The 272,500-nt window shown below is 34.3% G+C and overlaps 2 long non-coding RNA genes and 1 pseudogene across 2 annotated transcripts; 1 reads left to right on the top strand and 2 right to left on the bottom strand.

Moving 5' to 3' along the window:
• Nucleotides 1-38,005: 38,005 nt before the first annotated feature.
• LOC145277915 (uncharacterized) lies at nt 38,006-142,015 on the top strand. The gene is made up of 2 exons (XR_013868245.1): nt 38,006-39,235; nt 140,348-142,015. It is a non-coding gene; the product is annotated as an uncharacterized LOC145277915 (long non-coding RNA).
• On the bottom strand, nt 47,690-47,806 carry LOC145278610 (5S ribosomal RNA; annotated as a pseudogene).
• On the bottom strand, nt 118,413-224,626 carry LOC145277916 (uncharacterized). Its single transcript, XR_013868246.1, has 3 exons — nt 224,499-224,626; nt 204,502-204,579; nt 118,413-118,837 (listed from the first exon to the last, which is right to left on the bottom strand). It is a non-coding gene; the product is annotated as an uncharacterized LOC145277916 (long non-coding RNA).
• Between the last annotated feature and the right edge of the window lie 47,874 nt (nt 224,627-272,500).

Raw genomic sequence — 272,500 nt, 5'->3', positions numbered from 1 at the left:
GATCCCGCATTTTGCTAAATCCTACCCTCTGATGAAAAAGAAAGTATTTCTTTGAAACTCCACAGATTAAGGACTATCCATTTATTTAGTGTTTCCTTTTTAACATTAAATGTTTTTAAGTCTTTTTCCAAGTGTTTTTTTTTAACATGTTTTATTAGCTACTTGTTCTTATATATATATAAAGAGAGAGATACTTGGTTTATCTGATTTTTTTTATATTTCATCTCAATATTGCGTCAAATTTTATCCAAACATTCCCTTCATCAACCACAATAACACATCTAACGATTGTGTGCGTATGCTACTAACATTTTATGAATTTTGGTTGTCCTCGAGCACACGGACGATGACATAAAGGAATTACATCACTAAAACAGAGATGAAAGACTTCAGGGGGATTCTTTTAGTAGATCAATATTGTAGTGAGCATGGTGTTGCGTTCCGTTCTGTTTATCAAAGTTCCGCTTAGCTCCAGGTGCACAGAGGAAGAAATGGAAAATTGTTTACTGTGGTTGTAGCTAGATGAGTTCTTGCTGTGAATGTTTTGCAGGAGAGGGGTGGGGGTGGGCAGAGATTCGACGTCAGTCAATCATCTACTATGAAATAGTAATAGCGCTGAGAAAGGTTAGCAACGTCTGCTTTGTGGGAAGAAAACATGGAATATTTGTTGAAATTCAAAACTGGCTTTCGAAACCTAATAGGTAACTCCCCTTTTTTCTTCCCGGCAACCTTTTTTCTCACAGAAGAGACTTTCTCTGCTCTATCGTTATTTTGATGGCAAGTCCTCGTCTGAGCTCCAATAATGCCCCCCCTACCAAACTTTGACAATAAAGTACTCGTCTAGCTACACAACCACTATCGACAATTTCCCCCACTTTCTATCTGTGCCTAAATCTAAATGTAACTTCCATGAACAAAACTTCTTTCCTAGAACTGCCCACCTTTGGACCTTTGGAACTTTGTTCCGTTTGCCTGCTTTCCAGCTGACTACAATATGGCCGTCTTCACGTCCAGTGTATACAAGTTTTTTTTGTTGAGCCCCCCCCCCTCTCACCACCTAAATAATCCATTTCTGTACCATTTCCACCACTAACTATTAATATGCCGTTATCCTGCTGATCATCGTGCACTCGTTAATTGGGTCTTGATAAGTGGTGACTAGTATGTAAAAAATATTTCATCAATTCGAAGAGTTATATGAAAAGGGAGAAAACGGATGCAGAATGGTTGACGCAAAACTTTCTGAATTTACATGGAAGTTAGAGGGTGGGAGAATGGGAGAAGAGGTAGGAAGTAAAAAATAGAGGAGTGGTAAATATTAGTTATGACGTCAATGCACTTATTATAAGCAAGTTATCAAGTTATAGAACAAAGATATATATATATATATATATATATATATATATATATATATATATATATATATATATATATATATATATAATGAGAATAATGGAAATAGTATTCCGACAAAATAGAGAAATATAAAAGAACAAATCGAATTATGTGTTCATCAATGTTTCGTCTTTATTTAATCCAGAAGAAATCTCGAAATAAAGACGAAACGTTGATGAATACATAATTCGGTTTGTTCCTCTCTCTCTCTCTCTCTCTCTCTCTCTCTCTCTCTCTCTCTATATATATATATATATATATATATATATATATATATATATATTACTGAAGATCAAAATAAAATCGGTATCGTCGGTTTCAAATCCTAGCAAAGTTAAAGTTGATCTATAATAGGCTTCTTTATCGGACTCTTTTCTCGGGAGACAGGCACAAACAGAAGCTGAAGAGAGTCTTATAAAAAGGCCTATTTTAGGCCAAAAAATGTAGACAACACTATGATTACTGTCGGATTCAAATCCTGATTTGAAACCGACAGTAATCGTAATGTTCTGGTCTTCTGTAATAATACATATAAAAATAAATATTACTTTCTTATTTTTGAATTTTCTTGATAATCGTCGAGGAGCACTCTACTAGGGTTCTTTCCAACTAACGTTATATATATATATATATATATATATATATATATATATATATGTGTGTGTGTGTGTGTGTGTGTGTGTGTGTGTGTGTGTGTGGCATCCGTCAGTCGAAACGACTATGGATCAGCGCCGTATTAAGATGTTGCCTGTTTGCATCCTTTTGTGTGACTGTAGAGACCAATTCTTGATTTGCATAGTCTGCCACAGCCTTGACATACGAAGGTTGTTATGCAATTTGCCGCTTCGTCCGGCTGTTCCGCCTGTACACTCGCTCTTCTCCTAGCTCTCTTTGCAGCATTTTCAACATGGAGGGTCCTCTCGCTGATGATAATCCCCTGGCGTATCATTTTCCTCCAGGCAGTTCTGTCAGCTGCAGAGGCTTCCCATGTATTCCTGTCCACCGAGAGAGCCTTCATGTCACGCTTGCAGACATCCCTGTAGCGAAGATGGGGTCGCCCCCTCTTTCTTGAGCCTGAGGCAAGCTCGCCATAGAGAAGGTCTTTAGGGATGCGCCCATCATCCATTCTGCGCACATGGCCCAGCCAGCGAAGATTAAATGTTTAAAACAAGGAATATAAGAAAATATTTTTTCTATATATGATTGATATGTCCTGCGAACTGGATATATTTGTTTGAAATAGTTGAGTGGTCTTAGCTACATTTCGAGTAATAATCTTAGTATGTTACCTTACGGAACGAATGTTCATGGTCGGAGCTGGTATTCCTTAACCTGTGGCTTAGGCATACCTTTCAACGTCTCTGCCAGGTGGTTTTTACTTGTTGGGATTTATGACTTAATCTGCCAATCATATTCTTGTAAGAAGGAACCAGGATGTAATCATATCAATTTTGCACTTTTTGAATGTTGTCTAGATTTCTACACCTTATCTAGGGCATTTTCGGACTGCTAAATCAAGAAAGACCATGCGTTTGTTTCCATCGGGTCAGGTTTTTGTGCTAATTTTATCTGAAAGAAGAAAAAAAGAAATCCGGTCATGTAATAAAAGTGGTTACATTTTAATGACATTAGCTGCTGATTTTTGTCATTCAAAATATGTTTTGAAGAGAAAAAATATTTTTCCAACAATTGATTACCCGAGAGAAACATCGATTACTTTAAACTGAATGGTGGCCATTGATGAGTTAAGTACATCTAAATTGCATGTTGTTTCACCATTGTTCAAACTTCAAGGCTTGCATTTCCATTTCTTCGAACTCCTGGAATGCTAAGCGGCAGAAAGGTCTTTGTTCTGAGTCCAATAGTAGTCAGCCATCATGACTGTATCCCAGCGACCCTAATACTTGATTTCCATCTCTTTCAAGTTCTGATAGAATTCCTCTCCCTGCTCGTCACTCATTTAACCCAGGTTTTCAAGAAACTGGTCCATATGTAAAAATGGGTAGTACGTCTTAACACTCGTGTTGCAGCCCAGGTTTTTGAAAGCAGTCAGTGCATTGTTGACAAGTTCTGCATAGTTTCTGGCTTTATTGTTTCCATTTACTTGCCTCCTCACGAGGGAAGAGTTAGACACAACATCGGTTTTTAATGTGGAGAAAATCCAGTTCTCACAAAATGGGCACTATGGATAGGAACAAAAATAAAAATTGCCTCAGTCATGAAGGACTTCTCCTCCACTGACCAAGGACAGAAAAGGTGAAGTGTAGCATGTTACGGGCTGGGTGAAGCTAAGTCGGGGTGATCACCCCTGGTTAGAATCTTTGACTCTAAAATGGCGCTTCACCCTACGTTTCTCATAATACAGAATAAAAATAAAAGAAAAAGATTTAAAGTGCATCAGGTGCAGATTTGCGCCCTGGAATGACACGTTGTCTAAGATTCATGAATGACTCATTTAACCTTGAACAACTCAGACACAACGCAAGAATGATACAACATGTGGATAAAATATCATGAGGACTTTATTAAACATATGATTGGAATTTAATGTAACACCTCAATGAGTCGGGGTGAGGTCGAACAAGCGAGAAAACAACCAATTACGAAAATTATGAAATAAAAAAAAAAATAAAAAGAAAAGAGTAAAGTAAAAAAAAAATGACATAAATGTCGTTCTGGTATAACAGTCCGGAGAAAAAATAAACATGGGTGGAGGCGGGGGTTGGGTTTATCAGAAATGGGGTGCTTAACTGCCGATAAACTATATCGCATGGCCAGCGTAGCTTCGTTCTTTCTTGCCTTTTTTAATGATTATTAATTTTAAATCTGTGAATGCAGATATATTGCCGCTGTAGGGTTTTTACAATTCGTCGATATTATCTCATCGACCCGAAACTTGTACTTGGCGTGCGTCAATTTACATCATTCCATGTGGGTATCATTTCGACGCCAATTTATTTTTTCTGACGGTTGAAGATGAAGTTTCTTTTCATGGGGGTTTGAGTTAGACAGCAAAAGAAAGTCCTTCATTTTATCCTCAGAACAGTACGGAGATGATTCGTCCATCATATCTGGTCACTGGTTTCTTCCATTGTTTTTTGGCATGGCGGCAAAAGACCGTTTTTTTTAATTTCTCCTACTTAGAGATTTTTACTCCTCTCCTTTCCTCTTTTTTTTTTTATCGCTGCTACTACTTCTTATCGCATCGGGTTTTACACAGTGAGAGAGTGAGAGAGAGAGAGAGAGAGAGAGAGAGAGAGAAAGAGAGAGGGGTGAACGAAGGGGAAGAAAAAGGCAGGGTGTTAAAGGTGGTGGTGGAGTTCTCGTTGCTAACGCTGTTGTGTGTGAGGGAGGGGAGGCTTGGTAGGACTTGTTGTTAGCAATGTCGTGTGTCAGGGAGGGGGTGCTTGGTAGGGGTTTACGTTTGATTTGGAGAAGTAGGAAGGGGGGTTCACAACTCGCTACTATTTATTCATTTATTTATTTATTTATTGATTATTTTTTCTTTTGTTTCTTTTCTCCTCTCTGCCTATATCATTACAAGCATCAGAACAGATACCACACCGTGGTCTTGCTTGAAGGCCAAGATAGTTGCCAAGAAAGTTCTTCACTACCAGAACAAATGCTTTCCACACTTCCAGTTCGACTTCGTTCATTGAGTTTTCGAACACTGGATCTCTGATGAGCTGCCGGACCTGAGGACAGTCAAAGATGCCAACTTTCAACTTCTCCATGGCAAATCCTGGAAGAGCCTGGCACATGTAAGTGAAGCAGTCACCGTCCTTGTCTATCCGTGAACTGCTTGATTAAGCTGAGCCTAATGTGCTGTAGTGGGAAGAGTGTTCTGTCTCTGTCTACCAGAAACTCTTGATGACATTCCTTTCTTTGCAAAGCATTAATTCCTCCTGCACAGGCCAGTCCTTCTTTCATATATGCTGAGCACCAATTTTTGGAAGATTTCGAGATTTTATGACTTCAAACTGATCTCTTTTCAACATAATCACCCAGAACTATCGTACCTGAATACTCCAATCAAAACAATTATTCAGCATGCCATTTTACGCCCACCAACTTCTTCTAAAATGCACCACACATGCATACATGTGAACAAAAATAGGAAAAAACGACATGTGGCCATAGCAAAACAAATGTGATGTTTGGATTCGGCGCATCAGATTCGTCTTAAATCAGCTGAAAAAATGCATTGACCATTGTATTCATTACTTCAATAGGAAGTAAGGTTTTCCAAGTACTCTAACTACTGCGCCATGGGTCCTTGTGTCTGCAAGGACGTGTGACACAGTTTTTAGAGTACTTGGAAAAATCAATTATAAAAAGTGATATTCTCCTGAAGGTTGAAGGTTCAATCCTCAGAGTGTGCGCCCGAAAAATACAATTGTGAATTAATTAGGACCTCTATCCAGTCATGGCTGACGGAACAAGAGCATGCTACCCCTGTGAAGTAAATAAAAGGTTCTGCTCAAGATTCCATCCAAATTGCCGAGTTCGACAGAAACATTCCTGAGTTTGGCAAGATACACCTGAAGAAGGTTGGAGGTTACATCGACCGAAACGTTGTGAAAATCACACTCAAGATGAGAACAGTAGTCTGATGAATCCAAATAATATGAATAACTAATCCTCATCCCCAAAATTCAGAAACGTTCCTGTTTCATTCCTGCAAGAAATCATCAGACTTATTTGATGACTGTTTTTTTTTTTTTTTTAACTATTGCCCACAGTTCTATTTACAAATATGTTCTAAGTCGTTTATAAATGCTTAGCATTTTATTTTCCATGGAAAGATCTTTCCGGTCCTTTCCGGTCTTTTCCGGTCTTTTCCGATCAATTTTATTTTGGGGACTGCAAATTTATGATTCCTCAATTTTCTTAGAAAATGCTGGAAAATGGAACCCACTAGTTAAGTATAAATTTTGGTGCTTGTGTAGATTGGTGGTCTTTTAAATCGACACATTTCAAATGAAAACATTATTACGTACTCACGTGTCACGTCAAAATTAGTATAAATTCCCAAAACTTATGAAAAATGATCCAATAAAAATATAATTATTAGTACAAGTAGAGTTTATAGAATTATGAAGTTTTATCATATGTTTCAATGTAGATGAGTTGTACTGCTAATTTAGTATGACAGACTGACTTATCTCCCTTTATTTAAATTGACTTAAATTAAGGGTTTGTAATTTTTAAACAGATCATAATTGTGGATGATTTTTTGTTAAAATTACATCAAGCACATCTACTGGATCATTTTTTTTTTTTTTTGTAACTTTTTGAATTTATATAAAGTTTGCCATGACACATAATTACGTAATAATGTTTTCATTTGAAATGCGTTTTTGAAGATCACTAATCTTTTTTTTTTTTTTACATTTTCCCCCCAAACAAGAGCACATTGCCATTTTGATGTAGGTGGCTACTATCAAGGACATAAGTTGCAGGGATACTATATAGGGAGTTGAGCAGCAAGATGTCTGTTCACATTATACTTAAACTTCTGCATGTCAGTACAGTTGGAGAAGCAGGAGTCTGGTAGGGAATTCCAAAGTCTAACAGTTCTGGGGAAGAAACTATTAGAGTAGAAGGCTTTCTTACATCTAGGGATTTCTACTGTGTAGGGGTGGGATTTTGCTGTTTGTTGAGTTTGTCGGGGATATTTACATTGACGGGGGTACAAGAGCATGTAGTTCGTCGGAGCATCCACCATTAAAATACTTGTAGATCAGCCAGATCTATGCAAACACTTAATTTTTTATGCATACGAACTTATGATGATATATATATATATATATATATATATATATATATATATATATATATATATATATATATAATTATTTACTATGATAATTATTAAATACCTACAGACACTAGTGTTTCATCCTTTCAGTAATCATCAGTGCAGGTTGTCACAATAAACACCGGTCGAGAGATTCGAACCCAGCAATGAAGCAATCTCTGACTCCATTAGCAAGGAGCAACTCCATTCGGCCACCGTTAACTGCGAGAAATACTGATGAAATTTAAACATTTATTTTTAAATGTTTTTATCGTCTGTCAGAGTAATCTAATCATTATATAATGAGGCCATTTGACGTCAGGAATCAGACAACGCCCCGCACAGGTGATTGGTTGCACTCTTGGCTGTTCTCCTTTGACCATTCAAGCATGCCCGATGGCTCCAGGCAACCATTACCAACTCTCACTACAGAGGTGGTGAAACCAAAAGGCGGCTGCCCTTAAGAGAGTCATATATATTAATAATAAAAATATATATATATATGAACATTTTTTGGAGGTTACAACATGTAATATAGACCAATTTTTTAATATATATATATATATATATATATATATATATATATATATATATATATATATATATATATAATGTACCAATTAACATGATGATTAAAAAAATAAAAAAATGAAACTAAAGGTTAGCTAACTGGGTTTCGTTCTCCACTCAACAGAGCTAAATCGAGGAAAATTACGACTAAAAAAATTTGTCATGGATATGGTTGGGGAGAGAAAAAAAAAATTACTATAAAAAAAAATGAATAAACGGGGAAACACCCCCCCCCACACACACATATGGATAACAATAAAGCTACATTCCAAATTCCAACGTTGTATTCATCTTATTTTTGTATTTCTTTCAACATGTCAAAAATTCCATATATGTTTTTACAGCAGCTGTTTTGTTACATAGAATCAGTTATAAGTATATCAATATTGAATATATTAATTGTAGACTCTTCAGAAAACATACACAAAAAACATATATATATATAGTCATCTACATGCAGTACTGTTTCACAGCTCATCAGTGCGGTTAGACAGGAAACTACCTCAAGCCAGGATTGAGGCCCGATCGCCTGTACAACAGTCAAGGCTCCTAACCATTACACTAATCAGCGGTTGCTGTACGAGTTGTGAATAAACAATGTTTTTGACATCGTCCGAAATACCTAAGCTCGATTTGTTTACACAATGAGCATCGCTTATATGCTAATGGTAATTCATGTAGCACTTCTCAATATGCTCAACTCAAGACGAGGAGCATTATAGTCATCCACATACAGTACTGTTTCGCTGTTTCAAAACTCATCTGTGCGGCTAGACAGGCAACTACCTCAAGCCATGATTGAAACCTGACCGCCTGTACGACAGTCAAGGCTCCTAACCATTATATATATATATATGTATGTATTACTAGCAGTTAAGCCTGGCTTTGCTTTGACCCTATGTATTTTTCATAACTTTATGTGCATATGTATATATATATTAAAAAGTTTGACTCATGTCCAGGTAACCACTTGCCAGCCTAATTATCGCCCCAAAACTGATTTAAAAGCTTGTTGCATGTCTGAATACCATTTATGGTAAATTTCAAATGTTTAGACCCAAAAGTGACTAAATAGTTTGCTAGAAACCACAAAAGTCAAATCTTTTGAACTTTGACCACTTGGCAGCCAAATTTCCGGCCAAAAACCGGTTAAAAAGCCTGCTCTATCTCTGAAAACACTTTATGTAAAATTTCAAATGTTTAGACCAAAAATTGGCTGAGAGGTCAAATTTTTTTAACTCTGATCCCAATTCTGACCCCTTAACATTTATTGTTATGAGGCTGAAATCAAATTATACAGTTTGATCCATGTCCAAATAACCTACATTTAAAAGTTCAAGTGTTTAGACTTTGACCCCTTGAAAGCTAAATTTATGGCTGAAAATCGATTCACAAGATCTTCCCAATTCTCAATATCCCTTATGTCAAATCTCAAGTCTTTAGACTCAAAATTGACAGAGTAATTTGGTAGGGAAATGTACACACACACACACACACACACACACACACACACACACACACACGCGCGCACACACACACACACACACACACACACACACACACACACACACACACACACACACACATAGAGACAGTTTCACTTTTATAGATAGATAGATAGATAGATAGATATAGATTAATTCATTATTCATCTCAAACCAAAAATTATTCGCTATTAATTTACTATTGTTCTCAACATGCTTATTTACTAATAATTACTATTAATCTCAAACCCAAAAATTATTTGCTATCAATTAACGATTACTCTCAACTCTAAACTTATTTACTCTTAATTCACTATTAATCTCAAACCCAAAATTATTTGCTATTAATTTACTATTACTCTCAACTCTAAACTTATTTATTCTTAATTCACTATTAATCTCAAACCCAAAATTATTTGCTATTAATTTACTATTACTCTCAACTCCAAACTTATTTATTCTTAATTCGCTATTAATCTCAAACCCAAAATTATTTGCTATTAATTTACTATTACTCTCAACACCAACCTTATTTACTACTTGTATTTCTGCCCGGCTTTGCTCAAACCCTTTGTATTGTTCATAACTTGCCCTATGTGTGAATACTCTTTTATGTAATATATATATATCTATATCTATAAAAGTGAAAACGTCTGTTGTGTGTGTGTGTGTGTGTGTGTGTGTGTGTGTGTGTGTGTGTGTGTGTGTGTGTGTGTACACTCCCTTAATAAATAACTCTGTCAATTTTTGGTCTAGAGACTTGAGATTTGACATAAGGAAGATTGAAATTTGGGAAAATCTTTTTAATCAGTTTTCGGACAGAAATTTTGTTGCCAAGGGATCAAAGTTCAACGATTTGACCTTTGAGAACTCTACCAAACTCCTCCGCCAATTTTGAGTCAAAACACTTAAAATTTTAAGTGTAGGTTACTTGGGCATGGATTAAACTTTTTAATTTGATTTGAGTCCCCAAAAATAAATGTTAAGGGGTCAAAATTGGGGTCAAAGTTAAAAAAAATTGACCTCTGCGGTTTCTATCAAATTACTCAGCCAATTTCTGATTTAAACATTTGAAATTTTACATAACGGGTATTCAGAGATAGGGCAAGCTTTTTAATCGGTTTGGGTCGAAAATTTGAGCTGTCAAGGGGTCAAAGTTCAAAAGAATTGACTTTTATGTTCTCTAGCAAACTATTCAGCCAATTTTGGGTCTAAACATTTGAAATTTATACATAACGAGTATTCAGACATGCAACAAGCATTTTAATCAGTTTTGGGGCGAAGATTTGGCTGCCGAAAGGTCAAAATTGAAAGAGTTGACCTTTGCAGATTCTACCAAATTTATCTGCCAATTTTGAGTCTAAAGACTTGAAATTTTAGATGGAGGTAACTTGAAGAGGCATCGGAAGAGGCTTGATGTTCCTTTATATATTGATTTGAGACTAAAATAATAAATGTTAATGAGTGAAAATTGGGGTCAAAGTTAAAAGAAAATTGACTTCTGCGGTCTCTACGGAATTACTCAGACAAAGTTTGGTCTAAACATTTGAAATCTTACATAAAGTGATTCACACGTAGGGCAAGTTATGAACAGTACAGAGAGCCCGAGCAAAGCCGGACTGAACTGCTAGTATATATATATGTGTGTGTGTGTGTGTGTGTGTGTGTGTGTGTGTGTGTGTGTGTGTGTGTGTGGTTCTTGGCTGCTGATCGCATTTGAATGTGACCGGCCTTTAAGATTTCGAATCTCAGTGTGAGTGCATTTGCTATGTCTATCAACATCGATGAGTCATACATAACAAAAACAGGTGTCCGCAAATGATTATATTGTGTAGATATACATATGTCCTCTATTCATATGTTAAGCTCTCTGGTAAATAAAATACCAGTTTCCACTTTGCGTAAAACAGTATTCTACTGTAAATAATAAATTTCTCTTGGTTCCTGGTAGTGTGGTAAAATATACATAAACAAAAAAAGGACATGTATAGCATTTTCATTTCTCCTACAAATGAAAGTGGGTTTGCTAGCGCAATGGATATGGTTATTTGCTGTTCAATTAGCTTGAAAAACTTATGTGATCTGACAGAGCTATTGCCATCAAAACAAAGCTTGGTGTGTACAAGTCTTGCCTCTTGTCTATTCTCCTGTATTCCTTGAGGATATCGACCACACACTGCCGACATATTAAGACTCTAGAGAGCTTCGACAATGTGTCTCAGGATGGTCCCCAGATATTAACTGACAATCTAAATCTTTAACTAAAAAAATCCCCTCTCTTGTTATCCAACGCAAACAAGCAACAAATTACTTTAATTTAATGTGACCTTGTAGAAAATTATCGTCAAATGGAATTTATAGACTGTGACAAATTTCAAATGTCTTTTGTTTAATGTTATTCAATTCATAATATTGTACACATTCCATTCAATCATTATTTCGTTCCGTTTTACTTACGTATATTTTATTTTTATATTTACTTTTTATTTATTAAAAAAAAAAAGAAGACTTTACTATCCAAGATGGCGGCCTCTCAATAAAATGTCTTTGTGTATAGAATCAAGAACGCCAATATTAAATGTTTGGAGTATAAATAATGTTATATTATAGTGAAAGAAGAAATTAAAAGTTATATATTGTGGATTAGTAAAATGTCAACATTTCACTAAATATAAGTCACAACAAAATGAAAATTATATCATCACATGACTCCTTTAAGTTTAGTTATTTCCAAAAATGTTATTCAAATTCATGCGATATTCACGAAGTTATGACATTTTATTCTTTATCGAAAAATTTCCACTGTCCATCACTTTATTGCAGGTCTATTAAAATGTTGTTTTAGGGCAACAATACAATGTCTTATCATGCGAACTTTACTTTGTATTATATTTTTCTGTCAAGGAATAATAAACAAAAACATATCCTAGGTTTGAGCCTCGTGTAAATTAATTATTTATCGATATATCCACCAGTTTTTAAAATAACGTAAAACAACCTTTTGTCCCCTGCAGAAGTCAATTCTTTTATCTTAAAAGGAGTTATGGCTCTAGCAAAATCAACTATGTTCCTCCACAAGGCATCCTTTGAAGTAAATTGCTCTCCTCCCTCATATAAACTCCTCTTTTTAATATTGACCAGAGATATTCAATGGGGTTACGGTCTGGAGAACACGGTGGTCAAGTCATGAGAGTGTTCCCAACGAATTCCATAGATTCAAGGAAGGATGCAGTCGCCCCAAGCAAAATGAGATGTATAAAAATCATCTGAAAGCGACGTGACAATGGTAGGTAATCTAGACATGTCGGCAAATGATTATCCAAAATGGTCATGTACGCATTGCTGGTAAGCTTTACACCCTCTGACCCTTGGAATGGCCCAACCAACTTATCCTTAATGATTCCCGGCAAAAACATGATGCCTCTGCCTCCTTGTTGGCGATGAACTCTGTAACGGGTCAGAGTTCCGTTCGGGTTTCAAACTTTGATCCATCTATCCGGATCATAAAGAGTAGCATGGGCTTCATCCCTAAATAGGACCTGTTGGAAATCCATTTTCGTGTAATTCTGTGTCCAAGCCATTCGTTTTTCCTTCTGTTGTTTGCTCAATGGAGGCATCGGAAGAGGCTTGATGTTCCTTGCAATCTCATTCAACACATTGTATCGGGCATGCCTGGATCTTGGAGCGATTCCAGCTTTTGCAAATACGAAAGCACCGGTGCTGTTTGTGTTTCGATTGACTTCCCTACGAATTTACGATCTAAAAGGTTTCTTCTGATGCCCTTATTTTTCTGGATTTGGTGTTTGGGTTGTTCAAGAATGCAGCCAAGATTTTTGGATCTCATTCCAACTCCGAGGCTAAATTTTTGATGGACAATCCTTCTACGAATCAAGCATTCGCCTGATTTTTTGGCATTGTAGGAGATCTGCAATAAAGCGATGGACAGTAAAATTTCTTTGCTAATAAATAAAATGCCATAACTTCGTGAATATCGCATGAAATTGAATATAATTTTGGAAAATAACTAAACTTAAAGCAACCCTTTGATGGTATAATTTTTCATTTTTTTGTGACGTATATTTAGGGAAATATTGATATCTTACTAATCTGCAATAAAGCGATTAACAGAGTTTATATATATATATATATATATATATATATATATATATATATATATATATATATATATATATATATTTCAATTTAAAAAAAGAAAAGCAAATAAATTGTTTGCACTTTAACGTGTTTTCTAAAACAATTTGTCTTTTTATTCAAAGTTTCACAACATGTCGCTTACAGACGTGATGTTGTTAGTCTTTTCTATAAATACTATTATCGCATCTGTTACTCTCCCATGCAGCATGTCTCTTACAGACGTGATGTTGTTGGTCTTTTCTATAAATACTAATATCGCATCTGTTACTCTCCCATGCAACATGTCTCTTACAGACATGATGTTGTTGGTCTTTTCTATAAATACTATTATCGCATCTGTTATTCTCCCATGCAATATGTCTCACAGACGTGATATTGTTAATCCTTTTTTTCAAATGCAATTATAGCATGTGTTCTTCAGAGTTGTCAGATCTATTTTTTGTTTTCTATTTCAACACAATCTGTAAACTGCATAATACCTTAATTTTGATTCGGATTCAACCAATCAGAAACAATCTCTTATGCAATCAGAAAACTAGTTCCCAAATGTTATTTAAGGGAGTGTATTGGCACTGTTCACTCTCTTTAGCCATGAGAAAGCACAACTGTGTAACCAAACCCCTTTCGCTCAGTTCAACCACCAAACTTCTCTCTTGACGTGCACACCAAGCCTGCCTTTAACCACGAGCTATCGGCATCAACAAGAATGCTTCAATAGCCATGATGGTGAAATTATCAGCACATGGACCTACTCTCAATACTATTTCACAACAGAGGCTAACTTCTAAATAATAACATGGTGCAACCAGATCAGGCTGTCTGAAGGTATCGGCTTTCTGACTTCATTTTTTATCATGCCCTGCCATAAGTTGGAGTACTATTGCCACATCTGGGAAGAAGCGACTTTCCCACTGTGTTAGGGTACAAAACCAGCTTCGAAATCTACTGAGTGAGGTCTTTTCTCCTCCCTACTTTCTCTTTCTCGTAGAAGAGACATGCAAGTCTATCTCTGCCCTATCGGTATTTTCATGTCAGGAGCACGAGTGATCTTCTATCTATGCCCCCCCCTCATGTAAAACATTCGCAACAAATACTCGTCTACATAAAAACCACTTCCTTTACTCTCTATCTGTGCCTAAAACTAAACTAAACTTCTATGAACAAAGTTTTTTTTTCACAGGACTACCTAACCGTTGAACACAATAATGCGGAGCTACTTCCCAACTGAATATAATATTGTAGTTTTCAAATCTGGTGTAAAAAAGGTTTTGTTGAGTTGTCATCTTAAATAATTAAACCCTACTCAAGTTCCATCATTACTGATCTTTACGGTGTTGTCTTACCGGCCGCCTGACACTCATTAACACTTATCCTTGAGTGGCCTTTGGGCCTTGTTAAGCGGTGCTCTTTCCCTAATAAAAGAATGTTATTAATTGTCTGATAAAGAAAGTATGTATCATTCCTAAGTATTTTTTGGACATTTAAAATATAGTCTTCATGAATAGCTCTTTAATTTTATAGTTAGATGGGGGAAAAACACACACACAAAAAAAAAAAAAAAAAAAAACTTTATTCATAAACATTAGATTAGGCTTAATTCTTTATCCAAAATATGATATTTAGCTGCTTTATAAAAAAAGAAGAAAAATTTTTTAACTTCATAAAAAGTCTAGCAACTCCAAAGAAGTCAAGAAAGAAGACAGCATGTGACTAACAACGATTCTGACCTACATATCAACCCCGGGAACGAGTAAGGCAAAGCGACGTATCTTAACGCTACTTGAATCTCTTTGTTAGTTTCATACATTGTTCCAAAAGAAGCGAGATATTCACTGGCCAAACCAAGAGGCCGGAAATTATCCAGAAACAATGGATTTGCTATTAAAACAAAGAGAGAGAGAGAGAGAGAGAGAGAGAGAGAGAGAGAGAGAGAGAGAGAGAGAGAGAGAGAGAGAGAAAAGGACATTAAAATGTTTACTCTGAAAAAAACTCCATCCTTGAAATTAGTTCCACTACTTATGTTTATTGCTGCATATAAGTTTTCATAAACTTAAAAACATAATAGCTTTTGATTTGATGAACAAAACAGACAATTGTTGAAATCTGAAACTTTTAAAACAATATTTGGATTTATGCGATGAGGAATTTCCTTTTTCACACACACGCGCGCGCACACACACACACACACACACACACACACACACACACACGCTTATTTATTTGTTTTACATAAGCCTTAATATGTCGCCACACATTTGTGCATGCTTCGGTCAGCCAGGTACAAGTAACTAAGGACCTCTTCGAGCGATATTGCTTATACAAAAGTTTAGTCCGCAGTCTGTAATCTTACAGACTAAACTTTTGCATAAGCAATATCGTCTGGAGAAGTCTCTAGTTACTTGTAACTGGCTGACCGAAACATACTCATGAATGTGTAGCGACATATTAAATCTTATGTAAAACAAATAAAAAGTATAACCTTGCCCTATTCAGGTATTGAGTACTCTTGCATTATCCTTGTTAAAACTTCATTTGTTATTTTACCTCTGGAATCATATATATATATATATATATATATATATATATATATATATATATATATATATATATATATATATATAAGTAGAAAAAGTCAAGATATTAAATGTACAATATTTTATTAAAAGCATGGAATCTATACTATTAATAAAATTGTAAATGTTTATTTATCTATTTATGTGTGTCTGTCTGTGTGTCTGTCTGTGTGTGTGTGTGTGTGTGTGTGTATACCTATAAAACTTTCGAACGGATGTATCGAATTGAAAAATTCTTTTTTTTTCCTGAAAGGTGTGAGTCCCTAGATCGTCCTTATCTGTATATGGTTCGTAACGGACAGCACTGAGTTGCAAAAAAAAAAAAAGCCCAAAATAAAGGGTTTTGGGTCGTTTCGTGCAATTGTCGAAAAAGTTACCTGCCCATGTAAATGGAATTTAACCCTGTCCGTATGCAGTCGCGGAAACATCTTTGGCATATGGACAGGACTTGTGGCGCAATGGATAATGCATCTGACTACGGATCAGAAGATTCCAGGTTCGAGTCTTGGAAAATTCGTAATATTTTTAGCCATCATTTTATCCAACATTTACTCATTATCCTTACCTTTAGTTAGAGTATTTTTGTTTTTTCAGTTTTGTGCATATGGGAATTTCCCATACTCCGAGTTCACAGGGTAAGCGTTGATGGTAAGATGATGTTGAGTGTACTTGATGTTGAGTGTACTCGATTTTGTGTTTGACTTGTTGTTATGTGTGCCGACGTGGCACAGCCGCTAGTATTCAAAAGTTTGCAATAGGTATGGCGATTAGTAAATCAAAGAAAAGTTCAGTAAGATATCCTTTGGAATATTTAAAAAAATATATCCAGGGTTAGAGAAGAGGTGAACAGCCCATGTGGACAAATCCTGTAGTGAAGTGTGGGAGCAAAAACCAATCTATGGAATTAAATATTCTTGTGTAGAGAGGCATATGATATCTTTTTTTTATTTTTAAATATAGAGTTCAAATGGAAAAGAGATAAAAAGTAAATGATTAAATATAGAGCGGGACAACATTATTTCCACAAAACCTCTGGCCGTGATGGAGGGGAGACTAAAACTTGCTGCTATGGTTTCAAATAATATGAAATAACAGTAAGGGAGACTTGATTCCAAATATTTCTCATATGTCATATCTACCTCTTTTGGAAATAGCGTACGATTATGAAGATCTCCAGTATCAAATAATCTTCATACACTGTGAAATTTACTTTATGTATGAAAACCAAAGAAGGTAGATATAATATATGAGAAATATTTGGAATCAAGTCTCCTTTTGCTATTATATCAAATTATTTGAAACTATAACACTGACAAAATTGACCAAATCCTGTCTGCTCATCCTTCGGCTAATATCCACATCTATGGTGACTTCAATGTTCACAATGTGGAATGGCTGAACCACTCGAACAAGACAGATGATGAGGGGAGGTTCTGTCATGATGATTTCGCCATTTCTATGACCTCACCCAGATTGTTCACGAACCCACCCGTGTGCCTGATACTTCCGGTCAGTACGCAAGTCTTCTAGACCTTTTTCTCACAACTTCCTCTGAGCTATGTTCATGTTCTGTCCTATCTCCTCTGGGATCTTCCGACCACTCGGTTGTATTAGTTAAGATAAAAATTAAATGTAATAAATCTTCAGACGTACCTCTCCACCATGCAGTATATCGATACTCTACAGCTGACTGGGATAGCTCCCGTACATTTATATCTGATCTACCTCTGCATTCCATGTTTAAAAAGGATGTGTCCTCTATAGTGTCAGACCTGATCGAATGGTTAATTGTACCTATTTACTATGCCTCCCCACGGGACAGAGTTAGACACCAGGGTCGTTTTTTAACATGGAGAAAAGGTACAAAAATAAAAATTGTCTCAGTCGTGAAGGATTTCTCCTCCACCGAAAGAGAACAAGAAATAGAAGTGCAGCATCTGAAGAACAGATACTACACTATGGTTAATTGTAGGCATAGACCCATTCATACCATCCAAAATATTCCAACAAAAACCTAACAGCCAGCCATGGTTCTCCCCAGAATGTGCTGCTGCCATCGCACAGAGAAATCACTTTTTCCATAGCTACCAACATGATAGATACTCTGAGACTAAAGCTGCTTTCAGGACTGCCAGCAACCCCTGTAAAAGAGTAATAAAAACTGCAAGGGAGCTATATGCTCAGTCCGTTAAAGCCAAAGTAACTGAGCAACGGTTTGGTTCCCACCAATTTTGGCAAATAGAAAACAGGATCCTGAACAGAAGCGTGCGTTCTATCCTAACCATCATAAATGGACCTGAGGTCATCTCGTTGGCATCAGACAAGGCCAAACTATTTGCCAAGAACTTTGCAGCTAATTCTACCCTATGCAATGAAGGCCATCGACTCCCCATATTTCCTCCTATAACAGACAACACGCTATGCAACATACAAATATTTGTGCGTGAGGTCGCCAAGCTAATCAAGTACCTTGATTCCAGTAAAGCAACTAACCCTGACGGCATTCCAGTTATAGTGCTGAAAAAGCTTCAACCAGAACTTGCCCACATACTTACAAAACTGTTTAAGTGTTGCCTTAAGGAGAAGTGTTTTCCAACACCCTGGGAAACTTCATCAGAATGCCCTGTATTTAAGAATTCAGGTGATAAGTCATCTCCCTCTCAGTACAGACCAATAAGTCTCCTTTATGTCATGAGCAAGTTGCTGGAATACATATTAAATAGAGTAGCTTCGATAAGGGCCTACTTCACAAGATTTCCAGTTATGGTATAATTGGAAATGTTTTCTCAATCATTAAATAATTTTTATCTGATAGGCTCATAAGAGTAGTGGTTGATGGGCAGAAATCAGGGGGCCTCAGTATTAATGCTGGAGTACCTTAGGGGTACATTCTGAGCCCAACTCTCTTCCTGATCTACATCAATGATCTTCAAAAACACATACTTAAATCATTTGTTGACATATATGCTGATGACAGGACCATCTATGGAAACATATCTAAGGCTGTTAATGACAAAATTCTCTCTGATTCTCTCTCCTCTGATCTTGAGCGCACAGTATAGTGGGAGAAGAGGTGGCTGGTTACTTTTAATGCATCTAAAACCAAGCTCCTATCTTTACATCATCAATTCTCTGATCCCTATCTGGAATCAATTGAAATGGATGGCTCTCGTCTAGGGGAGGCTCCATGTTTTGATAAGCTTCTGGGATTGACCTTTACTCCTGACCTGTAATGGAACACGTACATCGTCTGTTGCCAAGATTGCTGGAAAAATGGTCGGATCCTTCTACAGCTCCAGAAGATATCTCACTGCAGATGCAATTCTCTATCTATATAAAAGCCAAGTACATCCAAGGATGGAGTACTGCTGCCACATCTGGGCAGGAGCTGCTAAAAACAGCCTATCCTGCCTTAACAGAGTACAAAATAGATTTTGTGGCTTAGTGGGGGATGCCCTTTTCTCTTCCCTGCAACCTCTCTCCCACAGAAGAGACGTTGCAAGCCTGTCTTTGTTTTATCGTTATTTCCATGGCAAGTGCTCGTCTGAACTCCAATCTCTGCCCCCCTCGCCAATCTTTCACGATAAACACCCGTCTAGCTGAAACTAGTGTCCAAAATTTTCCCCACTCTTTAACTGTGCCAAAATCAAAACGTAGATTCCATGAACAAAGCTTCTTAGAACTGCACACTTTTAAATTTTGACCCCTATTATGACCTCTTAACATTTATTGTTTTGGGCTCAAATCAAGTTATTAAGTTAGATCCATGTCCAAGGAACCTATATCTAAGATTTCAAGTGCTTAGACCCAAAATTGTCGGAGGAGTTTGGTAGAGTTCTCAAAGGTCAAATCGCTTAACTTTGACCCTTAAACAGCCAAATTTTTTGGCTGAAACCCGATAACATCGATTTTCCCAAATCTCAGTTCCCTGTATATCAAATTTTGAGTCTGTAGACTCAATATTCACAGAATTATTGCGTACGGAAATATACACAGACAGACAGACAGACAGACACACACACACCCACACACACACACGTTCACTTTTATAGATATACTAGCATGGATGCCCGGCGTTGCCCGGGGATGTTGGAGGTGTATGCTGAGAAAGAAAAAACGGTCAATTTTTTTTTAACTTTAAACCCTATTATAACGCCTTAAAATTTATTGTTTTGGGCTCAAATTGAGTTATTAAGTTAGATCCATTTCCAAGGAACCTATGTCTAAAATTTCAAGTGTTTAGATCCAAAATTGTCGGAGGGGTTTGGTAGAGTTCTCAAAGGTCAAATCGCTTAACTTTGACCCCTTAACAGCCAAATTTCTGGCCGAAAACCAATCACAAAGATTTTCCCAAATCTCAGTACCCTGTGTATCAAATTTCGAGTCTGTAGACTGAATATTGACGGAGTTATTGCATAGGAAAATGTACACTGACACACAGACAGACAGACAGACAGACAGACAGACAGACACACAGACACGTTCCCTTTTATAGATATGCGTTGCCCGGGTATTTGGAGGTGTATGTTGAGCAAAAAGAAAAAAAGAAAAAAAAAGCGGTCAATTTTTTATTGTTTTGGGCTCAAATCAAGTTATTAAGTTAGATCCATGTCCAAGGAACCTATATCTAAAATTTCAAGTATGTAGACACAAAATTGTCGGTGGAGTCTGATAGAGTTCTCAAAGGTCAAATCGTTGAACTTTGACCCCTTAATCGCCAAATTTCTGAAGGTATTTTTATGTAATATGTTTAGATTTCTCAACTGATTATGCGCAGAAAGATTTTTTCTTGATATTTAGTTACACCCTCACCTTTATAAGAAGGCGTTTTCTGAGCCAGTCAGTCATGCTCAAGCTTTCTTTTTTTTTTTTTTTTTTTTTAATAAATTTTACTATTTGAAAGCTATGAAAAGTGGTTTGTCTTTTGTGAATGTCGGGCCGGACTGACATAAATTTTCAAGTTATTTCAAACATGTAATGTTTTGCTTAAATCTGAAGTATTACTTCCGCCACTGTATCATATTTAAGCTTGAAATATCACTTTTGTCTGTGTGCCAGGCTTTAGTTTGAAACAATATTTTCTTTGGTCGGCCATGATTAAATTTGAAATGGTTTGGTTGTTTTGTTTTACGGCATATCGACCCTTTTCTGGGTTATTTAAAGCTGAATCAAGTAATTTTGAAAAAACAGGCTTTTATGCTTCAAGTTCTTTATATATTCAAATATTTATTTATGGTGTTTGGTTTGTTTGTTTGGTTTGTTTTACGGCATATCGATCCTTTTTGTGTTATTTAATGCTGAACCCAGTAATTTTGGAAACAGGTTTTTATGCTTCAAGTTCTTTATATATTCAAATATTTATTCATGGTGTTTGGTTTGTTTGTTTGTTTTGTAGAGGAAAATTGTTGTTTTTTGGTTTTTGTTTTTGGCTTTGCAGAACATGATTGCGTTTTGCAAAGGGAAAGGTAAAAAAAAAAACCAATAACGTCAATGTTTGGTGCATTTTAGACAACCTAATCTGATAGGACCAAATAAGTTTCAAATAGAATCTTTGTTAATCTGTCAGGCTTCGGTTTGAAATAGCATTTTATTTGATCTGTCAAACTGAATGTTGGATTAATATTAAAATATGTTGTAAATATGTGCAAATATATAAGTAAACAAATAAGTAAATAAATAATATTGTCCTATATTAGAACCCTACGCCAGTAAGTAGAGATTAAGTTAACTAGTATGAAATTTGGCAAGGATCACATTAGTACATGTGAAGATAACCTAGCGATAAACAGAAATGTACTCATATGACGTGATTGAAATGGAGGTCAAAGCTCAATCCCCTAGATAAAACGTGCTAGAAACGATATTAGGAAATGACTTCATGTATTGAGAAAAAAGTTTCTAGGCAGTCTCTTGTTGGAAGTGTAGAGAACAAAACGTGAAAATAATGTAAATACGAATCTAAATGAATGTTGCCTCGAAACTCTGCCTGTGTGTCAGCTATTCTTAACACTAGGTTAAGAAAATTAATTAAGTAAATAATTGATTAGTTATGTGGTCTTTCCCTCAATGAGTAAACACTCGGTGAGTAGAACCTTTGAAAATTCAACAAATCTCTATTGTGTTTCAGGCACAAGTAGTTTTGTTTGTCTAGCTAAACAAACGAGACTGTCAAGAACTATGAAAGGATCACAACCCACACTATTTTGACTTTTAGTCGCATTCACTCAGGATGGGTTGAGTCGGATCCTCCCATAGAACACACAGCATCCCAAATAAATGCAAATCACATGCGATGGTCTGCAGTGACCAAAATAGTTATGGTCAGCCAATCCCGGAACTTGCAGCAAACACTGCTGACCTATGGATCGGAGGTAGGTTAGACGTCAGCTTTGATGGTGTGTAACCACGTCTTTAACTGGCCTCTTGGGTGTCATCAATCCTAGAATGGGGTTGGAGTGTTTGCTTCATGGATGGACTCTCCTGTATTACATTGCACAATGTAGCCAAACTAACAAAGTCTTCTTTTTAAAAATACTTGGTTAAGAGAGATACTCCTGCATCCCCATCACATAACGAAAAGAAGCAATAATGAGAAAGGGGACAAACGTGTGTAGACCCCTGCGCAACGTATGTATAAAAAGACTTATTTATTTGATTTGGATTCATGATCATTTATGAGCCAGAACCTACATGTGCAAAGTACACATTCACCAAAATGTTTTTCTGGTGTTCTTAGGTATTTGAAATTTGCGACAACTTTGAGTGCCATCATGTCAAGCTTGTTTGAAATGGGATTTTTGTCAATCTATCTCACTTAATATCGAAATAGCATTTTTATTTGTCAATAGCTCAGATTGTATGTTGTATTTCATGAGCATATCTTTGCTTGTTGTTTGGTGATCATGGTAACAATTTTGTAAATTTCCTTCTTCTTCTTTTTTTTACATTCTTTTTCTTTTCTCATTCTTCTTGTTGTTCTTCTTTTTTCTCATTTTCCTTTTTATTCTTCTTTTTATTCTCGTTATTCTTTATTTCATTCTTCTTCTTCTTCTTCTTCTTCTTCTTCTTCTTCTTCTTCTTCTTTCAACTTTTTCTTCTTTTCTCATTCTTTGGTTTCTTCCCATTCCTCTTCTCATTATGTTTCTTCTTCTTCTTTTTATTTTTCTTCTTTTTTTACGTCTTCCTTCTTATTCTTCGTTTTCATCTTCTGATTCATTTTCTTTTTCTTCTTGTTCTATGCTTGTTGTTTGGTGATCAAGATAACAATTTTGTAAGACTTCTTCTTCTTCTTCTTCTTCTTCTTCTTCATTATCACCGTTTAACATATCGATTTTGTACTTTCTCCATACAAGGAAGTGCGCTCCAAGTGGCATCTCTCCAGACACTAGAGCAGTACTTAAGACTTATCTGGCTTTTATTACAGGTAGAAGATTGCAAACTTTTTGGGACAGTAGAATGATCCAATCATTATTCTCACTGACCTTAGCAAGAGATTTGATGTAAGTTTTCTATATCGGGCCTGGAATAAAATTCAGCCCTAGGAGCTTATCAAGGAAGGTGGCTTCCTCAAGGAGAAAGAGAGATTTTAACTGGGGAGAAATGAGATCCAAACATTGGTGATGAAAGGAGAAAATCTGGGTTTTTAGTTGGTTGGTAAAATGTACAAACTGCCCCCCCCATTAAACCACCGTGAGGGGATGGTGGTATGAAGTGAATGTCTCCATGATAAGTCTTTTAACTCATTTCAGACATGTCAGGGATATGTCCTCGACATTCAGTCCAAAAGTTAGTTTATTGCTGTCGAGATGAGGTATGGTCCTGTTCAGTCTCAGCTACCAGGTTTTATTTTCTCTTTGAGAAGGGGTTAGTTTTCGTTAATTGCCTCGGGCACCACTGTGGAAATACTGATGGGGTTTCTCAGGCATTTTTAGGGCCATGGCGCACCAATCCTAATGCATTGGTTTTTCAACTTAACCCCTGACCTTGTTTCCAACCTCCTGGAGAGCTAAATGAAATAAGTCTTTATAACTGTCGATATTACAAAAATATAATTTTAGTCTTTTCTTTGATTAAATTAACATCCAAATTAATATTAAATCTGCCAACAAATGTGTGCACAGAAACGTACGCATGGCAAAATAATCTTCAGTTTTATTTTGAAATATTTTCTCAAAATATTCAAACTAAACGAGTGCGATCGCTACGGAATGTCAAAACAAAATCAACAATTTAAATGTGATTTCTGACTGGTGACATGGATGCATTTGGTTAGAGATTATTCCAATTATTTTTCTCTTTTTAACTGGAGGCGAAAAAAGGTTCCTTAATGACTGTCGACATGGACACACTTAGAATCATCGTCTCAGAAAAATATGGAATCTTACACAGTATCCCATGTGGCAGTTCAATCTGTAAGAAACATACACATCGTGGTTGTATGTACACAGAACTGATGATGATGAAGACGATGAGTTGTTGTTGTTGTTGATGATGATGATGATGATGATGATGTTGATGATGATGATGATGATGATGATGGTATTATTGATGTTGACGATGATGATATTGTTGACGATGATGATATTGTTGATGATGATGATGATGATGATGTTTATGTTTATATTGTTGATGTTGATAATGATGTTGATGATGATATTGTTGATGTCGATAATGATGTTGATGATGACATTGTTGATGATGATGATGTTGATATTGTTGATGTTGATGATGATGATGATAATGTTGATAATGATGATGATGATGATGATGATGATGATGATGATGATGATGATGATGATGACATCAGATATTGATGACGCTTATAGTATTGACGATGTGACGATGTTGATCCATATTTGGTACAATTAAACTTGACTTGTCCACTAAGATACAACTATTAATGATCAACAGTTAATATTTTATTGCCGGAAGAATCACAGCTGTAAACATACTATTATAGAGGCATCTCAGGCAATTGTTGATTAACCAATCCCCCAGGACTTGTGGAGGATGAAATGGTGTGCAGGTGACCAGGTTTCAAAATGTTAAAATTCAAGCTACAAAAGTTGCTTACAGATTTTATGACGTTGAAGGAAGTTAAATAATAAATAATTATCCATTCTTAGTATTATCATTATTAGTACCGTAGTAATAGTAATGTTACCGTTGTTATTGGGAAGTGGCGGTGATCAAGTGATTAACGACACGAACTGATGCTATTGTTGTTACAAATTTGAATTCAGTTCAATCCACAAAAAAATCACTTTCACTTAGAATGTTGGCAATGATCTCTCCTGATCCGATGTTTTTCTAGAAAGAATCCTGACTACAAATAAAAAAAAAACAAAACAAAAACGAAACAACAACAAAAAAAGGTGAAACCAACGCAAACAATAGAATCTTCGGATTCATACGATATAATGATGACCATTGTCACTATATGTACAGTTAGTAGTAGTATTAGTAGTTTGAAACCAAATTTGAGCTATATAGCTCAACATTATTCTAAGTACTTTAAGGATGGTGTTCAAATTGGTGCCCCTAATTATGTTGCATCATATAACAACATAGAGAAGAATCCGGTTATAGGCACTCCAAAAAACGGGCAGATAAGTGAGAATCCTTGAAAAATACAATGTGTGAAGGATTACATAACAGTTAAAGAAATATGCAGCATGGAAAAAAGATTATCAGAAAAATTAGAAAACGAAAAAGAAATCTAATTAAACGGAAGCTCTCTATTGTCTTTAACAATGTTTGCTTAAATGAAAGAATGCTGCTTAAATACACTATATATATATATATATATATATATATATATATATATATATATATATATATATATATATAATGAGTTGTGTGATAGCAACATCGGCTGCATGCACAACAAAACCAATGTGAGACGCTTATGAAAAAAAAAGAAAATATAGACTTTTGCTTATATTAAAAACAATTACTACTAATAATAAAAAAAATAAAAATCATGACTTTAGTTTGATTTTTTGATCATTGGAATGAAACTCAACAGTATATATATATATATGTGTGTGTGTGTGTGTGTGTTTGTGTGTGTGTGTGAGTGTGTGAGGATGTTGTAGTTTGCTTAGAGCATTATGCATAGTGTATAAGGAGTTGTGTTTGAAGACTATGTGAATGTAGCTTTGTAAAAAACACTGTTGGATACAAAACAGAATAGATAACAATATTGAAAGATTTCAATAATTATCGATTATTAATTGTGTCACGCCAGAATTGTATCGGTGGTGTTATATTCTTTGAACTTTCGAGGTAATACTTATCTTCAGCAAGAAGAAAAATGTATAACCACTCGATTGGAGTGTATTTTTGCAACAGCTTGTATTGTAGTGTTCTTTACACAACCTCTTTTGACGTTCCCTTGAAAAGATGTCCTACCTCCCTATCATAATCATAATCCCTATTATAATCATAACTGTTAATTTCTTTCTTTTTATTCAGAATTTTCTCCCTTAGATCGTTATATCCCCCCCACTCCCTAACAGAGAGTATTATCAATATAGAGACGAGAAGGGGAAAGGAGAGGAGAAAAGATATAAAATCTCAGAATTACCTCAGTTATCGTTATTTTCATGGCAGGTGCTTGTCTGAACTCCAATCTCTGGTCCCCCCTCGCCAATCACGAAAAACACCTGTCTAGCTGAATCCAATGTGAAAAATTTCCCCCACTTTATATCTGTGCCTAAATCAAAACGCGGATTCCATGAACAAAGCTTCTTTCTTAGAACTGCACGCCTGTGGAACTCTGTTCCGTCTGCCTGCTTCCATCCGGACTACAACTTGGATGTCTTCAAGTCCAATGTTACCAAATTCCTAATGAACCGCCCCCTTAATTAAACACTTCATCAAATCTCCACACTAACGTAATGTACTTGCAATAACCCTTACCCCTGAGTGGCTTCCGGGCCTTGATAAGTGGTGATCACTGTGTAAAAAAAAAAAAAAAAAAAAAGATAAGGTGAGGGAAACAAGTCATATTTTAAACTGCACAGATTTATCTCCTTCATATGATTTAAGCTATTTATTATTATTATTATTATTATTATTATTATTATGATTATTATTATTATTATTATTATTATTATTATTATTATTATTATTATTGTTGTTGTTTTTGTTGTTGTTGGTGGTGGTGTCATACCAATCTTCCAAACCGGAGTAATCTACTTTTCCAGCAGTATTCTAAAAAACATTGCTAGAAAAAAAAAATGGCGGGTTTGTATTACTATACACAGATTCAAAAAAGTTGTCAAAAAAACAAATATATAACAAATAAATGTTATCAAAGGCAAGATAAGTTACTTTTATACTGAACTGGAAAACATACAGTGTTTACTAATGTATTGGAAAATTAAAAATGGCGCCCAAATCTCTCTTTGACACGGTAAGTTTGGGAAAAGGAGTGATAAATAAAAAACTAGACAAAATACTGTTAGAAAGTTGCTCAATATATGTTACCGTAACATAGGCTGACACATATTCGGTGGGTTTCTAACAGTATTTTGTATATTGTTTTATTTTTAACTCCTTTCCCGAAACTTTACGTTGTCAAAGAAAGTCGGGCACCATTTTTAATTTTCCAATACGTCGGTAAAAACTGTATGTTTTTTCGAACTGAATGAACATGTTACACTAAATAAAAACACTAAAAACATATCCAGTTAGGTATAAAAGGAACTTATCTTGCCTTTGATGGCATTTATTTGTTATATATTTGTTTTTTTTGACAACTTTTTCGTAATCTATGTGTACAGTAACACCAAAAATGGCTTTAACCAAAAATGGGTTGTCAGAATCAAAATATATATGTATAAAATGCGATGGGCTTAGATCATAATTTTAATATACGACGCAATAACTTACATACATATAACAACGTATTGTGATTTTTTGTCAATTCAATAAACAAATATCTATCCAATATTTGTCTAAATATTTATATGAATGTGCATAAAAATCTTTATTTATTTATACTAAATATGTATTTGTTATATTTTCAGTTGTTTATGTATGTGTGTGTGTGTGTGTGTCTGTCTGTGTGTGTGTGTGTCTGTGTGTGTGTAATATAGGCGAGAGAATGTCAGCACTATTTCCTTCTGCATTCTTAGATAAGAAAAATCAAAATATAGACATTTTTTTAACTGAAAATTTAAAAAAGTAACAACGAAAATAGCAATGCATGGATGGCCTCCTCTCTCTCTCTCTCTCTCTCTCTCTCTCTCTCTCTATATATATATATATATTATATATATATATATATATATATATATAATATATGTTACATATTGCAGATACGTACCATAGTTCGTTACAGTGGCTCTGGCTTTTAAAAGATGGAGATGTTGCATATTTTTGACATAATCTTATTGGGTATGATCAGAAAGATTTGGACGATTTATATTTATAGTGATAAGAATGAACCAATCAGGTACCAGAATTGCTGTATAAAAATAAACTGAATTTCTTTTATATATATATATATATATATATATATATATATATATATATATATATATATATATATATATATATATGTGTTACATATATGCAGAGCCGTATTATAGTTTCATTACAGTGGCTTTGGCTTATAAAAGGATTTTAAAAATCTAAAATAATCATCGGCGACTCATGAAATAAAAAAAATCAATGTATGGCGTTCAAAACAAAATCAACTTTAAAAAAACCGGTGAAATACGTTTAGGTATTCCTTTTGAAGAAAGTACTTTTTCAGTGAAGGCAGACTGCATATCTATATGCATTTTTAATCATAGTTAATTGTTGAAATTGGATGTTTTTGGATTCCTGTTTTGAGGAATATTTAAATTTAGGGGTAGTGGTGCGTGGTGTAAGTGGGACAAATATTAAGTGGAAGACGGCCACTTTCCCATTGTTAATGCTCATTATCCACTCTGGAGTGCTCAGTATATATTATATATATATATGTGTGTGTGTGTGTGTGTATATATATATATATATATATATATATATATATATATATATATATATACTCCTACAATTTTTTTTGTGTGTTTTGATATTCGTATCAAAACCCTTTTTTCTATTTATTTAAAAAGAAAATACAACTTTGTTATATATGGGTCGTGGAATTGCATTCATCTGCAAAAGATCTAGCTAATTTGCATATTTTTGTAAGCCTTCACTTTAATTAATTCCCTATCAGTTTTTTTTTCGGTTTTCTTTATGGGATGACCATCTTTATTTAACTATTACGTCTAATTATATTCTACATGATTTATACGTGCGTAATATTTACGTAAAAAGGTTATAGTAAGCACAAACCTTTTTCTATATATGTCTATGTATTCGTATGTACGGTGTGACCACCCCCCCCCAAAAAAAAAACGGGCCCCAACTCTAATTAGGCCCCGTTTCTTAGTGTTTTGTTCGAATGTAATGAAACTTTGGTCATAACTAGTTTATTATATTCAAAACATCACATCAAAACACTAAAGTCTTTGGCCTTTTTTCTCCGTTCTACAGCATATGTTCTAGATGGCCTCCATTTAGCTTTTGTTTTTTTTGGGGGGGGGTCACTCTGTATATTTGTTTAAAAAGAATTTTCCTGGCTAAAAATATAATCGTCGAAATATTTCTGATCATAGCCAATAAGGTTATGCCAAAAGTATTGCAATAGACTATTTCAGTGTTCTCTTTTATAGTTAGTTTTATTACCTTTATAATGGACTATCTTTAGCGGAGAGCCATTTTTGTAATAGAAAAATGATACAAAAAAGGATGGTAAAAGAAATAACTATCATAGAGAAAAGAGAACTATCCAACTGCGAATATTAAATGTAGCTGATCCAATCAAAATTAATAGTATCGATCTAGTCAGATAAGCTTTACAGACGAAAAGTTATGACTGAAAAATTAAAAGAAATTCAGTTTATTTTTATACAGCAATTCTAGTACCTGATTGGTTCGTTCTTATCACACCTGGCTATAAATATAATCGTCCAAATCTTTCTGATCATACCCAATAAGATTATGTCAAAAGTAGGCAACATCTCCCATCTTTTGACTGGCGATCATTTCCGTTTTATCAACTTTTATCCTCGAGTGGCTCTTGGCCTTGTTAGACGGTGATTTACGGTTTACGTAATTGCAAGTTCACCGCATAAATGCACATCTCATTTGATACCTGAAAAGTATGCTCTTTAGTCGGTGCTTATCTGACTTATCTAAAACAAATGAAATATCGGAACACTTATAAGTGTGTTCATACGTTTATATGCTGATAAGAGTCTGACTGAAGACTTTGCGGAGTGACATTTGCTTATCGTTAAAATGTTTTCTTTTTATTTTTTAACAACATTTTAAAAAAGCAAATGTAGTTAATATTAAGTCGAGGGAATCGTTGTTTGGGAAGTGTGGTTCTCTGTACTGGGTATAAGCTATTATACAATCGTTGTTGTCGTCAGGAACCCAGGTTCTTGATCGTCTGTAGATACAATTACTCGGATGCCGATAGTAATTGTCTGTATTTTTGAGATGAGGTGAGTTCAATCCTGAACGAAGGCAGTGAAAAGTAACATTCAAAACAGAGAATCAGCAACTATGTCCCAAAGCCTAGCTGGAGTCCGAACACGGTACCCCCGTAATAATAATAAAGGGTTGGGTTCGAGACTCCTAACAAACGGTTCCCCAGTTCGATACAAAACACGTGATAAAGGCCGGAGGGCAAAACGGCTAAACGTTGTGACTATAACAACCAAGATGAGGAAGTCAGTCGGATGCCGATGTTTAATTTTATAAGAGGTTTATTATTACATGCAACTTAGAACATTAACACAAATAGGGTTAAAGATTTCTGGACTTCAATCGAATTTTTTCCACTATAGTATTCCATAGTATTCCTCATCCAATCAACAGATGTTCTGAAAAATACCTACGTGTTACACATTTGTAAAATTATACAGGGAAAGAAAAAAAGGCAGTCTTTTGCAGTATTCCAGCATTGCAATTATTATTATTCCATAGTAATCTCAACCTTTGGATGTTTTTAGTTGGATTTTTTTTTCTTGAACATCAGGTCAATTCCTTTGACTTTAATCACTCAAGCTGTATTAACACTACCGTCGTTCCTAACAGTATAATAGTATTCCAGCATTGCATCCCTAGTTAAGGGAAGAGAAATAGACAGTTGGTTAAACAAATAGATTACTTGTCTTGGTACCTTGAGTTACACTGAGTGTAACCACTTCTACTCTCAATGGGGATTTTTAGGACCGTGTTTCATGTACACCTGCTTAAGTTGTCAACTGAAAAAAGGAAGATCTCCCTTCTTCCGGAATTCAACAACTTCTGTTAACTAAAGGTTAATTTTTCACCTCCCATCCATCAATCAATCTCTCATTCAACTAACCACTCTCGTTATGTAACAGCTGTAATGAAGTAGATAATAATGTGGACTGACGATGTGGGTGTGTTAAGTTCAAATCCAGTTGCATCCAAAGAACCACTTCCACTTATGGATACCAGCAACCTTCAAGTAGTTCCTCCTATAAATACCTGAAAGAAGTAAGAAACCAATGCTAACAACGAAATCAAAAATGTTGTACAGATTTATTTCATTAATGTTATTTGCATATTTCGGACTATTGTCCTCATCTTGGTCGTTGTTATGTTCACAACATTCCGGTCATTGTACTTCCCTGTTTTCTTCAACTGTCTTTATTTTTTAATATAATTCTAGGAATTTCAAACTGGACACATTATTCAATTAACAGGGGTAGACAACTTGAATTCTGCATTTCATATTTTTGTTGTTGTTATTGTTATTAGTTATACTCACCAGGAGTTCTCACATAGGCTATCATCAGAGACTACTCACTGACAACAACCGATGGTGTTCCTTGAAGTCTGGGTGACAACAAGTCTCCCCAAATTTCTAGTACTCCCCAGCTCTTTTGATAACCTTTGCAAATGATACTGCGTTATTGAAACTGCTGCATGCCATTGACTTCTTGCTGGCAATGATCATTAGTTTTTGCTGGAATGTGCGTGACAATAAGCCTCCCCAAGGTCCCAGTACTCTTTGCACTCATCAAGCAGAGGTCTCATCAGTCCTTCCATCTTTCTTGACCCTTCATACCTATTTTATGTGGTATCAGTCGACGCTGATGTCTTTTTAGGGAGGGAGGTGACAGTTAATAAGATTTTTAGTAGTTTCAGTTTCCTCGGTTTCATGTGGTGTTCCTTCTATGTTTTTGTTTTACTTTGGTCGCAGTTTCCATTTAGCTAGTTAGTGTTTGTAGTTTATATGGGTTTCTGCATTCAAAGGTTTTTCTCAAGATTTCAGCTCTTTTCAGCATTACTGTTAGTCTTAGTCTTCTTGCTGATTTTTCTTTTCAAGTGTTTCGGGACTGTTCATAGTGCTCCTACAATTCTTCTTCTTCTTCTTCTTCTTCTTCTTCTTCTTCTTATTATTATTATTATTATTATTAGTAGTAGTAGTAGTAGTAGTAGTAGTAGTAGTAGTATTCACATTTTGTGTCTGGCTGTTGTTTTATACGATTTTATACTCATAGGCGGATCATAACAAATAAACATAGGCTATCAGCATCTTCTTTTCTCACTCTTCCAGCAATTTCCTCAAGATTCTGGCAATTCTGAACAAGGCAGTCTTTGTAAGTATTCCAGCATTGCCATTATTATTATTCCATAGTAGTCTCAACCTTTGGATGTTTGTAGTTAGATTTTTTTTTCTTGAACATCAGGTCAAATCCTTTGACTTTAGACAGTCAAGCTGTATTAACACTATCGCCGTTCCTAACAGGCAAGCCTTTTGCAAAATTTTAAAAGAAATTGTCTTGTCAATCTAATTAAGCCATTTATGGTGGCTTTTTGTTATGGTCCTAAACGTTTCAATTACAATGGGAATCACCTTGACTTTCTTACATTATTATTATTATTATTATTATTATTATTATTATTATTATTATTATTATTATTATTATTTCTTATTCTAAGTTATTAACAAATCGTTACCAATTGGTAACAACATGTGATGTTCCCTGGAATCTGAATGACAAGTCTCCCCAGATTTTCAATACTCTTCACTTCTTTTGGTCACTACCAAATCACTTTGCTTACTCACAACAGCCGTTTCTCATTGGTTTCTCACTCATAATGGCTGTTGGTTTTCTATGGAATTTGACTGATATTAAACCTCCTCAGAATTTCAGTACTCTGTGCCCTTCTAATGGAGGTCTGGATAGTCTTCTTCTTCCTAACTCTTTCAATCCTTTCAGATTCGTCATAATCATGTTTTGTGGCATCATGCTGCTGTAACAACATTACAGGGTTATATTTTTGTGAGTTGTTGTTATGGTTGATATTATTATTATTTTTATTATTTTTTTTTTTACTCACTAGTAGTTCTCACACAGTTCATCATTAGAGATCATTGACAACAACCGATGGTATTCCTTGGGATCTGGATGATAACTAATCTCCCAAGATTTCTAGTACTCTCTACCTCCTTTGATAACCTTTGCAAATAAATTTACATTATCGTAACAGCCGCTTGCCATTGACTTCTTACTGGAATTTTCATCGCTATAAGCCTCCTTAAGGTTCCAGTCCTCTCCACACTCATCCAGTGGAGGTTTGTTTAGTGCTTTGACTCCTTAGTCTTTCTATCCTCCTTAACTGTTCACGGCTATTTGGTGTGGCACCATTCGATGCCGACACTACCAGTAGAGTTAATTTACAATTTTGCGGTTTCAGTTTTCTTAGTTTCATGTGATGTTCCTCTATCTTTTTATTTTATTTTTGTTGTTGTTTCTATATGACTGGTTGACTTCTGTAGCTCATGTTGATTTGACTGCCAACTTGCCGGACCCATTGTCAGTTGTCAAATCACTTATATGCCATCAGCTGAAGGTTTTCCAGTCAGCTTAAGAATTGGTGTTACATTGGAATTTTACTGGAGTCTCCCTATCCAAGTATCAGAGTCTAGTATAGTCTATTATTTCATTCATAAGTGAGGGAGGAAGGATGAATGTGTAATTTTCCCAAGGTTTTCGCCATATCCAATCTTTCATTCTTAATTATTGCTGAAATACAAAACCTATTATTATTATTTTTTTTTTTTTTTGTACTCACTAGGAGTTTTTATACAGACCATCATCAAAGATTTCTCTCTGTCAACAACTTGTGATGTTCCCTGGAATCTAAATGACAACAAGTCTCCCCATATTTTCAGTACTCTTCACTTCTTTCGATGATCTTTGCAAATTAATTTACATTATTGCAACAGCTGTTTATCATTGATTTCTTGCTGGCAATGGCCATTGGCCTTCACTGGAATTTAGATGGCAATAAGCCTTCCCAAGGTCTTGGTCTTCTTTGCACTCATCCAGTAGCAGTCTTTTATTTTTTATTTATTTATTTATTTTATTTTATTTATTTATTTATTTTTTTTTTAACTGACTAGGAGTTTTTATGCAGACCATCATCAAAGATTTCTCTCTATCAACAACTTGTGGTGTTCCATGGAGTCTAAGTGACAACAAATCTCCTTAGATTTTCAGTACTCTTCACCTCTTTTGATAATCTTTACAAATTAATTTGCATTATTGCAACAGCTGTTTATCATTGATTTTTCGCTGGCAACACCTATTGACCTCCACTGGAATTTAGGTGGCAATAAGCCTTCCCAAGGTCTCCATCTTTTTTGCACTCATCCAGTAGAGGTCTGGTTAGTGTTTTCTCTCCTTGGTCTTTCCATCACCTTAGCCCTTCACGACTATTTATTGTTGTGCTAATTGATGCTGAAACTACAATTTTCTTTTTGATGCTTATTTGTTTATTAAAAAAAATTTTTTTCAAGGGGGTGATTAACTTACAATTATACAGTTTCAGTTTTCTTGATTCCATGTGGTGTTCCTCTATCTTTTTGTTTTACTTGTGTTGCAGTTTATATATGTTTGGTTAGTGTTTGTAACTTATGTGTGTTAGTCTCTGCATTCAAGGGTTTTTCTGAACATTTCAGCTGTTTTCAATATTATCGTTGTTTTCATCTTCCCCTTGATCCCGATTTCTTCTAGTCATTTGTCATCATGTTCTTTGGGACTGTTCCTAGTGCTCCTACAATTATTGGTATCATATTGATTTTCTCCGTGTTTCATATTTAGTTCAGTTCTCTTGCAAATTCCGCATATTTGTACCGTTTTATTTTTTTGTGTCTCTTTGATCTTCACCCTGTGATGTGCTAGGACGGAATAATGTACAATTTAGCAGTTTCTTTTCTTCTTGTTAATTATTATGACGTTCATTATTATTATTATTATTATTATTTTTTATTATTATTATTATTATTATTATTATTATTATTATTATTATTATTATTATTTATTTTTTTACTCACTTGGAGTTCTCACATGGATCATCATTATTAGTGATCACTCACTGGCAACAGTAGATTGTGATTCCTGAAAGACAACAAATCACCCCAAATTTACACCATTCTCCACTTCTTCCGATAATTGTTACGAATCATTTTATGTTCTCACAACAGCTGTGTACCATAGATTTTATACTGATAGCAGCGGTTGGCTTTCTCTAGAAGTTGAGTACAAAAAGCCTCTCCAGGATTCTTGTACTCTCTGTGCCTTCATGTGGAGGTCAGGATGATACTCCTCATCTCGCTATTTCCATCCTCCTTGAACTTTCATGACAATTTTGTGTACTGTTTCTGCTTGGTATCACCATTTCTTTTCTTTTTTTTTAGTAGGGGGGGTGAAGATCAGTCATGTGATTTTTCTTACATGTCTACCTTGGTAGTTTCAAATTCCATCACAGATGGGAAATTTTTGGAAAGAAACTCTATCCATGGAAATTCTATTTGATGTTATGGTAGAGCAATGACTTCTTGCTGTGGTGTTTTTACCAATATTGGACTCTGTTTCATATATTTTCTTCTGAAAAAGAGAAGATATTTTAAAAAATGTGGCTGAAGAGAATCCAATATTTCTCGACCATAAGCTAGTTTCCATATATTGGATTTGAAACTGTCGGTATCAATGTTTTTCTGAACTTCTGTAAAGTCTGTAATTAAGATTGCATGACTGATTTCTGTCTTTTTTAGGTGCACAGAGGAAGACAGAGAAGAGCTGTGACTTCTTGCTGCAGAGTTTTCACAAGGAGCATCCAGAAATTGGAGCTCAGTCGAGCACCTTTCATTGAAATAAATCAAATATGTTATACATCAGTCTAATTTTATTAATTTTACTGATGAAAATGTCAATATCTTCTGCTGTTATGCAAATAACGGCACAGCTGTGCTTTTTTTTCCAAACATATACATCTTAATTCTTTCTTAGATCAATACCTAAATCAATATTTATTATTGGATTAGCAAAAAAAAAAAAAAAAAAAATGAAATGGCGTGTACAGAAAGAGACTGCAGTGCATTGTGGTCCCATTTGTAAGAAAGGAATATGATGGCGTGCTTCTGAATTTTTGAGTTGAGGATTGATCATTGGTATTATTTGGACTATTTATCTCATCTTGAGTGTCATTTTTCACAACGTTTCGATCAATGTAATTTCCGACCTTCTTCAGGTGTATCTTGTCCGACTCAGGAATTTTTTGATCAAACTCAGGAATCTGCACAGGATTTTTAATGGAATGCTTTATTTAATCCATGGGGGCAAGTTGCTCTCATTCTGTCAGAGATGTAAAAGTAATTTGCAATTATTATTAACATCCACACTGAGGATTGAACTTTTAACCTCCAGAAGAGTTTGACTTAGAACTGACTTTTACCTAATACTGTACCGTTGTGCTACGGGTCCTTATGAACAAATCTAGTTTGAATTTTGAGAGCCTTAAACTTATTCTTGTTTTAACATGTTAAATATTACCACTTATTATATCAATTACTACTTATTACTAAATATTACAAAATATATCATGTGATCTAGTAAGAACCTGTGTGTCAATATCTGCAACAGAGAGATGAAACTTTCAGGTTTTAAATGCATGAATTTAGTCATCATAACAGTGCAATTTGCAATCCTTTCTGCTCCATTCGGAAGGAATAACAAAAAAAATAGGAGGCATTATTTTGGAAGGTCTCTCGTAATTTAGTATTATTTGAAAAATTACTTTACATGATTATAAGTTTTAACATGGAAGTAATAGATTATATGAAACTGCAATAGATTGTAGGTGTAGTAGCCTCATTTTATATATATATATATATATATATATATATATATATATATATATATATATATATATATATATATATACTGTTTTAACAAAAACCAAGTCTTCAAAGAATTGGTTGATAGCAACAAAAAGTGTATTTCATTGTTAGTTACAATTGTTTCAAGACCATTTCGGCCGAAATGGTCTTGAAACAAAATTTTCAAACGACATATTGTTTGAATGTGTCCAAATGGTCTTGAAACAATTGTAACTAACAATGAAATACACTTTTTGTTGCTATCAACCCAGTTAAAACAGTATATGAATGCTCAATTATGAAATATGATAATTTTGTAGCTTACTTTTTAAGTCATCTCTCCTTTTTGGCTTAAATTTATTGGTATATGAACAATTACTGAATTATATTAACCCAGTATAATTCAGAATACTACAGATTTGTTATATATATATATATATATATATATATATATATATATATATATATATATATATATATATATAGATAGATAGATAGATAGATAGATATTCATGTGTGTGTGTGTGTGTGTGTGTGTGTGTGTGTGTGTGTGTGTGTGTGTGTGTGTTACAAACTAAATCCCATGAAATGTCATCCCTTTTATTAGCAGTGCATTTTGTTGACAGATTTAAAGCCTTTTCTTTTAATCTCCTAAGAGAACAATTCAGTTTAACAAAAGGAGAACGTTTTAATGATCCCGCCTCTCTTTAGAAGATCAGGTGGATTAAGTTTATGTCTTTTGTCCTTTAATCTCATCAGAATAGATTTTATAAAAATGACTTTTGCAAATTGAATACAATGCGCAATTATTTCCCTGCTCGGAATGCCAACAGATTTTTATACACGCGTAAAACAGGATAATCTCGCATTTATTTTGACCCTTAATCTCCAGACTTATTTAGTCGAAATCACTTCCTGCTATCCGTTTTTAATAATATGCGGAAGTATTCAGATTTCTATTGTAAAAGGGATTTATATTTTTGCTTACAGATTGACCTGAATCCTCACACCCACCTCACACTGTTAAAGAAAGGTATTTCTGCAAACCCTATGACAAATTAGTATATGAATTAGCCTAAGAATATACATTTCCTATTTTGTACCAACTTTTAAAAAATTTATAAAACAACAACAAAAAAACATATACACACACACGCACAACAATTTAACCAATCAGATTGCAGGCATAACTAAACGAAAGTATTTTCTTGATTTTTTTGTTTAAGTATTAAAAAATATCTTATTGAAAGAGATTCCTTATTTTCAGTAAACTTGCCATTTAAAGCCAATCAGACAGCTATGTGAATCAACCAATCATATTTCAAGGATTCAATGGCATGGCTGAACAAAGATATCTTCTTGTTTCGCTATATTTTAAATATTCTTACTAAAAAGGTCTCCACATTTGCAATGACTTACCCAGTCAAGGCCATTTAAACAAGCCAGTTAGATAAATTATCACGAGAAAAATTTGAAAGAAAGGGGCGATGTTTTGACTATAATTTCCTTAGTTTCCGTTTGAGATGAACTTTAAATTAGTCTTACTTAAAAGATGGTAACTATTTGAGCCAAACGGGACAAGATCAAAGTGTAGTATCTGTTCTCCAGATGCTGCACTTCAATTTCTTGTTCTCTGTCAGTGAAGGAGAAATCCTTCACGACTGAGACAATTTTTATTTGTGTTCCTTTTCTCCACATTAAAAAACGACCCTGGTGTCTAACTCTGTCCTGTGGTGAGGCATTGTAAATAGGAACTATTTGAGCCAAACGATATTTGATCAACTTCTGAGTTGATCTGTTCATCTTGATCGCAGTAACTTTTAGCCAATCATATTGCAAGAGTTCAACAGCGAAAGCACATTCAGATTGTCTCTTTCATTTGTAGTTTTTGATTTATAAAAAACGCTGTATATTTATTAAACCAGTGATAAAAAAAAAACAAAAAAAACTTCAACATGGATATGATTGAAAGACAAGTGAAACATTTTGTGGCCAAGTTGATCAGGTAAGAATTATTTATCTTAAAAATTATTAATTCTAAAAATTATTTTAATATTCCTTACATTCAAAATGTAAAAATAAATAATGGGATTTTTAACATTTGTATTTTTTTACTTCAATTATTCAGTAGAAATATTTAAGAAAATCAGTATCATAATACAAAGTGTTTTCTTATAATGTTTCTCGTTATTTCTAGCTCATATACTTCTTTCACATTCAGCATAAATATTAATATTAAAATAAATTTATTGAATTAATCAATAGAACAATATATTTTTGATAATATTCATAGCTATACAGTTTTTTCTCTTGCAAAAAAGAAACATTCAAAATAACAAGTGATTTTTCTGTTAACATTTTTATTAATATTAACAATCTATACATTTGGGGCTTTTTTGTATTGATATTCATATTAAAAACCCTTTATTCTATTTATTGAAAAAGAAAATACAACTTTGCTATATATGGGTTGTGGAAATTTGAAGCTATCTCATTACAACCCTTCCTTTTCATAACCTATCATACTTTCATAAATCAGAGTCCATTTTCTGTAGGCTGTTTTTGAACCCAGTCAACGACGGGTACTTTTGCTAATATATATATATATATATATATATATATATATAAATCTTATTTGCATTTTTTTAGGTGAGTAGAAAGTGTACTTTAGGTTTATTTTTCACAACCTCGTAATTCTTGCTTCCCTTATTTTGTCCTTTAGTTCTCACATTCCATGAACAAAATTTTTGACAAAGGAGAAAAATTGCCATTTTTGAGGTTGGAATCTATCCATCGCACATTTACCACTGGCTGTTTTTTTTTTTTTTTTTTTTTTTTTTTACCTTGTAGCAGTATCTTTTAGCTCCTTGCATCAAATAGCTTCATGCCTTGTCTGGAGCAATTTCCTTAAAAAAAAAAGAAAATTATATTATTACTAACTTTCAATGCTTAATTCAGGGTAGGTGATGTAGCCTCTGTTTTGTTGTCATAAGATAATCTTTCCAGTCATTACCTCCCCTATTTGGGAGGAATCAGTGTACTATATGTTCGTTCGTTATGATACAATTCTCCTTGGTTTTACCTTCTCCTTTTTGTTGGAGGTGTAGAAGATAATCTAGTATCTGTTCGTTTGTCATGAGACCATCTTCCCAGACATTACCTACTTCCTTGTAGGGAAGCAGGGTAATATATGATTGTTCGCAATGATACCATCCTCCTAATCATAATCTCCTCCTTTGAGGGGGTGTAATCTACTATCTGTTCTGTAGCCATCCTCCCAGGCATTACTAAAGGTCGCGTATTTTTGCTAGTAATGATAATGTTATTTAACAACTACATGCCACTAATTCGTCCTCTCCTCATTTTCCTGCAAACGCTTATCACCCCCTACCCTGCCTCCTATTCAGGGAACACTCACGAAAGTTGAATTGCTGGGGCGAAATAGCGCGCTTTTCCACTTACTGGTTCTTATATCTTCAACTTTTCAGCCAAGAAATGGGAAAGGCAGTTTTGTGATAAGAAAATATAAACACCTGCTTAACCTTCTGTTTAGTTGATAAGAAAAAAAAAAAACGAAAATAGTTGTTAATGATTTCGGCAAACGGAATGTATGTATGTGTATCTTTGTGTTCGTATGTATGCATATGTGTGTATGTGTGTACTTTGGGCAAATGAAATGTGTGTGTGTGTGTGTGTGCGTGTGTGTGTGTGCGTGTGTGTGTGTGTGTGTGTGTGTGTGTGTGTGTGTGTGTGTGTGTGTGTGTGTGTGTGTGTGTGTGTCTGTTTTAGGCGAATGCAGTGTATATGCATGAGTGTGTCTTTTATGGATGTGAACCAACGGCCCTATGAATGAAGCAAGCAAAAGCATATTCAGGCAAGTTCAGCCTCTAACAACATCTCAGGAACAAACCAAACCGCAGCTGTAGACCAGTGGGATAGAGAATACGCCATCTTCCTACTGACATGTGACTGCTCTCTTCTGAAGCCTTCCTTTCTATCTCAGAAGCATCATGAGGGTCAGTGGAGTACACTCAGCTGCTTAGGAACTGAAATGGGTTGATCATAAGTTATTATGTCTAGATGAGACCACAAATGGAACTGCAAATGTAGAGAAGAGGACCATACGGTGAAGCACTGCCTTTATATAAAGGTATTTCAATTGTATTTCTCGCGATTAACGTTAGCTGTGCGGTTTGTTCCTTGTTAATGGAGTCAGAGATGGCTTCGTAGCCGGGTTTGAATCTCCTGACTGACTGTAATCGTAATTTCCTAATAATTCCCAAAAGGATGAAATACTAGTGTCTGTAGTGATTAAATAATTATAGCAATAATAATAGTAAATAATTATATAGTAAAATAATTATATATATATATATATATTTAATAATTATTTTAATTAATATTACAGTAAATAATTATGTCTTCCCCTTTAAGAAACTCGTTTCTTATCGTTGAGCACTTTCAGTTGCAATGAAGTTGGTCAATTTAGCTCATATGCGCAGATCATCATATAATGATTAGATCACTCTGACAGACGTTAAAAACATTTAAAAATAAATGTTTAAATTTCAACAGTATTTCTCGTGGTTAACGGTGGCCGAATGAATTAAGTCCTTACTAATGGAGTCAGAGATGGTTGCCGGGTTCGAATCTACCGACCGGTGTTAATCGTGACACCCTGCACTGGTGATTCCCAAAATGATGAAACACTAGTGTCTGTAGGTATTTAATAATTATTATAGTAAATAACTATATATATATATATATATATATATATATATATATAAACCACACAAAATGTAAGAGAACAAAATTCTCGTAAATTCTCCGAAAACAATCGTGTTTTTATTTCAGTGTAACCTTGTAAAAGGACTACAAAAAGAAGTGGGAAATTGTCATATAAGCACATCTTTTTTTGTATGGGAGTCACCACTTATCAAGGCCTGAAGGCCACTCGAGGATAAGGGTTGATGAATGTAAGGTGGTCAATGGGACAACATCTTAAGGATTGGTAGTAGTGGAAATTGGGCCGAATTTGCTTATTTAAGGGGATGGCTAAACAAGAACATTTTTATATTGGACTTGGAAACGACCACGTTGTAGTCAGCTGGGAAGCAGGCCCACGGTATACAGTTTCACAGACGGCAGTTTTAGAAAAGAGACTTTGTTTATGAAATTTACGTTTAGCTATAGACATAGATAGAGAGTAGGGGAAATTGTTGACAGTGGTTGTAGCTAGACGAGTGTTTGTTGTGAATGTTATGCAGGGGGATAAATTGAAGCACAATCCAGCACTTGCCATGAAAATAACGATAGAGTAGAGATATATTCGCAAAGTTTCTTCTGCGGGGGAAAAAGAAGTTGCAAGGAGAAGAAAAACACACCATCTACTAGGTTTTGAAGCCGCCCCCTTGAACCCTGCCAAGGCAGGAAAAAGTGGTCTGAACAACTCCTTCCCAGATGTGGCAGCAATACGCTATTTAAGGGCATATTTTTAGGGCATAAAGGATTGCTTCGGAAGTGAGGTACCTTCTGGAGCGATAGAATGAAGCGGGAAATGTACATATAAAACTCATAAAATGAAACCTTGACTCTGAGCATGGCTGAAAGTTTTAAAGCATTCACATATGAACTGATTATTAACCTAGACAGGATTGTCAGGCTGGAATAACTTTTGAATAAAATATCTATTATTGTGGCTAGGGATTTTTTATCCTGGACCCTCAAAATCAACACAGATTAGACCATTCCAGTAATGATCTGGTCTGTTGATTTTGCGGTGGGAGTTTAGTCCTGTGCCGTTCTAGGAGGTTCGGCCCACCCTCCCAGGTTTTGCTTTCTCTGTTTGAGAAGGGGTTAGTTCATTGCTAATCACCTGGGACACCCTCACTGGGGAATGCCGAGGGGGATTTCCTGGGATACATTTTTGCAGGTCAGAGTGCCCCCTCCTCTGGGGCGCTGACTTTTCAATCCCACTTTCCGACCCTGGTGTCTAAGTTCTTCCAGTGGAAGAGAACTAAACAATTATCTATTATTGTGGATTGAAAGGTTAGCATTGTGAGATGTGGTTTACATGCCTTGTTGACAAGCTTCATTTTGTTGATAGACATTGCAAAGATTTCATTAGATGATCTAGTGTTGTTATGAAATGCTTATTGATGGCGAAAATAAAATAAAAATTGGATCAAATAAGGTTACAAGAGTTAGGGTTAGGGGTAGGGCGGCATAAAAGCGTAAAACAAAAGACAAGATTCGATGAAATCAATTATATTGCCCTTTATTAATGAGTCAACGCTTATCTCAGCGGAAAGCCACTCGAGGATAAAGGTTAATTCCCCCCTCCCATGCCTCTGTTCAGCCTCGAAAGACAAGGATACCCCTGTAGGGGCAGCTGTGCATATAATTGTGAGGCAAGTGTTGCGCAATCTCCAACCACATCATCTCTCCTGAATCGGCACTGCTTGAGTCCAGTGGCAAGAAATCAAGGATGACAGGAAACAATGCAGAGATAAGCGGAGAGCACATACAGCACTTGGATGTCTCAAATAGTCACCCATCTAATACTGGCTAAGCTCATTGTTGCTTAACTTTGGTGATCTGACAGGAACCGGCGTGTCAAACGTGATTATGCCGTAAAGGTTAATAACATTGATAAACAGACACTTGAACGATGAATATTATGAGAGGATTGAAAATAACGGAATTAATAAGGTCTGATTACTTGTGAGGACGATTTATGACAAATATTTGTTAATATGGGATTTGAAGTTGACTGTATTCCGCAGGTAAGCAGTCTATGGTAATAGGGTAAAAGAAGCCCTTGGTAAAGAACTCTATTAATGCTAGGCACATCGAGGGGAAAAGACAACTTATGGAGAGATTTATAATAAGTATTTGTTGATATTAGATTTGAAGATGACTATGTTGTAGCCCACAGAGAAGCAGTCCCATGGTTAGGTGTTCTATACAAAAGAAGTGCCTTTAAATTTTTGTTAAAAATATAACAAAATTCAGCTCTATTTCTATGAACCACAACTTGCTTAACAGGAACAACACATATTCAATTTTATTTGCTGTGAAATTTAAGTTCACTTAAAAAAGAAATACATATTCCATATTATTTGCTGTGAAATTTAAGTTCACTTAAAAAAGAAACACATATTCCATATTATTTGCTGTGAAATTTAAGTTCACTTAAAAAAGAAATACATATTCCATATTATTTTCTGTGAAATGTAAGTTCACTTAAAAACGAAATACATATTCCATATTATTTGCTGTGAAATTTAAGTTCACTTAAAAAAGAAATACATATTCCATATTATTTGCTGTGAAATTTAAGTTCACTTAAAAAAGAAACGCATATTCGATGTTATTTGCTGTGAAATGTAAGTTAACTTAAAAAAAAAAAAGAAACACAAATTCTATGCTATGTAATTTTACTATACTATAAAAAAGAACACATATTCTATGTTATTTGGGATGTTCTGCGAATATACTGAAAAAGAAAACACAAGATAAATAAATAAAAAATATCAGTAAGAATCCATTTCCTATGTCTGTTTCTAGAAACCTTAGCTGATTCATCCAATTTCTTTTACTGCTGCCAGATCAGGCTATTTGAAGATACTGACTTCATTGTTTTTTTCCTTACTTTTGCAAAACGCGATCATGTTCTGAAAAGTCAAAAACAAAAATAATTTTCCCTTACAAAAAAAAAACAAAAAACAAACAAACCAAACACCATGAATAAATGTTGGAAGAAAAGAAAACTTGAAGCACAAAAACTCTTTACCGAAATGACTGGCTTCAGTATTAAATAACCCCAAAAAAGGCTTGATATGCCATAAGAACAAAAAACCAAAAAACATAGAAAACACAATGAAAAAATATTTCAAAATATTAACAACTTGAAACAAATATTTTGTTCCCAAATTACTATTTGGTATTAAATAACCCCCCCCACCCCAGGTTGATATGCAGTAAAACAAGACAACCAATCCAATTCGTTTTAGCTAAATCTGATTACAAAAATGTGGAACCTGTTTCCTGTTTCTCTGTCCTATTTGCATTAATTTCCATTTTACTATTTCTATTTAACTGTGGTTATGTTGCTATTTGCTCCTGCATCCTTGAACCAACAAACATCTGCAAACAATTAAAAAAAAAAAAAAAAAAAAAATTAAATTTAAGATCATATTTTAGTATCTGCTAATCTTCATCGCCATGAAACACAACGCCATGTTAATACGATCCGCACCAAAATATACACGCTTCCTTTAACTCGGACTAATTTGCAAATGGAGAGCGAGGAGGAGGGAGTGATGAAGAGGATGCTGGTGCGGACTGATGTTGTATCCAAGTTTTGCACCGATACATTTCATTAGGATGCTGACAACTGACACGTGATATCTCGCCCGTGAGTACATGATTTTGAAAAAAAGAAGCAAAAAAAAAAAAAAAATCAGTCATGCAAACTAGAATCAAAGATGTTAATAAGATACAACTTGCTGATTCAATCGAATTCGCTTTACGATATATATATATATATATATATATATATATATATATATATATATATATATATATATATATATATATATATATATATATGCATGCAAAAATGCATGCAAAAGGAAAAGAGAAAGATCAATTCTACAAAAGGAGACTTATCCGGATAATGCCAAGCTCAACAATAATTATTGGAGCTTATACAATAGGACAGCAAGAGCATGAAATGAAGACACAAAACTATATATTGGTAGATATAGAATCGATCATTTATTGAATAATGGAATACAGGCAAAATTTGGGGGATATAAGGGACTCTTTATGCCAGGGCATTTCGAAGCCTATTGCTTCTCATCAGAAGAGTAGAGAAGGTGCTAGGTAGCATAGGGGAGATGCGATGTCTAGCGTAAGGTTCATTAGGGATGAAAAAGATTAAGAGGAATTATAGAATGTTGGGGGAAGCTTTATTGAATTCTAAATAAATAATAAGAAGCTTATTATATATAGTATGATATATAAGAATATATATGGTCTTTAACATAGTATTGAGATTAAGGGGTATATGTATTATGGTTAAATAGAGGGTGTATTGTTGCTGTGTGGTAATTTATTTTAACGGTTTGTGGGCTGTCAATTTTCTATGGAGTGGGTAATTTTGATTAATTGGTGGGGGAGTTGTGTAAGGTTGTAAAACTGAAAGGTAATATGCGGCAATATATTTATAAGTTTCTACTGTTATGATATAGGGAGTATGATCATAAGGGCCGGTCGGAGATTATGGTGGCAATGACTATGAGTGCGTATAACTTGATGTAAAAGGTTAAGTATACATATTGGTGTTAAAGTGTATCGGAATCGGAAAAAAATTGGGAATTTAGCACAGAATCGGTACTTGTATCAGAATCGGAAAAATATTGGCATCGTCCTATCACATTATATATATATATATATATATATATATATATATATATATATATATATATATATATAATATTGTAATATTGGCATCGTCCTATCACATTATATATATATATATATATATATATATATAATGTGATAGGACGATGCCAATATTTTCCCGTCCTATCACATTATATATATATATATATATATATATATATATATATATATATATATATATATATATATATATATATATATATATAAAATGTGATAGGACGATGCCAATATGTTTCCGATTCCGATACAAGTACCGATTCCGTGCTAAATTCCCGATTCCGATACAGTTACCGATTCCGATTCCGATTCCGCTTCTTTATGATACTCTAAATATTTGACTATAAAACTGTTATTTTGTCTCGATTACCGTAAAAAAAAAACACTTCTTAAATGTTCCTATATTTTCTCAGACGTAGAAACACACTTGTAAGGGGGTAGTTTAGAGATTTTAGTTTTACTGGAAGTTTAAATCAATAAATATTTATTATTTTATCATTGCTATCAGCGGTAGAAGATGTTTCTTAAACCAAAATCAAATAAAAAAAGATAATTTAAGGAATCAGTTTTGGCATCGGAAAATAGGCTAAAATTTTTTGGATTTCGATACCGATTCTGATACCCCAAAAAGCTCCGATTTTTCCGATTCCCAATTCCGATTCCAATTAATCGTTCCAACACTAATATATATATATATATATATATATATATATATATATATATATATATATATATATATATATATATATATATATATATATATATATATAACACAGGCTCCTTCAGTCTTTGACAGACTATGGATACCCTGCACGCGAATTCTTGTGGCAGGAGGTTAACATATTTAACAGTATTTAACAATGTCGACTCAGGAAATGTGTGATTGCGCACCTCCAATCACACATTTCCTGAGTCGACATTGTTAAATACTAGTGGCAAGTGAAGTGTGTGTACAGGACGACTGGAAACAAATGCCGAGATAAGCGGAGAGCACATATAGCGCCTAGAATTCCCAAATGGTCACCCATCTGGTACAAACTAGGTTCAACGTTGCTTAACTTTGGTGATCTGACGAGAACTAGTGTGTCAACACGATTATGCCATATATATATATATATATATATATATATATATATATATATATATATATGCAGAATTCTTATTAATTATAAACAGAAATACCGCAAGTATTAAACGTAACGTGAAATTCATTTAAAAAATAATGAAGTAAAAAAAACAAAAACATTAGAAACTGAGAGTTGTGCATGCAGGTATTATGTTTTTTCTAAATAGTTCACTTCTTGTCAGTAAAAAAAAAGCTCAAGCTGAAATCGAAACCAAAGCCTAAAAATAGTGAGTCAATTATGATAAGCATTAGGCCAGCGTGACACGGTCTTTAACAAGTGTTTTCAAACCTACTTATTCTTAACATAAATAATCTGTCGTGTGAACGATTCACGCATGCAAATTCATGAAACAGTTGACAAACAGATAAAAATCTGACGATCGGGGGGATTGGGGGGACCGTATCCATGTTTGAATTTTGACCTTTTAGCAGCCTTTTTTCCGGATGAAAACAGATATAATTTTCCACATGTCTGAATAACCTTTATACCAAATTTCAAATTTATAGATAAAAATTCGTTGAGTTAAGAAGTGTCCCCACACACACATTCTCAATTTTATAGATATAGATGTGTGTGTATGCGTGTGTCGTAGTTTGTCAGCTAACCACTCCCATGTTTGTAATTTCGGCTGAAACCGACATTCCTCAAAACACGTCATGACCACGTGTTCTAAAAATAACAACGACCGTTTTCAAACAACAAAGAGAAAACATAAAAACTTCATCTTTTACAAACTAAACAAAAACAAAGGACTATTATTTCGAACTTAAGTTAAATTAAATACAGTTAATAAACACCGAAGACACTTTTAACTATAAATAATATGGTGTAAAATTATTTATAGTCACTTGCTGTTTAGCGATATCATCACTGGCCATGGAGCCTGTATCACAAACGACTCTCCATAAAGCTAGCTGCATTCACAGCAAATCTCCAGTTCAGTTCTTGTCAAGTTGGCGTTGCCGCCGTGCGGATAAGGGGGTGGCAAAATTCAATGCACACTCCACTCTTTACTGCTGCCTCCTCAATCTCTTCCAGCGACTCCAGTTTACTCCTGTAGCTTCCAATGACTTCAGCTTACTCCTACAGCGCCTCCAGCTCACTCCTGCAGCTCCAACACTTCCAGCCATCAACTCCAGTACCCACTGATGTCCAGCTGTCCGTTTCAGTGCACACTGCTGTCCAGCTACCTGTTCCAGTACCCATTGATGTCCAGCTACCCGTTTCAGTACACACTGGCGTCCAGCTACCTGTTCCAATACCCACTGATGTCAAGCTATCCATTCCAGTACCTGCCTCTTCCTGACGTCCGGCTACCTGCTCCAGTGCCCACTGATATTCAGCTACCCGTTCCAGTGCCCCTTGACTTTCAGCTACCTGCTCCAGTGCTCACTGACGTCCAACTACCTGTTCCAGTGCCCACTGATATTCAGCTACCCGTTCCAGTATCCACTGACATCTAGTTACCTGTACTAATGTCCACTGACACCCAGCTACCCGTACCAGTGCCCACTGATGTTCAGTTACCTGTTTAAGTGCTCACTTGCGTCCGGCTACCAGTTCCAGTACCCACTGATGTCTAGCTACCCGTTCCAGTATCCACTGACATCTAGTTACCTGTACTATGTCCACTGACACCCAGCTACCCGTACCAGTGCCCACTGAGGTTCAGTTACCCGTACCAGTGCCTACTGATGTCCAGCTACCTGTTTCAGTGCCCACTTGCGTCCGGCTACCAGTTCCTACCACAAGGACCCAAACATCTAAAGCCGTTCTCACTACAGCTGATCCTGAATCCATTGCTGCACATTTTACCCTTTTCTTGGTAAACATTAAAACACTATATCTGATCGTTTTAAACTGAATGTATATGTTTGTCACCCTTCTTTGCTATTGCTGGTACTTGTTTGTCTTGTGTCTACTTTATTAGTTGTATGGTTGATGATACCTCCACACGTCTCTCGCCCCCACCCTCTACAACATATGTGTATATGTATATGTAATCTAATAAGAATAAACTAGAAATTGACAGCACTCCCATGGCATTCGCACTGATTCTTAAATTCAGTGTGCTTCCTTTACTACCTAACCTTCGACCCCCCCTCTCCCCAATTCGTTCAATTTTGTTTATTCCCCATTCCATCGCCAATCACATGTAATTACTGTAAATATTTCAATAAAACTTTTTCAAATTTGGGTTTATCTTAAGTAGGACAGCCCTGGGGTGAATGTGGTATTGTGGTGACTGAGATATGTCTACTTAAGAGTAGCATAGACAATTTTAAGTATTTGAGACCAAGGATGACCAATGACAACCATTGTCCTCACATTTTTGTTTGAGTTTGTGCCCAATTTGTTCAATTCGTAATTTTTTATAACACAGCTAATTTATCCATATGAAAATGAATGCATTCATTTTTTAAACCACAATATCTAGACGAGAATCTACTTGCAATATAAGCGGCACTTTCTCTGTTTGTATCTCTGTCCGTATGTTAATTTTTTTAAGGGAGATAATTATCTAAAAATATCTGGCATCAAATGGTGCTAATGTTGTGAAGAACAGATACTACACTTTGAAATATTTATTTGAACAAAATATAAAAAATTACGAATTGAACAAATTGGGCACAAACTCAAACAAAAATGTGAGGACAATGGTTGTCATTGGTCATCCTTGGTCTCAAATACTTAAAATTGTCTATGCTACTCTTAAGTAGACATATCTCAGTCACCACAATACCACATTCACCCCAGGGCTGTCCTACTTAAGATAAACCCAAATTTGAAAAAGTTTTATTGAAATATTTACAGTAATTACATGTGATTGGCGATGGAATGGGGAATAAACAAAATAGTAAGCCCCCCCCCCCAAAAAAAAAAACATTTCTAAATAATAAAATGCCCACTGTTTTTCAGTTTGCCGAACACAAGAAGGTAAATCTCTAAGTGGGAGTGGCATCTAAGTGTTGGAGAAAAGAGAAAAACAGGTGGGGGTCAGTTGGAGAGTGGATTGAGTCCTTTCAAGATGAGAGTACACAAAGGCCAGGAACGAAAAGAAATGAAAATGGGGAGTAGGAATTTTGGAGGCTTCCTATTACTAGGGGGGGGGGTCATTCACTCTACTAGTTAAGAGTCTAGAAACTTGAAAAAATACTTACGCAAAGGGCTGGGATTTGGGAAAATCTTTGTAATCAGTTTTCGGCCAGAAATTGGGCTGTTAAGAGGTCAAAGTTTAACGATTTAACCTTTGAGAACTCTACCAAAATCCTCTACCAATTTTGAGTCTAAACACTTGAAATTTTAGATATAGGTTACTTGGACATGGATCTAACTTTAAAATTTGATTTGAGCTCAAAACAATAAATGTTAAGGGGTCATAATTGGGGTCAAAGTTAAAAAAAAGACCTCTGCGGTCTATATGAAATTACTCAGCCAATTTTTGATCTAAACATTTGAAAGTTTACATAAAGTGTATTCAGACATAGGGCAAGATTTTTAATCGGTTTTAGCCAAAAAGTTTGGTCAAAGTTCAAAAGATTTTACCTTTGCGATTTCTATTAAGCCAATTTTGGGTCTAAACATTTGAAAATTTACATGAAGGGTATTCAGATATGCAGTAAGCTATTTAATGAATTTGGGGGCCGAAATTTTCACTGCCAAGAGGTTAGAAGTGAAAGAGTTGACCTTTGCAGGCTCTTACAAATTCCTCTGCAAATTTTGGATCTAAACACTTGAAATTTTAAATGTAGGCTATTTGGACATGAGTCAAACATTTTAATTTGATTTGAGCCTCAAACAATAAATGTTAAGGGGTCAAAATTGGGGTTAAAGTTAAAAAAAAATTGACCTCTGCTGTCTCTACAAACTTTTGTCTATTGTTGTTTAGGAAGCCTATTATATAGAAAGACATTGCCGTACATATGCACACTTTTTAATATACACATATGCACATAAAGTTATGAACATTACATAGGGCCCAAGCGAAGTCGGGCTGAACTACTGGTATATATATAAATGACAAAAATGTCTATATTCCAAATTTCAAGATGTTGTTCATCTTACCTTAGCATTCAAAAAGATGGCGTAACTAAAAGAAAACACAATTGCAACTTCTCTTCCGATTTTCGGGTTTTGTAATCATATTCATGTTCCTTTATCCTTTTTTAAAATTGATCAGTTCCTATTCTTCTGATGAGTAAGGGCGGAATAAATTCAAGAATTGACATAATAATTACATGAATGATTCTGTGCTACGAAACAGGTGCTGTAAAGAATTGAACATTTAACATGCTGAAAGAAATAAACGGTAAGATGGACAGCATTTTGAAATTTGGAATATAGACTTTTGGTCATTTATTTATATATGCCTCTAAATAAAAGGATTGGTATAAATAAAAGGTGAAATATAATTGTATAAGTATATTTTTCCCATGTATATATATGATAAAGTTTTTAAATAAATAATTACCAATAATATTTTAGAGTCTGTGTCTGCGCTTACCGTTTATAAAAAGGAAATACATTTTACTTTAATTTATTCACATCAATATTTTAATTTATGTTAATGTATAGGATTATAAATAAATAATTTTGCTTTTAATTTATTCATGCCGATAATATTGTGGGGTCTTCATTCGTGTTTTAAATTTGTTTTACTTTTAATGTATTCATATCAATAATATCAATGTGAGGTCTGCCTAGGTCTGGAGAGTCTACTCCACTTATATTATAAGCAGCACTTTCTCTGTTTCCATGTCTGGTGTATTCAAGTTTTGCATGGATTTATTTCATTAGGGATGCTGACAACCTACATTTGATCTCGTCTGTGAGTACCTGATTTTGGAAAAAGAAGCAGGAAAAAAATCAATGCTGGTAAAAAATAGAATCAAGCACGTCAATAAACCACTACTTGCTGATTCAGTCGGGCTCGTGTATATATTTATATGAGAATCTATACTGACGAGTATTTGTGTGTCTGTCAGTCTATTTGTTTATATGTCTGTCAACACATCATTCAATAAGTCCCGAGTCAACTGTAATGTAGTGGGGTTGTATATGTTTATGAGTATATATTATTATCTAGTGTATATATATTTACCTGTCGATATATTTGATTGTCTAGTGAGAGAGTATGAACAGGATTTATAATATAACAAAAAAAGAGAGGGGGGGCGGATAAGAATTCTCTTGGAGAATATTAACAGCGGCCAATAGGAAAACATACTTGGTCCATCAATGAATCAACAAATCTCGAATCGTATTTTCAGCAACTTTATTCCGGATGATCCTTCATTGGGAAGCTTCAGTGCTGGTCCTACGTTCCTTACATTTGATAGACATTGGACCCCACGTTCCTCCGGGTACTTTAAGCCATTACGACGAATCGGCTCGACTCTCGGTCTGTCTCCTTCAAGGTCTAAACATTGAATGACTAACTAATTACATGTATTACCCAGCTATCTCGTTACGTCATTAACTCGACGTGACCAAAGACACACATCGGATGATCTACCTTTGCCACATATTTTGTTTACGTTAGTTAGCATTCTTGTTGTGTTAGTTATGAAAACTAATATTTGTTTCTGTTAAAACAAATATTTTAACCCTAAAAAAATACCTTTCATCTTGATACATTCTTTCTAACATTCTATTTTACAACATCAATAATGATCACAATAATAATCGTTCAGCTCGGACCAACTATATAACAAAACTAATAACACAATAACATCAATGTTCAAATCCCTACTTGGCCCCAATAGAAATAAACGATTTTCGTCTCGAAGAAGCATCTTGCTTTGATAAATTTCTGGAATTGACCTTCACGCCTGATCAAAATTGGAAGTCCTAAATCAGATTTGTTGCTAGAATCATTGGAAAAATGGTAGGATCATTCTTTGGTTCCAGAAAGTATCTCATTCCCAACACTATCCTATACTTGTACAAGAGTCAAATAGGATCCAAGATTGAATACCACTGCCACGTCTGGGGAGAAGCTCCTAAGAGTACTCCCTCTTGCCTTGACAAGGTCCAAAACTGTCTTCGGAATTTAGTGGTTGAGGACCTTTTGGCCTCTCTACTGCCTCATTTTCACAGAAGAGACATTGTGAGTTTATTTCTGCTCTATCGTTACTTCCATAGCAGATGCTCGACTGAGCTCCAATCCATGGTTCCCTCTTGTAGAACGTTTGTTACGAATACTCATTTAGCTACAGCAACCATCAACAATTTCCCTTACTCTCTATCTGTGCTTAAAACTAGACATAAATTCCATGAGCAGAGTTTCTTTCCTAGAACTGTCCATCTGTGGAACAGGATATCATGGAACTGCTTCCTGGCTGGCTATAACTTTGTCCTTTTCAAGTCCTATTTAAATAAGTATTTGTTGGTCTATCCTCTTAAATAACTAGGTCCTACCCAATATTCCACCATCACAGAGTTGTCTGATCAACTACCTAATACTTATTAACCCTTATCCTTGAGTGGCTTTCCGACCTTGGTAAGTGATGAATGCTTCCTTAACAATTCAATACCTTTTTTGTAGAACGATTTGTCTCTGCCTTTAAATCACGCCCAAGTTTCTCGTATTTTTTATTGATTGGAGCCAAATCCTTTCCTCTAAAGAATTCTTTTATAGTCTTCAAGCAGCCAATAGTCGTTGGGGGCCAGATCTGGAGAATAGGGTGTATTCAAATGAATTAAAAATAAGATTGAACAAGTGAAGCATGCATGGTCCCCCGTGAGTGCACAGTGAATGAGGCATAAAAAAATGACTAAGTTCCCCGCCACATTTAGCCCCAAAAGTCTCCTGGGGACATCAAATCCTGGTGAAAAATGAACAAACGATGCAGTTTTAGGCCTTAACATATGTAAATTTGAGTTCTGCACCATGCAAAAAAAGAAATGACTAAGTCCATCATTTCCTCCTCCCACCCCGTTTAGCCCCAAAAGTCCCCAAGGCCTTAACATATTTAAATTTGAGTTCAGCACCATGCAAAACAGCTAAATAGATACACACAGAAAATCCAAGGACAAATATGGTAAAATAGTCCCCAAAAATGGAGTGTTTTTATTAGCCGTAAAAGAGCCCCTGGGGCACACCCAAGAATTACCATGAAGTATAGACAAACAAAATTATATAGAAATCAGTCAGTTACAACTTTTCAAAAAGTTTTATAAAAATCCAAGGACAAATATGGTAAAATAGTCCCAAAAATGGAGTGTTTTTATTAGCCGTAAAAGAGCCCATGGGGCACACCCAAGAGTTACCGTGAAGTATAGACAAACAAAATTATATAGAAATCAGTTAGTTACAACTTTTCAAAAAGTTTTATAAAAATCCAAGGCATCAATTTTTTTTAATAAGCACAAAAGCATCAATTTTAGCCATTTTAACCCAAAAGGCACCCCTAGGGGGGCGACCAGAGTTTTCCCGGAAAATCCATTCTGTTACTTTTTTTACTCATATCATGTTTAATGTTTGTGCAAAATTTCCAAAAATTCTAAGGCGTAGTTATTGAGAAAAGTGCGGACAGACAAACGGACGAACGGACTTACAGACAAGGGTGAATTTACACGTCCACCCTCCTTTTATCGGGGGGGGGGGATAAAACAAGACAAAACTATAACAATTTAATATAACAATTTAATTGCTATAATTTTGTCTTGTTTTATTTTTAAAATAAATAAATAAATACATAAAATATAAAACTGGTAAAGAGTACAAAATGCACGAAGCAAACACATACAATTTTAATTTTATGCCTATAGTCAAATTAGCTTTAATAGACTCCTTAAATTGTTTTTTTTTTTTGTCATGATGCTTGGTGCCATGTACTTTTCTACATTTATACTTTGAAATGACTCTCTACCAACTTCTCTCTCAAATTTAACTCTAAATTCCATATCTTATTGGAGGGGCGTTCCAAAAAGTAATGCCTCCTATTTTTATATTCCTCCCGAATGGATCAGAGCGTATTGCAAATTGCATTCTTATGATAGAAGCTTATGCATTCATGGCCTGAAAGTTCCATCTCTTTGTTGCAGATATTGACAGTGTGGGACTATAAGAAAGCAACCCTTGTCATGGACGTGCGTCAGAAGCAGAAATGCGTCATTGAATTTCTGGCAAAAAGGCACTGAGAATGGCGGTGACTATTTTAGAAAAATAAATTCTGAAGCACAAAGGGTGGCTCGTTCTAATGGTACCACTCCCGTCTGCGTAGCTTTTCAACTTTTTGAGTTAAAAACATAAGAAGATTTACTTTTGGAACGACCCTAGTCTGTCTATCTATCTATCTATCTATCTATCTATTATATAAAAAAAATGTGTGTGTGTGTGTGTGTGTGTGTGTGTGTGTGTGTGTGTTCATTCCCTATGGAATTTTGAAGCGATCCTCATGTAATGAATAAATTTTTATGGATTGATTAAGGTATCAAAAAGTCGTAAGAACTATTAACAACAAACAATCAGCTATTTCTTTCCATTATTAAAAAAATAAATAATTAACTATTGCCGCCAGTTGTTTGTCTTTTTTTTTTGTTTTTTTTTTCTTTCTTTTGACCATAGGGTTATTATCATAGCAGCTACAGACACCAAATCTATATTACAATAAGATTTATATCAAATGCATCCTACGCACTTTAACAAAATTAATAACTAATAATTGCCAAGTGAATGAGGTTAAATTGTTGGGCTATATTTTAGCCAATCATTTCAGCTTTGATGGCTGGTTTGAGGAAGAGTTTTTGACGAACGCTGCAAATTAAAACTTGCTAAACCTGTCCTGAAATTGCCAGCAATCTTTCTCGTAAAATGGTGGACATGCCCAATTGATTTCTTTCAACTGTGACTCACTGTCAAAGCATAATGCAAGTCATGTACTTGACTCTTCAGAAAAATTAATTTTTTTTTCTAGTAAGCCGAGTTATTGTCTACTAGCAGGACCTGTGCCATGATTTTGCCCAGGAAAATTTTTAAAGTTATTATCATATCGTATTCTATTGTTGGCATTGGTTTTTCCGATATTTTTCTCGTCATAATTCCTTCTAGAAAGACATCAAATACTTATAGGAGGGACCACATGCCAACATCCCAAGTGAAAGTGATCTTTGGTAAACAAACTGGATTTAAACTTGGAACAGCCAGGTCGTCAGTCGGTGTCATTAACTACTTGACCCCCCCCCCCAAAAAAAAAAAACAATAATTGGAACCTGCAGAAGTAAATTAATCGAAAAGGATATAGAAGACTCTTTTCACCAGAAATACTAAGGCTTTATCAACGATATAAAAATTATTTGTAAAAAGTTATTGGAGATGGGGGAGGTTATACACTGACTTATTTACTTGGTCGTGTGTGTGTGTGTGTGTGTGTGTGTGTGTGTGTGTGTGTGTGTGTGTATGTGTGTTTCTTTTGAAGGGAGTGCTTTGCATTTAATTTAGAATTTAACAAAAGAATATAGCAAACTTATGTAGGAATGAACTAAATTCATTATGACGAGATTTAACTTTGCAATGAATCCTCTTTTCTCACAGAAGAGATGTTACAAGTCTATCTCTACTCTATCGTTACTTTTATTATAGGTGCTCGACTGAGCTTCAATCTATGGTCTCCCCCTTGTAAAACATTAGCAACAAATACTCGTCTAACTACAACAACTATCAACAATTTCCATCACCCTTTAGCTATACCTAAGACTAAACGAAAATTTCATGAGCATAATTTCTTTCCTAGAGTTGTCTGTGGAACACAATACCATGGGGCTGCTTCCCAGCTGACTATAACATGGCCGTTTTCAAATCTAATGTAAATAAGTTCTTGTTGAGCAGTTCTCTTATATAATTAAACCTACTCAAGTTCCACCATCACTGATCATCTTGGCGTTGTCTCACTATCTACCTAACACTCATTAACAGTTATCCTGAAGTGGTCTCTAGGTTTGATAAGCGGTGAGCCCAAATAAAGCAAAAAAAAAATAAAAAAATAAATAAATAATAATTCAATGTAGGATGGGGAAGTGGAGAAGGCAGGGATACTTACCAAGGTTTGCCTGGCTGCAGTGTGTACATGTTTGTGAAGGGGTGACCATTTATAATGCAGAACTGTATTCCGACCACGAGAAATAGATTGGTCTGAAAAGAGTGGAAAGACTGTGTCTTGTTTACCCAAAATGCTAATTTTCTATCCACAATATAGAAGTAATGAAAGAAAAAAATCATTGAATTAGAAAACAATAAGAAACAAATAGTGAATTAATGAGATGTCATTTTGCAAAGCAATATGAAAATTAGTTACGTTGATTGCATAGACATGCTTAGCATATTAGAGAGCTTCTTTTTTTTTTGATTTTATGTATGACGTTTTACTATTGGTACGATAAAAAACTCAACTTTATAAATGGCGATAATCTAAAAAATTGGTTGCTTAAACAGTTTTACTAAGCAGCTTTTATTATTAATTTGCGAAAAGTGCTGCCTTTTAATCTCGCTCCAGAAGAAAGTTGTTGAACCATCTATAATACAAATCTCACCTGTCTGTTTATATTTATGTATGTATGTATGTATGTATGTATGTATGTATGTATGTCTTGCAAAAAGTTTCGACAGAGGCGACGGATCCTGACAAGAGCGGTATCATCTTCAAGCTCGACAACGAATATTGAAAAATTGGCCCCAAATATTAATTCCTTCGACCTAAACTCGGCCTTTTGTACAAGGAGGAGTCGATTTTTTTTGCCGACATTTTAGCAAGTCATTGTCATCGTTAGATTGACTTTGGTTAATTTCAACGCTTTTGAGATCCGGTCATGTCATGGGGACATCGGCTAAGACGTCAGATTTTCTTTCGCTTTCTTTTCCACCTTTGCGTCACGTCACGGGTTCGAGCCTGCCTTCCTGCCTACTATCACATTTTTTTTTTTAACACCTCTCTCCACATTCACGGGTTCGAGCCTGCCTTCCTGCCTACTATCACATTTTTTTTTTTAACACCTCTCTCCACATTCACGGGTTCGAGCCTGCTTGCCTACTACCACTTTTTTTTTTTTTTGCTCAACACACACCTCCAAACACCCGGCCAATGCTGGGCACCCAGGCTAGTCTATAATATAAAGAGCAGTTGCTGTTTTTTTTCTGTTTAATTTACTTCAGATAGTTTTACAGATCAAAAGGCTTCCTCATTAAGTTAATCGTATTCAGTTCTTTCCCATTGCAAGAACTTAGACACTAGGGTCGTAAATGGGGTTGGAAAAGTCAGCGCCCCAGAGAAAAGGGGCGCTCTAACCTGCAAAAAGTGCCTAGCCAGCCCCGTCAGATTTCTGCAGTGAGGGTGCATCAGGCAATTAGCAATAAACTAACCCCTTCTCAAAGAGAAAAGGCAAAGCCTGGAAGAGTGGACCTCCTAGAACTGCACAGAACTTGAACCTCAAAATCAACAGGGACCGGATCATTACAAGAAGGATCTAATCTTTGTTGATTTCGGGAGCCAAAGCAAACATAAAGATTTGAATTTATAGCCGAGGGCTCTTTTAAGAATAGACATTGTTCCCTTTATGGCTGCTATCTGTATTTCTTTACAGCTTGGTCTTTCAGGAATTGTTTCCAAGTATTTAAGATTTTTTTTGTTCATTAGGCCAGTTGCTCATATCACAGCCGCTATAACGTATATTTCTTTCAGAGACCATGTCGTTTTCAAATAATTCTGTTAGGTCTTGATATTTTGTTATCTTTTCCTGTTCAGCTCTATTAAGGTCATAGTAATTTGAAACAGTAACATCAATAATGAGCTTGCTTTCGGACTTGCTCCATATTACAATGTCTGGCTTGATGGTCTTGTCTTTTATGTATCTGCCCGCCTGTATGTCTTTATCATAGAACACTGCCATCTTAGTTGATTTTTTTTTAAAAAACTTTCTTATCATTTTATTTAAGCTGAGGATGAGGCATCCTACCAAATTCAAAACATTCACCCGCTATTTCATATATCTTTTTAAGATTTTAACAAATAAAGTACAATTATTTGAATCTTGCTTGCACTTGATTCATCAGGTATATCTTAAAATTCTTTTTCATAAGTCCAGTTGTTCCGATAATTACTGGAATGATAGAGATCTTCCTAAGATTCCAGTTTCTTTTCACACCGTACATAAGACCGTAGTATTTTGTTATCTTCTCCATCTCACCTCTGTTTAGCCTCATATCATGGAGGACACTGACTTCTACTAAGGTTGCTTCTTTCTCTTTCTTGTCCCACATCACTATGTCAGGTTTAATAGCTCCGCTTTTCAAGATACATAGCTGTAGGGATTGCATAATCAAAGTGGATCGTGTATGATTGATTTCCGACTGTTCTTTTTGGTATACTAGCGGGGGTACCCGGCGTTGCCCCGGTTTGGTGAGAGGTGTGTGTGTGTGTGTGTGTGTGTGTGTGTGTGTGTGTGAGGAGGGGGGGGGGTAAATCAAAACAAAATGGAAAATAAAGAATAAGCTAACGTAATAACCCTGTTTAAATATTATAACTTTGTTTTAAAATCGGGAGTAAAAAAAACAAAAAACAAAAAAAAAAACAGAGGACGTGATGCCAAATAAAGAAGAAAAACAAAGAAAAAAAAAGAAATTGTAATGAATTTCTTAGTTTGATCTACATAATAATTAGTCGCGTGCAAGTGACTCTATAAGTCACCCCGTCGGTCGGTCAGTCGGTCGGTCGGTCGGTCAGTCGGTCGGTCGGTCGGTCAGTCTGTCAGTCTGTCGGTCTGTCCGTAACACTTTTGTGCTTGGCCTTTTTGGTTAAGATCAAAGGTCTGTTGTTAATAGATGCTGTTCTTAGCCTTTTAAGCTTTTCTTGGCCTTTTGGCCAAGATCAAGGTGTAGTGTCTGTTCCGGCAGATGCGGCAAGCAAAGACCATATGTGGGGGCAACCCCACATATAAAACCTTGGTCAATGTAGGGGTAACCCTTCATACCAATTGTCACTATCCAGCTCCCCTACTCCTTGGGGAGTTGGTCCCCATTTCCCCTTCACTCCTCACATTAAAAATCGGCCTTGTGTCTAATTTTCTCGTTGGGGGAGCAAATAAATACCCTTTTCTTGGCCTTTTGGCCAAGATCAAAGTGTAGTATCTATCTTACTACATGCTGTACTTATGTTTGTAACTTTGTGATATAAAGTGGGGGATCACTTTTCTCTATTAATTTAATGTAAAATGATCACCCACTTTACAACAAGTCAGTCTCAAAGCCATTCAAGTCATTCTCCAGATCATTCAAGTTGTTTTTGAAGGATTCCAGTTATTTTTTAAGCATTCAAGTCATTCTTAAGGTCATTTAATTCATCCTTAAGTTGATTAAAGTCATTCTAAGTCATTTACTTTTTATTTATTTAAGTCATTTCAGCCCATTTTTCGGTCATTTTAGTTTATCTTTAAAATTTCATGTCAATCCTACATTCACGCATTCATTCATTACACAAGAGCACGTGACTAATGGCTATCGGCCTTGTTTTTGTTAAGATTTGCAGAAATATTTTTTTTACAAATGAAAACGTCTAACAGTAAACAATAATTTGTTGTGTAAAATCTTTTTTCTATTTTTACCATAAAGAATAAAAAATACTTCCGCATTAAAAACGGATTTCAGGAAGAGAATTCGATTAAATTCTTTTAAATCCGCAGATTAAGAATCAAAAGAAATGTGAGATTATCCGATTTTTTTTATGCATGTATAAAAATCTGTTGACATTCCTAAATAATTAGGAGAAATTATTATGATTTTTATTCAGTTTAAAAAAAATGATTTTCATAAATTTCTATTCTGATGAGATTAAAAGGCAAGTGACACAAAATTAATCCACCTGATCTTCTAAGGGAGGGAGGGAGTCATTAAAACGTCCTTCTTTTGTTGGACTAGATTATCCGCTGAGGTGATTTAGATGAAAAGAAAAAAGCTTTAAATCTGTCAACAAAATGATAGAAAAGATTAATTACACAGTTTGTAATATTTTGTTCCTCTCGTTCATCCCAAACAAGGCATATTGTCACTTGGAACATAAGGGGCTATTATTTAGGATCGTGTGTAACAGAGGACTGAGGGGAGTTGAGCAGCAAGTCTCTTCACATTAAACTTCTGCAAGTTAGTACCGTCACAGAAGTAGGAAACAGGGAGGGAATTCCAAAATATAGCAGACTGAAGAAAGAAACTATTGCAGTACAAGACTTTCCGGTGAAGGGGTGGGATTTTGCTGTTTGTCAAGTTAACTGGGAGTATACATGTCGAGGATAGCACAAATGCTATGCGTTCATCAGAGCACATTTCATTAAAGTACTTGTAATACAGGCACAGGAATACAATATTGCAGTGATGGGACAGAGGTTGGGGATTAGCCGATAGTGCGGGATATATTAGATTTGAGACTCTTTTTTGAACTCTAAGAGAGCCTAGTGGTTGGTGCACCAGCCCAGATGTGGCAACAATACTCCATGCATGGGCGAATGGTGGCTTTGAGAAGATATAAGATACTTTTTTGTGCGAGTAATTTTATATCACAATAGAGGTAGCCCACCTTCTTTGCAGTGGCTTTGGTAATGTCCTTAATGCTTAATAAGTCTCTTTTGGATATTACAGCTTCCCATTAGATGAATACATTGACACAGCATTGCTTTCTTGCAAATTACAACCGAGACATATTCAAATCTAATGCTTACAAATACTTGTTATAAACCATCCTATAAAGTCATAAAACTTTGTTCATTCCATTAATCAGTTTTAGTACTTACAGAGTATCCTATTGTTTTTTTATTATTGTTATTTCATCATAAACAAAGCATAGTGCCACTTGGGATGTAAGGACTACTGTTTGGGACCATATCTATAGGGACACACTGCAGAGGATTGAACAGCAAGATGTCTGTTCACATAACACTTGAACTTCTGCATGTCAGTACAGTGAGGGAAGCATGAACCTGTAAGGAAATTCCAAAGTATCACACTTTGAGGGAAGAAGCTATTAGATTAGAACGCTTTCTAGCATCTAGGGTTCTCAACAGTGAAAGGGTGGGATTTTGCTGCTTGCTTACCAGGTTAGCTTGGAATCTATATATTGAGGAGGTACAAGTGCATTGAGTTTGTTGGAGCACATTCAATTAAAATACTTGTAAAGCAGGCGCAGAAATTCCACATTTTTGGCGATGGGACAAAGATTGAAGTCTGGTTGTAGACTCTTTTTTAAACCATGTCTAAGAGCAAGAGACTAGTGGCAGATGCACCAACCCAAATGTGGCAACAATACTCCATGCATGGGCGAATGGTGGGTTTGTAGATATCGGATACTCTTATGTGTGAGTAATTTTCTAGCACAGTATACTCCCTTCTTTGCAGCAACCTTGGCAATGTCCTCAATGTATCTGTTCCGATTCATGCTCCCTGTGAATGTTAAGCTGAGAAGTTTGAATGAAGAGCTTTTAGATAGTGTAATATTAGTCACGACAACCAGTGCCTGAGAAGATTTCTTGTAATTATTAAAGGAAAGAAGCTTAGTCTTAGTAGCATTGAATGTTACCATCCATTTACGTCCTTATTTCACTACAACTTGGCGATCTTCCTCTAAGGTTTCAGCCATTGCCTTAGATATGTGTTCATTTGTTTTCTTCTCATGTTTGTTATAGAGCATGATGTCATCAGAGATAATTTATTAGGGAGAGCATTTATTAATATCAGGAATAATAACGGTCCAAGGATCGACCCCTGTGGCATACTTGCATTTATACCATGTTCTTTTAATGTACGACCATGGAATACAACCGAGATTTTTCTTTTGTATTTTCCTTATATTAACTATTCTCCCAGTAATACCATATGATTTAATTTTCATGAGAAGACCTTCATGCTAGACCCTGTTAAAGGCCTTATTTATATCTAAGGCTACTGTACTAGCTTCCCTTGTCTTATCTAATGCATAGTATAAACGTTCGGAGTTTGCAGTTAGGATATCTGCAGCAGAATAAGCTTGCCTAAAATCATGCTGTCAGTCAGAAAAATTTTTTAGTATTATCCTATTTAAACTCGTCCTTGAGTGACTCTTGGCTTGCTAAGTGATCACCTAATAGAAAAAAAAAAAAAAAAAAATTGAAATGAATTTCTTAGTTTAATCTACATAATAATTTTTGTTAAGATTTGCAGAAATATTTTTTTTTTTTTACAAATGAAAACGTCAAACAGTAAACAATAATTTGTTGTGTAAAACCTTTTTTTTTCTTTTTTACGATAAAGAATAAAAAATACTTCCGCATTAAAAACGGATTTCAGGAAGAGAATTCGATTAAATTCTTTTAAATCCGCAGATTAAGAATCAAAAGAAATGTGAGATTATCCGTTTTTTTTTTTTTTCATGCATGTATAAAAATCTGTTGACATTCCTAAATAATTAGGAGAAATTATTATGATTTTTATTCAATTTAAAAAAAGATCATTTTCATAAATTTCTATTCTGATGAGATTAAAAGACAAGTGACACAAAATTAATCCACCTGATTTTCTAAGGGAGGGAGGGAGGGAGTCATTAAAACGTTCTTCTTTTGTTGGACTGGATTATCCATCAAGGTGATTAACAATATCGAGAAAAATGCTTTAATCTTGTCAATAAAAAAATGACAAAAAATAGAAAATGCACTGACATTTTATCAAATGTATCAGCTTTTCATAAATATATAATCGAATACGTTAATTAGATACATAAATGGTGGCTCTGTCCAAGGGGCTGTAAAGCTGATGGTATGTTCCCTAATAAAAGTGATGAATAATTCATTAATATGAAATATTCATGTGCTCCTATTTACATGCCTCTCCACGAGGGCAGAGTTAGACACAAGGTCGGTTTTTAATGTGGGGAAAATCCAGTTCCCCGAAAAGGGGCACCCTGGATTGGAACAAAAATCAAAAATTGCCGCAGCTTAGAAGGATAAAACAAAGTGAAATAGTAGATTTCTAGGTTATTTCGTAGCACGTACACGCATGTACAGGTAACTGTATATTCAGCAGAGTAAGATAACACCTGAAAGAAGAAAGTGTAGTATCTGCATACTACACTTTCTTCCTTCAAGTGTTATCGCCAATAAAACTAATTTTTACATATTAATAAATCGATCCATATTTTACTGTTGCTGTTCAGGAATAAAGGATTTATACCATTCCCAATAGATTTGGGTTGTTTGTCAGGGAACAGTGAGAGTGTTACTCATGGTAGATTGCTTTTCCCCTGATTACAACATGGTCGTCTTCAAAACCAATGTCAACAAATTCTTGACAAAAAACGCTCCATAAGTAAAGATAAGTTCAAACCATTGATTATTATTATTATTATTATTATTATTATTATTATTATTATTACACTCATAGTGTTCCTCATCTTTCTGCTGACAACCATTTCCATTTCATTAATCCTTATCCTCGAGTGGCTCTTGGACTTGATAAATGGTGATATAAACATGCACTGCACTGGCCATGGTAGTTTCACTCATTGTGCTGGTTGCTCGATCTAGTCAGCGCTGCTACAAAGAATTCTCGTTGCAAGCAAAACTACAAGTACAGTTTATAAAGAAACTAGCAGGGCTACCTGGCATTGTTCAGAGCAAAAATGTAACATATTTCTCTCAAACCTTATATCTGTTTACCTCTCTCTCTATCTCTCTCACTTTCCCTCCCCCATGTTTCATCCATCCCTCTCCTAATCCTCTCTTTTTCCTTAGCCCAGCCTATTCCTCTCTCTGGAGTACCCCCCCCCCCTACACAGACAACTCCTTTTTATAGATTCCTTAAGGGATGAGCCGTCATAAGGGAATGAACTCCTTGATTAAAAACATCAGTTATTTTCCTTTAGTTAGTACATAATCTGCTTGCGTACTCCTTATTAGATATGTGCCAGTTCAGGGTCAAATAATGAATTAATTTATTTGTAAATTTTAGAAATTATTCTTCTAGAACAATGCCGATCCCCAAAATACCAACTATGTGACTGTTTTGTTTTTTTTTGTTTTTTTGTTTTTTTTCTTCAGTTTTAATGAAATATACAAAAATACACACGTATATCCAGATAATTGGCGTTTATATTATAAATAACATATGTTTTTTTTTTTTTTTTTTAAGATTACTAGTGCTAATCATTTTCCTAAGATAAACAGGAGACTTGCAAAGTAAAAGTTTCGTCTATCCTAATTGAAACACATAATTCCTATTAACACAGACCTGCAGCCAAGAGTCCAAAGGGCTCGCTCCCATCTGGAGAAACACACTGATACAACTTCCCAGCAGTCCTCAGACTGACCACCTTTTCAATCTTTTGAAATCTTTTCACATGCGACAGATTCTGGCCTTTGTTAGTGGTCACCATTCGATCACCCAGAAATTGAGATATCCACTAAAGATAACAATCAAACCGTCTCCATTCAAAAGGTCTTATCTTCAGATAATCTTAGACATAACTTCTATTATATAAAGGGCAAATATATGTTAGTGTGTGTGTTTGTGTAACGGGAACGATGTCCCGGGCATGCGTCGTCTAGTGGTGGACCCCTCCAGCGTGACCAGACTCGCACTGGTCCCTGGAAAACATACCTCCGCTGCTCAAGGCACGTTAAACGTGCATGACCCCAAGTCCGTGTGGCAACATTGTCCTCTTCGGCCGTCACTCTGGTTTTATGTCTGTGTCTTCGTCGTCTGGCGTCAGGGCATACCTAAAATAAACTGCATCTTCACTTATGCCGGCAATCGAAAAACAAAGAAAAAACTCTGAGGTCATTTTCGTTTAAACCAAATAAAATAATTATTTGCAATCATTCTACATTTGTTTAAAGTCATGTTTTCGTTATCCGCGCTTCGTGATGATATCAGGTTAATTCTCTAGCTAAGAACAAGTTCTTTTCAAGTTAGTCCTTATTGAGATTTCTGCTCCTGCCTCTCACCCCAGGCGGGGCGAGAGCCGATGTGTACGCTTCGCTCGCTGACGAAAGACTGCCAAAACCCTTCTATATCTTTTTCGAGTAGGCGATCGTTGTTTATATCAAAAGCATCTTCCTTCCTTTTCTCCATTATCTTCTATTCCCCCTCTTTCTTCTCTTGTGAATTTCTTTTTCTATCCCTCTATTTTCTTATTCTTTTCCCTTTCTCTATTGTTTTGTGAACATATCTGTCAAACTAGCTTGGTGGTCTCTGAGTTAAAACACCGCGGGTCCCCGACTCCGAGCAGACATTTTGGAACCCAATTCTCGAGACTGTCCGAATCAATTACGTTAGTTAAAACTCATTCTCACCAGATCCAACTAGAAAAATAATCTCCTTTTTTCCGCCATTAAAACAGATATCATGTCTCCCGAACATCTCATAAACGCCTGTCTTAATCTTTGACACAGTATCAGCACGCCCCCCCCCCCCGGCCATAAGCATTCTTATCTTCACCTAGCTGAACGGGACACCCGGCATCGTCCGGTGTCCCGTCACATTTGTATGTCCAGCTAAAATAAAAAAAAATACAGAACAGACTAACATGAATATGGTATTGTTGGAATCATCGATTCTTCAGATGTGTAATATCGAGAATTCAGAAAAAAAAAATTAATTTTTTTCTATGTTAACAAACTGTATAATATGATTTGGAGGTCACATAAAATTGTCTCTTTCTAAACGATTTTAACATCTGCGAGTCGTAATAATACGGAAAAGGAATTGTAATATTGCAGAAAATAAATAGTAAAAATACAGGAGATTAATTGCATAAAACAGGAAGTGAATGATAATAATACAGGAAATAAATGGCAATAATACAGGAAATAAATGGTAATAATACATGAACTGAATGTTAAGAAAACAGGAAATAAATGGTAATAATACATGAACTGAATGCTAAGAAAACAGGAAATAAATGGTAATAATACATGAACTGAATGTTAAGAAAACAGGAAATAAATGGTAATAATACAGGAAATAAATGGTAATAATACAGGAAATAAATGGCAATAATACATGAACTGAATGGCAATAATACAGGATGTGAATGGTAATAATACAGGAAGTGAATTGTAATGATACAGGTGTAGCAGAGACGAGATCTCCCTGCGAGATCGAGCGGGAATTAAGCTAAAATTTACACATAAATCGACTCACACAAAGAGCAAAGAGCATAAAACCGGTTGACATGTAAAAGGCAAACAACACATGTTATCTGAGTATCCACCGCGACGAACGGACCTCACTAAAATGGTGACCCCCCTTCTTCAACGAACAAATTATCCGTGTAAAAAAAAAAAACAAAAACAAAAAAAAAAAACACACACACAATTCGACCTAACATCGGTTTAAACATCTTACTGGAATTATAAAAGAGCAACTGGCTAAAAAAAAAAAAAACCAAAAAAACTATTTTGCTTCGGACGAACAGCTTATTTGTTGTTGTAAGTCTTAATTTAAAATACATTGAATATTTTGCTTTAGTTTTGATAACATTTTTTTTTTTTACTTCAATTAAAAAATTACTATAAAGTAGTATTACAGACGAACAAAGAATTTTTTTCCTCTTCGGCTAGGCTGTTGAAACTTTATTACTTTATTCAAAGAAAGTTTTGAAGAACGTCTGAAAATTTTATTTTTATACACTCACACACACACTAAAAAAGACGATTTTTCCTTTTAGCATTATTTATTAATTGTGACATTTTATATTTTGAAACAAACAAAAAAACAAACGTTTTTTATGTGCAAATTTTTATTGGACAACTAGTCCATAAAATTTTCTTTTGTTCATTTAGCCCATTCGTTATTTTTTTCGTTTTTTTTTTATTGCAAAAAACAAAAAAAAAATGAGTTTTATATCTCTACCGCCATTTGCAGAAGATGCGAAATTATGGTTTGCTCAAGTGGATGCCTTTTTTTGAAATTCACGATGCCCCTGCACATAATCAACTATGCATTTTGTATTGTGGCATGCCGGCACCATTAGCTAAAACAGTTTGGGATATAATAACTAACCCACCTTAAGGAAAAACTCAACGACTGGACGTTATGGAAGAAGTCACCAGTTTAAAACAAGTTAGCTGCGACACGCACATTGAAAAACTCGACGACTGGACGTTTGTCGATTCAATCAATACATAAGGAACCCAATCAATATGAACGATGCACACCAAAACTCGCCTGTACTTGGCACTGCAGACTCGCTTGCAAGCCTTCGTGTAATTGACTTCAACCTTATCACTTAGTCTCTGCAGACGCATTTGCAGACTAAGAAGGTGCAGATCCACATACACTCACTCATCGCTTTCCACCTACCAATAAACAATTGTGCAAAACTGCTGTATGGCACTAACCTGGCTTTACGTGGTACAATGTTCACAGGCGAAAATTCATCCAACACAGATATCTCGTCGTACGTCTCACAGCTTCGGACATATTTTTCGAGACTACCTCCTCTGTGTCCTCGTCCACAAATAATTTCAACACGTCCCGAGAGATATGGATAAATGGACTCATGTATTCATTCGAAATGATGCGGCCTGTGGATCTATCTGAGGGAGCTATCTGGGGCCATTCAACGTTTTGGCAAGAAAAAAAAAAATATTTCAAGCTGAATATAAATGGTCGCACTGAGACGGTGTCTGTGGACAGATTAAAGAAAACTCATATTGAGTGCGAAACCACCATGTTGGATGCCCCTGACAGACATTTTCAACCCTTTATAGTCACCAATAAAAACAACCACACAAAACGAGAGCAGGGAAGACAGTTCACTGGCCCAAGAAACATGCAAGAGATTACTGTACCTAAATTCTACGATCACTTTCTGCTACGGACGCATCAGTGTCGAACGGTGGTGATATTCCCACAACCGTTCTTGGTAGTGAGCCCTGTAGCAGAGAAGATATCTCCCTGCGAGATTGAGTGAGAGGTAAGCTAAAATTTACACATAAATTGACTCGCACAAAGAGCAAAGAGCATAAAACCGATTAATGTCAAAAGGCAAACAACATATGCTACCTGAGTATCCACCGCGACGAACGGACCTCACTAAACAGGAAATGAATGGTAATTACACAAGAAATGAATGGTAATTACACAAGAAATGAATGGTAATAATACAAGAAATGAATGGCAATAATACAGGAAGTGAATGGTAATACGGTAGAAATGAATATCAGTAATGCAGGAAGTAAATATTAATACAGGAAATGAAAGAAAACATCTTGACAAGTCAACTACTAATCTTTCCATTTTTGATTCCGCTCAAGGATTATTATATTTTGATAATCTCATAATTCGCTTTTTGTAATCTACTTGTATAAATTTCATATAACAAAACGTAAAATTGTCTTTCGTTATTTAAAGCCAGGTGGATTAGTCTATGGATTAGTATTAGTTCCTTTTCACTATTATTTTAATCAGATGATAATCCCTCAAAAATCCCTTTGTGTTTTTAAATCATGACCTTAAAATTCCAGTAGCTTTTTACAGGGTTAATACTTGCCTTTATTATCACTATATTCCTGAACTTTTCTTGTTTTGATTATCAATTTTTATTTTAATTATTTATTATTTTTTTTGTATTATAAAATATGCATTTAGACTTTAATGAAAACATTTTGCTCAACAGAACCAATAATAAAACATGCATTATTTTCATAAAATACACATTATTTTCATAAAATACACATTATTTTCATAAAATACACATTATTTTCATAAAATACACATTATTTTCATAAAATACACACTACTCATTGAACTAATAATACAATATGCATTGAGGTTTTAATGAAAACATTTTGCTCAATAGAAATAATGGTATGTGTGCATATTACGAACAGGATTTCTGTAAATGTCCGTTCGGGCTTGATCAGCACCTGACGTGAACCGCTGCAGTTTGCCGAGCACTGATCAAATCTTAAAAATACTAGGAAACCCGATCAAATTACAAAGCGCTACAAAACAGTAACATTTATCGGGCACCAATTACAATAAAAAACAAAATTAAAAAAACAAAACAAAAAAAAACGACAACTGGGAAACCAATAAATTGGATATAACAACAACCTACTGTAATCTTCATGAATAAATATTGTTTTATTTTTTGAGTAAATAAGAAGAAACGTTTTTGTGTGTGCGTGTGTGTGATTGAAAACTAATACAATATGTAGTGATGGGACGATTCCAATATTTTTCTCCGATTCCGATACAATTACAGATTCCGATTATTTATAGATCTCTGAATACTTGACTATAAAAGTGTTATTTTGTCCCGATTGCTGTAAAAACACATCTAAAATGTGCATATATTTTCTCAAACGTAAAAACACACTTGCGAAGGGATGATTTATAAATTTTAGTCCTACTGGAAGTTTAAATCAGTAAATATTTATTATTTTATTATTACTACAAGCACTGGAAGATGTTTCTTAAACCAAAATCAAATAAAAAAAAAAAAGATAATTAAAGGAATCGGTTTTGGCATCGAAAAAGAGATGTAAATTTTTCCGATACCGATTCCAATACCCCCAAAAGCTCCGATTTTTCTGATTCCTGATTCTGATTCTGATTAATCGTCCCAACACTAACAATATGGAAAGATAGGAATATATCACTCAAATCAAAGATAAGACTCAGGTGCCCATTAATAACATCAATATTCCTCTATGCTTGTGAATTGTGGACCCTAACAGCAGATACTAAAAAGTGGATACAAGCAGTTGAGATGAGGTGCTACCGCAAAATACTCCTACAAAGATCACATTACAAATGAAGAAGTAACCAACCACATAAAGCAAGCATTGGTATGGTCATGTAATGTGATCAACTGGACTTGCTAAACCAATAATGAGGAGGAAGAAGGGGTGGAGGGCAGAAGAAGAGATGAAAGGATAACATCAGGGAATGGACGGACCTGAAGTTCAGCATCATCATCACAATAGCACAGGACAGACGGAAGTGGAGAAAGCTGGTGAAAGTTTCTGTAGAGGCGGCCCCTATGGTCAACCAGACTACAAGGATAGATAGATAGATAGACCTCACTTCCTGTTGATATGCTAACATATCCACTACGAATTTAAATCACCAAAATAAGTACTAGAAAATATACTCTTAATATTTTGCATCATCACAATAGCACAGGACAGATGGGAGTGGGGAGAGCTGGTGAGAGTTTCTGCAGAGGCGCCCCCTATGGTCGAGCATACTATGGGGATTGATAGATATAGAGACTATTAAAATGAAAACTTGAAAGCTGAGTAATTCTGCAAAAAAGATGTTTTATTAAAATGAAAAATGAAAATCATTTTTTTTTCTCTGAGACTTTCAGTGGAATCCACCCTAATCATAGAAGACTTTATAACTGATGTTTTGTTTATTTGCCTTTTTTTTTCTCATTTTGATAGTGATTCAAATCTAGTTGATGTGGTTCACGCTAACCACGTGACGCACTTCAACCAGATTTGACTTTGGTACAACCGTCAACAAGATCAAGGGTTCGATTTTCTCTTTTTTTATTTTATTTTACTTCAGTCGAAATTCTCAGAAATCAAGGGTACCGCAACATGGGGCTAACACTTGAACTCTATATGAGATACACAGATAATCAAATGTTCCATTAAAGTTCTTTATCGCTCAAACACTGAGTTAATAAAGAAATTGAGAACATAATTTTCCTCTCTCCAATTAACCATTTTCATTTTGGTCTTTTGGTTTTACTGGATTCCAGGACGAAAATTTATCTAGTCTGGTGAAGTATCCAGCTTCGTGCTGTTACTTGAGGTAACATCACTTGGAGAAGGTGCACCATTCCTCGTAAAAGCTAATGTAAGTAAGCCGTAGTCAGGAGATCTTATTTGGGCAGCGAATACTATGTGATGTTGAATACTTGGTCAGGGTTTACTTCTAGAGAAAAGTATCCTTATTCCAGGTTCTTCTGACAAAGTTCTGTACAGAGAAACTTTAGACACTCGAGGATAACGTCTAGTAGGCATTCAAGTTTTCTCCTTTCTCTTTTCTAGAACAATCACCTGTGTGTTTAACATCACTAACAAGATTATTATTATTATTATTATTATTATTATTATTATTAATAAAAAAATTAAAAAATATTTTACTCGTTTTCAAAAGTTGGTTATAATAGCGAAATTCAAAAATCAAAATATTGAATTTCAATAAAAACCAATGGTATCGACTTCATTCTCATGTTGCAGTAATATCCATGCCCAAAATATTACGAAAACCAACAAGGTAGAAAATCAGTTATTAATGAAAACAGTTTTTGGAGACAATTTGCAAAAACCGGAGAGTTCTAATCGTAACAGGGGAGGTAAATATTTTCTGAAAACTTCAAAAATCTTGAGCCAATTTAGTAAAACTCAATTTTCATTAGTGGTCTTCAAAAACTGTTTCCATTAATAATTAATTTTCTACCTTATCGATTTTCGTACGTTTTGGAGATGCCCATTACTGCGACATGACAATTAAGTAAGATACTATGGGTTTTACTTGAAATTCAAGTTTTCGAATTTCGCTATAATAAACGAAGAAGTGCCCCAAAATTTTCATTTTAACCTGACGAAATAATGCTTTTAAAGGACATGGAAGTCCTGGGAACATCAACCTGAAAGAACAGTTGGAAATGACTTATATACCATATATTACGACCATGTAATCCCTACAGCCACCTACCTTGAAAATGCTGCTGTGAAACCTGACATAGTTATATGGAATAAGTCAGAGAGAGTTGCAACCTTGATTGAAGTGAGTGTTCCTAATGATGGCGGTTTGAACAGAGCTGAAAGAGAGAAACAGACCAAATACCAAGGTCTCATGTATGATATGAAAAGAAACTGGAATCTTAAGGGGATATCAATCATACCAGTTATCATAGGTGCCACAGGACTTATGAAGAAGAATCTGAAGTCCTACCTAACTAATATACCTGGAGAACCAAGTGCAAAAGAGATTCAGACAATTGCACTTAAGGGAACAGCGAGGATACTAAAAAGAGCTCTCGGTTGGTTTCAATAAAAAAGCAGGGCAATGTTGGCAGCTGGTTTGGCTGCCCCATACCCAACATTACAATCTTCAAAGGAAGAAAAAAAAAAAAAAATCATTATGATATATTCCTGCGCCTTTCTCTTTCTCTCTCCCTCTCACCTCTCCCCTTCTCTCTTTGTTAACACATGGGTCTTTTAAATGTGTCTCCCCTGTGTTTGCCTTTTTATTAGTGGTACTTTTTCTGAATAGGGAGACAGATAGTGGTGAGGGAAATAATGTTTTCTGCTTTCTTTAACTTTGTATTGACAGCTTAGCCACCAACAGCGGATTGTTGGGGATGAAATGGGAAGGATCATGGTGACAAAAAGGTTGACAGCATGACACGACTTGGTAAACCCGCAGTTTAGTGACCTGAACATACTGCGATGAAAAATTGTTTTTGTTAAATCCTAGTACACGAGGAACCATTTTGAGTTAAAATCTATTTAGTTTTACACGTGTAATCTTAAAAGGAACATGCTCTAAATATGTACATATGTTGAAAAAAAAAATTGTTTACTTCCCACAAGGGCAGAGTAAAACACAAAGTCGGTTTTTAATGTGGGAGGGAACCAGCTCCCCAAAAGAGGGCACTCTGGTTTGTAACAAAAAATAAAAAATATCAATCATGAGGGATTTCTCCGTAATTAATTGAGACCAAAAAAAGTGTTCTGCAGCATCAGAACAGATACTGCACTTTGATCTTGGCCCGAAGGAAATAATCACTAGAAGCAAACAAAACAGAAATTGAAGAAGTAATGGCGATTGTTTCAGCATGTGTACACATTTCAAGCATGTTCTTAGGATTACAAGGGTAACCTGTATCTCCATCTCTACTGTTATAAAAGGAACTTTGTGTGTGTCTCTGTGTATGTGAGTTCGTTCCCTATGGACTCGAAAACGGCTAGGCCAATTTTTCTGATATTCCAGAATGTTTTGGTCAAAATCGAACTGTTTTTTCTTTAATGGATTTTTTTCAATTCTTAGCAGAGGTATTCCGATACAAAACGTATCCAGGGACACTCCCAGACACATAAAGTACATTTGTGTAAAATTTCATAAAAATCGGCCCAGCCGTTTTGGACTCCATAGGGAACAAACTCTCTCTCTCTCTCTCTCTCTCACACACACACACACACAAAATGCCTTATATATATATATATATATATATATATATATATATATATATATATATATATATATATGTAGATATTGTGTTCATTGATAATGCTTTCTTCTTTCGTTCAGCATCCGCATTTATATCCATTTTCAACTTGTATATCATAAGCAGAGCTACTTTAGGTGTATCAGAAGTTTTGTAGGAATTTTTGACACCCCTAACACGAAACTGCGAATAAAATATAAAAAAACTGATAATTTCTCTTTTAAAAGTGGGTGGTTTATTTTCTTTATGGATTATACTTCCAAAATAAACTATTAAAATTGTATAAAAACTAATAGAAATATTATTTTTTTATTTAAAAAAAAAACAAAAACTAATGAAATTAATTGAATTTTACGAGCTCAGTATTTTTCAATTTTTAAACTTTAAAAATCTATCAAAATTTTTCTATTTCTTCCATTTTTACGATATTTTCAGGGTCAATGTGAAATTTTATGCTCTTTCCAATAAACCGAATATAATATTTTAGACAAAGGTTTATTTTAACCCCCCCTTTTGAAATGTCTATTAAAAAGTAAATAATTAATTTACTCACCAAAGTGTTATATATCACAAATTGAAGATAAAAGATCAATAAATAATATATTCAAATTTAAAACAACAAAACAAGAAGTGTTTTTTAGAAATTTACCTGTAAATCCGAAGTTTAAAACCTTTTTTTTTTTTTTGCTTTTTTTAATGAAACCTTGGTCCTTGCTCCTTTAATTGAAAAAAAAAATTAGGGTTTGAATTGCATTTTTCGAGTAGTTATAAGCTTGAAATGACAGGGAGTGGAATTATTCAATATTTTTCACGAAGTTTCTGACACACCCTTGACATTTCCCTAGACAAAAGTGTAACATAGCTTATCTCTCTCACCGTGTTTCCTTCTTTCTCTCCTCACTCTGTCTTTCTTCTCTACCCAACGCATTCCTCTCTCTGAAACAAACACACATACAAATACACATACAAATACACATACAAATACACACACAAACACACATACAAACGCACATACAAACGCACATACAAATACACATACTTTATGGATTACTCAAGAAATAAGTCAGCATAAGAGAAATAACTTCTTGAAAAATATCAGAGTTACTTCTCTTTAGTTAATTCATTAAATGTGATGACCCTGATGTCAGTTTGGGGTAAAAAAAATAAATGAATATTTTTTTTCTAAATTTTAGATATTATTCATTCTGGAGCAATGCCGATGAAGAAAATATCAACTATATCAACGTGTTTGTTTTAGAGTTTTAGCTGGACATACATACACGCAGCTGCCTTTTATATAATAGATTTCAATTGCCAGCATTGATCTTGGTGCATTTTAAAGGCGTGCCCATCGTCTGTACTCTATCCAAGCCAGGATCTAGGTTATATACTACCCATATTTGATCATTGAGCACCGGAAGGTCTGGGAACAGTCCTACTGTGTGGTTAAAAGCTCCGGACATCTGTCTGAGTGCTAAAAATAAATTTGTTTACATATGGTTGGCTAGCATTAAGCTTTGACAATCCTAAGTGGATATTTTCTAAGCAACCGGAAGTGGCTATGTGAGATCCAGTTATGATAATGGAAGCTTATTATTGAGAGGGGAGGGGTCAGTATATATATATATATATTTTTTTAAATATTTTTTTTTAGATCGTAATGTTTATTATTATTATTTTATGTTTTAACGCAAATGAAACTTAACTGCCTGAGATTTGATGCTCATTTTTATTTATTTAAGGCGCTACTTTGATAGGAACTAGATTTATAGAAGGGCATTCTGGACGGGGTGTTGAGTAGCAAGATATTTATTCATATTACATCTAAAACCCAGCATGCTGGCTCGGTCGGAGAAATAGGGAGCAGGCATGGAATTCCATAGAAGTTATCAGAGTAGAAAACTTTCTGGCAGTTCGGAATTTCTACAGTGAAAGGGTAGGATTTTACTGTTAAGTGGGTGGGTCAGAGGTATTTTCGTTGAAGGGTGGGTACAAGTGAAGTAAATTCATTGGAGCACATACTGTGGTAGTACCTGTTAAACAAGCACAGGAACAGTGTGGGTCATAAGAGATTAGAAATTCTTTTTTTTTTTCTTACAGCCTGTCCGAGATGGAGAGATTAATGGTTGGTGCACCAAACAAGATGTCTCAGCAACACTCTATGTGCAGGCAAATAATGGCTTTTATACAAAAACAACTTGTTTGCTTGGTCTTTAAACATCTTGAAATAATTTTGAAATATGTGCACGATAAAAATAAATAAATAATAAACGAGAAAATTCATTATCTATATATCAATTACCTGAAAGTACTTCTTTTAAACTCCTCGGTCTAACGTTCACAGGAAACATAAGTTGGAACAACTACATTGAGAGCATTGCTTAATCTGCTGCAAAGAAGGTACGCTCTCTCTATCGTGCTAGTAAACTACTAACGCCTGAAAGTATCTTGTACCCCTATAAGGCCACCATTCGCCCATGTATGGAGTATTGTTGTCACATTTGGGCTGGTGCATCTGCTACTAATCTCTCGCTCCTAGACAAGGTTCAAAAGAGAGTAGCTTACCTGATAGGTCCTGAACTATCATCTAAGCTTCAGCCTCTGTCCCATCAACGAAATGTTGCATCCCTTTGCCTGTTCTACAAGTATTTTAATGGTGAATGCTATGACGAACTGCAAGCACTTGTACCCCCTCGACGTAAACACCCCCGACAAGCAACTAAATCCCACCCGTATACAGTAGAGATCCCTAGATGTAAGAGAGCTTTCTACTCCAATAGTTTCTTCCCCAGAACTGCTAGACTTTGGAACACTCTTCCGGGTCCCTGCTTCCCCAACTGTACTGACATGCAGATGTTTAATGTGAACAGACATCTTGCTGCCCAACTCCCTACATAATACCCCTGTAGCTTATGCCCTTGATAGTAGCCCCCTACTTCAAAGTGGCAATGTGCCGTGTGTGTGTGTGTGTGTGTGTGTGTGTGTGTGTGTGTGTGTGTGTGTATGTGTGTGGACACTTCTCAACCTATATACTCAACGAATGTTTGATCTACAGACATGAAATTTGGTATATAGAGTATTCAGACTTGTAGAAAAATTTCTAATCAGTTTTCATCCGGAATAAAGAGTTACTAAATGGTAAAAATTGAAAAATTGGTACTTGGGGGGAATCATCAGATTTTTATCTGTTTGTTAACTGTTTTGTGAACGTTCACATGACACATTCCCTATATTAAAAATAAGTAGGTTTGAAAACACTTTGTAAAGATTGTATCGAGCTGGCCCAATGGTTATCGTACTTGACTCACTGTTTTTAGGCTTTCGTTTCGATGTGAGCTCAACTATTTCTTTTTTTTTTTTTCTTACAAGAAGTGAATTGTTTAGAAAAAAAACATAATACTCGCATGCACATGTCTCAGTTTCTTCCGGTTTTTTTACTTCATTCGTTTTTTCTTTTTCTTTGGAAAGAATTTAACATTACGTTTAATACCTACGGTGTTTCTGTTTAAAATAATATGAAATCTGCATTAATTAAAATATAATATGTGTATTTTACGACCGGGCAACGCCGGACAGCCTGTTAGTTTATTATATTTTTATGTTTGTTTTCGCTGTAATTATTTGATAACAAAACTATAAAAAACGAGTATTATATATTTAAGACTACTCTTCTCATCTTGAGTTTTACGAACACAATGCTTCGGCCGATGTAACCTCCGACCTTCTCCAAGTACAGTATAACTCCTATAATTTGAACATCCGCTTTGTTCAAATTAGAGGATGCTGTTCAAGTTTCGTGATAAAAAAATGATGCTGCAGTTAACTTTAATTTTCTAAGAATTAAGAAATAGTAAATGAAATTCATTGCTATATGATACTTCAAGTATATATTAAGTTGAGTTTACGATATATTGCAAGTAAGAATTGTTAAATATTATTACCAGGAACAAAAACATTGAAAATAAATTAAATCTACTCTTACTTGTTAGGTATTTATTACCTAAGTTATCATCTACAGAAATCATACATTTATGTAAAATACAGTTTTTTTTTTATCCATTGAATAAGTCTCATTGCAGTTTCTATTTTCATCAATTGAGCTCTCTGGCGCTGCCATTGTATTCCGTAAGCGATCACGAAAATCTACAATTTCTTGGTTTTGTAGCTTCTTTATGATTATATCTCTTCGGAGTGACATTGCTTGCAAAACATAGTTGTCACTAAAGTAAGGATTTTTTTCTAGAAATTCTATAACCATCTCCCTAGAATTTTCTGCATCGTCCCATAATATTGCTTCATCAGAGTGTTCTTGGTTATTTACATTTGGGTCAAGAGAATGGGAGCTGTAGCTTTTTTCATCACCATTACTGCCTTCAGGATATTGATCAGTAGTTTCCTCATCTTCTTGCACCCACATTTCAAAATCATTTGCATTAAGTGATTTAAGAACAGCGTGGTTGGTCGGTAACCGTTTAGTTTCAAGAATTTTTTCTAGACCAAATGTATTCTCTGATTTTTTCAGTTCAGAAGTCTTTGGCGCTGGGCATAATTTACCCCATGCTTTTGTTAATGTGCTTGCTTTAAATATAGCAATATGAAAAAAAAAATTTACAGTTAGTGTAAATTAATTATCAATAGCTAATCTACATTAATTACATAATACCAATATTAACATTTCTGACTAAACCATGTAAACAGTTTTACTGCAACTCCGCATCAAATATGCTAATATAATTTCAATGACGAGACAGTTCAAGTTTAGAGAAAGTCCAGGGTTAGAAGAAGTCCAAATGAGAGAAAGTCCAACTTTAGAGGAAGTTCAAATTAAAGGAGTTTTACTGTATATATTGTTGAATCTTTCTGCTGAATTTTGGAATCTGCATATAATTTTGAACGGAAGCTTTTATTTAATCCACGACTGGGTGGAAGTCCTAAGTAATTTGCAATAGTATTTTTTGAGTATCACCTGAACTGTGAATATAACTTAAAGCAGAACGAGAGCATGTTACCCCCCGTGGATTAAATAAAAAGTTCCATGTGCAAAATTGCATGCAGATTCCCGAATTCAACAGAAAGATTCTCGAATTGAACGAGATACACCTTAAGAAGGTCGAAGGTTCATCAGTTCAAATGTTGTGAAAAGAACACTCAAGATGAGAATAATAGTCTGGATAAGCCAAATAATACAAAGTGAAATAAGTTAATTCACTTTTGATTTTTTTATTAAATTTCATAGACGTGAAATTACGAAACACCCATGGTGTCCAGAGGTGTAGTGATGCCACGAGGATGCTCAACATCAACTCCTTGATTGGATGCCTCATTGATTCAAGTATAAGTCTTAGTACTGAGAAACATTATGAGAAACAGATAACTGCTCATCTGTGGAACACAGTACAGCAGCGCTGCTTCCGGGTTGATTATAACATTGCCGCTTTCAAGCCTAATGTAAACAAATTCTTTTTAGGCCATCCTCTTTAATCGTTAATTTCTGACCAGTTACAGCCACCGTTTGAAGTTCTGAAGTTTTATAGAAACTTTAGGTTTCACAAAAAGATTCCCGAGTTTTACAAGATACACCTGAAGAAGGCCGGAGGTTACATCAGCCGAAACGTTGTGAAAATAACACTCAAGATGAGAACAGTGGTCTTAATAATCTAAATAATACACATTTATCAATCCTTATCTAAAAAGAATATCAGAAACATAAGAAAAAATAATATTTTTAATTATTTGTGGTTTCTCATTCAGTATAATGGTAGGCTAAGGTAATTTTATGTTCGTACGTACGTTATCACCTGTCACATTTTTTTTTTAAGACGGGGTTTCTTGATTGCCGAAGATTTATTTATTTGAAGGATATTTAGTTGACAATTATTTTTACGATAAGAAAGAAGAGATTATTTATTTTGAAATGATTTAAATTTAAATTTAAGCTACTTTCTTAGAACTGCACGCCTGTGGAACTCCCTTCCATTTGCCTGCTTTCCACCTGACTACAGTTTGATTGTCTTCAAGTCCAACATAAATAAGTTCTTGATGAACCGTCCTCCTAAGTAATCCAATTTACAAAAATTTCCCTACTTACGATTATTACACTATAATCCCATTAAATACTGTGCACTCATTAACCCTTATCCTCAAGGTATGAAGCCACTTAATGTAAGGTGCTAAAAATACCACTTCAAGTTAAAAACAACAGCAGAAAAATACTAGTCAACGATAAGTGTTAGATGGATAGATGCCAACTCAGAAGATAGCAGTTTTCCCCCTTTGTCAGAAATATTGCTCATGGAATGTGATGATTAAAGAACGAAATAAGGGGAGCAAGAGTTACAAAGCTACTGAAAGTAAACCCAATGCCCACTTTCTTCTCTCCACCAGATATATATATATATATATATATATATACTCAGAGATAGAAGTGGTAAAAAACAGGATAAAAAGTGCTCAATACGTTAGTAGAGCTGAATATGTTATTTTTTTTATTTACACTCTCAAATATTAACTCAATTATTACAATTGTTTCCGTGGGCAGAAGATTCACTGTCTGCTTTGTTAGATGGCAAGAGTCAAAATGAGAAGGGAGGAAGATATGATTTTGGGGGGTCACGTGTGGATATTAAGAAAACAAGAGCGAGAGAGAGAGAGACAGACAGACAGACAGAGAAATAATCTATATAAATAAAAGCAAAAATGTGTGTGTGTGTGTGTGTGTGTGTGTGTGTGCATTTTTGTGTACATCCGCTAAAGGCCTTTTTCGGTGGGCTTCTCGGTCGGCTCACTCCTTCTTTAAACTTTTTATATGCTGTCTAAATCATAATATCTACAACTTAAGAACAGGGGTCACAGCTATCTTTAATTTGGCCGACTTTTACATGCTATTTTTGAGATATTTTCAATCGCAGCGTCTTCGTTACACTTTTCAGCATAAAAAAAGCGAATGATGGGGCAGGGGGGGGGAAACAGAAACTGGCTTGAAACGTGTAGTAGTATCTGTTCTTCAGATGCTGCACTTCAATTTCTTGTTCTATGTCAGTGGAGGAGAAGTCCTTCACAACTGAGACAATTTTTTATTTTTGTTCCTTTTCTCCATGTTAAAAAAACGACCCTGGTGTCTAACTCTGTCCTGTGGGGAGGCATTGTAAATAGGAACAGAAACTGGCTTGTAGCGCAAAACTAGGTCAAACATCAAGCTACTTAACTTTCTCACACCTATCAATTTCACTTTATAAATGTTAACTTAAGACACTTATCACTTCCTCTCCCCTCGTGGCCAAGATGGTTAGGTCTCAGGGTTTTTTCCATTTCATTTCCACCTTCACGTCAAGGCTTTGGGGGTTCAAGCCTACCTTCATACTAAAACTTTTCTGTTTCTTTTACACCTCCAAACACCCGACCAACGTATTTTTTTTAAACAGGGTTGTTTTGATCTACCCCCCCCCCCCCCAACATACACACCTCCAAACACCCGGGCAACGCCGGGTGCCCCCCCCCCCACTAGTATATATATGAAATCGCTTTCTTTTTGGATAACCTCACAGACTGAACTTCTTCATCTGCGCCTATTCACTAAGATATTTATTCTTTGGACCATTTATAATCTCCAACAACACTATAACATGCTATAAACATGGATATTTCATGTCTACCATTTTATCGGGTTCACATGATTTTGGACTCAACAGCCATGGGAACACACTCTCACATGAAACCATTTTTTTCTTTTTTACTCCATCTCTTTCATTATTCTATCTTCTACTTTCACGCTAGTATGATCGTTTTCGTATTTAGTTTCTTTAAATACTTTACAGGTAAACTTTTTTTTATACATTTTGCTAACTCCTCCTCTCTGACGAGAAGGAAACTATTTCTTCACAACTCCGTGGATTAAGGACTTTCACCTTTATTTGTGTTTTCTTTCTGAAAAATAAATTTTATCATTATTACCAGCAATGGAAGATTTTGGTTTAAACAAAATCAAATAAAAAAAGACAATTAAAAGAATCGTTTTGGCATCGGAAAATATGCATCAATTTTTCCGATTCCAATACCCCAAATCTTCCGATTCCCGATTCCAATTAATCGTCCCAACACTAATATATATATATATATATATATATATATATATATATATATATATATATTATTATTATTATTTACAGTAAATTATACATTATTATTATTATTATTATTTACAGTAAATTATACATTATTATTATTATTATTATTTACAGTAAATTATACATTATTATTATTATTATTATTATTATTATTTACAGTAAATTATACATTATTATTATTATTATTTACAGTAAATTATACATTATTATTATTATTATTATTATTATTATTATTATTATTTACAGTAAATTATACATTATTATTATTATTATGATTATTTACAGTAAATTATACATTATTATTATTATTATTATTATTATTATTATTATTATTATTATCTACAGTATATCATACATTATTATTATTATTATTATTATTATTATTATTATTATTATTATCTACAGTAAATTATATATATGTAAAAAGCATCGTGGAATTTCTATGGAATGTTAGAACTAAAGGACAAAATAAGAGAAGAGAGAATTCCAAGACACCGAAAGTAAATGATATTCTTTAATCTTCCCATTTCATGGCAGGTGACTGTGGATAAACGTATAACGATTCAGACTGATCATTTGGGTGTTCTAAGTTCTGGTCCAGTTGATTCCATAGCAGTACTTTCACTTATGGGTGTTGGCAACCTTCACGTTGTCCTCCCTGTGAGTACTTAGAAAGAATCTGGGAAACAAATGCTAACAACACAGAATCAAGCCTATCAAAAACAATTATACCATGCTGATTCATACATATTTACTTAATTTTACATTCCAACAATGATGTGTCTGACAAAGGGAGAAGAATTGCTGTTTTCTGGGTCGGCTGTTGTTCTGAGTGGGTAATATGACGACATTTTCAATCCTCTCATCGTATTCATTATCACTCAACTAAAAATAGGAGAAGAAGGCAGAAGTTACACAGTTGGCAAAAATAAACCCAAGGCCCATTTTCTACTCTCATTATTATATCTACTAGTAAATGAATACGTCACCTGGATGCAATAATCTGTTTTAATAAAACAAATATAAGATTGCCTGCTCTTTTTAATTTCCGGTTTTTGCTTCACAGATAGGACAACAAGCAAGATATGATCCAATCCTGATTAATTAATATTATCCTCTCAGGTAGCGTAAAAGCCGACCCCGCATTTTCACCATTTCAAAATGGCTTTTTTTTTCTATGTGTAATAATGAAATGTTAAAAAAAGAATCGAGATTTCACGAGAATTGATAGTGTCAGTGTAAACCAGAACTGTAAACTCAGTTATAGCAAAAATTGTCTGCTTTTTTAGACTTCCAGTTTCTGCTGTCCATTTGGTTGGGTAATTAGATATGGTCAAGCGGACAAGAAAGCCATTCCTAACATGGCGAAAAAGAAGTGGGGCTTTCACGTTATCTGAGAGGAAGATAATCATTAATCAGAAGAGAACGTATCTTTCTGGGCATCGTCGTTCCATCTGCAGAGCAGAAACCGGAAGTAAAAAAGAGCAGACAATCTTAACTATAACTAAAGAGTTATTAAATAAACTGAACAAACATATACTAATTATGTTCATTAATTTAATTACATTATTTTTTTTATTCAAGTCGGGGGAAGTGGGAGAATTATTACAAAAGCTTTCTTTAATCTGAATCTAAAGTTCATGTTCTTTTTTTTTTGTTTGTTTGTTTTTAATCCTTTGTGCGAAAATGTCAGATCTGAATCTTAAACTTTCATCCCATATAAATAAACGTATATTCCATACATTGTTTGGTATCTGTTACATATATCAAACATTTATGTCTACAGTTTTGTTTACTAAAGAAAGGAGCAAGGGTTATTAAGTGTAAATAAATATGAAGACTTGGAAGGAATGCACTGAGTTCTTTACTGTTTTCGTTAAACGAATTATAAACAGCGATCAAATGTTTCTTTGTAGATCAAATAAAGTACTTTAGTTACCTCTAACGCGGGACACAGTTTTACCCCCCCCACACACACATACATTATATGTAACACGATGTAACTGTAATTTAATTTAATATTATCATCCTAAATTTTTTACCATTTAAAAGAAGCTTCAAATAAACTGCTAATATTACAAAAAAAAAAAAATTTACAGCATACAAAAATAATGAAAATGCGAGACAAAAATCGTGTTTACATTATCGACGTCCCTATGTAGTGACATTTTTGAAGCCGTAAACATTACCCGTGTTTTAAAAATCTAGCAAAAATCAAATAATAGTCATATCCTCCTGAAATTTTCGACATTTATTCATTGTTAAATAAACTTACATAATAAAGTAGGTTTTGTTAAATATATTAGAGGAAATATTTTTTAGAGGTGTTCTACCCCCCCCCATATTTCACGTTACAAAAACTAAACAAAATAAATGTAGATCGATAAAAATTTCAGCATTTTTTCAAGCTGAAAGATCAAATAATTAAAAAATAGTTATATATATATATATATATATATATATATATATATATATATATATATATATAATCCCGTTATTTATTTCACTTACCTTAAAGTTGCAAATAAAATTGGACATGAAATCAATATAATTATGTTAAAAAACGCTTTTTCTTGATAATTTTTTTTCTCGGTAATATAATTATTTGAATTACAACAACAACAACAACAACAACAAAATTCTAAAAAATAATTATTTCTAAAAAGCTTTAATTTATATTAAATTCAAATGTTACGCGATATGAAGTTTAAACAAAGGTTTTTTTTTTTAAAACAGGTTTCCAATAATTAAAAAAAAATATATATTCATATAATAGAATATATAAATCTTGAGATAATGAAAATTGCAAATCCAAAATCGGCCCCCAAAAATTCATTTTGATTTTATTATTTAAATTGATTGAGGGTGATCTTTATTTTCTTGCTCTTTTTTTCAAAAAAGTTCGGAGGCCTATAAGCAACATTATCTTAAGATACAAAAGTGTCAGCAGAAAACGTTAAAATTAATTTTATTTTATTATCTCACGTCTGTGTAGTTCATTAATAAAAATTTATTTGTTTTAAAAAAGGTAAGTCTTATTGTTTTTTTTTATCCATAGCAAAGAAAAACGTTTACTTCCATTAACCATTAATAACGCCAGTGCCTATCCATAGAAATTGAGACAAACACATGAAATGATGACGTTGCTGTTAATGTGTACAATGCTGACGCTTTATACAATGCTGTGGAGATACCTAAAGTACTTTCTTCTTGAACTTTTTTTCTTCAGCAATCTTATTCTTTCAACTGATTATTTGATTAAATTATTGAATGAATAGCGATCAGGATCAAACTTTTTTATTTTAATTTTATTTTTTATTTTTAATTTTAATTTTATTTTGCTTATATGAAGTGATAAAACTAATCTTCTAGAACAAATATATATATAAAAAAAAGGAATTAGTAAGAGTTTGATTTGTCAAAACAGATGCAGAAGCATCTAATGTTCTGTTGCCGGATTACAAGCAGGAGTTTGATCATTTTCTTCGTTTGCTCAACAGTTTACATCTCACTATCTTTAGTTACAGCACATTAAACGACGCTTCTACACTGTTAGGACGAAATTTTGTAATCGATAAATAGTTTTCAGATAAAAAACAATGGTTTCTATTGTTGTTTTTTTTTTGTCAATTCTAATACATTACAATAGTAGCTTCCAAATTATGCAATCGAAATTACCTGAATATTACTGAATTATTTAAAAAAAAAACAAAAACACAACAACTTTAATCGTGCTATGCTAGCAGGTGAAAAATTGCGGCCATCTTGTTTAAATCAAAACGGAAAATTACCTCCCTTTTGAACTCTCCTGTGTCTTTACGATCGTTTTCATCAAATTCTCTTTTTTATTTTCTGTAATAAATAATTTTCTGCCTCATCGATTTTCGTAATTTTTAGATATAATCTTCTTAAAAATACGAGGAATATGTAGATATACCATTGTTTTCATGTGAAATGTAGTATTACGAATTTCGTCTTAATAGTATAGAAGCGCCCATTAAACTCTTTAATTTTCTAACTCTTTAATCAGACATTCACCCGTTATTTCATATATTCCAACCGAGAGATCTTTTTAAGATTCTAGCCACCTTTTAAGACTTTGGTATTTCGTTATCTTTTTCCCCTCAACTCTGTTTGACCCAGCATTTGTGCACTGACACGAAAAAGTACTTTCCATTGATTCCGTATTTTTTTTTCTTCTTTACATAATTAAGTTGATCTAATCTTAGCCGTGATCACTGGTTGACGTTGTCATGCCAACTTTTGTACGACATTCCTCGCTTCCCTTTCCTTACGTCATCACTTTTAGGCACATTTTAGCTAAATCCACTCTCAGTCCTTTTGATATGACCAAAGGGTTTTAGTATGTTATTCTTAATTACTGGAATGACTGGTGTTAGAGTTGTGATCTGATGAAGTTCTTTAATTGGGATGTGATCTGTAAATCTGCTGACAATCCTGAATCTCGTTATATGATTCTATAATGTTTCTTTTGAACTGAACAGAAATTCAACGTAAAGATTCCTAAGTTCGACAAAACACACATAAAGAAGGCCGGAGGTTACATCAGTCAAAACATTGTGAGAATAACATCCAAATAGTACAAATTGTCAATTTTTATGCGAAAAATTCTGAAACATAAATCTGAAAAAGTTGAATATGTTTTTTCTATACTTTCTTGAATGGCTCTTATATTCACAATCAACATGATCGCAATGAATTTCACTTGTAATATATTTTAATTAACTCATACTAATGGAGATCAATTTCCTTAACCATGAGTTTTTTTTTTTAAACTACCTTCAGAGTCTAAGCATCTTTATCTCCTCAAATCTTAAATGATGATCTATTATTTAATCACTATCTTTGGTTGCAATCGCATGCTGACATTAGAAAATACTTTCACTTTTTTTTTTTTTTTTTACATAAGTTGATTTAAACTTAGTTGTGACCACATATAGACGTTGTCACATCAGTATTTGCATGGCCTTCCTCGCTTTCTTTTTCCTTCCATCATCCCTTCTTGACATATTTTAGATAATCCACTTTCAGTCCTTTTGATATGACCAAAGGGTTTCAGTATGTTATTCTTAATTACTGGAGTGACTGGTGTTAGAGTTGTGATCTGATGAGGTTCTTTAATTGGGATGTGATCTGCTGTCAATCCTGAATCTCATTATATGATTCTCAAATGCTTCTTTTTTTTAGAAGAAATGAATCCGTCCAATTTACGCACGCCAGTTCATAGATTACAACTGGGAGTATGTAAATGTTATAAATTCTAGCTTTAATGTTCATTTATTTATTTTTTTTTAAGGCAGTCCATCCCAAATTTATTCGGTCATAAGAGTTGCTAAACCATGTCAACTGGCCACCTCGTTCATGCGATTTAAGCACATTATATTATTTTCATTGTATTGTTGTAAAGTCCTGTGGCTACGCTGATAAACCAGACACAATAGACCACTTAAAAGGCAACATTCGACTTTTTATTGTCAAAATAAATCTTATTTAATGTGTAGAGTTGTGAAAATTGGACCTGTAGATTATGCTACATACGTGGGAACTGCGGGAGACATATGCCAAAAGTTGTATTTAAATTATAAATGCCAAAAATATTCTTTGGAATAAACTACATATGTGTATAATAAGAATAATTTTCTGTGATTTATTTCAATTTAAAGTTCGAAGCTTCTGAAAATAAAGACCATTTATGTCTTTGGTTAAAGTATTCAATAATCTTATGTTTCTGAATTTTTCAGATGAGATTTGATTATTCGTATTATTTGGAATTATCGGACTACTGTTCTCATCTTGAATGTCATTTTCACAACGTTTCGATTGATGTAACCTCCGACCCCCTTCAGGTGTATCTTGTTGAAATAAGGAATATTTCAGTCAAACTCGGGAATTTGGATTGCGGCCAAAAAATACAATTGCGAATTTCTTAGGGCCTCTATCCAGTTATGGCTGACGGAACGAGAGCATGCTACCTCCGTGAAGTAAATAAAAGATTCTGTTCGAAATTTCATCCAAATTCCCGAGTTCATCAAGATACACCTGAAGAAGGTCGAAGGTTACAGCAACTGAAACGTTGTGAAAATGGCACTCAAGATGAGAATAGTAGTCCGATGAATCCAACCAACACGAGTATTCAATAATATATTAATGAAAAGCTGATGAAATTTTCTATTGTTTGTCACCTTTTTTTATTGACAAGATTAAAGCATTTTTCTTTATATCAATTTTTAATCATCTCAGTGGATAATCGAGTCCAACAAAAGAAGAACGTTTTAATGACGCCCCCCCCTTTCCTTAGAAGATCAGGTGGATTAATTTTGTGTCACTTGTCTTTTAATCTCATCAGAATAGAAATTTATGAAAATTATTTTTTTTTTAATTGAATAAAAATCATAATAATTTCTCCTAATTATTTAGGAATGTCAACAGATTTTTATACATGCATAAAAAAAATCGGATAATCTCACATTTCTTTTGATTCTTAATCTGCGGATTTAAAAGAATTTAATTCACTTCCTGAAATCCGTTTTTAATGCGGAAGTATTTTTTATTCTTTATGGTAAAAATAGAAAAAAAGGTTTTACACAACACATAATATTTTCGTTTGTAAAAAAAAACAAAACATTTCTGCAAATCTTGACAACAACAAAAAAAAATAATGCAAATCAAATTAAAAAATTCGTTTAAATTTCTTTTAGCGTATAAACTGGCCACGTATAAAGGCAAAGAGTCACTCAAGGACGAGGTTAAATATGATGTAATAATTAAACACAATAAATATAATCTTATTTATCATGTGATATATTCATTTATCAAAAGAGAGATTTCTGCAAATCTTATCAAAAATTCATACATAACTCAGATTAAGAAATACATTTCACATCTTTTTTTTTCTATTAAGTGATCGCTTATCAAGGTCAAGAGTCACTTGAGGATGAGAGTTAATAAGATGGGACAATTGTCGGCCGAAAGATGAAGAACACTTTGAGAGTACTAAAATTGATGAATAGAATGAATTAAATTGGAATACTTTTAATTTTTAACTAGCCTGGGTGTCCGGCGTTGCCTGGGTGTTTGATGGTGTGTGTTGAGCAAAAGAAAAAAACAAAAAAAGTGGTAGGAGACAGGCAGGCTCGATCGAACCCATACCACGAAGGAGGAAAAGAATGTGACAAAAAAAAAAAAAAATGACGTTTTTGCCGTTGCGTCTATTGCCACACCAGAAGTGGTGAAGGTTTAAGTTAAGGCTAATCAATCGAAAAGAGGGGATGACTTTCGAAAATATCGGCGAAAAAAAGGCGACTCCTCCTTGTAGAAAAGTGCTCAGTTGAGGGTGAAGGAATTAATGTTTTTAGCCAATTTTTTAATATTTGTCGTCCAAAGGGTCGAACATCAAAATGATACCAATCTCGTGAAAATCCGTCGCGTCTGTCAAAAGTTTTAGGCATACATACATACATACATACATGCATTTAAACAGACAGGTAAGATTTATATAATAGATTTTCTTATCATTTTTCCCAGCTGAGGATGGCGCACCTTTAGTGAGTCCAACCTAGAGGTCTTTAAAAGATTCTAATCGTGCCTTAAAGCACATTTGTTTGTATCTCTCTTGTACTTGGCTCACTGGGTATATTCACCAAGTAGTTTTTGAAATTCATTTTTCATAAGTCCGGTTGCTTCTACAATTACTGGAATGATGGAGATCTGCCCAAGATTTTATTTCATGTTATAACTTAAATATCAGTGAAGGGACGATTCCAACATTTTTTTTTTCGATTCCGATACAATTACTTATTCCCATTTCGATTCTTTATAAATCTCTAAATATTTAACTATAGAGTTATTATTTTTTCCTGATTACCTAAAAAAAACACAGGTTACATGTGCAGATATTTTCTCCAACATGGAAAATACACTTGTGGGGGAATGATCTATAAATTTTTGTTTTAGTTGTAGTTTAAAATCAATAAATATTCCTTATTTTATCATTACTATTTTTTTTTGTTTTAATTTTCTTATCACTTTGTTTTTCCTGGGGATGAGGCATTTCACCGGATGCCAAACATTCTCCCATTAGTTTAGTTACTGCAACCGAGAGATCTTTAAAAGATTCTAAGCGTCCCTTTAAATGCTATTGTTTGTATTTCTTTTGCACTTGGTTCACTGGGTATATTCGCCAGATAGATTTTGAAATTCTTTTTCATTAGCCCGGTTGCTCCTATAATGACTTGTATGATTGATACCTTCTTAAGATTCCAGTTTCTTTTCATGTCGTACATAAGTCCTTGGTATTTTGTTATTTTCTCCTTCTCTGCTCTGTTAATGCCAGCATCATTAGGGACGCTTACTTTAACTAGGGTTGCCACTTTCTTCTTCTTGTCCCATATCACTGTCAGGATTAATAGCCCCATTTTCTAGGTATGTAGCTGTAGGAAACCAAAACCAAATAAAAAAAGACAATTAAAAGAATCGTTTTTGGTATCAGAAAATAGGCATATTTTTTTTTATTATGATACTGATTCCGATACCCTGAAAAGTTCTGATTTTTCCAATTCTCAATTCCAATTCCGATTAATAGTATCAACACTATTAAATATAATTCCAAATATCTCCCTTTATTATAATGTTTTATAGTATTTTAGGCCTTGTATTCGAGTCTTAATGATGAAAATTTGTTCTGTGCATCACCAGCTTACTCTGCATATAAACCGAGTTCTTTATCTAAGTTTCTTTATAAAGATAAAGACTGTTTCCCAACAGTCTTTATCTAAGATATTAACTTGGTGCAAAAATAATGTCGTTTTTTGACATTCAAATTCAAAAGATCATAACTCCTTTCATAATAAACTTTATTAATCAAAATAAGAAACGATTAGAATCGACACATTTTTGCCAACGAGAAACAAGTTTATTCATCCACATTAGCATAAAAATCCGGAGTTTTGGAAGCAATGAAGTCATTGAAGGCCGATTCAGCATCATCTCGGCTTTTGATGCCTTTTTTGCGCAGGAAATTGTCGAGATGTTTGAAAAAATGATAATCGATGGGCGAGAAGTCTGGTGAATATGGCGGATGAGGCAGAGTCTTGTAGCCCAATTCGTTCAGCTTCTGCAGGGTCAGTTAAGCAACATGCAGGCGAGCGTTGTTATGGAATAGAATTTTGTGAGCCATCTTCTGCAAGTTCTTTCATTCACACATTCCTTCCATAAACTGAGTGAATATTTCTAGCCGGTTTGGCTGCTGAGTTTCCTTTCTTGAACTCAAAACATTATATGCCTCAAATGATTCTTAGGCACTTCCATATTAGCAGGGTTGTGATCAAGCAAATTTAAATTTTAGCGTTCTGTAAAAATATGTAATCAGTTAAAATGCATCCAAACATAAAAATGTAAAAAATTACACAATATGAATAATATTTTTTAAAAGTTTCGTTCAATTCAAAAATAATGGCAAAAATTCGGACAGAACTTATGGGATGACCTGATACATATTATCAAAAATTATACGACTGGAGAAAAAAAGGAGTTATCAAAAAATATATATATTTTTTTTAAACTAGATACTCCATTTTAAATGCTTGAAAAACAAACAAAAATTAACCTGAAAATGACAAAATAGATTCCAAAATTATTCCAAAGTAGAATTCTTCCTGCGAAAAATGGATCTCAGGATTTGAAAACGCAATAGATTTCAAAATGAACATAGAAAGGTTGGAAATTAATTGCTTACTCAATATTTTCGAAGTTTTGAGATTAGGTCTCAAAAGACAATGGGTATTCATTGTAAGGTTAGCTGCACGTATAATTGTGAGGCAAAGGTTGCGCAATCTCCAACCATACCTCTCCTGAATCTGCACTGCTTGAGTTCAGTGGCAAGGAGAAGTGCTAGATAACTAGAAACAATGTTGAGATAAGCGGAGAGCACATACAGCACCTAGAATTTCCAAATGGTCCCCCATTTTAGTACTGACCAGATTCAGCATTGCTTAACTTCAGTGATCTTACATAAACTGCTGTGTCAACGTGGTTATGCCGTTATGCCATATATTAGGATTGATAGTTTGTATTTTTGGATTATTCAGACTTTATCTGTTGTGCCATATGGATCCACAAGGACCCGTGGTATAACGGATAAAATATTAAGTAAAATTCAGTTCTAAATGACACTCTTCTGGAAGTTGAAGGTTTAAACCTCAGAGCAAGTGAGACTAAGGATAAAATTGCGAATTAATTAAGGCTTTGACCTGGTCATGGTCAACGGAATGAGAGCATGTTGCCTTCATGGATTAAATAAAAGGTTCCTTGTATTATTCGGATTCTTTGGACTACTATTCTTATCTATGGTGTCATTTTCATAACGTTTCAGTCAATGTAACCTCTGATCTTTTTCAGGTGTGTCTGGTCGAACTCAGGAATCTGCACAGAATTTCGAACGGAACCCATTATTTAATTCACAGGGGTAACATGTCCTCGTTCTATCAGCCATGACTAGATAAAGGTCCTAAATAATTTGCAGTTTTATTTTCCAGTCACCCAGACTGAGGATTGAACTTTTAACTTACAGGAGAATATCACTTTACAACTGATTTTTTCCAAATACTCTAACCACTGGCCATGGGTCTTTTCAAAGAATCCAAATAATATGAATATCCAATCCTCTCCTCAAAAATTAAGAAACATTAAAATTTGAAATTCTGTACAAAATCTTGAGTTCGGCATAAAGATTGCTTAGTTCGACACGATACACCTAAATAAGGTCACAGATTCCATCAGCCAAAACATTGTGAGATTAACACTCAAGATGAAAACAGTAGTCCACATAAGCCAAATAGTACAAATGTCAATCCAATGTTTTTTTTATATTATTTTTTTTTTCACTGGGCAACGCCGGTACACCGGTCCTGCTAGTACGTCATATTTTTATTTTTATTTTTTTATTTATTTTTTTACTTATTACTGTGACAACAGCATATTCTTTTCATTTTTTTGACTCCCAAGTATATATTTGACACAGTAAGACAGTCAATCAACCGAGAACCACATCAGTCTATATAAAAACATACGATATTAACAGATATATACTCAAGAGTCAAAACAATAAAAAGAATATGCTGTTGTCACACCCCTACGTATTAATTCCCCAAGATTGTCTCTAATGGTAAATATTGATAGCTTGGTTTTAAAACTCAGCAAAATTTGAGACACTCTGGTTTAACTACTTATGTATGACAAATTAAGACAGGAAAAATGCATGACAGGGCGTGACATATGGCTCCTGCTGATTGTCTATTCGTGTGAGATTTAGGCACGTCACTCGAATAACATGGGAGTCTTATGTAAAATAATAATTTAAAAAAACAAACAAACAGAAAAACAAGAAGTAATCGGTTTTAATTTACACGGACTGCTATGCTACTTTTGTTTTCGCTAAATATCTTTGTAAAAAATAAACAATATTTTTGCGGACTAGTCAAATGTAAAAAAATAAAAGCTCCTTTAAGTTAAAAAAAGAAAAGTATTTGTTTACATTTTAAAATCGGAAATCTTACTATAAGTAAGTGTTTTTTTTTTTTACATAGTACATGTTTTTTTTACATAGTACATGTTTTTTTACATAGTACATGTTTTTTTACATAGTGCATGTTTTTTTTACATAGTACATTAATTTTTTTACATAGTACATGTTTTTTTACATAGTACATGTTTTTTTTACATAGTACATGTTTTTACATAGTACATGTTTTTACATAGTACATGTTTTTTTTTACATAGTACATGTAATTTTTTACATAGTACAATATATATATATATATATATATATTGTACTATGTAAATTTTTTACATAGTACAATATATATATATATATATATATATATGTATATATATATATATGTATATATATATATTGTACTATGTAAAAAATTACATATATATATATATTTTAATTGGAGGCAACTTTTTTTTCTTTTTATGTAGTACTCGTATGTTTTAAAAAATATTCCCCCAGAAGTCTGAAAAATAAATGAATAAAACAGAAAACACAAAAAGTTGTTTATTTTTTTACAAAGCTTTATTTAGCAAAAACAAAGCCAGCATGGCAGTCCGTGTAAATTAAAATCGATTGCTTCTTGTTTTTTTTTTTTTAACATAAGAATCCCAGGTTATTCGAGTGACGTGCCTAAATCTCACACGAATAGAGAATCAGTAAGAGCTATTTGTCGTGCCGGTGTCGTGCATTAATTTGTCGTACATAAATAATAAAACCCGAGATACCAAATGTTTTTTTCTACTTGAGAGTCACTAGTTACCAAGGCCTGAAGGCCACTCGAGGATAAGGGTTAATGAATGTAAGGTGGCAGTTTAGTAATCGTTAATGGCGTAGATTGAATAGACTTGGATTATATATGGGGACGACTCAACAAGAACTTGCTTACACTGGATTTAAAAACTACCATGTTGTATTCAACCGGGAAGCAGACCAGCAGAACAGTGTTCCACATGTGGGCTGTTCTAGAAAATAGGTTTTGTCCATGGAATCTGCGTTTAGATTTAGGTACAGTTAGAGAGTGGGGAAATCGTTGTTTGTTCCTAGCCGAGTGTTTTTTGTGAAACTTTGGCAAGAGGGAACAATAAATTGGAGTTCAGTCGAGCATCTGACATGAAAATAACAAGAGACGTTATTTTCATGGCAGTTGACGGATACATCAGCTAGTTACATCTAATCTCGATTCAGGTCTAAACTTGTTGGTTCTCTCGTTATATTCATCCACTCTGCACTGCTGTCACCACATTCATCATTCTAGGGATTTTGCTTCTTTTTTTCTTTTTTCTTTTTTAATACTCTCTCTCCATTTTCCCAATCGGAGGCAGGTCGGCCCAGTTATGTTTTCTGTTCATTTTCTGACATTCAATGCAACCGTAAATGGATCTATTTCCGCCACTTTTGAAAGTTAAAACAAAATAAAACAAAACAAAACAAAAACAAATATTTTCTTTTTCTAATGTGGATGTCACTAGCTCACTAACGTTTCACAAAACACTTCCACACGTACACAAACACGCGCACGAGACGAGCGCGTTCACACACACACACACACACACACACACACACACACACACACACACACACACACACACACACGCACACACACACACATATCAATTTCACAAAACAACGCAGACTGACATATGCAGAAGAATTACATCATATTTCTTGCTTGATTTATTGCTCTAACGTTCGTTGGGTTGGATCTTGCAATGACTACAAATATATATATTGCTGTATAAAAATAAACTAAATTTCTTTATTTATATATATTAAATGAATAGAGCCAATGACTACAAAGTTTCTGTGGATCTCAAGACATCTCTACAATTTCCAGTCCACATAATCCAAACAGAAAAGCAGCCAGACATTGTAGCATGGCTCAATTCAAAGAAATGTGTCCTCCTCAGAGAATTGAGGACAATCCTCTGGAAGGAAAACCAGGAAGAGGCACATGAACAGAAAGAAATACCGATATAAGACACTGCGCCTCAACTGCGTGGAAAAGAGTTGGGATGTCATGTGATTGCTATTGAGGTTGGTTGTCGTGGATTTCTAGGACACTCAGTCATTTCGTTTCTTACTAAAATAGGAATCACGGGCCACAGTTTGAAAATTGCCTTTGATCGTCTTAAGAACACACCTCATTATGCATCAAACTGGATTTGGTCGGGAGCGAAAAGACTTCAGTATGAATAAACGTTATAAGTTCTCCTTGTTGATCTATTTTTGTCGTTATTTTTTTCAATACCCTGCCCGATGGCAAAAGTTGCTTGGTAGCATCAGGAATGGCAGTACCGCCTGTAGCTACAGAAACTATGTTATCACCTTGGTTAGCAGAGTATCGCACATGCTTTCACATGATATATGCTGTGCGGGCAGTGAATTAACGATATTTTGACATCATCCAAAATACATAAGCTCGATTTGTTTACACAAAGAGCATCGCTTAATTATATGCTAATTGCAGTTTGTATATCACTTTCCAATATGCTCAACCCAATATAGGGAGCATTATAATCATCCACATACAGTACTGTTTCGCTGTATTACAGCTCATCCGTGCGGCTAGACAAGCAACTACCTATATATATATATATATATATATATATATATATATATATATATATATATATATATATATATATATATATAAATTAAAGATATGAGGAATAAAAATTGCATATAACTTTATTATATTATCAGATCAATCTTGATGAAAGTTAAATTTTCTAAAAGAAAATAGAAAAGACTCTCTTTAGTACATGGCATTTCGAAGCTAAATACTTCTCATCAGAAGAAGAAAATATCCGGCATTATAAAAAAAAAAAATGGGTATACAAATAAAACCGAGTTAAGAACAAAAAAAGTTAAGAATAAAAAAAAAGTAGGAGATGAAATAATAGGGACAAATGAAAAATATGTAAAGAAATATCAAAATGTAGTGGTAGAGGGAGGAGTATGAGAAGAGACGGGGGGGAAACATAAAAAGGAATAAAATAGAATATATATAAGAAAAACAATTAAGACACAAAAAAAAAAAAAAGAAGAAAATTTAAGAAAAGGAAAAAAGGAAAAAAGTATAAAATTTTATAGGTAGTCCAACTTAAGTATTTGTAATGGTAATCCGGTAAGATGAGTGTAGTCCAATATAAAACACCTCGAAATTGAGCTCCAACGCAAGATTCCCGGGAAAAATAATCTTAAAGGGAATTTCATGTGTTGGAAATCGATCTGAATAACTTATATGCGCAGGAATATCCAAAACAGCTTTTAAAAGTGCAGTATGTTTTCAAGAAAAGTGCACAATACAGAAGTTGGGAATATATATTTAGCAGAAAGAGGATTTTTAAACTCCAAAAGGCCAGGTTAAAATCCGAAGTGAGTGAATGGCTTTGATAGCAGTTTTATAAAAAGATATATATATATATATATATATATATATATATATATATATATAGATCTTTAGAGTGAATGGCTTTGATAGCAGTTTTATAAAAAGATATATATATATATATATATATATATATATATATATATATAGATCTTTTTATAAAACTGCTATCAAAGCCATTCACTAAAAAGATATATATATATATATATATATATATATATATATATATATATATATATATATATATATATATAGATCTTTTTATAAAACTGCTATCAAAGCCATTCACTCACTTCGGATTTTAACCTGGCCTTTTGGATGTGAATTTTTATATCCTTTTCATTAACTTCCCTTACTCTATGACATTTAAATTCTTAAACAACTTTTAATTGTGATTTTCCATGTCTCACTGACTTTAGCAAATAAGGTGTAAACTATTACAACTATTTGCTAATATAGGATAAGGAGATATAATATTTCAAATGTATTCTTTGTCTTACATAGAATAATAAAAATCTTTTGATTTGAAATTCAAACATTTCACGTCACAAATTTTTAAATTCATTGAATGACTAAAAATTTGATATATATATATATATATATATATATATATATATATATATATATATATATATATATATATATATATATATTCGTTGTCCTTTCCTTTCACTTTTTATCCCTTTCTGTACTTTCCATTTATCCTGTTACGTCTTGACATTCTCTTTCCCCTTACCGACTTCTATTTTTAGTCGAAAATGTCACCTAATGTCAACCCTCCCACTTAAATTTTAGTGTTTTAAGATTTTATTTTTATAAATAATATATATATATATATATATATATATATATATATATATATATATATATATATATATATATATATATCACTTCTTCGATTTTTGAACCAAATGCCTTCGGTGACAAATCAACGTAATGGCTTCCAATGCAGCAGTCCTGAATAAAACAAAGATTTGTTTTCTATCACAAATCAAGGTCGATGCTAAGTGATTTGGCCACACACTGAACAATCAACTTGCAGAACGCATTGATTCCATCAGTCCCCTACTCTTTAACCCTTTTGGTAATCACGGTCGGTCAACTTTAACTGGAAGACTTTTCTTTTACTGACTACCAGCTAGCCAGTGTTGGAATATATATATATATATATATAGAGAGAGAGAGGGGGGGGCTAAGCAAAGCTAATGCAAAGCTAGTATTGCTAGTTTGAATATCTTCAAACTTAACGATGTAAAAATATGTAAATATATTTTCGTATTCAAACTAGCAATACTAGCTTTGCGTTAACTTTACTTAGCACTCTCTCACTCTCTAATATATATATATATATATATATATATATATATATATATATATATATATATATTAGAGAGAGAGAGAGAGAGAGAGAGAATGAGAGAGAGCGCTAAGTAAAGCTAATGCAAAGCTAGTTTGAATACGAAAATATCTTTACGTATTTTTACATCGTTAAAATATGTACCATATTTGGACTTTTGTGGCTGTTACAATCTCTCTCTCTCTCTCTCTCTCTCTCTCTCTCTCTCTCTCTCTGAACGCTCCAGCATTGACGATCTTCGCCTAAAGATAACTGCTGACCGACCTGTGACAGCTCCAAGGACTTTTTACTCTTCACTTCATTCACTTAGACATGGTCCAACTTTCTACCACTGGAATAAACTTTTTTGCTGTTTTGCTTCTTTTTTTTTTTTTTTGCTTTGAAAGAGGTTTTGTTTTACCTTTCGTGTTACGTTTTCGTTTACTATGAATATACAGAGGTGCATCTCGCGTCTCTAAACATATACAATATTGATTATCAAGCGCTAATTCACCAGGGAACAATTAATACTAATTATGCAATTTCATAAATTGGTATTACGTGTGTATATATGGGTATGCATGTTTAACAACCACAATAATAAAAAAAAAGGAAATAATAAAAATGGAGTAGTCCATATAGGGAATATCACCACAAGCAGTAATATTATTGAACCTGTACTTGTAGAGAATAACGGAGAAATAGAGAGGGAGGAGGCATATAGCGAGAAGAAAGAAACTAATTTTTGATTTTGTCCTTTTATTTATTTATTTTTTTTATTTTTTTTAAATATTTAACTATTTTTGCAAGCATTTTTTTTGTCTAATTCAAACAATTTAAACCGATCACAATGAGTGACCCGTTGGGTCACTCTTTTTTCTATTAAAGCTATAAAAATCCTAATTTTCTCCCGAAAACGTTCGTAGAGAAATCGTGAGAAACAGACAGACGAGAACACACCCATACGCATAATGAGACAAAAGTAATTTGAATTTTCTAATTAATTCATGCCAATATATATATATATATATAATATATATATATATATATATATATATATATATATATATATATATATATATATATATATATATATATATATATATATAATGGTCGTATATAAAGATGACATTATGGGGACATTGAAACCAAATCCATTCGTTTGTGGCCCAATTCAAAGTTTATACATGTCAGTCGTTTACAAAATGGCGATGGGGGGGGATTTAAAATGAAAAAAAAAATGATTTTATCTCAGTTGGTCTGCAAATAAAAAGTAATTTTATGCTTTGACATTTGTGGTAAGCATAATTACAGTGGCTAGGAACTATACTTGCTACTAATGGTACTATCTTCTGAATACATAAGATATATATAAATATAAATGGAACTTTGTTTGTGTGTGTGTGTGACAGTTCGTTCCCTATAGACCTCGCAATCGCTGGGTCGATTTTCATGAGATTTCACACAAATGAACTTTATGTATATGGCAGTGTTCTTAGATAGGTTTTGTATCGGAATATCTTTGATAAGTATTAATAATCGATAATCGGAAACATCCGGAGGAGGAGGAAGGCCAGTGAGAGAAGGATACACTCCTTCTGAAGCCAAGCCTGGGTCTTTTTGGATTTGTGGGCTGGCATCGAATCTTACTGCCACACTCAGGGTCTGCCAGCGGCCACCTGATTGCACCAGGGGATCACCACACTCTTCAGCACATCCAGGTACACTTTGGTGTTTACTTTCAAGCCGACTTTGAAAATGTGAGGTGACATGATGTGGCCCTCAGTTGAAACCACACCAAACACCATAACCGTGGCCGGAAACTTTGTTTTCATCACCCTGGGCATGTCTCTGTTATTCATGGTAATCCAGCAATGCATTTTAAGGGTGTTGGCAATGGTACTTTTGTCATAACCTGGATCGGTAGAGAGCATGAGTTCCACAGTGGTGCATCTCCGATCTCGCTTGTTGAACATTGTGTCACTTTCAGACATGATAGAAGTCTCCTTTCACTCTTGACATTTGTATACAATTGGCCAACTAGTAGATGGTCTACAACAAAAAGGAAAACCGGTTTTCATAAAATGGAAATGGAATGACGTTGTCTTTTCTAGGGCAACAATTTTATCGTTCACTATATATATATATATATATATATATATATATATATATATATTCCATAATAAAACAAACCTGCAGGGAATCTTTGTTGTTGCTGATATTTACTCGTATTGTCTTCAGATAAATCATCATTTATATTTCTGCCACAATGCTTCACAAGTTTTGAGAATTATTGCAAAAAAGATTCTTAGAGAAACAGTGAAATCTCAGCCAAGTTCTGTCCCACTGATTGTGATTTTCTACCCGATTTAAGGTCAAACAGGTTTTCTTGTAATTGTCAATAGTTTGTCCATCAATAGTTCTTAGAAAAGAAATTGAAGTGGGTTCTTTTATTTCATGACGAAGGAGTTTCAAAAAGAAACATTCGCGGTGACTTAGATGCACAGAGTAAACTCTTCCAATTGTAGTGTCAAATTTTACACCTGAATGACCCTCACCATTAGCTCCTCGTTTTCTTCTGTGTCATGTGCTGTTAACCCATGTGTAATAAAATGGAACCTGATTATGAATGAGAGTTTTGGAAAAATTATCTCGTTCACACAATTTAAAAGTGCAGTAGGAGTTGGGTCTTTTGGATTATTTTCATCCCTGTTCAAACCGAAATATACTTATCAAATTATTCTTATGTACATCTATAGCAAAAACCTTGTAAAAGATTTTAGTTTTTTTATTTTCATACTTTGGGGACCGGGTGCATATGTAGACCCTTCAATTTGAATAAACCACCCCTGTTAAAAATGTAACATACCCATTTTTGTTCCCTGATACGATTCTATCATTGTATCTGGGCAGTTTAGTATAATAGTAATCCATATAGAAGCCTAATCGTGTACAGACAGACACACAAACATTATATATATATATATATATATATATATATATATATATTGTTTTTAAAATATAATTATCCAATGATACATGTTTCATCGTCTATGACTTATCAGAGTGGCTGAATCTAGCGAGATGCTGATTTGTATTCATCCACATACAGTACTGTTTCGTTGTATCACAACTCATCAGTGCGGCTAGACTAGCACCTCTCCCGAGCCTAGAATTGAACATAGAACCATTGCATTGACAGTTGGCAGTTCTACCCATCGACTGGCACCCATAAATGATCTCAACAAATGTCCATTTTAAACAAACATTCGTCCACCACTTTTAGGATTTAACGAAGAAATATATAATTCTGTGTTGATTGTTATTGAAGACCATGTGATCGCTATGGAAGGGGAGGAACTCTACAAATCTGGTTAACATGAAACTCATCGAAATGAAGTAAATAACTTACAGATATTTTGCAAGAACTTCATGTGATATTGATTCGCTGACCAGATTCATTGATGACGTGCTGAAACTTTGCCAACCCAATAATATGCACATTGAATAATCATTGAGCAAGTGACCGATATGAAAGGAGGATTACATTTTTTAGATGCACTAAGAGGAACTAGAAAACTTTTGTCACCAATTTATTGCTGGCCAAACTCAACCGGAGAAAGCTGTAGTAAATTCTTGAATTGCTGCAACTTTACTCTCTGGAGATCGAACATCTCACACACCATTCAAGCTTCCTTTAGATCTGAGTGCAACTGATAAACCTGTTTGCAATACAAGTAAAAATTCTAGTATTGCTGAAGTTCTCATAAGATGATATTTGATTGTGTGGGACGAAGTTACAATATCTCATAAAAAAAACTCTAGAAACTATTAATAGAACACCACAGGATTTGCATAATTCCAACTGTTTGATGGGAAGTGTGGCTGTAGTGCTTTCGGGTGATTTTAGGTAAACTTCGACAGTTATTCCCAGGGGGAACTAAGGCAGATGATTTGGAAACATGTTTGAAATCCTCTGTACTTTGGAAACATGCCAAACGTTTAAAAAATTCTACAAATATGATGGCAGATTTACATAGAGGTTTTCTGTCTGGACAATTTGGTGATTCCTTTTTTTTAAACTTTGAGAAGGAAGACTGAATATGAATTGGAAAGGTGAAATAAATTTATCAGAAATATCCACCTTGATTAACTCAGTTGAAGAACTAATTGAAAAAAAATTTTCCATCATTAATTTCAAATTTTACAAATCATGATTGGCTGTATGAAAGGGCAATTATGGCACCAAAAACATTGCAGTGAATAGTTTGAATGATAGACTTGTGAAAATGTTGCCAGGAACTGAGCATAATCATAATTTCATAGACTCTATCGTAGAAGATTGTGTAATAGTCAATTATCCAGTTGAATTTTTGAATTTCCTCATGCCAAAAGGTCCTTCTTCTTATTGTCTTTGATTGAAACTAGGTGCTCCGGCCATGTTTCTGCAAAATCTCTCACCACCAAAGTTATGCAATGGCATAAGACTCATTATCAAGAAATTTATGAGAAATGTTTTAGAGGCCACAATAATTTCTGGTTGTAGAAAAGGCGAAGATGTTTGTATCCCTCAAATTCCATTAATACCTTCTAACATTCCTTTTGTGTTCAAACACGTTCAGTTTCCCATACGTTTGTCTTTTGCAATGTCTATCAATAAGTCACAAGGTCAGACACTAAAAGTTGCTGGTTTACATTTAGAAGAGAATTGTTTTTCACACGGACAGTTACATATATCGGTGCTTCTAGGGTAGGGAGTAAGAACAATCTTTTCATATTCACTCATAATGGTAAAACTAGAAATATTATCCATAAGGAAGTTTTTTTCTGAGAAATTAACAAACTAATAAATGAACATTTTTCGCAAGTCGTTTATGGCCCAGCCCTTGAATCAAGGGAAAACGATGTTAGAAATGGGATTCTCAAAAGTGTAACAAAATTTCGAGATTATCTTCTGTATCTTTGTAGAAAACTTCTCAAATTGATTTAATGTGTGGAGATAAATGCGTGTTTTTTTTTCTTTTTTCTACATTTTTTGAACAAAAAAATAAGGGATCTGATGTATATTTTTTCTCGACGTAACTAACTAACTATATATATTAGTCCTTGCGCGAAAGCGCAGAACACAAAATGTTTTAAATAATAATAATAATAGAATAACAATAACAAAGTCTTTCGCTAGCGAGGACTACTATTGAGCATAACCAGTTATACAGTCCTTTTGAAATTTTCATCTCTATTTTTTTTCGTTATCTACTGAATATTTTTGATGAAACCTATATGAAATATGTTCCTTATTAAATTGTAAAGATTTTCTATTCTGAAAGAAGTTTTTAAAAAATTAATCTAAAAAAAGTTATTTTAAAGTTTTTTGTTAAAAAAATTCAGATTTTCTTATTATTCAGACATGTATGACAAAGAGAGAGTTGCAAAAAAGAGTTGTGGTGTAAGGAGAATTACAAACTGAAACAGAGAGAATATTCAGACCTGTAATAATACAAAGAGGGGGTTGCAAAAATGAGTTGTGGTGTGAGGAGAAATACAATCTGAAATAGAGAGTAGAAGAGTTTTTATAAATACATACAAAATCACATTCATCTTTTTTTAAAATCCAAATTAATAAATTAAATAAAATATAATCTTAAAAAGATAGGATACAAGTTAGAAAAGCGTTTCATCCAAGGCATGAAAATTGTTAAACAAAATATTTTTACTATAGGCTTTAAAAATAAAGGTACAAGATTCAATTTGAAATTTATTTATCTTCAAAGTGCACTTTTATACATTTTACAAAGTAAGGTATTAAATTTGCATACCTTACTTTGTAAAATTTATAAAAGTACACTTTGAAGATAAATAAATTTCAAATTGAATCTTGTACCTTTATTTTTAAAGCCTACAGTAAAAACATTTTGTTTAACAATTTTCATGCCTTGGATGAAATGCTTTTCTAACTTGTGTATATATATATATATATATATATATATATATATATATATATATATATATATATATATATGAGTCACTGTTTATATTTGTGGTGTATCTTATATATTCTTTTTGTTTTGGTGACTGCATGACAATCTTCTATGCAATTCTGCAGTTCTATATTTTACAGCTTGATAAGTTTTAAACTCTATGGCACCAGTTATGTGTTTTGACTTAATGTGTTGCATCATTTTTCGTTCCAAAATGGTCAATAAGTGCAAGAAAGAAAAATGTGTAGTTTTTTTTTTGTTTGTTTTTTAACTAAACCGGTTATCCAAAGAAAAATATTACTTGCATTATGAAGAAAATATTTTACAACCTTATTTAGTTAGTTAATAAATAAAATTGTAAGCTATATTTTGTGTAAGGGTTCCTCGAAACATCATTATTATTGGATGGGTTCCTCAAAGTTAAAAAGGTTATGAAACATTGGTAATTTTGAAAAAGAATTAACAATGGTAATTAAAAAATATTGGAGTGGAGCACTGGTAATAAAAAAAAAAATAATACTGGTAATTCAAAAATGTAGTAATTAAAAAATTAACACGATTAATTAAAAAGGGTTGTGAAACACTGGTAATTAAAAAAATAACATTGGTAATTAAAAAAATAACACTGGTAATAAAAAATAACACTGATAATGAAAAAACGGTTGTGAACAACAATAATTAAAAAAAACACTGGTGATAAAAATAAAGGTTGTGAAACAAGTAATTAAAAATAACATTGGTAATTTTAAAATAGGTGGTGAAATATTGGTAATTCTAAAAAAATATCACTGGTAATTTTAAAAAGGTTGTGAAACATTGGTAATTTAAAAAAATAACACTGGTATTTAAAAAAAGGTCGTGAAACATTGGTAATTAAAAAAATAACACTGGTAATTTTAAAATAGGTGGTGAAATATTGGTAATTCTAAAAAAATATCACTGTTAATTTAAAAAGGTCGCGAAACATTGGTAATTAAAAAAAATAACACTGGTAATTTAAAAAAGGTTGTGAAACATTGGTAATTTAAAAAAATAACATTGGTAATTTAAAAAAGGTTGTGAAACATTGGTAATTAAAAAAAATAACATTGGTAATTTAAAAAAGGTCGTGAAATATTGATAATTAAAAAAATAACATTGGTAATTTAAAAAAGGTCGTGAAACATTGGTAATTAAAAAAAAATAACATTGGTAATTTAAAAAAGGTCGTGAAATATTGGTAATTAAAAAAATAACACTGATAATGAAAAAACGGTTGCGAACAACAGTAATTAAAAAAAAACACTGGTGATAAAAATAAAGGTTGTGAAACAAGTAATTAAAAATAACATTGGTAATTTTAAAATAGGTGGTGAAATATTGGTAATTCTAAAAAAATATCACTGGTAATTTAAAAAGGTCGCGAAACATTGGTAATTAAAAAAAATAACACTGGTAATTTAAAAAAGGTCGTGAAACATTGGTAATTAAAAAAATAACACTGGTAATTTTAAAATAGGTGGTGAAATATTGGTAATTCTAAAAAAATATCACTGGTAATTTAAAAAGGTCGCGAAACATTGGTAATTTAAAAAAATAACATTGGTAATTTAAAAAAGGTTGTGAAACATTGGTAATTAAAAAAAAATAACATTGGTAATTTAAAAAAGGTCGTGAAATATTGGTAATTAAAAAAATAACACTGATAATGAAAAAACGGTTGTGAACAACAGTAATTAAAAAAACCACTGGTGATAAAAATAAAGGTTGTGAAACAAGTAATTAAAAATAACACTGGTAATTTTAAAATAGGTGGTGAAACATTGGTAATTCTAAAAAAATAACACTGGTAATTTAAAAAAGGTCGTGAAACATTGGTAATTTAAAAAATAACATTGGTAATTTAAAAAATAACACTGGTAATTTAAAAAAAGGTCGTGAAACATTGGTAATTAAAAAAAATAACATTGGTCATTTAAAAAAGGTCGTGAAACATTGGTAATTTAAAAAATAACACTGGTAATTTAAAAAAGGTTGTGAAACATTGGTAATTAAAAAAATAACATTGGTAATTTAAAAAAGGTCGTGAAACATTGGTAATTAAAAAAATAACATTGGTAATTTAAAAAGGTCGCGAAACATTGGTAATTTAAAAAATAACACTGGTAATTTAAAAAAGGTTGTGAAACATTGGTAATTAAAAAAATAACATTGGTAATTTAAAAAAGGTCGTGAAACATTGGTAATTAAAAAAATAACACTGGTAATTTAAAAAAGGTCGTGAAACATTGGTAATTAAAAAAATAACATTGGTAATTTAAAAAAGGTTGTGAAACATTGGTAATTAAAAAAAATAACATTGGTAATTTAAAAAAGGGTCGCGAAACATTGGTAATTAAAAAAATAACACTGGTAATTTAAAAAAGGTCGTGAAACATTGGTAATTAAAAAAAATAACATTGGTAATTTAAAAAAGGTCGTGAAACATTGGTAATTTAAAAAAATAACATTGGTAATTTAAAAAAAGTCATGAAACATTGGTAATTAAAAAAATAACATTGGTAATTTAAAAAGGTCGCGAAACATTGGTAATTTAAAAAATAACACTGGTAATTTAAAAAAGGTCGTGAAACATTGGTAATTAAAAAAATAACATTGGTAATTTAAAAAAGGTTGTGAAACATTGGTAATTAAAAAAAAAATAACATTGGTAATTTAAAAAAGGTCGTGAAATATTGGTAATTAAAAAAATAACACTGATAATGAAAAAACGGTTGTGAACAACAGTAATTAAAAAAACCACTGGTGATAAAAATAAAGGTTGTGAAACAAGTAATTAAAAATAACACTGGTAATTTTAAAATAGGTGGTGAAACATTGGTAATTCTAAAAAAATAACACTGGTAATTTAAAAAAGGTCGTGAAACATTGGTAATTTAAAAAATAACATTGGTAATTTAAAAAATAACACTGGTAATTTAAAAAAAGGTCGTGAAACATTGGTAATTAAAAAAAATAACATTGGTCATTTAAAAAAAGGTCGTGAAACATTGGTAATTTAAAAAATAACACTGGTAATTTAAAAAAGGTTGTGAAACATTGGTAATTAAAAAAATAACATTGGTAATTTAAAAAAGGTCGTGAAACATTGGTAATTAAAAAAATAACATTGGTAATTTAAAAAGGTCGCGAAACATTGGTAATTTAAAAAATAACACTGGTAATTTAAAAAAGGTTGTGAAACATTGGTAATTAAAAAAATAACATTGGTAATTTAAAAAAGGTCGTGAAACATTGGTAATTAAAAAAATAACACTGGTAATTTAAAAAAGGTCGTGAAACATTGGTAATTTAAAAAATAACATTGGTAATTTAAAAAAGGTTGTGAAACATTGGTAATTAAAAAAAATAACATTGGTAATTTAAAAAAGGGTCGTGAAACATTGGTAATTAAAAAAATAACACTGGTAATTTAAAAAAGGTCGTGAAACATTGGTAATTAAAAAAAATAACATTGGTAATTTAAAAAAGGTCGTGAAACATTGGTAATTTAAAAAAATAACATTGGTAATTTAAAAAAAGTCATGAAACATTGGTAATTAAAAAAATAACATTGGTAATTTAAAAAGGTCGCGAAACATTGGTAATTTAAAAAATAACACTGGTAATTTAAAAAAGGTCGTGAAACATTGGTAATTAAAAAAATAACATTGGTAATTTAAAAAAGGTTGTGAAACATTGGTAATTAAAAAAAATAACATTGGTAATTTAAAAAAGGTCGTGAAACATTGGTAATTAAAAAAAAACTAACACTTGTAATTAAAATAAAGGTTGTGAAACATTGGTTGGTATAAAAAAATAACACCAGTAATCAAAAAAAAAAAAAAAAAAAAAAAGAAATGCTACGAAACACTAGTATAGACAATTTATTGGTTTTAAATAGTTTTGCTTTTTAAGTAACAATTGACATTTGAACAATGTCGGCCATATTTATGCAATGGAAGAAATCTGTTTGTTTTATTGTTTGAATGTTTGTAAAAAGTGTCACCTTTTAGATTCAATGGTTAAAAAAAAAAAAAAAAAAAAAATTAAATAGCAGACGTGTTTTGCATCGTGAGAATTTACAGATGTCAATCATGACTGGCCAAAAAGTTGATTGTTTTAATTTTAAATTTGGAAATTTCGCATTTAAAAATTCGGAATTCATTTGTTTTAGTTCATTGTTTTTGTTCGTTTTTTTTCTTCTTTTTTAGAATTATTATCCATATTCTTTTGTTTGTAACACAAAAACTGGCGTAAAAACATATAACGCAGGTAGGTGATGGTGGCTAAATGTTTAGCCACACCTACTGACAACTTGGTTGTGCTAAGTTCGAATCCAGTTCGTCCCACAGAAATATTTTCACTTAAAGATGTTGGCAAAGATGTCTTTCTAGAAATAATTCTAACTAGAAAGATATCGGAGAAATGAATGTCAACAATAATCATCTGAATCAATCATAATGAATGAATGATGATTAGTAACAACAGAGTATTGGCTCAGTTGCTAACGACGCAGGCTGACAATTTGGTTATGCCCAGTTTAAAACCAGTTCATTTCACTTAGGGATGTTGGCAACCTTCATGCGATCCCTCCCATAAGTACCCGATATTCTTCTACAAGATGGAACGATGAAATTGTCACCCTTGAAAAGACGACATGATTCCATTTCCATTTGATAAAAACCGGTTTTCTTTTTTTGTTGCAGATTATCTACTAGTTGGCCAGTTGTGTACAAATCCCAAAAGCGATAGGAGCCTTTCTATCACGTCTGAAAGTGACACAATGTTCAACAAGCGAAATCGGAGATGCACCACTGTGGAACTCATGCTCTCTACCAATCCAAGTTATGACAAAAGGACCATTGCCAGCAACCTCAAAATGCATCGCTTGATTGCTACGAATAACAGGGACATACCCAGGGTGGTGAAAACAAAGTTTCTGACCACTGTTATGGTCTTTAGTGTGGTTTCAAGTGAGGGCCGCATCGTACCACCTCACAAAGTGTACCTGGATGTGCTGAAAAGTGTGGTGATCCCCTAGTGCAATCAGGTAGCCGCTGGCAGACCCTGGATGTGGCAGCAGGACTCAACACCAACCCACAAGTCCAAAGAGACCCAGGCTTGGCTTCAGAAGGAGTGCAATGACTTTGTACTCTTCTCTCACTGCCCCCTTCCTCTTCCGACCTGAATCCATTGAATCCTACTTCGTTTGATCATATGTTGAGAACATCACCAACATGACCTCCCACAACATCAAAGCCAGCCTGATCGTCACTATCCGCCGAATATTAACTGAGCTCTCGCTGGAGCTTGTAGAAAAGGCATGCTCTCAGTTTCGGACCCGTATCGAGGTGGTGATTGAGGCTGAAGGCAGCTACATTGAATAAATATCAACTCTACTACATAATCAACTTACCTGAATTGATTTTTTCAATAAAAGTTTTAAAATAAAGCTGTAATGTTGTTTTATTTACGGCGACAAATTTATCGTTCCACCCAGTAGAAAGAATTCTTAATAGAAAGATATCAAGGGAAACGAATGCCAACAAAATCATCACAACGACAGCAACAAAAAACAAAACAGCATAATAATAATAATCTCAAAATTAAAATATATATATATATATATATAAAAGTGACCTTGTCTGTCCGTCTGCCTGTCTCTACCAAAATGCTCTGTCGATTTTTAATACACAGACTTGAAACTTGATATATAGGGCATTTGGACCTGTAACGCATTTTCGATTTTGTCTTTAGTCTGTAAAAATTGCAGCTAAGGAGTCGAAATTTAAAAAAAATTTAAACTTGATAGGCGTGTCGATTTAAAGTATTCCTGCATGCATGCACAAATATACATTTATATGTTAAAGTCTGTTAAATTTTAACGTTTTCTTATCCATCTAACTACAACTCAAATGATAACAACTAAGGCTTGAGCGCTAAAGGTTTTGGTTTCGATTCTAGCTGATGGCACCGAAGTCATTTTTATTTTTAACCTTTTAAAATTACTACTATAAATTAGGTACAATATAATAATAAATAGAGTATTGACTCTATAATAATAAATACAAAATCTGCATAAATTAAAATATCATATTTAAGTGTGTTTTACTTTTGTTAGTTTGAAGAGATCAAGGGGCTCCTTCCTGGCGCTAACACTTGATTCTATTACAGTTTAAATTTATATCCGAGGGCTCTTTTAAGAATAGACACTGTTCCCTTTATGGCTGCTATCTGTATTTCCTTACAGCTTGGTTTTCCAGGAATTGCTTCTGAGTATTTTTGAAGGTTCTTTTTTTTATTAGGCCAGTTGCTCCTGTCTAATCTTTATTCTCTCTTTTTTTTTTTTCATTTTTCTTAAACTTTTTCTTCTAGGGGATGGGACATCCAACCAGATGTCTGACATTTACCCCTATTTTAGTGAGTCCAACCAAGAGATCTTTTCAGGATTCTAGCCGTCCCTTTCAGTGCAATCGTTTGTATTTCACTTGCACTTGGTTCACCGGGTATGCTTGCTATGTACTTTTTAAAGTTCTTTTTCATAAGCCCAGTTGCTCCTATGATGACTGGTATAATATATAATATAATCCAGTGTATAATATATATATAATCCAGTGTATGTTTGCTTGTGTGATTTTACATGATTTTGATATGCAAATGCTTTACCACACACTTCACAAGAAAAAGGTTTCTCTCTTTTTTTTGTTTTATTTTACTTCAGTTGAAGTTCTCAAAAATCAAGGGGCACCCCACCTGGGGCTAACACTTGAAGTCTATATGAGATACATAGATATTCGAATGTTCCAAACACTGAGTTAGTAAAGAAATTGAGAACATAATTTTCCTCTCCCCAATTAACCATTTTCATACGTTGTAATATATATTTAATTTTGGTCTCTTGGTCTTACTGGATTCCAGGACAAGAATATATCTAGTCTGGTGGAGTATCCAGCTTCGTGCTATTACTTGAGGCAGTATCACTTGGAGAAGGTGCACCATTCCTCGGAAAAGCTGTGGGGTAGCCGTAGTGAGGAGATCTTATTTGGGCTGCGAGTACTATGTGATTTTGAATATTTGGTCAGGGTTTACTTCTATGGAAAAAGTATCCTCATGCCAGATTGTTCTGACAAACCCCTGTACAGAGAGACCTTAGACACTCGAGGATAGTGTCTAGTAACCATTCAAGTTCTCCCCAGTAGGCATTCAAGTTCTCCCCAGTAGGCATTCAAGTTCTCCCCAGTAGGCATTCAATAGTATGTGTTCGCATGTGTACCAGTATGTTATATTTACGTGCGAATGCTTTACCACACACTTCACAAGAAAAAGGTTTCTCTCTAGTGTGTTTGCATGTGTCTCGTATATTATTTTGATGTGCAAATCCTTTACCACACACTTCACAAGAAGTTTTCTCTCCAGTGTGTTCGCACGTGTGATGGTACATCACGATTGTTTGCAAATGCTTTGCCACACTTCACAAAAATCTTTCTCTTTTGTCGGAGTTTGTAGGTGCTCCTTAGTTTCCGAATAATTTTAAGATGCCATACCGCACACTTCACATGTGTTATGTGTCAACGTATTAGTCTTTAAATTTGAACACGTTGAACATGCCCTCCCAAACACTTCATAAAAAATAAATGATAATTGAGGTTTTTATACGTATAAGCATAATTTAACCTGAGAATTGGTTTAAAATGCTTTAATCCACACTTCACACGTTTTCTCTAGTGTGTGATGGTTTAGAATTGCTTGAAGATGCTCCTCCAATATTATATTTTTATAGCAAAAAAGTCATTTGCCAATATTTTCAAAAGATAAGCTTTCTCAGATTGTTTATTTCTTTAAACTTCTTACTGAAAATCTTAAGCTAAGATTTTTTCAAGAATAACATTTGCCTTCAACGTCTCCAAACGTATTTTTAAATTAAATTTACCACTGTGCAATGCTGGGCGTCCTGCTAAGTTTGAAATATAAGACGACTTCTACATAGATTAGTATCTAATATTATGTTTCGATATTAATATAAAGTTATGCATATTGATATCTTTATACGTATCTATGTAAAAAATTCACTTTGAAACTAATTAATACATCATTTTTTGGGGTCCCCCGATAAAAGGATAACTACGCTTGGTAATGTTTTGAAATTTTGCCCAAACATTAAACATGATATGAGTAAAAACGTAACAGAGCAGATTTTCCGGGAAAACTCTGGTTACCTACCGAGGGGTGCCTTTCAAGTTAAAATGGCTAAAATTAACACTTTTGTGTTTATTAAAAAAATTGATACCTAGCATTTTTATAAAACTTTCTGAGAAGTTGTAACTAACTGATTTCTATATAATTTTGTTTGCTTATATTTTGCGATAACTCTTTTAGGGCTAATAAAAACACTCCATTTTTGGGACTATTTTACCATAGTTGTCCAAAATTTTCTGTGCATGTCTATTTAGCAGTTTTGCATGGTGCTGAACTCAAATTTTTTTGTTTTTACATAGGCATCACCACTTATCAAGGCCAAGAGGCCACTCAAGGATAAGGGTTAAAGAGTGTACAGTAGACATTGGACAATATAGTAATCATTAGTAATGAAAATTTGGTAAATTTGATAACATATAGAACGGCTCATCAAGAACTTATTTACGTTAGACTTGAAGACAACCATATTGTAGTCAGCCGGAAAGCAGGAAAACGGAAGACAATTCCACAGGCATGCAGTTCTAAGAAAGAAGCTTTGTTCATGGAATCTACGTTTAGGTTTAAATACGTTAAATACGTTAAAGCCTTAGGGACTTTTGGGGCTAAATGGCGGGGGGGGCAAATGATGGATTAGTCATTTCTTTTTTTGCATGGTGCAGAACTCAAATTTACATTTAAGGCCTGAAACTGCACCGTTTGTTCATTTTCATTAGGATTTGACGTTCTCTGGGGACATTTGGGGCTAAATGGGGGCGGGGACAAATGCTGAACTTAGTCATTTTTTTTTTATGCCTCGTTCACTATGCACTCACAGGGAACTATGCATGCTTCTCTTGTTTTAACTCTTTTTTTTTTTTATCTCAAACAAGGCACATTGCCATTTGAACATAAGAGACTACTATTTTGGACCATGCATACAGGAACTGATTATATTAAATCTTGGCAAAATCATCCCACGAAGCAGCAACTTTATGGCAATCTACCTGCCATATCTAATACCATCAGAGAAAGACGCCTACGATTTGCCGGTCATTGTCTGAGGAGCAAGCATGAATTGGTGAATGATGTATTGCTATGGACTCCACGACACGGACGCGCAAACAGAGGATGACCTAGATCCACGTACATCCAACAAATAGCACACGACACCAACTGTGAACCTGAGGCAACTGATGGAAAACAGGAAACTCTGGACAGGAAGAGTCAGATTGGTCCGGGCAAGGAGCCCGTCATGATGATGATGATACAGGGACACTATGAAAGGAGCTAAACAGTGAGATGTTAAATTTAAATTTCTGCATGTTAGCACATTAAGTGAAACAGGAGACAGGGACGGAATTCCAAAGTCTAGCAGTTCAAAGCATCTAGGGACTTACACAATGTAAGGGTGGGATTTTGCTGCCTGTCTACTACTTAGCTGAGGGTATTCACGTCGAGGGATCACAAGCGCTATGAGTTCATTAGGTTGGACGCTCTTTTTTTGAATTCTCTCTAAGTAGGAGAGACTAGTGGCAGATACACCAGACCAGATGTGGCAACAATACTCCATGTACGAACAAATGGTGGCTTTATAGAGATACAAGAGATTGGCAGGTGTGAGTAGTTTTCTAGTGTGGTAGAGGGAACTTACATTATTTGCAGCAGTCTTGGCAATGTCTTCAATGTATTTCTTTCAATTCATATTGCCTTTGCAGCAGTCTTGGCAATGTCTTCAATATATTTCTTTAAATTCATATAGCCTTTGAATGTTTGGAACACAGGTGTTATGTGTATGGTGGTCCAAATGTAGGCTATATTTAGTTTAATTCAGTTTAATGCAAAGGAGGTAAAATAAAAGTGGAAGCTCTTCTTGAAAATTCAGATGTCTTCCATTTTTTTGTGATAATTTAACAATAGGTATTAGACATTAATTAATAACTTTTACTCAAATTCTAGTTTATTTGGGGCATTTTAAAGAGATTTCATGGCGGCATAAATTTTCATTTTGATATATCAGATTTGCATCAAATTTGATCGGTAGTCATCAGACATGACTTAAGCAAGATTCCTTGAATTTCATGTCTTCTTAAGCTTAAGCATTAAATTTTAGACGTTTTCTAGAAACAAAATCATGAAAATTGGAATAAGAATTCTAATCATAAGGTTTAGTTGCATTCAATCTTGATTTTAATCTTTGTAAGGGGGCATAAAAGTGATGCAAAACTGTTATGGGTATTCTTCCCGTGTATATATATATATATATAGTAAGTTATAAAATATATATGACGATTTATAACTTACTAACTAGCTCTACCTATGTATTGAGCACTGTTGAAGTAAATACTTAAAGACTTTCGTATATTAATTTATGTGAGTAAATGAAGTAGTTATACAAAAACGGGCCCCAACTCTAATTAGGCCCCGTTTCTTAGTGTTTTGTCTGGATGAAATGAAACTTTGGTCATAACTAGTTTATTATATTCAAAACATCACATCAAAACGCTAGGGTCTTTGGCCTTTTTTTCTCCGTTCTACAGCATATGTTCTAGATAGCCTCCATTTAGCTCCATGCATTTCTTAAGGCGCAGCACAAAGTTGTCCATGACGTTCTTACAGACCGAATTGGTAATGGCTCTCATCTCCTCCCTGGTGGCTTCCTTGAGTTCCGTGATGGTTCTGGGTTTCCCTGCATAGACTTTCGCCTTAAGATAGCTCCAAAGAAAAAAATCTGGGGGGCTTAGGTCCGGGCTATGGGGTGGCCACTCAAAATCAGTCTTGAGACTGATCAGTCAGCCTCTGAAGTTCTCTTTTAGCCAATCTCGGGACAGGTTTGAGAACTTGCTCCGTCCTGCTGGAACCAAAACTTGCTCATGAGCGACAGGTAGATGGTCTGGAGCTCACTCTTGAAGGTTTTGAGGACCTCCACATACCGCTCCTTGGTGACTGTCACTGCTGCGCCAGATTCTTCGATGAAGATTAGTCCGATCATGCCTCTGGCCGAGATTGCAGCCCACACCGTGCACTTAGGAGAGTGCATGGGCTTGGTGTCTACTTCATTGGGTCTGGAGGACCCCCAGAAGACATTTGTCTTGGAGTTCGTCTTTCCATCAAGATGGAAGTGGGCTTCATCTGAGGTCCAAAGGAGGTTAAGGAAACTTGGTGTCTCCTCGATCTTCTCGAACATCTTGACTGCCATAGCCCTCCTCTGCTTCTTGTCTGAGTCTGTAAGGGTCTGCAGCGTCTGTATTCTGTATGAGTAAGCCCTGATATCGTTCACCAGCACTCTCCTGCAAGTCTCACGGGATATACCGAGGGACATATCGAGAGCGTTTCGGACTCTGCTAGAGAGACTCTCTCACTCTTTTGACCAACTCGGCTGTTTGCTTCTTGGGACGTCCCGAGTGGCTTGGACGGTTCTTTCTGGCAGCATTGAGGTTCTCCACAGTACCATACTTCTCGAAGTGGTCCACCCAGTTCTGAATTCTGCTTTTGAATGCAGCCTTTTCACATTCGAACTGACATATGAAACTGTCCTGGGTTTTCTTAAACGAGCCTGTCTTGTAGTAAAATTTAACACAGTGTATTCTTTGTCCCAGCTCCCACTGGGGTCTTGGTGTACTCACGGTCGTTGATTCTGCCATGTCCTGTAAAATAAGGGCAATCGGTGAATAAATAATGGAGATATCACATAAAGTGTACACGGGGCCCGTTTTTTTGGGCGGGGGGGGGTTCACCCTGTATATATATATATATATATATATATATATATATATATATATATATTTTTTTTTTTGTATACCAGACACACACACAGCCGTTCAGCTTTATGCATATATATATATATATATATATATATATATATATATATATATATATATATATATATATATACATATATATATATATATATATATATATACATATATTGCGGGGTACAAAGCACAAATACGATTATGAGCACCATATAAATAATCGTATTTGTGCTTCAAATTTTAGTGCCAACTTTTTTTCCATCCTTAGCAAGTCGCCCTCTCTCTACGATCTCAAAATTCTGGAAACTATATATATTAAGACTCTGAGACCTTCTCTTTGCAAACAAAAAGAGAATCTCTTAGGGCTTAATCCAGTTTCTATTTAATAATTAGTTTCCCCTTCTTCCCCAACTCCTGCTTTTTTATCTCCATTTCATTGTTACCCCCCTTTTTTTCCTTTTTAAAATGTAATTATTAATCTTGATTTTAGCTCTGTTGAGCGAGCTTCGAAACCGGTCAGCTGACGTATTCATTTTTTATTTTTTGATTTCACTATCTAAAATGAAGTATGTTTTCGAACAGGTGTAAAATTAGTCTTTACATAGCCATAATATATATATATATATATAGTCTTTGAAGTTTTTAACATTTGAAACTATACAAAAAATTACTTTTTATTATTCGTTAAAAAACCCCATCTAGTCAGTAAGTCATTTAATCACCTGCAATCACTGCATCAACTCTCTCGAATTTACTATAATACAAATTTTTTTTTTTTTTTTTTTCAAGGGATCATCAGTTGTTTACCATGAAACACTGTTTCGGGGATTTATATTTATATATATAATATACCGCTGAACGTCTGTGTGTGTGTGTGTGTGTGTGTGTGTGTGTGTGTGTGTGTGTGTGTGTGTGTGTGTGTGTGTGTGGTCACTAATAGGCCCCTATATGTATGACTATTTTAAAAAACTGATTACATATAACGACGGGTACTTTTGCTAGTATATATATATATATATATATATATATATATATATATATATATATATATATATATGTATATATTGAAGTAAGAATAACTTTTCATCCTTAAAGATGATGTTAATGAGCGTGCCATTTTTAATACGGTTTAACAAGAGTCGACTTCTGGCGAGTCTCATTGAAATTGTAGGTGTAGAGAAGAACTGTCTCTTTTGGAGTTTATAGGATGACATCCGTAGGTCACTTCGATGTATTCTTCACATAGTCCTTGGTGCCGTTTGTGCTTCTTTTGTCATTTGTTTCGTGGATCTTGAATTTCACCTGATTTTTTCCTTAACATTTTTGATGAGTTTAGGTGTTCTTGAGATGCAGGGACGGCCTGATCGTTGTCTATCTTTGATCTTCTCATGATGCTCTATAATGAATCTTCTCTTCAATTCAACGGACCTTGTTAAAAATTATTATCTTTTGTTTCTGAAAAAAAAAAAAAAAAGACATTATCATATAATGGCAATAAAAAAAGAGTAAATTTATCTTAATATTGTCATAAAAATAATCCGAAATTTCGTAACAGGGCTTCTGCAACACCTTATATATATATATATATATATATATATATATATATATATATATATATATATATATATAGATATATAGATATATATATATATGTGTGTGTGAGCAAACAGTTAATAAAATATGTTAAAAAACACTTTGAAATGAGTTAAAAAAATATTTAATCTGAAAAGGAAACACTAGATAAATGGATAGTCCTTAATCCGCAGAGTTTCGAAGAAATACTCTCCTTCTCATCAGAGGGTAAGAATTAGCAAAATGCGGGATCGGATTTTGCATGCAAAAGTATTTGATGAAACAACAAGTAAGTCAAAGATCTTACTTGAAAACAAAATAAGTTAAGCAGATGAAATATGGTAAAGAAAAAGGTGATTACACATGAATGGATAGTCTGGTGGAAGATAAAAAATCCACAGACGATAAAATCCAAATGTAAAACTTCAAAAAAGTTAAAAGAATTTCCATTTGTACAAGTAAAATCCAAGGAAATCCCGTACTTGGAAGAAGATGGTCCATAATAATCCAAAGGCAGAAATCCATGGAATAATTCACAAAAATATGTACAAGGAAAAAAATAATATTAATAAAAAATAATATTAATGAAAGAAAAATAAGATATATATTTATATATATATATATATATATATATATATATAAATATATTTTATATATATATATATATATATATATATATATATTCCCCTTGTTCAATGACATGTACATAATGCACGCTCTGGTGTGATATTCCATATCATCTTTTCTGTGCAAAATTGTAAAAGGAGAAAATCATTCAGAGAGAAGCGGTTATTAAAGATTTTCTTAGTAATTGTCTGTATTTTTTGAGATGAGGTGTTTTCATTGATTGAGATTGTCGGACTGACTTCCTCATCTTGGTTTTTATCGTCACAACGTTTCGGCCGTTTTGCCCTCCGGCCTTCATCTGGTGTTTTGTATCAAACTGGGGAACTCGAACCCAACCCTTTATTATTATTACGGAGGTACCGTGTTCGGACTCCAGCTAGGCTCTGGGACATAGTTGCTGATTCTCTGTTTTGAATGTTACTTTTTTACTGCCTTCATTCAGGATTGAACTCAGCACCTTTGGGTAACTGTAAACTTTGATACAATGGCCATATGTCACTAGGACAATTCTTAGTTGGTTTTTTGTTAATGATAAACCTATGTTGTTATTCAAGGTTTTCTCTCTCTATCAGAGGTGTCCAAATTGCATTCAGCTCTATGCTTGGTTTGCTCAGTAGGTTGTTATGTCCGAGCATGTGAGCTGTTTCTTTAAGTTTTCTCACTTTCCAGTGGGTCTCTCTGTTTATTATGTCCCAGAGCCTAGCTGGAGTCCGAACACGGTACCCCCGTAATAATAATAAAGGGTTGGGTTCGAGACTCCTAACAAACGGTTCCCCAGTTCGATACAAAACACCTGATGAAGGCCGGAGGGCAAAACGGCCGAAACGTTGTGACGATAACAACCAAGATGAGGAAGTCAGTCCGACAATCTCAATTAATGAAAGATTTTCTTTTTTGTTTGTTTAACCTGTTCAAAATCTTTCAAAAGAACTACCTGTTTCATGGCAAATGAGATTCAATCGTGTCGAGTAGATTTGCAGCGTGGAAGCAACAGACAGACAAACATGTTTGATTATTATATCGATTTATGTAAAAAGTAAAAACTGGTGACTCTTGAAATTTTCGTAATTTTGGCATAGATCTAAATTGTTTGGTTTTGGATTCCAATTCGTTGGTTTAAACTGAAACATGTTTAGACAAGACTGAATCTGCCTTTTGCTGATAAGCCATGATATATATATATATATATATATATATATATATATATATATATATATATATATATATATATATATATATTTGTATGTATATATATATTTGTATGTATATATATATATGTCTCTGTGTGTGTGTGTGTGTGTGTGTGTATAATTGTATTTTCTTTTTATATTTATAATTATTTTTATTTGTTAACACCAATATTCACCAATAAAAAGAAGGAAAAAGGGGTCCATGAAAAAAAAAAAAAAAAGGTTGAGAACCACTGGATTAAATAATAAAACACTTCAGTTATTCCATGAAGAAATTTTTTTTTTTTACATAGTCATCACCACTTATCAAGGCCCAGAGGCCACGAGGATAAGGGTTATTGAGTGTAACAGTAGTAAAATTAGACAATATAGTAATTATTAGTAATGGAAATTCAGTAAATTTGTTAATTTCAGTGGAACGACTCATCAAGAACTTGTTTACGTTAGACTTGAAGACAACCATATTGTAGTTAGCTGGAAAGCAGGAAAATAAAAGACAGTTCCACAGGCGTGCAATTTTAAGAAAGAAGCTTTGTTCATGGAATCTACGTTTAGGTTTAGGCACAGATAAAGAGTGGGGGGAATTATTGATAGTGGTTTTCAGCTAGACGAGAGGGGACCATAGATTGGAGCTCAGTCGAGCACTTGCCATGAAAATAACGATAAAGCAGAGACAAACTTGCAACATCTCTTCTGTGAGAAATAGGTTGCAGAGAAGAGAAAAGGACATCCCCTACTAGGTTACAAAGTCTATTTTGAACTGCTGTATCTTTTATGTGGACCGCAAAGTAAACTCACAAAGGGCCACATGCTGCCCGCGGGATGCATGTTTGACATGCATGCTTTAAGGCATACATATTTTCCTCTACTTCTAGTCATGATGGGAGGGAGGGGGGGGCTGCAAAAAATAGTTCTCACAAGCTGAATTGTCAAGAGAGGTGATTCTTAACCTCTCTCTGCACACAAGTGTCTCCTCCCCCTGCACACACCATGTTTCATTCTAACCAAAAACGTGATGAATAAATACACTCATACCGAAAATTTATCCGCGTGATTTAAACATAACAGACAGATCAGATAACAGGCGTAGTATGTGCTAGCTGGATCTGTGTCTCGACGTTGACCGGGAAAAAATTGAGGAAACTGATAATGGTAAACCCCGGAAGTATACTGGCCGGAAATGACAGGAATAACTCTTTTGCTCCCAAATGCTAAACATTTATCTACGATACAAAAATATTGTCCACGATATAAAAAAAAAATGCATTCTTTTTTGTCTACTAATCTGGAAAACAAGGATCAATGGGTAATCGGTATATACCTGAGTTAAGTAAAGGCACCTCTATCATTTCTCCCCCCCCTCTCTCTCTACCCCCTCTCTCTCTCTCTCTCTTTATATATATATATATTTATTTATATATTAACATATTAAACAAAGGACTGTTTGCCATTTTAGTCCAACATACACTGCATTATATTTCCTCACTTAAACAATAAAATCTCTGTCAACCTTTCAAATATGGCGTCACATTTTAGAACAAGTAATAAGAAAGCGACCCCATCCTTAATATATCTTATATATCCATTTATTTTTTATACAACAATCTGCCATACACTGCGATTATTGGATTATAGATTATTTATTCGTTAAGTAACTATACATAAAAAATTCCAAAGCTGCTACAAAAATTAATTGCAAATCCATTCAAAATTATTTGAACACAAAAATTTCCATCGTTATGTAAAGTATGAACTGACCTTCATGAGACCGCTAGTACTGCAGTTTTTTTTTTTTTTTAGCTAGCAATTTTATTCTGGGCTCCGTTGTCAATATAACACACCTTAAGTCGTCTTCTACATTTAATTGATTTCGGTACTTGCTTTTAAAGATGAGAAGTTGGAAGAATGCTGCTTCATATAAGTAAGATGGAAACAGCAATAATTTTTTATTGCAATTTACTAGGAATTTAAATGAACATTTTGTCCCAAATTCTTGTAGTTACTTTTTATCAATATGTTTTTCATCGTTTTATATAATAATCACATTCGGCTTAAAATCAGTCGACGACCTACAGGTTGGGAACCACTGGTCTATCTCATATTCACCTCTTAGACGGCTGGTTTCTGAAATAATACACACTTTGGCTTTAATAATCTTTGTGGTTCCTTCATTATTAAATCTCTGAAATAGTTTGGCTTCCCCAGTTTAAAAAAAAGATAAGAAATTAAAAAAAAAAATGTAAAGCATGTCTACGAATGTTTCTGTTATAAGATATTATCAAAAGAAATAAATAATGGAAACAAATAGATTACAGACCACTGTCACTCATTATTACAGTTTAATTTTTGGGCTATTTTTTGGAAGTGTGGGTTAGTATATTGTTAAAGATATAGGTTTTCTGTTTTTTGTTTTTTTCATTTCCGTTTTAGATTTGGGAATTTTTGGTGATTCGTATTGTCTTTGTCAACCAAATACGTAATGACGAAAAGCAGGTGGCGATATGACCGTTATTTAGAAATGCGTGCAAGAATTACGTTGTTTTCGTTTAAAGATTGGCTTCAACTGTTTTTTTTTTTTCGTTCTTTCTTTTTGTGTGGAATTCTTTCGTCCATGTAAAGTTGAAAATACATTTTATCATATGTATTGTTTTTTATTTATTTATTTTTTTTTTGCAGACTGTTATCCTCATCTTCATAGTTATTGTTTCATCACGTTTCGGCCAACTATTCCTCTGGCCTTCTTTAGGTGGTTAACTACAATGGCATAGGAATGCTGAGTCTTGTAACTGTATCCTCAGTAAGTACTGCCTTCCATAGTTGTTGTTGTCTCACCACGTTTTGGAAGAAGGCCAGAGGATTAGTCGGCCAAAATGTGGTGAAACAACAACATCTATGAGGATGAGGATAACAGTCCGCAAAAAAACAAAAAACAAAAAAAAAAACGAAAACAAAATCAATTCAAAAAAAAAAAAATAATAATATATAATTTTATGGTATATATTTTCGATTTTACACGGACACATGAAATCCACGTTAAATTTTAAAAAAGATTTGTACTTTTCTTCATACAGAAAGTACCGTGGAAAGAAATAGGCAATATCAGAAACTTTTAAATTTCGATGTCGAAAAAGGTCACATAGCATATCATTTGTAAACAATGCTTTCGTTTCTAAGAATAACTCAGATAATGTAAGGAGGGGTAACTCATATTTTAAATTAAAGAATATAATGCGAGTTGTCTACTTTAAAAGTAAAATTTTATTTTATTTTCTGCATAAGTTCAAAGCAATGTGCAAGCAAATAAAAATTAAATAAAAACAAAACAAATTAAAATAACTTTACTCTATTCCGGGTAACGCCGGGTGGGTGTGGCTAGTTTTATAAATAGCAGCATCTCTACCAAATTAGCTATAAACAAGGACATAATTCAGAAGTAACCATTGCAAGATTTAAAAATAAAATACATATCTACGAAAGCAATATTAGTACTTTAGTTATTTAATCATGGTTAAAATTGAACCAATCGGATGTGAAAAGCTTGTGGCAAATTTGACCGCTTCCGTGACCTTTCTGGAAACATAAGAACACTGTAGAAATGAAAGAGAGAAAAAAATCGCAGAATGTTGGAAACACACACACACACACACACACACACACACACACACACACACACACACACACACACAGTTTTACGAAGGGGTGAATTGTTATTTCAGCTTATAGGTCTAAAGCACCGGAGACGATCATCTCAAGTGATGGCAACAGATAAAAGTCAAAACATTTAAACCAATTTATACTTTATAGACCTGTTAGTTAATACAAGTCAAACACCCGCCCTTTTTTTTTTTATATAACCAAGACCTCAAGCAAAAATAAAACACAGTAAAAATATAAAAACCGACTCAAACATTATTTGAACATTTCTATTTATATAAAAGTAGGTATGTGTATATGTTTATACGTGTGTATATGTAGGTTCACTCAAATCAGCAAATCGATCATGATGGATTTGAGTATACAATTTGCTAGACACAAGAAGTCGTAATGTGGGCTATATTCAGTTTAATTTAATTTTATGCAAAGACAGTGGAAAAGGGAGGAAGTTCTTTTTGTGAAAATTTAACAATATGTATTCAGCATCAATCAATATAATATTCTAACTGCTCCCTACTTACTTAGCTCGTACATTATGCTTTGAAAAATACCAAATACAAATTTCAAAGGTCAAACTGCTTCAAAAAAGGCCAAATTTGCGAAATTTAGCCTTTAAAAAAGGCCAACCTGGCAACCCTGGACAGAATATGAGAGTAACCTCTCCTTGGCGTAACCTTGTTTTCAAATATTATTTTAATGATATATGATCATTGTTGTAACCATGTGAAAAAGGAATTCATAATTACGACGTGCAGTGGTTTTGCATGGATGAAAGAAGTCAACAAAACATGACTTAAAAAAGGGAACATTCAACAGAAACAGGACAAAAAAGTATATTGTCTACTAAGAGGTGCTCAACTGAAGGAATAAATGAAAAAGATTGTTTCTTACAATGTTATTTTATTATTTGTATTGAACTATGTAGCACAATATTACTTTCTGAGTATTTATTCGTACTTATTAATTTATCTCATTTGGGTCAGTTCTATATTTAAAATACAATGGACACTATTTTCATAGAAATGTTAACAAACTCATATTTTCTGCGTGTTATTGTTTTTCGTGCTATACAGAAAAATATCAGCTTCATCGAAACATATTTGTCAATTAAATATATTTTTCATTTTATGGGATTTCCATGGGTTCTGCTGGTTAATGGATACTCCCTAAATTTCAATTTCTTTGAATTATTTTATAAGGTTTATAGGATGGATAATATAAGCGCAACATCAAATAATTAAGATTTTCATTGAATCTGATCCATTGTTATAGGAATTTTGTGTTGGTGATGGGAAAGAGTCTTTGTTTTTCCTAGTATTAAGAAAGAAATGTTTAAAGTTTTAAGGTGCAATTCTTTAGTGTTGTATTTTCTTTGTTTGTTTTTTTAATTTTTTTTTTAATTTTTTTTTTTTATTTTAATTTTTTTTATTTTTTTTTTTTATTTTATTTTTTTTATTTATTTTTTTTTTTTTATTTTTATTTTTTTAATTTTCTTATCATTTTGTTCTGATTGGGAGTGGGGCATCCTACCAGACACTAGACATTCACCCGGTATCTCAGACATTCCAATCAAGGGATCTTTTTAAGATTCTAACTGTCCCTTTAACAACAATTGTTTGTATCTCTCTTGCACTTGGTTCACCGTGTATATTTTTCAGGTAGTTTTTGAAATTCATTTTCATGAGTCCGGTTGCTCCTATAATTACTGGAATGATGGAGATCTTCCCTAAGATTCCAGTTTCTTTTCATGTCATACATAAGACTTTGGTATTTGGTTATCTTTTCCCTCTCAGCCCTATTTAACCCATCATCATTGGAAATACTAACTTCTACTAAGGTTGCTTCTTCCTCCTTCTTGTTCCATATTACTATGCCAGATTTAATAACTCTGTTTTCTAGGTACATAACTGTAGAAATCACATAATCATATTGGATGGTGTATGACTTATTTCCAACTGTTCTTTCTGGTAAACATGTTCCCTCCATTGTGTTGCATTGTATAGTCGACGTTCTCTAGCAGTGTCAGACTTTCTACTCCTGTGTGACAGAACATGCACTTGCTGTCGTTGCTGAGATCACTCATATTTTTAAAAACATTAGTCATCAAGGCTTGATCTTGGGCAGCCATTATAATGCCTGCCAAAGATCAAGACTTAAAGACGACCATAGTTATAGTCGGTTGGGAAGCAGCATTGTGATATTTTGTTTCACAGATAGGGTGTCCTATGAAATAAGTTATGTTTATGGGAATTCTGTTTTGTTTTGTTTTTTGTTTTTTTTTTTCTTTTTGGGTAAAGAGAGAATACAAGGGAAAGCTTTTTTCTGGGGTTGTAGCTAGACGAGTTCTTACTGTGAATGTTTTATAAGGGAGTGGGCAAGGGATTGGAGCTCAGTCGATTACCTACCATGGACATAACGATACAGTAGAGAGCAGCTAACAGCATTTCTTCTGTGTGAAACAGGCTGTATGTACAACACTCTACTAGATTGTGAAGGAGATTTTGTGCTCTCTCAAGGCAAGAAGGAATGCTTCAAACAGCACCTCTGCAGCATCATAACAGTAGTACTCCAACTTAGGATGTACCTGCCACAAGAAGAGGCTTGCGTCCAGAATGGAGTACTTTCTAGAGCAGTACAATTATCTAATCATTTCAACCTTAGCAACAATTGTAGGTTTCCCTATCATTGCAGTTAGTGAAATAAAATTATCTCCCCTTTTCTTCAAAACAATTATCACTACTGATGCAATTCTCTATCTATATAAAAGCCAAGTACGTCCAAGGATGGAATACTGTTGCCATATCTGGGCAGGAGCTGCTAAAAACAGCCTATCCTGCCTTGACAGAGTACAAAATAAACTTCGTGGCTTAGTGGAGGATGCCCTTTTCTCTACCCTGCAACCTCTCTCCCACAGAAGAGACGTTGCGAACCTATCCTTGTTTTATCATTATTTCCATGGCAGGTGCTCGTCTGAACTCCAATTTCTGGTACCCCCCTCGCCAATCTTCCACGAAAAACACCCGTCTAGCTGAATCCACTGTGAAAATTTCCCCCACTCTATATCTGTGCCTAAATCAAAACGCGGATTTCATGAACAAAGCTTCTTTCTTAGAACTGCACGCCTGTGGAACTCTGTTCCGTCTGCCTGCTTCCCACCGGACTACAACTTGGATGTCTTCAAGTCCAACGTTAACAAATTCCTAATGAACCGCCCCCTTAATTAAACACTTCATCAAATCTCCACACTAACGTAATGTACTTGCAATAACCCTTATCCCTGAGTGGCTTCCGGGCCTTGATAAGTGGTGACTACCTTGTAAAAAAAAAAAAAAAAAAAAATTATCCTCTTATGTTCACCATCGCGATCAATTAGCTGCTTGATTTCTCAAATATCCCAATTTGATTAGATAAGGCAATTCTCCTTGACCAATCAAAAGACATCTCATTTTGGTGGGCTGGATACAAAAATCCCATGGTCATCCTCTTCTGAATGCAATTGCGGTCTAAATTAATACGTAAGGAATTTTCTTCTTAATTTAAATACAACTTACATTAATCTAAACAATTTCGGGAGCCATCTTTTTTTTTTTTTTTGACATAAAAAAAAATCTTTTATTTCATGAACTTTTCAAGTCGCACCATGCTATTACCTTGGCAAGGCATTTCCTGTATTTGTTTAATACAGCATTATCCTTATATCGCAGTCTTGTGAATGCAGAAGCATTCTATGTTTCAGCATCTTACAAACTTGTGACAATTTAACCGATCTCTTGCTAGAATGACTCTAGAACTAGTACATGCATTTTTTTTTTTACTTTTTTTTTTTAGAAAGGTCAACCAAATGCGAACCTTGTTTGCATCTGTAATTCAAGAATAGATACTTGTGTGTTTGTTGAATTATAATTTCTTCCTTGTTCTTTAGTTGTTCAACTTTTCCATAATTGTTTCCTGTGCTGTGAAGGAAAAGCTTTGTGATAACAATCCGTTGTTTTTCTCAATTTTATCATCAACACAACCTCATTCTCACAACAAATTCGAAGCTAGTAAGAATAGACGACTCTTCAAAATATTGTTCTACTTGTTTTGCAGTATTTTTTTTTCTTTACTGGAAATCGCTCCAGACAAGATATGAAGCCACTTGATGTAAGGAACTAAAAATAAATAATATAATATTACTTTAAGTTAAAAAAAAAAAAATCAACAATGAGTGTTAGAGGAATGGATTCCGACCCAGAAAACAGCAATTTTTCCCCTTTTGTTGTTACATAATTGTGTAATGTTGTGACCATTTGGGCTGTGATCATAGCATAGTATCTGTGTTAACTGTGGAAAGCAGGGCCAAGGGTCAAAACATTATTATTATTATTAATTGATTCAAGCGAGGGCGGGTCGCTGGATCAATTATTATGATTAGAAAAATAAACAATTAAATTGGGAAAAAATGATTGACATATAATATCGCAAAAGGAATGTGAAAATAGAAAATAGATGTAAACATGATTTTTGTTTGCATAAACAAGTAACTAGATTGAGGTTACATCAGTTGTTGGTCTGAGACACGTAATGATGTGATTAGATGTAGATTTGGAGAGATTCTAGGCAGTCGTTAGCTGGACATCAGAGGGAATGGACAACTCAAGAGTTGGTCTCCATGACGCAGGGAGCGGCATTATTTCAGGCAGCCAAGATGTAAAAACGTGTAATCTCTGAAAATGCCGGCCGGATCATGAAAATAAATGTTCGTAAATAATTCAGGTATGTGTTGTGTTATTTTCATCTGTTAAAAAGAACTGTTTGTCTACAACTGTTTCGATACGTCCACGTCAATCGTTTTCTGGTAGAACTGCTGCATGAATGTTAAAATATACACGCTAGACGATCAACTAAATGATACGACGTATATTATATACGCATGAATATACGGGAAAAGATAAACCCAACTATTCAACATGTACGTTATACATACATTACACAACAGGACACTTTTTTTTAGAGTCCCATAATGTAACAATTGCTCCGAGCTGAACAATTATTATTATGATCGTTATTGATATTTGTAAAAATGGAAAAAGAAAGATTGTTATCAGGATGAAAAGGTATTTTTAGGATAAAATTATTTATGTTAAAATAGTTCCCCAAAATGTTAACTTGGTGAAAAGAATGTTAACTAACATAAACGAAAATGCGTGAAAGATGAATCATCAGATTTGTGTCTTGGTTATGTGGAGTTGATAATGTAACAAGATAGTTTGAGAAACACGCTGAAATTAGTCAAGAGTTGGTCGTCAGAGAGGAAAGTTGACAGTCGTTAGTTAGAGGGAGAGAGACGGTCCATTGACCGTAATGGCTCCGAGTAGGGGAGACTGTTGGAAAATGTCAATAGTAAATAATCTAGGACCCCTAGCGAGTGCAACCTTGGTGTGATTAGAGGGCTTGCGTGTTTCTTGGATCGGGATAGCTATGCTGGCGGGAGATTTGTCTCCTGGTAGGGTCACCCAAGCCAGACAGGTTGAAGGGTAGAGATCAGACTAAGAGCACTCACTGGTCCTCCAGGTTGGGGGTTAGAATAGGGCCAACAACCCAATTCTATAAAAGAAAGTTACAGAAACCTCAGCAACATCATTTGTGGACTTCTTAGTCTGGGAAGGGTCCTCTCTAGTAGAGTTCATGACATGAGCAGGTGAAGCCTTTGGGAAGCCAGTGCGCCAAAAAGAAGCATTGAGGCTGAGATCAAGGCTGCCCGGAATGACATGGGTTGAACTGAAGAGGATCAGCCACAACCAGGTCCATGAAAGGAGCGTTGTTGCGACCCTATGTTCCCTAAGGAATCAAGAGGCCTAAACAAACAAAACAAAAATCTAGGACCAGCGGTTGCAGCTTTCCAATGGGGAAACATCGATAATAAAGTTGCTGAAAAGACAACCTGAGATTTGTTGATTCATTGGGATGAATCTTCTTTTTGCCGTTTCCCATCAAGCAACACCAAAGATGAACCAGGTATGTTTTCCTCATTGGCCAATGTTAACTCCCCCCAAAGAAAACTGTTATTCGTTCCTGTTTTGTTATGTTCTATGTCCAGTTCATACTCTCATCACTAGATGATCAAATATATCAACACGTAAATATATGTACACTAGACGATGATGTATACTTGTGAATATATACAAGCCCACTGTATTACATTGTCAGAAACATCGCTCATGGAATGTGAGGACAAAAGGATAAAATAATGGAGCAAAAGTTAGGAGACTGCCAGAAGTAAACCGATAGCCCACTTTCTATTCTACTTTTTAGGAAAGAAAGCTTTTGTCTTTTATCTGTTTATCCGAAGGCCTAGGCAACAGAATAAAAGTATTAATAAGTTTGTCCAACAAACTTTCTTCCAAACATTCTCTATCTCACCTCTCACTCTCGATCCCTCCTCTTTTTCTCCTTCCCTCTCACCCTCTCTCTCATTTCATCTCTACCTCTTCTATCTATCACACTTTTGATCTCCCGTCTTTACCCCTCTTTCTACACCGCTCTCTCCCCCTTCCCCCCTCCTTTTCTCTCTCCCTTGCTCTTTATCACCCTCTCTCTATTATACAAGGTTCATTTCAAAAGCTAGGCCTTCTATTTTTTTTATTAAAAAAAAACTAAAACGTTGAAGAACTATGAAGACTGGAGTATTATCATTAAAACGAGCAACTTTTTGGGTTCCAGAATTTATTTTTCTACATAGTCACCACCATTCTCAATGCACTTTTGCCCTCCTTTTGATGCCTCAGTTGTAAAAGTTTGAAGTAGACTTTGTCACTCACATCTCTGTTGCCACTCTGAAATCGATAAACCCATCTCCTAACTGTGCTGACATCAACTGCATCAGCTTCGTAAACATTTAACAGGTGCCGATGAATGTTAATCAGTTCAATTTTCTTCTGCATGGAAGAATTCAATGACGCATCTCTGCTTCTGACGCATGTCTATGATGGGGGTTGCTTTCAAAGTTTCACACCATCAATATCTGCAACAGAGAGATGACACTTTCAGTCATCATAAAAATACAATTTGCAATCTACCTCTGATCCATTTGGGCGGAATAAAAAATAGGAGACATTACTTTTAAAACGTCCCTCATATCATTTCACACCAAAAGTCAATGGAAAAATCGTTTTAAATGTCGATCCCCCTCCTTCTGATTATTTTTGTTCTTGTTGGCTTAAAAACGGAATGAATATTAGAAAACAAATGCATCTATATTCTGCCCGCTGGAAAAAAAATATATCAGTTTAGTAAGTATACCTTGCGAAGTTTCTGATTTTTAGTGGGCTGTACACACATACAAACAGACAATTGCCTTTTATATAAGAGGCTAAAAGAATACTCTTACAAAGACAGGTAAAAATAATTTCTCAAACAGAATAACTTGGCACCGCTTTTATGATTTCATACAAAGATTAAAATCAAGATATAATAATACTAAACCTTATGACTAGAATCCTTGTTCTAATTTTGATAAAAATCCATTACGCGATTTTGATTCTAAAAAATGTCTAAAATTTAAGGGGTCTTAAGAAAATGGGATTCAGAAAATCTGGATTCATTGGTTGATCTACCTTATTTGAAGGTCCTGTGTATCTGTAGTTGATTAACTCCACTCTTTCTTCTTCTCTGCAACCTCTCTCTCACAGATGTGATGTTGCTAATCTCAGTCTTTTCTATAAATACTATGATGACATATGCTTAAGAACTGTCTAATCTCTTCCCTGCTTCCTGTGTTCCAGCTCATTAGACTTATTGGTCTAGTTGTCTCCACTGTTTTGATACTTCATTGTAACACAACTTCCTATTCCAGTAACTTTTTTTTCTGCAGCTTGTTGGGACGCCTTTTCTGCTCACTATTTCCTTCCAACTATACCTTTGATCTTTTCAAGACTTAGGCCAATAGGCATCTCCTGTCTTATCATTTTGTTAGCTCCTTAGATCAAGTGGCTTCACAACTTGTCTGGAGCAGTTTTCATTAAAAAATTGGTCTTTAATGACTATGAATCAAATTTAATGCAAATTTAAAATATTTTAATTTTCAAATTGAACTGTGTTCCCATATTGTATCTCCTATAATTCCTTTAAAATACTTCTTATCTCCTATAATTCCTTTAAAATACTTCTTATCTTCTATAATTCCTTTAAAATACTTCTTATCTCCTATAATTCCTTTAAAATACTTCTTATCTCCTATAATTCCTTTAAAATACTTCTTATCTTCTATAATTCCTTTAAAATACTTCTTATCTCCTATAATTCCTTTAAAATACTTCTTATCTTCTATAATTCCTTTAAAATACTTCTTATCTCCTATAATTCCTTTAAAATACTTCTTATCTCCTATAATTCCTTTAAAATACTTCTTATCTTCTATAATTCCTTTAAAATACTTCTTATCTCCTATAATTCCTTTAAAATACTTCTTATCTCCTATAATTCCTTTAAAATACTTCTTATCTCCTATAATTCCTTTAAAATACTTCTTATCTTCTATAATTCCTTTAAAATACTTCTTATCTTCTATAATTCCTTTAAAATACTTCTTATCTTCTATAATTCCTTTAAAATACTTCTTATCTTCTATAATTCCTTTAAAATACTTCTTATCTCCTATAATGCCTTTAAAATACTTCTTATCTTCTATAATTCCTTTAAAATACTTCTTATCTCCTATAATTCCTTTAAAATACTTCTTATCTTCTATAATTCCTTTAAAATACTTCTTATCTCCTATAATAACTTTAAAATACTTCTTATCTTCTATAATTCCTTTAAAATACTTCTTATCTTCTATAATTCCTTTAAAATACTTCTTATCTTCTATAATCCCTTTAAAATACTTCTTATCTTCTATAATTCCTTTAAAATACTTCTTATCTCCTATAATTCCTTTAAAATACTTCTTATCTCCTATAATTCCTTTAAAATACTTCTTATCTTCTATAATTCCTTTAAAATACTTCTTATCTTCTATAATTCCTTTAAAATACTTCTTATCTTCTATAATTCCTTTAAAATACTTCTTATCTTCTATAATTCCTTTAAAATACTTCTTATCTTCTATAATTCCTTTAAAATACTTCTTATCTCCTATAATTCCTTTAAAATACTTCTTATCTTCTATAATTCCTTTAAAATACTTCTTATCTCCTATAATTCCTTTAAAATACTTCTTATCTCCTATAATTCCTTTAAAATACTTCTTATCTCCTATAATTCCTTTAAAATACTTCTTATCTTCTATAATTCCTTTAAAATACTTCTTATCTTCTATAATTCCTTTAAAATACTTCTTATCTTCTATAATTCCTTTAAAATACTTCTTATCTTCTATAATTCCTTTAAAATACTTCTTATCTTCTATAATTCCTTTAAAATACTTCTTATCTCCTATAATTCCTTTAAAATACTTCTTATCTTCTATAATTCCTTTAAAATACTTCTTATCTCCTATAATTCCTTTAAAATACTTCTTATCTCCTATAATTCCTTTAAAATACTTCTTATCTTCTATAATTCCTTTAAAATACTTCTTATCTTCTATAATTCCTTTAAAATACTTCTTATCTCCTATAATTCCTTTAAAATACTTCTTATCTCCTATAATTCCTTTAAAATACTTCTTATCTTCTATAATTCCTTTAAAATACTTCTTATCTCCTATAATTCCTTTAAAATACTTCTTATCTCCTATAATTCCTTTAAAATACTTCTTATCTCCTATAATTCCTTTAAAATACTTCTTATCTTCTATAATTCCTTTAAAATACTTCTTATCTCCTATAATTCCTTTAAAATACTTCTTATCTTCTATAATTCCTTTAAAATACTTCTTATCTTCTATAATTCCTTTAAAATACTTCTTATCTTCTATAATTCCTTTAAAATACTTCTTATCTTCTATAATTCCTTTAAAATACTTCTTATCTTCTATAATTCCTTTAAAATACTTCTTATCTTCTATAATTCCTTTAAAATACTTCTTATCTTCTATAATTCCTTTAAAATACTTCTTATCTTCTATAATTCCTTTAAAATACTTTTTATCTTCTATAATTCCTTTAAAATACTTCTTATCTCCTATAATTCCTTTAAAATACTTCTTATCTCCTATAATTCCTTTAAAATACTTCTTATCTCCTATAATTCCTTTAAAATACTTCTTATCTCCTATAATTCCTTTAAAATACTTCTTATCTCCTATAATTCCTTTAAAATACTTCTTATCTTCTATAATTCCTTTAAAATACTTCTTATCTTCTATAATTCCTTTAAAATACTTCTTATCTCCTATAATTCCTTTAAAATACTTCTTATCTTCTATAATTCCTTTAAAATACTTCTTATCTTCTATAATTCCTTTAAAATACTTATCTTCTATAATTCCTTTAAAATACTTCTTATCTTCTATAATTCCTTTAAAATACTTCTTATCTTCTATAATTCCTTTAAAATACTTCTTATCTTCTATAATTCCTTTAAAATACTTCTTATCTCCTATAATTCCTTTAAAATACTGCTTATCTTCTATAATTCCTTTAAAATACTTCTTATCTTCTATAATTCCTTTAAAATACTTATCTTCTATAATTCCTTTAAAATACTTCTTATCTTCTATAATTCCTTTAAAATACTTATCTTCTATAATTCCTTTAAAATACTTCTTATCTCCTATAATTCCTTTAAAATACTTCTTATCTTCTATAATTCCTTTAAAATACTTCTTATCTTCTATAATTCCTTTAAAATACTTCTTATCTTCTATAATTCCTTTAAAATACTTCTTATCTTCTATAATTCCTTTAAAATACTTCTTATCTCCTATAATTCCTTTAAAATACTTCTTATAATTCCTTTAAAATACTTCTTATCTTCTATAATCCCTTTAAAATACTTCTTATCTTCTATAATCCCTTTAAAATACTTCTTATCTCCTATAATTCCTTTAAAATACTTCTTATCTTCTATAATTCCTTTAAAATACTTCTTATCTCCTATAATTCCTTTAAAGTACTTCTTATCTTCTATAATTCCTTTAAAATACTTCTTATCTCCTATAATTCCTTTAAAATACTTCTTATCTTCTATAATTCCTTTAAAATACTTCTTATCTCCTATAATTCCTTTAAAATACTTCTTATCTCCTATAATTCCTTTAAAATACTTCTTATCTTCTATAATTCCTTTAAAATACTTCTTATCTTCTATAATTCCTTTAAAATACTTCTTATCTCCTATAATTCCTTTAAAATACTTCTTATCTTCTATAATTCCTTTAAAATACTTCTTATCTTCTATAATTCCTTTAAAATACTTCTTATCTTCTATAATTCCTTTAAAATACTTCTTATCTCCTATAATTCCTTTAAAATACTTCTTATAATTCCTTTAAAATACTTCTTATCTTCTATAATCCCTTTAAAATACTTCTTATCTTCTATAATCCCTTTAAAATACTTCTTATCTCCTATAATTCCTTTAAAATACTTCTTATCTTCTATAATTCCTTTAAAATACTTCTTATCTTCTATAATTCCTTTAAAATACTTCTTATCTTCTATAATTCCTTTAAAATACTTCTTATCTCCTATAATTCCTTTAAAATACTTCTTATAATTCCTTTAAAATACTTCTTATCTTCTATAATCCCTTTAAAATACTTCTTATCTTCTATAATCCCTTTAAAATACTTCTTATCTCCTATAATTCCTTTAAAATACTTCTTATCTTCTATAATTCCTTTAAAATACTTCTTATCTCCTATAATTCCTTTAAAATACTTCTTATCTTCTATAATTCCTTTAAAATACTTCTTATCTCCTATAATTCCTTTAAAATACTTCTTATCTTCTATAATTCCTTTAAAATACTTCTTATCTCCTATAATTCCTTTAAAATACTTCTTATCTCCTATAATTCCTTTAAAATACTTCTTATCTTCTATAATTCCTTTAAAATACTTCTTATCTTCTATAATTCCTTTAAAATACTTCTTATCTCCTATAATTCCTTTAAAATACTTCTTATCTTCTATAATTCCTTTAAAATACTTCTTATCTTCTATAATTCCTTTAAAATACTTCTTATCTCCTATAATTCCTTTAAAATACTTCTTATCTTCTATAATTCCTTTAAAATACTTCTTATCTCCTATAATTCCTTTAAAATACTTCTTATCTCCTATAATTCCTTTAAAATACTTCTTATCTCCTATAATTCCTTTAAAATACTTCTTATCTCCTATAATTCCTTTAAAATACTTCTTATCTCCTATAATTCCTTTAAAATACTTCTTATCTCCTATAATTCCTTTAAAATACTTCTTATCTTCTATAATTCCTTTAAAATACTTCTTATCTCCTATAATTCATTTAAAATACTTCTTATCTCCTATAATTCCTTTAAAATACTTCTTATCTCCTATAATTCCTTTAAAATACTTCTTATCTTCTATAATTCCTTTAAAATACTTCTTATCTTCTATAATTCCTTTAAAATACTTCCAAGAAACTGATATGTAATTGATGTCTAATGCTTATCGTTAACATTTCACAAAAATTAAGGGTATCCGAATTTCCTTGAAGAGCTCAACCCCTCTTTATCTCTTTTGCATAAAACTAAATTAGAATAGTATAGCTCACAATATCACCCAACAGATGTGTTCCAGATTTCAGAATGATTAGCTTAGGAACGAACCCCATACATAGAAATATATAAACTAACTTTATGCAAATAGATATAAACTGTTGAACATCCATGGCTGAAACTTGTTGGACAAATCAGGCATGTGCATTCCAGTTTATTAGCACAAAATATGGTTGAAATAAGGACTGTGGATTTTATTAGCAATTTTATGGGTAGCATTTTTTGGGGGTGGGGATGTAATCATGTATTTGAATTTAGAACCTGCGTTTGCACAAAATGAGACTTTTTTGCTAAAAAATCCGATGGTTTATTCATTAATGACGCCATGATTCACAAAAGTTGTTTTTTTTTTACTTTATTATGCATTCACAGTAGATAAGAATATTGGAATTGTAAATTTATTCATATTATTGTAAAAATGGAAAATTTATTCATATTATTGTAAAAATGATAAATTTATTCATATTATTGTAAAAAAGGGCAATACAGCACATTTGTTTTGTTAGTACATATGTGTGGTGGACGTTCAATTGTGGGATGCTTGACCAGAAGAAGAGGGGGGTGCAGGGGACTGAAAATATTTCTGACCAGCAAGACTACCCCCAAAAATATTCTCTTTGTTCGGAAAATCAGTGCATGGAAAAAGTCCCTTTGAAATCGCCTTTGTGAGACAAACAATACCCAAGATTATTTGTGAGACAAACAATATCCAAGATTATTTGTGAGACGAACAATATCCAAGATTATTTGTGAGACAAACAATATCCAAGATTATTTGTGAGACAAACAATATCCAAGATTATTTGTGAGACAAACAATATCCAAGATTATTTGTGAGACGAACAATATCCAAGATTATTTGTGAGACAAACAATACCCAAGATTATTTGTGAGACAAACAATATCCAAGATTATTTGCAGGTAAGCCCCCAGAATAAAGGCAGTCTTAGATGTTATCTTCAATAGATGTCTGGACCAGACAAGCCAAGCATGGAGAGATCCCAAGAGAATAGAAAAGAAAGGTGGTTATAGTCAGCTGAAAGAGAAGGAAAAAGGGGAGGGGGAGTTGATTTTCCAGAGAGCAGCCAGACAGTTGATTTTTTGGGAGCTCTAGGTTGGGTTCCCTTGAGACACTCAGCAGCCCCAAAATTTTATTGATGGGACTTGTATTTTGATCAAGCAAAGATTCAGTGCTGCAAGTCTGTCATTAGTAGACAAATACCATTTGTAAACTTTAAAAAAAAATTAAATTAAACATCTATTATTTTTTTTATAAACTGGTTTTGCTTAGTATGAGGGCTCTTTCATTGTAGCTGGAGTGACAAGCAACTATAGTCCAGGACATGTGGGAGATGATCACGGCCAGTGAATGAACATAGTGCAGTAAGTTAACATGTGCAGTTTCACACTATAACCTCTGGAAAAGTTATAGACCTCTACGATTACCAATTCCAAACTAAATTCCTGATTCCGATACAATTACCAATTTCAATTCCGATTCTTCAGAAATCTCTGAATGTTTTATTATAGTTGTAATTTTTTTCCCGATTACCGTGTAAAAACACTTGTTAAATGTGCAAGACGTAAAAATATACTTGTGGGAGATGACCTATCGATTTTAGCTTTACTGGTTGCTTAAAATCAATAAATATTTACTATTTTATCATTATTACCAGCAATGGAAGATTTTGCTTTAAACAAAATCAAATTAAAAAAAAAAGACAATTAAAAGAACCATTTTGGCATCAGAAAATAGGCCCAAATTTTTCCAATTCCAATACCCCCAAATTTTCCGATTTTTTCAATTCTTGATTTCAATTCCAATTAATCGTCTCAACACTAATAAGAATGGTGGTTATTCAATGATACGTGAGCAATAGACCAATACCAGACCATAATAGCAACGAATAAGAAAACATTCAGATTTTATTTTTCAACTCTGAAGTTAGTTTATATCCGTCTTCCGGGGCAAGTGCACATCTATTGGGCATCAATTTAGCTATTGAAATTTGGCAAAATGGATGCATTTGTTAAATTTTTATATCTCTTTAATTCTCATGAATCAATGATTAAAGCACCACAAGGAGACAACATTTTCATTTTAAATAAGTTTTATTTTTAATTCATCGACAAAATGTATGCATCGTTTATGGAAACGAAAAGATAGATAGATAGATAGATAGATAGATAGATAGATAGATAGATAAAGAGAGTATCGTCCCAACCAACCCCATTTGTGAGGACAGACAAAAAGCGTCACCTAAGTGTCAACTAATTGTTCCCAGACTCCTGTCAGCTGACCAACAAACCGTTTAACTGTTTCATTTCTATCACGACTCTCATTATGATCTAACGACCCACACATTCTTTTCGACTAACGTGCTCAGAATTTGATCCAAAGAATCCAGTTCTTTATCGGTGTTTATTTCCGCCCCCCCCCCACTCCCCCACGATCATGAGGAAAGTTTTAGATGAGCAGACGGGTAAAATCTACTAAAATCGAATTTCATTAAAAGAAGAAGGAACAATGATGCAGGTTCTTGATGGGTTCATCTCTTTCCCACGATGAAGATGTGACACAAGGGTGAGGAAAGTGGGACTGAAAAATCAGCGCCCTAAATGAGAAGCACTCTGGCCTGAAAAAAATGCTTGGGCAGCCGTGTCAGCATTCATCGGTGGGGACGCCTCAGGCGATTAGCAATAAACCAACACCCTTCTTAAAGAATGAAGGCAAAGCCTGGGAAGATAGACGTCCTGAAACTGCACAGAACCAGGAACATATCGCCATCAACAAGGAAAAGAGCCATTTTAGAAATGACATAGACACTGTTGATTTTGATGTCGAGCGAACAAGCAGGAGTATCAGTATTTAGTTGCCTTTCAAAATTGAAATATGAAAATCACATCACGATCAGGTCGATGTGAAGTTGAAAACTGGAAGAAAGGATTCTATCAATCGTGATTCATCAGAAACTTGATATTGTTGGGATTACAGCTCTCTTATATGTTTATGTGTTGAGACAGCCCAAAAAAGATGTCGATACTTCCTCTCCTGCTCTTGTACATTCTGCTATGTACAAGAGCAGGAGAGGAACTATTTACTTTGCAAAAAAAGGGCCCATTGATTTTGAGAACACAAAACAAAAGAGTGGAGGGATCATTTTATTTTATGACGTTTGTGTATAGAAAATGTTGAAAACAAAATTCATATTAAAGATAAATAATCGTGTTTATTTCTTTGCTCTATTTTCAGATATTTGCTTGTCAGCAGTAAAATATTTCGAGTTTGAATAAAGTCGTTTTCATTGGATTTCGTTTTGGAGACTACCATCCAACCATTCAAAAAAAGGAGATGAAGCAGTTGGTGAATATTAGCAGTGGTCTATGGATACTCATGTAGAGACTGTTGTCCTTGGAGAAGATGATGGTAATCTAAGGTTGAAAGAATTCATGATGCAACAAAAACAACCCAGCCGGGCATTTAGCTTTGTGTAAATAAAATCAGATTATAAATATTCATACCTAGTTCATACAGCTAATTTTATATACCAGAGAAGATGTTGCTAATTTCTTGATGGACACATTTTGAAATATCAATTCAAAGGTAATTTGGTAAGGTTCATAAGGTAAAAGGCACTCCGCATAAGCGCTGTAAGGATCAGCCGAGGTGACAGTTGCACACAGTTGACATCTCAGAGAAAGACTGGGAAGGCAGGGCTAAAGAAGAAACAGCTTTGCACACAGTTGACATCTCAGAGAAAGACTGGGAAGGCAGGGCTAAAGAAGAAACAGCTTTGAACAGAAGAAAGGCTGCAGAGGATAAGCGTAGAAGGAGGAAAGCGTCATCTGCTCAGGGCCCCCTTCCAAGGGATTCCCATGCATTGGCTGTCGCAGTGTGTGCACATTGAAGATCGGTCTGTGCAGTCACCAGAGGATATGCTGCCAAAGACAAATTTCTCATTGAGCAGCTAAAAAGAAGAAGATGGCTACAATGATCAGGTGAGGGGACAGCTGCGCGCAGTTGACATTCCAGAGAAAGACTGCGAAGGCAGAGCCAAAAACAGGGACAGCTGGAAGGCTTTGTCAAAGCGAGGCACTGAAGCTTTCGAAATCAACAGAAGAAAGTTTGCATAGACAAACATAGAAGAAGAAAAGCGTTATTTTCCCAGGACTCCTCTTCCCAGGGATCCCCATGCCTTGGGTGTCACAGGGTGTGCATATCAAGGATTGGTCTGCACTGTCACCAGATGGCATGCTGCCAAGGACAACCTTCTCATTGATTCTCGGATCTGAAAAACTAACCAAGAATAAGGTAAAAGAATAAATGTTGCTATTGGTGAAAATAATTGGATAAAATCAGATTATAAATGTTCATATCTACTCCATCCCTTCGTCCAATAGGATACAGTCCAACCAATACAAAGAAGCTCTGGTCGTTACGTGCAGCATTTATGTGAAAAAAAAATATAGCAAACATCAAGATGATTTCTGTTCATCTATTTGTAAGCTTTAACATAATTTTATGAATACAATTTACAAAAACAAACATACATGAATAAAGAAACATTCACCATTAAAAAGAAAATGTTTGCTGCTTTGATTTCTTATTTCAAAGACAATTATCACTCAAATAAATATAATTTTGCAATATTTCGTCTTTTATTATTAAAAGTATAACACTCTCCAATGCATTGCTCTTCACAGTTTTTTTTTTTTTACGGAATTCATGACCACAAAAGACTTTCTTACATGTGGAGACATCACACAGAAGGTATTGGAATACATATTAAAATAAGACTGTTTATATTTTTTTAAAAACAACAATTTCGGACTCAGATAAACATTTGAACTGAACCAACATGCTCATTTCAATGCTGAAACTTTTTATCGTCATAGATACAATAAAGAAAACTTTAATCAAATATCAGCTGTTTATTGGTTTTATTTGGATTTTGCATCGTTTGTCAAGTCACACAGAAAATAACGCAGCACTCAATAATAGAAAAATATTACTATACAGAATGCAACTGCTGCCCCAATACGATTGGATTTATCTCCCTTAGTGACCTTATTGTTAGGATTTGCATGGTAAATGATGCATACATTTACACACACACACACACACACACACACACACACACACACACACACACACACACACACACACACTCACATACACACACACACACACACACATATATATATATAATACTGATTAGTTATTGGTCAACCAATCATAGGTAGAAGTTATTTAAGATATAAATAATAGTTTGTGTATTCATTGCTTTTGCAGACTGTTATCCTCATCTTCATAGTTGTTTTTTCACCAGGTTTCGGTCAACTCATCCTCTGGCCTTCTTTAAGTGATTAGTTACGCCGGGATAGGACTGCCGAGTCTTTTAACTGTATCCCCAGTAATTATTGCCTTTTATAGTTACTGTATCACTCTGTTTTGGCCAACTAATCCCTTGGCCTGCTTGGGTAGGATGAAAATTGTTATCTTCAGACAATGCTCACCTGGAATCATAGAAACTAAAAACCTCTATCATCTGTGCAACGGGCCCCAAAGGGTGATCAAGGTTGGATTTTATGGTCTTATAAATCCAAGTTTGTGTTCTCATCTGGTTTTCCCTTGTCGGGTCCATACCGAATGGTATTATATTCATTTTTATTTCATTTTTGCTTCATATCAAAAGATTCCAAACGTATAAAAAAGTAAAATAAAATAATAATTTTTTATCGATAGCATTTAAGATGACAAATCGATATTTGATTCTGACTAACCAATTTTTATTTTACATTGTTGCAATATAAAAAGTGTACTTCACTTCAGTTTTGTTTCAAACACTGATCTCTATCGCTTTATGGTTTTAGCCCTTCAAGTGCTAAAATGCAATTGACAACTTCTTTTAGGCCTGTCTTTTATAGATGGCAAAGCACATCAGTAAATATTTATAAATATTCTTATTGTGGCATGTATATGAGAAAGATGTATTCTTCTCATATGCACTAAGCCTGTACTAAGAATTAAGCATGTCGTTAACACTTACATCCATTGCAATGAATGTGTACTATGAGAATTTGATGACAGGCTTAGTTCTCATGATCTTAGAGGAAGATTAAATCTGCACAGTATAGGTGGATATGTGCAGAAGAGTAGACTTCGATTGTATGGCCACATTGATAGAACAGATGAGATTCTTGGGTTAGAAAACGTAAAACAGTTGTAGTAGCAAGGTCGGTTCGCAGGGAAAGTCCAAAGACTGCATAAGGGGAAGTAATAACAATGATCTGAGGAAGGAATGGTACATAAAAAACTGGCCGAAGGTAGGTTACTTTGGAAATCAATTTCTTAAAGTTGTCCAACACATGCCAGCATGTAAAATGAATGTTAAGCTGATGATCATAATTATCACGATTATTACGATTATTATTATTATTATTATCGCTCCTAGCACTACTCACATGTGACCTGCCATATGTATTCACAAAGGGAACATACTGCTACTATTATTGTTATCACTGGGTCAATGTTGGTGTTGTGGACAGGAACAGAGCTGCAGTTATTGGTAAGTTGTCTTGGATGGCTGTTGGATGACTATTGCTGCCGCTCACCATAATCGTCATGGACAGCCATCAGATTGCTTGTCCTGTTGCTTCTTTTTGTAGTTGTTGCAGGTCACTATGTCACCAAACAGTGAATAAAAAGGCTAAGTTAGCAAGAGCATTGTCAAACATACTTTTCGTTTATACGGGTGATACAGCTCCTGCTGATAGTTATGCCTTGATTTTTTTTTTAAATAAAAAAGAAAGATGCACAAAGAGAGACAAGATTTATGTCTAATTCTGTCATATGCACTAACGCTGTTGAACAGTTAACTTCTGTTATTATTTCCAAGAAACAAGATACAACACGTCTTTATTTTATTGGGTTTTTGAATTGAAAGTCATGTTTAATTTCAGAAGAGTTTTCGATGGGTAGCTGATCTGTACAAGTCCTGGAGATAAAAAAGAGTTTTCAAAGAGTAGCTGATCTGTATAAGCCTTGGACTTTAAAATTTTGCAGGCAAAGAGCAAAGATCTTTCTTGTGTGCAGGAATTCTAAAAGATCCAATATTTTTATAGAGCAATTCCAGTTTCTAATTGGTTGCTAGCAGAACATGGCTCCATTTGATTGGTCAGTTCCTATCATCAGTGTCTATAAGTAGAACCTTCCAATTTTTTATAATCATACCCTCAGATTATATCGATGAGGAGGGGTCTTCTTGTTGCTTCAGTTGCTTGGAGACTTGGGTAGAAAGTACCAGTAAAGAATCTGTTCTTGACAATAAACCCGACAGGTGATGGGCCGCTTGGGTACTACCTAGGAGGTTCACCTTCATAGGCCTTGCCACCCGTCTTTCGGGTTAGACAATTTTATTGCTTGCTACCTGAGGCACCCCTACCAGGAAATGCAGATGGGGGTACGCAGGCAATTTTTTCTGGGCCAAAGTGCCCCTCCTTTAGGGGCACTGACTGGATGTACTCACTTTCTGACCTTGTGTCACATCATGCGAATATCTACCCTCAATGTCATCTTTCCAACATACCAAAGGTTGTTTTATATTCACATTCTTCAACTCCTTCATTTGGCATAGCGTGTATGTCTAGTCAGTATGTAATAAGCAAAGGACTTCTTACATTTTTACATGTATTTGAGACTTTTTTCAAGCAGAGCACTACCGACATCTGGTGTTTTTTTTTTATTAGAGAAAAAGAAAAAGTAAGGCTACAGAAACCTGCATAAAGACATAGCATGTGCGTGGGAAGAGTACCAGAAATGGTTTGCTTGATTCTGAAAAGGACATTTTTCAGTGAGAGGCTAGAATTGAACCCAAAACATACAACTCTCCAGTCTCATTCCTTAACTTCTGAGCCACGCCCGTACGCATGTAAGTAGTTAAGAAATAACATAGCTTAACCTATGAATTTATGCATGCAAACAGGTTTAGTCGATTACTCCTGCCAAGATCAACTGTTTTGTTTTCAATTTGTACCTCTTACAACAATTTTTGATGGCTAGAAACTAAATCGATAGTGTGCTACAGGTCCAAATATGCTATATATCAAATTTCAACTATGCAGACCAAATATTCAGAGAGGAGTTTGGTAGAGACTTTTTGCGCACACACTGATAAGGTCACTTTTTTATATGCATATATAAATATTTCTGTGTGCTAGAACATTTTCATCTTAAATTCTACACAATTATGCAGAATGTAGACACTATGCATAAATAATAATTTTTGAATAGAAAACGAAAGCTTTTAGTATCAATGTTAAAGTGAGAAAAAATTCAGCTTTATAGTTATATATACATCTAGTTTATAAAACTCACTATGTCTGTCTGTCTGTCTCCATATTTTCAAACTCTATCTCTTTCGAAATTAAAAGTCACAGAGCAGCGCTAGGGGCCTCAAATGATTGAATTTTTTATGGACCATTCTTTCATGCATCTTTAGTCGGTTAAAATAGATTTTAAGGGGTCAAAATTGAAAAAATCGTTAGATATTTTGTACATTCATCTTAGTTCATTTTTAACCAGTTCACTTTGGTACAGTGGTAACGTCACCAGCTTTGAATGCTACAGTTTTGCTTTCGGTTTCGATTCTAGCTGATGGCACCCAAATACTTTTTTTTTTACTTTTGAAATCACGACTCTATAATAATATATACAAAACATGGACAAATAATAATATCATATTTAAGCGTATTTTACGACTGGGAAAGCCCCCCCCCACTAGTCTAATATATAAAAGGTTATATGTCTGTCTGTCTATCTGTCTCCATGTTTTCAAACTCTATCTCTTTCGAAACTAAAAGTCACAGAGCGGCGCTAGGATCTCAAATGATTAAAGTTTTTATGAACCATTCTTTTATGGGTCTTTAGCCGGTTAAAATAGTTTTTAATGGGTCAAAAATGAGTCAAAATTGAAAACAATCGTTGCACATTTTGTAAATTCATCTTATTTAATTTTATTTTAAATTTTTTATTTTTAATCAGTTCATATGCATGTCACATTGTTACAGTGGTAACGTCACCAGCTTTGAATGCTACAGTTTTGCTTTTGGTTTTGATTCTAGCTGATGGCACCCAAATATTCTTTTTTTACTTTTGAAATCACGACTCTATAATAATATATACGAAATCTGGACAAATTGAAATAGCATATTTAAGCATATTTTACGACCAGGCAAAGCTGAGCGCCCCACCCACGCTAATATAATATATATATATATTCCTACATAATGAAGTCTATGAAATATTTTAAGTAATCATTGAAGTCACATGACTTGAATGATTGCTAAAAAATATTATGAAAAATGTAATAAGAGTTTTACAATACTTCAGATTACAAATTTCAGTAAAACATTTTCACTTCCTGTTTGAAATATCATCACGTAACCTATTGGATACCGGGCAGCAATCTATTTCGAATGACATTGGTAGAGTTCACTTGGGTTAACATTAGATTCAAATCAAATCAGGTGACATTCTTTCATTTTAAAGTCCCCACAAAAAAAAAAAAAAGAAAAAAAAAGAAAGGCAGACGACTCTTATTCAATTATCATTTAGTGTTAGCTTCGATTAAATACAACATAATCATGTTGAAGCACTGATTCCCGTTAGATTACCGGAGCGGGAAGTGGTGGTGGTCAAATGGACTGACGACCTGGATGTTCCAAGTTCGGATCCAGTTCGTTCCACAAAAACCATTTTCACTTAGGATGTTGGCAAGCTTCACATGGTCCCTCCCATAAGTAGTCAATGTCTTTTTAGAAATAATTCTGACTAGAAAAATATCAAGGAAACCAATGCCAACAGTAGAATCATCGGATTCATGCAATATGATGATGATGACCAAAGTTAAGTAATATGGATCCTGGACAGTACCAAATGGGTGACCATTTAGGAATGTATTTTTTTTTTACAAAGGCATCACCAGTTATCAAGGCCCAGAGGCCACTCGAAGATAAGGGTTAAATTTCATCTTCCCATGACTGATATATACAAGCAGCTGGGGATTGCTTGTGAATTTAATATTCCCTGTAAACTTCATCCTTAAGTGGAAGCCGGCACTTTATCAAACCTGAGGTTATTCTCTATTTCTACAATTCTATTATCAGACCATATATAGAGTATTGTTGTCATATTTGAACTGGTGAATCTCTTTTCCAAACACGAAGGGCTCACACTGTAATAGGCATCACCAGTTCACTTTTTTTTAATTATTTAACCTAGTACTTAATTATTTAACTTAGTACTGATTAAAATGTTTGCTAATGAGCCAGAAGACTGGGGTTCAATCCTAGATCGTGTCATACCACAGAATCAAAAAAGGATACTTGATGCCTTATTGCGTAATAAGATGGAAATCAAAACTAAGTGGAGCAATCCAGAGAAAAAAGTGTTTCACTTTCCTACATTTTGGTATAGTAACCAATGAAAAGAGTCGCTGTTGAACGATTTATGGATATTTGTATTATTTGTTTTTATTGGACTATCGCTCTCATCTTGAGTGTTATTTGTGCAACGTTTTAGCCGGATTGACCTTTAACCATCCTCAGCCATGTTGGTTGTTATTTGGTTGGAGGACTGATTGCAAAGCCAAACTGACCGAAACACCGCACAAATAACACTGAAGATGAGAACAATAGTTTGATCAATACAAGTAATATAAACAATTAACCCTCATCTCAGAAATTCAGAACTTTTATATATATATATATATATATATATATATATATACATATATATATATATATATATATATATATATATATATATATATATATATATGTGTGTGTGTGTATATGTGTATGTATATATATGTACGTATATGTATATATATATGTATGTATATATATATGTATATATATATATATGTATATATGTGTATGTATATATATGTACGTATATGTATATATATATGTATATATATATATATGTATATATGTGTATGTATATATATGTACGTATATGTATATATATATGTATATATATATATGTATATATGTATATGTTTATATATATGTATATATATGTATATATATATATGTATATATATATATATATATATATATATATATATATATATATATATATATATATATAAAGTGAGATAAAACACAGATTAAAATCCGATGAAAAATCCTGATAAATATTACTAGAGGTGATACTTTCAGGGTGATCCTAGCCTAAAAGGAAAAGCTCAATATTTAAGAATAGAGCAATATATAAGTTTAGTGGTTAAACTTAAATTCTGAAAATCAAAATATAGACGCATATATTTTCGAGTTAAGAATTTGTTGTTTGACAAAAGGAATATATAGAAGGGGTTATATTAATTTCCTTAATCCATGGATTTTCAATAATGGCTCATATCATCAGAGGAAATGAAATGCTGTTAGCAAAATGCTCAGCTGTGAAAAGGCACATATTATGCTTATCAGCACAAACATTGAAAATAGTATTTTGGGTGGTGAATGATAGTTATATGAAAATAATTATTGGAAAAGGGAATTTCATACAACCCGGGCAGTCCATTAGCGGAAGGAGTATAATGTCCTCTGTATATATATATATTATTTTATAACTGCAGCCTGTGTCTTCTATGTCATCTTGCATAGCAGTAAGACATGAGTCTCAAAAGTTTCTGATATGCAACAGCTTTTACATAATGACTGTGCCATGATCATGACCAGCAAACTGGATCAAAGACTCGATTTAGGGTTAAGGTTGGAGTTAGGAAAGTATCCCTTCAACGGTATGCTTCATCAGAAACATGATATTCATGCAATTTTGGCTGCCTTATGTGCTCGGCATTTCAGGTGGTTTGGACATTTACAGCATGCACCTCTTGTATCAATTCTATAATGACTGCGTACTGCGTAAGCTCTAGGGATTATGGAAGATCTGGCTTAATTGCATAAGAAGTAATTTGACTATATACAGCATGATGAATATCAACCCTTTGAATTGAACAACATGGAGAACAGGCATAAAATATTGGCTGGTGTTTTTTTAATTTATTTTTTTTTTTACTCACTTTCACCCCAAACAAGGCACATTGCTACTTGGACATAGGGTCTACTAATTGGGACCATGTCTATAAAAGATTAAGATATTGGTTCATGTTGCATTTGAACTTCTGCATATCAGTACAGTTTGATAAAGAGGTAGCAGGAAGAGAATTCCAAAGTTTAACCGTTCTAGGGAAGAAGCTATTAGAGTAGAATATTTTCTGACACTTAGGGACCTAAACAGTGAAGGGGTGTGATTTTGTTGCTAAGTGGGTTTGTCGGTTGCATTTTTAAAAAATTTTTAAATATTTTTTCACCCCAAACAACTCACAGTGCTGCTTGAATGCAGGAAGCTACCATTTGCAACAAACTTTGCAGGGATGCTATATAGGGAATTGAGCAATGAAATGTCTGTTTACATTAAGCCTAAACTTCTGCATGTAAGTACAGTCAGGGAAGCAAGGACCCGGGAAGGAATTCCAAAGTCTAGCAGTTCGACGTTAGAAACTATTTAAATAAAAATCTAGGGATCTCAACAGTGTAGGGTGGAATTTTGCTGCTTGTTGGGTTAGTCGTGGGTATCTACGTTGAGTGGTGTATGTGCTTGGAGTTTGTCAGAGCACATTCCATTAAAATATTTGTAAAACAGGCACAGCGATGCAACATTTCGGCTATGGGACAGAGGTTGGAGCTTGGTTAGGGCCTATTAGGTTGTCAAGTCTTTTTTGAACCCTGTCTAAAAGCAAGAGACTATTAGTATATCCAAGGCCGCTGGAAAAATGGTGGGATCCTTCTATCGATCCAGTAGATATCTCACTGCTGATGCAATTCTCTATCTATATAAGAGCCAGGTACGTCCAAGGATGGAGTACTGTTGCCACATTTGGGCAGGAGCTGCTAGAAAGGACTTATCCTGCCTTGATAGAGTTCAAAATAAACTTTGTAGCCTCTTAGGGGATGTCCTTTTCTCTTCCCTGCAACCTCTTTCTCACAGAAGAGATTTTGGAAGTTTGTCTATACTTTATCGTTATTTTCATGGCAAGTGCTAGGCTGAGCGATTGGACCCCCCCCCCCCGCCAAACTTTCACAAGAAACACCTGTCTAGTAGAAAACACAATCACTAATTTCCCCCACTCTTTATCTGTGCCTAAACCTAAACGTAGATTCCATGAGCAAAGCTTCTTTCTTAGAACTGCATACCTATGGAATTGTCTTCCGTCTTCCTGCTTTCCAGCTGACTACAATATGGTTGTCTTCAAGTCTAACGTAAACAAGTTTTTGATCAGCCGTTCCATATAAGTTAACAAATTTACCGAATTTCCATTACTAAGGATTACTATATTGTCCAATTTCTACTGTACACTCTTTAACCCTTATACTCGAGTGGCCTCTTTACCTTGATAAGTGGTGATGCCTATGTAAAAAAAAAAAAGAAGTACCCGTCCAGATGTGGCAATAATACTTCATGCATGGGCGAATGGTGGCCTTGTAGAGGTACAGAATTCTCTCAGGTGTGAGTAATTTTCTAGCATGATAGAGAGAGCCCACCTTAAAGGAAAGAAGCTAAATCTTGGCAACATTGAATGCTACCATCCATTTTTGACCCATTCGACTATAGACTGGAGATTTTCCTCTAAGGTTTCAGCCGTTTCTTTAGATGTGTGTTCATTAGTTTTCCCCTCATGTCAGTTATAGCGCATGGCATCATCAACAAATATACCCATTTCGGAGACAATTTTATCAGAGAGGTCATTTATGAATGTGATGAATAATAAAGATCCAAGGATCAACCCTTGTGCCACACCTGCATATTATCATGTTGTTTTGATATACGCCAATCGAGGCCAACCTGGACTTTTCTCTTTTGATTATGTTAAATATTCATCCATTAATAATTAAATTATTATTATTTTTAATTTTCATGAGAAGACCTTCGTGCCATAACCTGTCCAAGGTCTTGCATATATCTAAAACTATTGTGCTAGCTTTCCTTGCCTTATTCAGTGTATGGTATATACGTTCAGAGATTACAGTTAGGATATCTTCAGTAGAACGAACTTGCCTAAATTCATACTATCGATCAGACAGAAGTTTAGTATCTTTGAGGTGGTGGACTTGTGCTTGATTGATTAAGGACTGAAAGATTTTATCAGGGAGATCATTTATTAATATCAGAAATAACAAATGTTCAAGATGGCACATCCACCTTTATATTGTGTTGTTTTGAGGTATGACCATCAAGGACAACCTGGATTTTTCTCTTGTATTTTCCTTGTATTAAGTATTCGTCCAGTAATACCATATGATTTAATTTTCATGAGAAGACCCTCATGCCATACTCTGTCAAAGGCCTTAGATATATCTAGGACTACTGTCCTAAACTCCCCTGCCTTATCCAGTGTATGGTATTTACTTTCAGAGATTACAGTTAGGATATCTGCAGTAGAACAGGCAGCCTTTATATTGAAGTTACCTTTTACTGCTTGGGTGACATCTTGAATGCTGGTGGTGATCGTGTTGCTTTGGAGAGATTCAATAAGTTACTGTTAATCCTTAAATCTAGGGATAATTATTTCAAGATTATGGGTAAACACATTTTAGTCTGTATTCACAGTGCCATTTTGCAGGAGAGTAAAACATGGATCCCCCCCAAACGTTTCTGAATGGCAATGTCTTTGGTGTAATGACTCTTCCATGGCCAGGTGGATATGCAACTGCAAACTCAAGAAAAGGATCCCCTCAATTGTGCTTGACCAAAAGCTTGTTATTTTGTGGGATTATGAGCTCAGCACCTCAGCTAGTTTGACCATGTACACCATGTATCAATTCCATAACACGCCTGTATGCCTCAGACTTCAAGAGGGAATGGTAAACTAAAAAAGACCTGGCTTGAGTTCGTAAGAAGTAATTTGACTGCATGTAGCATGACTGATATCAAGTAGGTTTGTCTCTTTTTTTCCCCGAGATTCTCATGGATGGCTCTGCTCGTAAGAAGATTTGTAATAAGCTAATAACCCCTTCTAAAAGAGAAGTAAACCCTAGAATAGTTAACCTTCTGTGACTGAACAGAGCTATACTTCGAGCCGAAGGAGAAATCGACTGTTGTTTCTATTTCTCATCAAATCTTTCTTGGAATTCATTTATTAGATCTATTGTTCTTTCAGCTTCTGGGTTCTCTCTATCTCTGTCTTACACCTGAGTCTATCCTCTATCTCTACAAATCTACCATCAGACCATGCATGGAGTACTGTTGTCCTCTCTGTTCCAGACACGGCACCAAGTTGTATGGTAGACCAAGGAAAATCTGGCTTGAGTGCATAAGAAGGAATTTCACCATATGCAACGTGACTGAGATGAACCTTTTGGATTTAACCGCAGATGACGGGGATGCAGACATGCGACATTGTCAATGTGTTGTCTACCCCAGAGTCTAGGATATTTGCAGCACCTTAAATACAAAAACCTGATGATGATGATGATGATGGAGGTTATTATTCGAGAAAATTTCATGCCACTGTAAAAAGTTTGTTACAGAAAAGACACAAAGATGACAAAGAACTCAGGGGAAAAATAAAAATTATTTTTAAAACATAAATTTATCTAATAAATATACAATTCCACATTTGACAAAATATGATTTATATGATACTAGCGGGGGGTGCCCGGCATTGCCCGGGTGTTTGTCGGTGTAAAAGAAAAATAAAAAAAAGTTTTAGTGGGGAGGTAGGCTCAAACCCGAAGCTTTGAGGCAAATAGACTGATAACTTACCACGACGCTACGAGGACAGAGAAGTGATAACCGTTGAAATTAAACATTTAAAAAAGCAGGTGGTTAAACAAATGTGGTTTTCTAGGTCAAACATCATGCCATAGAGAAATCACAGCGCGAATTTTGTAACATAAAAGTCACTCAAATAAAAGATATAGACAACCTCGTTTCGTAAATCGGAGATATTACAATCTAGAAAGCATATAAAAAGTTGTAAGAATTAGTGACCCGCAGAGCGTCCCCCCTTCCAAAAGCCTTTGGCGGACATACAAAACAAATGCACACACACAAACACACACACATTTTCGCTTTCATATTATAGATTTAATTGTTTATGAAAATCGTTTCCAATCACCAAATTTTAAAAAGACGATATTCAAAATATCAGGAAGTTTCTTTGGCTGACATGTTGGCTTGGCAGGCTGAGAACAGGCTGATTCCAATGCTCTCGACTTCTGGTTTCGCGATGGACGCATCAGCTAAAACGTTAGGTTCTTTTCACCTTTTTTCCTCCTTCATGTTACAGGTTCGAGCCTGCCTGCCTACTATTATTTTTTTGTAAACACCGTTCTCCACCCGGTCTGCCTACTGTTGTTTTGATCTTACCCCCTGCTACTACCACTTTTTTTTAACACCTCTTCCTCCCTGGGGTACCTTACAACACCACCTTTGACACCAGGGCAACGCTGGATACCCCCACTGTGTGTGTGTACATATATATATATATATCGCATTGATAGCTGACAGTTCTACTGCATCGACATATATATATATATATATATATATATATATATATATATATATATATATATATATAATATATATCATGGGTCGATGGGGTAGAACTGCCGACTATCAATGTGATGGTTCTAGGTTCCGCCGTTGGTTATGGAAAGGTGCTAGTCTAGCCACACTGATGAGTTGAGATACAACAAAACAATGCTGCATGTGGATGACTATATATATATATATATATATATATATATATATATATATATATATATATCAGTATTGGGACGATTAATCGGAATCAGAGATCGGAAAAATCAGAACTCTTTTGGAGTATTGGAATCGATATCGGAATTGGAAAAATTTGTGTTATTTTTCCAATCGATTCATTTACTTATATTTTTTTTATTTGATTTTGTTTAAAACAAAACCTTCCACTGCTGATAGTAATAATAAACTGATAAATATTTATTGGTTTTAAACTATCAGTAAAGCTAAAATCGATAGATCACCTCCCCTCACACAAGTGTATTTTTACAATTGAAAAAATACGTACACAGTTAACACGTGTTTTTATGGTAATCAGGAAAAGAATTGGAATCTGTAATTATATCAGAATCAGGAATTTAGTATGGAATCTGTAAATTGTATTGGAATCAAGAAAAACATTGGAATCGTCCCATCACTAGTATATATATATATATATATATATATATATATATATATATATATATATATATATTAGTGTTGGGGATATTAATCAGAATCAGGAATCGGAAAAATCGGAACTTTTAGGGGTATTGGAATCGGTATAGGAATCGGAAAAATTAATACCTACTTTCAGATACCAATAAACGATTCTTTTAATTTAAAAAAAAATTATTTCTGTTAAAAGCAAAATCTGCCACTTGTGATAATAATGATAAAATAATAAATATTTATTGATTTTTTAACTAATAGTAAAACTAAAATCGATAGATCATCGCATACAAGTGTATTTTTTACGCCTGAGAAAATATTTGCATATGTAACATGTGTTTTTACTTTTTAATTATGGAAAAATAACATAGTTAAATATTTAGAGTTTATAAAGAATTGGAATCAGAATCGGTAATTGTATCAGAATCTGGAATTTAGTAAGGAATTGGTAATTGTATCGGAATCAAAGTAAATATTGGAATCGTCCCATCACTAATATATATATATATATATATACTATCAAGGATTGTATAAATCGACTGATTTAAAGAAATAAATTATAAGATGGTCAACATCATGAATTTTGGAATAAAATTTTTTTTCATTTATTCTATATATTGCTCTGTAATCACATTGAGCTTTTTATTGATTGATATATAATAAGAAAATATATTTCTACAGAAATATATATGTATAAATATAAATATATATATAATATATATATATATATATATATATATATATATATATATATATATATATTAGTTCTTAAGGCAATATGTTTTCTGACGCTTTAATAAACCCTAATAACTCTCCAAATGAGCTAACCTAATTTTGTTATTGAATTTAGATTTTATTTTTTTTTTTTACTGCGTAATTGTTTCCCATAAAATAACTGCATCGAAAAGGTGACCATGTTCAAAATATTAAAAAAATATCTATTCTTCAAAATAACTGCTTCTTTCATAATTAGAATGCATACACATCGCTGCTGCACCTATGTGTGTACATATGCTGTCTCATATGGAATTGTGTATCTTTGGCAATTTGGAAGTGGTTAAAAAAAACAGAATCTTTTATTGCCTTTTTGTGTTGCAAGTGTTGAAACATGCGTGACTTGATGGATAAGAGGGTTTGCGGCTCTGGGAAAAGTTGGAAGTTTGCCTTCTGCGTTGTTGGTAAACAAAACTGTTGTTAAGAAGGCGGGGTGGCAGAGTGACACACTTCGTAACAGCACACATTGACTTTGGGCTTGGGTTTTGGTATTGGCCGCTTTACGGCATATCAATCCGTTTGAAACATTTAATGCAGAATACACTTTGGTAAACGATTTTATGTTCCAAGTTCTTAATATATATGTTCTTAATATATATATTGAGAGCATTGCCAAGGCCGATGCAAAGAAGGTGGACTCTCTCTACCATGCTAGAAATACTTATGCCTGACAGTTCGACGTAAATACCTCTGACAAACTTGACAAGCAGCAAAATCCCACCCTTACACAATAGAGATCCCTAGATATAAGAAGGTCTTCTACTCCAATAGTTTCTTCCCCAGAACTATTAGACTTTAGAACTCCTTTCCGGGATCCTGCTTTCCCAACTCTACTGACATGCACAAGTTCAAGTGTAATGTGAACAGACGTCTTGCTGCTCATCTCCCTTCATAATATATCTGCAACTTATGTTTCTGATAGTTGGCCCCTACTTCAAGATGGCACTGTACCTTGTTTGGGGTGAAAAAAAAAAAATATATATATTCAATATGAAAAATAAATAATGCTTCTATTTTTCTGTTGAAAAATATAATATAATACTAGTGGGACCTGTGAAAATTCCACAGCAGCATCTTTCATATGTAATTTATTGGTGATGAGCATTTTGTGGACGTTCAGTGTGAATGGAAACCCCGCGATATTATTGTAGCCCTTTTGTAAAAATTGTAAAAGTATTCATTTAAGTAATCTGGTTAATGTAGTGTCAGACTACATCTGGTTATTACGGTTTATCTCCAATATCCTTATACGAGTCTGTGACATATTTAAATTGTATGGACATATTTACATTGTATATCGTCTTTAGACAGAAAACAGATACTACCCTTGGATCCCAGCCAGAAGACAAAGAAAGTATATTTTAGTTTCATATACGGCCCAAAAGCGATAACATTTTTTTTATTAAATTTTTTTTTTTACATAGCATCTTTGGTGATCGGGAGATCCTATTTATTAAAAAGGAGGGTAGAAGGTGATAACATATTATGAACATTAAGTTATCGTATCTATATAATAATTTAATGTTCGAAGTCTGTTATCACCTTCTATTCGCCTTTTTAATAAAAATAAATAGGATCTCCTGATCGAATAATTTAATATCTGGAAACTGTCACACACATGTATGGATGTATGTATGTATGTTAAAGGTTCTACAGTATTAATGTATAGATAATATATATATATATATATATATATATATATATATATATATATATATATATATATATAGCCTGATGAATCCTCACAAGGATGAAATTTGAAAAATTCTGTGTAGCTTAATTGCCATATATATATATATATATATATATATATATATATATATATATATAAAGATTTAAAAATATATATGGCAATTAAGCTACACAGAATTTTTCAAATTTCATCCTTGTGAGGATTCATCAGGCTATATATATATTCATTCATTTTGCGATTTTTTCCAAGGAACTCTGCCTTTTGGATCATTTTGGACCATTTGGAATTTACCCATTGGATTGGAAATTTTAAATTCGACCGTTTTGGATTTTACCATTCTTGGATTTTTTACCCTTCACCGGACTATCCATTCATGTGAAATCTTTTTATCATTTTTCTTTTACCTCCTATTCCCCTTACCTCACCCTTTTTTTTTTAACCAAGTAAGATCTGTGACTTATTTGTAGTTTCATTAAATACTTTTATATGCAAAATCCGATCCTGCATTTTGCTAATTCCTGCCCTCTGATGAGAAGGAGAGTATTTCTTTGAAACTCCGCGGATTAAGGACTATCCACTTATCTTGTGCTTCCTTTTTTAAAATTAAATATTTTTTTAACTCTTTTTCAAGATGTCTTTTAACATGTTTTATTAATCATTTGTTCATATTATAAGCTCTATTTCCTTTTCGGCTTTATTGAGCTTTTACATCTGGTTGAGATTACTTTACTTGTAAATATTAACTCTAATATTTATAATATATCTTAAGTTTACCATTTTGATTACCTTGGTAAACTTATTGTAATTTTTATTTTATATATATATATAAAATGATATCATCTCCTCCCACCTAACTATCACACCTTAACGAAACCAAAGAGGCCATTCCGATGCAAATTATTTGCACTCACCATTCAAAGTTAATATTGCAGTATCTTCTCTACCTAAAATATAAACATTTCATCTTCATTCTAAAAATATATATATATATATTTTGCCCTCCTTTCCTCACTCTCTCAGCTATGTAATCCCACTTAGGTAGTAGCAAATATTTTTTCCACTTTACTTTTATTCTTCCTGCAACCCTCGAAATTACCAGTTCTTTTACTCATAGTTATACTTATCTTCAAGAAACCGACTAATTATTCCAATAACTAAATTCTTTAATTCCATACAAATTATGTTCATCTAAAATTACAAAGTAACAATTGGTACCGTTTACTCCATAGTTTACCAGAATGATGAAATGGGCGGCAACCAGCAATTGGTCTAACACTTCAATGTTACAGCTAGTCATTCTTCGATTAACAGATTGCTATTTCTGAACATTGACAAAACGATTCGCAAAATCACAAAATATTGTTTGCAAAAGCTATAGCTTATTTCTTCGGAGAAATCTTACATTAAATTCCCATGTATTATGTTTATTAGTGATGGGACGATTTCATTCCAATATTTGTTCCCAATTCCAATACAATTACCAATTCTGTACTAAATTCCCGATTCCGATACAATTACAGATTCCAATCCTGATTATAAATCTCTAAATATTTAGCTACATGGTTTGTTACTTTCCTCTGATTACCATAAAAACACATGCCAAATGTGCAGATATTTTCCTAAACGTGGTTTCCTTGTGGTTTTACTAGTAGTTTAAATTCAATAAATATTTATTATTTTATCAGTTTTACCAACAATGGAAGATTTTACTTTAAATAAAATCAAATAAAAAAAGAATTTTTTTCGATTCCAATACCAATTCCGATACCGATTTCGATACCCCCCAAATATTTCAATTTTTTAGATTTCAGTTCTGTTTCTGATTAATTGTTCCAACACTAATATATATATATATATATATATATATATATATATATATATATATACAGGGTGTCCACAAAGTCTGGCTACATTATGTAACCAGACTTTGTCGAAGCATCCTGTAGATTATGTAGCCAGATTTGTGGGCACCCTGTATATATATATGCACACACACACACACACACACACACACACACACACACACACCTGTGTGTGTGTGTGTGTGTGTGTGTGTGTGTGTGCGTGTGTGTGTGTGTGTGTGTATATATCTAGGGATTGGTAATGTGTCAGGGCATGTCCACATGTCGGTGGGCCGTAGCACAGTCCCTCTGGGATTCCCTACTGTTCCGAGATCCTCTACTGATTCAGCCTGGAGTCGCATGACAACCAGTTACCGTGTGTGACCACGAGGAGGCACAGCAGAGGTCTTGATGATGGAGAGGCTGTGTACTGACAGGAGAAGACTTACGCACTCAGCTTCTCGTTTCGCGCAAGCCTAGCCAGTGGTGGTTGCTGAGATCGAGATGGTGCGTAAGCCAAGACGCTACCTTATAGCTAACACACTTGCGCACACATCACCCTGTGTGCATAGCACACACACACACATACCATTACCAATCCCTATCCCAGCCATGGGTCAAATGGCCTCACTGCCTTGTGAGAGCCATGGAAATGGATAAGGCTAGGGGAGCAACCCCGACAGAAACAACGGAGTGGAGCCCCTTAGGCGGTCGGATGACATACTTGCCTCCCTCCGGCAGCTCCTGCACCCTTGTTCGTCCCCAGCCATCTCGACTATGTCTTGCCGTTGGAATTGGGTGGGCCAGGACGAGAGAGTGAGGCCAATGCAGCGCAAGTCCCCCTCACTATAATCCAAGTCCAGCGCAAGTCAGGGTGTCAAACATTGCGTCAACACCACGCCCTGTGGTGATGGGCGAGCGGCAAAGCAGCAGGTGTGGAAATCACTGGGAGCTGTATCTGCAAACCTGCACACAGGCGGCCCAGAAACTGGTCGTACTCCATTCGACCGAAGCAGCGAGGGGATGCAGGCAACTGGCTGGCCGACCGAACAGTCCTTTTCAGGATCACTCTGCTCGACTCCATGGCATGAGGACGGGGCGATAAAAGGAGCCCTAAACATAGCTGCTTCACCATCACCCCTGGCCAGCATACTACGGCTGGCGGGGTTTCCCTCACAGCAGTCGAGACATGAGAAAGAAAGGGTTGGTGCTTACCTTAGCATCATGGAATGTTCGTACTTTGCTCAACAACACCAGAGCTGACCGACCCGAGAGAAGAACTGCTCTCATAGCAAGGGAGCTTGCCCGTTATAAGACAGACATCACAGCCCTCAGTGAGACTCGCCTCTCAGGCAAGGGTCAACTGACAGAGTCAGGTGGCGGCTACACCTTTTTCTGGAGTGGACGCAGCAGTGAGGAGCGCAGAGAGGCTGGCGTGGGCTTCGCCATCAAGACTGAGCACGTGAGGAAGCTGGTCAGCATCTCGGATGGCATCAATGACCGGCTGATGAAGATGCAACTCCCGCTCAGCAAGGCAAGAACCGCCACACTGATCAGTGCCTACGCACCAACCATGACTAACCCCAAATATACCAAGGACCAGTTCTGAAGATCTGGAAAGCCTCATCTCCGCTGCTCCGCAGAGAGAGAAGCTCATCGTCCTCGGCAAATTCAATGCCCGCATTGGCACGGACCATTCCACTTGGGACCGGGTCCTTGGCCACCATGGAGTGGGCAAGTGCAATAGCAACGGCCTACGGCTGCTCAGTCTTTGCGCTGCACACGACCTTTCCATCACCAACACCATGTTCCGCCTACTCACCCGTAGCAAGACGTCGTGGATGCACCCACGCTCCCACCACTGGCATCTGATTGACTACGTCATCATCAGGACAAGGGACAGGAGAGACGTAAGATTGACCAAAGCTGCATGTGGTGCCGACTGTTGGACAGACCACTGCCTGATCATATCCAAAATGTGCCTCTACATCCAACCCAAGAGGCGGCCTCAGGGCCAGAAAGTCACAAAGCGCCTTGACGTGGAAAAACTTAAAAGTCCAGATGTCATCCATGAGCTACAGGAAGCAATCAACGACAAGCTATCTGTCCCCCTCACCATCTCGGACACTATTGAAGATCAGTGGGCACACCTCAGAGACTCCACCTACTCCATCGCTCTCGAAATCATTGGACTCAAGCAAAAGAAGCACCAGGACTGGTTTTATGAAAATGACTCTGAGATTCAACCCCTCCTGGAGGAGAAACGCCAACTTCTCCGTGCACATCAGAGTGACCCCAAGTGCTTCGCAAAGAAAGCTGCCTTCATCAACATCCACAGCAAGGTGCAGGCCAGACTCCACTTCATGCAGGATGCCTGGCTCAGTGCCAAAGCAGATGAGATCCAGGAGCATGCCGATAGCCATGATATGAGGAAGTTTTACGATGCGCTGAGGGCTGTCTACGGTCCCCAGTCCTCTAGCTCCTCCCCCCTGCTTAGCTCCGATGGAACAACTGTCTTGAATGACAAAAAGCAGATTCTTTACCATCTTCCATCAACGATGAAGCCATCGACCGACTACGCCAGGAGCCTATCAACGAGGAGCTCGACATCCCAGCCTTGTCAGAGGAAGTAAGCAAAGCCATCAAGCAACTTTCCTCTGGGAAGGCCCCCGGCCCCGACTCAATTCCAGCAGAAGTATACAAAGCTGGTGGACCTACACTGCTTTTAAGACTGACAGAACTCTTCCAATCCATGTGGGAGAGTGAAGAATTACCCCAAGATTTTCGTGATGCTACTATCGTTCACATTTACAAACGCAAGGGAAATCGTCAGTCATGTGACAACCACCGCGGGATATCCCTTCTTTCCATCGCCGGGAAAATCCTGGCCCGCATCCTTCTCAACCGCCTGCTGGTGCACCTTGAAGATGGTTGTCTTCCCGAGAGCCAGTGTGGCTTTCAAGCGGGCCGCGGGACGACTGATATGATCTTTGCTGCACGCCAACTGCAGGAGAAGTGTGTTGAGCAGCACCGGGGCCTCTACACCACGTTCGTCGACCTGACCAAGGCCTTCGACACTGTTTGCCGAAATGGCCTCTGGCGGATCATGGAAAAATTTGGTTGTCCAGACAGGTTCATCACCATTGTCAGGCAGTTCCATGAGGGCATGACTGCTCGTGTCCTGGATGACGGCGACCCCTCAGAGCCCTTCCCTGTGACCAACGGGGTCAAGCAGGGCTGTGTCTTAGCCCCGACGCTCTTCAGCATGGTTTCTCTGCCATGCTCCAGGACGCTTTCAAAGACAGTCACTCTGGCATTGACATCAAGTACAGATGTGACGGGAAATTGTTTAACATCAGGCGAATGCAGGCAGTCACGAGAGTGAGGGAAACCATCATCAGAGACCTTCTCTTTGCCGATGACTGTGCCCTTAATGCCCCAAATGTGATAGAGATGCAACGTCAAATGGACAGATTCTCCACCAGTTGTGACAACTTTGGTCTCACCATCAGTACAAAGAAGACAGAAGTTATGTACCAACCCACCCCAGGAGATGCATACCATGAACCCGGCATCACTGTCAAAGGGCAGAAGATCCATGCTGTGGAGCAATTCACCTACCTTGGCAGCACCCTCTCCCGCACCGCCAACATTGACATTGAGGTTAACCATAGGATCTCCACAGCAAGCAGTGCATTTGGAAGACTTAGAGACAATGTGTGGAAGAGGAGAAGCATTACACTCGCAACCAAACTGAAAGTATACCGAGCGGTCGTCCTGACAACCCTACTCTACGCCTGCGAAACTTGGACGCCATATAAAAGACATGAAAAACAGTTGAATGGCTTCCACCTCAGATGCCTCCGTAATCTTCTCAACATCCGCTAGCAAGACAGAATTCCTGACACAGAAGTCTTGAAGTGCGCGGAGCTCCATACCATCACCACCATAATCCGCAAAACCCAGCTCCGGTGGGCAGGCCATGTCTATCGCATGCACGACAGCCGAATCCCCAAACAACTTTTCTATGGGGAACTCAGCCAGGGAAAGCGGAATGCAGGGGGCCAAAAGAAACGATATAAAGACTGCCTGAGAACGTCCCTAAAAGACTTTGACATCAGCCCCCAGTCTTGGGAGAGTCGCGCTGCTGAATGTTCGGCCTGGCGTTGCATCATCAGCCTAGGAGCCGACAGGGCAGAGAATCAACGCATGACACATGACCAGCAGAAGCGCAAGAGGAGGAAGGAGAGAGCTGCCGGTTCACAGCCTGTCGATACCGCCTTCACGTGTCCAGAGTGTGGAAGAGTCTGCCGAGCACGGATTGGCCTCATCAGCCATCTCAGGACCCACAAACCCCTGACACCGAACTGATTGATACCTTGGTCATCGTCGACTTCGACGGACGAGCAAGAAGAATATATATATATCTATGGAAGTCTGGCTACATAATGTTGCCAGACTTTGTGGGTGGACACCCAATATATATATATATATATATATATATATATATATATATATATATAGTCATCCACATACAGTACTGTTTCGCTGTTTCATAGCTCATCAGTGCGGCTAGACAGGCAACTACCTCAAGCCAGGATTGAAACCCGACCGTCTGTACGACATTCAAGGCTCCTAACCACTACGCTATGTGCAGCTGCTGCGTGAGTCATGAGTTTAACAATGTTTTGACATTGTCCGAACTATCCACTTTTTAGCATCTAAATTGTAAAATATCCACTTTTCAGCATCTCTAAGTGTAATTATTGTTGTTCCTTGGTTATACAATGTCCATATACTTCGAGTCTCATAAATCAATTGTCAGAAGCTCATTAATCTCCATCTTTCTGGTTTATCCAATCAAGAAATCGGCAGCAGATTTAAATGAGGTGAGAAAACAGTACGAACGACTGTGCAAAAGCACCAAAACATCGGCAGTGTTCGTGATTCCCCTAAATCTGATCATCCTAGAGTTACTTCTTACAGGAAAGACAATGCTATCAAGATCTGCAACATCAGAAACTAATTTGAAACGGCTCCCCAAATCACACAACAGTGTAATCTTGTTAAAAAGTGCTCTCTTTCTATAGTTAAGAAAAAATTGAAGGAATTTAATTTGCAAGGCTGTGTTGCAAGACGCAAGCCAATAATTTTTGTAAAGAATAGAAAGTGTCATCTGGACTTGTCAAATGAAATGGAGATCATTACTCTTTATATTGATCGAAAGTGATTTTTAGCGACAAAAGCAAGTTCAATAGGCTAAGGAGTGATGGTAGACAGTATATCTGTTGACGGAAAGATGAAGAATTTAATCTTTGTTCCACAACGCTGCAAGGCGGTGGAGGTTCAGTTTTCGTGTGAGGTATTATTAGTGCCAATGGTCCAGGGTCTGTAGGTTGCTTGCAAGATTGAATTAATTCGACCAAATACATTAATATGTTAACAGAGCAATTTTTACTCTACTTTGGTTGGGATTTGGATGATAATCCCATCTTCATGCAGGATAATGCCCCAATTCCCACAGCTGGCAATGTCAGGAGGTTCATTGAAGAGTATGATATTCTGTGTTTGGATTGGCCTGCACAATCTCCAGACCTCAATCCTATCGAAAATGTATAACATTACATCAAGCAACAGCTACGTAATGATAAAATTTAAATCTGCAAGAACTTTGGACAAAAATTAAAGAGAAGTGGGATACCCTTTCACCGGAGTATTGCCACAGATTAATACAAGAGAATGTTTCAAAATTTGCAGACTGTCAAATTGCAGAAGGACTATGCTATATTAACTAGTTCATTGTGTTCCTATTATATTTGTGTTGCATTAATGTTCGAAAGTTACATTTAAATAACAATTTTCCATTGTGCAGAGTTTCTTTTTGCCTTCTCGATTTGAAGTTAATTTTTTAAATTGCTGTAAACACTAGGATAATTCAATTAAAACTCAAATATAAACAGGTAAAATTATAGAGAAATAAAAGGTGAATCAAATGAGGTATAGGTTGTTTAAACGGTTACAATCAATTTAGCTTAAATTTGCGATTTTTGAAAAAGTGACAAGTGCGGACTTTCTTTTTGGTGGCACTGTATATACCACCATTTTGGCAATTTTATGAGTTCCAAATCTCAGCGACTATTGATCAGAATTTAACAAGTAAAGGCTTGTTGGAAAGGTTATGACCTGAATTGTGTAGTGGGCTATGTGAAATCTGCCCTTAAGGTCGCACATTAAGGGGATCATCCATCATCCAGAGTCTATTTTTTGGCACTTTTTACAGCCATAAAAGGTTTCAGTCATAGTCATTTGTTTCCCTAGTTTTGCATATGAATTACAAAATATCTGATATTTCCCCCAAACTTCTGGCCTTGATGGAGGAGGAATTAAAACTTGCTGCTATGGTTTCAAATGATCTGAAATAACAGCAAGGGGAGACTTGATTCCAAATATTTCTCATTTTTATATCTCCCCTCTTTGGTTTTCATACATAAAGTAAATTTCACAGTATATAAGGATTATTTGATGCTGGAGATATTCATAATCATAGCCTATTTTCAAAAGAGGGGAGATATAACATATGAGAAATATTTGGAATCAAGTCTCCTCTTGCTGTTATTTCAGATTATTTTAAACCATAGTAGCAAGTTTTAGTCTCTCCTCTATCAAGGCTAGATGTTTTGGGAAAATATATCTATCTATCTATTATATATATAAAAGTCAATGTGTGTGTGTGTGTACATTTTCCTATGCAATAACTCTGTCAATTTTAAGTCTACAGACTCGAAATTTGATATACAGGGTACTGAGATTTGGGAAAATTTTTGCAATCCATTTTCGACCAGAAATTTGGCTGTTAATGGGGTCAAAGTGCAACGATTTGACCTTTGAGAACTCTACCAAACTCTTCCGACAATTTTGGGTCAACAGACTTGAAATTTTAGATATAGGTTCTTTGGACATGGATCTAACCTAATAACTTGATTTGAGCCCAAAATAATAAATGTTAAGGAGTCATAATAGGGGTCGAAGTTTAAAAAAATTGACCGCTTTTTTATGCTCAACACACACATACAAACACCCGGAAAACGCCGGGCTGAAATGCTAGTATATATATATATATATATATATATATATATATATATATATATATGACAAAAAGTCTATATTCCAACTCCCAAGATGTTGTTCATCTTACCGTTTATTTCTTTTAGCATGTTGAAATGTTAAATTCTTGACAACACCTGTTTCATAGTGCTAAAACAACTGTATAATTATTATAAACATTTTAAAATGCTGAAAAAAGTAAATGGAAAGATGAACAGCATCTTAGAATTTTTGTCGTTTTTTTTTTGTATATGCTCTGTAGTTATAATTAACATACACTGAGCTTCATGAATAAAAGGATTGGTATGAATAAAGGGTGAAATACAATTATATAAGCATATTTTTCCATAAACACACACACACACACACACACACACACACACACACACACATATATATATATATATTTAAAGTGATGATTGTGTAGTTACAACGAGAAAAAAAAAATATATTTAAAAGAGTGTTTTTCAGCCTTTTATCATATTTTTATTTTAAAATATTTTTATAACACGTTTCAAGCTTTGTTTTGCTATCTTCAGATATTTTCGTAAAAAGTTTTTTTAAAAATGAGAGTTTGAAATGTTATTTTTACATCTGCTGATACTAAATGTGTTTTTCAGAGTGATGAGGCCTCAGACATTCTGTCTCCAACAGTAAGGTTGGTAGTGTCCAGTCAACGTTGAGTTCAAATAGGGGTTTTTGGTTCAATTGGTGAAGGTTTTTATGTCTTTTTTTTTATATATATATATACATAGTAATTTATAAAATATATATGGTGATTAAGCTACACTGAATATTCCGCGTTTCATCCACTCTAGGATTCTTCAGGCTTAGTGTAGCTTAATTGCCATATATATTTTATAAATTACTAACTAGCTCTACCTACATATTGAGCACTTTTGAAGTAAATACTTAAAATTCACGCATAAATTTATACTTTCGTATATCAATTTTATGTGAGTAAATGAAGTAGTTATATATACATATATATACATACATACATATATATATATATATATATATATATATATATATATATATATATATATATATATTAGGGATGGGACGATTCCAAGATTTTGTCCGCTTCCAATACAATTACTGAACCTGTATTAAATTCACGATTCCGGTTCTTTATAAATATCTAAATATTTAACTGTAAATCATGCTCTGCTGCAGTATTTGACAGTACATGTTGGAGTTCATGTTTCACTCAATGAAATGTAACTCGCCAATACCTGCAGCACTCATGCAGCCCCAGACCATGACATCCTCACCACCATGATTGACTGTAGGCATGACACTCTTATCTTTGTACTCCTCACCTGATCGCTGCCACACATGCTGAAGGCCATCAGAACCAAACAAATTAAATTTCGTCTCATCAGACCATAGGACATGGTTCCAGTAATCTATGGGTTTTGTTGACATGTCTTCAGCAAACTGTTTGCAAGCTTTCTTGTGTATTGCCTTCAGAAGAGGCTTCCTCCTGGGGTGACAGCCATACACACCAATTTGATGTAGTGCGGCTTATGGTCTGAACACTAACAGGCTGAGCCCCAACCTCTTTAATCTCTGCAGCAATGCTAACAGCACTCCTACGTCGATCTTTCAAAGAAAGCATTTGGATGTGACGTCCAGCACGTGCGCTCAGTTTTTTTTGGACGACCTACCCGAGGCCTGTTCTGAGTAAACCTTGCTCTCTTTTAAAATGCTGGATGATCTTAGCCACTGTGTTGCAGCCCAGTTTTAAGGTGTTAGCAATCTTCTTGTAGCCTTGGCCATCTTTATGTAGCGCAGCAATACGTTTTTTAAGATCCTCAGAGAGTTCTTTGCCATGTGGTACCATGTTGGAACTTACAGTGTCTGGTAAGAAAGAGAGTGTGAAAGCTGCACTACAAATTTGAATACTTGTTGCTCCCTATGAACACATGGCATAGTTACACTAATGAGTCACATGAAGGGGAAAGCAGTACTCAATTTAGACATTTAGGGGTATAGTTTTTTAGGATTGTACTTACTTTTTAGGGGTGTTGTTTCTGGGGGGGGTGTATTCACTTTTGTTGCCAGGGATTTAGCTTTTAATGGCTATATTTTTAGTTAATTTGAGGGGGAAATAAATCAACTCTGTCTTATATGCTGCAGACAGACTACTTTTCATTGTGTCAAAAAATCATTTTTTCGGTGGTGTCCTATGAAGAGATATACTTAAATATTTGAAGAAATGTGAGGGGTGTACTAACTTTTGTGATAGACTGTGTGTGTGTGTATATATATATATATATATATATATATATATATATATATATATAGTGATATATATGTAGTGATATATATATATATATTGATATATATATATATTGATATATATATATATATATATATATATATTGATATATACACAGAGAGAGAGAGAGAGAGAGAGAGAGAGAGAGAGAGAGAGAGAGAGAGAGAGAGAGAGATAGTCACATCTATCTATCTATCTATTAATATATCTATCTATATATATATTTTGTATATATTATATATATATTATATATATATAAAAATATATTGTATATATCAATATATATATATATATATATATATATATATAGTGATATATATATATTGATATATATATATATATATATATATTGATATATGCAGAGAGAGAGAGAGAGAGAGAGAGAGAAAGAGAAAGAGAGAGATAGTCACAGCTATCTATCTATCTATCTATATATATATATATATATTGTATATATTATATATATATATTATATATATAAAAAATATATTGTATATATCAATATATATATATATATAGTGATATATATATATATTGATATATATATATATATTGATATATACAGAGAGAGAGAGAGAGAGAGAGAGAGAGAGAGAGAGAGAGAGAGAGCGAGAGAGAGATAGTCACATCTATCTATCTATCTATCTATTAATATATCTATCTATATATATATTTTGTATATATTATATATATATTATATATATATAAAAATATATTGTATATATCAATATATATATATATATATATATAGTGATATATATATATTGATATATATATATATATATATTGATATATGCAGAGAGAGAGAGAGAGAGAGAGAAAGAGAAAGAGAGAGATAGTCACAGCTATCTATCTATCTATCTCTCTATATATATATTTTGTATATATTATATATATATATTATATATATAAAAATATATTGTATATATCAATATATATATATATATAGTGATATATATATATATTGATATATATATATATATATTGATATATACAGAGAGAGAGAGAGTGAGAGAGAGAGAGAGAGAGAGAGAGATAGATAGTCACATCTATCTGTCTATCTATCAAGTGGTACCCATTGATACATACTCTACTACTTTGTCCCTACCCTAGCTTCAACACTGGGTCTAGAAAGAAACTAATTAGGATGACACTTTAGAAGAACCAAGGTAAATCTCGATGCAAAAATAAAAATGGCAAAGATAACAACGTTTTTGTTTTGACAGCTCAAGAAAAAGTGGTTCTTTTATTTTTAGTTCTTAAACAACAACAACAATAAAAAGGAAAAGAAAGGAGAGTCCAATGTAATCGAGAGCAAAACAGAACGGTGCGTCTTGCTAAGTGGTTTAAAAATAACATCTCTCTTCATTCAGTTCTATTTATATGTAATTATTGAGAAAATAGTGGTTGTTGAGCTGCGGTTCGAGGCTGAACGCTGCCAGATGAAAAGTGAGCCAACATCCATGCACGAGAAGAGTTTTTTTGTTTTTTTGTTTTTGTTTTTATAAATCAACCTTGCATAAGTTCACATAAGTTCGCATAAGTTCATAGTTGAGCCAAAAAGATAAAAATCTAAAAAATAAATAATAATAAATCTAATATATAAACGGCTACATGGCTGTCTGTCTGCCTCCATATTTTCAAACTCTGTCTCCTCTGCAACTTAAAGTTGCAGAGCAGCGCTAGGAGCCTCAACTGATTGGATTTTTTTATAGACCGTTCTTTTATGGGTCTTTAGGCTAAAGACTCTTTAGCCAGTTAAAATAATTTTTAAAGGGTCAAAAATGGGTCAAAAGCGAAAAATATAGTTATGCATTTTGTATATTCATCTTCTTTTATTTTTAATTTTTAATCAGTTCATATGTGTGTCACGTTGGTACAGTGGTAACGTCATCAGCTTTGAATGCTACAGTTTTGCTTTCAGTTTCGATTCTAGCTAATGTCACCCAAATACTTATTTTTTGAAAATCACAACTATAATAATATAGACGAAATCTGGACAAATCAAAATATCATATTTAAGCGTATTTTATGCCCAGGCAAAGCCGGGCGCCCCATCCCCGCTAGTAATATATAAAAGGCTAAATGTTTGTCTGTCTGTCTGTCTGTCTGTCTCCATATTTTCAAACTCTATCTCCTCTGAAGCTAAAAGTCGCAGAGCGGCACTAGAATGATTGGAATTTATACAACAGTTCTTTTATGGGTCTTTAGCCAGTATACTGCACAATCACGTTGACACACCGGTTCTCACCAGATCACCGAAGTTAAGCAACGTTGAGCCTGGCTAGTACCAGATGGGAGATCATTTAGGAAGGCGAGGTGCTGTATGTACTGCAAGGTAAAATACCAGGTTGAGAAGCTGGCGTGATCTATCCCTCTCTTGAGGGTAGACGGAACTCTCTTAAGCCGTGGTAGGCACCCCATCTAGTGATGGCGTCAGATGACGAAATAAGAGAAACAGGAGTTACAAAGTTGTTACGGATAATGTAAAATCATCAGGGAAATGAACCACATGTTATGAGTCATGACTAGGGCTGTGAGAAGAGAATATTCTTTTCATTGTTTTAATTCTCAAGTGTATAAACGACACAGTTAATCAATCGAGAACCACATCATTCTATCTAAAAACATAAGACATTAACTGATATATACTCGAGAGTCAAAATAATGAAAAGAATAATCTCTTGTCATAGCTCTAGTCATGACACACACACTGTATGCATAGGTGACAGTTGGTGAAATTTCGGGAAGCGTGAACGATTTAAAGAATGCAATGTCTCAGCAGCGAACAATTGATGCAACCAGTCTGTTTCAGGCTTCAGCAATTCTGAGCGTAAAAAAAAAAAAAATGTCTCTGAAAGTAATTTTTTTTTTTTTTCATTTTCTTTCTTTGAAGATTGTAAAGCCAAACCAGCTGCCAACATTGCCGTGCTTTTTATTGAAACCAACCGAGAGCTCTTTTTAGTATCCTCACTGTTCTCTTAAGCACAATTGTCTGGATCGCTTTGGACTAGATTTACCAGGAATCATAGTTAGGTAGAACTTCAGGTTCTTCTTCATAAGCCCTGTGGCATCTATAATAACTGGTATGATTGATCTCTCCCTAAGATTCCAGTTTCTTTTCATATCATACATGAGACCTTGATATTTGGTCTGTTTCTCTCTTTCGGCTCTGTTCAGACCTCCATCATTAGGAACACTCACTTCAACCAAGGTTGCCACCCTCTCTGTTTTATTCCATATAACTATGTTAGGTTTCACAGCAGCATTTTCAAGGTAGGTGGCTGTAGGGATTGCATGGTCGTAATGTATGGTATATAAGTCATTTCCAACTGTTCTTTCAGGTTGATGTTTCCAGGACTTACTGGCATACTGGATGAGCTGTGCTCTTTTCTGACTTTGTAAGCATGTGTTAACGTGTGAAAAACGAAGACATCAAAGCAAAGCAACCGATCGTTTGTTGTTATTCTTTTCTTATGTTATAAATCTGATTAAAAACTAACAAACAAACAAACAAACAAAATGGATTCATGAGTTCATAAGACAATAAATAATCAAAAGAAAAGTTAATCTCTTTGTAGTTTCTGCTCGTGTCATGTTCTAATCCTGTAAGTGAAGCCCAATACGAAAACTGAAAAGACATATTACTTAAATTGGACCAAGGACAACTATGCAGACGACACAACCATATGCCGCACCTCACATACTAATATGCATCATTTTCCCTTCCTCACCGTGGTAGGAAGAAAAACAGGGTTTGTTTTACAATCCGCAGAGATTCGAAAAAGTGATAAAAAAACTAATATTTAACAAATAAAGGTACTTTACTCCAATCTATGGTCCGTGTCCCCCCAGGTCAAACTTTCACGAAAAACACTTGTCTAGCTGAAACTACTGTCAATAATTTTCCCCTAAACGTAGATTCCACGAACAAACCTTCTTTCTTAGAACTGCACGCCTGTGAAACTCTCTTCATTTAGCTGTTTTCATTCTGACTACAATTTGGTTGTCTTCAAGTCCAACATAAACAAATTCTTGATGAACCGTCCCCTTAAGTAATCCAATTTACCAAATTTCCACTACTAACGATTACTATATTATCCCACTGACTACTGTACACTCAGTAACCCTTATCCTCGAGTGGCCTTCAGGCCTTGATAAGTGGTGACCCCTATGTAAAGAAACCCCCCCCCCCCAAAACATGTATTTTTTGTACCATGCTAAAATAATATTATTATTTCGAAAGCCATTCTTAACATGGAGGGCGGGTGTTTTGTAAGTATTGTGTGCTTCCACCTAACAATTTAATAAATAAAAGATATTGTGAAACTTAAATTTAACCTGAAAAAACTATTTAAAAATAGCGCGGTACCAAAAATATAGAAGCACCCAAATAAATGTTACCAAAGGCAAGATAAGCTACTCTTCTATCTAGTTGGATAAGTTTTTGGTGTTTTTATTTAATGTAAGATGTTTATTCGGTTCGAAAAACAAGTAATATCGAGCATTACATGAGCACAAGAAAAATATGTCCGCATGGTATTTCTTATATCTTTGAAATCTCGACAATGAGTTAAAAATTAAAAATTCTGCAAAATACTGTTAGAAACCGAACCAATTAATGTCATAGGAACATTTATTGGTTGTATTTTGTATAATTTATAACTCATTGTCGAATCAAAGATATGAGATACCACGCGAACATTTTCGCTGTGCTCGTGTACCATTCAACACTACTTGTTTCTCAAACTTAATAAGCATTTCACATCAAAAAAAAAAACCCTAAAAACTTACCCAGCTAGGTAGAAGAGTAACTTATCTTGCCTTTGGTAACATTTATTTGTTATATATTTTTAACCACTTTTTCTAATCTGTGTGGATTGTAACACAAACCCGAAAAGTAACATGGTGGTGTCAGAGTGGAGAACTCTGTTGAAAATTCTAGAGGAGTTGGTATCAGGATCCGTTGTTCTCTGGTCGTGTCAGAGTGGCTGACAGGGCTCTGGTGAAAATTCATGAGGAGTCAGCACTAAGGTCCGTCATTCTCTGATCGTCTAGGCCTCTGCAAGTATGTGTCAAGTGTATCAGTGTAGAGAGAGTGACAGCATTGCATCTGTACCATTCCTTCATGTGTTCTGGGCGAAACCTTCCCCGACTTTGCGTGCAACCGCTGAGCCTTCCTATTCTCGTGTCAGGGGGTGAAAATCTGTGACTTGTAGGCTAACAAATAACTGCGACAATTCAAGAAGGACCAAACAATCCTGTGGTACCATCTTCGTTAACTCTATGCAGAAATCCGACTCACTTACTGAGTCTCGACCACTACCACCACCGCCACCACCACCACCACAACAACAACAACAACAACAAAATTTATGGTGGCATTTCAAAGAGCATCGACGATCAAGATTTTTCTCTTTCTCTCTCTTTTGACCCAAGGCACGTAGTGCAATGGAGAGAGAAATGGCTTGTTACTTTCAACACCTCTAAAATCAAACTTCTTTCACGACCAATGCCCCAACCCTCATTTTTCCCCAATCAAAATTAAATGGCTCCATCCATGAGAAAGACCCTCCTTGTTTTTTTTTTTTTTCATAAGTTCCTAGGACTGATCTTCACCCCAGACCTGAAATTGAAGACCTATCAAATCCATTGTTAAGGTCATTGGAAAAATGATTGGATCATTCTAACGTTCCAGAAATGACCTCACTCCTGATGCAATCCTCTATTCAAGGTTTCCCAATGGGGTCTTTACCGCCCACCAGAGTTGCATTATGAGACTTCAGTGGCCAAATTTATCATATAAGGGGTTCCTGAGATCCTTAGGGGGGAAGGCGGTGAAAGACAGAGCTTCTAGTATCATTACTAGGTGTTTCTCAACTTACTGCTGATCATCAACAACAATCTGCACATTGATGATTCCTGTGATTATTTTTTTAATTTTTTTTTTTATATTATTGATTATTGATTATTAATTATTGTATTAGCAATGTTATTAATTGACCCACTTGATTTATGGTTCTTACTGTTCCCATTCGATCGAGAATGTAGAATTTTATGAATGTTAATTTATTTTCACTTTAATCATGTACTACGACTACTACTTACATTCTTATGTAAGGATGCATGGAGGGAGGGGGCGGTAGTAGGTGTCTGAGTGTTCTTGAGGGACGTTTGCCGAAAAAGGTTGGGAAACCCTGCTCTACTTGTATAAGAGTCAGATACATCCTAAAATGTAGTAGTATTGCCAGACTAAACATTGTTTAACTTCTGGAACCGATGTGCCAATAGCTGTATATATCCAGGAATGTCACAGGAACAGCTAAGGTTCCACACACACACACACACACACACACACACACACACACACACACACACACACCGGTTCTCCTCAGATCGCCAAAGTTAAGCAATGTTGAGCCTGGCTAGTACCAGATGGCTGACCATTTGGGAATTCTAAGCGCTGTATGTGCTTTCTGCTTATCTCGGCATTGTTTCCAGTCATCTTGAACCTCCATTTGCCACTGGTATTTAACAATGCTGACTCAAGAGAGGTGTTGTTGGAGATTGCGCAACTCTTTCCACAAAAATTCCATGCGCAGGCACCCTTACAGTGGGTATCCATAGTCTGTCAAGACTGAAGGAACCTATCATATCCAGGAATATGACTTCAAGTTAGTAAATTGAGAAATAATTATCCATACACAATTATTCAGTGGAGCTAGATGTGATGAGTGTTTTACTTTCAAAATTCAAAACCCAATCGCTTGGACAACACACAGCGATTATCAGGCGGCCGTTTTACCCATACGTTCTTTATTTACCAGCTTTCGCCTACAGCGTAGTTAGACTTAAAGTCAGTGTAATATGGAGTGTTAATCCAGCTATACATGTACAAATCTGTTAGCTTCCCCCCTCCCTTGAAAGAGGAGGTAATGCCTGGGAGTATAGTTTTCTAGAACGGAACCATACCTCATATTGACAAATAGCCAGAATATAACATCCCACATCTGGGCTAGGTATAAATGAAATTGGGCGAGTGAGCCGCCAAACTCCGTACGCTTTCCAGAAAAGTAAGGGAAATTATGATTGTTAATATTAGTGTTAGGACGATTGACCAAAATTGGAATCAGGAATCAGAAAAATTGGAACGTTTTGAGGTATCAGAATCAGTATTGAAACTGGAAAATTTGATGCCGATTTTCTGATGCCAAAAACGATTCTTTTTGTTGGTTCTTATGATAAAACTAGCCTAGGTGCCCAATGTTGCCCGGGTGTTTGGAGGTGTGTGTTTGAGCAAAAGAAAAAAAGTTGTAGTAGGCAGGCTAAAACCCATGACGCGAAGGCGGAAAAGAAAGTGGAGATATGTGTAAGAGCGTTGGTTGAGAAAAAAAAAAAGGAAAATTGCACGTGCAAAAAATTTTTTACAAAATAGGAATAGTAAGCAGAGGTGAAAACAAAAACAAACTATCTTACCGATATGCCTACCATAGTTGCGATGTCACGGCGGTCGAAATAACGCCTTTTATGCGACGTCGTGGGCATGAAAATTGAATGATTTGCAAAAAATGTCAGCGACAAACTGACTCTCCCTGTAGAAAACTGCCCAGTTGACGGTGAAGGAATTAATGATTTGGCTAATTTTTTTATATGCGTCATCCGAAAGGTTGAGCTTCAAAATGATACCAATCTCGTGAAAATCTGTCGCCTCTGTCGAAAGTTTTTGCGAGACATACAAACATACATCCATCCATCAATCCATACATACATTTAAACAGACATGAGATTTATATTATAGATGATAAATATTTTTTTTTTATTTTAAACGATCAATAAATCTAAAATCCGCGCAAGTATATATTTATGTTTGCAAAAAATATAGACACATATTATATAGGTTTTTACTGTAATCCAAAAATTGAAAAATAATAAAAAAGACAAAAAACAACTGCAGAGCTTAATATTTAAAAATTTTAAAGAATTGAAATTGGAATAAGTAACTGCATAAGAATTGGGATTTAGAACGGAATCAGTAATTGTATTGGAATTGGGGAAAATATTGGAATCGTCTCTTAGTTCATAGTACTAGTTGATATATATTTATGTGTATGTGCATTGACGTGTGTGTGTGTGTGTGTGTGTGTGTGTGTGTGTATAAGCCGTTGTTTACTACTAGAAAGAATCAACAGCAGCGTGTTGTTGTTGTTGTTGTTGTTGTTGTTGTTGTTGTTGTTGTTGTTATCGCGTTTAAGTGGGAATGTTTTTTGTTTGTTCCAAAAATAAATCTGAAAACTTCACACGTGTTTTAGGGTTTTCCTTTACTTGATTTAAAGCTAGTATTATATTTCCTTCCACATCATTCTACAATGAATGGATCAGCAGGTTATTCACAGCAATCCTAGAAAGTCGAAAACTCATTGACCTGACAACTTATTGGAATTCACTACAGGTTATGGGCCCAGTATTTTAACGCTAATATTTATATATTTTTTGTAATCGCATTATCTCTAGTGAAGACGTGAATATTTCTTCTTTCTAAAAGCCAGTTATTCTTTCCCATGTTATGACCGAGACACAGAGAGACATAGTCGTATTTACACACACACACACACACACACACACACACACACACACACACACACACACACACACACACACACACATGCACACACACACACACACACACACACACACACACACACACACACACACACACACACAAGAACTTGAATGCCTACTGGAGAGAACTTGAATGCCTACTAGACACTATCCTCGAGTGTCTAAGGTCTCTCTCTACAGGGGTTTGTCAGAACAACCTGGCATAAGGATACTTTTTCCATAGAAGTAAACCCTGACCAAATATTCAAACATTAAACATACTATATACAATATACTCACGTTGATACACCGGTTCTTGTTAGATATCCCGAAGTTAAGCAACGTTGAATCTGGCCAGTATCAAATTGATGCCTATTTGGAACTATTAAACATTATATGTATTCAGGTAAGCGGTAATCTGGTATGTATAATACCTCAGGAAGGTAAACACCGCTGCCTTGCATAGTTCCAGGTCACCCTTGGGCAAGGTGAAGCACCTGTTAGTTCCCTTTGGAACGTTACCATACAGGGGTGTAGATGGAGTCTCTTAGTCATGATGAAGGGGGGAGGGTTCTGTTGAAAAAAACAAACTGGACAGGGAGAGCTCGTTAATCCTGTCTAATTTTCTAGCTATAATGTCATAAATAAAACATCCACTGCCAATTTGTTATGAGCCAGCATAGAAGTAGTAAGGTTCAGAAAACTGTCACGAGAAGAACTTTAATGCCAACTATCCTCGAGTGTCTAAGGTCTCTCTGTACAGGGGTTTGTCAGAACACCCTGGCATGAGGATACTTTTCTCTAGAAGTAAACCCTGACCAAATATTCAAAATCACATTGTATTCGCTGCCCAAATAAGATCTCCTTTTTATGGCTAAATGGTGCACCTTCTCCAAGTGATGTTACCTCAAGTAATAGCACGAAGCTGAACACTCCACCAGACTAGATGAATTCTTGTCCTAGGATCAATTAAGACCAAGAGACCAAAACGAAAGATATACTACAACGTATGAAAATGGTTGGGGAGAGGAAATTTATGTTCTAAATTTCTTTACTAACTCTTTCATTTCTTTACTGTTTGAAAGATAAAGTAATTTAATGGAACATTCGAAATAGAGACACACATTCACACACACGCGCTTACAGATACACGCACACACATTTAAACACTCTTAAAAATCGCACTCACACACGCATACATACACACATGTGCATACACGCTTACACATACATGCGCTCACACTTAAACGCACTTCAACATGCACACACACACACGCACACACACGCATACATACACACATTTGCACACACGCTTACACATGCACACACACCTAAACACACGTAAACACACACACACACACACACACACACACACATATTTCCCATTCATAATCGGACTGGTTATTATAGAATGAAATACAATATATTTGTTTAACCTTTAAAATTAACCACAAAATAACTAAAAACCCAAGTTAAAATGGAAGAAAAGAAAAAAGAAATTAAAGCAGGATGCACACTCATTCACGTGCCTAGTTTTTTTTTGTTTTGTTTTGTTTTTTGGAGAGGGGTATTTTATAACATTTATATACTTTTTCTGACACAAACAAAAAACAAAACAAAGCAAAAAAAAAAAAAAAAGGAAAAAAAAACAAAACACCGCTTAACTTGTCTGCAGTCTAAAACGATGAACAGATAGACAAAAAAAAAAAAAAACATAGAAAAGAAAAGAAAACCCAAAAGATGCAACGTTATTTTGACGGTCTGACCTTGTGAAGGTGGATGGGTGGGCGTTAGGGGGTTAGGGGGCGCAACATCTTGCCGTGTCATTCAACAGGTTTTTACTGCTTAAAAGAAAACAATACGCGCGCGCACAACACACACACACACACACACACACACACACACACACACACACACACACACACAAACACACACACACACACACACACACACACACACACACACACACACACACACACACACACACACACACACACACACACACACACACACACACACACACACACACACACACACACACACAAGAAAAAACAAAACTTAATAATAACATGATTAGAAAATTACACTGACTTCCAAGATATTAAAAAAGATAATGAACGCGTAAAATCTGGAAGCAATAAAAACAAAATTAAAAATACAACAAATTGTAATTTGCGCCCCTCTCTTTTTCTATCCATATCCGCCATTTGTTTATAGGTTTTCTCTCTTTTTGTCAATCTGTCTGCGTCTCTTTTCGTCTAGCTGTGCAGTGCACTCCCTCCCCCTTCTCTCTCTGTCTCTTTTTTATTCGTACCATATTTTATCTATCTTTTTATCTGTCTATCAGTAGAACTGGACCCCCCCCCTATCTCTGTATTCTCCACTCTGTCTGTTTATATTATCGCTCCCTTCTTTGTCTGTTTTCCTACATACCTCTCCCCCTTTCTCTGCCGTTCTCCCTCCTCCTCTCTGTTTCTCTTTCACACACTCTCCACCTCTTTCTTCCGTTTCTTTGTATTCTCTTCATCCCTCTTTTCTCTCTCTCTCACACACACACACACACACACACACACACACTCTCTCTCTCTCTCTCTCCCACACTATCTCTCTCTTGTCTAACTGTTTACCCTCTCCTTTTGCATTCTCATTCTCTCTTTTATCCATATATATTTATCCCTCTCTCTGTATGTTTATATATTTGCTCCTCTCTTTGTCTATCTACCTCCGTACTTCTTCCCCACCTCTCGCTGTCGTTCGTCCTCACACTCCCCACCTCTCTCTACCACTCTCAACTTTTCTCTTCGTTTTCTGTATCCTCCCTTTTTCTCTCTCTCTATATCCTTCTCTCTCTCTCTCTCTCACACACACACACACACACACACACACACACACACACACACACACACACACACACACACACACACACAATCCTCTTGATGTGTCTGTTTATAAACATGTCTTTCAAGTTATACAAACAGACAAGATTGCAGGCCTATAATTTTTTTAAAGTACCAACCAACTAATAAGTTACCCCTATCCTCGGGGAAGGGGATCCAATGTAACGGAAGGTGTGTGTGTGAGTGCTTGACCACCCCTCCCTACACACGCCCCCCCTCCACACACCACGACTTTCAAATTTAGTGCAGGTGTTCCCACTGTTTGAAAATTATCTCGTGGTGGTAGTCAGTAATTCTAATGCAAGTCCAAATTGTTGTGTACGCTTGAACAAAGAAAAGTTTTAGTTTTTAGGTTGTTCTCTCGGCACAGGTCATTTTTGGTGTGCAGTATACAAGAACAAGAAAAGATAGACCCCCCCCCCCAAAAAAAAATGCTAAGAAAACAAATTAACAACAAATAACTGCTACCAAACGCAAAAAAAAACCCCCAAAAATACAAATAAAATAAATAAATAAAATAATAAAAAAAATACAATACGTCTCTGTGGAAACACACACGTGAAATATGGCAGTTATAAATAAAATAAGGAGAAAACTTCAGGAATTACTTAGGCACAAGTGCACTTTAGCCTGCCGAAATTATTTTTCGATTTTCATTTTCGGAAGTGTTATATCAGCAGAAATGGAAGACAATCCAAAATTAATGCTTGTTTTCTAACCAAACTTTTCTCGTAATTTAAAACAAGTTTAATAAAGTAACGGAATATCACAAAAAGAATCATTAAACGACGAAACATTAATTGAATTTAATTAAAATTGTTAAAAATTTAGCAACAATATTTCAAAATTAAAACATATTTAAAATTTACAAATAAAACGTAACATTCTATATTTCAAAATGATTATTTTCCAAATAATCTTTTTTATAATGCACAAATAAAATGTAACATTCTATATTTCAAAATAATTATTTTCAAAAAAAAAAAAATTATTTTATAATGCACAAATAAAACGTAACATTATATATTTGAAAATAATTATTTTCAAAAGATTTTTATAATGCGCAAATAAAACGTAACATTCTACGAAAGCAAAATGTGACACAAGGTCACTTTTAATGTGAGAGACTGGCAATAGGCCCCAAAAATGCCTTAGGGTTCCTCTCCATTGACTAAGGACAAATTAACTGAAGTGTAGCAATCATCAGAACAGATACTATACTTTGATCTTATCCTGAAAGCAAAAAAATTGTATTTTGACACAACGTCGACATCAGATGAAATTTTAAAAATTTATTTGTTGTTTTTTTTGCCTTGTATCGTCTGCGATTTGGCGATCCTAATGAAAAACGAAACAAATGTGAAAGGTACAAATAAACAGGAATTTACCTTTGCATATTATTATAATTCACCTAATTGTGATGATTAAGAACAATCAACACATGTTCTGAAAAAGTAGTATATATGTACTTCGCGTTGGCACCCCTTTCCACTGTTGTGAGTGGTGGTGGGTGGGGGGGGGGAGGTATACGAGATGTTTTCAATAAGTTTCCAAACTTTTTTATACAGGCATTTAAAATTGTCGTAGACTCTTGAAAACTCAGTATGTCATTGCTATATACATCTTATGAAATGACGGACCAATTTTTATGATTTTAAGTTCAAATGAACAGCTACAGCAGGAACTGGATTACGCCCTACTAAAGCCTAATTGTCACAGCTGGTGAATTTCAAAAGTGCAATCTGGACATGAGGATACTTTAGAAGAATGATATGCAATAAAATTCTGTTTTAAAATTGCAAAAAAAGAAACAATACGCATAACGTATGGACCACCTTGCATGAATAGAGCATCAGTTTTTGAGTGGCATAAGAAATTCAAGGAAGGCAGGGAGTCTGTGAGGGATGATGAGAGGTGTAGGAGGAATAAGGAAGAGGAAATCAAAACAGTGTTGATTGGCCAAATAGAGAATTTCATGGATAAGAACCGTCGTGTGTCTATGGAGACAATAAGTGCACAGTTTGATGTCAGTGTGGGAACTGTACACACAATTATTCATGCTTCCGCTGGGAAGATGTGGAAGATTTGCACAAAGTTTGTCCCAAGGATGCTCAGAGAAGATCAGAAAGAAAGACAGAAGGGAGATAGTTGACCTGATCAATTGAGATCCTTCACTTCTTGATGCTCTAGTGACCTGTGATGAAAGCTGGATCTTCTGCTATGACCTAGAGACTAAGAGAGAGTTCCCGGTGGAAGCATGCCGGCTCTCCAGATCCAAGAAGGCCAGACAAAGCAAATCCACCTAGAAACTTATGATGATCATTTTTTTTTTGACAGCATAGGTATGATCTACATGCCCTGGTTTTCCATTGGATAGACAGTCAACAATATTAAGGTTTGTCGGAATTTTATTTTTCATCGATATCGCCATCAGCAATGCAAAGGGAAGTGCGGGAGGGTGTCAGCCGTTTTGGTTAGTCTGTAGCATTTATGTTACCCTCTCCCATTCGCATCTTGGCCCCATTGTCTAGCAGTCGTTTGAACCTGAAAGGTCTTTTCAGCTGGCGAATGTGTGTGCGTGCATATGTGCGTCACGCTCTCTCTCTCTCTCTCTCTCTCTCTCTCTCTCTCTCTCTCTCTCTCTCTCTCTCTCTCTCTCTTTCTCTCTCTCTCTCTCTCTCTCTTTCTCTCCCCCTCTTTTGTCATATAAGTCCTCATGGACATTTCTTTATCTCTTTCTCTCTCTCTCTCTCTCTCTCTCTCTCTCTCTCTCTCTCTCTCTCTATCTATCTATCTATCTATCTATATATCTCTCTCTCTTTGTTTAGTGTCTTTCCTTTTTTTTTCTTGGTAGCCACCATTATTGCTTGATTGGCTGCTGTGAAAACAATCCCAGAATTTCCTTTTTCTTGCGCCTTTTTCAAATTAGTTCCGAATAAGACTTCATGAGAGCAAGTCTCTTTTCTGGGATTCTGTCGAGTGGAGACTGACATAAAAACATTCAACCACTTCACTAAGGGTAGAGAGCCTTTATTGAGTGGTTAAAATTGATGTTCTAAAATACACCATTTATTGAAAAGATAAAGTGTGGCAGAGACTGTGACCATTTTATTTATTCTTTTCCAAAGTGTCGAACGAAAGTCTGGGCAACATTGATTCATTTTCTTTGTCCCCTTTCGAAGGAATAATGAAATAGCCAGACAAACTTTTTCAGAGAAGAGGAATATCGTTGAAGAAGAAGAAGAAGAAGAAGAAGAAGAAGAAGAAGACACCTCTTTTCAGAGAAAAGGATTTCCATTCGAACACTCTATACTACAAAGAGAGAGAGAGAGAGAGAGAGAGAGAGAGAGAGAGAGAGAGAGAGAGAGAGAGAGAGAGAGAGAGAGAGAGAGAGAGAGAGAGAGCCAAACTTAAAAAAATACTTTTGAAGGTTTTGTTTGTTTGAAAAAAAAAAAAAAAAAAAAAAGGACAGGGGAGACGAAAGAAAAAAAAACTTAGAAAGAACCTTGCAACTCAGCCTTGCATGTTTTCTTTTTTGAAAAAACAAACAAACAAAAAACAAAACCTTTTTGTTGAAAGACTGAATTTAAAGACTTAAAAACTGTTTTCTGTATGTTCTTTTCCTTTCAGCCTTTCTTTCAAGTAAGAATTGTTTTCTTATATTTGTTTTTATTTCAACCTACCTTAGTTAAAAACTTTAGCTTTGGAAAATAAAAGCAATCATAACATTTTATTTTCTTTTAAATAAATTCGGATCATTTTAATCTCATTTCGGATCTGTATTTCATTTGCTCATTTCTTTAGTTTCCCATTCCTGGAAAATTTGTTTTAGTTGTTTATTTTTTATTTTTATTTTTTTCTCTTACAATTGTTACCCTAAAAAACATATTTTGGTGACGACCCCAAAATTCTGTCAGGTTTTAAGAGTGTTCAGGAAGAGATTCCGTTTGAAGAGGCCAGTACTCTTCAAATCAGGTCAGTGGCATTTCCACCAGAACAATGTAGCAGTGCACAACTCCATCCTTGTCACAGACTATTTGACCAAGATGGGAATCAATACAGTTCCTCACTCAGCCTATAGTCTAGACTTTGTTCTCTGTGATTTTTGGTTATTACCTAAGCTCCAGGAAAACCAAGGAGGCTGTCATTACGAGACAACTGAGGAGATTAAAGGATTAAAGAGGCTGTGACAATGTTACGTTGTTGCTCTATAATAAAGGGTTGTGTGTTTGATGTGTCATCTCTAATAATGGATTAGAAGAGATGACGTGTTATATTATATATTTATGTTGTATCATAAAGGGAATCGTGTGTGAGTGACATGTATTTTTAGAACCTACCTCTGCTTCTTCGATGTTGGACCATCTGGAAATTTCTCGTCCTGGAGGGAGACTTGATACCTGTTTTTGGATGAAGATTCAATCACTCCAAGACAAGGAATTAGTTCTATAGTTTATTTCACTTTTCCCAGATGTCCTGCAGAAGGTGGAAAGTGAAATCGGCCTGTGTGAGTTCTTCTTCTACACACGTCAGCGTTCGTCCCCCCCCCCATGAAGAGGAGGAGACAACGGGAAACCGTCCGTTGTCTTCTGAGTCCAACTCAAATCTCAACGATTCAGCTAACCTGATCACATGACTCACACGCAATCAAATCAGCTGATCTTTTACTTCCGACCAACATGTCTACACTATAACTCTCCTCTTCCCCTCTCTCTCTTGCTCTCTCTCTCTCTTTCTCTCTCCCTCTCTTTATTCCTTAACAACAAGCGACATTGACACACTCACACAAGATGACTTTATGGTGCCTTCCAGAAGTTGTTGGAATGGTACAACAAATGCCTTGCAGCTGGAGGAGATTACTTTGAATGCGACTAGAGTTTAATGTATGTACCATAAATAAAAGTGCTCATACAAAAAAGTATGGAAACTTATTGAAGGCACCTTCTATGTAAGTCTGAGGAGAAACTGTGATGAGGATCATTGACATGCTCACACAAAAAGGACTTCCAAGAGGCCTTCCAGAAGTTGTTTGAATGGTACAAGTGTTGGAGGAGATACCTTCGAAGGTGACTAGAGGTTCATGCGTGTACTATCAATTAAAGTGCCTATGCAAAAAGATATTGTGTATACAAGAAGTGCAGTGGAATTACTTGTAGGTTTGTTACGTTATGCTAACACGAAACATATACACCCATGTAAACGAGTGTATACGTTTCGTGTTTGTTTGTGACGTGTCCTAAATGTGTTACTAAATGTCTATTAGTGGTTCTCCACTTTCTGAGCCCATTTTATGTTTCATTTTTTTTTTTTTTTTTTTACACAGTGATCACCATTTATCAAGGCCCGGAAGCCACTCAGGGATAAGGGTTATTGCAAGTACATTACGTTAGTGTGGAGATTTGATGAAGTGTTTACTTAAGGGGGCGGTTCATTAGGAATTTGTTAACATTGGACTTGAAGACATCCAAGTTGTAGTCCGGTGGGAAGCAGGCAGACGGAACAGAGTTCCACAGGCGTGCAGTTCTAAGAAAGAAGCTTTGTTCATGGAATCCGCGTTTTGATTTAGGCACAGATATAGAGTGGGGGAAATTTTTCACAGTGGATTCAGCTAGACGGGTGTTTTTCGTGGAAGATTGGCGAGAGGGGACCAGAGATTGGAGTTCAGAGGAGCACCTGCCATGGAAATAATGATTAAACAAGGATAGGCTCGCAACGTCTCTTCTGTGGGAGGGAGGTTGCAGGGTAGAGAAAAGGGCGTCCCCCACTAAGCCACGAAGTCTATTTTGTACTCTGTCAAGGCAGGATAGGCTGTTTTTAGCAGCTCCTGCCCAGATATGGCAACAGTATTCCATCCTTGGACGTACTTGGCTTTGGCATGATCGTCTTATGTTCATATGCATGCGTGTGTGGGTCATATGTGTATCTTCAACAAACCTTTATCTTCTCTGCTCACTGAACCTGGTTCATCCTGACTTCATTTTGTTCTTGGAGGGAGATGGAACCATTTGGATGAAACACATTGACTCCAAGACGATGGTTGTTTTTTTATATTAGTTTTTATTTCACTTTCCAAGATGTCGCGCGGATGAAAATGGAAAGTGAATTTCTTTGCTTGTGGTCTTTAACAGTCTACATTGAGAGACACGTCACTCCCTCCCAAGAGGGGAGGAGAGACAATCCTAAAGCCCAACCGCTCTGCTTCAATCCCAAGTTCCAACTCCTCTGATCTCCAGCTAACCTGATCACCTTACTCACACGTAGATCCGATCAGTTCACCAGACCTTCCGGTAAACTTGTCTATGATCTAGCCTTGTAATATTTTGACAGGTTTTTATAAATATTCATCATATCCGTCTCTTGTCTACCTCTCCTATTAAATAGATAGATTGATAGGTAGAGATGGACAGATAGCTAGATCGATAGATAGATAATTTATTCTGTTCTACCTATTTCATAACAGGTTGAGAGAGGATAACCAGTTTGCCTGCAAGCAGTGTGAGACAATGGAGATGGATAAGAACTCAGATGTGAAGAAAGTGTTACCTCTAGTAATTGTGTCGATTACTTGCACCACCTTTTATGTACCATGTTTAATATTGTTACGATTTTAGATCTTATGTTGTTGGTAATGCCCGACATGTCCTTCTCTGTTGTTATGATGTCTAAGTGTGTCTTATTTATGTGGTTTCAAATGGCTTAAAAGTGGAGCTGGATACACTGGAATTTCTTCTCTAATGACCATGATCGCATCTACTCATATGCATTACCACAAAATTGTCTGCTGAATGCTTGTGTACCGTGCTCACTGTGTCAAAAATAGAAATTAAAAGAAACAATGTTATTTTCATGGCAAGTGCTTGTCCGAGCTTCAATCTATGGTTTGCCTCTGCGAAACTTTCACGAAAACAACTGCTATCAAAAATTTTCCACTATATATCTGTGCCTAAATCTAAATGCAAATTCCATGAACAAAGCTTCTTTCCTAGAACTGCCCTCATGTGGAAGTCTGTTCCACTGGCCTGCTTTCTAGTTGACTACAATATGGTCGTCTTTAAATTCAATGTAACAAGTTCTTGTTGAGCTCCCCCCCTCCCAAAATAATTCATTTTTACCCTATTTCCAATACTAACTATTACATTGTCTCAGTGACTACTGTATACTCATTAACCCTTATCCACGAGTGGCTTTCGAGCCTTGATAAGTAGTTACTCTCATGTAAAAATAAAAAAGTCTTTTTGTCCTTATCTTTCTGAAACCAGATGTCTACAACTCCGTCTGCATGCTGCTTTTAAGTAGCTGGGCCCAGCAGCACAACAGTCGCACTGGGGACTCCATAACTTGAGACAGTCATGCTCAGTATGGCCCACCATTAGTCAGTCAGTGGGAGGTTATCTTATGTCAGCTAAACCCCATTGCATTAAGACAACTTATTCTTGCTACTCTGAAAACTGTTCTTTTAAACAACAAACTGGCTTTTTTAAGGGCAACGTATCAACTACTATTTCATCATTGTCTTTTTATTCCTTTATATTCTGACCTCATTTAGTTCGGTTTAGTTGTTTTATTCTACAGTATATTAACCCTTTTTTTGGGGGGGGTTATCTAATGCTGAATCCAGTAATTTTGAAAAAAAAAAGTTTTTATTCTTCAAGTTCAATATTTTCAAATATTTCTCATATTTGTGGTGTTTGGTTTGTTTTGTAGAAGAAAATTATTGCTTTTGTTTTTGAGTTTGATGAACATGATTGAGTTTTGCAAAGGGAAAGGAAAAAAAACAATCGCATCAATGTTTGATGCGTTTTTAGTCAGGAAGCCAGTATCTTCAGAAAGCCTGATCTAGTAGCACCGGATGCTCTAACAGGTATTACCACTTCAGGCTAAAGTGTATCTGGGAGCAATTATATGTAAGAAGCAATTCCATATTCCCCACAGAACCCCAAATGGGGCTTTACCAGTGGATGTCTTCTAAGGTCATATCAAGAATTTCTGACCTTGTGGTATTCACAATAATACAACATATCCAATATGGTCGACATGTCTTGGAGAATTGGCAATAGAAAACATTTAAGATGGAACATCAAATATTCAAATTTTACTAGCAGAACCTGTGAAAATTCCACAGCAGCATCTTTTATATGTAATATATTGCTGCTGGCATTCTGTGGACGTTCAGCATGAATGGAGACCCTGCGATATTATTATAGCCCTTTTGTTAAAACTGTAAAAGTATTTAAGTAATCTGGTTAATGTAGTGTCAGAATATATTTGGTTATTACGGTTTGCAATAGAACCCCGAAGAACGGCATTAAAAATTAGTAACAAAATACAGCACAGTATATATAATACATATGTATATTATATGGAAAAATGCGCGCATGAAAAGTAATATTCTTAAGATTTTATTAAACCTGGAAAAGTAAAGGACAAGAAATTCAACCTGGAAAAGTAAAGAACAAGATATTCTAGTAAAGTAAAAAATAAGAATTTTTTAGACTTAAGATATTACAGCTAAAAATAAAATTTGAATATTGATAAATATTTTATTTATTATTTGCATATGTTGTTGTTTATTGTTGAGTTAGAAAGGGTGTCAGTCGCTGGATTGAACTTATTTCTCCCCTATTATTTGCATATATTTATGTAGTGAAAATTGTTTGAATAAAATTAATTCATTAGTTAGTTAGTTAGTAGATGGAATTAATAATTTTATAATTTACATAAAAATGAATTAAATGATCCTAATTATGATATAATAAAATTATTAATTTTTTATGTAAATTATAAAATTATTAATGGTTGAATGATAATCAAATAACGTCATAAATAATACTGTAAGGTGGGGCAAATACCATAACCAGGGCCCGGAAAAACATTGTATTCCATATCGTAACCTGAAAAAACCCGTATCCTGGGGTTATACTGTATCTCCAATATCCTTATAGGAGTATGTGACATATTTCATTGTATTAACACCTGGCACAAACAGAAACCCTATGATATCATTATACCATCTTTAGACAGCACAGATACTACCCTTGGGTTCTAGCCAGAAGGTCCAGAAGGTATATTTTAGTTTTATGTACGACCCAAAAGCGATATCATTTTTATTTATTTATTCTTTTTACATTGCGTCTTCAGTGATCGGGAGATCTTATTCATTAAAAAGGAGGACAGAAGTGATACCATACTACAAATACTAAATTAGCGTATTTATATACTAATTTAATGTTTGTCGTATGTTATCACTAGGGCTATGAACACACCATATTCTTTTCATTGTTTTGACTCTCGAGTATATATCCGACACAGTTAGACACAGTTAATCAACCGAGAACCACATCACTGTATATATAAAAATATATACGATATCAACGGATACACACTCGAGAGTCAAAACAATGAAAAGAATATGCTGTTGTCCTAGCCCTTTTAATAAATAGGATCTCCCGATTGAAACCATGACACACATACGCATGTTAAAGGTATTAATATATAGATACTGCAAATGTCTTTTATTATTGTTATTTAATGGAGATTACAAGACTAAAGATATAATAATTTGTCCAAACCAACGAACTACGGACTTGATATGTGCAATTTCTGCTGTATGATCTAGTTAGTGTGTGACATCTCCTGTTTACATCACGTCAACAAACAACATTTATATATTATTTAATTGGAATTCATTACTGAGATGAGTATTATTTATTAATTTATTTATTGCGGACTATTATTCTCATCTTTATTAGTTGTTGTTTCACGATGTTTTTGGCCAACTATTCTTCTGGCCTTCGTCAGGTGGTAACTGTGACAGGGATAGGAACTCCGAATCTCCAAACTGCATTCTCAGCAATTACTGCCATCCATAATTGTTGTCGTCTCACCACGTTTTTGCCCAAGTAAGCCTCTGGCCGACTTTGGGTAGCATTGAAAACACTATCTTCAGACAATTCTCACCGGGAACCATAGAGATTCAACATCTCTATCCACTGCGCCACGGGCCCTGAAGGGCGAGCAAGGTTGAATATTTTGGTCTTATAAACTCATGTTTATTTATTATCTGATATATATGAAGAAAACAACATTTAAGATCGATTTTAAACCATAGGATTAAAAAAAAAAATTGAGTATAACTTTTATAAAACTTTAAACCCTATTTCACACTTGGCCTTTTGGCTGGGATCAAGATGTAGTATCTGTTTTGGTACTCCATTTTGCTTTTTGTTTTTCGTTCTTGATGTTGATGCAATTTATATTTTTGTCCCAATCTAAAGTGCCCCTGTTTAGGGAGCCGGATTTTACACACATTCAAAACCTCATAATATGATTTTGTCAAAGATATTTTGAAAAAAAAAAAAAATTACAACTTTTCTTTAATACTTCCCTACCACCCACATTTTATCATTATATTTCTGAATCCCTCCCCTGAGCCAGGGAGGACGTGGGGGAAGCGATATGGGTCACATTGGAAAATCCCTGCTCTCAACGTTTTTCACAACATCTGGTCAACAGACGTGAACATTTATTAGGAGAAATAATCCATGTCTCTGTTGCGCATATTCTCATTGGATTTTATGGTCCAGATGTTTGACATTTTTTCCTATAAACCAGAATTAAAATTTCCACCATAAAGTTCCAATGAAATTTTCATGTAAAAATTGATGGAACCATTTGAGAAAAATGTTTTCAAGCAAAATTTTTTCATCCAAGTTGTGTATTCAATGGTAATTACCGCTCTAGGAGTTCATAATCTCTTTTTTTTTTTTTTATTATAAACTAGCAGGGCTACCCGGCATAGCTCGGAGCCATAAAAGAAACAAAATAGAAAAGGTTGAAAGGTGTGTGTGACATCTTTATATTAAAACTTTGGTGGTTTTTCATCGTTGGGTATATATATGAAATATTTCCGCCATTAATTTAAAAGAGTGGTATGAAAAAGGGGAGATAATTCAAAAGTTTTGGAGGAGGCAGGGGATGATGAAAAGGAGAGATAAATTCGTAATCAAATAAAACTTGTTAAATTTGATTTTTCCAAATATGGACTCAAACGATCTGAGAGAAAAAATAATCCATTCCACTCCACCTAATTATGTTGTGCATTGGAAACAGCAACATGCACATGTCTTTCATATTTGAAGTCTCGCCATCCAAGAGAGAGAAAATCTCCATTAAGAAGTCATATGGTTCGATGACTTCTGTCTGCAGTTACCTCTAACTCTTAGGTGTCACCCAAACTTTTCCATAAAAAAAAACATATCCCTTGTCATTTAACATCTGACTAACCAAGAGGTTATAATAATGAAAAATATTTATTAATATCTATGTATTAGACAGCAATGAATATTTTACATTATTTGGGGGTATTTTAAAGGTTTTGTCAGGGGGCATAATATGCTCACTTTCTTCCGTTTGAAAGTTCAAATACTCATATTTCAGATTTGCATAGGTATAACAGAATGCAGATATGTGTATGCAAATGCATGTGAAGTGCAAAATGACGTCACTGTAAGGAAAAAGACTATAAAAAGGAAAGAGAGCACATTAGAGAAGACGATTATGTTAGAGACATGAGTGACATGACAGCCGTAACGAGAAGTAACGCATGGCAGGAAAATGAGGAAATAAATGTTGTTGTTACAAAAAAAAAGTAGTCGAGTTATTACTTGTCCTATGTTCCTTGCGACGTACTCTGTTACAACATGTGTAAACGTGTGTAACGCTATACGGGGAGTCCATAGGGCAGCAAAAATTGCACAATCCCAAACTAATATTTTTGCAGTCCTGAGAAGTTGAGGACAAATGGAAACAATGCTGGAGTAAGCAAAGAAAACTGGTGTTGATTCAGAGTTTTATTTTTCCTAGGTTAGTTGCACAACCAAGGCTTGAGAGTCGAGTCTATCCAACTATTTTATCCATGGTGGCTAGAAGGCGGATATAAGGATTCATATTTTTCCTAAGGGTATTAGTAAAGGGCATTTTTTACAACAGACAACAAACCGAAAAGTAGTCCAAAATTCAAATATACAACAAACAAATGTTACCAAAGGCAAGATAACTTACTCTTCTACTTACCTGGATAAGTTTACCTGTGTTTTAACTTATTTTAAAGCGTTTATTAAGTTTTAAATGCAAGTAGTGTCGAGTGCTTAAGTTAAAATGACAAAAAGATGGTCAACATGAGGCTGTCATCTGTAGAGTCCCGATAGTCTCCTAAAATTCGAAAATAAAACAAAATGCTGATAGAAATACAGCCAATAAATTTCATGGTGATAAGTTAATGCATAAAAAATTAAATAGGTAGAAGAATAATTTATCTTGCTTTTGGTAACATTTATTTGTTATATATTTTTTTGTCGACCACTTTTTTTTGTTGGTTGTCTGTAGTAAAAACTGCCCTCAGTAAAAGTGATGCACTAGAACTAACAGAACAATACTTCAACTGCAGGTTATCAAACTGAAATACGAAAACTATTTGTAGCAAACATGATTGCAAGGAACATTAGTAAGAGCAAATTGTCACAGCTCAAGATTTTGAATATACTTTCTATCTGGCTTGTCCAATCAGAAGCCAGCTCTTAGTCATGTGACCGAGTTTATAAAAAGTTAAACACGCGGTAATTCTCTTCCTTTTTTCCCCCCGGACCTAGGACTGAAAACATTTCCACGTGGCATGAAACTGTCCCCAACTTCTCTCTTGGGATGCAACACAACCCACCCCGGCCTTCAGGCCTGGGGTTTGACTAAGTTGGAATACAAATAATTCAGTCTAGCAACTGAACTTCAATATAGAAAGAACTTCTCTTTCAACAGGCCTTTCTAATTTTTAATCTATGTCTCCACGCAGGAACACTTTACACAACTAACCCTTTCTCTATAAAAGTCATACTAACGAAGATAATCCAATAAAGCATGTTCTTAAAGGATAGAGAGAGATTCCTTGTTTTCATTTCTACAACTTCCCACCCACCCCCCCCCAAAAAAAGAAAAAAATTAATGATGAAAATGAATGATTTTCATAAATATGTTACAGAACTTTTGAGATAAGGATAAATAATCTAAATATTAATTTACTTGTCCATATGTCTAGTATCACAAAAAGCCATCATCATCACAAACATTAATTAGAAACGAATTACCTCCCTTTATGGTCGCTCTTTATTAGTTAAAAACCATTTCCTCTCCAAAAATTAAAAGAAAACATAACAGTCTGTTTACAATTTCAAATTGGCTATTTTATTTTATAATTAAAAAAAGTCATGTTAAGAGAAGACTAAGTTTTTTTTATCATTATTTATTAGAGTTTCTTTTTAAAATTAAAAAAAAATATGTGCAAGTGAATTGATATCTGTTCCTTTATAATTTATATAAAAAATATTTAGAAAAAAAACAAAACAAAACAATGTGTTGCGTGTTGAATTTTCATTGAAAGAAATCTAATTTTTTAAATCAATTCTTTTTAGCTTTAAAAAGTTAAAAAAAATAAGAATGTTCTAAAAAATGGTTTTAAATTCGTCGTTTTTTGATTTATTTTATTTTTTTATTCATTTCATTTATGATGCGTTTGACAAATGTTCAACGTGGAGTTTCCATGAGTTCTGTTAGCTTATATTATTCAGATAAAGAAACCTATAAATTAAATTAATTTTTGAAAACATTGTTTCACAAGTTTAATTTGAATACTTAGAAAATTGAATAATCTTATATGATTTTTATAAAATGATTAAAATCACTTATTATTATTTTTTTTCTGAAACTTTCATTTTTAAAACAACTTATCAATAGTTTTAAAAAAATTTTTTTTTAACCCGAGGAGTCGGCCTCTCATGGAAAGAGAAAGGTACATATCCGATCTTGTTGACAGTTTCTATGGATTATTCGGACTACTCATCTTGGATATTATTCTCATGTTTTGGCCAATATAACCACAAAGATGCTTCAAACACGTCTTGTTAAATTCGGGAATTTTTATGTCAAAATCTGGAATCTGTACAGAATTCCAAACAGAACATTTTATCTAATCCATGGAGGTAGCCTGCTCTCGTTCTGTCAGCCATTACCAGTACAAATCTTAAGTAATTTATAATTGTATTCTTAGTATCGCTTGTACTGAGGATTAGAACCTTCTGGCTAGAAGTACCCATGACACAATGAATAAAAGTGCTAAGCGATAATCAGTTCTAAGTGAGAGTATTTTCGAATTTGGGCGATTAATCCTCAGTATGTGCCATATTAAGTCTGCACTTACGAATTATGTGAGACTATTTAATCGATGGTGGCTGACGGAGTGAGAGCAAACAAAGATTCTGCTTGAAATTCCGTAGAGATTCTCAAGTTTGATATGTTTCGCGAATTTGCTAAAATGCACATGAAGAAGATTTGAGCTTACATTGGCTGAAACGTTGGGAAAATAACATCCAATACAAGAATAGACGTTCGAATAATTCAAATAACAACTATTTTCATAAGTTTATCATCAATTAATAATTCTTTCTATCAAAAAAAAAAAAGAAAAAATGTCGAGTCCAAGCCAATCAAATGTTGCTATTTTAACTGGTTTTATTAATGACAAAAAAGGTGTCATTTCTATCAATTAAATTTTCACTTATTAAAAAACATCAATATTACCACATATTTCCTTTTGAAACATTATACTTATTTTACTTTTTCTCTTAGCAAACATATTAATATATTATTATTATTATTATTATTATTATTATTATTATTATAATAATAATAATAATAATAATAATAATAATGATGATGATGATGATGATGATGATGATGATGGTGGTGGTGGTGGCGGCGGCGGCGGCGGCGGCGGCGGCGGCGCGACGACGACGACGACGACGACGACGACGATGATGATGATGATGATGATAAAAATACATTCTATAATTTTTAATTGAATGTTAAGATTGCATATTTTTAACCAATAATAATAATAATAATAATAATAATAATAATAATAATAATACATTCAATAATTTTTAATTAAATGTTAAGATTGCATCTTTTTTTTTTAACCAAATATGGTTACATTCAATGCTGTAAAGACTAAACTTGTTTCCTTCAATAATTACAAGAAACTTTCTCAACCACCAATAGCTATGGATAAAGATAAATTACCTGAAAGTGCTTCTTTCAAACCCTTCGGCTTAATATTTACGGGGAACATGAGTTGAAACAGATACATTGCCAGGGCCGCTGCAAGGAAGGTGGGCTCTCTCTTCCATGCTTGAAAGTTACGCCTGAAAGTATACTGTACCTCTACAAGGCCACCATTCTCCCATGTACACAGTTGTGTTGTCACATTGGGCTGCCTGTTCTACAAGTATTTTAATGGTGAATGCTCTGACGAACTGCAAGCACTTGTACCCCCTCGACATAAATAACCCTGACAAACCCGACAAGCAGCTAAATCGCACCCCTACACAGTAGAGATCCTTAGATGTAAGATAATAGTTTTTTTTCCCCCAGAACCGCTAGATTTTTGAACGCCCATCCGGGTTCCTGCTTTCCCAACTGTAGTGACATGCAAAAGTTCAAGTGTAATGTGAACAGACATTTTGCTGCTCAACTCCTTACATAGCATCCCTGCAAGCAGCCTCGTACATCAAAGTAGGACTGTGCCTTGTTTGGAATGAAAATGGAATTAAAAACAAACAAACAAACAAACAAACAAACAAAAAAAAAAAAAGAAAAAAGCGAGACATATTTAGTCACCCTTGCAATCTTCGTAATTGGTTCAAGGGAGATAACTATTTTACTAATAATTAAATTTTTTGTATAAGAATTTGGGACACTACTAATAAAAACATTAATAAACAAAAAGGAAAAAGTGACGCTAATTACAGAAAAATTGTGATTTTTTTTTCGACTACTTTTTTTTTATTAAGAAAACGCAACTGCAAAGTATTGCAAGAAAAAAATGATGCGATTATGCAAAAAATGCGATTTTATAATTGCAGATTTTCCAGAGAATATTGATTTGCATTAGGGAGCAATGTTGTTTTCTTCAATAAAAATAAACTTAAATTGCTACATTATAAAAAAAGTCATCACAGACTTTTCTTTTTCAAAATTACAATTTTTCTGAAATTATCGTCGCATTTTTTTCCCCATTTTTAATATTAAAATTTATTTTTTTGTATTAAAACCTTTGTTACATTAAATGAAGTACTTGAAAATAAAATCCAATTTTTTCTTACAATTACTCGAATATTTTGTTGAATAAAAAATTACAATATCATCGAATTTCATTTTTTTTTTTTGCTAGTAATGTTATAAAATTTTATTACATTAAATAAAGTAGTTGAATGTTGTACTCAAATCTTTAATACCTCTGCAATTAGTGTTCAAAATTCTCGTCTGAAAAATTGAATAAAATAGAGTTATCTCCCGTCTGTCTTATGACGACGATTGCAAAGCGCTCATATTTGGTTATTAAAATAAATAAATAGTTAAATAAAAAGGGAAATAACTCTTATAAACTTGTTACTTAAACATCAATTACTTCCCTTTAATTATTTACTTTTTGCGAACGTAATAATTAATTACGAACGTGGATTGAGTGGGATGGCATCAAATAAGACGATCTAATTATTATTATTATTTCTCTTATATGATTTAACGTTTGCAAAATAAAGCGAAGTATTATTGTCATTTAATGCTCCATAATTTGAAATCAATGCATATATTTTTTTTACAAAACTGTTTTAAGCGTAATTAATTTACAATTAAAAGATTTGGGCCATTTTTACAATTTTACATAGGCATCGCTAAAAATGGCCGAAAAATCAAGTTGTTGTTGCTTTTTAAAACGAAATTACATTTATTAAAATCCATTATTTCTGAGTAACTTTTTTTTCCAGAAAGATAAAACCCTGAATTTTATCATATAGAAAGCAGAATAATGTAAAACTTTTTCTACTATTTTAAATTAAATTTGAAATGTTAAATTTTTCCCAAAAGTTAACAATTGGCGCTTTTGTTTTGCACAAAAAACGTATTAAATAGTTAAAAAAAAAAAGAAGGTTTTTGAAAGAATTAATTTGTTTGTTTCTTGTCTAACTAAGATTTAGGGTGATTTTCTATGAGAATATGTAAAAATATTATAATATAAGTACCTGGATTTCAAATAATTCCACTTATTCATATAGGCAACCAATTACTTCGAGTCGATTTGATTACTCTGTTTACATTTGTTCTTGATAAAAAGCAAACTACGGAAGACCAAAAAGCCTACCCCCCCAAAAAAAACTTATTTTTCAGTGACGAAAATTTCAATGTATTATTAATGCTGAAGCTGGCCAGTACCAGATGGGTGACCATTTGTATGAGTTTAGTTTTTAATGTGTATATGTGTGGGTGCCAGGCTCTCCAAAATGGGGAGGGGGGCAATTTAAAGCAGAATAAAAAAAATATTTCAGCGCGTTTGGTTCACCGTAGTCGAAAAGCGGCAAACATTTTCAAACTGGATCGAAAAATGATGATATTTTTAACACAAAGGGCACAATATTTATCGAATTTTTTTATATCGATTCTTCAAAGCATGCCCTGTTTAATAATGGTCATGCATTATTCGGCTCGCGAAAAAGAAATTGTTTATTTATTTATCAAAGATTTTAAAATGGCTTTTTTCGTATAAATATTAAAAAAATTTTTTTTTGTTTTGCTTAACTTAAATTAATTATTTTACTTAACATATTCACCGAATTTCACACTTCAAAACTCAAAAGCGGGATAATTAAACACAATCGAAGTTCTGATATTCAGACATCAAAATAAGGTATGCAAATAGTTTTTTTTTTTTGAATCTATAATCCCGTCCCTTACAACAACACAATATGTTTTGTTCAGTTTCAGATGATTATTTTAAGCATATTTGGAACCCCCTCAAAAGGGGGGTTTTGTAAGCAAAAAAAAATATATATATAAAAAAATATTGTTTATGAAAAATAAGTACACTGTTATAAAGTTCATTCTTCTCTTAATAATCGCTGAACATTTTGTATTGATTGGATAATTACCTGATTTTTAGTAAATTTTTAAAAAGACGGTCCGTCAAAAAGTACTTACCTGACCCCAGTTTAGCGGTGCCTAATTTTACAATAGCAAAAAAAAAAAAAAAAAAAAAAAAGCGAAAAAAAAAAAGCGAAAACACCCCCCTAAATATATAGCAAGAAATATAAAAGAAAGAATAGTTACTCTTCTACCCGCCTGCATGAGTTTTTTTTTGTGTTTTAACTTAATTCAAAACGTTTATTTATTTCGAAATAAAAGTTAATATCAAGTTAGCTGAGTTAGAACGAAAATAAAAGGCGGTTTGCTTAAAACTCCCAATAATCTACCAAAAATCGAAAATTAAACAAAATACTGTTATAAGATGACATTTTCGCACGATCGGTGACATTTATCGGGTGGATCGTTACCAATATTTTACTTAATTTTCGATTTTTGGAGCGATTATCATTTTTTCGTTCTACTCAACAGCTCTCACACTACTTTTGTTTCGAAGTAAATAAACGCTTTTAAAAATTTAACATACATACATCTTATGCAGATAGGTAAAAGAGTAACTTGTCTGGCCTTTGGTAACATTTATTTATTGCATATTTATTTTTTTACACGTTCTTTGTATTGTTAGCTATTGTAAAAGATGTCGAAAATTGCTAATTAATTAGGATTTTGTTGTCATCATTATTTTTTGCGAAATCGAATATTTGTTATTCTTTTAGCAGAAGGATATATTTGGAGTTTTATCGACTAAGCATCCAATGTTCAGATCATAAAAAAAAAAAATGAAAAGAATACTTGTTCAATTATTAGCAGTGGATACAGTTTTCGGTAATATTTTAATGATAGGTCGAAAATTGTTTATAATAAAATTGATTTCGTTTTTCCCCCTCTCAAACAACTTATTTTTACTCAAAGAAAAACCAAAATCCACAAAATAAGATTCAAAACAGTAAATTATAGAAAGTTTAACTTTAGACATGCACAGAAAACAAGTCAATTCGAAGAAACATGGCATATATATATATATATATATATATTATTTAAATATTAATTATTAATTAATGATTACTACGTGCATAAAGGTAAGTCATCTATATACATGCATGTTTCAGAGTTTATATATATATATATATATATATATATATAATAAATTCCACAGCCAAACAACGCCGCAGCTCACAAGAGCCATGACAGTCAACGAACCGGAAGTCCAAGACTCGAGTTTCGCCCTCATTTGGGCTCATCAGTTAGACACATCCGAACTCAGGATTCGAAACCCGAGCCTCTTGCATGCGAGGCAAGCACTCTACCAACTGAGCAAACGCCCCGCACACAAGAATTTCTATTAACACACACAGATCAAGTAAACCGCGTCGAAATCCGACTGTGAAATGAACCCACTTCGTCTCGACAAGGGACGCGGTCGTCCAACCAGTCAATAACCCTATATTTATATGTGTGTGTGTGTGTGTGTGTGTGTGTGTGTGTGTGTGTAATTTTTTTTAATATTTAAATTTAATTCAGAAAAATATAATTTTCAAAATAAAAATTTATTATTTGAACAAAGAATACAATTCAGAGTACTTTCCTTAATCCATGGATTTTTGATGTAGGCTGATCTCCTCAGAGGAAAAGTTATTAGGAAAATATTAAATCTGATTTGAAATAATTTTGCTATTCAGCACATATATAGAAATATATTAAAGATTAAATCTTTTTAAGGGACATAGATAAAGAAAACAAAGGTTGAAACAATAAAAGTATATGAAATTTTGGCATCCGTGTATAGTGGTGATCCTTGAATAGAGTGGGATGGATTTTGTTAGAATCCAAGTTAGTTGAAGAAATCCACATTGAAGGTGAATTCCAATTTTTTTATGATAAAGGATTTTTGGTTCTTAGTAATGATCCTTGTGAATGGATGGTTCAAGATTCATTCCGCCTCATTTTTTAGGTGGTGTAATCCGTGTCTGAGGTAACCAGTGAAAGATGTTCTCTATTAAGAGATTAAAGATCACCGTGATTTTTTTTTTTTTATAAAAGACGAGATAGTTGAAAATTTTGAAATCAAATATTTTAAGGGTGGATATGAAATAAAAGTAATAAAAGATACTAAGATAAAAATATAAAATATATAATAAACGGCAAGTTTTTTTAAGCATTTTTCCTATATATATTTATATAAATAATAATTTTTTTTTTGAAAAATTATATTTTTCTGAATTAAATTAAAATATTAAAAAAAAAAAAAAAAAAAGCATAAATTTCGTTTGCTCTGTCAAGTATATTGAGCTAATCCCTTTTTGGTTTGGATTATCTTAGATAAAAATATTATCCCCTAAAAATATTTTAAGATTTGGTACCACAGGATTCAATAATTTGTGTTGCTATTTGGCTCAGAATGCTGATATAAATATATTTTTATACAAACTTTGTCGGCACCCTGCACACACACACACACACACACACACACACACACACACACACACACACACACACACACACACACACACACACACACACACACACACACACACACACACACACACACACACACACACACACACACACATTCAGCTTTATATTATATATATATATATATATATATATATATAATATTTCTTTGAGTTGTCATATTTCTTTGAGGTGACTTGTTTTCTGTAACGTTCATGATTTCCGCTCGTTTGAACACTCTAAACTGTCTACTGCAGAAGTGCACATACTTTTTTAGCGTGAGAGCTACTTATGACATGACCAAGTCTGAATGATCTATCACCTACTAAAAATGCAAAACACATTATTTATAAATATATTGTAAATTATTATTATGTATATATACAGTATATGTAGGTGTACATTGCATTATTGCATCAACCCATATTGCACAGTACAGCTCTGTACATTTTTTGTCATTACTTTACTCTGACGACTTGCATTAGATGGAATCAGCAAGCGATGCATAGTCCAGACAGTAGCTGCTAATAGCCAACCTGAAGCAGACTTATAGATGCTGATCAATCATGGTGGAGTGGTATTTGGACTTAATGATCTTCATGTGGGAAAAGGCTGACTAATATAAATAAGTACACTCAAATAATGCAGTCAATAAGGTAGCGCATTTCCTGATGTTGGGGTCCTTTGTGAGTAACTTCCATAATTGTCAATGAGCTCTGCATAAGTTGAATGTCGGCTTATAGTGTCAGAATCTCATTCCTCACTCCAGAATAGTTCAGGTTGCGATTTTCGATGCGAGTGAAACAACCTTAGCATCTTTTTTTAGAAAGGGCAGCACATGAATGTCATGATTAGCTCGAGTAAAGTAAAGTCTTTAAAGCGTTTGTCGGACTATGATTGCCAATTGCCAATATGTTTTATCTTGCGTGCACTCTCAAGCTGCGCACATGACTCATCTTGTGTCTCCAGCTCAGCCGTCAGGTTTTGAAAGTTTGCTTATGTTTTGTTTTTTTTGTTCAATACCATGCGATCTACCCACAAAGTCTCTACGGTCGACCAGTCGATCGTGATCAACGTAATGGACATCCCCGCTTTACAGTCTATGCCGAAATGTAGAGTTTATAAGTTGTTGATTCTCTTCATTCTCGTGGTAATTGTTTAGTGGCCTGGAGGTAAAGGTTTAGCAAATGGAGGTAAAGGTGGCTTTGTGGCTTGGTTCGAATCTCCTGACCAGTAGAAATTATCAGCTCCTACATTGATGATTGTAAAAAAACACTAGTGTCTGTAGGCATAAATATTAATTATCATTCATAATTATAATTATCAGGCCTCTTTAAGAATATTTTAGGATCGGCACTGTTTAGGAAATAAAAATTAAAGACACTCAACTAACGTTTATGCAACGTTCATAACTTCTGCTTGTTTGAACACTCTAGTGTGTACGCCCGAATTTGGCAATTATAAGTTGTTAATTCCTTTCATTTCCATCCCAAATTTTAGTGGCCCGGACGTAAAAGTTTAGAAAATGGAATCAAAGGTGGCTTCGTGGCTGGGTTCGAATCTCCCGACCAGTAAGAATTGTCACCTCCTACACTGATGATAGTCAAAACATAAAACACTTGTATCTATAGGTATAAAAGAATGACCATAACTTATAATTATAAAAGAAACTTTTTATCATTTATATTTGTTAAAAAAAAGGAAAAGAAAGTTAAATGGTGCTTTCTATTGCTTTTACTATGTAACTTGCTATCCCCTGTCCTTTACTAAAATGTTAAACTTAAAAAAAGGTCGGATTTGTAGTTATCTTCTTTTTGTATTCATTTATATACGTAGGAGATTAATGTCTTTCTTCCTCATTGGACTCTTGAAATATGTACTTTTTGTCTAGCCGGTTTGAAATTCGGCACTTTTTCCTAATTTGTCATTAATCTCAGGGGGATAACTCTGTTTTACTAAGAAATTCGTTCAAAGAGGAATTAATGTGAAGGGGGAGAACTCTGTTTAACTAAAAAATTTGTTCAGGAATCAATATGAAGAGGGATAACTGTGTTTTACGAAGAAATGCGAAATACGAGGGGGATAACTGTTTTACTCAGACTGCGTTCAAGGAATTAATGTGAAGGGGGATAACTCTGTTTTACTAAGAAATGGTTTAAGGAATTAATATGAAGGGGGATAACTCTGTTTTATTTAGAAACTCGTTCAAGGGATTGAACGCTTGGCACGAACTCCTCATTAATCTGAGGAGATAACTCTGTATTACTTAGAGATTTCGTTCATTAAAAAAATGTTCATACAAGTATTTTAACTTTGGAGAATTATATATATATAATATCCAACCAAACTATAAAAAACTGCGGAAATATGTATATATTGGATTGTTACTAGCTTCCTTGGATTTATTACAATACGCGTTTAACCTGCCGAATACCAAGAGCTTCCATTACAGGATTTAGCATACACTTTCGCTTTGAAGTTCAATATCCTTTTTTTTTTTTTTTTTTTTTTGATGCATCAATATCCAATTTCCCTTATTCTATGTAGATAAATTAATTTAAAAACTTTAAAAACATTTAATTTAATTTTCTATGTTTATTACCTTTAGCAAATCAGGTGCAAACCTTTTATAATATTTGCTAATATTTTCCCCCAATGAGACGTATAAACATCGAAAACTCATGGGTTAAGGAAATATATTTTACTATACTGTATTCTTTGTCTTGTATGCAATAAAATTTCTATATTTGAAATTTAACTTTTTCAAAGCACAAATTTTAAATTGCTAAATTATGCTTTATTTCCTCTATCTGGGATATTGAGCAATTTTATTTTGCTGGGATAGTCTTATATAAAATATTATATCCAATAATATTTTGTAAGACCGATAATCACTGGTTTTGCACACCGGTATATATATATATATATATATATATATATATATATATATATATATATATATATATATATATATATATATATATATATATATATATATATATAAAGATGCGATTACTCTTATTTCTAAAATAAATGTTAACCTTAAAAAACAACGAAAGGAAAATGCAATTGCACTCCTTTTTCTTTCGACATTTTATTTACATTTTATTAAAAAAATAAACTACCCCCTCATCTTTTTTAATAAAAAAGTTTTATTTAATTTTTATTAAATTGTATTATTACGATCCTTTTTGCAACCATTGTCGCATTTCCCTTCCATTGGTGATGGGGTTCTTTCAGGCTTTATAAATAAAAAAAATTAATAAATAAAAAATAAATAAAATAAATAAATAAATAAAAATAAATAAATCATTACATCACACCATTTCTATGAGCAGTAAATATAATTATTTATATTAGGTGCCCCCGTTATTATTATTATTGTGGCCCCGTTGTATGATTGTTTTTAATTTGTTGTTATTGCTGTTGTGTCTTGCATTTTTATTTTTATTATTTTATTTTAATTTTTTACAATAGCCAGCGAAAAAAAAAAACAAAACAAAACAAAAAAAACAAAACACGCACACACACACAAAAACAACAACAACTACAACAACAACAAAAAAGGGTGAAAAATACACAACAAATACATATTAACAACATGAACACATATCTAAAGAAATGGCAGAAACACTAGAGGACGACCTCCAATCCGTAGTGGAATGGGGGACAAAAATGGATGGTCACATTCAATGCTGCCAAGACTAAACTTGTTTCCTTCAATAACTATAAGAAACCTTCTCTGCCACCAATAGCAATGGCCAAAGACTCTTTATCTGAAAGTACACCCTTTAAACACCTCGGCTTAACGTTCACAGGAAACATGAGTTGGAACAATTACATTGTCAGGACCGCTGCGAAAAAGGTAGGTTCTCTCTACTGTGCTAGAAAGCTACTAACGCCCGAAAGTATCCTGTACCTCTATAAAGCCACCATTCGCCCATGTATGGAGTATTGTTGTTATATTTGGGCTGGTACATCTGCTACTAGTCTCTCACTCCTAGACAAGGTTCAAAAGAATGTCGCCAACCTAATAGGTCCTGAACTGTCATCTAAGCTTCAGCCTTTGTTCCATCGATGAAATGTAGCATCCCTCTGCCTATTTTGCAAGTATTTTAATGGTGAATGCTCTGACGAACTGCAAGCACTTGTACCCCCTCGATGTAAATACCCCCGACAAACCCGACAAGCAACTAAGTCCCACCCCTACACAGTTGAGATCCCTAGATGCAAGAGAGCCTTCTACTCCAGTAGTTTCTTCCCTAGAACCGCTAGACTTTGGAATTCCCTTCCGGATCCCTACTTCCCTAACTGTACTGACATGCAGAAGTTCAAGTGCAACGTGAACCGACATCTTGCTGCCCAACTTCCCACATAGTACCCCTGTAGCTTATGTCCCCTACATCAAAGTAGCAACGTGCCTTGTTTGGGGTGAAAATGTAGAAAAAAATTACAAAAGACATGATAAGTTATTCTTCTACCTGTTCAAGTCTGTTGAAATCGGAAAAAAAGCAAAAAGGTTCGGTTTCGTCCAGCCATTTAGACCCTCGATAATTCCCCTAAAATCGAAAATTAAACAAAATATTGATAGAACATTACATTTTCGTACAATTGGTGACATTTATTGGATGGGGTTCAACCATTATTTTTAATCCCCCCCCAAAATAAATAATAAATAAATAAATAAATAACTAAATAAAAATAAAATAAAGATAAAAATAGATAAATAAATAAAAAAATAAGTGTATCTTATATTCATTCTTATGTTGACAGCAAACGGTGACATTTTTACTGATTGATTTAAAAAAAGAAAAGAAAAGAAACTATTATAAACTATTTACTCCGAGAGTGTATAAACCATAGAGCAATATTTAAAACAAATGCTAAAAATTACACGGTAGATTGTCAGTTAAATATTTCTAAAAAGAAATAAATTGATCTTTTTAACGCTTTAATTAATTTATTGTTTCAATTTAATTCTTAGCATAAAAATAATTTGCTAATTAAATATTCTTTAAATAAATATAACGATTTTTTAAAATTATATTTTACAGTGACGATGAAATTTGATATTGGAACAATTCATTTTGAAATAGAAAAATCTAAATTTTTGGCATAGCGACACCGGATTATTTCATCTTTGGTGTCGTGTTTAGTGAATGAGATAATCGATATGTACTAAATATCGATTATTATCGTGATAGGACAGCCGGATGGGTTTTGATTAAAAAGAGATAGAAAAACGAACATTCGTTTCGTTTAAGTAAAATTTGATGCCCATGGGCCATAACTCCTCATAACACCCAAGGTTATCTCCCTTTGAATATTTCAGAACATTGTATTTGTTGGTTATCAAATTTAGGTGGTCATAGCTAGGTGTATCAGAATTTTTGTAGGAATTTTTGACACCCCTAACACGAAACTGCGAATAAAATATAAAAAACTCATAATTTCTCTTTTAAAAGTGGGTTGTTTATTTTCTTTATGGATTATACTTTCAAAATAAACTATTAAAGTTATATAAAAAGTAATAGAAATATTATTTTTTATTAAAAAAACAAAACAGTAATGAAATTAATTGAATTTTACGAGTTCAGTATTTTGCAATTTTTAAACTTTAAAAATCTATCAAAATTTTTCTATTGATTCAATTTTTACGATATTTTCAGAGTCAATGTGAAATTTTATGATCTTTCCAATAAACCGAATATAATATTTTAGACAAACGTTTTTTTTTATAAATTCACCCCCCCCCCATTTTGAAATGTCTATTAAAAAGTAAATAGTTAATTTATGTACCAAAGTTTTATATATCACAAATTGAAGATAAAAGATCAATAGATAATATATTCTAATTTAAAACAACAAAAAAAGAATAGTTTTTTGGAAATTTACCCATAAAATTTTTTTGGAAATTTACCTATAAAGTTTAAAACCTTTTTTTTTTTTTTAAACATGTTGTTTGTATTTTTTTTTTAATGAAACTTTGGTCCTTTTAATTGAAAAAAAAAATAGGGTTTGAATTACATTTTTCGAATATTTATATGCTTGGAAAGAGAGGGGGTGGAATTATTCCATATTTTTAACGAAGTTTCTGACACACCTAGGTCATAGCTAACTGCCTCTCCCAGCTATCATTTCTTTCTCTCTGCTAACAGTATAACACGAAGCCAAGAGAAACACGTAGCGTCGAAACATGTTTTTGCAGAATGGGGCATTGCATAATAAATTGACAGCGCCATTCGCTAAATATTATTTTGTTAAACTCATCCAATTTATTTATCAATTAAAAAACAAATTCTTATATAATGATTTCTTTTCTGATAATTAATTTACATAATGCAATTTTAATACAATTTAAGTGGAGGTTAGAAATAAAAATTGTCTCGTTTTTATTTCACATATGTATTGGAAGTTATATCGATGCATTATTTTTAAAGAAAAAAAAGAGTGCCAAAAAAACAAAACAAAAAACAAACAAACGAACAACAACAACAAAATAATACAAACAAAACAACAAAAAATAACGAAAGCTAATAAATTTTAGCGCTAGTCCATGAATCCCTCCACTAATTGAAAAAAAAAAATAAATAAAAAATAATAATAATAATAATAATAATAATAATAATAATAATAATAATAATAATAATAACGAGGAAGCTTCACCTGTACGAAAAAAAAAAAATATCGTATTCTCAAAATCAGGCAAATTGATCAAGTAGTCATATTTCTAATAAAGAAAACCATTTTAAAACAATTATGTAAAATCGTACATCCTCTACTAAGAATGGCTTTCTAATCTCGCAAAAGTATGAATTATTTGGAATTATCTCTCTTGTCTTGTAAAATGGCGTCGAGAGATTGTCGGTCGTCGTTTAGCCATCAATTTTCTTTTTTAAAAATAAAACTACTTGACTAATTTACGTGATTTTAGGTGCACGATATTTTCTGCACTTCACGAGTAAATATACGTATACCATAAACATTTTCTTTTATTTTTGTTATTTTTTTTTTTATAAAGCGGGGGGGGGGCATACGTTTTTTATATAGTTATTAAAGTTAAAATAATGTTGTTGTATCCCCCGCCACGCATAATCTGATTAGTATTTTTTTACTAGAATGCCGAATAAAGATAAATAAATAAAGAAAGAATATGATAAAATGAAAACAAATTGATAACGATCGTCAAACAAATGAAGACTTAGTCTTTTTAAAACTTTTAAAATCAAATTAGATTATTTTAAAATCAAATTAGATTATTTTAAAATCAAATTAGATTATTTTAAAATCAAATTAGATTAGTTTAAAATCAACAAAAAGGCGAGCTGCCAAGAGTTACTTCCCTTTAACTGTCAATCTCAAATTTAATTTGTTGTAATTATAATTTATTAATTTATTCCTTCACGGAAATCAGTGTCTACCAAGAGTGTATTTGCTCAGGGGAGAAGGAGGGCTGGGGCTCTGAGAGATCAACCACCAACATAGGGCAACAATAGTGAGCACAGGTCAGTATCTGAGAAGCTCCCAGAACCACACCCTCTCAATAGTATATGAACATCAAGAGACAAGAGCCAGCAGAACAACATCAGTCATCCAAACATTTTGGTCAGGGCTGTCTCACAGATGAGGCTGAAACACTAAACAAGCCTGCCACAGAAATGTTTTGATCCTTGGCTCTGCCTGCCACAGTTACACAGATACTACACTATGATCACAGCCAAAGTGTAATGTTGTGACCCTTTGGCTGTGATCATAGCGTAGTATCTGCGTTATCTGTGGCAAGGGTCAAAACATTATTATTACTATTATTATTATTATTATTATTATTAATTGATTCGAGCGATGGCAGGTCGCTGGATCGATTATTATGATAATAATAATGTTTTGACCCTTGTCCCTGCCTACCACAGTTAACACAGATACTACGCTATGATCACAGCCAAAGGGTCACAACATTACAGAAATAGCAAGAAAGAGCCAACAGAAATATACCGAGACCTTCCAAAAAAGGAACCTTGAAGAGTGGGACCAACATCAGCGTACAAAGTATTTTCTGGGGGAATTCTCCCAGGAATACATAAACAAAGAAGGTTCCTTGGACTGGCTCAAGAGGAGTGCCCTCCACCACGATCAGAAAAGGGTTATAATGGCTGCTCAAAACCAAGTATTGATGACCAATGAATTCAAGAAGATGGCAGGGATCAGTAATGACAACAAATGCAGGTTCTGCCACACGGAATTGGAAAGTGTGAGTTATCTGGTATCAAGTTGCAAGGTTCTATTAGGGGACGGTTACTACACAGCGAGACATGATGGAGTATGTAAGTACCTCCACAGGGCCATCTGTAAAAAATTAAACATCCAGTGTAGCAGCAAGTCCTGGGAACATCAACCTGAAAGAACAGTTGAAAATGACTTATCTACCATACATTACGACCATGTAATCGCTACAGCCACCTACCTTGAAAATGCTGCTGTCAAACCTGACAAAGTTATATGGAATAAGTCAGAAAGAGTGACAACCTTGGTTGAAGTGAGTGTCCCTAATGATGATGGTCTAAACAGAGCTGAAAGGGAGAAACAGACCAAATATCAAGGTCTCGTGTTTGATATGAAAAGAAACTGGAATCTTAGAGAGATATCAATCATACCAGTTATCATACCAGGGCTTATGAAGAAGAACCTGAAGTCCCACCAAACTAATATTCCTGGTGAACCAAGTGTAAAAGAGACCCAGACAATTGCACTTAAGGGAACAACAAGGATACTAAAAAGAGCTCTCGGCTGGTTTCAATAAAAAGCAGGGCAATGTTGGTAGCTGGTTTGGCTGTCCCATACCTAATGTTACAATCTTCAAAGTAGGAAAAAAAAAAATTGAAAATGATGGCGAAAACATTTATGCTTCATCTGTGTTTTCACTAATATTTATATAAAATCATATAATAACAACAGTAATTTAATTTTTCATGTATAAATTATTATCATTTTATGATCAGATAAAAAATACTTAGCATTGACTTTCTGGTGCTTCTTCGGTATTAGACTGAAAATCGAATATCAAAATATTGATTTTCAGTTTAAACCAATGATTTCTACTTAACTGTCATGTCGAAATTAGTAAAATATCCCCAAATTATGAAAAACGATGTAGTAGAAAATTAATTAATAAGGAAAATAGATTTCCAAACGATGAGTTACTTAAAGTTTACCAGATTGGCCGTTATGAAGCCAAATTTCGTAAAGTTGGCCTTTTTTTGAAGCAGTTTGGCCTTCAAAAATTGTATTTGACCCTTTTTTTTATTTAATTTGGCTTTACATTTAAATTTATATACAAAACTAATCCCTCATTCTAAATTTTGAATTAATTGTCTTTTTCCAATATATAATCGTCTTAAAAAAAGAAGAATATTATTTTTGGGGAAGTGGGATTTAGCTGAAGATACTCAGCCACAAAATTATGAACAACTATTTAAATATAACATTTTCGAATATTATAAAATAAATACGTATTAGATACGTTTGAAGTCAAAACAACGCATGATTACAAAATAAACAGATATTTATTTTGTTTGAAATTTATATTGAAATTTATATTGAAATTTATATTGAAATTTAGAAATATATTTCGAAGATACACTTCATCATCAGTATGTTTTCTTTTTCTTTTTGCCATGTTGTTGTTGGAGCATAGAATCAGTAGAAGTCCGTTTGTTGTTTTTACGGTAATCTTTTCAAATGTCGAAATGGTCCGTTGGTCACATGGAATTCACATTGGAGTTTGTGTTCTAGCGCCTCTATCAAGAAACACAAACCCTAATGTGAATTCCACAATTTACAATTTGCTGATTTCTTTCTGTCCTCTGATGAGAAGAATAACAAGAATAGCATTCTTTGAAACTCCGCAGAATAAGGACTTTGTAAATTGTTTTTTAAGGTATTTGTTTTTGGGGTATTTGTTTTTTAAGGTATTTGAAATTTACAATTAAATTTATTGTTCGACTTATCAAACAATAAATTTGATTGTAAATTTCAACTCACGGTTTTAATTTCTTTTCTCTTATAACAAGCTCTACTCTGTATTGTGTGTGTATTGAGCTTTTTTATTTGATTGGGATTAAAATATCTATATATAAATACTTGTTATTTATATTAGATCGAAGTTTACCATTGCTTATATCAAATAAACACCGCATCTCCTTTGATTCCATTATATACTAGTAGTTCAGCCCGGCTTTGCTCGGGCCCAATGTACTGTTCATAACTTGCCCTACGTGTGAATACAATTCATGTAAGATTTCAAATGTTTAGACCAAAATTTGTCTAAGTAATTTCGTAGAGACAACAGAGGTCAATTTTTTTAACTTTGAACCCAATTTTGACCCCTTAACATTTATTATTTTGTCTCAAATCAAAATACAAAGTTTTACCCATGTCCAAGTTACCTACATCTAAAATTTCAAGTCTTTACACCCAAAATTGGTGGAGGAATTTGGTAGAATCTGCAAAGATCAACTCTTTCAACTTTCACCATTTGGTAGTCAAATTTTCGCCCCCAAACTGATTTAAATGCTTGCTGCATGTCTGAATACCCGTTATGTATAAATTTCAAATGTTTAGACCCAAAATTGGCTGAGTAGTTTGCTAGACACCGCAAAGGTCAAATCTTTTGAACTTTGACCCTCTGGCAGCTCAAATTTTCCACCCAAACCGATTAAAAAGCTTGCTCTATCTTTGAATACATTTTATGTAAAATTTCAAATGTTTAGACCAGAAATTAGCTGAGTAATTATTCAGAGATAGGGCAAGCTTTTTAATTGGTTTGGGTCGAAAATTTGAGCTACAAATATATAAATCTATGTATGTATGTTTGCATGTCTGCCTAAAACTTTTGACAGAGGCGACGGATTTTCACAAGATCAGTATCATTTTGAAGTTCGACCCTTCAGACAAAAAATACTGAAAAATTGGCTAAAAACATTAATTTCTTTACTCTCAACTGGGCACTTTTCTACAGGGAGCGGTTGCTTTTTTCGCCGATATTTTCGAAAGTCATCCCCTCTTTTCGATTGTCTAGCCTTAATTTAAACCTACCTCACTTCCGGTTTGGCGATGGTCGTAACAGCAAAGACGTCACGTTTTTTTCATGTTCTTTTCCTCCTTCGTGGTACGGGTTCGAACCTGCCTTCCTACTACCACTTTTTTTTTTTTTTTTTTTTTTTTGCTCAATACACACCTCCAAACACCCGGGCAACGCCGAGCTGAAATTCTAGTACTATATATATATATATATATATATATATATATATATATATATATATATATATATATATATGTGTGTGTGTGTGTGTGTGTGTGTGTGTGTGTGTGTACGATGGGCGCTTCAAAAGTAATGCTGCCTATTATTTTTATTCTGCTCGAGAGGATTGCAAATTGTTTTGTTATGCATTCATTCATCATCTGAAAGTTTCATCTCTCGGTTGCAGATATGGACAGCATAAGACTCCAGGAAAGCAAGCCTGTTATGCACGTGCATCAGAAGCTTCATTGCATAATTGAATTCCTGACAAAAGTGCATTGAGAATGATGTTGACTAAGTAGAAAAATTAATATGTAGAGTGATGGTGTTTCTGAAGAGAGGAGAAAGTTTCTATGGAATATTAAATCCACAAGCAGTCCCAAGTGACATGTATATCCTGTCCAAAGCACATGACGTCATTAGGTTTTGCAGTTCTTGCAGAGAGGTGTCAACATTCTTCCACATTCAGTGCCTGGTACTCCTAAATGATCACCAAACTTGTTCTCTTACATGGAACAACAACAAAAAAAAAAAACAAAAAAGAAAAAACACAAAAAAAAATACACACACACAAAAAAAAAGAAAACAAGAACTATTTGATTCTTCAACTTCAGCTAACATGATCACGTGAAGAAAAGAGAAAAAAAAACGACCGACATGTCTGTGCTGACATCAACCATAACAGATACCACATAAAATGGTCGTAAGCAGTCAAAAAGGATGGAAAGACTAAGGAAAAAATACCAACCAGACATCCACTGGATGAGTGTGAGAGTTATGGAATCCATGGGAGACTTATTGTCACTCAAATGGTCGTTTTTTAATGTTGTATTATTATCATAAAAGAGGGCCGTTGTGTGATCGTCTAATGTTCTGTCTATTTGTGATATATTCATATCTAATTGTTCATATGCAGCTGTGTGTGTGTGTGTGTGTGTGTGTGTGTGTGTGTGTGTGTGTGTGTGTGTGTGTGTGTGTGTGGTACATGTATTTTGGACATACTTAACTTCATGCGTCGTTGATTGTGTCCATCTGGAATTCATTTCGTTCTTGGAGGGGAGACCGGAAACGTGTTTTGGACGAATATCCATTCACTCCAAGACGATGAATTGGTTTTATATAGTTTTTATTCACCTTCCAGATGTCGATTGCAGAAGAATGGAAAGTAAATGTCTTTGCTTACATGGTTCTTCCAAAGTCTTATTTTCACACACATCACCGCCCCCTCCCCTTCACTGGGGTAGGGGACGACCTGTTAATCCGTCTGTTCTTCTCTACGTCCAAACCCACTGACTCCAGCTAACATGATCACGTGATTCACACACAGACCCGATCAGCTGACCCTCACTTCCGGTAAAACGTGTCTACAATATGATTTAACATATTTCTTTCTTATTTTCGATCTATTTCCTAACATTGAGTCCAATGTAAACAAATTCTTTTTTAGCCGTTCTCTTAAAATAATTAATTTCTACACAATTTCAACCATCAGAAATCATCATGGTGTTGTCTCACCTGACATCCATTAACCCTTGAATGGTCATTGGGCCTTGATAAACAGTGACTATAGTAAAAAAAATCTAGAGAAGACCAATGGTCGTTGCTAGTGAAAATTCAACTCTTGCGATAACATAGAACGATTTGCGCTGATTATCAAAAGAGGTGGAAAAATGGCTAGAAATTTGAGGAGATTTATTGTCACTCAGACTCCAGGAGAATACCACTAGTTATTGACACTAAGCAAGCACTGATAACGACTTGTATGAAAACTCCTAGTGAGTAAATAATAACAATCTCTACTATTATATAAAACAAACGTTGTCTGCGTGTGTGTGAGTTTATTTCCTATGGTTGATAACGCCCGGTCGCCTTTTATGAAATTTCACATGAAGATACTTTATATGCCTGGCAGTGTTTTTAGATAGGTTTTATGTCGGAATGTCTTTGATAAGTATCGGAAATCAAAATCTCTTGGCCTTGATAATGTGGTGATGCCTATGTAAAAAAAAAAAAAAAAAAAAGGACTTCAGGTTCTTCTTCATAAGTTTTGTGGCATCTATAATAACCAGTATGATTGATATCTCCCTAAGATTCCAGTTTCTTTTCATATCATACATGAGACCTTGCTGTGATTAAACAGGCCTGTTGAAAGAGAAAAATGTTCATGTGTTGAAGTTATGATTCATAGCTATGATGGATTATTTGTTGCCTAAAAGTTATTAGTAGAAGCGTGCGTTACGAATTAGATTAGACACAGTTCTGCAAGATGAGAAGGAGAGTTCATGTGTGTACCGCATACGGAGATAGACATGTTGGCTTGTTTGTATTTTTTTTTTTTTTTTTTACATAGGCATCACCACATTATCAAGGCCAAGAGGCCACTCAAGGATAAGGGTTAAAGAGTGTACAGTAGAAATTGGACAATATAGTAATCATTAGTAATGAAAATTTGGTAAATTTGATAACTTATATGGAACGGCTCATCAAGAACTTATTTATGTTAGACTTGAAGACAACCATATTGTAGTCAGCCGGAAAGCAGGAAGACAATTCCACAGGCGTGCAGTTCTAAGAAAGAAGCTTTGTTCATGGAATCTACGTTTAGGTTTAGGCACAGATAAAGAGTGGGGGGAATTATTGATAGTGTTTACAGCTAGACGAGTGTTTCTTGTGAAAGTTTGGTGAGGGGGGACTATAGACTGAAGCTCAGTCGAACACTTTCCATGAAAATAACGATAAAGCAGAGACAAACTCACAACATCTCTTCTGTGAGATAGAGGCTGCAGGGAAGAGAAAAGGACATCTCCTACGAGGCTACGAAGTCTATTTTGAACTCTATCAAGGCAGGGCAAGTCCTTTCTAGCAACTCCTGCCCAGATGTGGCAACAGTAATCCATCCTTGGACGTACCTGGCTCTTATATAGATAGAGAATTGCATCAGCAGTGAGATATCTACCGGATCGATAGAAAGATCCCACCATTTTTCCAGCGGCCTTGGCAACAGATTTGATGTTCGTGTTCCATTTAAGATCAGGAGTAATGGTCAAGCCCAGAAGTTTGTCAAAACTTGAGGCCTCTTAAAGACGAGAGCCATTCATTTCAATTGATGCCAGATGTGGATCAGAATGTTGATGATGTAAAGAGAGAAGCTTGGTTTTAGATGCATTAAAAGTAACCAGCCACTCCTTTCCCCATTGTACTACGTGCTCAAGATCAGAGGAGAGAGAATTGGAGAGAACTTGGTCGTTTACTGTCTTAGATGTGCTACCATAAATGGTAGTGTTGTCAGCATAAATGTCTACAAATGATGTAAGGATGTGATTTGGAAGATCATTAATGTAGATCAGGAAAAGAGTTGGGCCCAGGATGGACCCCTGAGGGACACCGGCATTAATACTGTGAGCTTCTGATTTTTGCCCATCACCTACTACTCTTATGAACCTATCAGAAAGAAATGATTTAATAATTGAGAAGACATTTCCAGCTATACCATAGCTACAGATCTTATGAAGTAAACCTTTATGCCATACCCTATCAAAGGCCTTAGATATCTCAAGAGCAATTGCTCTAGAAAGGTTTCCTCCGTCGAGAGATTTGCTAATCCTATGAGATATAGCTGTAAGCACATCTGCTGTAGATCTAGTAGAACGGAAACCATATTGAGTGTCACTAAGAAGGTTATTTTTGCTGAGATGGTTGATTACTTCTCTATTTAACACAGATTCCAGCAACTTACTCATGACGCACACAAGACTTATTGGCCTGTACTGAGAGGGGGATGAGCGATCACCTGAATTCTTAAATACAGGGCATACTGATGAAATTTTCCAAGGAGATGGGAAACTATTCTCCTTAAGACAACGTTTAAACAGTTTTGTAAGTATGGGCGCTAGTTCAGGTTGAAGTTTTTTGAGTACTATAATTGGAATACCGTCAGGGCCGGTTGCTTTACTGGAATCAAGGTTTTGATTAGCTTGGCAACATCACGTACAGATATACGTATATCACATAGCGTGTTTTCTGATACAGGAGGAAATATTGGGGGTTGGCGGCCTTGGTCGCAAAGGGTAGAATTAGTTGCAAAGTTCTTGACAAAAAGTTTGGCTTTGTCTGATGCTGACGAGATTACCTCAGGTCCATTGACAATAGTTGGGATGGAGCACACGCTTCTGTTCAGGATTCTGTTTGCTATTTGCCAAAACTGGTGGGAACCAAGCCGCTGCTCAGCTACTTTGGACTTAACGGATTGAGCATACAACTCTCTTGCGTTCTTTATTACTTTCTTACAATGGTTGCTGGCAGTCCTGAAAGCGGCTTTAGTTTCCAGACATCTATTACGTTGAAAGCAGTGGAAAAAGTGATTTCTGTGCGCAATGGCAGCAGCACATTCTGGAGAGAACCATGGCTGGCTGTTAGGTTTTTGCTGAAACTTTTTCGAGGGTATGAAACGGCCTATACCTACAATTAACCATTCCGTCAGGTCTGATACTATAGAGGACACATCCTTTTTAAACATGGAATGCAGAGGTAGATCAGATATAAATGTACGGAAGCTATCCCAGTCAGCCTTAGTGTATTGATATACTGTATGATGGAGAGGTACGTCTGGGGACTTATTACATTTCATTTTTATCTTAATTGATACAACAGAGTGGTCGGAAGATCCAAGAGGCGACAGAACAGAAACTGAACATAGTTCAGGGCAAGTTTTGAGAAAAAGGTCTAGTAGGCTCGCATACTGGCCGTCATTGTTGGGCACACGGGTGGGTTCCTGAACAGTCTGAGTGAGGTCATAGGCAATGGAGAAATCATGACAGAACCTCCCCTCATCATCGATCTTGTTTGAGTGGGTCAACCATTCGACGTTGTGAACATTGAAGTCTCCACATACGTGAATGTTAGCTGAAGGATAAGCAGATAGGACTTGGTCAATTTTCTCAGATATGCTTTTAAAGATAGTTGTGGGGGCGATAGAGAGTAAATATAAATGCAGTAGTGTGAGCTAAAACAACCCAGAAGCACATATAGGGTAAGTTAGGATCTTCCCTGGAGATGTCCCTACCACATGGAAAGCTATCTTTAATATAGGCACATATTCCATGCCCATGGCGATCTTGGGGGTCAGATTTAGAAGTTAAGTTAGAGTATCCTTTAATTGCGAACTCTTCTAGGGAAATAGTCTGTCCAATGCCAGTTTCACTTAAAAATAAAAGGTCTGGTTTAGTCTCCTGTAATTGGGTTTCAACCTCTGGATGGTTAGAACGTAGACCCCTGATGTTGGAGAAGGAGACATGGTAGTAGAGGTCTACGTTGGAAGTTGGAGAACCAGGTTTAATCGTGTATTTTTTCTTGAAACTTGTCATGATGAAATTTTGGAATTTGTGGACTAGATCGTCAGATTTACTTGGAGCAGGACAAAGAGGGGAAACTAAGAGAGAAAAAGAAATGAAGAATTTTTTTTTTATTTGTAGCTAATGATAAGGTAAAGCCGTAACAATTACCCACTAGTATGGCATCGAGAGGCCCCACCAGAAGCTACTGCATGGTCCAGAATCCGTTCACCAAATGGCAATACAGCAGCCCCAGTACTTTGCACCTGCTAATAGGACAGCCTCCTTAGTGGTTAATCCAAGGTTCGGGTCCTTGACTATCAGGCGGATAACGTCAGCCCAGACAAAACGTTTACCTCCAGCACCCTTACTAGTGACATGGCTACAAGGATAGACATAGAACAGAAAATTTCCGCCATCTCTGCCAACTGTTCGCGCAAAATACTGCCAACCTAGAAAACAGCTTTTTCTTCTCCCTTTGTCAGAAAAATCATTCATTAAAAAATGAGGACTGAGGGACAAATAAGAAGAAGCGAGAGTAACAGGAGCTGCTGATAACGCATCCACAATGCGTTTTCTACTCTCCATTAAAAAAAAAAAAATATTATTAAGTATTCTACTTAATAAAAGTCCAACAGACGTGTTTAAGGGAAAGTATGGTGATAGATTCCCCTCTCACGAACTAAAAATGAGTACAATTTCGTAATCTATTTTTGCAATCAACTCGGTAGATAAATAAACATTTATGGACGAGAAAAAAAGCTAGCATTTAATAAAACAGAAATACATAAATTAAATACTGAAATAAAATGTAGTTATTAATATTTGAATCTAAAAATAAAAAGTACGATTAATATTGAAATCACTTATCTCAACAAAAACACTTCCGTCTCCAAAATGCAAACTGTAGTGAAGAATTTAAGTTTTAACAGCGTTCAAAAGATTTTTTTTTAAATTAACCGTTAAAAGAAAAGCGTGATTTTATTCTGAACTTTAGCTAGTCACGTTTTAAGAAACTTACGATATAAAAGAAAAGCAGAAGGGGTGGGGACTGAAAAGGATAATATAATGGATTGAGTCTATACAATATTTAAGATCAACTCTGTAGATAAATAAACATTTATGGACGAGAAAAAAGCTAGCATTTAATAAAACAGAAATACATAAATTAAATACTGAAATAAAATGTAGTTATTAATATTTGAATCTAAAAATAAAAAGTACGATTAATATTGAAATCACTTATCTCAACAAAAACACTTCCGTCTCTAAAATGCAACCTGTAGTGAAGAATTTAAGTTTTAATAGTTTGTATGCCATCATAGTCGAACCCCGAGCCTATAAGATGAGTGTTGCCTTGTTGAGTCCTAAGAGAGAAGTTAGGGGTGGGGCGATAGATCCATTCCATGTGGAGTTGTTGTCAGTCTAAGATCTAGGAAGAAAGAGAGAGAGAGAGAGAGAAAGAGAGAGAGAGAGAGAGAGAGAGAGAGAGAGAGAGAGTGTTGCACATTTAATCTTTTATAAACTCGGTCACATGACCGAGAGCTGGTTTCTGATTGGACAAGCTAGGAAGGAAGTGTATTTCTAAATCTCCAGCCTCGAGAATTCGCTCCTGCTTGTGTTTGATATAATTTTCATCTGCTACAATCTCCTGTGGTGTACGGCTGTTCAAATACAACACCTGAATCACTGCAAGACACTCAAAAGCCCCAATTTCACTCTTGACTCAATTCTAACACTTATAAATCAGAAATCACTTTAAGCTAAGAGATGTAATTTACCACATAACCTACAGAGATATAAATCATTGCGCATACAAAATTTCAGGTAAATCAGACAACTGGAATGGATCGTAAAATACGCTTAAGTATAATATTTTAATTTATGCAGATTTTGTATTTATTATTATAGAGCCAATTCTCTTTTGATTATTATGATCACTAGAAGATGCATCCACGTTGCCTGGTATTAAATGTAACGTTAAATTCCTTTAAAAAAATGAAGTAAAGAAAATGGAAAGAAACTGAAACATGCGAGTATTATATTTTTTCTAAACAGTTTACTTCTTGTAAGTAAAAAAGAAAAAAATACTCGAGCTGAGATCGAAACCCCAAGCATAAAGATAGTGGGTCAAGTATGATAACTATTTGGCCAGCTGGTACGATCTCTAAAAAGTGTTTTCAAACCTCGTAAAACAATTGACAAACAGACAAAAATCCGATGGCCTCCCCTACCCCGTACCAATTTTTCAATTTTTATTCTGTAGCAGCCCTTTTTTCGGATGAAAACCGATTAAAACGTTTTTCCCTACATGCCTGAATACCCTATATACAAAGTTTCAAGTCTGTAGTTCAGAAATTCGTTGAGTATATACAGTACCGCCAAAAAGAAAGTCCACACTTGTCATTTTCAAAAATCGCAAATTTAAGCTAAATTGCATGTAACTGTTTAAACAACTTATACCTCATTTAATTCACATTTTATTCCTCTATAATTTTACCTGTGCATATTTGACTTTTAATTGAAGTATCCTTGTGTTCACGTCAATTTAAAAAATTAACTTCAAATCGAGAAGGCAAAAAGAAACTCCCCACAATGGAAAATTGTTATTTAAATGTTACTTTGGAACATTAATTCAACACAAATACAACAGAAACACAATAAACTAGTTATTATTTAGTAGTATAGCCCTTGTACAATTTGACAGCCTGCAAATTTTTTGGAATTCTCTTGAATTAGCCTGCGGCAATACTCCAGTGAAAGGGCATCCCACTTCTCTTTAATTTTGTCTAAAGTTCTTCCAAATTTTACATTTTATCATTGTGTAGTCTTTGCTTGATGTAATGCCATACGTTTTCGATAAAATTGAGATCTAAGAGATTGTGCAGGTCAATCCAAACACAGAATGTAAAGCTCTTTAAGGAACCTCTTGACATTACCAGCTGTGTGAATGGGAGCATTATTCTGCATGAAGATAGGATTATCATCCAAATTCCGACCAAAGTAGGGTAGAAAATGCTCAGTCAACATATTAATGTACTTGGTCGAATTAATTCGACCTTGCAAGCAGACTATAGGCCCTGGACCATTGGCACTAGTAACGCTCCACCCCAAAACTGAACCTCCCCCACCTTGCAGCATTGAAACTATGCACCTAGGATTACATTTTTTGTCCTTCCTTTGACGGACATACTGGCTACCATCACTGCCTAGCCTATTGAACTTGCTTTCATCGCTAAAATCACTTTTGACCAATGCAAAGAGTCATGATCTTCAGACCAGATAGTGCTTTTTGTTCTTTACAGAAATCATTGACTTGTGTCTTTTAAATTCCTTCAATCTGTTCTTAACTATAGAGAGAACTTTTTAACAAGATTACACTGTTATTGGATTTGGGGAGCCGTTTCAAATCTGTTTCTGATGTTGCAGATCTTGAAAGCATTTTCTTCCTTGTAAGAAGTAACTCTAGGATTTAGGGGCATCACGGACACTGTCAGTGTTTTGGTGTATTTGTACAGTCATTCGTACCGTTTTCTCATCACATTTCAATATTTCAATCTGTGGCCGATTTCTTGATTGGATAAACCAGAAAGTTGGGAATGAATGAGCTCCTGACGACTACTAAGAGAGATTTGAGGGATATGGACTAAATGTTATGTTGTATAACCTAGAACCAACAACAATTACGATTAGAGATACTAACAGGTGGATATTTTAAGCTGGTTTTTAGCTCATTTGTTGCTGCAGAGTTTCTTTTTGCTTTCTCGATTTGAAGCTAATTTATTTTTTAAATTGACGTGAACACTAGGATATTTCAGTTCAAAGTCAAATATGAACATTAAATTATAAAGGAATAAAGGGCGAATAAAATGAGTTATAATTTGTTTAAACAGTTACATTCAATTTAGCTTAAATTTGTGGTTTAAAAAAAATGACAAGTGCGGACTTTCTTTCTGACGGAACTATAGGTTGAGAAGTGTCCTCACACACACACACACACACACACACACTACACACATTCTTACTTTTATATATATACTAATAATTCAGACCAGCTTTGCTCGGGCCCTATGTACTGTTCATAACTTTATGTGCATATATATATATATATATATATATATATATATATATATATATATATATATATATATATATATATATATATAAGTTTGACTCAGGTCCAGGTAACCTACATCTAAAATTTCAAGCGTTTAGACCCAAAATTGGTGGGGAAGTTTGGTAGAGTTTGCAAAGGTCAACTCTTTCAACTTTGATCTCTTGGCAGCCAAAATTTCACCCAAAAACTGATTAAAAAGCTTGCTGCATGCCTGAATATGCTTTATGTAAAATTTCAAATGTTTAGACCCAAAATTGGCTGAATAATTTTCTAGAGACCGCAAAGGTCAACTCTTTTGAACTTTGACCCCATAGCAGCTAAATGTTTGGTCAAAAACCGATTAAAAATCGTGCCCTATGTCTGAATACACTGTATGTAAAATTTCAAATGTTTAGACCAAAAATTGTCTGAGTAATTTGGTAGAAAACGCAGAGTTAAAGTTTTTTTAAAAACTTTGACTCCAATTTTGACCTCTTAACATTTATTGTTTTGGACTCAAATCAAATTAAATTGTTTGATCCATGTCCAAGTAACAAACATCTAAAATTTCAAGTGTTTAGACCAAAATTTGCGGAGGAGTTTGGTAAGGTTTTCAAAGGTCAAATTGTTGAACTTTGACCTCTTGACAGCCAAGTTTCTGGTCGAAAACTGATTAAAAAGATTTTCCCAAATCTCAATACCTCTTATGTCAAATCTCGAGTCTGTAGACTGAAAATTGACAGAGTAGTTTGGTAGGGAAATGTACACACACAGACGCACATAGGCAGACGATTTCACTTATATATATATATATATATATATATATATATATATATATATATATATATATACTAGCATGCGTGCCTGGCGTTGCCTGGGTGTTTGGAGGTGTGTATTGAGCAAAAAACAAAAAAAGAAAAGTTGTAGCAAGAAGGCAGGCTTGAACCTGTACTGCGAAGGAGGAAAAGAATGGGAAAAAAATGTGACGTCTTCGCCGTTACGACCACCACCAAGCCAGAAGTGACGTAGGTTTAAATTAAGGCTAGACAATTGAAAGGAAGGGATGACTTTCGAAAATATCGTTAAAAAAAGCGGCCCCTCCCTGTAGAAAAGTGCGTAGTTGAGGGTGAAGAAATTAATGTTTTTAGCCAATTTTTCGATATTTGTCATCTGAAGGATCGAGCTTCAAAACTGATCTTGTGAAAATCCGTCGCCTCTGTCGAAAGTTTTAGGCAGACATGCAAACATACATACATAGATTTATATATTTGTAGCTCAAATTTTCGACCCAAACCGATTAAAAAGCTTGTCCTATCTCTGAATGCCCTTTTTGTAAAATTTCAAATGTTTAGACCAGAAATTATCTGAGTAATTTGGTAGAGACCGCAGAGGTAAAATGTTTTTTTAACTTTGATCCCTATTATGACCCCTTAACATTTATTGTTTTGGGCTCAAATCAAGTTACTAAGTTAGATCCATGGCCAAGGAACCTATATCTAAAATTTCAAGTGTTTAGACCCAAAATTGTCGGAGTAGTTTGGTAGAGTTGTCAAAGGTCAAATCGTTGAACTTTGATCCTTTAACAGCCAAATTTCTGGCCGAAACCCACATAGATTTTCCTAAATTTCAGTACCTTGTATATCAAATTTCGAGTCTGTAGACTAAAAATTGACAGAGTTATTGCGTAGGGAAATGTACACAGACACACAGACACTTTCACTTTTATAGATGCAACAAAAATATATACGTATACATAAATATATATGGAAACAATTTTGTGTTTGCTGTAACCTTTTTACGCTAATATTATGCAAGTATAAATCATGTAGAATATCTGCATGAATATAATTACACGTAATAGTTAACTAAAAATGATTATTCCATAAGAAAACCGAAAAAACTAATAGGGAATTAATTAAAATGAATGTTTAAAAGAATATGCAAATTAGATAGACCTTTTGCTAGTGACTGCAATTTCACAACCAATATATAAGAAAATTGTATTTTTTTCAAAATAAATAAAGAAGAGAGTTTTTAATATGAATATCAATACACACAAACGAAACACAAATTTATAGGAGTATATATATATATATATATATATATATATATATATATATATATATAAGAACAAGTACTTATAAAACATGTTAAAAAACACTTTTAAAAAGGAAACACTAAATAAGAGGATCCATGTCCAGAACTATCCCCTTTAGTGTTTCCTTTTTAAAATTAAATATGTTTTTAACTCTTTTTCCAAGTGTTTTTAACATGTTTTATTAACTACTTGTTCTTATTATAAGCTCTATCTTCTATTTGGTTTTATCGAGCTTTTACATCTGGTTGAGATTACTTTATAAATATTAATTCTTTAATATTTATAATTTACTTTAGTTTTGCCATCTTGGATCATTTTGGTAAACTTAACTGTAATTCTTATTTTATATATATATATATATATATATATATATATATATATATATATATATATATATAATACGAGCAAACAATTAATAAAACATGTTAAAAACACTTTGAAATGAGTTAAAAACATATTTAATCTGAAAAGGAAACACTAGATAAGTGGATAGTCCTTAATCCGTGGAGTTTCGAAGAAATACTTTCCTTCTCATCAGAGGGTAGGAATTAGCAAAATGCGGGATCGGATTTTGCATGCAAAAGTATTTGATGAAACAACAAGTAAGTCAAAGATCTTACTTGATAACAAAAAAGTGAAGCAGAGGGAATATGGTGAAGAAAAAGGTGATTACACGTGAATGGATAGTCTGGTGGAAGATAAATAATCCAGTGACAGTAAAATCCAAATATATAACTTCAAGAAAGTTAATTGAATTTCCATTTGCGCAAGTAAAATCCAAGGAAATCTCTCTCTCTCTCTCTCTCTCTCTCTCTCTCTCTCTCTCTCTCTCTCTCTCTCTCTCTCTATATATATATATATATATATATATATATATATATATATATATATATATATATATATATATATACGTTTTATTTTTTATTACCGTTTTTTTTTTCTGTTTAGTTACATTATTGTTTCAGCAACGTGACCGTTTTTTGGCCGTTATGTAGCCTCCTCAGACTTTCCAGAAAATTTCTGGAAAGTCTGAGGAGGCTACATAACGGCCCAAAAAAACGGTCGCGTTGCTGAAACAATAATGTAGCTAAACAGGAAAAAAAACGATATTAAAAAATAAAACGCATATTTGCTCTACAACAGTATTGAGCATTTTCTTCAGGTTTTTATTAATCATCATTTCTACTATATATATATATATATATATATATATATATATATATATATATATATATATATATATATATATATATAGAGAGAGAGAGAGAGAGAGAGAGAGAGAGAGAGAGAGAGATTATCATGCATGTTATGACTTTATTGTGTCTGGGTAAGTTCATTTATTCCTGACATAGGTAAATCAACCATTTGACATGTAACACTGTAATAGAAGCGAAGGAAAGAGAAAGATGATAGAAACTTCGGCATTCGTGCCTTTGTGTTATTCTGGACAATTTTGTCGTTTTCATTTTTGAAGAACTCCTTTCAGAACGGGGGAAGACAAATTCAGAACACCTTTCGACAATATTTTTTTTTCTACTGGATCATTTTTCGTAAGTTTGGGAATTTATACTAATTTCGACATGACATGTAAGTGTATAATAATGCTTCCACCTGAAATGCGTTGGTTTAAAAGATTACCAATCTAGACAAGTACCTACTTTTTTTTTTGGTGGTGTCGGTAGCCGTATCATTGTCATTTTAGTCTGCATTCACATGAGCAGAGGCGACTTGTAGTCTCCATCCAAGCGTGAATAACAAGAAGTCCCTCCTCATTGTTTCTCCTTAGTTTTATTATTTGTTGAATCATCCGCCCCACTTCTTATCTCTCAACCAGCTTTGACATCCTTCTTTAATTTTTAAATAAACTTCCTGAAATAGAACACTTCAGATCCTGAATAAACTACAGAATGTTTGGTAATTCAAAACATTGTTTATAAGTGTTGCTTTTTCCACATTTTACATTTCAGTTGTTTCTTCAAGTATATATATATATATATATATATATATATATATATATATATATATATATATATATATATATAAAAGAACGAAGAATTAAAAAAATATATGTTAAAACACTTTCAGAAGAGTTAAAAAACATATTTAATTTTCAAAAAGGAAACACAAATTAAGTGGATTGTCCTTAATCCGCGAAGTTTCGAAAGAAATACTTTCCTTCTCATCAGAGGGTAGGAATTAACAAAATGCGGAATCGGATTTTGCTTGCAAAGTATTTAATGAAACTACAAGTAAACCACAGATTGGTAAAAGTTAAAAAATAGTAAAGCAGAGGGAATGAGTGAAATAAAGGAAATAAATATATATATATATATATATATATATATATATATATATATATATATATATATATATATATATATATATTAGACATTAAGAGGAGATTATAGATAGATATATAAATTCCCGTTCACATACACCTTTCAAGATAAAGCTAGAACCCAGAACTAGATAGAATCGAGCAATTGCATCGACAACGGACAACGCCAGACCCAAAGTGGGTTTCGATGTACTGCATCTCATCAGTGACGTGCTCCGACATAGGCGCGAACCCAGGTCGTCGCACTCATGAAGTGTGCAATACTGACGACCTAATGATATGGGCCATGGCGCAATCTATTGACTATGCCTCGATTTTTTTTTTTTTTTAATTCTTATATTTTCATCCAGTTCTACATTCTACGATGTGACAAGCAACGCGTCATATACAACTAAGATAGTTACTGCTGGTATGCAGGCGGTAGATATCACATCTACAAACATTAACTGAAATTAGCCGACTCCCCAGACACGATTACGGAACAACCTTATTTGTTGAGGGACATCACGTCCCTACGAAGGATGACCCGCTTTTTCTACATATATTAGACATTAAGAGGAGATTATAGATAGATATATAAATTCCCATTCACATACACCTTTCAAGATAAAGCTAGAACCCAGAACTAGATAGAATCGAGCAATTGCATCGACAACGGACAACGCATGGGTCTGGCGTTGTCCGTTGTCGATGCAATTGCTCGATTCTATCTAGTTCTGGGTTCTAGCTTTATCTTGAAAGGTGTATGTGAACGGGAATTTATATATATATATATATATATATATATATATATATATATATATATATATATATATATATAAGTGACCTTGCCTGTCTGTTTATGTGCAGAACGGTCTTTACCAAACTATTGTGTCAATTTTTGGTCTGCAGACTTGAAACATGATATATAGGGGATTTAGACCTGCAGAACAAAGTGGATTTGTTTTTTAGCTGGGGGAAAAAATAGCCATTAGGTTGGTGCAAAAATAATTTCGTTTTTTGACATTCAACTTATAAAAAAAACAGCATTATTTTTGCACCCACCTAATACTAAGGGGTCAAAACTGAAGAAAAATTGGAACTTGGCAAAAAGCATTACTTCTATGCATGCGAAATATACATTTACACCTTTAACAACGTTATTTTTTAAGCTTTTGTGTGTGCGTGGATTTAACTCAGATGGTAATGAATAATGTTGAATCGCTAAATGTTTTGGTTTCGATTCTAGCTGATTGCACCAAAGTTATATATACAGGGTGACCCCCCCAAAAAAACAAAAAACAAAAGCTAAATGGAGGCCATCTAGAACATATGCTGTAGAATGGAGAAAAAAGGCCAAAGACCCTAGTGTTTTGATGTGATGTTTTGAATATAATAAACTAATTATGACTAAAGTTTCATTTTATTAGGACAGAGCACTAAGAAACGGGGCCTAATTAGAGTTGGGGCCCGTTTTTTGGGTCACCCTGTGTGTGTGTGTGTGTGTGTGTGTGTGTGTGTGTGTGTTTGTATATATATATATATATATATATATATATATATATATATATATATATATATATATATATATATATATATATATAGTAGCTCCCAAAACTAAAGGACAAAATTTTAAAACCGAATATTTGTTAGAAATAACAACTGTGAAAAGCTGAAATTTTGACAACTGGTAGTCGTTATCATCCATAATAACATACTAAAATTTGAGTCATTTGCAAAGGATAGAAAAAGAATTATAACAATGATTTATCTATTTTCAAAATAGGAACGTCCAAAAGTAAGGGACAAAATTGAGAAAAACAATGTAAACAGCGAAAAAACAACAAAAATACATGTAAAATCAATATTTAGTAAATGAGCTCTTTGCTCTCAATGACAGCTGCACATTTTCGATTACAAGAACGAATCAGTTCTTGGCAATCCTTGATACTAATTTTAGACAATTCGTCTTGAAGCTTCACCCACAAATCGTCCGTGTTAGTGGGATTTCTTTCTATAACTTTCACTCCTAAGGTCTTCCAAAGATTTTCTATTGGATTTAAGTCAGGACTTTGCAGTGGCCAATACATTATTTCAAAATCTTACTCGCTAAGGTAACTCATTACCACCTTTGCCTTGTGACATGGGGCATTATCTTACATAAAGGTAGCCCTATCGAAACCTGAATTCTGTATGATTGGCACAACATGATCTTGAACAATGTTTTTATAGATCTGCGCGTTTACACGAGTTTGTAATCGGACAAGAGGCATTGTATCTTGGCTAGAAAACATTTCAAATACCATGACGCTTCCGCCCCAAAACTAGGCAGTTTTCTTAGTACATTTTTCACTTAATCTTTCACCAATACGTCTCTTTACATTGTTTTTTTCCATTATTTTCAAATAAATTTAACTTGCTTTCATCACTGAAAAATACTTTTGCCCAATTTTCAAACTCTAATCTCTCCTTATTCTTCGAACAAACAAGTGGTTTCTTCCCTGGGGTTCGATTAAACAGCCCTATTTCTTGCAGTCGTCTAGAAACAGTCTGTCTTGACACATTAACACATGAGGTACTATTCATAACCCTTTTAATTTCTGTGCAAGACTTAAAACGATCCTTTAATGACATACACTGCATTATTCGATCTTCCCTTGCCGAAGTTTTGCGGGGTCTGCCGGTTATAAAAGCACTAACTATTTTGCCAGTATCATTGTAGGATTTAACAATCCTGCCTACAACACTTTTGGAACGTTTCTCTTTTTCTGAAATCTCTCTAATGGTGTGCTTTTCCTTGTGTAGCTGCACAATAGCTTGTCTCACAGAGTAATTAAGTTTTTTCACCATAGTGCCAGCTGATGCAACGTTTACAAATGACTAAGTAAGACTTATTCTTTAGAGGAAATCAAAAAACTTGAATATAGCATACTGTTTACATTGCTTTTCTCAATTTTGTCACTTTTGGACGTTCTTATTTTGAAAATAAATGAATGTTATAATTCTTTGAGGGACTCCAGCATTAATTCTGTGAAGTTCAGATTTTTGCCCAGCAACCACTACTCTTATTAACCTATCAGAGAGAAAGGATTTAATAATTGAAAAGATGTTTCCAGCTGGAGATTTTGTGGAGCAGCTGTAGATCTAGCAGAACGTAAACCATATTGCATGTCACTGGGGAGGTTATGTTTGCTGAGGTGCTTGACTACTTCTATATTTAACATAGATTCTAGCAACTTACTCATGATCCACAGGAGACTGATTGGTCTGTATTGAGAGGGAGATGAGCGATCACTTAAATTTTTAAATACAGGGTATACTGATGAGGTTTTCTGGGATGTTGGGAAGTATTTCTTCTTATGACAACGCTTAAATAGCTTTGTAAATATGGGAGCTAGTCCTGGTTGAAGCTTTTGAGCACTATAATAGGAATGATGTAAGGAGCTAAAAAAATATTACTTCAATGTAAAAAATTAGCCAATTGTTAGCTGGATAAATTACAGCCCAGAAAACAGGAATTCTTCCCTCTTTGTCAGAAACATCGCCCATGGAATGTAACAAAATAAGGGAAGCAAAAGTTATAAGGCTGCCGAAAGTAATCCCAAAATTAATTTTCTATTCTCCCTAAAATTTGTAAACAAGTCAGCCATTTTATTCTTTTGTTGAATTGTAAATTACCCAACATCCACCCCAACCCAATAAAATAAAAATAAGCAATCACGTTCAAGCAAACAAGTCAGTGATTACCACATTCCAATTCTGGCCCTTTCTGGCAATTTACTTCTGATTCTTGTTTTTCTGAATTTTCCTAGGCAATGCCGTGACACAGATCTCGCTAGAAATATTTTTTGCGATTAAAGAAAAAATACCAAATTACAATGACAAAGTATTTATATTACAAGTATACTGTGCCAATATCATTAGTTGGTTCCATAACCTCGGATGTAACCCAGTTTTTGACCTAAACCGGACGTAGCAGAAGATCTTAAAAATGTCTTAAAAAAATAAGGACACCCTGTAAAACTTGCATAAATATTGTGTAAAATTATGGGATGTTTTTGTTTGAGGCGACAAAATATGCAATTAATGAGGAAATATATTTATGATAACTCTATTTTCTTTAATTCCAGATTTAGCAACTATCGGTTAATTTCAGTTTTCTTTTTACATAGGCATCACCACTTATCAAGGCCAAGAGACCACTCGAGGATAAGGGTTAAGAGTGTACAGTAGTCAATTGGACAATATAGTAATCGTTAGTAATGGAAATTCAGTAAATTTGTTAACTAAAGCGGAATGGCCCATCAAAAGCTTGTTCACGTTGGACTTGAAGACAAGCAGAGTGTAGTCAGCTGGAAAGCAAGAAAAGGGAAGACAGTTCTACAGGTGTGCACTTCTAAGAAGGAAGCTTTGTTCATGGAATCTACGTTTAGGTTTAAGCACAGATAAAGGGTTGGGGGAATTATTGATAGTGTTTTCAGCTAGATGAGTGTTTCTTGTGAAAGTTTGGTGAGGGGGGGACTATAGATTGAAGCTCAGTCGAGCACTTACCATGAAAATAACGATAAAGTAGAGACAAACTCACAACATCTCTTCTGTGAGATAGAGGTTGCAGGGAAGAGAATACTATGAAGTCTATTTTGAACTCTATCAAGGCAGGGCAAGTCCTTTCTAGCAACTTCTGCCCAGATGTGGCAACAGTACTCCATCCTTGGACATACCTGGCTCTTACATAGATAGAGAATTGTATCAGCAGTGAGATATCTACTGGATTGATAGAAGGATCCCACCATTTTTCTAGCGGCCTTGGCAACAGATTTGATGTACATGTTCCATTTCAGATCAGGATTAAAGGTCAAGCCCAGAAGCTTGTCAAAACATGAGGCCTCCCCAAGACGAGAGCCATTCATTTCAATTGATGCCAGATGGGGATCAGAGCGTTGATGATGGAAAGATAAAAGCTTGGTTTTAGATGCATTAAAAGTAACCAGCCACTCCTTTCCCCATTGTACCACGTGCTCAAGATCAGAGGAGAGAGAATCGGAGAGTCGTTTACAGTCTAAGATGTGCTAACATAGATGGTAGTGTCACCAGCAGTTCAACTTGGTTTGGTAATTCATCATGAAAAGATTGACACGAGCAGCGTTTGCAAATTTCAAATAATACGATCAATTTACTGAGAGGAACATTAGATGAACAAATAATTTTATGAAATTGACCTGTCAACTTGCCATCTCGTTCATTTAACCCCGTTAGATTATTTCCTTTGGGAATATGTAAAGTCCCATGTCTGTACTGGTAAACCAGATATAATAGACCACTTGGAAGACAACATTCTATGTGTTATTGCTGAAATACAAGCTAATTTAATGCATAATTTGTGAAAATTGGAACTTTATATTACATATGCCCGAAATTGTATTTACATTATAAATGCCAAAAGTTAATATTTGGAAGAAACCACATATTTGTATAATAAAGATATTTTTCTCTGATGTATTTTAATTCAAAGTTCGCTGGCAGTCTTGGTGTGAATTCACACGTTCCTAATCAGACACCTAGTTGTATACTCATGACGAGTCTGTATTTATGTTCAACACCTTGGCTTGTCATTGGCGCATCAAATTAATTCCCTTCAACATGACATCCAGTTTGGCCAGATTAATATGCTGTGCATCATTCTCAGGTTCTGTGTCTTTTCAATGCTACCCTAGTGGCTAGCGCACTGACATCAACCCATACATTCATTTCCTGGTCGTTCACACACCAATCTCCACAAACTGGATTATTGCATTTCACTGAACCCACAGTCTCGCCCATCATATGCTGGAGTACGGAGTCTGTTACCTTATCATTCCAGCCGTTCATGATCAAACTAGCTCTCCAAACATAGCCATACACATACCGGGAGGTGCCCAATAAGCCTTTCAGAGAAGAATAATACAGTTCATCATGTGACAATATTCGGAACTTCTGGGATTGCGTTTCCTCATTGTGCACTTTTGAGACTGTCAATGCCAGCATGTGTCTGACGTCCCCCAGCCATTCTAGGTCCTTACATTTCAGCCCAAATCAAGCCGTTTCTTTACTTGAGACATAGGCACAATGTCTTCGTCAACAACGATATCATTGATGTAAGTTGATGATGCATGGTCCATAGCTTCTTCTTGTGATAGCACTCTACCGACAATGGTCTTCATGATAAGGGGAGTCAAGTTCAATCCAAACTCCAGACATGTCAGGCAGTATTTCTTCCTATCTCCACAGTCTGATATGGTCACAGGGTTTTGTGGACTCATACTTGGCGATACATTCTTCTGAGGTCCAGCAGCATAACGTTAACCCCCCCTCCCTTTCTGGCATCATTCACATATCATAGCAGCGCAAACATCTGTATTGGCTTTGAATACACCAACATGATGGTCAAGTTTGCAGTACCAACCATACATAACCATACATTTGCCTTATTTTGCTGTATCACAGCCGTCAATGGAATTAATCCCTTGGAAAGTTTGAGTCTTCTTTTGCCAGTGGTTCTCTACATGAACGTTTATTACCATGACTCTCCACACCGTCATCACATGAAAACATTAGTTTGTGAAATCAGGAATCATTTTGAGATTATACTTATTACAGTCGTCACATATACTAAAGACCACAAACTGTTAGGTATTCAAATTAACACAGTAAAATTAATTAATTTTCTATGGAGTCGAAAGAACAAGAAATTGGATAATCAAAAAGCAAGCATTCGATTGAAAGAGAACTTCCATCCTAGATTTATCAAAGCAAGATGATTACCCAAACATATTTTACCTGTTCTACTGTCAAAACTAAAATAAAATGATTAGCAGGGCATTTTAGGAAAGGTCATTTAGAGATGAAACGATAGTTGCTATAAAAAAGCCCGATGGGAATATCAGAATATGCAGTGAGTAAAAACTTGGCGTCAATCACCAGATATGTTCAGATTCGTTTTCAAGTATCGAAGATGTCGTATTAATATGAAGCACTTTGCAAAAATTGATTTAAAGTCGGTTTGTAATGAAATCGAAACGGACAACGATTTTAAAGAAATTACAAGACTGAACACGCCTGTGGGATTATTGAAATGGTCTCACTTACCATTCGGAATTAAAATTGCAAGCCATATTTTTCAAAGAGCCGTTGAGAAAATCTTATAAGAAAAAGAAAAATGAACAATTAGGGCTATGACAAGAGAATATTCTTTTCATTGTTTTCACTCTCGAGTATATATCCGACACAGTTAGACACAGTTAATCAATCGAGAACCACATCACTCTAGCTAAAAACATATAAGATATTAACTGATATATACTCGAGAGTCAAAATAATAAAAAGAATATTCTCTTGTCATAGTCCTAATGATAATATATCAAGATGAAGTATGTCTGGGAGCCTGTACAAAAGATGGATTAAGGAATAAAACAGAACAAGTCTTACAAAAATTAAAACAGGCAGGAACCACGGTAAATAGAGACAGATGTAAATTGAACTGTGAAAAAATATCTTATCTAGAATATCTAGCGAAATGTTAACCAACAAAATTTTGAAAATGGTAAAAACATTAATAAAAACACTCGTCTAACTGAAACCACTATCAATAATTTCCCCCACTCTTTATCTGTGCCTAAACCTAAACGTCGATTCCATGAACAATGCTTCTTTCTTAGAACTGCACACCTGTGGAACTCTCTTCCATTTGCTTGCTGACTATAATATGGTCGTCTTCAAGTCCAACGTAAACAAGTTCTTGATGAACTGTTCCCCTTCAGTTATCCAATTTACCAAATTTCCACTGCTAACAATTACTATGACATTGTCTCATTGACCACTGTACACTTATTAACCCTTATCCTCGAGTGGCCTCTGCCCTTGATAAATGGTGACTCCTTTATAAAAAATAAAATTAGGATCCTTCTTGGGATTAATTAATTTCTACAGCAGATTTCTTCCTATGTTATGCAATACGATTAGAGAACTCCTGGTCATGCTAGAAGATTTGAAGAAAGCTGCGGAGAATGATAATTTCATTAGTAAAATGGAAAGGCAAGTCGGGTTGAATGAGAAAAATAAAAGGGAAAACAGCATGTCACTTTTTCTCTGTACGTGACTACATATTGCTATACGCTGATAAAGTAGTAATGCCGGCTACTCTGGAGAAGAGAGTACTAAAAAAATTCCACCTGAGCCATCCGTGGATTACACAAATGAAATCATTAATGAGAGGTTACACATATTGGCCTAAAATGGACCTGGATATAGAAATGGCGGTGAAACAATGTAGAGGATGCCAATTAGCAGCAAGGGATTCGCTGGTAAAAATTCAGCCATGGTCAAAGACGAATGTCCCATGGACTCGATTGTATATCGACTATGCAATGCTAATATTACTTGGTCATAATAGTTTCACAAAGTAGTTAGAAATTATTAAATGCAAACATCCAATGGCAACAGGTCCTGGATATGACCTTAAACTATATCCGATGGTAACGCCCCAGCTTGCAGGCTTTGAAGAGTGTAGAGCCACCCCTTTGCCATTGCTCCCAGGTCCACTCTGACCCGGAGTGGTAGTACCTGTTAGGGTCCCAACTATGGGTTAAATAGAAACTGACTTGAAAAAACCCCAAATATATTCTATTAAAACTTTTTCTTTAAAATCACTGGATTCGGCATTAAATAACCTGAAAAGTGTTGATATGCTGTAAAACAAAAAACAACCAACTAACCAACGCCAACAAATACAATAAATGCACTTAACGAAATATTTAGTCGTTTTGGACTTCTCAACACTCTAGTCAGCAACAATGGAACCCAGTTCACGGGAAAAAGAATTTAAAGAATATTGCAAGTCATTGTCAATTGAGCACATGGCTACGCCAGCTTACTATCCAAGATCGAATGGAATCTGTGAACATATTCAAGCGAGCTTTGAAGAAGAATCAAGGCGTGGACACGAATAAAAGAAGTATTCAGAAATTTTGGGCAATTTACCGAATTATGTCAAACCCAAATACAACGTCACAATTATCACCAGCAATGTTTGCAAGGAAAATACGCTCTGTGTTTGATAGGCTGTTGACTATTCCGGTGAAGACACTCTCAAATTAAGAAAAACAGATGACTAAAGTCTATAGGCCAGGTGACAAAGTTTTCTTCAAAAAACTGGAAACGGGAATAGTGACCAAAAGAATCAAACAGGTCATAAATGACATAAAAGAAAACACATTTTTATGTAAAAGTTATTGGAATCAGTCGAGACCCTGGCACACTACAGAGGTTATGGAAAGTACCGGAGAGATACCAATGGAAATACCATATGATTCGTTTGAAATTCCTGGCTTTATCAGTTAGAATTCTTTGATGAATGTATGCCCGAACTGAAGGCCAGAAATACCAGTGGGTCAAAGGTCACCACCGCAAGGCTTGAGTAAGAAAAGAGAAAAAGTAGATATACTATGTTCAAACCCTAAGAAGAGAAGATATTAAGCTAAATTTCACAGAAAAATTTAGCTCAGGAGGAAGTGATGTAATGAATATAAGTACATCCGGGTCTTTCCTCCTGCAATATTGTGATTGGCTTGTTAAGCCATAACTACCGGCTGGTAGAGACATTCTGAGAGGGATGCTGAAAGGTACACAAGCCTCATGCTACAAACTCTGCTGCATGTACGATACTCGTCTATACTGTGACATACTAGATTTATTTATATATTTATTTATACAGATGTACTGTGTAAGACCGATCAGCTACTTCAAACGATATATATCCCTTTTCTAGGGATCATATCAAATACAGGGTGTGTCAGAAATATCTCCCACATTTATATATGCGATCTTCCTAGTCGCACTTGTGCAGTTTCTGAGCAATCATTAATTTGTACAGATGGAACTGCATATCAGGGTGTGGAATTCTTCTGACTCTTCGATCAGACAATCCCAAGGCCAAATCATGTTTTGCAAGCTGAACGTGGAGGACACTGAGTAACAGAAAGTCTAACAACTCGAATACTGTTTGGCGTTCGAGCGTTTCCAGGTGGCTTTCTTTTAAATGCCAAAGCTGTAACTCTGAAATTTGCAACCCATAGCTGCATTGATTTTCTATCTAGAACAGCATCATACCGTCCTAACTTGTAATGAACTCGGAAAGATCTCTGTGTTGCAGTTACAGATTCACAATTCTTCCAAAAAAAAAAAAAAATATTTATACAGTAAAAGCACGATGTGCACCAATCCAAACCATATTGCTTGATTTGGAAACCTGAAAAAAAAAATGGCAAGTTATTAGCTAAATGAAAACACTTGTATAAATTCATTAGCAACATGTATAAATGAAAGCACTTGTATCAATTTATTAGCAACATATAGTTGGAAGTTTAAAATGTGGGAAGTATTTCTGTGGCACCTTGTATAATCGTCCAAATCTTTGTGATCATACCCACTGCTGTTATGCCAAATTATTATGTGGTATTTTGGTGAGAGAAGAATGATAATAGAAACTAAATAGCTTAGAATAATTAACATCAGTTTGTTATGACAGTCTTTTTTACCCCTGTTTTTTTGGCCTTGTGCCAGACTTTTTATGTAAATATTACTTATGAAATTTTATTGGAAATAAATAATTATCCAGTTATTATTCCCAAAATATTGCAACAGACATAGGAAAATATACAATGCCGTAATTGAAGCTGGTTGACAGGTTGGCTTACATGGCAGGAATTAGATAATCAGCAGCAACTGCAGTGACAGTGACCATACGTTGGAGCAGGCTGACGGGTACAAACAGTAGCAGATTTGTGGACATTATAAGATGCTTGTTAAAAATTGGAGATAGTCATTTTGTCACAGTGCCTGAATAGGCTTGTTTTAAATGAAGAAGTAAAAAGGTCACGAAACTTCCATTTAAAAAGGCAAACATCTTCTCTACAATTATAGTAGTTTTATTTATACAGAAAAAAATGCTAAAAGTATATTAGTTTTATTTAACAGCTTCATCAATACAGAATAAAATGCTAAATTATATCAGTTTTATTTAACAGCTTCATCAATACAGAATAAAATGCTAAAATTATATCAGTTTTATTTAACAGCTTCATCAATACAGAATAAAATGCTAAAATTATATCAGTTTTATTTAACAGCTTCATCAATACAGAATAAAATGCTAAATTATATCAGTTTTATTTAACAGCTTCATCAATACAGAATAAAATGCTAAAATTATATTAGTTTTATTTAACAGCTTCATCAATACAGAATAAAATGCTAAATTATATCAGTTTTATTTAACAGCTTCATCAATACAGAATAAAATGCTAAAATTATATTTGTTTTATTTAACAGCTTCATCAATACAGAATAAAATGCTAAAATTATATCAGTTTTATTTAACAGCTTCATCAATACAGAATAAAATGCTAAAATTATATCAGTTTTATTTAACAGCTTCATCAATACAGAATAAAATGCTAAAATTATATTAGTTTTATTTAACAGCTTCATCAATACAGAATAAAATGCTAAATTATATCAGTTTTATTTAACAGCTTCATCAATACAGAATAAAATGCTAAAATTATATTAGTTTTATTTAACAGCTTCATCAATACAGAATAAAATGCTAAAATTATATTAGTTTCATTTAACAGCTTCATCAATACAGAATAAAATGCTAAAATTATATCAGTTTTATTTAACAGCTTCATCAATACAGAATAAAATGCTAAAATTATATTAGTTTTATTTAACAGCTTCATCAATACAGAATAAAATGCTAAAATTATATTAGTTTTGTTTAACAGCTTCATCAATACAGAATAAAATGCTAAAATTATATTAGTTTTATTTAACAGCTTCATCAATACAGAATAAAATGCTAAAATTATATCAATTTTATTTAACAGCTTCATCAATACAGAATAAAATGCTAAATTATATTAGTTTTATTTAACAGCTTCATCAATACAGAATAAAATGCTAAATTATATCAGTTTTATTTAACAGCTTCATCAATACAGAATAAAATGCTAAAATTATATTAGTTTTATTTAACAACTTCATCAATACAGAATAAAATGCTAAAATTATATTAGTTTTATTTAACAGCTTCATCAATACAGAATAAAATGCTAAAATTATATTAGTTTTGTTTAACAGCTTCATCAATACAGAATAAAATGCTAAAATTATATTAGTTTTATTTAACAGCTTCATCAATACAGAATAAAATGCTAAAATTATATCAGTTTTATTTAACAGCTTCATCAATACAGAATAAAATGCTAAAATTATATTAGTTTTATTTAACAGCTTCATCAATACAGAATAAAATGCTAAAATTATATTAGTTTTGTTTAACAGCTTCATCAATACAGAATAAAATGCTAAAATTATATCAGTTTTATTTAACAGCTTCATCAATACAGAATAAAATGCTAAATTATATCAGTTTTATTTAACAGCTTCATCAATACAGAATAAAATGCTAAAATTATATTAGTTTTATTTAACAGCTTCATCAATACAGAATAAAATGCTAAATTATATCAGTTTTATTTAACAGCTTCATCAATACAGAATAAAATGCTAAAATTATATTAGTTTTATTTAACAGCTTCATCAATACAGAATAAAATGCTAAAATTATATTAGTTTTGTTTAACAGCTTCATCAATACAGAATAAAATGCTAAAATTATATCAGTTTTATTTAACAGCTTCATCAATACAGAATAAAATGCTAAAATTATATCAGTTTTATTTAACAGCTTCATCAATACAGAATAAAATGCTAAATTATATCAGTTTTATTTAACAGCTTCATCAATACAGAATAAAATGCTAAAATTATATTAGTTTTATTTAACAGCTTCATCAATACAGAATAAAATGCTAAATTATATCAGTTTTATTTAACAGCTTCATCAATAAAGAATAAAATGCTAAAATTATATTAGTTTTGTTTAACAGCTTCATCAATACAGAATAAAATGCTAAAATTATATTTGTTTTATTTAACAGCTTCATCAATACAGAATAAAATGCTAAATTATATCAGTTTTATTTAACAGCTTCATCAATACAGAATAAAATGCTAAAATTATATTAGTTTTATTTAACAGCTTCATCAATACAGAATAAAATTCTAAAATTATATTAGTTTTGTTTAACAGGTTCATCAATACAGAATAAAATGCTAAAATTATATCAGTTTTATTTAACAGCTTCATCAATACAGAATAAAATGCTAAATTATATCAGTTTTATTTAACAGCTTCATCAATACAGAATAAAATGCTAAAATTATATTAGTTTTATTTAACAGCTTCATCAATACAGAATAAAATGCTGAATTATATCAGTTTTATTTAACAGCTTCATCAATACAGAATAAAATGCTAAAATTATATTAGTTTTATTTAACAGCTTCATCAATACAGAATAAAATGCTAAAATTATATTAGTTTTATTTAACAGCTTCATCAATACAGAATAAAATGCTAACATTATATTAGTTTTGTTTAACAGCTTCATCAATACAGAATAAAATGCTAAAATTATATTAGTTTTATTTAACAGCTTCATCAATACAGAATAAAATGCTAAAATTATATCAGTTTTATTTAACAGCTTCATCAATACAGAATAAAATGCTAAAATTATATCAGTTTTATTTAACAGCTTCATCAATACAGAATAAAATGCTAAAATTATATCAGTTTTATTTAACAGCTTCATCAATACAGAATAAAATGCTAAAATTATATCAGTTTTATTTAACAGCTTCATCAATACAGAATAAAATGCTAAATTATATCAGTTTTATTTAACAGCTTCATCAATACAGAATAAAATGCTAAAATTACATCAGTTTTATTTAACAGCTTCATCAATACAGAATAAAATGCTAAAATTATATCAGTTTTATTTAACAGCTTCATCAATACAGAATAAAATGCTAAATTATATCAGTTTTATTTAACAGCTTCATCAATACAGAATAAAATGCTAAAATTATATTTGTTTTATTTAACAGCTTCATCAATACAGAATAAAATGCTAAATTATATCAGTTTTATTTAACAGCTTCATCAATACAGAATAAAATGCTAAAATTATATTAGTTTTATTTAACAGCTTCATCAATACAGAATAAAATGCTAAAATTATATTAGTTTTGTTTAACAGGTTCATCAATACAGAATAAAATGCTAAAATTATATCAGTTTTATTTAACAGCTTCATCAATACAGAATAAAATGCTAAATTATATCAGTTTTATTTAACAGCTTCATCAATACAGAATAAAATGCTAAAATTATATTAGTTTTATTTAACAGCTTCATCAATACAGAATAAAATGCTAAATTATATCAGTTTTATTTAACAGCTTCATCAATACAGAATAAAATGCTAAAATTATATTAGTTTTATTTAACAGCTTCATCAATACAGAATAAAATGCTAAAATTATATTAGTTTTATTTAACAGCTTCATCAATACAGAATAAAATGCTAACATTATATTAGTTTTGTTTAACAGCTTCATCAATACAGAATAAAATGCTAAAATTATATTAGTTTTATTTAACAGCTTCATCAATACAGAATAAAATGCTAAAATTATATCAGTTTTATTTAACAGCTTCATCAATACAGAATAAAATGCTAAAATTATATCAGTTTTATTTAACAGCTTCATCAATACAGAATAAAATGCTAAAATTATATCAGTTTTATTTAACAGCTTCATCAATACAGAATAAAATGCTAAAATTATATCAGTTTTATTTAACAGCTTCATCAATACAGAATAAAATGCTAAATTATATCAGTTTTATTTAACAGCTTCATCAATACAGAAAAAAATGCTAAAATTACATCAGTTTTATTTAACAGCTTCATCAATACAGAATAAAATGCTAAAATTATATCAGTTTTATTTAACAGCTTCATCAATACAGAATAAAATGCTAAATTATATCAGTTTTATTTAACAGCTTCATCAATACAGAATAAAATGCTAAAATTATATCAGTTTTATTTAACAGCTTCATCAATACAGAATAAAATGCTAAATTATATCAGTTTTATTTAACAGCTTCATCAATACAGAATAAAATGCTAAATTATATCAGTTTTATTTAACAGCTTCATCAATACAGAATAAAATGCTAAATTATATCAGTTTTATTTAACAGCTTCATCAATACAGAATAAAATGCTAAAATTATATTAGTTTTATTTAACAGCTTCATCAATACAGAATAAAATGCTAAATTATATCAGTTTTATTTAACAGCTTCATCAATACAGAATAAAATGCTAAAATTATATCAGTTTTATTGAACAGCTTCATCAATACAGAATAAAATGCTAAAATTATATCAGTTTTATTTAACAGCTTCATCAATACAGGACAGGATTCTACAATTATTTGTATTTATCTTGCTCCACGACAGTGCAGATGCGGAAGACAAAAGAAAGAATGCTGCAATCACCAGATGAAACTGCAAATAAGAAACGATGAAGAGAATTGAGCAGCAGCAGTTAGCAGTGAAGAAGGAGACTGCGAGAAAAAGATAATTCACACATTTTAAGTATCAGAGGTCTTTAAGCTGGTCGCTTGATGAGTAAAAAAAAATAAGTAGAGGACTAAGAACTAACGAACGTGCAAAAGACATGTAAAAGAAAGTGACCAAACATACTTATGTATTAAGACTTTTTAAACAATGGTTATGAAATCCCCAAACGTATTGCTTTAATCCAGTGCAAAACTAGTATTGCTTTAACCCAGTGGGGAAAAAATGTATCAGAAGAAACTACCCACACAAGCGGCAAGGCATCTGTTTGACCTACCGAGTGCGGTTGGTTGGTTGGTTGTTTAATTGATTGGTTGTTTAATTGGTCAGTAAGTGGTTTGGTTAGTTGGTTGGTTTGTTATCGGGGAAAGAAAAAGAAGCAAAGAACTTGGGAATGGAGATGGATTCTTTTTATATGTCCCTTTAATTAGCATATGAGGGGAATAGCTGCTTTAAGAAGAACGAATTGGGGAGGACAGTGAGTCGAGTGTTTGTCAGCTGGTAGAACACATCAGAGCTGAGAGTTTGTGGTGTGAATTATGGTGGTTAAGTGAAGAGGAGTTACGTCAGTTTTCTTCCCAGGATTAGAAAGAACATTCCAGGACGATTGGAAACAACTCCAGAATGAGCAGAGAAAGACTGGCGTTATTTCGGGTTTTTTTTCCTAGACTGCTTGCACAAGCAAATATTTGAAGTTTCGTCTACCTTACTATTGTTGATTTAGTAAATGTTTTTTTTATTTGTTGCCTAGGGTTTCTCCTGTCGTTCCTCAGTGCTCATAGTTGAATGACATAAAAAAAAACAGAAGGCATAAAAATACAGAAGGCATAAAACGGGATCTGAAAATGAAATGGTTGCAGAGAGATTACTACCAAATGGATAATATTAAAGAATCCGTTTGACAAAGTCCATGTAGACAATACATCCAATTTTTTGAACATTACAAGAAAATTTATTTGTCCTACACCCAAATACTCTGAGGACTATATATATATATATATATATATATATATTTTACAGTAAAAATAATTAAAAACACCATTTAGTGCTATTTATTCCCTTTAATTTTGGAAAAAAATTCTTGAAAAAGAAATAATTTTTTCTTGCATAGTTCAGAAGATAAAGAGGATATATTACAGAAAATCTAATCTTGTCCATTGTCTTCACAAAGTTATTCATCAGTCCCAGTTTTATACGTAAAGGTTGGAGTAAGATCTTGTTTGGTTTAACAAGAGAACGAGCCTGAACATTGTGCGAACTAGGTTCCAAACGTTGTCGTGGTGGCCATTCTTATCTGACAAAATGTTGATCATCAGCCCGACTATCCCACAAACACAAAAAGCATGGATACTTTGTGTACCCACCCTGTAGTCCCAAAACCAATCCAACTACCCTGAGATCTCCACAGATCAACCAACCATAGTCATTGTAGTTCAGAGCAAACAGTAGCTGATCCATGTTGTCATGAGTTTCTTTCATTTGCACCGAATGACCGATTGGAATTGAAGAGAATTTATTTCCATTGTGAAGGAGGACTGCCTTGAGATTACTGCTGGAAGAGTCGATGAACAGTCTTCATTCAGTTGCAACATAGTCTAGCCCCATTGATTGAATCAAACCAACAATATTATTGCAGTAAACTAATGACAAGTCCTTCTGAGTTGTGAAGAACTGTCTAAATTCTCTTTCACGTTCTCGGTACCAAAAGAATGTTGTCTCAGATGTTAGCAAATTTTTCTCACGAAGACGAGAACCCAGAAGCTATGTTGATTCCTTTGATAGGTTTAAATCCCGTGTCAGGTCATTGAGATCTGCTCGTGTTAGAAGCACTGGCCGGCCATTCTCTTCTGCATTTATTCTCCATCCTTTGCCCTGTCTAGTGCATTATCAGATTCTGATTCTAAGCTAGATTCCATTGCAACATCTGGCCTGACTATGAGGAACTGGTCGTATGGCAGACGGAACATTAGGATACTGAATACAATGCTTGTTCTTGTGATTGACTCCTTTAAGATTAGTCATGCAGAAATAGCAGTCTGACACATAATCTTTACCCTCTCTCCAAACCATTGGAACAGCGAATGGCATACTCTTCCTTTTTTTATTTCTCTAATCATGCAAGTTCTCGACACATGTTTTGCAGCTAACATGGGGTGCAAATAGCTTGTCCTGGTCCCTAAGCTTAACTCCAAAGTAAGCATGATATGCCTTCTTCACAAAGTCAGTTATATTTGCTAGTCGACGAGGAAGAATCACATTACCACATATGTAGAAGAACCTATCAGGATGATTTGTGCATTTGCGTTCCATTTACTGTCAGATATGTGTCCAAAATAAAAACACAAGAAGCACAGATTCTCGTAAAAAATATAGATTTTTATAAAATCAGTCACATTAATTGGAGATCACACTTTTCTAAACCATTTTCAGTGTCAGTGTTTTCAATGCAGTTTCAGTTTCAGTTTCGGTTTCGGTTTTAGCTTCCTGAAAGTAAGCAAAAACATCATTAGTCTTCAGTATTAGTTTCGGAGTACTACAGTGTAATGTTTATGCAAAAAAAAAAAAAAAAAAAAAAAGAATAGGCTATACCCGCAGCCTTGTTTTCCTTATGCTTAGTACTTCTCATATCTCCAAAACTAAACCTAATCCAAGGAAACGGATGGCATTTTTGGATTCAGCACACTAAAAAACCTTTAAATCACTTGAAAAACCTTCGACCTTTGGAAAATAAATAAATAAACGCAGGCCAGTGTAATCTTTCATGGCATTAAATAATCTAAGAGGATCGATATGCCTTTAAAAAAACAACCAACTAACCCTAACCCCTATGTACTAGCTTATATCTCCCTTTTCTGAAATTTGATCAGATTTTAGAATATCTTATCCATACCTATTTGGTATTATAATATATTTTTTTGTATTCTCATTGTATAAAACTCATTACCTGTAAAGACCTTCAACAAAGGAGACAAAATACTAGAAAATCTACAATATGAAGGGTTTGTTTAATCCACCAAATAACAAACCAAATCAAACCACCCACCAACCAACTAAACCATCCATCAACCAGCCAAGGAACAAAACAACGAACTAATCAACAAACTAACCAGACCACCTACAATCAACCAACCAACAAACAAACCAACTATGACTAATTTGTGCATTTATTTATTTATTTATTTATTTGTGAACTGCTATCCTCATCTCCATAGTTGTTGTTTCACCACGTTTCAACCAACTTACTTCGCTCGTTGTTAAGAAGAAGGACAGAGGATTAGTTGGCCGAAGCGTGGGTAAACAACAACTATAAAAATGAGGATAAGAGTCCGCAAATAAATAAATACATAAGTTATTTTTAATTGGAATTCATTATTGAGATGAGTATTATTTATTAATTTATTTATTGCGGACTATTATCCTCATCTTTTCTTAGTTGTTTCACGACGTTTCCGCCAACTATTTCTATGGCCTTCGTCAGGTGGTAACCACGACCAGATAGGAACTCTGAATCTCAGTGCATCCATTACTGCTATCCGTAGTTGTTGTTGTCTCACCACGTTTTAGCCAAGTAAGCCTCTGGCCGGCTTTGGGTAGGGTTGAAACCGCTATCTTCAGATAATTCTCACCTGGAACCATAGAGATTCAACGTCTCTATCAACCGCGCCATGGTCCCTGAGATTCAGAGTTCCTATTCCATCGCGGTTACCACCTGACGAAGACCAGAGGAATAGTTGGCTGAAACGTCATGAAACAACTAAGAAAGAATGAGAATAATAGTCCGCAATAAATAAAATTAATAAATAACAATCATCTCAATAATGAATTCCAATTAAATAATATGTATGCAAGATCAGATTAATTATTAATATATATACAAGATCAGACAATAAATAAACATGAATTTATAAGACCAAAAAATTCAACCATGATTGCCCTTCGGGGCCTGTGGAGCAGTTGCAGTGGATGCAGTCAGGAGATTCAGAGTTCCTATCCCGTCGCGGTTACCACCTTCTTCCTTTATATTTGATATTGACATTCATAAAAAGTAAAGACTATACTTTTCCATTGCATCCATTTTTCTAATGGATTTAAACGCGAATTCTAATAATGGTGTCACTTTGATTTTATTCGTTAGACTCATCGTTTCCTAAAATCCTATTAAAAATAAATGGATGTAGGAAATCGATTTCTCCGTTCGATTGTATTATAGGGACAATTGAAATATCTCGCCAATTTTGCTTTCAATCCTATCCAAAGCCGTCCAGAAGCTTACTTGGCCAAAACGTGGTGAGACGACAACAACCATGGAAGGCAGTAATTGCTGTGAATGAATGTAGGAGATTCAGAGTTCCTATCCCGTCGTGGTTACCACCTGACGAAGGCCAGAGAAATAGTTGGCCGAAACGTCGTGAAACAACTAAGAAAAGATGAGGATAATAGTCTACAATAAATAAAAAAAATAATATATAAGTTATTTTGTTTTAATATCTTAAAAGTTATACACCTCTAAATTGTAAATTATGCATTTTCAAAGTTTATATTAGTTTGATAGTGAATCCTCACCAAAACATAATCTGTAAAGTCACAAATAGGTGAGAGACACATACCTACACAGAAACATGAAAAAGAAGAGATGAGAAAGAAATACTTATATAAGCTAGATAACTTGTAATTTATTGTTCAAGATAGAAAAAATAGACATGTGTTATCTCCCTTATATTATTAAAGTTATGCTTAGAAATTAAACCACCGTTTACAAATGTGTCATATGGCCCTTTTCGACATCGAGATGTAATCATCTTTAGATATTGTCTATTCCTTTCCATGGCAAGTTTCTTTATTCATATTCCCTATTGCTGCATATGAAAGTGAACCATGAACAAGAGTGATAGATCAATTGAAAGGAAATGTCTCTTTTTGTATGTCTTTAAGTATCTGGTCATTTCGCATTTTTGTACTCAGTCATTTGCATTATTGTTAAACTCTGCACCGGTTGAGCAGCTAAGGGGCAGAAAAAAACAGTCTACACCTGTTCTCTGATCTCTTCTTGGGATGTTGTTAGAGGTTTGAAATGGCCAAGGAAGCTTCTTGAATTCAGTCGTTGGTACTGTTGATTTACCTCCATGAACGAGATGGCATTTATCAATAGAAGCCTTTGTGATCGTTACTCGGCTGGCAACTTTCCATCTCACATATGAAATCTTTAAGACTTATCATTGAGGCAACTTTGCAAGATAAACGAATAAATACAGATATCAGAAAAAGATTAATATTCACAGATCTCCATATAAGGAGATTAACGTGGTTTGGACGCCAGCTATATAAAGAAATCATCACGATAAAGGTTGATACTGTTACGCCACTCTTGACTGCCCAAGACCATGATAAGTGCGTTGGATATTTGACAGGTGACCCTGTAAAGAGAGACATTAAATGGGTTGCACACACCACACAAATTAATTCCATTTATGTTGGAATGCATAATTTGACCAGAAATATGTGAGAGAAATATCGGTCAAAGAAGTAGAACAATAAACAAGGGGAAATATCAAACATTCCAGAATGAAAGAATGTTTATATAAATTAAGACAACAAAAAGGGAAAGGAGAGAGAGAGTTGGACACAGAACGAGGACAAGCTGTCAAAACATCCGCATGACACCCTTGCCACACACCTTCACTGATGTCACACCCATCATACTAAATTGAAAAAGATGTCATTGGGATTAAATAAAATATTTTTAGAGATCAGCTGTGCTGTGTTTTATTCGCTATCATAGATAGTGACAAAAGTCGATTTACAAATTATATCAACTTAAAAGTACATAGAGCGACTGGCCGCAGCAAATATATAACAAGTGTTGGAATTTTGTTGTCGAGCACGTGGTAAAGCTTTGTGAAGTATGCACATATGTCAAGCAAAGTCAAGTCTCACTGAAATGATAAATGAACTGAAGAAGCGAAAATGAAATCGCTGGATTGCCATAATTGGTAAGGCGAGAAAGAGCCAGAAATTCCACTGGCATTTTAAACTACTGCTCATCTAGTTTCACTCCTTACTTTTATTTTCTTTCCTTTGCTGTCATTTCTATGCTTACAGGAACGTTTAAACGGGAGATAATAAGAACCATTGTTTACAACTACGTCCGCAAAAGCAGGTCACGTTACTTGATCTCAATTAAAAGTAATTTAAGTTGATTAACTAGTTAGAAGGCTTCTTGCGCAATTTACACCCCCCCCCAAAAAAAGGTATAGCGCTTAAAAGAAAGAGCCTGCTGAACCAAAGGTCCATTTCCATAGATTTTCAAGCAATAATACTGAGGGTAGGGGAGGGCAAGATGTGAAATAAGTAATCTAAACCGAAATGGATACAGTCCCATTGCAATGGTTAAACACACAAAACATACACCTACGTGAACAGCGCAAATTTCAGGTTTCGGAATATTCAAAGCCTAACACACAGCAACGCACACGCAGCAAGGAACATTAAAAGAAAATAATAAATCCTTGAAACTTCACTCTGATGCTGAGGTTCATCAAAACATGGCTCAAATTACAGAGGGAAACAGATTTCTTGGAACAAAGTGGTTGAAAATGAAGTCATATCCAAAAATATAAGGACTCTATTTTGCATGAATCGATGGCAGATCAGAAATACGTTACGTCAAGAGAACTGCCGTTTATTTGATAAATTAGACTGCGCATATGAATAGGAGAGCAAGAACAAATAGAATACGTTCAAAGACGAATTTTGTTTTCATGAATCTAATGTCCTGATGTAAGGGAAGTAATGCAATTTACACTTCCGATTCTTGTCAGTTATTTCCCCTGAATATATAAACACAAACAACGACTTCTTTTTTTTTTTAAAATAAATATCTTAATTTTATTTTTTGTTTGATCATTTCTCAAATGAATAAACAGACTTTTATATGAACTTTGATCTCTATGTACCGGTTTGTTCGGGATTAAATGAGGATCAACAAATGTTCCACCTTTCCATACTTTTATTGTCATTGAAATCTCCTCCTCCTCCTCCTCCTCCTCCTCTTCATCATCATCATCATCGGCCCTGCTGCTTTTAACAACGTCGGCGACCACAGTTCTCCAAATTGTAGAGCTATGGTAATCTCGAGAAGACAAGTAAAGACGTTAGTTTCCCGTTGCTTTCCGTCTTGATTCGGAGTGGGGGTGGGGTGCATCTCCCTCAGTGAATTAAACGCTCCCCCCCATATACTAACCTGGAAATTTCTACGGCTTGGCGCGATACATACAGGGCCTAGTCTTCCCAAATGGTCACCCATCTGATACTGGCCAGGCTTGTTGCTTAACTTCGGTGATCTGGCGAGAACTGGCGTGTCAACATGATTGGAACTTACGCAAGAACATTCCCAGACACATCAAGTACTTTCGTGTGAAATTAAAAAAAAATATCGGCCCAGCCGTTTCCGAGTCTATAAGGAAATAATATACACACGCACAGAGAGAGAGAGAGAGAGAGAGAGGGGGGGGGAGAGAGAGAGAGAGAGAGAGGAGTTCTTTTTATATAATGAATTTGCGTTAATCCTGTCTTCATTTAGTTTGGACCTAATTTCCAACCGCATTTCTATCAAGACAATAGAAATTCTCTTGTCTCAATCCATTTCCAATCTCTCTCTTGAAAATAATATATTTTTCTTTTTATGTTCACTTTAATTATTATTCTTTTTCCAAATGCAGATTCGAACCGAGAAGCCCTCTTCCGGTTTATGAACCTGTGTTGCTTCTACACTCGCGTCGCTCCCATACTATGTAGCATCTGTCAGTCAAGCTGCCATTTTGGAAGATCGACACGTGACTATTCGTCAGATAGTCCAAGAGGGCAATATTAGTACAGGCTCTGAGAAAACTATCATTCACGACGATTTGCATACGTATAAGCTGTCTACCAGATGAATTTTGTTTGACACCTTTCCAAAAGCGAGAACGCATGAAGTGCTCGTGGATGAATTGAATATGTGTCAAACAGATGAGTCAAAGTTTTTCAAAAGACTGATTACACATGATTAAACCAGGGTCTATCATTATGATCAAGAGACTAAAGCACAGTCAATGCAGTGGAAACAATTGGATTCACCACCCCGAAGAAGGCAAGGATGCAGACCACAGCTGGCAAGGGCATGCTCACTGTTTTCTGGGACCAGAACAGAATAGTGATGGCAGATTTACTGGCAATGGACTTCACAATTACAGTAGTCTATTATGCTTCACTGTTGAGGAAAAGCTATTAAAATCAAGAGGCGGAGCAAGATCAACAAAGGTACCCCTTTCTTCTTCCTTCTCCTGCAAAACAACGCCCCGATCCACAACGCGCATTTTGCCAGATCAAAAGCACGAGTGTTTAGCTATAAAATCTTCCTCCACCTCCTATTCTCATAACATTGTATCGTCTGACTTTTTCACACGCTTCCCAGTCATAAAGTTGTTGTTGAAAGGAAAGCGTTTCTCAGATGCAGCCTTGATTTTTGAAGTCACGTCGTGGTTGGTGGACAAACATGGGCATGTTCTGAAAAAAAAAAGGGTCATCAGTGCTACATTAAACGATGGGAGAAATGCGTAACTCTATGTGGTTCATATGTAGAGAGACTAATAACTGTGCCAATTTTCGTTGCTCTACTGCTACGAAAAGTGGGCCAGGGGCATTACTTATCGAGCGCCCCTTGTACAACAGAAGGAGCATAACATATTATTACAATGGATGCAAAGTTTATACTCGGAGGAATTAGAACAGCAATAAACAATTGTGATTTTTATGAAACTTGAAACATAGATAGTAGGCATGAAATAGATTTTAATGAGCTTTGATTTATTTATTTCCGAGGAAAGCAAAGCGGAACATAACCCTCACACACCCTTGTGAAAAAATATAGTTAAGTGATTAATCCACCAGGTTAGTTACAATAAAGTATATTTTAAGAGGTTTTTTTACGAGCACATTTATTACACCTTGTCATGGTATTACATAGAAATGACGTCATGTAATTGGGTGTTCGAACAGAGTTTCGAATCAGTCGGAACCGGGAAGCGAGAGAGACGAGATGCGTCTAAAAATATAGAGAGAATCTAAGTGAATATTGCCTCGAGACTCTGCACGTGCGTCGCTCTTAATCTTAAGACTAAGTAAAAAAAAAAAATGAAGTAAGAAATGATTTACGTCGTCTCTCCCCAAAGAGCAAATTCTTTAAATAAAACCTTTGAAACTCCAACAAATTTCCATTATGTTTCATGCATGAGTAGGTTCGTCTTGAGTTAAACAGAAGATCACAACCGTGAGGAGATCAACAGAGCGCGACAATCAAAATGGGAGCGCGACAATTAAAGAATGAAAGACCAGCGACCGCGCACGTATGTAAAAAATTGTTTTGTTGCCTATTTCTTGATCGCTCACTGGTGATAACGCGCATATGCAAAACTATATATTTGTTAGGAACGACACGTGCGAACGATCCGGTTAATTATCATGCTACAAAGCAGTTTGCCCATAGATTAAATTTAACGCCGTTTTGGACTACAAGAGAGAGAGAGAGAGAGAGAGAGAGAGAGAGAGAGAGAGAGAAAGAAAGAAAGAGAGGGATAAAGAGAGAAGGAGAGGTAGAAAGGGAGATAGAGAGAGATAGAGAGAGAGAGAGAGAGAGAGAGAGAGAGGATACAGAAAGAAAGAAAGAAAGAAAGAAAGAAAGAGAGAGATGTTTTTTTAACGTATCAAACAATTACGTAAGTCTTTGATTAAGTTGCAGCGACCGACTCGACAATTTTTTTTATCTTTTCAACATAGCGCGGATTCAAAACTAGAAAGAGTAGCATAGCATCATAGCATAAGATCAGATTTGGTACCGGAAGACGAAATATATGACTCTGAGAAATATCTAGTGTGGGGACGATTAATCGGAATCGAAATTGAAAAACAGAAAAATCAGAACTTTTTGAGGTATCGGAATCGGTATGGGAATCGGTATAGGAATCCCCCCCCCAAAAAAAAAACTGTCGAAAAGGATTCGAGAATGCATGTTGAAAAGTCGAATCAATGTCCCACAACAACTGGAGACAAGGTAATCAAATTAACAACGCGGTATTCAAAGGACCCACCTCAACACCTTGCGACGAAATATTCGAACCAGCCAGAGACAGTGTTAAGATAAAAAAAAATAACAACTTATCATTCAGAAAATCGGTATCGTAAAAACAGGACGTTTGAGGACCAGGAAGCAACTTTGAAAGTTGCACCGAACTTTCAATTCGCCGCAACAACTAAAAAAAAAAAAAATAAATAAATAAAATAAAAAATAATAAAATTGTTCAACGGAAAAAAAATATAAAAATAACATCCGTAAGTTGATTCTTTTTGAACTCAAAAGTGACTTCTCGGATTTTCGTATTTTTTACTTTGTGTTTTTTTGCTAAAAGAGAAATTTAAATGTTGAGTGAAAAAGAACTTGATTTAAACTTATTTTTTCTGCCAAAATAAACTTTAATTAAGAGAGAGAAGTGTAATTATTTTTCTCCACCTCAAGATTTAGATTGTGTTGATCATTAAGAAATGGAAAAGATGGTACGTGGAAAATCATAAATTATTCTTTTCATACGTTCAAAGCCATAGTCATTTTGTTTTTCCTCTTCTTAAAACAGAATAACAGGAAAGCATGAAGAACTTCAAATCAACCATTATATAACTGTAAAAATATCAAATGGATTTGCAGCAAAAAACAACAAACAAAAAAAAACAAAAAACAAAACAAAACAAAAACAAAAAAACGAAAAAAGACTTAAGCAACAACAGCAGAAAATAAAAGAACTGCTTCAAAAACTGTTACTGGAACAACAACATCAAAAACGAAAAACAGATGCTACTGGGGCAACAAGAGAAACCCGACTTATTACTAAAAACTTTATTAAAATAGAACCAAGTCATGGAAAATAATATAGTATTCTTACAAAACGCAGTCTGTAACGCTACTGACAATTTCATTTACACCCCAGACGAAGACAAAACTTTTACCTCGCATTTTAGAAGGTATGGGCACCTTTATAACATTGATCGTACCGATTATGCGGACTAAAAATCGTCCGTTTATCGCTTCGAAAACTGGAATCAATAGAATACAACAAATTAGTGGATTACATTTTACTGCAAAAAAGTGCTTTAACTTTTATGAAACCGTAAAGCTCTTAACAAAATTGTTTAGTCCGATAATGTCGTTATTTCATAAAATGTGGAAATGCCTGAATTTAACCAATAAAGATGATGAATACTATTTAACATTTGCGTCAATAGCCAGACACATTGCGATGATTTTAAATTAGCAGAGCTTTGATATTCGTACAAGAATTGGTATCGATAAAAAAACTGACATTCGACGCAGAGTTGTCATGAAATTAGAAAGCGAACAAAACCTGACACTACAAAAGTTGGTGGAAGATTATCAACGAGTGATTAGTGTTAAAAAGAATTCAAAGAACATTGAATAATCCGACGTCGCGTACGTAAGAAAGATGCATAAAAATGAAACTCTATTCTCTAGAGAAAAAGAAAAGAAAAGAAAACATTATACCTCCCATATACAGAAAAGACAATTCACTGAAATCAAAATAAGTCACCACCAAGTCCATGTTATCGGTGCGAAGCCGTGCATTGTGTTAAAGACTGCCAATATCGCACAAAAACTTGCCTGACTTGTAACGGAATAAGTAAATAATTACTGGTGAAATATTTAATAAAAAGATGAAGTTTCAGTTAGGTTCAAGATCAGACTCATCGATCATAAATTTACATACATGGAAAAGATTAAATAAACCTACTATGATAAAGTCTTGCAAAACAACCAAATCGGTGACTGGGTGGGGAAAAAATTTTGAAAGTAAGTTAACAATGTTACATTTAACGACACGACAAAGAAATTAAATTGTTCGTGTTAAAAAAACGCAGGAAATATTTTGGAACAGATTAGATACAACAATTTTTTTTGTGGGATTTGCATATAAATACATTTTATCAAAAGTCGAATCTCTAATGAGTGCGAAAGAAAATCTCAAGTCAGAATTAAAAGAAAGTCTCCCTGAAGTTTTCATCATGCTGTCCACGTCACTGTTATTTGTGGCAATCCAGCGATGCATTTTGAGGATGCTGACAATGGTCTGTTGTCATAACTTGGATTGGTAGAGAGCATGAGTTGCACAGCGGTGCATCTCCGATATCGCTCATTGAACATTGTGTCACTTTCAGACATGATAGAAGTCTCCTATTGCTGTTAGGATTTGTACACAGCTGGCCAACTAGAAGATGGTCTATAACAAAAAAAAAAAAAGAAAGCCGGTTTTCATCAAACAGAAACGGAATCATGTCGTCTTTTCTAGAGCGACAATTTTATCATTCCACCCTGTACAATTTTTGTCATACTAAATTTATGTGATTGTGACATTGTTATGAACGTGAAAATAAACAGATTCCTAAATAAAAACGCGTGTTTTTTTATGCACAATTCATCGGAGGAATACGAGAGTTGTTAAACACTGCCACCAATGATAACAGACACCAACGCTAATTGAGGTGACGACAACCCATAATATCTGTATTTTAAACATCCGGGATGGCGAAGACGAGACGTATCAGGTTATATAAATAATTAGTCTTGCACGATCAGTGATATGGAAGCATGCCTGGCAGTAAACCGAGTTATTTGAAGAAGTCGTTTTTTTATAGTTCAATAAAACGAAGAATAATTTATCATTTGGGATAATTATTTTGCTGGACTTTATGCTGAAGTTAGAGAGAAAGTGATTTTGACTATGCGTGTGTGTTTAAGATCTGAGAAAAACGTTCTTTTCTGTTATCTGTGCCCACTGTTAGATGGGAGAAGTTGCTTTCCTGTAAGTAAAGAGAATAGATAGTGGTCCTTGAGACTGGACTCTACGCAGTCTCGTAACTCTCATTTCACTTACTTTGTCCTTTAGTTCTCTCATTCCATGAACGATGTTTGTGACAAAGAAAGAATAGTTGCTGTTTTGTTTTTTGGATCTGGATTTATCTATCTAACACTTATCGTTGGCTAGTTTTTGACCTTGACACAGTATTTTTAGCTCCTTATATTGGACGGCTTCATGACTTGTCTGGTGCGATTTCTTTATATAAAAAAAAATCAAGATTTCCATCTCATTATTCAGACGAAATTTTTATATAAAGTTTTAGGCGTTTTTTTTTTGTGGTCCTGTTTGCGCTCTCGTTGAGGTCAAGGTGCAAGTGGTGCCGTCATTAAATTTCAACCATTCAGACATAGCGTTGAACTCCTCTTGGGGTAACTTTTTCAATTCCTTATATGTAATTACGTTTATTCCAAGCTAATCCAGCATAGTCATGTTGACACACCGGCTCTTGCAAGATAAGTTAAGCAACATTGAGCGTGGCTAGTACCAGATGGATGACCATTTGAACAATCCAATCACTGCGTGAGCTCTCTGCTTATCTCAACATTGTTTACAGTCGTCCTGAACCTTCACTTGCCACTAGTATTTAAAAACCCCAACTTTGGAGAGGCATGGTTGTAGTGGGGCAGATTGCTGAAACAATCTTTCACTTGGTGATACAAGCACCAAAATTGAAATTTATCAGGTTTGCTTTTGCAGCCATTTTGAAAACGGGTAGCCATCTTGAATTTTCTGATGGCTAACATTCTTTTCTTAAAATGTATGTTGTGAACGTCCTCTGTGCCAATTTTGGTGCTTATATCGCTAAGTGAAAGATTCTTATGGAATATTGAGATAACCTGTCCCACTATTGGAGATTGCAAAACTCTTGCTACAAAAATTCCACATGCAGGCACCCTTACAGTGGTTATCCATAGTCTGTCAAGACTGAAGGAAACTACCATTCCAAGGTAGATCTGGTACAAACTTATCAGGCATTTATTGCTTAAACTATATATATATCACTGCATTCAGATCATTTCAGTTGCTTAAAATGCCATTTGGGTTTCGGAAACACAGCACAACTGTTCTAGCGATAAATAGGAATGGACTTAAGAGGACTATCCCTAATATTTTTCGAACGAAGCTAATCTAAGCAAAGCCGATGTATGCAAAGCGTTGTAGTCATTAAAGACAAAACGTGAATACAATGAACATTTGCATCATTTGGTATACCTATCTTTCGTTCTTGATGGCTGCTTACATCAAGTGGCTTCATGTATTGTCTGGAGGGATTTCCATATAAAATAATTGTCAGATGCACATAATATGAACTATGCATAAAAACAGTAATTAAAAATCCTGTTGCACACACTCCCACATGGTGATATTAAGTCAAATGTTTGATATCCAATTTATAAAATTAATTACTCACGTGTTGCAAAAATATTTTATTCTCGTACACATTGCAACAATCGTTGTGCATTACTAGAGTATCTATCTGTCTATCTATCTATCTATTATATGAAAGGAACTTTGCCTGTGCACTCGGGAGCGCGCACATGTGTATGCGCATGAGTGTGTTCATTCCCTGTGTACCCCTAAACGGCTAGACTGATTAAAAAAACAATATTCATACGAATGTACTTTATGTGCCTGGAAGTGTTCTTAGATAAGTTTTCTATCAGAATGTCTTCGATAAGTAAGATCGATAATTGATAATCAAAAAACTTAGAACTGCACGCCTGTGGAACTGTCTTCCGTTTTCCTGCTTTCCAGCTGTCTATAATATGGTTGTCTTCAAGTCCAACGTGAACAAGTTTCTGATGAGCCATTCCACTTAAGTTAACAAATTTACCGAACTTCCATTACTATCGATTACTATACAGTCCTTTTGACTGCTGTACACTCTTTAACCCTTATCCTTGAGTGGCCTATCGGTCTTGATAAGTGGTGACGCCTATGTAAAAAAAAAACAAAAAAAACCAATGACAGAAGGAACAGGCCATTTTGATCAAAGTTAACACCTTACAGAGCCTAACATCACAAGTGCATTTGAGAAGTTTTATTACCGCATAGGCCCAATTTATAAAATCAACAGTAGGTTCTTTAATATGACAGGGGCATGTTCAAAATGAATGTTTCTGTTTAGAACACAATTGAGCCATGATACTTGACTTTTTCATTTAAAACTATTATTCAAGCCATTATCACCGCCCATGTAGAAAGACCCGACATAAAACCATCAGTCAGTTCTTTGATATGACAGGGGCGCGTTCAAAATAAATGCTTTTGTTTAGAGCACAACTGAACCATACTTTATTTCAAGCCATTATATATAAAAAATAATTTTATAAAATCAACAGTAGGTTCTTTACAGTGCAATGTAAACTACAATGCATTATGAACTTAGTCACTGTGGGGACAGATGTGAAAGTTACTCCTGGTGCACTGCATTGGGTCCCCAACTAGAGCAGACAATCAATCGATTTGATTGAAAACTCGGCAATTTCACTGATTTCGATGACAATAAAATAGAGGGGGTGAATAGATAGATAGATAGATAGATGTTACATGGAAGGGCTGTTCCCTTATCATGTAAGAAGACATACTAGATAAGTGAAAATGATATTAGGATAAGGTTAGAATCGAACCCTGTAAGCAAGTGTTAAAGATAATGGAAAAATGGAATGTTAGAAATTAAGTCTATTGTTAATTCTATTAGAAATAGTTAAATATTGTTAATTCTATTAGAAATAGTTCAATATTGTTAATTCTATTAGAAATAGTTAAATATTGTTAATTCTATTAGAAATAGTTAAATATTGTTAATTCTATTAGAAATAGTTCAATATTGTTAATTCTATTAGAAATAGTTCAATATTGTTAATTCTATTAGAAATAGTTCAATATTGTTAATTCTATTAGAAATAGTTAAATATTGTTAATTCTATTAGAAATAGTTAAATATTGTAAATTCTATTAGAAATAGTTAAATATTGTTAATTCTATTAGAAATAGTTAAATATTGTTAATTCTATTAGAAATAGTTAAATATTATTAATTCTATTAGAAATAGTTAAATATTGTTAATTCTATTAGAAATAGTTAAATATTGTTAATTCTATTAGAAATAGTTAAATATTGTTAATTCTATTAGAAATAGTTAAATATTGTTAATTCCATTAGAAATAGTTAAATATTGTTAATTCTATTAGAAATAGTTAAATATTGTTAATTCTATTAGAAATAGTTAAATATTGTTTATGTCAGAAAACAGTCGATTGTCCATTCTTTTAGAAATCTGATTATTAAATATGTCAGTTAAAAAAATGGACAATGCAAATTAAAAATATACAGATTCTTTTGTTTGCCAAAAGTGTGTTTGGACAAACATATGCAAAGCCATGTGAAAATTAGTCACGTTTAAAAATACACTTCTGACGTCATAAACAAAGGAGATTTCTCAATATAGGAATCTAAGGGTTCGAAGTCAGTTGTCAGTTGTAAGTTGTCAGTAGATGAGTTGGTGAGTTGGTTAGTCAAGAGTTTGTCAATTGATGAGTTAGATTCAGTTGGAGAGGAGAGGCCTTTAGGAGTGAAGGGAGGAAAAATAGACCATGTAAATGAAAGTTTGAATTCCCGACGCCACCGATCGATCGATTGAATAAAGAACCAAATATGTTTGAAGCGTCATTCCTTACAAAAAAAAGGTAAACATGTTTCATCATCTTGTAAGAACTTTGTGTAAATCCTTCCAAGTTATGTGTCCCCCTCTCCATCATAAGTGAAGTATCTCCTCCCCTCACTATATGTGTTTAAGAACTGTTGCATCATATCTCCCAGTACGTATTAATATGAAACCTCCAAGAATTGTCACAGTCAGATATAAATGCCTCCCTCCATATTTATCATCACAGTCGTCATGATGTAATATATATAAATGTCTTCCCATCAGAATTGTCGTTACCATCATTATATATGTATCCCCGTTAATGAGTCCCCTGCTACACAACATAGATAGACAGATAGATAGATAGATAGGCTCTATTAGCCAGGAGCAGAGGTAAAATACTAGAGCCATCCTGAACTTGCGCTTTTTTTCCTAACTAGGACATTGAACGCCTTTCCTCTATTCTATCCCCTATTCACAGTGTCTTTTTTTCTCTCACAAACTGAGCAAATTGAGTTTGCTTGCATACCATTTGTACTCACTCGGCTGGTTTGGGCTGCTCTTGTCTGAGAGGTTGAAGGTATCTGATTGACAAATTGTCTGGCTGTTGTTTCTGACTGACAGTGAAGGAACCCTAACTCTTTGGTAGTGCTTAGAGTGGCTGTTTTATCATTAGTTGTATAATATCATGATAGTTGTAGTGCCATGTCACGCATGGATAAGGACTCTGGGAGAGAGTTGTTTGTTGGCTCTAAAATGAAGGTAAATCGCCAAGCAAACAGTTCTGCCTTCTCAGGTGCCGTGCAAACGACCTTCTGGTTTTTGGATAGTGAAGGAATTACTGAGTGTCCTTTATTCACTACACTGTTATAAATTTTGCCAGAAATCATGAGTTCCTATCTTCTGCGATTCTATGCGTTTCCTGGTTATTTCAGCATGCCTTCTTTTGGCTCTGGATATTTAACTCTTACAATGATTACTAGCATCTAGAAATTTTTGCCTATTGGTATATGCAATTCCTCGACCCCTATAACAAAGTTGTATTTTCTTTTGAAATAAATAGAAAAAAGGTTTTTAATATCAATACACAAAAAAATGAATTATAGGAGTATAGATATCTCTTTTGTGAATGTATACCTTCAGAACTCATTATTTCTTTTTTTAGCGTATAACATGTCTGTCGTATTCTCACATCTAATTATAAATACAAAAAACTTTTTCACTAAAAATACTTCTCTTAATCCGGAAGAGGTGGAAAATGGGGGTGAATAGTAGCTACACTTTTATCCCCGACCATGCTGTTAAATGTATGTGTCATCAATTTACTAATTTAAAAAAAATTTTTTTTTTTTTTTTTTTTTACTTATGGGTATTAGCACATATCAAGGCCAAAATCTACTCGAGGATAAGGGTTAATGTGCTGGAATAATTGTCAGTTGAGAGAAACATAAACAAGCATAAAATCGAATTATTAATAAGGACGGTTCATAACAGGAATCATAAGCTATTATTAATAGGGACGATTCGGAACAGGAATATTTTTACGTTGAATTTGAAGATTACCATGTTGTAATTTGCACCAAAGCAGCCGCATTGTTTTTTTTATATACAGTAAGTACTTGCAAAGAATGTCTGTTCGTGGAAATTCCTCTTGACGCTAGACATAATGGGAAAGAAACGAAAGTTCTTTTTCATTGTGGTAAAAAAACGAATTCTTGATGTGAAGGCCTTTCCCTACCACGTGCATCGTGTGGTTTGTCAGTGACTAATAGGGAGACTCGAGATTGCCCGAGATTGAACAAATATATATATTTTTTTTACTCATGTTCACCCTCTAACAACGCATATCGCCACATGGATGCAAGGCTGCTTAGGGAAGATGAACAAGATGTTGGTTAACATTACATTTAAACTACTGCATATCAGTACAGTCTGGGAAGCAGCTAGCAGGAAAGGAATTCCAAAGTCTAGCTGTTCAAGGGAAGAAATTATCAGAGTAGAAAGTTTTCTAGCATTTAGGGACCTCAACAGTAAAGGGGTTTTATTTTGTTGCTAAGCAGGTTTGTCAGAGGTATGTACATCGAGGGGACACAAGTGCAATCAGTTAATCAGAGCACATTCCAGAAAAATACTTGTAAAACAGAGATGCAACATTGTGGAGATGGGACAGGGGTTGGAGCTCAGTTGTGAAAGCGAGACCTATTAGAATGTAGATTCTTTTTTGGACCCTATCCAAAAGAAAGAGACTAGTGGTAGATGCACCAACCCAGAGATGGCAACAATACTCCATGCATGGGTGAATGGTGACTTTGTAGAGGTACAGGATACTCTTAGGTGCGACTGGTCTTCTAGCATGATAGAATGAACCCATCTTTTTTTGCAGCAGCTTTTGCAATGTCCTCTGTGTATTTGTTCAAATTCATATTGTCTATGAATGCTAAGCCGAAGAAGGATTCTCAAGTAGGGTGTTATTTTTCATGAATATCAGTGGTTGGGAAGGCTTCTTGCAATTGTTAAAGGAGAACAGCTTGGTCTTACTAGCATTAAATGTTACCATCCATTTACGGCTCCATTCCACTACAGTCTGGAGGTCATTTTCTAAGGATTCTGTCATCATCTTAGCTTTGTGTACATCCGTTCTTTCCTCATGCATGTTATAGAACATTGTATTATTAGCAAATATACCCATCTCACACACAATATCATCAGAGAGGTCGTTAATGAATATCAGGAATAATAGTGGTTCAAGGATCAACCCCTGATGCACTCCCACATTAATGTTATACGTTCATCAATGACAACCTGGGTTATCCTATTATCAAAGAAGGATCTAAGTATATTTAGTATTCGTCCAGTTATACCATACGATTTAATTTTCATTAGCAACCTTTCATACCACACTTTGTTAAAGGCCTTCGATATATCAAGGACTACAGTTCTGGATTTACCTTCTTTATCTAGTGCACGGTATAAAGATGACCGTAAAAATAGCTGCAGTAGAACGACATTGCCTAAATCCATACTGTTCGTCAGAGAGAGGATTGGCTTTCGCAAAGTTGTGAACTAGTGCTTGATTGATTAGCATCTGAAAGAGAGAGAAGAAACTGATAGGGCGATAATTAATTCACCAGAATTCTTGTACACACGGAGAACCACCCAAACAAAACTAATTCGCCTCCTCTCTTGAGGCTCGTATTCATAAATATCCATGGGCTTAGAATGAACCTAGATGATTTAGAATCTTACCTCTTAGTAAACTCCCTGGATATCTTGGAATTAAATGAAACAAATCTACACGCATACACTACCTAATTTAACTAATTTAACTAATTTAACACGACATGATATCTCCCTCTCTGCCGTGAGGACTCGGATAGATATATGTACGGGCTTGGAGTCTATAGTTGTAGAACCCTCTCCTTAACTAGAGAGCAACGTCTTGAATCGGATGATCAGGTCTTTGTCGTTATATGTGCTTTCGACTAGCCTTTCAACACTGTGTTAGTTACATTTTATCTACTGTTCTCTCTCAAATCAGGACTGTACCCTAATCGACCATTATAGATGTTGTCATCTTCTTAGATAGTAACACCCTAATACATGTGTTTGGTGACTTTATTGTCCACCATAAAAATGGGTTTGGTTTCTCAGGTCGCACATATGCAGCTGGACGCTATACTTATAGCTTCTCTATAGCCCGTTCCCTCACACAGTCACTCATGCTCCCGACCCGCCTCTTAAATCATGAACACCAGCAAGCTTCACTTCAAGACCTATTCCTTACTACAGTACCCGAAGATTGTGTGACTAATGCCCACAGTCCACTAGGAACCGTAGACCACCTAGTGGTATCAGTAGACATCACACTTAAATCCCAACCCAAGGTGAGGAACCATTGCTCAAAACAACAACATACTACAAAAGTGCTGATTGGGAAACCATCAGAGAACGCATGGACCAACACCTTTGCTCTTCCTTCTGAACAGTATACCAATGAGACAGCTGAATTGTGCAAAGCGGGTATTGAAGCACATCTTCCCACACTGAAGTATTAAAGCAAGTCCTACTCACCCCATGGTTCACTACAGATTGTGCAGCTGCCATTGCACAAAGATAGCATGCATTCTACCGGTACGTACGTCATAAATCAAATATGAATAGGCAAAAATTTATAGATGCTAGGAATCATTGTAAAAGTTAAATATCCAGAGCCAAAAGAAGGCATGCTGAAATAAGCAGGAAACGCACAGAATCTCAGAAGATAGCAACTCATGATTTCTGGCAAAATTTATAACAGTGTAGTGAATGAAATCCAAAAACCAGAAGGTCGTATGCACGGCACCTGAGAAGGTAGAACGGGTTTGTATTACTGTACACATAGATTCGAAAAAAGTTGTCAAAAAACAAATATATAACAAATAAATGTTATCAAAGGCAAGATAAGCCACTTTTCTACCTAACTGGATAATTTTTTAGTGTTTTTATTTAATGTAACATGTTTATTCGGCTCGAAAAACATACAATGTTTACCGATGTATCCGAAAATTGCAAATGGCGGGGAACTCTCTGGTAAACATGGTAAGCATGGGAAAATGAGTTAAAACTAACAAAAATATTGTTAGAAACTCGCTCAATATATGTTACCATGACATAGGCTGACATATATTCGGTGGATTTTTAACAGTATTTTGTGTATTTTTTAGTTTTAACTCGTTTTCCCAAGCTTACTGTGTTTACCAGAGAGTGCTCCGCAATTTTTAATTTTCAAATACATCGGTAAATATTGTATGTTTTTCGAGCTGATAAACATGTTACATTAAATAAAAACACTAAAAAAAATTATCCAGTTAGGTAGAAAAGTAACTTATCTTGCCTTTGATAACATTTATTTGTTATATATTTGTTTTTTGACAACTTTTTCGGATCTATGTGTACAGTAATACAAACCCGGCAGAACTGTTTGCTTGGTGATTCACCTTCATTTTAGAGCCAACAAACAATTCCTTCCCAAATTTCTCTATGCAGACTGAAGTCATACTTGATGATTTGAAAATCACCCCTTCTCATGTTTTTGATATCATAAAAACTTAAACGAAGAGCAATTATTCATGCTGTTCAATGAAACATGCATAAAAGGTATTTCATATATGTTTAAAATGGCAGTAATAGGAAAACATAAAAAGTTCGTGAATATTTTTTAGAGTTCTTGTAAAACAAGGTGGATTCATCAGCTGAGACATTAAATAAGTCGATTAAATGAGTCGATTAATTAAGAGCCGTGCGTTATAGGGGTCACGAAGTCGGAATAAAAACTTATCTGCTCAATTAAATAAATTATAATTCATTGAAAGTTGTTTATAAGAGTCGGTTTCATTTGATTTCGAGAGGTCAATGAGGAAGTTTGGAATATTTCATTGAATTGGTTCAGGTTTGTTAGAGCAGAAAAGTATAGAATAAGAGACAATGAAATGGAGTTTCATTCTATATTCAAAAGCAATTTTATTTGTTATCTTCGTTAATAGCGTGTACAAGAGAGAAACGGGTTAATAGGTTGAAGTGTTCTTGTGTGTAAAGATAGATTTAATATTATGCCGGCTTGTTGACGGAGAGAATAGTTCTTTATAGACGTGTTGTAGCCAGTAGTCGTCGGAACGAAGGAGGTCGATTAAAGGAGAAAGAAAACAAAAGGTATTCAGTGAGTTTACGTATTGCAGTGGGTACTAGGAGTGTGTGTCGGTGTATCGACAAGACTAATTCTGTAGCATGATAAAGAAAGTTCGCGTGAGTACCGCACGTGGCAATAAGTGGGGGTTTAAAGATAGCCATGTTGGCTTGCTGTACTCACGTTAGCGAGGTCTGTTGCTAGAGAAAGCCAGGAAGGGAGGGAGGGAGAGAGAGAGAGAGAGAGAGAGAGAGAGAGAGAGAGAGAGCTGTCGGTTTTACCTTTTATACATTCGGTCACGTGACTGGAAGCTGGCTTGTGATTGGGCAAGCCAATAAGAAGGAAGTTTTAATTCTCGAGCCGCGAGATTTTGCCCCTGCCTGCTATTGTAGCAAGTTCCGACTGCTACGAGAGAACGGAGGGATTCAAACGGTCAGTGTATATGTGTGTGTCGCGATCAATTAAATAAATTATAATTCATTGAAAGTTATTTATAAGAGTCAATGTTTATTATTTCGTATCAAGAAGAAGAGAGTTCAATGAGGAAGTTTGGAATATTTTATTGAATTGGTTTTGGTTTGATAGAACAAAAAAGAACAGAGAGATTCAAACAGTCAGTGTATATGTGTGTGTCGCGCTTTGTAAGTGAGTATGCGTGAGTTGACATGCCAGCAAGCACGAAGCCCAACGGAGAGGCGCCGATAATGCCGGTCTGTGGATTTTTGCTCAACTCTTTTATTGAAGAAAAAATCTGGCTTTTAAGGGATCGAAGTGACTCAGAAGAAGAATATTTAAAAAAAATCCAGAAAGTTTTCCTATTAGTCCCAAATATAATTATTTGCTTTTAATCAGGATAGTGTATGGACAAACAATGCGCTTACAAACGAGTTTACGCATTTTTATTTTGGACGTCAATGTGTAAACATTGACCGCTACAAGATCAACGTTTCATATCGATTTCATTATATTTTAAAAGTATATTGAAATAAATGTATATTTAAATGTCTTATTGGCATTACTATATCGAGTTTATATGAAAGACTGTATTAACGAAAAAACAAAACAAAAACAAAACAAAAAGTTTACGCATCAACCCTAAATTCTCATCTGAAGAAAAGCTGTTTAATTCTCTTCAAGTTGAATATTTACATTTTCAAACTGCCACGAGACACAAATTAACCAATCAAATGATGACTCAAACACAATTATTTCAAGGTAGATACAAAAACATCGTCTCCCCAAAATACTACAAAAAAGAAAAAAGATCAATAGAAATTTGAATCCGTTAAAAGATGATTTTTACAAGCTTTTTATTTTCACTGAGCTTTTTAAGTTTAAAATGATAAATAGGCATTAAAAAAACTTGAAAGTAGATAATCTATAAATATAAAAGCGAAAATGTATGTATGTATGTATGTATGTATGTGTGTTCGCTTTTTCTGTGTGTCTACAAAAGGCTTCTTTCAGAGAAGCGGTCGCTCGCTTCACAACTTTTTAAAACTTTTTATATCACATATAAATCGTAATATCGCACAGTTAACAACGAAGCTCGCCTGTCTATTTAATTTGCTCGATTTCGGGAAGATAAATATTCAATATTTGTCGCTCGCCGCATGTGGGTTAGTCTTTTTCCTATAACATCTTGGGGGAAAAAAAAAAAAAAAAAAAAAAAAAAAAAAGTGTTCAGCAGTAAATGAAATTCCGCAGTCAAACTTGACCTCATTAACTCATTAAAACGGACACCTGCTAAATCCAAGTAATTAAATAAATTCAAACGTGTTTCCGTTAGCATCTCGCGGTGGGGCAATGGTTAACATCGCACTTTTTTTTTTCACAACTTTGCCTCAACGGTTCGGGTTCGATCCTCATACTTACTTTTCTTTTTTACCCTCCCTCCCATACACCTCCAAACACCCGGGCAACGCCGGGTATCCCTCACTAGTATTCTATAAATCTGGTGTATTTTCATTATTATTGTTATTTTTTTTATCCCATGCACATTTGGTGACGTCATCAAAATGATAACGTAAGTAAAATTTAACATCATCCGTTTAAAAGATAATGTAGTTTACTTCTTATTTGAATGCTTTACCGTAATTATTTCAGCATAATTACGCATGGCTACTCGAAACGTGTCAATAATTAATGTAATATATAAAAGCAATTGTCTGTTTGTGTGTATGTCCACCTAAAAATCAGAAACTACAAAATGCACACATACAAAGCTGATATAGAATTTGGCCTCATTGCTACGGACAGAATCACAGTTTTTTTTTGTTTTTTTTTGTGGGTGGCAGTTAACCTGAACCAAATTAGTTGAAGGGCAGGGTGACATTTCTATGGACCTTTGGTATGGAATGGTATTTATGATAGAAAGAGATGGGGAATAATGGTGAGAGAAAGAGAGAGGATGAGAGAGAGAGAGGGGGTAAAAGGTGAAATAAAAGACGGGAAAGGATGAGGGGGAGAGAGAATTAGGAGAGGAAAGAGGATTGAAGATGAGAAGAAATGATAGAGAAGGAGCGATGAAGAGCTAGAAGAGTAGAGAGAGAGAGAGAGAGAGAGAGAGAGAGAGAGAGAGAGAGAGAGAGAGAGAGAGAGAGAGAAAGATGTAGAAGGAAACAGAGAGAGAGAAAGAGAGAGAAAAAATTGAGAGAGAAGTTTTAAAAGAAATATTCTACACGCACTTTTTTAACTCTTCTATTTTGTTTTTCACACTACCGGGAAATGCTGGGTAATAAAACTAGTATTACTATCAGGTTGATAAAAAAGTTCTTGCGGTTTTTAATTTCTAAATTCAGATGAACATATCTCGGCTCAAAGAAAAATTTATTGACCGAAATAAGCACCAGCAGAATCAACACACATATGCCAACACGAAACAAGTGTATATATGCCAGTAACGTAAAAATCTTGCATTCTGGTGGCGATGAAGTCACTGAAGGCGTTTTTGATATTGCTTAGGATTTTGAAACAATACTTACGCAGAAAGTTGTCGAGATACTTGAAAAAGTGGTAGTCGGTATGAGACCGGTCTGGAAAGTATGGAGGATGAGGCAGAGTTTTGTAGCTCAATTCATTCAACTTCTGCAGGGTCGACTAAACAACGTGCGCTCGAGCATTGTCGTGGAGGAGAATTGGGCCTTTTCTGTTGATTAATGCTGGGTGTTGTTGTCGAAGTTTCTGATGCATTTCATCCATTTGTTAACAGAACTTCTTCGCCGTAATGGTTTCGCTTGCATTCCAAAAACTGTAATTGATGAGACCGGTCGCAAACCACCAAACAGTCAGCATAACTTTCTGTTGGTGCAACTCTGGCTTTGAAAAGTTTCGTGGAGCTTCGTCGGCATGTAACTACTGAGCTGAGCGTCGTCGGTTGTCGGAAAGGACCCACTTTTCATCACAGTCACAACCCGGCCGAGAAACGGGTCGTTTTTGTTGCGTAAAAGAAAAGATGAAACTTCATTACGGCATTTCTTTTGATTGACGTTTAATTCGTGAGGCAGCCATTTATCAAGTTTTTTTGTCTTTCCAATCTCTCAAGGAAAAATCGTCGTATACGTTACGTCTAATTCAGAAGCAAGTTCTCAAACAATTGTTTGTAGATTGGCATCGACTAAGGCTCTTAATTGATCGTTGTCAACACCCGATGGCCGACCTCTATGCTCACCATCTTCAAGACTCTTGTCGCCGCTATGAAATTTCTTAAACCATCCATATGCCGTGTGTTCAGTAGTGGTTCCTGGGCCAAACGCTTTGTTTATATCGCGAACTGTTTCAGCAGCTTTTCTGCCTAGCTTGAATTAAAATAAGAAAATTGTGCGCATTTTCTTTTTCTATCATGTATCCACCGTCTGAAAAGAAAACAATTGTTTTAAAACGATTGTAATCTAAACGATTCGATAGAGCGAAAAACACCCTTTAAAATGATATATAAAGTAAAAGTATGATAACGAGACAAATATATGTTTGAAAATACATAATTTGAAATCAAAATTTAAAATTCCGCAAGAACTTTCTTATAAACCTGATATATACAAGATAGACCTTGAAATATATATATATATATATATATATATATATATATATATATATATATATATATATATATATTTTATTTATTTATTATTTTTTAAAAACAGTAATCTACGTACACGCGTGTTTCAAGGTTGTTACCTCTCGTCAGCGTAGTTCAACTGTTTCTAGGGATCGAACCTCAGACCATGTTTACCAAAGTCCGGTGCCTTAACCGTTAGGCCATAATCCCTATATATATATATATACACCAAGCCTCAAAGGAAAAGAAAAAAAAAAACGGCAACAACAATCGCTCCTGATGATAATCGGACGCACCGATAGAAAGCGCTTGAGAATATGGCTGAACAACAACTTTTGGGCGCCATTTTATACAGCATGCCGACTGAAATAAAAAGACAGCTCGGCGAATCGAAAAGATATCCAGAAAAATCGGAAAAAAAGAATTACTCTGTCGTGCCAGACTTGCTTGAATATATATATATATATATATATATATATATATATATATATATATATATATATATATATATATATATATATATATATATGTATATGTATATATATACACATATATATATATATACATACATATATATATATATATATATATATATATATATATGTATATGTATATATATACACATATATATATATATATATATATATACATATATATATATATATATATATATATATATATATATATATATATATATATATATATATATATATATATATATAACGTTAATGGGAGAGGACTCAACAGAGTGATCGATTATTGAGAAAATTAAAAAAATAGGAGCGTAAAATTTATTAATATGTGTTACAGAAGATTAGAAAAAACATCGGTACCGTCAGTTTCAAATTCAAAACAAAGGTGACCAATCTCTCTCACCCAAGTTGGACTGGGGAGACAAATATAAACAGAGGTTGAAAAGAGTCTGACATAGGAAACCAAATATTGGCCCCCTTTGTTCGGATTTGAAACTGATGGTATCTATATTTTTAATTTTTTATTGTTCTTCTGGAACAAGTATCTATACACAGTAGAACCCTGGGATACGGTGGCCCTAGAATACGATTTTTTCAGGTTACGATGCGGAATACGATGTTTTTCTGGCTCTTAGTTACGGTTTTTGCCCCGCCTTACGGTGTTATTTATAATGTTATTTGATTATATACATGTTATTATTATTACTAATTTTTAATGCCGTATCCCGGGGTTCTACCGTATATCTATAAATATCTATAAATATCTATAAAAAGTGAGAATGCGTGTGTGAGTTCACTTCTCAACCTATATACTCAACGAATTTTTTATCTACACACTTGAAATTTGATATATAGGGTATTCAGACACGTGGAAAACTTTTTAATCAGCTTTTAGTAGGAAAAAGGGCTGCTAAGGAATCAAAGTTGAAAAATTGATACTTGGGAATCATCAGATTTTTAGCTATTTGTCAACTGTTTCATGAATGCGCATGCGCGGCTGTGAAACATGACAGCTTCGTTATTTTAAGAATAAGTAGGTTTGAAAACACTTTGTAAAGATCGTATCAATCTGGCTTAATAGTTATCATACTTGTTATACCAGCCTTCCTTAAACAGAGGAATTTACACCGATTAGCACTAAAATAAATAGCGCTAGTAATTCCAACACCGGTGAGAGAGATGCGACTGCACTTCGACTGCTAGCCGAGTGCCCAGCAGATATAACGCTTTCCTATCTTTGTACATTATTGTTAATACACTTGTTCCTTAACCGAACCTCGACTTGATTGTTCTTATTTTTACTGTTGTTCCACAACACAACAGATTGACGACAAGGAATCGAAACGACCATCACTGCAGAGAATCACCAAAAGTGATTGAAATAAAGATTCGTAATATCTTTAGGGCAGAACACCTTCGTCATTTCAACAAATATTTGGATACGCAAGGATTAACAGCGAATTAATTACTACAATAGTCACTTGGCGACGGGAAAAATCTTGCTACCAAAATCTACAACGAAAAACGCGAATGTTGTCAATTATTTAATAATTAAACACACTTACCAAGTGTTTTAGAAAGGGGAAAAGGGTTCATTTTTTTCTTCACCAGAAACCATTTTACCTATGGTAAGAATTTTCTTCTACAAAGTTAAATGTCCAAAACCAACTGGCAAATACCATGTAAGCTTATCGTTATTTCGATAACATCTGGGATTTCAAAAGAAAAAAAACACACGCTTGACTTTTTCAAGAGAAAAAGAGACAGACCGTGAAAAATAATTATTCGCGTACGTCATTTGTGCTTAGCAAACACGTAAAGAATCAAGACTTTATTTTTAAACTGGAGGAATTATCAGCAGATAATTTTAAATGTTTAATATTTGTGCAAGGGCTGGTCTTAAATAAAGACGCTGAAATCAGGCGTCGTGTTTTAGATAAACTTGAAAACGAACCGAATTAAAAACTACAAAGCTTAGCGGAAGACTATGAACGGTTTATTGCGTTGAAACAAGGCAGTCGTGACAGAGAGGAAAGCGGAGTGTCGCATATTAAAAAGATCCACCAAAAGAAAAATTCGACTTCAAAAAATAACCAGAGAAAGAAACAGGGGAAAGATCCACCTGGACCATGTTGGAGGTGTGGAAATAAATATTGGTACAATGAGTGTCCCTACAAATTCAAACAATGTGACAACTGTCACCAGAAAGGGAATAAAGCATCGCATTGTAGAAAAAAAACCTGTTAGAAAGACATTCATTAAACTTACAAAAATTGAACCTGAATAACAGAATATCCGGAAATATGTACAGGTCAAAATGTTTAAAAAGAAAGTAAGGCTACAGCTTGATAGTGGGTCTGACATTTCCATTATTAATGCACAGACATGGAAGAGGCTTGGGAGACCCACTATGATTAAATCACATAAAACGGCGAGAAGCGTCAGTGGCGAAAAGTTACCTTCGAAAGAGAATTATTGACGAATATTTTTTCCAGAACGGGGCCGAAAAAGCAAGAATTTTTGTCATGCAAAAATCAAACAACCTCTTTGGAACTGATCTGTTCAAAAAGTATAGACTATGGGATCTGCCTTTAAGCTCATTTTGCCAAAAGGTTGAGAATTCGAATGTGGAGGCAGAAAAACTTAAGAGGGAGTTAAAAGAGAATTTCCCTGACGTATTCTCAGGCGGTTTGGGAAGGTGTACAAAAGCAGTAGCAAAATTTGACGTAAAAGTAAATGAACAGCCAGTGTTCAGAAAGAAAAGAAATGTTCCATACGCTGCTATAAAACAGATAGACAGTGAATTAGAAAGACTCGAAAACATGGGTGTCATCGGAAAAATTGATCACAGTGAGTGGGCTGCACCAACGGTTTACATCAAAAAGAAGCGTAAGGGGATTCGAGTTTGCGCCGACTTCACGACAGGCTAAAACGGGGCATTACAAGATCACCATTATGCTTTTCCGAGCCCTGAAGAGATATTTGCGAAACTGAGTGGAGGGAAATATTTTTCTAAAATCGACCTCAGTGACGCGTACTTACAAGTCCAGTCGATGAAGAGTGTTCAAAGCTGCTATGTATTAATACCCATAAAGGATTGTACAAGTTTAACAGACTTCCTTTTGGGGTCAAAGTCGCCCCTGCGATTTTTCAGCAAATTATGGACATTATATTAAATGGGTTTGATTTCGCAGTAGGGTACCTTGACGATGATGAATGAAAAGCGTTAGCAAAGAACAACACAAAGCTCATGTAAACCAAGTATTCAAAAGGATCCAGGATTATGGATTTAAAGTAAAATAAAACATTTGGGGCAAATCATCGATAAACATGGAAGAAGGCCGGATCCAGATAGATCGAGTGCAATAAAGAATATGCCTGCTCCAGAAAATATTTCGTCTTTACAAAGTTTCTTAGATTTGGCAAATTACTACAATGTATTGGTGCCAAATATGCATAAACTAAGGTCGCCTTTAAATGAACTGTTAAGGAAAGACCAAAAATGGGTCTGGATGCAAGAGTGCGAAGAAGCATTTCGGGACATTAAAGAGACTTTAACGCCTGACTTGTTTCTGGCACATTATAATTCCAAGCGTGAAATTATAGTTGCAAGCGATGTCAGCTCCTATGGCATAGGAGCACGCATTTTACACAAAATGGATGATGGAAAAGTGAAACCCATAGCACATTCATCCCGATCACTTTTGCCAGCCGAAAAGAACTACTCACAAATTGGAAAAGAGGCGCTAAGCATTATATTCGCGGTAAAGAAATTTCATCGTTTCCTGCACGGTAGGCAATTTCTGTTACAAACATACCACAAACCATTATTAACGATTTTCGGATCGAAAATAGACTACCACAATATACGGCGAATAGACTCCCAAGATGGGGTACCATACTTCTGAATGACAATTTTCAAATGGAGTATGTACCATCTAAAAATTTGTTCATGCAGACGGATTATCGCGGTTAATACCTAAGCAGTCAGAACCATTGGAGGATATGGTAATAGCAGCCATTCAAGCGGAAGTTGAAGTAAAAAATACGTTATGTGACACAATAAGAGAACTTCCAGTAACGCTTGATGAGATTAAGAGTAAGGCAGAGGCGGACGAATTTATTATACGCACGAAAGAAACAATCAACAATAACGAACTGGATGAAGAAATTTATTTAATTTGCGACAACGTCCTGTTATATAGCGACAGAGTCGTAATTCATGCGATATTACAGAAAAGAATGCTCAAGGAATTCCATCTAGGACATCCAGGTATATCAAAAATGAAAAGCCTTATGCGCTCTTTCGTTTATTGGCCAAACATGGATAAGGATATAGAAGGAAAAATCAGGGAGTGTAGAGGATGCGCATTAGCTATGAAAGCTCCTCCGACTCAATTCGGATCGTTGGCAAAACCGGCCGACCTTGGTCTAGGATTCATTTAGATTTTGCAGGACCGCTAGATGGGTTCTACTATCTCATTGTTGTAGACAGCCTATCTAAATGTCCGGAAGTATTAAAATGTAAGAATCCCACATCCGAGGCAACTATCAACTTCCTGTATGAACTATTCGCTAGGTTTGGAGTAGTAGACTGCATTGTTACAGACAATGGAACGCAATTTACGTCTACCGAATTTAAACGGTTTTGCGAGGATCATCTAATCGATCATATAAACATTCTGCCATACCATCCAAGAAGTAATGGACAAACAGAGAAATTCGTTGAAACATTCAAGAGAGCTCTGAACAAAGCTAGTGGGTCGCCAACAGATAAATCAATCCAATAGTTTTTACAAGTCTACAGAGTCACTTCGAATGCAAACATCAAAATGTCGAAGACACCTGCTGAGGTTATGTTCGGAAGCAAGGTTAGATCGAATTTTCACAAGTTGTTACCAAACCAGGATAGGCCAAACCTAAAAAAAAAAAAACGAAAAAA

Source organism: Euprymna scolopes, chromosome 6 (assembly GCF_053919585.1).
Source record: "Euprymna scolopes isolate OS-2025 chromosome 6, ASM5391958v1, whole genome shotgun sequence".
Lineage (NCBI taxonomy): Eukaryota > Metazoa > Mollusca > Cephalopoda > Sepiida > Sepiolidae > Euprymna > Euprymna scolopes.
Note: the sequence above shows the minus strand (reverse complement) of the source record. Positions and strands in the feature narration are given on the sequence as shown.